Raw genomic sequence first — 243793 nt, forward strand, 5'->3', positions numbered from 1 at the left:
ATTTCTTTATTTTACAGAATCCGTCTAAGAATAATCACGTCGCTCATCGTGGGTAGGGTTGTCAAGCGTCCAGATAAAGCTGGATAGTTTTTCAGATGTGCATCCGGGTAAATCAGTGTAAAGAATAAAGATTATTGACACCCGTCTAGGTTTTGTTTCATTTCTTATTTTTGAATACAATATAAACTACGCTCGACTTGTTTTAAGAGTAACATTTTTTACAACATCGCTTTTTATTGTATACTACCTGTTCTGTTATACATGTTCGGTATACCTCGACCCGCTTAAAGAATCCCTAAGGCTGTACCATTGGAAGACATTAATCCAAAAGAAGGTCTTGCTAGTCAAACCAAATTCTATTGACTACAATTTTATTTTCAATTTCTTTCATTAATTACATAGTATAAGAAATTACTATATTTTATTTTAACTTAAATCAATCTGTAGTGTATGCGCAACCCGACTACGTCACTCGCTCACCGATCGTGTCCGCGGGTAGACGTGCTCGGTGTTCCGCATATATTATTATCGTGTAATTAATATAGAAAACTGTGTTTTATTGCTACAAGTAGACACGAGACATTACACAATCAACTTAAGAAATAATCGAAATTCGATAAATAAAGTAATTGATTATATAATAATTATTATTTTGTAATAAAATCGATTCCTTGCTTATCTATTTATTTTAAAAGTAAAAAAAAAAAAAACAATTATTTACTAACGGATTCTTTTCCAAAAGTCGCATTGCATTTTACGACTATTAAAAAAAAATAGAAATACCATCATCTGGGTACTGAAGAATCTGGGTAAAAATGTATACTTCAAGTATTTATAATTTATGAATGTTATCAAAATAATTATTCAGGAAATTTCGCATTCGCATCGCATCATATTCAGCCTGTAACATCTCGCTATTGGGTATAGACCTCTCTCCCCATGTAGGACAAGGATTGAGCTTAATCCACCACGCTGCTCCAGTGCGGGATGGTGGATAGGGCAAGCCGAGAGCTCTCCGAGGCAAGCTGGGGAGACCCACAAGGACAGACATCAAACCGGAAAGAAATATTTGTACAAATAGAAATATCCATCCCGAGCGAGAATCGAGCCCGCAAACCGGCGGTGTTTTAGGCGACTACCCGCACACTACACCAGAGCGGTTGTTAATATTGAGCATTTGTAAATTTCAATACCTGAAAACTATCTTTCTGTCGACTCAAATATTATTTTCTTCATTTTTAACAAGAAAATAAAAAGCAATACATTAAATTGTAGCAAATTCTTTCTAGATATTTTTCAAACTGTTTGGCACGAATACAGTATTTTGTGACACAAATTTTATTACATTTTTCACAGGAATAGTTTTCATCTTTCAGTGCTCGTTCGTTAAAAGATAATTTTTCTGGTTCAAATATATACAAATAAATAAAACTGAAGTGTCTATTTGTAATACTAAAATAACCGCTTTTTACTAAATGCATATGAATGTATACACGGTACGTATACCAAAATAATATTTTTTACAATTTTTATCTGTCTGTCTGCCTGTTTGATCCGGGTAATCTCCGAAACGACTGGACCGATTTTGACTGAACTTTCACTGGCAGATAGCTGATGTAATAAGGAGTAACTTAGGCTACTTTTATCTTAGATTTTTTTTTTATGTTTCTGCGAACTGAACAATAACTTTTAAATTAATTTCCACGCGGACGAAGTCGCGGGCACAGCTAGTAATAAATAAGAATGATTCCTATTTATTCTTCTTATCAATCCTATCACAAATTAAATGCGAGTGAGTAGCTACGAAAACTAATTTTATTAACTTTGTTCTACAGATTAGTATTATTTACTACCGATTACTACCGATTTCGAACAACATTTTCTTTCTTATAAGACCAGGGTGGCTTACAAGGCGGCGTATACAAAAGAATTTTTTAATAGTAAGGTTCGCTCTCTTTTTTAATATTACTGCTGACAAATGAGCACACATGAAAACAAAAATACAAGATAAACAGTTGCGCTAACTGATTTAGGATATTTATGTATATATGTGTGTTATGTGTATATGTATAACATAACAATACACTTTATTGTACACCAAAACAGAAATAATACATATCAAAAAGTGATCTCTTCCATGCTACCTAAGGACAGACGAGAATTTCACTCATTATAATTGTTCAAGCGACATCTAGTAGGTAGTAGCGCTTCTAATGATATGAAGTTGCCGCTTATCAGCCAATGAGACGACGACGGGCGGGGGGACCTCGCCTAACTTCATACGACTTTTTTTCTTCGTTCAAAATATTTAAAATTGTAACGTTCATCATTTCTGCATTCATTATTCGTTGTTATTTGGTCAGACAATACACGAAATTCTTATCATACGAGTCGTCTTTTATTTTAAAGCAAAAGTAAACGTTAATAGTTTTAATACCGATTGATCTTGAAATCGTATATAATAAAAGCAAACTGAATTACGAACATTTTGGTCCTTCGAGCCGGATCAAGATTTCAGTAGAATTGAAGCAGACTGGACATCATCCATCCATCAATTCTCATCATCTCCAGATCTCCAGGCGTAATCGTCCATCCATCTCTCTTTTCATCCATCCATCCTCATCCGCTCAGGATTAAGCGTAACTTCGTTCAGCGTTTTGTTTGCAGTCAATTCATTTAAAATTGTGAGTATCTTTTCTTTCTTTAAGCCATCAAGATGAGTAGTAAGGGTGATAGCTTGAAATTGCCAAAATCTCCATGCAAATCAGATTCGGAACAGGATTCGTTAGTTGATTTAAAACGTTCGCGGGGTAGTATAAAATTGCGGTTAACTTCATTCAAAAAATATTTGTGTAATTTAAATGTAGAACAAATTTCTATAGATTCAATTAAAAAAGCAGAATTAAAGTTAAGAATGCAAAGTGCTCAAGAAAGTTATGAGGCGTTTAACAAAATTCAATGTAAAATCGAGTTAGTGTCTGATGATATGAAAGATCATACAGAATCCAGAGAAAATTTTGAAGACATTTATTTTTCGTGTATGGCATCAGCACAGTCTTTAATAGAATCAAATATAAATGACGGTTCTAACTGTAATAGCTCGTTAACTTCTAGTATAAAATTACCTCAAATAAAGCTACCCTCCTTCAACGGTTCTTATGATCAATGGTTAGAATTTAAAAATTCATATGTTAGTATGATACATATGCGTTCAGATCTCGATGCGATTCAAAAGTTTCATTATTTACGATCATCACTTTCCGGTAGTGCATATCAAGTAATAAGCGCTTTAGAATTTACAGCTGTCAACTATTCGCACGCGTGGGCTTTACTTGAGAACAGATTTAATAATGAACGGCTTTTAGTGCATAATCATATCAAAGCGTTGTTCACTGTACCTGGTATGAATAAAGAATCGCCTAAACAAATCAGAATATTAATAGATACTGTTTTACGTAACTTACAAGCTCTTAAAACGTTGAACGAACCCACAGAGCATTGGGATACTTTAATAATTTATTTAATAGCATCTAAACTAGACGTTTCTACTGAAAAAGAGTGGGAAAATTACAAAGGATCTATTACGTACGCTACACAAAAAGAATCTAGTCCTAAATTAAAGTTAGATGATTTGTTAACTTTCCTCCGCAATCGAGCTGATACATTAGAAATGATATATGCTAATCATACGAGTGCTAGTTCGCAAAAATCGCACGATAATCGGCCTCATAGTGATATCAAAAAACCGACATCGCAAACAAAATTACATAGTTTTATTTCTACGCGTAAAGATTCTTTGAATAAGTCGGGTAGTAATAAACGTTCTTATAACTGCGTCGCATGTAGTAATCATGCTCTTTACACTTGTCCTATTTTTCTAAACTTAACAGTTAAAGACAGAATAAAATTAGTAGATGATAATAAAGTTTGTCGCAATTGTCTACGTTCGGGTCATGCGATAGAAAATTGTTTATTCGGGCCCTGCAAGCATTGTCAGTCTAAACACAATACGTTATTGCATTTAGGAAGCATTAATAATGTTTTATTACCTCCTATTTATAGTATGAATAAAGAATCAGCTGATCGAGATAGTGTGACCACTACGTCGACCGCGCTGCATTCTACCCGCACTAACTTAAATATTGATAGCACAGCTGACGAGTCGCGCATTTTGTCTCATTCCGTTTTGCTTTCCACCGCCTTAATCGAAGTAGCCGACAGTAAGAACGTATTTCATACTGCGCGAGCGCTTTTAGACAATGGAAGTCAACATTGTTTCGTTACAGAACAATTATGTAAACGATTAAACGTTAATTTAATACAGTCCACTTTACAAATATCGGGTGTAGGTCAATCGGTTGTTCAGTCGAGTAATATATGCGATTTAAATATACGTTCAAAAATATGCGATTTTAATACGAGTATAAAATGTTTAGTTTTACCGTCTATTACCTCGAATATGCCGACACAAAATATTAATATCGACCTTACTAGCATACCACAAAACGTTCATCTTGCCGATCCTTATTTTAATACTCCGTCTAAAATCGATATTTTGATAGGAGCAGATAAGTTTTGGGAATTATTGCAAAATCAAAAAATACGTTTACCGAATGGTCCATACCTACAGAATTCGTATTTAGGTTGGTTAATTTCGGGTCCTATATTTTATACGAAAAAAGATGCTACTAGTAATAGTAATCGAGTACATTGGAATGTTGCTCAAAATTTAGACGTTAAATTAAAAAAAAAAAAAATAAATTTGGAGATCGAAGAAATTCCAGACGTTTCCAACGTTCTTACCGAGGACGAGAGGAAGTGTGAAGATTTGTTTATAAAACACTACACTTAGGATGGCATAGTGACAGCGACGAATTATAATTATATCATTATCATTATAATCATTATTTCAATTTTAAAAATAAAATAATTGATTCTATTTTAATAATTTCACAAATATACGATTTCATTATTTCAAAAATTTTGTTGCAACGTCTTTGGTTAAGTAAAATCGGATATGATGACGCGGTACCTGATGACGTCACTGTAGCTTGGAATCGTTACATCAAAACATTGCACCGCTTGAGTGAGTTACGCATTCCACGATTCGTAAGGAGCATGCACACTCAACACACCGAACTTCACATATTTACGGATGCGTCTCAGGATGCTTACGGTGCCTGTGCATATATACGTACAAATGATGATTGCGACTCTGACGTGGCGGTAAATTTGTTATGTGCTAAAAGTAAGGTCGCTACATTAAAAACGATTAGCATCCCACGATTGGAATTATGTGGGGCATTATTAGGTGCGAGACTTTATAAAAAGATAATTAATTCATTGCGCTTAAAATTCGATAACGTTTATTTTTGGACAGATTCCACTGTTGTGATGGGTTGGATACGGATGTCTCCGCATTCTTTAAAAACATTTGTTCAAAACAGAGTCACAGAAATAAACGAGTTAACCGGTGACTCAATGTGGTTACATATAAAAGGTAAGGATAACCCAGCTGATCTAGTGTCTAGGGGTCTTAACTTTGAACTGCTCACAAAGTCAGACATATGGTGGCACGGACCTAGTTGTTTACGAGAACACAATTTTAAGTTTAAATCTGAAAATTTATTACAAACTTGCGATAATTTACCGGAATTACGATCGAAACCTATTGTATTAACATGTACAGAGCCTTGTAATAATAGTTTTATCGATTTCAATAGGTTCTCGTCCTATAATAAGTTGAAGCGCGTCGGTGCATATGTATTGCGTTTCATTAACAACACGCGTAGACGACGTAGTAGTGGTGAGCCGCATAACGATAGTTTACATTTGTCTGTGCAGGAATTAAATACATCAGAGTTAACTTTAGCGCGTATCGCTCAGTTGCAATCGTTTCCGGACGTTTATCGCTGATTATTTAATGATCTTCCGCTAAAACAGGTTGTAGACAAAAAATAATTTAATAAAATCGCGAGCTTAAATGTATTTATGGACAATAACAAATTAATACGTGTTAGTGGTAGGCTTTCTAATTCGACTAGTTTTAGTTTCGATAAGAAACATCCTATTTTATTGTGTAGTAAACATCGACTCACAGTGTTGTTGTTTGAGAGTGAACATAAACATTTGTTACATGGTGGCCCTCAGCTGCTACTGTCTTCTTTACGGGAAAGGTGGTGGACACTTGGTGCTAGGAACTTAGCTAGAAAGTCAGTTCACAATTGTTTCACGTGTACACGAATGAAAGGTAAGACTTTGAATCCCATCATGGGTAATCTGCCCTCTGAACGTTTAGAAGTCGGGTTTCCGTTTATCCGTTGTGGCGTGGACTACGCTGGACCAGTTCATTTGTTAAATCGTAAAGGGAGGGGAGCCAGGCTTGTTAAAGGTTATATTTGTTTATTTATATGTTTTATTACTCGAGCTATACATTTAGAATTAGTCAGTGGCCTCTCCACACAAGATTATATTCTAGCACTTAAACGTTTTATTTCTCGTCGTGGTAAGCCGGCAGAGATATTTTCTGACAACGGAAAAAATTTCGTTGGTGCTGAAAAAGAGTTTTTACATGAACTCAACAAAAACGTTAATAAAATATTCGATTTTGCAGCTGATATTGGCATAAGCTTCAGGTTTATCCCGCCTTACGCTCCTCATTTTGGTGGTTTATGGGAGGCAGGAATAAAATCATGTAAGTTTCATTTGAAACGTGTAATCGGTAACGCGAACTTAACATATGAGGAACTCAGTACTGTATTAACACAAATCGAGGCTGTCTTAAATTCCTGTCCCCTAACTCCTATGTCCTCTGATCCCAACGATTTTTCTCCTCTCACCCCAGCTCATTTCCTAATTAGACGACCGCTGATCGCGCCTGCCAGCAATCTCACTGCTTGGAACACCAGCTGTCTCACTCGCTACGAAAGGGTGCAGCAAATGCGGGAACACTTCTGGAAGCGATGGTCGAAGGAATTTTTGTCGGAGCTCCAGCTCCGAACCAAGTGGAAACACAATACAGGGGACATCACTATTGACACCCTGTGCTTATCAAAGAGGATAATCTCCCGCCTCTGAAGTGGAGATTGGGGAGGATTTTACGCACCTATCCAGGCAAGGATGGTGTTGCTCGTGTTGCAGATATTCGCACATCAACGGGCATCGTTCAACGAGCTTTCTCAAAAATCTGCCCGCTGCCGTTGCAGCCGGTAGACGAGGGCGCAACCAAAGAGGCCACATCATGCTGAGACCCTTTTTCTTTGGAAGTAGGTACTTCCAAGGCGGGGGCCATGTTCAAGCGACATCTAGTGGGTAGTAGCGCTTCTAATGATATGAAGTTGCCGCTTATCAGCCAATGAGACGACGACGGGCGGGGGGACCTCGCCTAACTTCATACGACTTTTTTTCTTCGTTCAAAATATTTAAAATTGTAACGTTCATCATTTCTGCATTCATTATTCGTTGTTATTTGGTCAGACAATACACGAAATTCTTATCATACGAGTCGTCTTTTATTTTAAAGCAAAAGTAAACGTTAATAGTTTTAATACCGATTGATCTTGAAATCGCATATAATAAAAGCAAACTGAATTACGAACAATAATGAATTAACTTTTTCGGATTACATCGCGGTTTGTTAAGTTGGTCATGCCCGACGTTTCGGATATTTTAAAGCAACCATAGTCCTTAGAACTAGTCCTCCCGTGACCAACCTTAAAAAACCGCGATAAAATCCGAAAAAGTTGTTTCATTACAATAAATACAACTTCACGTATTTATATAAAATGCTTGATTTTTCAGTACCACGTTATTGGCATTTCATCTTTACCTTACAAATTTTGTGAATAGTGCATCATAGTGAAGAACTTTAATCTAAAACAAACATTATCAGTATCATATTATTTGTATCTACGTGTATATACATTATTATGTATCTATGCATTTAGATATTGTATAATTATATATTTATTATATATTATATTTTTATTCTCAATATCTTGAGATTGTACACGCAAATTTTGCGACTGTTTTATAATTTTCCTGTGGTAGGACTACTGGAACAGATTCCATAATGGGATAATTAGAGCCTTTTATACCAGCATTGTTTATAAGAGCTATTTGCTATTGCTATCCTTGTGTACACAAATTGTTAAATAAAATAAATTTATTAACTATCGAGACACAGCAGGAATTACTTTTCCTAAAATCTGAAGCAGCTCCATTGGAGACTACTTTAATCTTAATGAGGACTACATCCAAGTAATATTGCTCTTAAGTATTTAGTACCTGGGTGACCGAGCTTTTAGGTATTTTTAGTAAGTCGTGTTTCTTGGAAATCATATTTAAATACGAATTACATATTGATTAGGTATGAATAATAATTATCGATTTTACCGACATAATAATAAAAAATATGAACTGGCTATTTAAATAAAAAATAACGAATGCAATTAGAAAAAAAAAGAAATAAATAATCAATCTGGAAACATGGAGATTTGAACCGTGGTCTTTTCAGTCGATCGCATGTGGCTGATTTCCCACCTGAGCTATTACATCTTTACTGACAATTGCGAAATTTACCTTCGTATTCTAACGGTATTGTAGCCATTTTTTCACTGCCTAAAAATAGGGATAAAACAACAATCCCCTGCATACTAAATTTCAGATTATATATATATATATACAAGAATTGCTCGTTTAATAGTATTAGATATTCCTGCGACAGCCGAGACGAGTCAGCCAAAGTCCCTGAGAAGCAAGGTGTTGACCGCGGTGAAATTGTCTGTAATGTTATGTTGTGCCTGGTGTTGCAAAAGTCTATAGACGAAGGTTACCGCTTACCTTTAGACTTCAGGAGAACCGAATGCCTATTATCAGGCAAATTGCAAAACCAAAAACTTTTTTAAATATAAATAGTATAAGAATCATTTAAAGAAAAGAATCAACATCATTTATTGACTCAATAAACAGGAGTTTATTATTTTAAAAGTAGTTGGGTGTGGATGGATTTTTTTTTTTTTTTATAAAATCTATACAAAAATATTTTAGTATAAATTTATACAAGTTACTTTTTAATAAGACCCGTCTGCTAAAAACTTCTCTTTTCTTGTTCATTTCCTCGTATAATTAAATTAATTATTGCCCTTTCAAAATTATGTCAATGTACTTTTTATCTTCAAATAGAATCCCTAATAATTTTGTTAAGTTTAAATTAACTGTAGCATAATTTAATCATGTAAGTTTTACTTCAGATACCAGGTAACTAATTAATACATTTATTTCATAATCACATTAAGCGGCTGGCAATCACAAGTCTATTGAAACCAATCGAGTGAACCTATTTCGTGAGATGGGTTTACAAAACATTTTATAACTACATAAAATATGGAGCTATTTCTTGTTTCCAATTCAAATTAAACTAATCTCAAGTTATATTCATGTTGTGGATATAGTAACCAGTGCATAGGAGGATGCGTTCAGTTGACAATTGAGTGGAGCTGACTCTGCTCAATTGTCAACTCATTATCAATGTCAACAATACGCTTCTGATGCTTCTGGTGTTGCAGGCGTCTATGATCTACGGTAATCGCTAACCATTAGGTCGAGCCTGATGGTTAGCGGTTACCAGACAGCTTGCCACCTTAAACAAGGTTAAGCGATATTTCACGCCTGGGCAGCTTCTAACGCTGTATAAAGCTCAAGTCCGATCGCGCATGGAATGCAGTCACTTGTGGGACGGCTCAGCTAAATATCAACTCGCCACACTGAACTCAGTGGAACGCAGAGCCAAGCGGCTCATCAGTAATGCCAGTTTGGTGGAGTCTCTTCACACTCCAGCTCACCGAATAAAAGTTGCTAGTCTAACGGTCTTTTACAGATTGTACTTTGGAGAGTGTGCCCTGGAGCTGCACGAGCTCATACCCCCATCTCCTTTCTTCCATCGGACTTACAGACGTACCGCAGGCTTTCATCCCTACCCGATTGTTATACCGTTCATACGTACAAAGCGCTTCGTATCATCTTATTTTAAAGCGCACGGCCAAGGAGTGGAATTTCCTGCCGGCGTCTGTATTTCCGAGTTTATACAACCAGAATATGCTTAAAGCGCGAGTGAACAGGCTTCTTCTGGGCGAGCTTGCTCCATCTTCGACCTCGTCTCTGCTCTAGAGCTAGACTGGGGCCAAGAGTAAGCCCATAATATAATAATAGTAATAATAATAAAGCCTACGCTCGTATTCGTCCTTATAGTAACAAATATATACTAATATTATGAATCTGAAAAGTTTATTTGTTTAAGCGCGCTAATCTCAGAAATGGTAGGGCACAGCAGGAATTTCCTGCTCAAAATATGGAGCAGCCCGACTGGGGTAGTACCTCGACCTTACAGAAGATCACAGCAAAATAATACTGTTTTCAAGCAGTATTGTGTTCCTGTTGGTGAGTAAGGTGACCAGAGCTCCTGCGGGGATTGGGGATTGGGTCGGCAACGCGCTTGCGATGCTTCTGGTGTTGCAGGTGTATATAAGCTACGGTAATCGCTTACCATCAGGTGAGCCGTACGCTTGTTTGCCGACCTAGTGACATAAAAAAAAAAAAAGAAACTACTGGATCGAATTGATATATTATTTTTGTGTTAGATAGTCCATTTACCGGAGCTATATAGTCTTTTTTTCTTAAATTAACGCATGTGTAACCGCGGGGTACAGCTAGTGTAATAATAGAATACATAAGACGTTCTAAGCTAGAATTGTAATGCTATTTTCGTCAGAAGAGCAGATAATTCTTGCAAAACAAATCCACAATAATACAAAACAACGGGCATAAAACATTTTTAATGGATCAACTGATATCAATTATATTTCATAAAGTAATATGTCCGAACTGTTAGCTTAGTTTAAAAACTATTGTTTTGAAAAGCATTATTCTGGTCAAGGTCGCGAATTTTGATCATTGGTTTGATCTAATTTCGTCGCCTTTGTACCACAACATTGAGATAATGTAAATTGTCTGTGATGTTAACAATACAGATGTTTTTATCCTCGTTTTCTAGGAAAATTATGTGTGTTTACAATTGTGTGGTTTTTTAATGCTAAATATTATACAAGTTATTCGTATACAAGAAACATTTGCTTGCTTGGACTACTGAATCTTTTTTATTATATTTAATATCTTTCCAACAGTTTTCGAACGAGTGCCCATACATTTTGCTCAGCGATGAATTTACTCTAGCGATTTCTCGACTCGATGATTCGACATCGGAACACAAGACGCTATTGACTGACTGGTCGCTACAAATTGTTGTATTCTGTGTCTCTCTAAAATAGTATAAAGAACTAGCTATAATAACATGCAGCTAAATAATATAAAACTTGCAAATATAGATATCATTCAAATACTTTTAACTGAGGTAGGGTACAGCAGGAATTTCCTGCTCAAAATATAGAGCAGCCCGACTGGGGTAGTACCTCGACCTTACAGAAGATCACAGCAAAATAATACTGTTTTCAAGCAGTATTGTGTTCCTGTTGGTGAGTAAGGTGACCAGAGCTCCTGGGGGGATTGGGGATTGGGTCGGCAACGCGCTTGCGATGCTTCTGTTGTTGCAGGTGTCTATAAGCTACGGCAATCGCTCACCATCAGGTGAGCCGTACGCTTGTTTGCCGACCTAGTGACATAAAAAAAAATACCTTGTTATACTATAGTAACGTTAAGCATACTTCAGCGGTTCATATAATATGAATTCGCATTAATCTCAATGTTTAGTCCACTTCATTGGTTGCTACAATGACAATTTACGTACTCGTACAGGCGAAGTGACCTAATAAATTAATTATCAACTAGGCTTGATTTGTAAAGCGCTTGCTGCCACGTGGCCGTCTAACGGTCATGCGCTTGAAGTAACATGAAACGAGATATTGACTCTCTATTGTATTTTATTCTAGGTCTTGTTCCCTTGACTTCGGCCAATGATATATAGTTATTAAATGTTTTGCTATGGTCTGTATTTTGATATTATAGCTTCAACTATTACAACTGTAGCACCAATTGGTATTCGGTCTCAAAACTAAATAAAAATAAAACAAGTGCGAATCGCGATGAGAAAAATTTGTTAATGAAAATGAGATCGAAATAACATTATTGAAATAAATTACTTTTAATATAAACATATTATCAAATAAATACTAAATATTTTAATAATTATACTAAGACATAAAACAATATTTACTACAATGTACATGTACAAGTATGTAGCGTTATTTCATTATAATCGATTGTATTTCTGATCAGTGACGCTCTCAAAGAACATTTATCATAGAATAAAAATAAAATGGCGCCTAACTAACTTAACAACATCGCGAGCTAAATAAATGAAACTTAAATATTATTTATTTTATTATGTGAGTACTAGCTACCAGCGCGCGTTGCTACGCTTTTTTTGGTCATATTACCTCAGAAACCTTTGTGGGCTCATGCAAAACACTATAAAGATCATGACATGATCAAATGAAAAGTTTACGATTCTATAAAGGACATACAGACAAACATTCATTTTTATATGTGTAGATTACAAAATCAAACCTTTTAATAGAACCTTTATTACTGAATTATATATAAAAGGAAGTTTAATTTATGAAGCCGCCTCAATTTCCCTTTACTTTGCTTCATTATAAATATTATTAACAAATTTTTTGTCTATATTAAGGCGGATTTATATTTGACTGACGTGTCGTATCGTGTCATGACGTGATGGCTAGCGTTTACATTATTATGTCGTGTTCGGACGTATCAGAACAATATTTTGAATCAATACAGCCACAGCTCTAGAAAAGGTCAAACGTCTGAAATGTTCTTCTATGAGTCATTGGATTCTGATTCAGATTTTGAAGAAGGTATTCAATTTTAGTGCTGTGTGGTTACGGCACTAAAGAATTTAGCCACCCCATCTCTTCCCGTGGGTGTCGTAAGAGGCGACTAAGGGATAGCACAGTTCCACTACCACCTTGGAACTTAAAAGGCCGACCGATGGCGGGATAGCCATCCAACTGCTGGCTTTTTAAATGCACAGACCGAGGACGGGCAGCAGCGTCTTCGGTGCGACAAAGTCAGCCCTGCGGTCACCAACCCGCCTGCCCAGCGTGGTGACTATGGGCAAAAACCCCCATGAGTTCGAACTTAAAAATAAGGCCCTCAGTTCCCGGCAGCCCCACTATTCCCGGCTACGGCAGCGGCCGTGGTAACGGTGGGGTAGAGGGTGCCAAGAATCACCGCGGTACGGGAGGCTGCCATAGAAAAATATTCCTGGCTACGTATAATGGACGCACGCTACGGTTGGACCATCACCTCACCGAACTTGAGGTAGAACTTAGTCACATTAAGTGGAGCATACTGGGGTTGTCTGAAGTCCGAAGAGAGGGAGAGGACACGATGATCCTGGACTTCGGGCACTTGTTCTACTTCCGTGAAGGTGATGGGCTTTCCCAAGGTGGCGTCGGTTTTCTGGTTCACAAGACTCTCACTAACAACGTTGTGGAAGTCAGTAGTGTGTCGACCCGGGTAGCGTACCTTGTACTTAAGCTCACCGACAGGTACTCCCTGAAAGTGATACAGGTATATGCGCCGACCTCGGCACACTCTGACGATGAAGTCGAAGCCTTGTATGAAGATATTACAAGGGCCATACATGGCACTACTTCGACCTTCTACAGCGTTGTTATGGGAGACTTCAACGCTAAAGTGGGAGTACAAGGCCGCGACGGATCGAGCATCGGACCACACGGATTGGGGCACAGGAATCACAGGGGGCAGACGCTTGTCAACTTCCTCGAATCGGAGGGGCTCTTCTTGATGAACTCATTTTTTGAGAAGAAGCCCCAAAGGAGGTGGACATGGCAAAGCCCCGATACTGTGACGAGGAACGAGATAGATTTCATCATAGCGGATAAAAGGCATATATTCAGAGATGTCTCAGTGGTTAACAGGTTTAACACCGGCAGCGACCACCGGCTAGTACGGGGCACTCTGAATATATGTCTCCGAAAGGAGCGGACCCGCTTGATGAAATCTACTCTCCGACCTACGCTGCCCCAAATACTATGTGGCTCCGAGCAGTTTCAGTTGGAACTCCAAAACCGATTAGATTCGCTGGAAACTACTAGCGACGTGGACGAGATAACCGACAACGTGGTGAAGACGGTGTGTACACTGGGTCGCAGGCACTTTCCACCAACAAAGCCAACGAAGCAGTCCAAACTTTCTCCCGAAGCCTTGGATCTGATGCGGCAGAGGCGCGAGTTGCCGGCTGCTTCGCCAGAACAGAGGGCTCTTTCCAAGAGGGTACGGAAAATTATTCGCCGAGACCTCCGCTGCTCAAATACGAGAGAGGTTGCTACTCTGATTGAGCAGAATAGGGGGTCCAAAGTTTTCCAAAGACCATTGGGGAGAAACCTTCTTGCGAAGCTTAAAACAGCAGATGGCAGAACCGTCTGCTCTCGCCCTCATGTTCGAGAAGAAGTTGAGAATTTTTATGGACAGCTGTACACGTCGAGCGCACGCAAGCCTGCGACTTGGGACACCGAAGATCCACGGGCACCATTGTTGCGCCATTATTCGGAGTGTATCCCGGACTTCGAAGAGGATGAGATTGGTGCAGCGCTCGGGCAGCTTAAAAACGGGAGGGCCCCGGGGGATGACGGAGTTACCACTGAACTCCTTAAAGCCGCAGGGCGACCTGTTCTGAAAGCCTTGGCAGGACTATTTAACGCCGTCATCCACCGTGGTACCACGCCGGAGGCGTGGTCCAGGAGTGTGGTGGTGCTGTTCTTTAAGAGAGGCGATAAGTCTCTGTTAAAGAATTACAGACCGATCTCACTTCTGAGCCACGTCTATAAGCTGTTTTCGAAGGTTGTTACGAATCGTCTCGCTAGAAGACTCGACGAATTCCAACCACCAGAGCAGGCTGGGTTTCGAAATGGCTACAGCACCGTGGACCACATCCATACTGTTCGGCAGATTATCCAAAAGACGGAAGAATATAATCAACCGCTGTGTATGGTATTTGTGGACTACGAGAAAACCTTCGACTCCGTCGAGACCTGGGCTGTCCTGGACTCTCTGCAGAGATGTCATATCGACTGGCGATATATCGAGGTACTAAAATCTATGTACGACGCAGCGACGATGACCGTTCATGTCAATGACCAAAGAACAAGACCTATTTCCCTCCGGCGCGGGGTTAGACAGGGGGATGTAATATCACCGAAACTGTTTACCACTGCGCTAGAGGATGTTTTTAAGACCTTGGATTGGGGGGAACGGGGCATCAACGTCAACGGTGAATTCATCTCTCACCTTCGTTTCGCCGACGATATTGTCATCTTTGCGGAGACGCTGAATGAGTTAGGCCAAATGCTGGCCGGCCTAAACGAGTCCTCCCGACGTGTCGTTCTCTGTATGAACTTGGATAAGATGAAAGTTATGTTTAACAACCAAGTCATACCGATACCGGTATCGGTCGATGGTACCCTTCTCGAAGTTGTTCAGGATTATATTTACCTAGGCCATACTATCCAACTAGGCCGCAACAACTTCGAGAAGGAGGCCGATAGGAGGATTCGGTTGGGCTGGGCGGCGTTTGGCAGACTCCGTCGAGTCTTCACTTCGAAGATTCCGCAATGCTTGAAGACAAAAGTTTTCGAGCAATGCGTCCTGCCTGTGTTAACATACGGAGCCGAGACGTGGACACTGACCAAGGGACTGGTCCACAAGTTTAAAGTCGCTCAACGTGCAATGGAACGGGCTATGCTTGGGGTCTCTCTCAAAGACAGGATTAGAAATGAGACTATCCGCGAGAGAACGAAAGTAACCGACATAGCCCACAGAATTAGCAAGTTGAAGTGGCAGTGGGCTGGTCATCTGTGTCGCAGGACCGATGGCCGTTGGAGTAGACGGGTCCTAGAGTGGAGACCGCGTCTTGGCAAACGCAGTGTGGGACGTCCTCCGGCCCGTTGGACCGACGATCTACGTAAGATTGCCGGTGTAGGCTGGATGAGGATTGCGGAAGACCGGGATGTGTGGCGCGAACTTGGGGAGGCCTATGTCCAGCAGTGGACTGCGATAGGCTGAAGTGATTCAATTTTAATGCTCGCAACTCTTTGAAAAAAAAAGAGAAGGAAATTTTAGATTCATCATTAAAAAATATATTAAATATTATATTGTTTATGTTTTATATTATAAATACCATTATATTGTCGTACAATTTCAATTAAGTCATCCATTTTAAGAACCAAATAAACTATTATTTTACAATTTACGTAAACAAACAAACAACGCTGGTGATTCATAACACAAAACTGTTCACATTATTCTGACGTGTCGTGATGACGCCGTTTCAGCACCCCCCGCAACCCACTTAACTGATGCGAATCGGGATCGGATCTGATGCGAAACATCAGAAGCCATCACAACATGACACAACAAATAAATGTAAACGTTGTCATATAAAATGTATGATACCGATTCTGTTCTGATGCCAAATTCTGTTCTGACCCAAGCATTTCAATTTAAATTACTATAAAAATTACTATGTTATATTTCTTTATTACTCTGTGTGAATAGATCTCGTTCAAGTTACAACGGTACGGTTTTTAATGTATAAAGTTTGGGATACGTTTTTCCAGGACAAGGAATTTTCGTTTATCTGGTTTAAATTGACTATTAATGCATACTTAACTAATTTATGTCAGATATACCTAGAACATATTATCTGAACAGCAATAAATTACTAATAAAAATTAATTTATGTTTTGTAAGTCTTTGTTAATTATAGTCTATGTAAAAATATTTTTTTTATTAATTATGACACAAAATATACAGTTATGAGAAAGTATACAGAATACAATTGTATAAAAATTGAGTTCTAAACCATACTCTAAAACAATATGTTTTCAAATTGAAACATACCTGAGGACAAAACTTGTTTTTGATCGAAGAAAACATTTGTCTTTTACTTAGTTCACATCTATAAAAATAAAATTAGAGCGTCTATTTGTAACATTAAAATAATCGCTTTTTACTAAATGCATATAGATATATACACGGTACATATACCAAAATGATAATTTTTTAAATTTTTGTCTGTCTGTTTGTTCCGCTTAATCTCTGAAACGGCTGGACCGATTTTCACGGGACTTGCACTGGCAGATAGCCGATGTTATAAAGAGTAACTTAGGCTACTTTTATTTGAGAAATATTTTTATTTCGTAACTCTGCGAGCTGACCAAGATTTTTTTTATACCACGTGAACGAAGTTATTATGCTATGCAGCTATAATAATTTAGATTTAGAACAAGAACTTTATATTATAAATCTGATTAAAACGATGAATTTAGAGAATATTGATTAATATTTTTATTTCATTAAAAAGGGTAAGGTCGAGCAATTATTAATGATAAATGATATCTGATAAATCTCTACGACGACCACGACTACAGATGTCGATTTTAATCAAAGTTTTCAATTAATTTGTGACAAAATGCGGGGTCTATTCCATTAATCACTTTACGAAATTTGAGTGTTGAAATCAATCGATTCGTTATTAGGGCCTTTTCAGGTTATGTTTTGGAAAATAGTGCTAGGAGCGAACTCCGATTTCCGCGTATTCCAAGAACATTTAATAGATGCAGTAGCTCAATTGATATTTTCAGCACTTCTGATTCGATATTTAAATTATATCATCCCTTATGAATAGCAAACAAGCACACATTATGTATGTGCGGTAGTACCATTATTCTAATATATCTACAAATAAAAACAATATTGAGTTATAATATAAATATTATTACAGTATGCATGAATAGAAAACAAATTAGCGTTTTGGTATCGAAATCTGAAACGAGTTACGAAGTTGATTAAAGCCAACAGAGGGAATCGGCATTAAAGTATATGTTACTATATTAGAAATTCATGATCAAAAGATCTATGAATCTGTTAACGAAAATTTCCCTTTACATCTTGTTCCTCTTAAAATGTTAATAAAGGATACATTGGACTACCCAAATAAATATATTAAGTCTCAGTAAACACGTGTAATCCTAAGCATTTCAAAAAAGATAGAAATAAAATTTAGATTATTTAGTAGGATAACATTTCGAATTTTGAATTCTATTTATAATTTAATTTGATTAGCATATCGTAATTTAATCATAACATGTAACATCCCACTGCTGGGCATAGGCCTCTTTTCCCATGTAGAGAAGGATCAGAACTTAACCCACCACGCTGCTCCAATGCGGGTTGGCGGATATATTCCCTACTATGAGTAACGATCGCTATCATGTACATGATAACAACCGGGACCGACGGCTTAACGTGCTCTCCGAAGCATGATGGGGAGACCCAACATCATCTATATGGCCAATACAAATGTTTGTCATATGCAGAAATCGAACGCGCAACCGCCAGCGCAACAGCGACAAATTAATGCTGTGACCGTTGCGCCAACGCGTCGTAAATTTAATTAGCTGATTGCCTGTCAAAATCTATTTTATTATTATTATTATTATGTATAACACCTATTCATTTAAACATTTTTTAATTTGTATGATTTTATTTTTGTGTTACCCACACATTAGGAAAATCATATCCAAAATCGACCGTTCCTGCGGGGATCGAACCTGCATCTCCGACTGACCGTGTCGGTGCTCTAGCCAATTAAGCTATGGAACGATGTACCCACTAGATCGAAATTTTTGATATGATGATTTATATATTCGGTCTAATAATGAAACCTATTCATTTTTTAATAATGAAATGAATCTATTCATAAAATTACACTTAGTTTAATGTTAAAAATATTGGTCTTTTATCACAACATAATTATGCGTAAGGCTACCTTATTGTTTACTAAGCAATAAAGCAACCTTATTATATATATACTGAACAATCAGGCAGCCTTGTATTTTAAGGTATTCATTAACTTAGATTATATATTAACAAAATATAATAATAATAAATAATAAACGCCTCACACTCAACTAGGATTAATTCCTGTGTCGAGGGTCGGTAAACATAATATACAAACACAAACGTCTAGACCACGGCAAACATCTTTGTGGCCAGTACAAATTTATGCCATGTGCGGGTTTCGAACCCGTAACCGCCATAAACCAGTGTTGTGACCGCTGGGCCAACCCGTCGTCCACTTAATTTAAAATCGTTTGAAACCAACGTCTACTTCCGTTGATTGAGTTTTCATTTTTATTCGATTCTATTAATCGTAACCAATATAGTGTCATCGAGAACTTTCCATTAAATCTTAATTAAACAGAACCTCTTTTGAAAATAACCCATGCCTGATAAAGAATCGATTATAATTCAACACGTGGATACAGAGGGTGTAAAGTGGGGGGTTGGTCGTTAGCAGTTTACTGATCCGAGGGTACTTATTACAAAGGAAACACGTAACTAATACGTAATTATTAACTGCCCAACGCGTTAGCGCAGTGTGTAGTGACCCTGCTTTCTGTTTTTGCCGTGGATTCAATTTTCGATCCGAGTTTGGATTTAATATACGTATTTATCCAATTATATGTATTATTTGTATGGTAAATACATAAATGTATTTATTTATCTATATGAAATTAGCTGTGAAAACATAGCGTAGAAAAATAATATTCTAAATATTTGTCAAATATCGACTATTGGTGGTAAGTGGTGCCATTAAGACTTGTTAATGTAGTTTCTTTGGATAAAAAATATTAATCATTCGAAATCTTTCTGGCGTAATGTTAATTCATTAACGCCCACGATCGGAGGTCCGTTGCTAGCTCATAACGGACGGAGCGATTTTTTTTTTCCTTTTGGCTTCTTTGTCAAAGGGGGTTAAGTATAAACGAATAAATATTTAATAAGAATTTTTCATGACTACAATACTTAGTTCCTTAAACTAAAAAAAATAGACAACATTTCGTTTTACAATTGTTTTTTCCAAGATGGATTTTATGGTCATACCAAAGTAATAAAAATCATCATCATCATCATGAGCTCACGGACGCCCACTGCTGGGCATAAGCCTCCCCTAAAGCTTTCCACGACGATCGGTTCTGCGCAGCATGCATCCAGCAGCTTCCCGCAACCCTGACCAGAGTTCACTTGGCACCTCTGGAGAGCCTGCAGCACAGCCCAAGTCTCGATCGAATCAAGGCCTTCTTATAGTCCACAAACGCTAAGCATAATGACAAGTTATACTCCTCGGTCTTCTGTATAAACTGCCGCAGCGTGGATATGTGGTCTAGGGTGCTAAAGCCTTTACGGAACCCGACTTGTTCAGAAGACTGGAAGTAGTCAAACCTGCGTGTGAGACGGATCGTAACGACTTTCGAAAACAGCTTGTAGATATGGCTTAGAAGCGAGATGGGCCTATAGTTTTCAGCAGGGCTTTATCACCCTTGTTGAAGAACAACACCACCTCGCTTCTATTCCATGCCGTTGGCGTTTTGCCCTCGAGGATAACGGAATTGAAGAGCCTTTGGAGGACCTTGAGGACCGGCTTACCGCCCGCTCTCAAAAGCTCAGTTTTGATTCCGTCCTCACCCGACGTCTTGTTGTTTTTAAGTTGTTTGAGAGCACTACTAATCTCGAACAGGCTGACGTCTGGGATTTCTTCGCTTTCGTGTCTTGTTAGTTTGGCTTTGGGGTCGTTTGCCTTGATGTTGGCGGGTTTCTGTGTGGTGTACAACTGCCCGTAGAAGCTCTCGATCTCCCTCAGGATTTCAGGCTTTGACGAGATGACGCTGTCATCGTCGGCTCTCAGCTGCGCTAATTGGCTTTGTCCAATAAGTGAAGATCTCGTGCGAACACTTTCGAGCCTTTGTTCCGCTCTATAGCCTCTTCAATACGTTTAGTATTAAAGTGGCGAAGGCCACTTGTCAAGGACTTGGAAATCTGTCTATTTAACTGCTAGTAACGGGTAGCATCCGCCGAGGACTGCAGCCGCATGTCATGCCTTTCTGCCATGAGTCGGAGTATGTGGTCGGAGATCTTCTTTGTTTTTTGGCAGCGGGTCTTGAAGAACTTAGACCCCACCACGTTCACGTTCCTAACGACGTCGATCCTGTTGACGAGAGACTTGTGGATGAGGAACCCGACACAACCCTGGGACTGTTTGTGTCCCGGTAGTACAGCAGGTTGCCGGACTTGAGGGTTATTGAGTCCTCTCCCTCTCTTCGGACTTCAGATAGCCCTATAATATCCCAGTTTAACCTGCTGAGAGCTTCCTCCATCTCAACGAGCTTCGCGTCGGTCCGCAGCGTTCTAGGGTTATATGTTGCCAGGGCCAATTGCCGTCGTTGGTATGGTGGCCTGGCTTCTGCTGGAGATTATAGCCCCCTGCCCCGCCATTAACGTGGCCGCCACCGTAGACGGACTAGCGGAGCCACCGGGGACTGGGGAACAATTTTTAGTCGTGTTTGTCTTTAGGGGGTTTTAGCTCAATCGCCACACTTGCCAGGCGGGTTGGCGATCGCAGTTGTGACCATGTATTTAGAAGGTGCTGCTGCCCACCTTCTAGTGGTTTTCCCTCTATCGCTTCTTACGATACCCAAAAATAAATGGTCTATTACACCAAACGCCTTAATTTTATGATCTAGGGTAGGTTGATCCTGTTATCCCACAGCTAGGGATATGCTTCTTTCCTCGGTTCGTAGGTGAAGAGTCAGAATAAGTCCCGACTGCGAGCCACAAGAAGAGTCACTAAGGTCTCTAACAAATATGTTTTGAAATACAAATATCAATCCCGAGCGGGACATCGATCACGCATGACCGGTGTTTAGGAGTATTACAATACACTAGGGTGGTAACAGAGATAGGTTACTAGGTATAGAATCTATATACATATAATAAAATGGTAGGAAAGTCAAAACTGTACATTGAATATTTTTTTAAAAGATTACTTGGGGTGTGATCTACAATCGATACCGAAACCAAAAATATAGTTTTTAGAATTTTTGTCTGTTTGTCTGTTTGTCTGTATGTATGTCCGGGATAAACTCAAAAAGTACCGCAGGATTTACTTCAAATTTGGCACGAATATTATTAAGAAGTCGGGTCAACATATAGGCTACATATTATCATGCTATCATCTACCGGGAACGAGGAGTGAACCTTTATTTCCTCAACGCACTCTGTAACAACGTGTAATCTAACGACGCATATTTGAATGTTGTTGTTATTATGTTAATAACCATGCTATATAAACTAGCTTCACACTATAAAAATCACGCAATATAAGTAACTAAGCCGATAAACATAATTAAATGAATATAAGTAGACAAGACAATTTTAAAGCAGCGCCATCTATGAGATTTTTCTTTAGATATGAAATGTAAAGAAGAAACGGGTAATTGAATATTATTTTAAAAGGTATAATTGTAGGTATTTTTGGCGCTGTATAGCGTTCACACAGGCGACGTCGCGGGCAGCAGCTAGTGCTTCAATAAAGTTCATAGCAGTCGAGCAGTGACCGTGAAATCGAAAACTCGAAGCTCGCCCGGATTAGTACCGATTTATCCAAGTTAGCATGTAGTTTTTCACTAATTGCTTTACGTTACATAAATCGTCCTGTGGGTAATATATAATAATTATATAACATATTATCTATACAAATAAATAAAATTGGATTGTGTCTGTTTGTAATATTAAAATAACCGCTTTTTACTAAATGCATATGGACGTACACACGGTACATATACCAAAATAACACTTTTTACAATTTTTGTCTGTTTGTTTGTTTGTCTGTGTGTCTGTTTGTTCCGGCTAATCTCGGAAACGGCTAGACCGATTTTGACGGGATTTTCACTGGCAGATAGCTGATGTTATAAGGAGCAACTTAGACTGCTTTTATTTTAGAAATATATTTATTTTATGACTCTGCGAACTGAACAAAAACATTTTTGTTAAATTCCACGCGGACGAAGTCGCGGGCGCAGCTAGTATACATATATATTTAAACATAATTATATTTCGAGAGCTGAGCAATAAGCTCGAGTTCGCCGTAATTTATTCATAAGACACTTATAATATTACTCGTATCTTTATATACTTGACACTTCATAAGGAATTTCAATCAAAAATTCTTCATATAAATTGACGAAGGATTGTAGGAAAGTACAAAATATGGTTAAAATTTTAAAGTCATTGTAACATTTATGAGTGTGATTAGAAGTAAATAAAATTTAATTTTATTTTAAAAAAATGTTTACGCAAAATGACAAATATGATGTTTTTATTCGAAAATATTATTTTATGATTTAATAGCTGTGCCCGCGACTTCGTCCGCGTAAAATTTATAAAAAATTTCATTTCGAAAATTCACAAAATAAATAAATTTCTAAAATAAATCATAAGTAGCCTAAGATACTCCTTGTTACATCAGCTATCTGCCAATGAAAGTCCCGTCAAAATCGATCAGCCGTTTCAGATATTAGCCGAAACAAACAGACAGACAGACGAAAATTATAAAAATGCTATTTTGATAATATAATTATGTACCGTTTATAGATTCATATACAATTAAGGAGTTTCTTTACAAAAGGTGATATCTCCACATTATCATTTTTTTTTTTCAGAAAATGAAAAGCCGTCTAAGACAAGAACCACAGATCTACGTAGACTGCATAGCTATGTATGTACTATGTAATAAGATTAATAGAAGGGAAAGCAGGCAAGGAAAGTCGATAAGATATTTAAAAAAAATTATTTTCTAATTTAGTGTGAAATTGTGTGATTTAGCGTTAAGAACAAGACTCGATACTCAGTTATAAAAATACAAATATGCAAATATCCCCTTTTGTAAAGACACTCCTCATTTAGTAGAAAGCGTTTAATTTAATATTACATACAGACAATTCAATTTTATTTGTTTGCTTAAATACAGATGAAAAAACGTTCAAATTTTTATGAATACTTGTAAAAAACCTTTTAAGCCATGGTCACAACGATTCTATCTATGATCCTTACGACCTGTTACCTGTTTTAACGATTACAAAAAAAAAAAATTATCATTACAGCCTATACAGTCCACTGCTGGACATAGGCCTCCACAAGTTTACGCCAAAAATAACGTGAACTCATGTCTTTTGCCCATTATAATATATGAAAAAATTATAATATATGAAAAATGTGCTGTGTGGTTACGGCAGTAAAGAATATAGCAACCCAGAGGGGCTTACCGTGGATGTCGTAAGAGGCGACTAAGGGATAACACAGTTCCACTACCACCTTGGAACTTAAGAAGCCAACCGATGGCAGGATAATAAGCCAGTCTACGGTCACCAACCAGCCTGCCCAGCGTGGTGACTATGGGCAACACACATAAGTTCCCGCCATTTTTGGCGCGACCTTATGGAGGCCTATATCCAGCAGTGTATCAGGCTGAAGTGATGATATGAAAAATAGTTTAAGCATTACCAAAATAAGCTTACTGCAATACATAACCCACCCTTATGTGAACCCGAGTATTTGTTTAGAATTAGTATTTTTGAGGCAATAATGTTTATGAATCTTTCATTCGAATTTCTTATATTTTCACTTTTAATGAAAAATAAATTGAAAGATAATTTCAGTATTTTTTTGGTACGAATACGACGTTGATTCCGTCTTACATATATTAAAGTATGATGAGATGAGATTTTATTCGACTATCATTACAGCCTATACAGTCCACTGCTGGGCATAGGCCTCCACAAGTTGACGCCAAAAATAACGTGAACTCATGTGTTTTGCCCATAGTCACCACGCTGGGCAGGCGGGTTGGTGACCGCAGTACTGGCTTTGTCACAACGAAGACGCTGCTGCTCGTCTTCGGCCTGTGTATTTCAAAGCCAGCAGTTGGATGGTTATCCCGCCATCGGTCGGCTTCTTAAGTTCCAAGATGATTGTGGAACCTTGTTATCCCTTAGTCGCCTCTTACGACACCCACGGGAAGAGAGGGGGTAGCTAAATTCTTTAGTGCCGTAGCCACACAGCACATTCATTACATTACATTCATACATTCGACTATATAAATCATTTATAACGTCGGTATAACTATATCGATAAAAACCCAAATAATTTTTAATACTGCAATATTTTTTAAAACATTAACAAACGCGTTTTTTATAAACTTTTGTTTAAACAAAAACGATTTTACACATCTCTGGCTTTGATCACCGTTTATATAAAAGGCAACTCCGGAACAGATAATCATATTAAATTGAAATGCAACAAAGAATGAAATAACATACTTCTTAAAACAGTCAAAGTGTAATAAAAATCTTTAACGATTTTTGATGTGAATGTTTTGAGTTAAATGTGAGCCAAGTCATCGACCTCGTTATTGTATTCCCTCCAAATAGGAAGCTAAAATCTTTGTATTATAAAAAGAATAAATGAATTCTGCAAATTTAATGTTTATGAATGATGTTATGTGAGTCCATCGTTTGCATATAAAAACTACCATTTCAAAGACAGATCATTCCGATGACTATAGAAAAAAAACTAAAAGAAACGGTGTAAGAGATCATAAATTTTACACAAAAGCTGCAAGTGAAGCAAAAAGAAATATTTAATCTACAAAAATTTATATAAAATTTTGTTTTATCTGTTGGCAAACGAAACATAATGATGAACGATTTGTCTATTTTTTTTAAATATTTATAACAGACCTAAAATATATCTTGTAAAAGGGATATAACGACAAAATATGAAAAAGGAAATAGAAAATTCGTTTTGACGTTTATAGTATTAATCCGTGTATTAATATAATTATTTAATATTTAATATGATAATAAATGTGTAATATATTGTATATACGTATTAGTATATAGTAAATTAAATTTATTCAAATTTGTTTTTTACGTTAAACTTGATTCATGAAAATTTCATTATTTTGACTTGACGAGATTCAAAAAACGATTAAGTAATAAAGTTCATTAAATGTTCCGTGAAATCTGATGGAAAGGTCACACAAAATATTAAACGTTATGAAATTTTATGGTTTCAGGATTATTGAACTCCTGTTGTATAATGGAAGTTCAACAACCTATGAGAAGTATGCTAATAAATGATTTCACAGTAACTTCTTGCAATTAAGACATTTGATTCTCAGCTTGACGAAGGTAGGTTAGGTAATATCTACGATTTTATTTTTGTGTTACCCACACATTAGGAATTCTAAACATTTATAAAATGTTTATAAAAATGTTTATAAAAATATGATATTCAAAAAATCACCTAATGTGTGGGTAACACAAAAATAAAATCGTAGATATTACAAAATGGCACGGTGTCGTCTCCTGTCAAAGATTTTCATTGTAATATGAAACTTTGATTAGTTACGGGTTTCTGTAAAGAGCTCACTATAGACGGCGCCACGGTTCGCTTAAACCGAATATAAAAATCATCATATCAAAAATTTCGATCTAGCGGGTACATCGTTCCATAGCTTAATTGGCTAGAGCGCCGACACGGTCAGTCGGAGACGCGGGTTCGAACCCCGCTGGAGCGGTCAATTTTTGATATGATATTCAAAAATTTTTAAGTTAGGTAATGTGATAAAAAATAATCGGTTTCGTTATCACCTAAAAATTCGAACTAGGTTTTATAACACACTTGAAAAATGTATATATCCTTATTAGGGATATATTACTCCTTAAAGGAAAAATAATTTCATTACTAACACTAACACAAATACACGGGAAATGGAAAATGCAATTTTAGAGGAAGAGTACAGCCCTAATGTGTATCTTTCGATTAAACATCGATTATGACACGCCTTGGCTTCGTAGGAAAGTGTTATCTGTTATATAATGATTAGAAACGTTTCGTATTTTGCCTCATGTGATAATTTTTTTGCATTATATCAAGAGTTATGTAAAATTCAAAAGTTTATAGGTTTACACGATTTTTTATTAATCTATTTTCATCACATTTTTTTGCGAAATTGCAATGCTTTTATAATAATATATATAATATTATATATACAACGTGATCTTACTAATAAAAACAATTTCAAGAACTGACAAATCGGTAAACTGTCGGAACATTTATTCACTCAAAAGATATTCTACGCACGAATAGTTCCTGTTTGGCATTCAAAATGTATATACATGCTGTGTTTGGCAAGAAAACAACTTTTCTTTCCCAATTTTTTTTTTTGTATTTCAAAAATATAAGAAATGCGCATATAAATGTAAAGTCGAATTTCTAGAATTTATTTTACACTAAGTGTAGTTGTAACATACTTATCCCTAATTGCCTGTTTGATTGATTGCTGAACAAGTTTCAGATAGTTATCCGAAATCTATTGCTGACTACACCAAATTGGAAAATGCTTTTTTTGCTCGTTATTGACAGGACCTTTGCGTCGATAAAATGAAGAAGAAAAAAACGATGTAATCACAAAAAAAATGTAGTAGGACGTAGTTCGCTGAGTCAGCTAGTACTTAAATAAAGTTACCAAATCGCTAGCAATAATTACACAATTTATTACACACTTGTTAGATTTTCGGTTATAAAGTACGAACCCAAAAGCCATTTGTAATAAAGCAAACGCTAAAAGAAACGCCAAAGAAAAGCAAATTTACGTCAAACCTGACTGATTTAAAACGCTATGAGTCAAACTGTGTTATTATAATTAGAATAGTTATTTTCGAACGAAAAATATTGTATTGACGGTTCGTAATTTGTAATCGATGTGTTTACTTCGCATTAGCGGTATTTCAGAATATTTTTCTTTATAACTGACACTTTTTCTTCAAAACAGAAGGTTCTCAATGTTCATGTTTTTTATTTTTTTATTTATTGTAACATTAAGAAAAGCATACATCACATTATATTTTACTTGCAAAAGCCCTTAAGCTTATAATATATTAGTACACAAACTACAGTGGTTACAAAAACATATTTATACTACGCTTAGATAATTTTTGCTAAACAAAGTTTTGCGTCTGCCCTACTTATTAAAAACACTTTCTTTTTTATTAATTAAACAATACTATTATCGACGGTATGGTCACAAAAACGATTACAAAAAACATACGGGTGTAAGCGAGATAGTTAATTTGTTTTTATTTGCTCAGAAATAGCTAGCAGTATACAGGTTGTTATGGTAAATTAGTTACTATATTCATATATACTTTACTTCTATTTATTAATTATTCAAAAACAGATAACAATAAAATACATATTATACATACATAGACATATCCATTTATTAAATTTGAGTTTTTAATATTTTTCAGTTTTTTTGCAGTTGTTCACAGAAATATTTTTTAATCTTTTGTAATATTGAGAAGTACAGTTCTGAGTATTTGGTTAATTAAAGTGGTTTCGAAATGATATTGATTTTTTCATTCAGTCCAGTTACATTGAGATCTAAAAAGTATTTTTTGAGTTATCGATGCGTATTTAATTGACTATTACTTTTTATCGACTTTGTATTACTTGTAAATGTAAATTGATATCAGTTTTTTTTTTCGTTTGCGGGAAAAAACTTTTATCAAAAACTAGATGTGCCCAGCGGTTTCACCCACGTTAATTTAAAGAAAAAAGATGTAATAAAATATTATATAAACTATAGACTTCCTCAATAAATGGGTTATCTAATACTGAAAGAATTTTTCGAATCGAAACAGTAGTTCCTGAGATTAGCGCGTTCAAGTAAATAAATAAACAAAAACAATCAAGTTCTTCAGCTTTATAATATTAGTATAGTATATATACATATGATCAATCTATATGGTAAAACCGGGAGAGATGCCGCAGTGGGATAGATGCCTCATGTTCTAAAAACCTAACATCCCGAACTCACAAATAAAAATTAATCGCATAAGTAGGAGTCGAAGACACCCCGTACCTCAGATATCCACAGATATTCGTGTGGCAAGGACGCGTTTGGATCGTGTGTGTAATTTTCTCCGTGGCGAAATTTACAAACACGTCAAAGTTTTAAAGGTTAGTATTTAAGGTTGTATAATTTTATAAATAGTAATAAATTCCGTTATATTTTTTATCACGTCTATATACTGGGTCATTGCGTCTGCATATAGTTGTAAATAGATGCTATTTTGTTTATAATTTATTTAAAAAATACGTGGGCATCTATCCCAATCACAATGGATAGTTGCCCTGATTTATTGAGGTATAGGTGCCCTTATTTATTTATTTATTTATTTATTTATTTATTTATTACAGTTTACATTTATTGCACTTACAGTTTACAACCAAGGCGTACAATAAACAAGCATAAAATAATAACACTACAACAAATACATTTAAGAAATAACAATTTATCTTATAATACGAGTATACACATTAACATAATTCTAAATAATTAAAGCAAGATTTAACAAATTCAGACGAATTCATGGCGAATATATCAATACTACTATTGGAGGCCAACATATTATTAAGTAAGCGAAGGGCTGACTGCGTTGGGGCGCTCCGAGCAGCTTGCGTCCGCACACACTCCACCGCGAACAGCGGCCGGGAGCGCCTCATGACCGTACAGCGCGGTGCGCATATACCACATGCCCCCAATGTCGTAGGGTTATCTATTTTATTATTTACTAAATGGTAGTAGTGGAGCACAAGGGCACACTTTCGCCTTAGCTCAAGAGTATCCAAGCCCACCATACCATTCACATAAAGAGAGGGATACAAATAAGGATAGTAACCATAGAGTTTAAAAAACAAATAACGGGCAAACTTTTTTTGCACTCGCTCAACTAAGGTTTTATAAAGTTTTTCGTGTGGATTCCAGATTAAAGCATTGTATTCCAATGTACTGCGAATAAAAGCAAAGTATAATATTAAAATTGATTCTTTGTTAGAGAATCTTGCTGATTGTCTTATAACAAACCCAAGTGCTTTGTACGCTTTTTGACACGTTAATTTAATGTGGTGATTGAATGTTAACGCCGAATCAAAGATTATACCTAGATCACGTATACTATCTACTCTAGACAAAGCTTCGCCGTCGACGGTGTACGTGAAGGAGATCGGGGAATGGGACCGAGTATACGTTACAATTTTACATTTAGATGTATTAAATGCTAATTGATTGTCTCTGGTCCAGGCACAAACATTAAGTATATCATTTTGAAGCGCATCGCAATCATTATTGCCTTCAATAGTCATAAACAACTTTAGGTCGTCAGCGAACATCAGACATTGGGTTCTTTTGAGTACTTCTGGAAGGTCGTTAATCATGATGAGAAATTGGGTAGGACCTAAAGTACTACCCTGGCTTACACCAGAAAGTACAAAGTATGGATCAGACCGATAAAACCCAAGTTGGACGTATTGAACGCGGTTTGTGAAATAATTTGCAAATAACTTTAATAAAGTGGGTGTAAAACCTAATTTGGAAAACTTATTTAAAAGAATATCAATATTTACGCGGTCAAACGCTTTTTGAAAGTCAAAGTAGGCAACGTCAACTTGTTTTCTTCTGTCTAAAGCCCTTGCACTGTAGTCGGTAAAATTAATAAGGTTCGTGGTAGTTGAGCGGCGGGCGCGAAAACCGTGCTGTGAGTCTGACAGTCGGGACTGGATTTGAGCAGTGATATGACAATTTAATATTGTTTCCAAAACTTTTGCAAAGCCTGATAAAATAGCTATAGGTCTATAGTTATCTATTCTAGATTTATTACCACTCTTAAGAACTGGTGTTACTCGAGATAATTTCCAAGCAGTCGGATATTTTTCGGATGATAGTGACAGATTAAAGATAAAGTGAAGAGGGCCCTGAAAAGCAGACAGACAGTCCTTTATAAGATATGAAGGAATACCATCCGGACCTGCTGTCGAACGGGGCTTAAGACGCCTAACTGCGGTACGGATGTCAGCCTCAGATATGTAACTTACAGAAACACACGCAGATGGGATACCAGGCACTGAACAAATTTCATTCATATCTAATTTAGGTTTTGCGGGTAGGAATACCGATCTAAAATAGGTTGCGAAAGCATTAGCAGCGTTTAATCCCGAAACTACATTGCCATTAATCTCATAGTCTGTACATAAATTATTAGGTGCACGCTGATTTTTAACAAAGTCCCAGAATTTAGAAGGATTATCTTTCAAGTTAATTTCCAATGTATGTACATAATTTGAAAAAGCACTAGTAATTAAAATTTTAGTCATTGTTCGATAAAACTTAAACATTTCTCTATTAAATTCCTGCCCGCTGTGCTTATATTTCTTTAAATGAAAATACTTGTTTTTAATAGTACGTATAATCTCAGGTGTGAACCATGTCGGATAATTATAACGTGATGTATTTAGCGTTACTTTTTTTTTAGGAACACATCTATCAAAGCAGTCATACAAAATTTTATAGAATGTGTCAATAGCCTTATTAACATCCTGATTATTATATACATCGTTCCAATCTAATAATTCGAGATGCATGTACAGATTATTAAGGTCGGCCCTATGAAAATTCCACGCATTACAATTTGCCGTTATTTTATTATCTATTCTTTTTTCTATATTCGATTCCTTATTATAATAATCAAATTGCACTAGTAAAGGGGGGTGATATTTATCTATAGGGACAAGTGGTAATATATCACTCCTGAGATATATATTGTTCTTGATATTACATAAAAGCAAATCTAATATACCTCCAGTAGCGTTAACGATGGTGTTAAGTTGAGTCAAATTACAAAACGATACCATGTTATTATAATTTACAATGACATTTTGACTTGCAGAGTTTAAATTAAAATCTCCAAATATTAAAATTTTATTTTGCGGGTATTTGGAACACAAGTCTTCTAATAAATCAAAATATTTACAAAAAGTTTCATCTTTGGAGCTAGGAGGTATATATAATACACAACATATAATAGTTAAAGACTTAATTCTAACGAAGGCCGCAATCGCCTCAAGGGTAACATAGTTATCACCTAAACAAATAATATCAATTTTATATTTATCCCGGACAGCCAACATAACACCTCCCCAGCCGGAATCATTGGCCCGATCTTTTCGCACTATTGTATATCCTTTTGGGAATAATTCGGAATCACTGATAGTACTGTTTAAAAAAGTTTCCGTCAAAGCATATACATCATAATTTTCACTAATCACTGAGATTTTACATACGTCTAATTTCGAACGTAGCCCCCGTACATTTTGGTAAAAGATGGTTAGGTACTTTATATTACGACACTTGTGAGGTTTTTTCTTTACGAAATCCATTTCGCCACGGCTTAATATGCACATTCTCAGCCCAGTGTTCGGGGGACATATAGATATTCATATGTTTGAAAGGCACAGTTAATTTAAAAGACGCATAGTCGCCACGGGACTTTAATTGTTCGACGAAGCAACTATCATCGGGACATATATTTAAAAGATGCCTAATTACTTGTTCAACTGTCGTTCCTGATTTTAAATAGTATAGGTGAAGATTACATTTTCGTTCCGCGGCTTCAAGTTCGGTTGTACCCGGAGCGGCCGTACCACGAGCTACATTATTTAACGAACGGCGAACTCGCTTCGATCTCACAGTTACCCACTCATTATTGGTATCCTTGTGGGCGTCGCACTCGAAGCAATCTGTTGGCTCCGCATTCTCAGGTTCGTGCGAGGTGACATTCGAGTTGTTTGACACATTCATAGTAGGGGTCGCAGTGACGTCGCTTGTTCCTTTGTTCAATACAGACGGCGCGGGGGACATATTCGGCACCACTCGTACCTTACGTTTCGGAGCGGAGATAGCTGAGATAGCACGAAGTCGACATTCACGCACTGGTCGTTGTTTCGATCTACCCTCATCACCTTCTATATTCTGCACAGCTGATCCGTCCAATAGATTTTTAATTAATCTATTTTGCTCAATTACGAGTACTTCCAATGAGTTCACTTTTTTGTGCAGCACGGCAACGGTATTAATCAACTCGCGAACACAATTTTCCAAACTTTTGGTTGACATTATCGCAGATATCAATTTTTGAATACGGGGAACAAATGTATATGTACTAATCACCAGTCAACGTTGTCCTCTTTGCCAAGTCTTTGCCTCTTGTCCTCTTAGTATCCCTTCATTCACCATATACAGACTAAGTTTATATGTATAATTTTTTTGTGTCTGTTATATTTTTTATGTATTTAGGTATATTTATGTTTGGATGTTTTACTGATTCTAGCAGAACTATGCCACGAAAATATAAAAGAAAGGAAGAAATGCGAGCTCGAGTATGTTCTTGGACTATAAAAAACCTACAGTCAGCTTTCGATGAGAAAGTATGATTGTGCAATGTGCATGTTGACACTAGATATGAATATTTTAGACCAACAGTTAAGAATTTATACTTTTGTTGAATAAATGCTTGTAAAATTTTATATATATATATATATATATATATATATATATATATAGTAATCTGTGTGATATAAAAATACAATTATAACAATTAAAAGATATAAAAAAACACAAATTTTTTTCATTGCTATGGCCCATGTTTCTTGGAGACAATCGATGTTTTAGGAGTAGCCTAACCTAACATTTGGTTTTTGGTTTTTCGTTTACACGGTTTAAAGGGCATCTATCCTACTCACTATTTTCATGGCGAGGCAACTATCCATATAGGTAGGCATCTATCCTCAAAAAAAAGGGTTCACGAAAAGCTAATTTCTGCTTAATCTGCATTGGCTAGGTTGAAAAAAAATAGTCATAATTCAACATAAAGGATTGAGCTAGCTACATTAATAAAAATTATTCGTATAAAAATCATATTTTTAAAATTAGGTGGCTATTTCAAAAAGTGAGGCATCTATCCCGGTTTTACCCTATATATCATATCTATATATTACACTAAAATAAAACTATAAACGTAATATCATCACTTCATTACCATCACTTCAGCCTATCGCTCTCTCTCACTCTCTCTCACTCATGTGTGTTGCCCATAGTCACCACGCTGGGCAGGCGGGTTGGTGACAGCAGCGCTGGTGAGTTGGACGGTTATTCCGCCATTGGTATGCTTTTTAAGTTCCAAGGTGGTAGTGGAACTGTGTCATCCCTTAGTCGCCTCTTACGACACCCACGGAAAGAAAGGGGGTGGTATATTCTTTATTGCCGTAACCACAAAATATATACATCCTTATTTTAGGACCTTTGAGATCGACTTCTAAATCGATATTGGATTACATGCGTTATACATAGTAACTTGCTTAAAAGAAAAAATCTACTTGAAAGCCTACGAAAATACTGGATTATTATTAGTTTTATAAACGTTTGCTGTTGAAATACCTAAACAGCTGCAATCACGTCAAAAAACTTTTTAATATCGATAGCATTCGTAATGTTTTAAATTTCTTATTAGCATCCTACCCTGGCTTTACACGGGTATTTAACAAAAATTTCAAATTTTTTTGAAAACGTAATATCCCGCCCATGTCACCCGATATTGTAGCTTCCCAACATTGAAAAAAAATTCAAATCAGTTCAGTAGTTTCGGAGCCTATTCAATACAAACAGACCGTCAAATCTTTCCTCTTTATAATAATAGTAAAGATTATCAATCCAAATATACGATTATGTCTGATCGAAATATTTTTTCATCGTTGTTCATGTTTTATCTTCATTTTACGACTGTACGTTTTAAAGATATTTCCGTTTATTAATAACTAGCGACCCGCCCCGGCTTCGCATGGTTGCAAAAACTATAATAATAAATAAGTTACAAAAAGGGATACATACGAAAAAAGATGTACAAAGGCGGTCTTATCGCTAAGAGCGATTTCTTCCAGACAACCTTAGGGTATATATAGGACAGAGCATATAAAATTAGAAGCGGTAGGGAAGTGTACGTAATAGTTGATAAAGAATGGGATGGAGTTTACAAGTTATATGATTGATATCTGTTACATTTTGCTAATTTAATTTATTTGCTGTATACAAATATTTGCCCAAAATATCGAATATTGCACTGCACCAATTATTGCAGTTAATTTATATAATGTGTCACACAAAATTAGTATAAATATAAATAGTTAAGCTATATTTAACAGATAAATTACATTAAACAAAAAAAAAACTTTAACGTTAACCTATATATATATATATATCTCTATATATATAAAAGCGAAAGGTCACTCACTCATCACGAAATCTCCGAAACTATAACACCTACAAACTTGAAATTTGGCAAGTAGGCTCCTTATAAGACGCAGGCATCCGCTAAGAACGGATTTTACGAAACTCGACCCCTAAGGGGGTAAAACGGGGGTTGGAAGTTTGTATGAAAGTCCTAAGTTATTGAAGTAAGAGACTTGAAATTTAAAATGTAAGCTCTATAGATGGTGAAAAGGTGTCCAAATAATGTATCTTTAGAAATTAACTCCTTTTTGGGGTTAAAACGGGGGATCGTAGGTTGACTCACTGATCACGAAATCTCCGAAACTATAACACCTACAAATTTGAAATTTAGCAAGTAGGCTCCTTATAATACGTAGGCATCCGCTAAGGACTGATTTTACAAAACTCGACCCCTAAGGGGGTAAAACGGGGGTTGGAAGTTTGTATGAAAGTCCTATGTTTTTGAAGTAAGAGACTTGAAATTTAAAATGTAAGCTCTATAGATAATTAGAAGGTGTCAAAATAATGTTGCTTTAGAGATCAACTCCCTTTTGGGGATAAAACGGGGTTAAGTAGGTTGACTCGCTCATCACGAAATCTCCGAAACTGTAAAACCTACAAACTTGAAATTTGGCAGGTAGGTTTCTTATAGAGCGTAAACATTCGCTAACAACGGATTTTACGAAACTCGACCCCTAAGGGGATAAAACGGGGGTTGGAAGTTTGTATGAAAGTCCTATGTTTTTGAAGTAAGAGACTTGAAATTTAAAATGTATGCTCTATAGATGGTGAGAAGGTGTCCAAATAGTGTATCTTTAGAAATCCATTTTTTTTTTGGGGTTAAAACGGGGGATGGTAGGTTGACTTACTCATCACGAAATCTCCGAAATTATAACAGTCACAAACTTAAAATTAGGCAAGTAGGTTCCTTATAGGACGTAGACATTCGCTAAGAACGAATTTTATGAAACTCGACCCCTAAGGGGATGAAACGGGGGTTGGAAGTTTCTATGCAAGTCCTATGTTTTTGAAGTAAGAAACTTGAAATTTAAAATGTGTGCTCTATAGATGGTGAGGAGGTGTTCAAATAATGCATCGTAATCTATAAATATAAAAGAGAAAGATCACTGACTCACTCATCACGAGAACTCAAAAACAGCTGGATGGTCCATTCATCCAGGATGGACAAAGATGAAATTTGGCAGGGAGATAGATTATAATTAGTAGATATTCCACCGCTAAGGGGTTTAATTGGGGTTGATAGTTTGTATGAAACATATACAGCGGGGTCGGTTAAATAACCGCGTTGCAACCCTATGTGTTCAAGAAACATTTATATTGATCACTTATAACTTTTAACTGAGGTAGGGCACAGCAGGAATTTCCTGCTCAAAATATGGAGCAGCCCAACTGGGGTAGTACCTCGACCTTACAGAAGATCACAGCAAAATAGTACTGTTTTCAAGCAGCATTGTGTTCCCGTTGGTGAGTAAGGTGATCAAAGCTCCTAGGGGTTTGGGGATTGGGTCGACAACGCGCTTGCGATGCTTCTGGTGTTGCAGGTGTCTATAAGCTACGGTAATCGCTTATCATCAGGTGAGCCGTACGCAGTAGTACAGAAAAATGTATTTTTTACAATATCTAACCTTTGCGTTACTAGAATACTTTTTATTTACCCCTGTCGTCACGGAGTCACGAAGGAGCGTGCGTTACGCTATTCTGTGGCATATAGTTACGTAGAACCATATTAAAAACTAAATTACATGCAGTATATTTAAACATATTTACACTACAATACTATATTATTACTACATTATTTCATACCACAATTCTGACGAATTCAACAAACCATTTTGTTAAACGCGACGCGCTTCACGCGCACGTAGTCGCGGGCAACAGTTAGTGTATTATAAAACAAAGTCCCCAAAAATGTATGTGATCGATTCCCTCAAAATCTACGGAACGGATTTTCATGCGGTTTCATCAATGGAGAGAGGGCTTCAAGAGGAAGGCTTATAGAACGGCTAAGCCGATTATGATGAGAGTTTCACTGGAAGTTTGCCGGGAAAACTTTGCGTCACACCGATTTCAACGCGGGCGAAGCCGCGGGCACAGCTAGTATATATATATATATATATATATATATATATATATATATATATATATATATATATATATATATAATAACTAAAAAATATTATTAAAAGGAGTCCCTTTAGGCAAGGTTCCGAAGATACTGGCAGTTATATGATTAAAAAATAAAGTAACTATCAGTGTTCCTCTATTATATTATGCATGTTTTATACTTCTAAACCTTCCTCTGGAATCACTCTATTTACTAAAGAAAACCGCATAAAATCCGTTGCGTAGTTTTAAAGATCTAACCATACAGACAGAAGAAGTGACTTTGTTTTATACTATGTAATGATAAAAAATAACGTCAAATGTCAACGCAATAAATTATACTGACAACAGACTACCCGACATGCGTGTGATCTATTTTCATCTACCAGTATTACTAGCAGAGACAAGTGACTGCGTCGCTATTTACTATATTAATAATATTTATGTCATAAGTAAAATATCAAAGACCCGCTAATATATATGTTAATGAGACTCTAAAGCTATGAGTATAGGCCAAATTATTGATCATTAAATGCTAACAAAATTTAACGGTTATGTAATTCTCAATCAAATTTCTAAGCTTTGTACATAAGAAAACAACTGAATCAACTGAATTAGTCCTTATATTAGACTTAATGTTGTAAATAGCATACAAATAACTACTGTGTGGCTACGGTAATAAAGAATATAGCGAGCCCCTCTCTTCCCGTGGGTGTCGTAAGAGGCGACTAAGGGATAACAAGGTTCCACAACCACCTTGGAACTTAAGAAGCCGACCGGTGGCGGGATAACCATCCAACTGCTGGCTCTGAAATACACAGGCCGAAGACGGGCAGCAGTGTCTTAGGTGCGACAAAGCCAGCCCCGCGGTCACCAACCCGCCTGCCCAGCGTGGTGACTATAGGCAAAACACAATGAGTTCACGTTATTTTTGGCGTAAACTTGTGGAGGCCTGTGTCCAGCAGTGGACTGTATAGGCTGTAATGATACAAATGACTCGAACAACCGCTTTGGTGGAGTGCTGGGAGTAGTTCCGAAAAACACCGACGGCTTGCGGGTTTGAATTCCACTTAGGATGGATATTTGTTTTTGTACCAATATTCCTTTCCGGTTTGGATGTCTGTTCTTGTGGATCACCCCACCGTACCTCGGAAAGCACGTTAAGCTGTCGGTCCCGGTTGTTATCATAAATACCTGATAGCGATCGTTACTCATACTAGGGAACATATGCTCCAACCCACATTGGAGTAGCGGGGTGGATTAGGGTCTAGAAAGAGGCCTATGCCCAGCAGTGGGATCTTACAGGCTGAATGCATAGAAATGACACGTACTATATGATTTTAATATTTCTTTCTTATAGCAGTTCTGTGTATCGGAATGTATAATAATGCTAAGAAAACTAAAGTCAAATATATCAATTATTTCCGTAATTCACTCACAACAATAGACCTTTATCAATTTATTTATATTAATAGTCAAAAAGCACGATTGCTTGGATTACATCTGCACTAAAGATTAGGTCCCCATATCGTGAGTGTGAACCTGAAAATTTGCTCACTCATATAATTGACTTTTTTTTCAATCCTTACACTCGTATTATAATTTACCAAGCGATTTTTTTTTGTCGTGGTCTGACAGAACTTAGGTCAAGTATTCACTCAATGTGCTAAACCTATTATATTAGAAAGAGAAATTCAAAACAAACATTTTGACGCTTAACTTTTGCTTACACCGTGTACATATAAAAAAATTATCATTGAAATATATATTTTAAGAGTGGTGTGGCAGTTGAGGCAAAAATAAGAATTTTCCAAAAAGTAGGATCAAAATGTATGTAGACGAGTTACAAATCATTAGACGGTTGGTTTGGTTGGTTTATTATTTGCCTACTATCAAAAAATTTGTAAGTTATATTTTTATGCTTATTTTGGCGCCTTTCTTGACGTTCGCCGCTCAGACTATAAATGGTCTAGTTGATTTGCTTGAACGCGTTAATCTAAATTACGATGCATTTTATACGATTTTGATTACAAAAATTAATGTAATTGAATGAAACAATCTATGTAATACGTGAAGCAAAAACTTTGTACTCCTTTTTACGAGAATTACGTGGACGGAGGATTATGAAATTTCGCACACTTATACTTTATATATAGACGAAGTGCAGAAAGCTATTTTTTTTAAATGCAAATATATTTTTTTAATTATGTATAAAAATATATTAAATTAATAAAGAAAACATTACACACACTACCATGCGTTTGACACATACACGCACATTACGCTTTGTAGTCAAATTGAAAAACTTTAAAAAAGGTTCTTGACTTTCACAACTTTTTGGTTTTCTTTAATTGGTCGAATTTCGACCTCTGGGCGACCACTAGTAATAATAATAAGCCAATATCGTTTTTATCTTCTAAATTCTCTGCGGTTGTCATGCAGCTGATATTAATATTATATACATATATTGGATAATTTAATTCTCGCAAAATGTCTTTCGATAATTTTGCTTAATGTTTTTTTTTTGTTGTTGAATCGACGACCTTGGTTTAGTTGGCACGCAAAAGCTTAATTCTGTCTAGTTTTACTCTTAACGACATTTTTAGCCAAGGTGAGTTTACATCACGTGACTTCCGGCTCCAATTATCTGCGCCGTTTGCAATCTTTCGCTTAGTTACTCCATAAAAGCTACGATGCATTAGGGTCAGCAATATCCATAGGATTACTCCTGACTCCCCGACAACACAATAATTTCATAACAGTAGTACTAAGCCTGTGACCTCCAAGTGACACCATTATTTCATCAAGCCATTACATTTTACGACTATTATTCATTCCCTCACTTCAATTATGATTGTTCTTTGTTATATATAAAGTTGCGTTCGCACTAATTCATTTATAATATCACTACGTACACTATTTATTTAATTATATATATGATATATTATTGGTGCTGCATTTCTTGCGAGATATGAATAATCATTACATAGTATAAAACAAAGTCGCTTCCCGCCGTGTGTGTGTGTGTGTGTGCTTAGATCTTTAAAACTACGCAACGGATTTTGATGCGCTTTCCTTTAGTAAATAGAGTAATTCCAGAGGAAGGTTTATGTGTATAATACAAGCAGAGGAACGAGGATAGTAGAGGAACACTGATAGTTTTAGAGGTTTCTAATGTAATGTCGTAAATAAACACATTTTTTGTGCTTACATCGCACATATTTATTTCGTGCGAAGCCAGGTCGGGTCGCTAGTTATATCATAAAACGCACTTTTTTAAACGGTAACTGCGAAGTTTTTTGCCCATTCTTATCGGCAAAGAACTTCAAAAAAGTACAAGGAAGGTAAAAAAAAATATATGAAATGTATATCCGATTATATCTTTTTTATTATAGTAAATAACAATAGTAAACATAGCTTTAGGTAATAAATTAAGTCATCGCGTTTTACTGTACCGTTTTGGGTCGTTTCGCGAAGCGTCAGGAAGATCATCATTTCGTTTTTACGATCCAATAAAACGTTCACCAACTGATTATTTACAAAACCAAACAGTTTATAATTAATCTTTAATATCAAATAAACAATAGTTAAAACTCTGATGTCTTAATAACGACTATCTAAATATAGAGCGAATCATTTTTATGTGTAAGAGATTTAATAATGCATTTAATACTATAATTTTACCTGCACTTTTTAAAAAGACTGTTTTGAAGCATTTTCTTCAAACTCAACAATAAACAAGTAATTCATAATTATAATGTATACATATATGTATTTATATGTATGTATGCATGTACGTGGGTATATATGTATATATGTCAGTATGTATGTATGTATTTATGTACCTATTTGTGTGTGTATGTATGTATGTCTATGTTTAATTATTTGAATATTTATAATAAATTTGTTGTAACTTGTAACCTATGCTGACGCTAGACCATTTCCTTTGCCCTAAGGTTGCCTGGAAGAGATCGCTTTTTAGCGATAAGGCCGCCCTTTGTACCTAATGAATACATTGTCAATATTTTTTTCTTTCTTTGATATGTATCATTTCTGTTTTTGGTGTACAATAAATTGTATTATTATTATTATTATTTTTCATTGATTTATTTAAGAATAGAGGTTTTATTGAAAAAAAGAGGAATAAAATGTAACTTTATTATAATTTGGAACTATAATTATAAACATTAGCATTTTATATATCGACTTATGTATACGGCATAGATAGAATTTTGTTCATTTTAGAATTATCGCATCATCGTGAGGGTGTGTCTATTGTAGCGCCATCTATCACGCGACATGTAAAACTAGAGAAAACTGACGTATCCTACATCGCGCTATCAAAGTTATCATAGTGATTGAGTATATATACAAGAACCCGACAACAACCGTTGGGGCGTTAGCCCACCAGACACAACACCACGTCTGGTTGGAGGATCCTCCCTTTTCGATGGCGGACGTGATTCTTCACACTCCCCAAACTATTTAGATTTGATGGAACTCTGACGAGTACTTTTCGAGTCCTCCTTATTAATTCGTATTCAAGTAATAGACTATTTTTTCGATTACGTTATAATAGTTGTCGTTGGAAATCGAAGCCGTGTTTTATTCGATAGTGAGCAAATAGATTTATTGCCAAAAAGAATACTATAGTTGTCGTTGGAAATCGAAGTTGTGTTATATTCGATAGTGAGCAAACAAAAAGAATACTAAGCTTTATAGGTTTATATCAGTAGTTGTTTTACTTTACCAAACATTTTTAACCTCTTAATTAACCTAAAAATTTCTACGTTTATTCTTTCGACAAGTTTTTAAATAACTTGTATACATCTACGAATACGTCTCAACATTCGAGCCCACACAATATTTGAAAAATGCTCAGGAATTTCTAAACACGTCCATATATAAAACGTGGGATACAAAAATAAACTACAAGATTACTAAGCAAGCATCTTCAATGAAATATTAAAATTCTGTTTAGGTTTTCCGTATTTTTATTATGGATTGTTTTCGCGTAAAAAAACAAATACAATGATTTGTTTATACGTAATTAATATGATTTAATGATGGCAGGAACAGTTAAATTTAACTGAATAAATTGTTTCTAGTCAAAAATAATAAAAAGTAAATATAATCTAAATTTATTAAAGTGTATATTCAAGAAGTAAAAACTTTAATACATACAAATACATATAATCACGCCTCTTTACCGTAGGGGTAGGCAGAGACCACTTCTTTCCACTTGCTATGATCCTTACATACTTCTTTCGCTTCGTCCACTTTCATTATTCCCTTCGTACATGATCTTCGGTTTAGGGTACTCTTGACCTGGCCTTTTTTCAAGACGTCCCTTATTTGATCTCAGAACGTCCGCCTAGGTCTACCCCTTCCAACCCTTCCATTCACACTCGCCTTATACACTCTTTTCGTCAATTGTTCTTCACTCATTCTCTCGACATGGCCAAACCATCTGAGCATACCTTTCCCAATTTTTGTCACTACATCTTCTTTCAGACCATTACGTCTCCTTATCTCACTATTTCTTATCCTGTCACTCAGTTTAACTCCTATCATACTTCTTAACGCTCTCATCTCAACTGCATTTATTCTGCTTTCATGTTTCTTTTGCCATACCAAACTTTCACTTCCGTACATGAGTGTCGGAACCAACACCCCTCATGCACAGCCAAACGAGCCTTGTTAGACACCTTCTGACTGTTCATAAATGAGTGTAAAGCTCCATTCACCCTCATTCCTGCATTCACTCTTCTTTCAATATCACTCTCACACTTTCCATCTCTTGTAAACTTTGAACCCAGATACACAAACTCATTCACCTGTTCAATTTGTTCATCTCCAATCACGATATTGCAGTCTGTCACTGCCTCATCTCTTTCAAACACCATCACTTTCGTCTTCTTTACATTCATCTTCATTCCCTTTCTTACAAAGGCTCCACTCATATCACTTACCATCTCCTGCAACTCCTCGGGCGAAGAGGCAAGTAATACTTGATCATCAGCATAGAGAAGACATTTGACGAGTAACTCATTCATTCTCAACCCATTTTCATTCTCTTTTAAATCTGTCAAACAATTGTCCATGAATAGATTAAACAGCCACGGTGACGCTACACATCCCTGTCTAACACCTTTTTCGATATTAAACCATTCAGTGTATGCCCCGTTTATCCTCACACAAGCATCCCTGTAAAGAGATTGCAATGCTCGTATGAGGACACTGCTCACACCATTCACGGACAAAGCTGACCACAATTCATTCCTCATCACTCTATCATAGGCCTTTTCTAAATCCACGAACGCGCAATAGACTTTTTTGTTTTTAGCCAAAAAAAACTTTAATCACTGGAAATATTATAATAAATAATAATAAATAGCCGTTACCTTATTTGTTATTCTAGTAGTGTTAAAAAGAATTTTTAGCCTCCCGACTCAAGTTTATTTACGTTATAATCTTTACTGATGACACAGGCTATATTTTCATGCTTGAAAACGGAATAAATAACATCGGTTAATCCACGCGGAAGAAGCCGTAGACGAAAAATTAGTCTATTTATAAAAATAGCAGCGATCTAGCTGAAAACGTACATTAACAAGTAATATAAGTAAAAATAAGTTTTAACATATTTTCATCTGTATAATATACAGAGACGGATTTCGCAGGATATTAAGATTTACGGTTAAAAGCACGAGCCGACAGACGGCTACGCCTCTTTAATTGCATCAAAGAAAAAGTTTACAAGTTTTTTCTAAAAATAATTGGTTAGATATAATTTACACAGAGTTTGATGCGGTGTGACATACCCCACCTGTTGTTTACTTCGGTATATTGTTCATTTATTATTTGTACATATTATTACATATTTATATTTTGTTTTTTGTTTTCGTGTCACGTGGTTCCAATCCCTGAAACTGACGCATTAAACGAGTGATTAGTGATACCGTTACAATAATCGATCGGTCGATATGTTACAGTCAGAACTCTTAACCAGTCAAAAGTACTATTGACTAGTGAAATCAGTCAAAAGTACTTTTGACTGGACAAGTTGGTCAAAAGTGGTTTTGACTGAAAATTATTGGTTATTAGTACTTTTGACTGCAAATTCGCGGTTAAAAATACTTTTGACTGACGCTCTCCGTCAAAAGTAGTTTTAACTGCAAAAAAGCGTCAGTCAAAAGCACTATTAACTCTTTAGATGTGAATAAATTTAGTCAATGATAAACCATAATAAATTTATGCCCGCGATCTTCTTGCGACTGCATGTCAATCAGATCGACTTGGCAGCGGCTGTTCATTTCAGTGTGCAGGATCGGTTTCTAAACCTGACCCATCCTTTTCTTGCTTTTCTTCCTTTGGCATACTTCGCACATTGATAAATATATATTAATCATTTCTTTTGTAACATTAGCGTACTTTTTTGCCGTTTCATTCTTAAGTCTATCGCGACCACCATGCCCTATAGAAATATGAGCAGCATCAATAATGTCGTAGATTTCCTTAGCCGGCAAAAATATTTGACAGGTTTTGTGTTTGTAACTAATTTTTTTTATACCACAAACTTCAATGTGTTAAAGCGTTGTAGTCTACTGTACTGTAATGGTGTTTCCTTTTCATTAAATTTCGCGTCTTCCACATCTATTGCAAACTTTTTAAATTTTTCTTTTGTCATCACATTGAAATGACTATCTTTCATATCTTCCATCGCTAAAATTCTTTGCAAAAAGCCTTCTTTCTTTTCGTAGACACTCATTTTTGTTCTAATATCAGCACGTTCTCCACCAATAATGAGTAATATAAAAGTTTATATCTGCGTTTGTCGTTATTTTTATCGACCACCTTAACTTTTTAAGAGTTTTGACTGATACAACCAGTCAAAACCACTCTTGACGGAATCATTTAGTCAAAAGTACTTTTAACCAGCTCCATTGGGCAAAAGTACTTTTAACTGTTATTTTAGTCAAAAGTATTATTGACTAAAGCAAACGGTCAAAAGTACTTCTGACTGATTTTGCTAGTCAATAGTACTTTTGACTGGTTAAGAGTTTTGACTGCAACAGATATAACAGATAACTATATATGCGCAAGCAACTTTTATTTCTTACCCTGTTTTCCATTGCTTTTGTAAATCTAATATATAAAATTCTCGTGTCGCGGTGTTTGTAGTTAAACTCCTCCGAAACGGCTTGACCGATTCTCATGAAATTTTGTGTGCATATAATATACAAGTGAATATCTGAGAATCGAACAACATCTATTTTTCATCGCCTTCAATGTTAAGGGCAGTCCACCCCTAATTTTTTATTTTCATTTTTAGATAAATTATTTATTTTTTATTTTATTATGATTTGGCGTTGAAAAATACGTACAACCCTAAATTTTCCCCTTCCCTACACCCTTCTATCACAAATCCCTATTTTTAAATAGCGTTTAGCGGCAAGACAACGTTTGCCGAGTCAGCTAGTATTAGATAAAAAAAATTATAAGTTATATTTTTTAGGTAAGTAGGTATATGATATTAAAATATATTTTTAATATGTAACTGCAGCATTTTTATCAGCTCCTTCTTATCGTCAGTTAAACCTGTTCTAAATCTTACTGGTGTAATTAAAATTAAAAGATGATTCGGATTGGATGACTTTTATGCTGTTGTTTCAAAGCCTCTTCAAAAGAAAGCATTTTTAAAGCCTCATCATAATTTCAGCCTATCACAGTCCGCTGCTAGACATAGACCTCCACAAGTTCACGCCAAAAATGGTGTGAACTCATGTGTGTTGCCCATAGTCACCACGCTGGGCAGCGGGTTGGTGACCGTAAAGCCTCAAGCAAATATTATATTTTGATTGACTGATGGTCTATTTCTACAGTGAACTGTGATTTATGGAAAAAAATTCAACTCGTTGAAGGAACATCACAAAAATATCTAAATTATCTTTCAATTTGCATTTACAGTATTAGTAAAATTTATTAAATACATACTTTTTAATTATATCCATGGCTTTATCCAGCTATATATATATATATCTGATTTTAAACGGCAACCGTCGCCCATGGACATCTGCAACACAAGAGGAATTGCAGGTGCGTTGCCGGCCTTTACGAAAAAGATGCCTATACACTCGACGCTTGTAAACCCCCAATTTATAGCGCTCAGGGAAAACCTCAGGAGGAAGGTCATTCCACAGTTTGCATGTACGCGGCAAGAATGCGAAAAAAATTAGATTTGAAAAGATAAAAGTTGCTTTTTAAATACCACTAGAGCCAAACAAGTTAAAGCCAACGATCCGATAGTAAACGGATACCGTAATCAATGGACACCGGCAACACGAGGCATCACACACAGCTTCTAGTATTATTTATTGCTTCTTTATTGCACAACACTTTGAAGAATTGTGCAAAAGGCGGGATCGATGCTAAAAGCATTTTCTACCAGCCAACCTTAGGACGTACACGAGCGGATGTTTATCGGTGTGCAGAATTGGGTATTGCTAAAATTTACATTAAGAGAAAAAAAAGAAAAAAAAAAAGGAAGGAAAAATAAGTAAAGTTTGTAAAAAAAACATATTTACATAAATGCTTACATAATACTGAATAAGCCCACGACGTATTACTCTATTAAAAAAATAGTCTATTAAGGAGGTATTATTAGGGAGGACTCCAAAAGCACTCGTGTGCACGTGTCGTCTTGACTCCCGATTCTTTCCAGGAGCTCTGACTATCTTATTCACTAGTAAAAGCAGTAAGTACTAATTAACAAAGGTATGTCAATGTGTTTCTAAAAGGATGGATGGTAAAGATGGATATTCGGTTTGTTATTTTACGATACTTCAGCCTGTAGTATCCCACTACTAGACATAGGCCTATATCCCCATGTAGGAGAAGAAGCAGAGCTTAATCCACCACGCTGCTCCAATGCGGGTTGGCGGATATATTCCCTACTGTGGAATAACGATCGTGTTCATGATAACAACCGGGACCGACAGCGTAACGTACCTACTCTCCGAGGCGCGGTGGGGAGACCCACAAGGACCAACAACCAGACCGGAAATAAATATTTGTATAAACACAAATATCCACTCCACGCTCAGATTATCTTATTTTCGAATGGAAATGGTATGTAAATGTGTATCAACAAGGTCGTAATTTTCATTCGAGTGGAAATCACACATGACGTTAAAAGCTATTTGCAAATCCATTCATCTTTTTTTTATTTAAGTTACTTTTTTTTGTACTACTAGGGTTGCTACCCTATGGACAAGCGCGTCACCTAACTGATCGTATTCGAATGTTGTAGTTTACTTTTTTTTTTGAAAAGAAATTGTATTACAGCAATATACAGAAAGAGAAGCACAATAGTATCACGCAATCAAAAACAATTTCCGATATTAAAAAAGAACATATAAAAAAAATTACGAAGACATGCGTACCATTAACAGTTCCGTATCAAATACTTAATAATATAATACTTAAAATCATTAGTACTAATTGATTAGTAATATGATGGCTATGGAGCCAGCAACACGATCTTCCTCGGGAGGTCTAGACACCTTACTCACCACAGGAACATAACATTACTTGACAGCAATATTTTAGCTCTGATCTTCTGTAAGGTCTAGGAACATTTCTTTAATATTTAACTATTTCCGTTACCTGTCCCAAACTCTATGTGATAGTATCCCCAGAACAAACTTTTTGGTAATAAACCAATATTGAATTTCAATAGCTTTATTTTATTTAATCTCTATCTAATCTACACTATGTCGGCTCGACGTTTTAGGAAAACTTCATTAAGTGTCGATAGGCACGAAATATTTAGATTAGATTCATGTAATGTTTAATATATAAATGATTCGATACAATGATATTCAGCAAAATACCTTTTTTTATCCGTTATAATATTTATTGGCGATCAATATTAGGCTTCACTGCCGTATAGTTTAGATACATATTTTTGTTGATTAATTATTTTGGCAGGATGGCAAACATTTCAATTTTGAACATTAAACAGACATAAATTATTTTAGGAATTAGTTCGAGAAGATAATTTTTACATACGACTATCAAATCCGTACGAGTTGTCTCGAGTAGAATTTTTTTGACTCTAGACTACATTCGCAAGAGCACCAAAGAAATAAAGAGCATATATTCTTCTTTTAGAAGAATGTTTGCTAAAACAACGAACACAAGCTAAAAAACGAAAAAAAAACCGACTTCAATTACATCGAAGAGTAATACAACGTAGATCGACGAAAAAATAGTAATACTTTGTTCGTATTCCATATAACGCGACATTATAAAATTGTAGAATTATATAATGTTCTACTGTTATTTCTAACATTTTGTTAGCGATTGTAGGCAGAAATTTCATAAAAGGCCCGTCGTCGATTCGCGCCAAGCGCTGACATCGCTTATTACGGCGGGTTTTTTAGTTGAAGCGGATATATATTGAATTACGGTTTATGTCTTTTTTATTAAAAATATGTACTGTTCATGTTTTCACACAGCTCCGATGCACGACTGGAGTTTACCCCTTCAGATCAACTGTCTAAATAGGCACAAAAAGGCTTACTAGTCTGAGAAATATATTATTACTATATCAAATTGTAAATAAATGAATCTAATAACGCCATCTATCGGAACCTAATTGCGTTATTAGAAAACGTCTGAACGCCATCTCTAACAAGGTCATTCGTTCAGTAGATTTTACTGTTCAATTTTTTCATTCCGGGGCCTTAAATGAAAATCGATTCTTAAAGAGAAAACTCCAAAAACAGTCAAGTAAATACGCCATATCAGATATAGCTCAAAAAGTTCGAGTCAAATCTCAATTATATTTAAATGGGACCACATGACAAGCACCACCTATCGATTAAAAAAAGAATCATCGATATCGGTCCACCCAGTAAAATAGTAATAAATAGCCGTTACCTTGTCTGTTATTCTAGTAGTGTTAAAATGAATTTTTATCCTCCCGACTCAAGTTTATTTACGTTATAATCTATACTGATGACACAGGCTATATTTTCATGCTTGAAAACGGAATAAATAACATCGTTTAATCCACGCGGAAGAAGCCGTAGACGAAAAATTAGTCTATTTATAAAAATAGCGATCTAGCTGAAAACGTACATTAACAAGTAATATAAGTAAAAATAAGTTTTAACATATTTTCATCTGTATAATATACAGAGACGGATTTCGCAGGATATTAAGATTTACGGTTAAAAGCACGAGCCGACAGACGGCTACGCCTCTTTAATTGCATCAAAGAAAAAGTTTACAAGTTTTTTCTAAAAATAATTGGTTAGATATAATTTACACTGAGTTTGGTGCGGTGTGACATACCCCACCTGTTGTTTACTTCGGTATAATGTTTTTTGTTTTCGTGTCATGTGGTTCCAATCCCTGAAACTGACGCATCAAACGAGTGATTAGGGATACAATACAATAGGGGGTCAATATAACTATACTAGCTGACCCGGCGAACTTCGTATCGCCTAACACAAACTTTATCGTATGGTATTAAAGTTCAAATTGACTTTTAAGTATTATCACAAATCTTTTGTATGGGAGTATAGAAAAGTGTTGTTTTTAGACTTTTTCAGGAAATTTAATTTTTTTTTTTTAGAATATTTCTCTTTGTAAGAACCATCCTCGTACTTCAAGGAACATTTTAAAAAAAGAATTAGCGAAATCGGTCCAACCGTTCTCGAGTTTTGCGCTTAGCAACACATTTTGCGATTCATTTTTATATATAAGATATGCGCAAACAACTTTTTTTTATACCCCGTTTTCTATTGCTTTTGTAAATATTATATTTTAAAAAAAAATATATTTTTTAGGTGTCTATAATATTAAAATATATTTTTAATATGTAACTGCAGCATTTTTTTATCAGCCTCTTTTTATCGTCAGTTAAGCCTGTCCTAAATCTTACTGGTGTAATTAAAATTAAAAGATGATTCGGATTGGATGACTTTTATGCTGTTGTTTCAAAGCCTCTTCAACAGAAAGCATTTTTAAAGCCTCATCATAATTTCAGCCTATCACAGTCCACTGCTAGACATAGACCTCCACAAGTTCACGCCAAAAATGGTGTGAACTCATGTGTGTTGCCCATAGTCACCACGCTGGGAAGCGGGTTGGTGACCGTAAAGCTTCAAGCAAGTATTATATTTTGATTGACTGATGGTCTATTTCTACAGTGAACTTTGATTTATGGAAAAAAATTCAACTCGTTGAAAGAACATCACAAAAATATCTAAATTATCTTTCAATTTGCATTTACAGTATTAGTAAAATTTATTAAATACATACTTTTTAATTATATCCATGGCTTTATCCAGCTATATATATATATATATCTGATGTTAAACGGCAACCGTCGCCCATGGACATCTGCAACACAAGAGGGTTGCAGGTGCGTTGCCGGCCTTTACGAAAAAGATGCCTATACACTCGACGCTTGTAAACCCCCAATTTATAGCGCTCAGGGAAAACCTCAGGAGGAAGATCATTCCACAGTTTGCATGTACGCGACAAGAATGCGAAAAAAATTAGATTTGAAAAGATAAAAGTTGCTTTTTAAATACCACTAGAGCCAAACAAGTTAAAGCCAACGATCCGATAGTAAACGGATACCGTAATCAATGGACACCGGCAACACGAGGCATCACACACAGCTTCTAGTATTATTTATTGCTTCTTTATTGCACAACACTTTGAAGAATTGTGCAAAAGGCGGGACCGATGCTAAAAGCATTTTCTACCAGCCAACCTTAGGACGTACACGAGCGGATGTTTGTCGGTGTGCAGAATTGGGTATTGCTAAAATTTACATTAAGAGAAAAAAAAGAAAAAAAAAGGAAGGAAAAATAAGTAAAGTTTGTGAAAAAAAACATATTTACATAAATGCTTACATAATACTGAATAAGCCCACGACGTATTACTCTATTAAAAAAATAGTCTATTAAGGAGGTATTATTAGGGAGGACTCCAAAAGCACTCGTGTGCACGTGTCGTCTTGACTCCCGATTCTTTCCAGGAGCTCTGACTATCTTATTCACTAGTAAAAGCAGTAAGTACTAATTAACAAAGGTATGTCAATGTGTTTCTAAAAGGATGGATGGTAAAGATGGATATTCGGTTTGTTATTTTACGATACTTCAGCCTGTAGTATCTCACTACTAGACATAGGCCTATATCCCCATGTAGGAGAAGAAACAGAGCTTAATCCACCACGCTGCTCCAATGCGGGTTGGCGGATATATTCCCTACTGTGGAATAACGATCGTGTTCATGATAACAACCGGGACCGACAGCGTAACGTACCTACTCTCCGAGGCGCGGTGGGGAGACCCACAAGGACCAACAACCAGACCGGAAATAAATATTTGTATAAACACAAATCCACTCCACGCTCAGATTATCTTATTTTCGAATGGAAATGGTATGTAAATGTGTATCAACAAGGTTGCAATTTTCATTCGAGTGGAAATCACACATGACGGTAAAAGCTATTTGCAAATCCATTAATTGGCGTAGTGGTGAGGCAAGAAAGGTTAAGCAAGTGAATTGGTAAATTGTTAATTTTAATTTAAGTATACTAACGTAGTTGTAAGTTAAATGTTAAATGTTACTAACAAGTGGACTGTAAGTCTTAATTAAATAAAATTATTATTATTATTATTATTAATCTTTTTTTATTTAAGTTACTTTTTTTGTACCACTAGGGTTGCTACCCTATGGACAAGCGCGTCACCTAACTGATCGTATTCGAATGTTGTAGCCTACATTTTTTTTTTTAAATAAATGGTATTACACCAATACACAGAAAGACAAACAGTATCACTCAATCAAAAACAGTTTCCGATATTAAAAAAGAACATATAAAAAAAATTACGAAGACATGCGTAACATTAACAGTTCCGTATCAAATACTTAATAATAATACTTAAAATGATTAGTACTAATTGATTAGTAATATGATGGCTATGGAGCCAGCAACACGATCTTCCTCGGGAGGTCTAGCCACCTTACTCACCACAGGAACATAACATTACTTGACAGCAATATTTTAGCTCTGATCTTCTGTAAGGTCTAGGAGCATTTCTTTAATATTTAACTATTTCCGTTACGTGTCCCAAGCTCTATGTGATAGTATCCCCGGAACAAACTTTTAGGTAATAAACCAATATTGAATTTCAATAGCGTTATTTTATTTAATCTCTATCTAATCTACACTATGTCGGCTCGACGTTTTAGGAAAACTTCATTAAGTGTCGATGGGCACGAAATATTTTTATATTAGATTCATGTAATGTTTAATACATAAATGATTCGATACAATTATATTCCGCAAAATAGCGTTTTTTTATCCGTTATAATATTTATGGCGATACCAAATAATTTCACTGTTGTAATTGTACTGTGTGGCTACGGTACTAAAGAATATAGCCACCCCCTCTCTTCCCGTGGGTGTCGTAAGAGGCGACTAAGGGATAATACAGTTCCGCTACCACCTTGGAACTTAAATAGCCGATTGGTGGTGGGATAACCATCCAATTGCTGGCTTTGAAATACACAGGCCGAAGACGGGCAGCAGCGTCTTCAGTGCGACAAAGCCAGTACTGTGGTCACCAACCCGCCTGCCCAGCGTGGTGACTATGGGCAAAACACATGAGTTCACGTTATTTTTGGCGTGAACTTGTGGAGGCCTTGGTCCAGCAGTGGACTGTATAGGCTGTAATGATGATTAATGATGACAAATAATTTCAATAAATCAATATTAAGCTTCACTACCTTAGATAGTTCACTAGTTTAGATACCTATTTTTGTTGATTAATTATTTTGGCAGATCGCAAACATTTCAATTTTGAACATTAAACAGACATAAATTATTTTAGGAATTAGTTCAAGAAGATAATTTTTACATACGACTATCAAATCCGTATGAGTTGTCTCGTGTGGAATTTTTTATTAACTCTAGACTACATTCGCAAGAGCACCAAAGAAATAAAGAGCATATATTCTTCTTTTAGAAGAATTTTTGCTAAAACAACAGACACAAGCTAAAAAATACAGAATCATCTGACACTCTGCATTCATATTTTGTCCAAAAGTGTTTTAAAATGGTATTTTTCTCTTTCAAAATTCAGAAAATCCTTAGTAAGAGTTAAGGTGACCCCACTGACTAAATTCCTTGGATTTAGCTTCAATAGTTTACGTACGATGAATCTGGATTTTTTCTGACAACACGTGTAACCCTCTAGCCATTATTATGAAATTTTCTTATCAACATTATCATCAGTTTTGGCGTCTACGTCATCTGTCTGTTCTATTTGGATAGTTTTTGATGCTAGAATACAAATTTATTCAAAACAACACATGATAACTATTAATAAGCTATTTTATGTTTTTCAAAAGAAAAAAGTTAAAGGAAGAAGAGAGAGGAAATTAACAATTTAAATACAAATAAATATCTACAACATACACACACGGTCGTCTGTTTCTAAAGTAAGCAACTTAATGCTTGTGTTATAGTTAACAGCCGACTGGTATATTTTTTGATAAACATACTTATAATTTATACATATATATATATATATATATATATATATATATATATATATATATATATATATATATTACACTCAGACTCGGGATGGGAATCGAATCCACAACCGCCGGAGCAGAAAGCAGGGACACTACAAACTGCGCCAAGGGGCTAGTCGAATTTGAAAACTTGTGACAAATATAAACTTCTTGATTTGATTGATTTGAACTGTAACCTCCCACTGCTAGCCATAGGCCTCTTCCTCCATCTAGGAGAAGGTTCGGAGCGTAATCTACCACGCTGCTTCGCTGCGTGCCTAAATGTCTATGATAACAAACGGGACCGACAGCCAGTGTTGCCGTTAGGACAATCTAGTTTGTGGCTACATCAAAGAAAAAAGTTGCCAGTTTTGTAAATAAATCACTTTCGGAATTCCGCTAGAAGTGGCTAAAGTGTGCGTTTTCCGATTAGAGAGCATAGTGTGACTCAGTGGAGCACAATGCTAAATTGTGCTGATGCTTAATTGGAACTTAAATTAGTTTTGAAATACACCAGTTTTGAATATACCATTTCTTTAACGGAACGTCCATAATTCACACAAGTATTCACTTATAAAATTTAAAAAAAAAGAAACTGCTTGCGAGCGTCTTCGCTTAAACAATAACAATATTGCTCTTGCGCTTTGACATTTTGACATGAGTAGTATTGACCTTATGCAAAACAAACTAGGCTGAACAGCAATAGCAATACGGTCCATTTTCATTCGATCGAACCTAAATTAAGTTAAAGATAAACATTCATTCGGGAACCCCCCTGCCATAATGTGGACATTATTGGTGCTGCCTAAAATTAACTATGTATTTTAGTTTGGTAGTATTGGTACCGTATGGAGGTATGTATTAGTCGGTAGACTTTTTATAGTAATAAAAATATGTATGTAGTAACAATCTAAAAAGCAGCCAGAAGTAGCTAGATTTATTTTGGTGGCTAAAATGGATTGTTTTTTGGCTAAAACCGTTGAAAATCCGCTAGATCTAGCCACAAAATGGCTAAAACGGCAACACTGCCGACAGCTTAACGTAGTCGAGACGAGGTGGGGAGATACGAGGGCAAAACCAGACCGGAAATAACTATTTGTGCAAATCCGAATATCTACCCCAAGCGGGAATCGAATCCACGACCGCCAGTGTTTAAGCGTCTACACAGCACACGCATCATTAGAGTGATCGTCAAATATGCCAAATACAAACTACAAAGATTGTTTGGGAGAGATCGCTTTTTCAGCGATAAGACCGCCTTTGTACATCTTTCATTTTAAGTCATTATATTTTTGTTGTTTCTTTTAATGGTGTACAATAAAGGCTATTATTATTATTATAATTATTTTCTCTTAATCTTACAAATTACTTGATTAAGTACTATAGTATTTTCTACAAACCTATTAAGTTTTCCGTGCCTTTTTAATTAAAAATAAATGTTATCCGCAAGCTCTTAGTTGGACATAATTGCACCTCGCAAACTAATTATATCTATCCTATTAGCGATATTTTTTTATCGCTACAGATCGATACTTCCTTTACTATTTAGTATGGATAGCATGCTCCGACGCTGACGGCGTTAGCTAGTCTGTTTTAATTTCGTTTTACCGTCATCAATAAAATAATAATAATAAAAAAAAAACAAAAAGCCCGCCTGCGTGAAGAACAACTAATAGAAAATCAACTGAAAAAGCTGGAACAAGATAAAAATTTAATAATTACACAAAGTCAGCGAAATCAATCGATACAATATCAATTATTTTGTACTATATTTAAAAATATCAATACAGTAGTCCTTCGAAGTTTTATGCAACACCGTGCATAACATGCAGTCGGAGACATGCTCAAAGAGAGAATGATTTGACTATCATTCAATTTCATACCTCCGACTGCATATTATGTACGATGTTGCATAAAATTTCGAAGAACTACCATATTGATATTTCTAAGTGTAATAATACACTTTAATAGTAATGCTTTTGGATTTGCAGCCGTCTACGGTAGCCGTACGTTTATTTGCCAACTTATTTGCATCAAATAATTGTGTTTGCTCGCAAACGAAAAAAAACCGACTTCAATTATATCGACGAGTAATACAACGTAGATCGACGAAAAAATAGTCAAGTAACTACGCATTATCAAAGATTACTCAAAAAGTAGTTATCAGGTCTCAATAAAATTTATATGTGACCACATGACAAACATCAGCTTTCGATTAAATTAAAAATTATTAAAGTCGGTACACCTAGTAAAAAGTTATTGCGGTTTTTCAAGAGTTTCCCTCGATTTTTCTGGGATCCCATCATCAAATCCTGGTTTCCTTATCATGGTACTAAACTAGGGATATCTTCTTTCCAACAAAAAAAGAATTATCAAAATCGGTACACCCAGTAAAAAGTTATTGCGGATTTTCAAGAGTTGCCCTCGATTTCTCTGGGATCCCATCATCAGATCCTGGTTTCCTTATCATAGTACTAAACTAGAGATATCTCTTTTCCAACAAAAAAAGAATTATTAAAATCGGTACATCCAGTAGAAAGTTATGCGGTATAATACAACGTAGGTCGACGAAAAAAGCGTCAAGTAAAAACGCATTATTAGATATAACTCGAAAAGTAGTCGTTAGATCTCAAATAAATTTAAATGGGACCAATTGACACACACCACCTTTCGATTAAAAAAAAAATTGTGGAAACCGGTCCACACGGTCAAAAGTTCTGATGTAACATACATTAAAAAAAAATACAGTCTAATTGAGAACCTCCTCCTTTTTTGGAAGTTGGTTAAAATTAACTATATACAAATATAGTAATATCAGCCGAAATTTATATTTTTAAGATTTAAAGGCAACAAAAACCTCTGAATTGGTCACAACTCACAGGGATCATAATATAAACATTTTCAAACGTACAAATAAATCATTTGCTTTATTATTAGGTATACATAATGTTATATGTAATGATACAATGGAACGATACTGATAATTGTAGCTTAGATATTGGATAATAATGGTTTGAAATGAACGTAAATATTTGCTTCAGAAACAAACAATTTCAAGCGTTTGTTCCCTTATTGTTTATATTGTGTATACTCTGATTGAGGGGCAAATAAGTAATTAATACTGTATATTTATTTATTTATGTTATATGTATGTATAGCCCAATATGTATGACCCCGGATACAGGAGAAAATTCTACGGGGGCTGTTAAATGTGAAGCGTTTCTTTAGTTATAATTATATATTTTTATATGAATGGTGTATGTATATATCTGTTATGTATGTATATTTAAGTTGAACTACTTAAATGTAATTTACGTTCTTTACGAGTAGGTACTGTATATGATATCCAGTTATCAATATTTTCTCTATTTATAGGATTGCTTTTAAGAAATCGCTATTAGTGATGAGGCCGTCTTTCCACTTTTATTAGGTTAGAATATTGTTATTTTCCTCGTGTTATTTCAATTTTATTAAATAAATAAATATCTATGTTTGCACTGATATTACAAAAAGGCATGTTTTTATTTGTTTCACCATTAGAAGGCTACTATCAAAGTGAACGTAATCTACAAAGTTGTCACGTATTTCATTTTTGTAGACTTCATTTTCATATTTTTATTTTTGGGAATTTATAATCAAAATTAAAAATAGTCATCTTTAGATTCTCCAGAGAAGAATCGGCAAAAAACTCCGCCGTTGCTCTTTTGAAAGACTAAACTGTGTATTTTTACAAAATTGGTAATATCTTGCATACAGCGTCACTGAGTCCACACATCTTTATCGTTCATAAAATATTTCATCACTTCTTCGCACGTAAGAATTTATACTTCATTGCCTAGTTAACGATGCTAGCTTCTTCTTCGTTGACTAGCTAACTTCCGGGTGTCGGTTTTTAGTGACGGCGTGCGCGCGCATCGTACAAATTTACTCTCATCATTTTTCCCTAGAGAGTCAAAACAAGTATAACTTCAAAAATATTTACCTACATAAATAAATATTTAATAATGCTAGTGTAAGATTGTATTATTTTAATATTAAGAAAGTAGTAAAATTGACCATATATCTCAATATCGTCAACAGTTGGATTGGCTACCAATTAGACAGCGACGAAATGTGCATGCTCTTTCTTTATTGTTCAATATCCTTTATCACCCTCACACACCCCCTTATCTCAAGGAAAGGTTTAGTTTTTTAGGACATGATACTGAATGTCACTTGCGTTCCCGTAGTAATAACTTGCTTGTGGTACCGCTGTCGCTCTAATGCTTATGGTAATTCCTTCACTACTAAAGTGATCAAACTTTGGAATTCCCTACCCAATAACATCCGTCAAGCAGAGTCTATAAATATTTTTAAGAATCGTTTGCACAAATACTACTTAACTCTTACATAGTTTTAATTATGTATATGTTTCTATTGGTATATTGTTTTTATTTGTATGTTTGTATAAATATAGTGTATATGTGTTAACATATGTGTTTATATGTTTATGTAGATATATACCGTTTAAATGTATTGTAATTAATTTAATTATATGTGCTAAACTTGCGTTGTTGATTGCGCACTACTACCGACATATTTTTCTTATACTACTTTTATTAAAGATTGCCTGGAAGAGATCGCTTTAAGCGATAAGGCCGCTTTTGCATACATTATTTGTTTTTGTATCAAATCGTTCTAAAATGTATCTTCTTTTTTTTGTGTTCGATAAAGTTTAATAAATAAATAAATAAACAATATACATATTATGTCGAAGATGGCGTTATTCTAACGAGATAATTGAGCAAAGAAATATTGCAAATGCCGTAATCCTTATTTTATTCGCTGTGTGATTGAGAAGGACTTTGTGAATATTATCACAAAGTCCTTCTCAATCACATCTTGTCATCTTGATCGAATTGCCAAAAAGTGCTACCAACCCCAAGATGATGCGCCGAATTTCCTTTTTCGTTCTGTCATGAATAATTATTGACAACCTGCAACGAATACGAGAGGGAAGTATATATATACAAACTGCTTAGTAAGCGATAAACCCCAGCGTGCACGAATTATGCCAGAGTTATAAATAGGCATGTGTTTAGTTAGCACGAGACGATCTTAAGTTCAGAACCATTGTATTAAATTAAATTCATTTCCAGCAGATATATATACTTTTTTACAGTTCATTTTCATGACAACAACCAACAATGTATCTCCAACACATGTAAATATGTAAATAGAAATGAGTTATTTATAAATTGTATAAAAAGGTCTCTCGTGGATCTATTAATAAAATTAAATAATTTATGATAATCGCCGCTTTTACCGATTATCCTATTGTTAATATTTCAATTTCATATCTAACAGACATATTTCAATATATATCTTTTCATTATAATTTTAACTAAGGTGGCAGAAAATATCCTGCTGAAAATCTGAAGCAGTCTGACTGTGAAAGTACCTTTACCTTACACAAGATACACAGCTAATTAATACCACTTTCAAACAATGTTATGTTCCTGTGGTGAGTAAGATGACTAGAGTTCCTGGGGTGAATCGGGGGTAGGGTCAGCATCGCGCTTGCGATGCTTTGGGTGTTTAGCCGTCACTACTCTACGGTAATAACTTAACCAGGCGAACCGTACGCTCGTTTGCCAACCTAGTTGTAAAAAAAAGGAACAAAAAATATTTTGGCAAAGCAACCAACCCCTAGTAAACTTCAGTTTCAAATTAGTCAGCTACACTGATCGTAAAATTCATTCATTGTTTTTTATTATTATTTCAACTTCAATTAAAACTGATTTTAGTTATTACAATAAAAGATAAACAGAGGTTTTAACGGTTTTAAAATTGCTTTGACGGTATAGGATATATGATGGGATAATTCATGCTTTTATATATGAAAAGGTAGGTCTGGGTGATAAGGCCTAACTAAGGATGATTTGAAATAAAATAAAAACCATATAACGCTCTCCAGAATGTGTATCTTTAAGTAATGCTTGAGATAAAGAGCTATCAAATTAAAACAATTGTAAGTAATTCCGTTAACAAAAACAAGAATAAACATTTTTAAAAAGTTTGTTATTATGTCTTTTCTTATTCTAAAGTAGAATAGTTCGATCAAAATAGGCTTCAAATATGTGGTAATTGTTCTAAATAAATAATTAATTATACATTGACCAAGCTACAGATTTGAAAATTGACAAAAAAAAAGTGTCACTATTATAATGTCTCTCACTATTGTAATTTAACTTAACAGTCATTATTACTGCCCACTTTAACTTTTAATGGTCAATATTATTATGTACTGTGTGGCTACGGTACTGAAGAATATAGTCACCCCCTCTCTTCCCGTGGGTGTCGTAAGAGGCGACTAAGGGATAACACAGTTCCGCTACGACCTTGGAACTTAAAAAGCCGACCGGTGGCGGGATAACCATCCAACTGCTGGCTTTGAAATACACGGCCGAAGACGGGCAGCAGCGTCTTTGGTGCGACAAAGCCAGTAGTCACCAACCCGCCTGCCCAGCGTGGTGACTATGGGCAAAACACACGAGTTCACGTTATTTTTGGCGTTAACTTGTGGAGGCCTATGTCCAGCAGTGGACTGTATAGGCTGTAATGATGGTCAATATTATTATTATAATAAGTTAATTTTATTTAAAAACCTTATCTGAAACTTTAAGACGTTATATAACAAATTCATAGGTGTATTACGAATTGAACTCATTATCATTCAAAACTTTACCGTAATCGGTTGAAACTCATCAAACATTTTGGCAAAGGTTCTTATCATAGCTTTATCCATCATACTCTTTTCACCATTATCTTCGGTACTTGACTGCCATTAACACGGCGTGTTTGGATTATGTAAACACTTACTTACGTAATTATTGTAGTCGTAAGTGAAAGTATTAAATGAAACGCGTAACTACAGAACGACTGCACAAAATTAAGTATTAATTTTTTAGTTATAATCAGGACAAGGGATACATTAAAAAAAATTCAACTGGGAAGTTCTGCAACTCTTGCCACCATTTCACGCGGACATGATTTATAAAGCAAGTATCTGTAAATATACAAATAATAATTGTGTTTGCTGGCAAACGAAAAAAAAACCGACTTCAATTACATCGACGAGTAATACAACGTAGGTGGATGAAAAAATAGTCAAGTAAATACGCATTATCAAAGATTAGTCCAAAAGTTGTAATCAGATCTCGATGAAATTTAAATGTGACCACGACATAATAAACATTGGCTTTCGATTAAATTAAAAATCATCAAAATTGGTACACCCAGTAAAAGGTTATGCGGATTTTCGAGGATTTCCCTTGATTTCTCAAGGATCCCATCATCAGATCCCGGTTTCCTTATCATGGTACCGCACTTGGGATATCTCCTTTCCAATAAAAAAAGAATGATCAAAATCGGTTCATAAACGACAAAGTTATCACCGAACATACATAATATATATACCAAAAATTTTGACTCATTATAAATTTTGAGAATGAATGTGCCGCCTTAAGATATTGATTAAGATTATTTTTCAAAAATTTTTGTTTTTTATAAGCTATAAATTGGACCATAAGAAAAAAAAATAGTTTTTTACTCCACTCCAATGTATATTTATTATTTATTTATTTACTAACCGATTTAAAAAAAGGAGGAGATTACTCAATTTGACCGTGTATATATATACTTTATACTTTGTTGGTGTTCTATAAATAAATAAATATTCAGGTATAATGAGACAAATAACTTTAAGGGAACAGTTTACTGTTTTACAACAATTTTAATATGAAAGATTTTTAATTTTCATAACAGGAAATTAGTTCGAATCAAGGAAAGCCCGTCGTGACCAGTCGAAACATAATTATAAAGTTATAATAGAATCATTAATTCTGAATAAAGTAAAAATTCCTATTTACCAAATGACCCAAACTTCGAAGCCTCTAATTTATTTATTTTTTCAGTATAATTAATACCATAGTTTACGACAAAAGTCAATAAAATGCGTATAAAAAAAATAATCGAGGATTATTACTGAGGGATCTTGATGTCGTTAAAAATTGCGTTGTCATGATAAATGTTCATATCATCAATTAACTGTCTAATAGAGCTTCTGACTTAACCAAGCTACTTCCTATAAATTTTCACCAAAATTCAAATTCATGATTAATTACTAACATTAAAAAAACTGATTATATTAAACTATGAAGCTGCTTAGTTATTGATAAAATATTTCTTACACGTAACTTATTGCTGTATGGTTTACGGTATTAAGAATATAGCCATCTCCTCTCTTCCCGTGGGTGTCGTAAGAGGCGACTAAGGGATAACACAGGTCCATTACCACCTTGGAACCTATAAAGCCGACCGATGGCGGAATAACCATCCAACTGCTGGCTTTCAAATGCACAGGGCGAAAACGGTCAGCAGCGTCTTCGGTACGACAAAGCCAGCACTGCAGTCACCAACCCGACTGCTCAGCGTTGTAACTATAGGCAAAACACATGATTTCGCGACATAAATTTCGGCCCTCAGTTCTCGCCAGCCCCACTATTCCCGGATATGTAAGATTACCGGTGTGGGCTAGATGAGGATTGCAGTAATTGACACAGACCAACAGACAGAGACAGATTAGTGAAAAACTTTTATCTATAATTCGACATTTGTATCACTTCAGCCTGTAATATCCCACTACTGGGCATAGACCTCTTTCCCCATATATGAGAAGGATCAGAGCTTAATCCACCACGCTGCTCCAATGCGGGTTGGTGGATATATTTCCTACTATGAGTACCGATCGCTATCAGGTGTACATGATAACAAGCGGGACCGACGGCTTAACGCGCTCTCCGAGGCACGTCGGGGAGACTTACAAGGACTGCACAAGCACTCAGACCACAGCAAACACTTGTATGGCCAATACAAATGTTTGTCACGTGCGGGGATCGAACTCGCAACTGCCAGAGCAACAGACAATACATACAATCCATGGCTGTGACCGTTGCGCCAACGCGGCGTTGAATGACATATAGTTTTTATATAACCAGATAGTGACACAGGTCCTAAAACTATTTTGGGCATATAATTTTGATTGATCAAACTTAAAAGTACGTACCTATACTGAATTTAGTCCCAAGAGTGATTCCTATGTCAAAGTTTAGGATAAGCATTAAGAGTGAATGAAATAGTCAAAAGGTTATTCTAAATTCGCCACCTTTTACCACAAGTTGTATTGGTGAAAAACATTTTCTGGTCATTAATGTGGCACTCACTATATATCGAACAATTATCTGACATAAAACCAAATTGAAAAGTAGACATTGAAAAATCTGAATAATTTGAATGATAATTTACGTTATTGTCATAAAATTCAGTGTCTTTTATAACAATTTGAAAATGAGTTGAGTTAAATTGAAGGGCCTTTCTTGAGTGCACAACCATAAAAATTAAGAGCACTCTTCTTTTTCGATGACATATAACTAAAAAAATTTTTTTAGCCTTGTCTATATTTTTACAGCACCAAAAAAATTATTTGGCGTTATCACAATAAAATATTTAGAAAATCGTTGTTTCAAATATGGAAAAAAAAAATAAAGAATGTACTTACCAAAAACGTGTCTTCTCAAAGCATTGATATGAGTTATCTTTGAACAAGTTTACCGACAAAGGTGAACCTATCAGATTATTTTTTGAAATTACTGTGATAAGATAGTAAGTTATTAGCGAAACGGTTGCGTATGTTTCGCATTTGGTCGATTTGTTATTAAAAAAAGCGTCATCAATTTCTTTTATGATAGCCGCTAGATTAACTTCAGTCTACCTTCAATTGGAAGAATTAACTCAATTAGAAATTAGAGTATATCAGATCTCAAGTATTATCATTATTTTAAGAGCATTATAACAGAGATTTAAGAAAAGAATTCACATCACATTTTATTTATTTATTTTAAAAAATGAGGGTAGTGTAACAAAATCGTGAAATTTTCTTTAAGTATTGCTACTCAACTAACTAATTTGAAACAAATTGAGATACGTATCAATATATGCGCGCCATTGGTTACATATAATAAAGAAAAAAAATTATAGGTTAAGAGTAACCATTATTTTCAAGTTTTCTTCTAGGAAATGGAACCTACAGTTTCGTTGTAATGTTTCAATACGAAAACAAAAGTAATATAACAAATAATGACACTCTATCTACCCCATCTACTCTACGAAAAGGAAAGTTCGGTTTGACTACAAAGTTGGGAGATTCATTATTGTTTGTTTATTTAGTTAGAGTTGCAAAGAACAAAGTTTATATGAAGAGAATACACATACGCAATAAATTAAATTCATACAATAATTTTTATATTTGACTTCCTTTGTGATTTCCATCCCTTTAGTTGTAAGATAAATTATCCTTACATTAAATGTTTATTATTTTATGTGTTATATTAATTGTTTCTCAAATACAAATAAATAAATAAATAAAGTATGGGTGCCATTTTACAGCGTACGTTAAAAGGTTTCAGAACATTCTGGATTGTTATTAATTCGTGTTGCTTTTAATTTCCCGATAAACAAACCAATTATCGTGTAATATTTATGCATTTAAGGACATCTATCTAATAAAAATAATAATAAAATCAAGTTGCGTGTTATTGAATTACATCTAATTTTTTTTTCTTTTCCACCTGTCCTAAGGAAATCGCGCTGAATTTCGGAATAAATATTATCCAGTCAATTAATATCAAGCCATGACAGTGTCATTCAATTTTAATTTACTAAATTTTAGTATGCCAAATACCGTGGCTAAAGCTTTATCACCAAACGCTAAAACAGGCTTTAGGATTATTATTACAAAGATGATTATGTTATTTTTATACTTTAAATGTACATTTAAATCCATCAAACAAACGGCCTTGAAGATCTCAATATTTTTTTTAGAAATACATGTTATGATCAAAGCTTCTGAAATTATATCGTCAAAATAATAAAATATAATACTTGTTCAAAGGCCTACGTAAGGCCTGTCTTATGTTCATCTCACACGTTTGAAGGTATATTGATATTAAAATTTTTAGAGACGTCTATTACCTAAATGAAACATTGAAATATCGTTTCGCCAAGCTTTTTCACTTAAAAAATTATTATAATAACGTTTTATAATTAAAATATAAATATTTTTTTTTTTATTTCAGGACGTGACTTAAGCGTAGATGATTTCTACTTTGTTAAAAGGTATATTGTATACAGTATGTTTATTATTATATACTAGACATGCCCGCAACTTCGTCCGCGTGGAATTTGATAAAAAAATATTCTTCAGCTCGCAGAGATACAAAAGAAATATTTTTTTAAATAAAAGTAGCCTAAGTTACTCCTAAGCTATCTGCCAGTGAAAGTCCCGTCAAAATCGGTTCAGCCGTTTCAGAGATTAGCCGGAACAAGCAGACAGACAGACAAAAATGTAAAAATGTTATTATATGGACCGTGTACCTATACATTAGCAACACAAAATTCCGCTTGCATTCTTTTTCGGTATATGGTGCATCGCTCTGGAACAAACTTCCTTAATATATCCAGCTTAGTCCTTCTATCTATACCTTCAAAAAGAAGCTAAAACAATACTTCCTCGCTCAAATGAATCCATAAATATCTTTTCATTAATGTTTACTTTTATTGTGTATTGTATAATATGTATATTATATGTGTATTTTATGTAGATATATATGTAATATTTATGTGTATGATCTTTATAAGTAGTGTGTATATGTATATAGTATGTAAATGTAGCGTATATATAAATAATATATATACATATATTGTATGCTGTTATGAATATTAGTTAATTAGCTTTTTTTTTATTTTTAAGAATCTGTATATATCTACATTACTGCACTTTCTTAGCCTGCTATATAACATTAGTTCTCACTATCACAGGTTGGCTGGAAGAGATCTCTTTTAGAGAGATAAGTCCACCATTGCTAACCAAATTTGTATATTAATAAGTGTACAAAATTTTAAGTGCAATAAAGAATATAATACATCCATATGCATTTAGTACTAAGCGGTTATTTTAATATTACAAACAGACACTCCAATTTTATTTATTTGTATACATTATGTATATGTATTTTATTGCAAAATTTTTAATTCGCACACCAATCACTTGTTCACTTTCTCACCACAGTGTCTATTTTGTGTCCTATACCCAAAGGTTGTCTGAAAGAGATCGCTCTTTCAGCGATAAATCCGCCTTTGTGCATCTTTCATTTTATGTTATTATTTTGTTGTTTCTATTAATGGTGTACAATTAGATATACAAGAGTATTATTATTATTATATTATGCTTACATATAGTACACATTTGTGTCAAAAGTATGAGTAGGTATGTGTCGCATAAAGTCTACGAAAGCATTAAACAATGACACATTAATTAATCGATAATAATATTATTAAGTTGAAAATTTTGTTCGGATGGATTAATCTGAGGAACTACTGGTCAAATGAAGAAGTCTAGGCTATATTATATTTAAATACGTTTTTTTTCTCAAATCAACGAGGATGAAACTGCACATAGCACATAGTGTTTTAAGCAAATGAGTGTGGCCGTCGACAATGCGGTAAATTAACATTGTAGAGTTACACATGTAATATATAACCCATGTAATGTGTCGCAGCATGAAAAAAAAAACCATAGCCGTAAATAATATATATCTCTCACGGTCAGTTTTGGACTCACCGTGGAATTAGAGAAAATAAGCTTAGGTCGCTATTTGAAGCATGCAGTGTTGAAAATAATAAGTGATGAGTCAATGACCTGACTATTTTATACACGTAGGTAAATAGATTAATTTAAGGAAATTAATCTATATATATCTACTCGTATATAAAATCATCATTAATAATAATATTTAAATAGATGTAGATAGATTAACCCTTAATTACTCGCACAAAGAATATTACATTACTGCTGGCATTGAGGTCACAGATGACCCCAAATAGTATGAGTAGTTTCTAATATATTTTGAAATATATATGTAAATGAAACTATTTTATTATTAAAATGCTTTCTTTATTCTATAATATCTATAAGTAATAGCATGAATTACTAACTAATTTTACAGAAACAAGTTAAACTAAAATTATTATCAATAATCAACAATTTGTACCTAGGTATACTGAGATCATAGTAAATACTCGTATTTTTTAGGAACTCTCCGAATCACTCTTGTAACACTGTTGACAGTATATGTCAGAATGATCATAGCACACAAATCTTGTACATTTCTTGTATTTTGTTGGTACTTTGCTATCGCATTTCCTCGGGCAGCTGTTGCAACGTCCATGTTTTGCAGTGGTTGCCGGGACGCGATTTTCCAACTCATGCACTTCCATCGGACGTTTTTTTAACTCCTTAGCAGTTGCTCTGACTTCAAGTCGTCGTTTTTGGTTATTATGAATAAGTTCAACAGACAATTGCCGCAAGAAATTACGCCTCATGTGATTTTTCAGTATTTCTTGATGTACAATGAGTGCATTTATGCCTGAGACATTTATCAGATGGAAGGAAATAGCTAACGGCCACCGTTTAGTTCACTTTCCTACGTTGAATGTACCACACAAGTGATCATTGGTCCACTCCTGCATTAGTGTTGTTGTAAAATGTTCAGGTTTCTGTTTGTCAGTTGAGGCTGGGTCGATATGAGCTACATGATGCATGGAAGATAACAACACAATAGCTTTATTTGGTTTTTGAACATAAGAAACCTGAGCCTCTAACTTCTTCTTCATCAGAACCTCCATCATCCTCTACCAACCGTTGCGCAATTTGCTGTTCTCTCCTATCAATGACTAACTCGAACAAAAAGACAAAACTCGTAGTAAAACGGAATTTTTTGATATTTTGATTGTATAAAGATGTAAAAAACACATATATAACAAACGTTTATTCACTAAACATACTATAACACAAATATAATTAATAATACACAAAAAAACACATAAAATAAAAACTTACCTCTTCCAAAAAAGTAACGTAATTACTCGCACGGGGTCACTGCTGAAGAGTGTACCGACGCATCCTTCCACTCCTGTGACTTGGTCGCTAGTAAAATACAAACTAAGACGCGCGTTATGAAGCTTGCAAGGGCGTGAGAGAAATCGGGCCGCGCCAATTGCTTCATTTTTTAATCCGAAAATGCTTTGAACCTGGCGAGTAATTAAGGGTTAAGGAGTTAGATATACATATAAGCCATTAGAAGTGACAGTCATCCTAAAGTTCTCCTATAAGCGTGACTCAAATCGTAACACTTTTTGGATACCTTTATCAACTAATTACTTCAGTATAATTCTTTAAAAAAACACGCTAGTTCTTAAGTTGTGAATTGTAAATACGTAAAGAAATATATTTATTACAAAATATACAGGATTACTTGTAATATGTCACGATCCTTTGAAGGGGTTGTCAGGAGGGGTATGGACAAACACAAAAACATATTTTGAAAAATCCCCGAATCTATCACTTTAAAGGACACTAAAAAGAAATTAATTGACGAATATTTGTAAAATTGTCATAGAATGATAAACAATATTGTTAATAATAATAAATAACAACAAACATAACGATATCTTATTGAATTTTTAACCCTTGACTCACCAAAGTTAAAAAGAGGAAAATAATTAATGTCTTTGTTTTACAAACTTATGACGTACTGAAAAAAAATCTGTGAACGTGTATCTGCGTATTATTTCAAAAATATCTACACTTCCGAAGCTATCCAACGGGTTGCAATAACCATAGTCAAACTCAAAACTAAAGTCTCCAAATCAATAAATTTCTAGCAAAGAAGAGTTAATAAAAAATCAATATTATAATTTTTTTACTATCTTTATTGACATGACCGTGTTCAGTAGAAGATCATATGTGGTCACGATCCTCAGTCATGTTATTTCAATTCCTTTTGCAATGTGGGACCCTTTATTACGAATACAAAGACGCATTCTTTTCCTTAACGTGCTTTTTACGACACTTGTTCGTAAAGTTTGCCTGATTTGTTCAGCAGCATGAATAATGCGAGTTTTCAATATTTTAATGTTCGGAACAGGTGACACATCATACATGATACTCTTCAACCCACACATACAAACAATACATAGGTAGGTTTGTATGGCTAGGTTTGTATGGGTTATTACAAGTAACCCTGTATAGGCTCAGAACTAGGTGGTATGTAATTCACTGGTGTTAGTTATTACATATGGGACAATTTAAATCATTATTATTATAGTCTTATTACGTTGGATGTTTGGAGGGGTAAACTTATCTATCAAAGAGATCTCTACCATGGGTAGACCCATCGTCGTGATAGGTGATGTTTGCGGGAAACTGTTTGATTCAGCCTGAAATATCCCACTGCTGGGCGTAGGCCTCTTTCTCCCTGTTGGAGAAGGATGAATGCTTAATCCACCACGCTGCTCCAATGCGGGTTGGCGGATATATTCCCTACTATGAGTAACGATCGCTATCAGGTGTACATGATAACAACCGGGACCGACAGCTTAACGTGCTCTCCGAGGCACGGTGGGGAGACCCACAAAAACTGCATAAACATCCAGATCACGGCAAATACCTGTATGGTCAATACAAATGTTTGTCATGTGCGGGTATCGAACCCACAACCGCCAGCGCAAGAGGCACAATCCATAGCTGTGACCGTTGCGCCAACGCGGCGGCGGGGGAGACCTAAAAGGACTAGACAAACACAAAGACCACACAAACACCTGTATAACCAATACAAATTTTATGCCAAAAAAAAAATATTTTTCAAATGCAGAGATCGAACCCGCAACCGCCAGTGCAACAACACAAATCAGTGATGTGACCGTTGCGTCAACGCGGCGTAGATTTTCATTGTACGGCAATTAATTATAACTACAAGAATTAACACACGTTGCTGTGCAAGGAAAAGGCTTATGTTCTTATTAAAGATGCAGATCGTAAATAAATGTTCTATTCTCATTTGTTATATAAGTACTTCAAAGAATAATCTCACGATAAGCATTATTTCTTATGGATATTATACCTTCAGAATAATTTCTTCGGAATATTGTATCGACGAACACAATATGATATGCTAAAAGTATATCTAGAACTTGCAATCAAGTTGTGTTTATTTATTAGGATTACCAACTGTTTGGAACAGTCTATGGTTGAGTGAGAGATGACATGTGAGGAAAGGTTATGAGAGAAACCAAACCCAATGAAAGTCGATCTAACACTAAATTTATTAAGATTATTTTGAGTATATATAGGCAGAAGTACAGACGTCATTTGACGTCATTCGTAGCAAACAAATATCAATTTCATTAGAAATCTGCATAAGTAAAATAACAATTTCGTAATAAATCAGCTAAATTAAAGAGGTTACTAATTAGCAAAACAATCATATTGCTCAATGTGCGTTAACCCGTACATCCTGCCGACTCAAAGAAGAAAGATAATTTTGATATCTACAATAACAATACAATTAAATTTTAAGTACATCGATTTAAATAACTTATATAATAATCATCACTGCACTACACTTTAAGTGGAATATCCAGTCGAACGAATCGCGGTCGAGCGCTCGGGGGAGCAGGGGCCTCCTGGTCTTCGTTTGTATCTGCTGCAACTGGAACTGCGGCAGTGGAGACGTCTGTCACAGCCCTGCTCAGTATAATTTTGTTTCTGCGATATCGCATGGTACCGTACAGACATCCCGCAACAATGATAGACCCTAAGATTATATACAAGACAGAGTACTGATGTATATCGTGTATACTGAGTGATGCGTTTTCCTGCTCCTTGAGGTTAATGATCTGAGACTTCATCTGGCGCCACAAGTCTTCATGATCCTCGGGTGTAAACAGTTGGAAATCCGAAGTATTTATTATGGAATTTAATATTGAATAATCGGTTGGGATCGGTATGTTTTCTTGGACCTTAACTTGGCTCATGTAACTATTTTGAGTGAATATAGAGAAGGTGTCACCTTTTATTGTACAACCTTGACCGATTTGTAAAAGGCCATTCCCGGTCAGTGTTGTCAATACAACTCCAGTGTCAATGCAAAATATGCGCACTGTGCATTTCCCACAGCAGGAATAGAGCCACATGTTACTGTTATGTAACTTGACCCAGCGCACGCGACATGGTGCCTCCTTTGTTTTACATGTTGTTGTATTGTGTATACTCAAGTTACACATTCCGCTGGTTATTTGTAATTCGTATATCGGCTTATCGAGAGCGCATAATAATTTGTTTGTCTGTATGTGGACACAACTTTCTACATCTGATTCTGTCAGGATGAGTTGTAAGTCATTTTGTAGATTGAATGCAATGTATGGTGCGATAAATTCTACGTTATAATGCTAAATCAGCTAAATTAAAGAGATTACTAATTAGCAAAACAATCATATTGCTCAATGTGCGTTAACCCGTACACCAACAGATATTACAACAATAAAACAAAAAGAGTTTTTTTTACATAATTGATTAAAGAAGTTTAATTGTATTTCTTTTTAAAGGTAATCACAACATTCAATAATCAAACAGTAAATATGAAATAAAAATATTAAAAAAAAATTAAAAACTAGATTATATAATTAGATAAATGGATATAGATTTTTAATAATTGTGTTTTCTGGCAAACGAAAAAAACCGATTTCAATTACATCGACAAGTAAGACAACGTAGGTAGACGAAAAAATAGTCAAATAAATACGCATTATCAAAGAGACCACATGATAAACATCGGCTTTCGATTAAATTAAAAATCATCAAAATCTGTTCACCCAGTAAAAATTTATGCGGATTTTTCACGGTTTCCCTCGATTTCTCTGGGATCCATCATCAGATTCTGGTTTTCTTATAATGGTACCATACTTAGAATATCTCCTTTTCAACAAAAAAAGAATTATCAAAATCGGTTCATAAACGACAAAGTTATCCCCGAACATACATAAAAAACGATATATATGCGGTCGAATTGAGTAACCTCCTCCTTTTTTGAAGTCAGTTAAAAAGAAATATAATTCTTTGACAATTTTATAAATAAATAGTTTTACAAATACACGTCAATAACTTTATGAAAATAAAAAATTAACAAACAATTAGCAATAAAGAAACTGATAAATTTAAATCTAAAGGCATGCAAGCCATCAAAAGTAATGTCAAGGCCAGAAATCTTTGACGACAGATCGTTTTAAGTACGTGCCGTACGTGCGTACGTATATTCTATTTTTTGGAACAGTCTTATTTTGTAAACAAATATGGCGTACTTCCGACCACAGACAATAGAGTAATATTGTAAGTTTAGTAAAGTGACGCAAAGAGCAAATGAATGAACAATATTAATGAGCCATAGAAGAAAGCGAAAGTAAAATTCATTTTATGTTCAAATATTTAACGATACCATATTGCTAAAATTATTTCAAAACCTGATAATATATTGAATATTTTTGATAACAATTAGTAGAAGTACAGAATTACGAAAAAAATATATATTAATCGAGTATATTTATAAAAGACAATAAATTTATATTTCGTTTATGTAAAATGATCCGTAAAAAAGACGTCACAAATAAAATAACCAAAACAATAATAATAATAATAATAATAATAATAACATTTATTTCAGGACTAGCCCATATAGTGTTAGTAACAATATTTCTTATAACCTAGTGTTAGTACAGAAAATTTAGGGGCGACCTGTGTCTAGACAAAAAAGGCAACCCTATTAATATTATTGTCACATTTTTTGTATTTACTATGAATAAAAAACCTTGCGCCGGCGACACACTCTCTTTAACATCTAAACTGTACTCGTATATACTCGAACTCTAAAACTCTCGAACTTTTAAATTCTATTTCTTTTAATTTTAGCATATACATCGAATATGCATAACTTTGTTTCTAAAGTTTTTATATTTTATTATTTAATAGAAAACAATAATATACAATTATGTATATTATATCATAAATATCATTGTTTCAGATTGTATTTGTGTATTGTAAAAACATTGCAGAAGAACAATAACATTGTAATATTTGTATTATAGAAATATTTGTTTTCAGGTGCGTACAATGGAATGCTTAATGGACGTATAATGACTTGTATTTATTATTTGTAATCAATGTAAATATGTATATTAATCACTTGTTAGAGATATGAGAACAAACTTTCAAATTAGATAGATATTACTACAGATATAAATTTGTAAATAACTTGCAACTATTTAAAGCTGTTAAAGTCGCTGATAAAGTTTAAATCGTACTCGTCAATGATAAGATATCAGAGACTTTATCAGTGGGAAGTAAGACACAGAGGATCTGTTTTACTTCAACTAATTTACTACGACTTTTGGTAGAGATGTTGCGGGTATATTTATACGCAGAATTGGTTTTGCTGGCGAAACAGAAATAATACATCAGAAATTTATCTGCTGAATACCAAAATACATTAGAAAATATTTAAGACTTATCAACGCGGCAGAAGCCAGTATTATAAACAAAATGAAGTAGTATTTTTTAACGGACTCCAAAAAAGGAGGAGGTTACTCAATTCGATTGTATTTCTTTAATGTAAGTTACTTCAGAACTTTTAACTGGGTGGACCGATTTCAACGTTTTTTTTTAATCGATAGGTGATGTGTGTCATTTGGTCCCATTTAAATTTATTTGAGATTTAACAACCGCTTTTCGAGTTGCATCTAATAATGCGTTTTTACTTGACTATTTTTTCGTCGACCACCATTGTATTATATCGCATAACTTTTTTATATATATTTTATGTATGTTCGGGGATAACTTCGTCGTTTATGAACCGATTTTGATAATTCTTTTTTTGTTGGAAAAGAGATATCCCGAATCTGATAAGGAAGTGACCATGATAAGGAAACCAGGATCTTATGATAGAATCCCAGAGAAATCGAGGGAAACCTTCGAAAATCGTAGTGACGACTAGACTAGCGTTTGTTAATTTTTTTCGTCGACTTACGTTGTATTACTTGTCTATATAATTGAAGTCGGTTTTTTCTTTTACGAGCAAACACAACAACATTCAAATATGCGTCGTTAGATTACATGTTGTTACAGAATGCGTTGAAGAAATAAAGGTTCACTGCTCGTTCCCCGTACCCGACTACAAAAAAGGTCAGGCTCAACCAGATCATATATTTGGACCGGATCCGGACAGAATGAGGCATGCCAGATCCGGCAAGCTCTATCAGGACCAGGTCTGGTCCAGGCAAGGATAGCCTGATGTAAAATATAATCAAGTATGGTAAGGCATACTGGATCAGGACCCGGTCCGGTCCAGATAAGGACAGCCTGATGTAAAATATAATCAAGTATGGTAAGGCATACTGGATCAGGACCCGGTCCGGTCCAGATCAGGATAGCCTGAAAGAAATTACGTGAACTGAGCCTGAATCGCGCTATCAATGTTTTAAGCGCACTTAGTATAGGTATATACCTGTTATCAGGACACTCTAGCAGGGAGTCCATTTCGACACAGTGGAGCAGTCGTAAGTAGTAAGAAGTAGTTAATTAGTAGTTAATTATTAGAAGTTAATAAATAAAATTTAATTAATAACAATAGTTAGAATAAAAATAATTGATATTTAAAGTAAAAACATAAATAAATAATATATTGGAAAAATAAACGGAAATAAATATCATAATAATTATGTTAAGTAACAGATTTATAATATCAATTCGTTTTTTTTTATAACACAATTTTTTCAAGAATATACATTCGTCTTTTTTAAAAGGACTGGACCGAACCGGCTGATCAGGATGAGATGAGATTTCCTGATCTGGACCCAATCAAGAAATCTCATCTTATCCTGATCAGGTCCAGACATATCTTCTGCGTTACATACTTTATCCAGTCCAGATCAGGCATGCCTGATCCGGTCCTTCTAAGGAAGACGTAAACATTTCTACTCGGGTAGGTGATAGCGTGATAATATGTATCCTATATGTTGACCCGACTTCTTAATAATATTTGTGCCAAATTTGAAGTAAATCCATGCAGTACTTTTTGAGTTTATCCCGGACATACATACAGACAAACAGAAAAACAGACACAAATTCTAAAAACTATATTTTTGGCTTCGGTGTCGATTGAAGATTACACCCTAAGTATTATTTTAAAAAAATATTCAATGTACAGTTTTGACTTTCCTACCATTTTATTATATGTATAGATAATATTTTGATATTTGCTTGTAACTCGAATTACTTGAGTAAAGCAAAGAAAAATTATTAAAATTACGTAAAACTTTAGTCTTGAAATACACAATCACAAAACGTAACAACTATTACTTTATCATATCTAGACTATAAAATGTGTATATTTAACTAAAGACTAATAAAGTCAAGTACACACATTAGCCTATCGCAGTCCACTGCTGGACATAGGTCTCCGCAAGCTCACACCAAAAACGGCGTGAATTCATGCGTTTTGCCCATAGTCACCACGCTGGGCAGGCACCTGGCCGGTGACCGCAAGGCCGGCTTTGTCGCACCGAATACGCTGCTGTCCGACTTCGGTTTGTGTATTTCAAAGCCAGCAGTTGGATGGTTATCCCGCCATATGTCAGCTTTTTAAGTTCCAAGGTGGTAGTGAAACTGTGTTATCCCGTAGTCAACTCTTACGACACCCACGGGAAGAGAAGGGGTGGCTATATTCTTTACTGCCGTAACCAAAAAGCAGAAAGTCAAATGTGCATATCTTAATTTTAAATATTTACTGTCAAATGAAATATCATCATCATCATCATCATTACAGCCTATACAGTCCACTGCTGGACATAGGCCTCCACAAGTTTACGCCAAAAATAACGTGAACTCGTGTGTTTTGCCCATAGTCACCACGCTGGGCAGGCGGGTTGGTGACCGCAGTACTGGCTTTGTCGCACCGAAGACGCTGCTGCCCGTCTTCGGCCTGTGTATTTCAAAGCCAGCAGTTGGATGGTTATCCCGCCATCGGTCGGCTTCATAAGTTCCAAGGTGGTTGTGGAACCTTGTTATCCCTTAGTCGCCTCTTACGACACCCACGGAAAGAGAGGGGGTGGCTAAATTCTTTAGTGCCGTAGCCACACAGCAAATGAAATATATTATTTCAATAAAAATAATACTTCTAAAAAATCGTATGTAATATCTATAAATACAGTTAGACAGTATTCAGAAAAAGCCTGTCCGTTTAAGTAAAAACCTGTATCGAGCCTTCGCTCTTCATAAATAAAAGAGATTTGGATATAAGTCCGCGACGCTGCTCCCATGAGACATGACAGATTTATGTTTTTGCTAGAATTTCATCTGACAAGTTCAGATACTTTTAACGTTTTCTTTACAAAAATACCATTATTTTATAGTACTAGTATTAGGGCTTTACGAAAACAAAAAAAATACGTATCGTATTTAAATAAGATGATCATTATTATATTTATTCAAAATATCATTATAAATTGATATACCTAGATATTATTCCAAAACGTCGGGCATCTAAAAACTTTATTTTTTTTTCTATTTTTTTTTTTTTTTCTATATCCTGCTACATGGCAATCTGATCCTGGTTGAACAATGAGCCACTACTTTGTCCGAATAGTATTCTAGGAGACTTAGAATCAACACAGGGTCTGTCCATTGACAAGTCTCTCATTATGCTGGCTTTAAAAACTTAATAAACCACGATAAAATCCGAAAAAGTGGTTCATTGTAATGAGTGAAATTTGCGTAAACATAAGAAAATAATATATACCTAGATAATTAATATTAGCTATAACCTATATTTAAGAGGTTATTTGTCACGTTTTTGTTGATCATTTTGACGTCTCTCTAAAATGTACTCGTGACTATGACGTTTTTAATATTGCCAATATATTGCTAACTCCAAATGACCAATAACAGACCTTATACCATTTTACATATAATACCCCCAGTTATTTTCTTTTACCAAAAAACAATTTAGTTCCTGTACATTATATTACTCCTGTACATATTATGTAGATACATTTATTTATTTATATATTGATTTATATTGCACACAAAATACAAACAAAAACAGTATCAAATAAAAACAGAGATGTACAAAGGCGACTTTGTCGCTGAATATGATAATAATGATAATATTTGAGCACAGGACAATATAATAGCGACAGGTAAAAAGTGTACAATATCAAGATTCGACGATGAATAATATTTGTGTTTTTGCTTCACGTATTAATATATAGATTTACGAACAAATACATTTAGTCGTTTGTCAGATTATAGTTGCCAAAAGTTACACGAATATTCAATCTAATATATAAAATTCTCGTGTCACAGTTTTCGTTGCCATACTCCTCCGAAACGGCTTGACCGATTTTGATGAAATTTTTTGTGCTTATCCGGTATCTATGAGAATCGGCCAACATCTATTTTTCATCCCCCTAAATGGTAGGGGTAGTCCACCCCTAATTTTTTTTTATTTTTTTTTTAGACAAAATTTTTAATTTCTATTTTTTTATGATACAACATTAAAAAATACATATAACCCTAAATTTTCAACCCTCTACCATCAACCCCTATTTTTAAACAGCGTTTAGCGACAAGACAACGTTTGCCGGGTCAGCTAGTATATATATATATATATCAATACTAGCTGACCCGGCGAACTTCGTATCGCCTAACACAAACTTTATCGTATGGTATTAAAGTTCAAATTGACTTTTAAGTATTATCACAAATCTTTTGTATGGGAGTATAGAAAAGCGTTATTTTTAGACTTTTTCAGGAAATTTAATTTTCTTTTTTTTTTAGAATTTTTCTGTCCGTAAGAACCATCCTCGTACTTTAAGGAATATTTTAAAAAAAGAATTAGCGAAATCGGTCCAACCGTTCTCGAGTTTTGCGCTTAGCAACACATTCAGCGACTCATTTTTATATTATAGATTTGTCAAAGAATTTGTCGATCGCTTTATCGGTTTGTGTAACCAGTGAATTCAATCATAAAAATTGGTAATTGTATTCCAATGTTATATAAAATATTTATAATTAATTGAGGTAGAACACAGCGGGAAACCCTGCTCAAAGTCTGGAGCAGCCCGACTGGGAAAGCACCTCTATCATATAGAATCACAGCTAAATAAAACTGCTTTCAATCAGTGTTGTGTTCCAGTGGTGAGTAAGGTGAAACGAGCTCTTGGGAGGAATAGGGGGTAGGATCGCCAACGCGCTTGCGATACTTCTAGTGTTGCAGGCGTCTGCTTTACATCAGGTGAGTGGTACGCCTGTTTGCTGACCTAGTCGTATAAATATAATATAATACATACCATATAAGTATATATTTGTCAAAAGTTCCTCGCAAACGACATCGAGAGAAGCAAATAGTACCGAAATCTATTTCTGTTAAACAAAAGGAAAAAAAGAAACTACAAAAGATTTTTAAAATATTTTTTAAGAAATATAAAAATCTAAATAAATAAAAATGCTTCGTACTATTTATTTATTTTTTTATTGTCAGGACAATTTTTTTTTTTTAAATTTAAAAAATTATATTCACAAAAAAATTAACATTTTTGTTATAAAATATAAATAAAGATCAATTATTTAGTCGAACAATGTAAAATTAGTCTTCTTTTAACTTCTTGTAGACGATAGCAAGTTAATCCTAAGTTTCCGGATTTTTCAGTTAAACAAATTATTAGTAATTACATTTAAATTATACTGAAACCAGTCTTTCCTTGATCCAAAAAGGCTTTCCAATATCTTTGAAACATTACCAATATTTTATTAATAATCACTTCTCGCTTAAACCTTGTGTTTAATTTCAATTTATATTATAATAGTCTGTAATAATTTTGTTCAATCTAATATTGAATAAATTTTCAAGTAATAATATGTTTTGTATATTGATACTTTTAAAATAATACAAATATCTTGAGAAACTCCACTCTACTGACTAGTCCGTTGGCGCAGTCTGCTTCGAAGTTTATGGGTTAGATTTCCGCCCCGAGTCTGGTTTTTATATATATGTGTTTATTTATCTATATATATATATATATATATATATATATATATAGATATATATAGATATATAAATTTCGTGTCACGATGTATGTGATCGATAAACTACGAAACTACTGAACTAATTTTTATCAAAATTTGTAAGCATCTGTAATTTGGTCCAACTTGAGAGATAGAGTAGTTTCTATCTCAATTGGACCCGGTAGGTGGCGCTGCTATCGGTATGTTAGCAATAAAATTTGGTAGCTGTTTTCTAGACAGGACAAAGTCTACCGGGTCCGCTAGTCTTGTATATAAAATTCTCGTGTCACAATGTTAGTTATTATACTCTTCCGAAACGGCTAGACTGATACACTGTTTTTATGAAATTTTGTGTGTATATCGGGTAGGTCTGAAAAGTGGCCAACATCTATTTTCCATACCCCTAAGTTATAAGACAGGGATTAAAGAGGTAAATAATAACATATATGGCTAAACAACGTTTGCGGGGTCAGCTAGTATAAGTATAATTTATACGTATTTATCGCAAAAAGGTTAAGTAGCTGTGACAACCGGCTGTTACTTACGACACTTAAACATTAAATTGCTTACTTTAGGAACAGAAGACCGTGTGTCTATGCTATAAATATAAAATGTTGCTTTATTTTTTTAAAGAAATGGTTACTATAGAAAGAATATATAATAAGATATGAATAGATTTTCTCTGCCAACCGCTCTGATGTGGTGGTGCGAGTATTCACCTAAAACACCTACGGTTTGCGGGTTCGATTCCCGCTCGGGATGGTTATTTGTATTTGTACAAATATTTCATTCCGGTTTGGATGTCTGTCCTTGTAGATCTCCCCACCGTGCCTCGAAAGCACCTTAAGTCTCTGTTCCGATTGTTATCATAAATATCTAATAGCTATCGCCTGATATCTGCCAAGTCGCAATGGAGCAGCGTGGTGGATTGAGCTCCAATCCTTCTTCTACATGGAAGAAGAGGCCTATGCCTAATGGGATGTTACAGGCTGAATGTATGCGTGAGATTTTCTCGTTACACTAAATATCATAAATAATAAGCTAAAAATGTCCCTATAATATTATGATCACATAATGTTTAATAATATCAACCTAAAATAAATTCTTAACTTTGTAACTTTGTTATTTTTGTCGTGCGCTATTATAGCGCTAAAATTAAAATACATAGATAAAAACCTATCTACAACAATCCTAAAAATATAATTGTCTGGCAGACAGATATAAAAAATAAAATGTGCCAATAACAGAGTTGATACTTGTTGTTTACGGAACAATTTGAAAATATATTTTTTTTTATATAAAAACTGGCTGCATCAGGTACCCTGCGCGCGTTGCCATGCTTTTTAACCGACTTCCAAAAAAGGAGGAGGTTCTCAATTCAACTGTATTTTTTTTTTATGTATGTTACATCAGAACTTTTGACTGGGTGGAGCGATTTCGACAAATTTTCTTTTAATCGAAAGGTGGTGTGTGCCAATTGGTCCCATTTAAATTTATTTCAGATCTAACAACTACTTTTCGAGCTATATCAAATAATACGTTTTTACTTAACGCTTTTTTCGTCGACCTACGTTGTATTATACCGCATAACTTTCTACTGGATGTACTGATTTTGATAATTCTTTTTTTGTTGGAATGGAGATATCCCAAGCTTAGTGCCATGATAAGGAAACCAGGATCTGATGATGGAATCCCAAAGAAATCGAGGGAAACTCTTGAAAATCCGCAATAACTTTTTACTGGATGTACCGATTTTGATAATTCTTTTTTTGATGGAAAGGAGATATCCCAAGCTTAGTACCATGATAAGGAAACCAGGATCTGATGATGGAATCCCAGAGAAATCGACGGAAACTCTTGAAAATCCGCAATAACTTTTTACTGGGTGTACCGATTTTAATAATTTTTAATTTAATCGAAAGCTGATGTTTGTCATGTGGTCACATATAAATTTTATTGAGATCTGATTACTCCTTTTTGAGTAATCTTTGATAACGCGCAGTTACTTGACTATTTTTTCGTCGATCTACGTTGTACTACTCGTTGATGTAATTGAAGTCGGTTTTTTTTGGTTTGCGAGCAAACACAATTATTTTTATTTATTTTTTTGGTCATACCAACTCAGAAACCTTTGTGGGCTCATGCACAACACCTTGCTGAAGATGATGACATGGTCAAATGCATAGTTTACGATTCTATAAAGGACATACAGACAAACGTTCATTTATATATATGTATATAGATTGTATTTAATCACAAATGAAACCTAACCAACTTTAATTTAGATCGACAAGTAATATAACTTAGTCAAAAAAATAATCAATTAAATACGCATTGTTAGAGGTAACTCAAAAAAATTTGTTAGATCTCACTAAAATTCAAACGAGAACATGAGACAAGGACAAACTTTCGATTAAAAAGGAATCATTAAAAGCGTTACACGCAGTAAATATTTATGAGGTATTTAGTCACTCATAAAAAAATCAGTACGATTTACAACCTACTCCTTTTTTACAAGTCGGTTAAAATAGTTTTAAGTATAGTAGTATATAATATAATAGTTGTATCAACACTCTATTTAACTTTTTTTTTTGTAATTTCTATTAGTTTATTCTCCCCTATATATTTTTTTAATATGGTGTTCAAATTTGCAATCGATAATAAAATATTTTTTATCTATCAATTTTAACTCAAATATAGTTTTTTAAAGTTATATAGAATGACACTTGATGTTAATACATTTTTATAAAATTTGAATTCGTTAACTAAATTGAAATAAATAATTTTAGCTTTATATGTGAACAATTTATTTAAGTAGAAATTGACTTAAATTATATATTTTTTTTTATTCACACTGGTTTAATTTTTACATATCAAATTAAATATTTATTTTATTCACATTCCAAAGTAGTAGAAAAAAGCAATTTAATTATACCAATACTCTAACTTAAATTTAAAAAATAATCTCAGTTTATTTAGACATATAACATACATGCAATAAATAATATTTCACTCACCGCAATAGCCAAAAATAACTTATTCAAATGGTAATCCAAGAATACAGTATAAACTTTAAAAAAAAAATTCACAGTGTAATAAAAACAAAACAATAAAAAGTGTCTTTTTTCAAAATGGTGGAGCACAATTATTACTTTTTTTTTAATTCAAATTCAAATTTGTCAAAGCTTTCAAATCATTCCGCCAATTTTCCCGCCAACATTAGCAGCCGGCATACACGAGCGCACTACACTCGGCTGTAAAACGAACTGCCGTCTCACAAACGATATAACGTACGAAATAAAAACAATATTTGTACTTAAAATATTTGTGCCTCGATTTTCTTTCGGGAATTCTAATAAATGTGTAGACTAAATAAACATTTGAAAATTATATTTAAGCTTATTTAATGAATGATTCGAAATTGTTAAAAAGGATGGATTTACAAATGTCTTTTATTGTCTGTTTAATATACATATAATACAGCGGGGAAGTTTTTGCTTGAACGGCTAATAATATCAGAACGAAACTTACAAATTCAGACTAGGCTGTATGGATTATAGTCCTTTGCCTTTCCCTATTGGGGATAAATTTTAAAACAACATTGAACGGCTAATAATTAAAAAACCTTTTTAGAAAAATGTTACTGTATTAGACAGCTTGCTTATTGACTAACTGTCATCTGGGGTTATACTAAAGTTTTCTGAAGTAAAACTTCTTTACGCACGCTTGATTTGAGGAGTAAGCTGGTGAATGCGTGACGAGATTGTTGCGAAAAGTGTGATCGGACGAAGCGAACAGCCCAAGAGAGAGAGATAACTGTTAATTCTCTCTCTTTCTCTCTTTCTCTCATAGTCAGTTACGTTTCGTATATTTAAGACACAGTGCAGGCGTCGTAAGACACAGTAGTCTAAAGCACGGTTGTTTCTTTTTTTTTTTTAATGTAATGTTTTTTTTAATAAATGTTATCATATATTGGATATTTTGTAGTATAAAGTAAATATAAATTAGATAAATAAGAACATTTTACATATTATTGGAGTTTATTCCTAAATAATTGTGGTTGCTCGTAAACGAAAAAAAAAACCGATTTCAATTTCATCGACGAGCAATACAACGTAGATCGACGAAAAAATAGTCAAGTAACTACGCGTTATCAAAGATTACTCAAAAAGTAGTTATCAGATCTCGATAAAATTTATACGTGACCACATGATAAACATCAGCTTTCGATTAAATTAAAAATTATCAAAATCGGTACACCCAATAAAAAGTTATTGCGGATTTTCAAGAGTTTCCCTCGATTTCTCTGGGATCCCATCATCAGATCCTGGTTTCCTTATCATGGTACTAAACTAAGGATATTCCCTTTCCAACAAAAAAAGAATTATCAAAATCGGTACATCCAGTAGAAAGTTATGCGGTATAATAGAACGTAGGTCGACGAAAAAAGCGTCAAGTAAAAACGCATTATTAGATATAACTCGAAAAGTAGTTGTTAGATCTCAAATAAATTTAAATGGGACCAATTGACATACACCACCTTTCGATTAAAAAAAAATTGTCCAAATCGGTCCACCCTGTCAAAAGTTCTGATGCAACATACATTAAAAAAATACAGTCGAATTGAGAACCTCCTCCTTTTTTGGAAGTCGGTTAAAAATAGGACATGGAGGCGCCATAACTACGATTTTAGAATTTTACTTGTCGATCAAAGTCGATTTTTTTCGGTTTGAATTAAATTTTTAAATATCTTGCCGGTTTTTCTCAGTGGAACAATTTCGTTTCCAGCTTGACCTAGTATTAAAGGTACTCGTAAAGTAATACTGACGATAGCTTTTCTTATTGTGCCAGTCTCTTTTTCGTATAAGAATGTAATACTTGAAAAACTATTGCTAATCAACAACTCGAGGAACCAATACCTTTACGAATTTCTGTTGAGGTATAATTATGTTGACGTGGGGCACGCCAGGAAATATATTGGTCAAAATCTGGAGCACCTTCTGGGGAATCTACTTCCAACTTACTGAAGCTCTCAGCCAAATAACACTGTTTTCAAATAATGTGGTCATCCTGTGGTGAGTATGATAGAGTCTGTGATGCTCCTGGTGTTATAGGCATCTATCAGCTACCATCACGACTTAGCAGCAGGTGGATTGTATGTTTATTATATTTGTTTTTGACTAGCCTGTTGGAACAGTTTGTGGTAGCCCTGCTTTCTGTTCCGCGGGTTGCGGGTTCGATTCCCGACTGAGTCTGGGTGTAAGTTTTGTATTTATATACTTGTACTAGCGACCCGCCCCGGCTTCGCACGGGTGCAATGCTGATACTAAATATACTACAGAATGTCTTCATTTATAGTGTGAAGCTAGCTTATAGCATGGTTATTGACATAATAACAACAAAATTCGAATATTTGTCGTTAGATTACACGTTGTTACAGAATGCGTTGAAGAAACAGAGGTTCACTGCTCGTTCCCCGTAGGTGATAGCGCGCTAATATGTATCCTATATGATGACCCGACTTCTTAATAATATTTGTGCCAAATTTTAAGTAAATCCATGCAGTACTTTTTAAGTTTATCCCAGACATACATACATACAAACAGACAAAAATTCTAAAAACTATATTTTTGTCTTCGGTGTCGATTGTAGATCACACCCCAAGTATTCTTTTAAATAAATATTCACTGTACAGTTTTGACTTTCCTACCATTTTATTAATATTTGTATATGTATTATTTATTTGTGTATATATATAAAAAATAGTAATAACAGTCGGCTGTTACCTATAACGTACAGGCATTGGGTTGCTTGCTGTGGGAACGGACGACCGCGCGTGTATGTTATGATTTATTTATTTATTATTTAATTACCACGCTAGTGGTATAAAAAGAAAACAAGAATACTAGCGGCATACTCTTAATTTTAACACGATAAATTTTGAAGAGCTTAATCAGTAATCAGTATGAAAAAATTAAAATATTAGTGTATCAAAGGTTTTTTACTATTTAATAAATATCATTTTGTTTAATTTTTATTTCATATATACCGCCTTAATTATAAAAGTGTGAATTGTACCTTTATTTGTTATCAATAAAATACTTTTTTTAAATTATTTTTCTTTTTTTCACAGTTTCCTTGTAATAATTTGTCTTGGAGAGATTATGTTTGTTATAGTATTGTATTTGACTGTAATTATCATTTTATGTTTAAAGATTTGCTTATTTATTTATATCTTTTATAAACTGTTTTTGTCAACTGTTTCCTATTTGTTTTTCAGATTTCTACTCACGTGTTTATTCGTGTATGTGATACAATGTAATCATTTTTTCAGTGTATACCCTACCCTCTACTACGCTAGATGTCAGTAACACAACTTATTTGTAACACACATTTTGTTTTCAATTACAAAATAAAAGGAGTATTATATAAAATCAATATATCGGTTAATCTATTAAAGAATCATGCAAGAGTATTCGTAACAAAACTTTCAAGACAGGGGTTACATATGATGGATTATATTTTACCTGACGTGTATACATAAACCCAAAATATTGACCTATTTCTGTCCGATCAGATGATATCCGACACTTCATGTGCATGACAAACCGTGGCATCATTAATATAATAAATGGATTTAACTTTAATCTCTTATTTCACTTTGTTAGGCTTACTTACTCTATCTTACTACGTCTATCTTTATATTTAATATATACGTGAAGCAAAAACTTTGTACCCTTTTTTTACGATAATTGCGCGGACGGAGGACTATGACATTTTGCACACTGATATTTTATATAAAGAAGGAGTGCAGAATACTAATACTTTTTAAAAATATCCTTACGCAATACATTAAATCAAAAAAAATGCATTATACACACAACCATGTATTTGACACACACACTCATATACACTCTTTTGTTTATTATTAAGGTCTATGATTAAATTATGGTCGAATTTCGACCACTTGACGACACTAGTAGGTATTTGATAAAGAGACGAGAATTGAATGACTATTAAAAATCGCGATAGAGTTATCCCGTGAGAATATTTTAAAAAATGTGGTGTTTAATACAAAATAAATTCATAAACAAAGGAGTTCGGCTTCTTACAAGTTTTTATATCAGCATGTGTCCATGATGATTGATTGTTATTTCACTGCTGATGCCATATCCTAATAAAGCTATTTGTATACCCTCAAATTTTTGAGCGAATTGGGTCACCATCAAGTCGTGTTTGTTTTAGTGTAAATGGTAAATCAAAATTAAAACATTTGCAACTAATTTTATACACTCATGTTATTTAATGGAGTTATAATTTCAAAGAGTTAAAATGAATAAATGTTATTATTTTTGTTTTTGTGTAATGAAACAACTTCGTTCCTGTTCGTTTTTCATTGACATTTTTTCTGTTTGAAGTAATTGCTATTATTTTTAACAGTTGGAATAAATTGTTTTGTATTTTATTAAATGTCATTCCTATCTAGCCAAAATTTTATAATTATATTGTAATAGTAATAAAATCTTAGTTATGATAACGTAATATTATAATGAATCAATCTATTTTTGATTAACAAAATTAGGTAGGTACTAAAATGATAAAAACATTTGTGTTGTTTATGCTGTAGTGTAGTAACATTTAGTTTATAAGACATGTATTTTCATTATATGTATGCAGAATAAATCAGAGCGTTGTCCGGAACACTTGTGCGCCTTTTACTGTATCTCCCCGTACCTCACACCTCATGGCGACCCTGCCATGCCGTGGCGGTTGCGAGTGTCGGGTGACCGGCGCAAAACGCAAACGCGGCGGATTCCAGTGTGCCTCGGTGCAACTTTTAAAGAATTTATAATTTATAACGAGCAGTGAATAAAGTGAGACTTTCATTAAAACTATATCTAATTAATAAATAATATGGGGAAAAATTACTCGAAAAACGAAGATAAGGAAATATTAATAACGCAGAATGCCGCTGCAGGGAGTAACACTGGAGGAATTACAGAAATCGAAAGTAACATAAAAACGAGTAATATTTTAATCACCGTGGCCCTAATAATTTTTATTTGTACTATGGTTTACTTGGCATGGAAAAGCTGGAGAAATAAAGAAAGGAAATGGATAGAAAAAAGAATGCAGTCTGAATTTTTTACGAGAATTCGGCAGAGGTTTTCTGGCAGATTCAACCCTACAAACGCTGACGGAGGAGATACGGTATAGTGAAAAGTGAATAGTGAAAGTAAAAAGTTAAAAAGTAATAATAATATAAATGAAAAGTGAAAATATGTGAAGTGAAAACCTTTCCTTCCCCTCTATTGTTAATTTCTGTGTATAGATTTCATACCATATTTACGTAAAATATGTAAGAACTATGTGTAATATTGACTGTAAGTTTAAAACTATATGGAAAAAGAATTAGAAATTATTTTAAATAAGTTAAGTGAAATTCAAATTGATTTAAGGAAATTAGGTCCCACTAGAAGATTACAATATACAGGTAATGTGAATAAAAAAATTGTAAAAGCTGAAAAACTATTTCGTGAATATAAAGATATTATTAATATTTTTAAAGAACAAAAATGTAAAGTTGAATTAAAAGATTATGTTTATGGAATATTAGAACGCATTGAATTAGTATATAATAAAATTTTAAGTTACAAAATTAATTGTGTGGATAGTATAATGGAAAAATCGGAAATAACAAAAATGGATAGGTTCGACTTAAAAACTGCTACTTCTTTAATTCCCGTAATGGATAATACGGAAGAAACTACTGAAAAAATTATTGACGGAATTGAAATGTATGATGAATATCTTGTAGATTTCACACAGAAAAAATTATTAATTTCATTTGTATTAAAAACCAGGTTAACTAAATGTGCTAAATTAAAATTAAAAAGCGAATATAGTGATGTAAAGAGCTTAATCCATGATATTAGAAATTCTTTATTAACAAAAAAATCAGCAAATGCGATACTTAGCCAATTAAATAACTTATCTCAAAATAATATGTCAATTCATGAGTATGGAGATAAATTATCTGAGTTATTTGTAGGCCTCACTATAGCACAGAGCAACGGAAACCCGAAGGCTTGTGAGATATTGAGACCTATTAATGAAAAATTAGCGATTAAAAGATTTGCAGATGGATTACGTAATAGGCGACTCAGCACAATTATATCAGCTCGAGACTACTCCGAGTTGAAGGATGCAGTCCGTGCTGCTGAAGACGAGGAGTTGGGACAACCTTCATCGTCTAACAATATATTCAACGCGCAAAGAAGAGGTAATCGAATCCCCTACTATAGGTCTTCCCAAAGAGGCAGAGGCGGACGAACCAATAAAACTAATTTTTACTCACATCGTGGACGGAACAACAATCTCAATAATACCCCTCGTACAGGTATGTATGTTAAAAATAATTATAATAATTCAGGATATTATTCTAACAAAAACCACTCGACCCCGACTCGAGGTCCCCGTCGAGTTTACAATAGTAGCGGTAACCGTAGTAAGCAAAATTTTTGTTCGGTACAACTTGAAGAAGAAAAAACTACTGAACCGAAACAGTTTTTTCGGGACTAAAAATTATATTTTAAATTACGAAAACAATGTAAAATACATATTCTTAAATATCTATAGGAAAAAATGTTCGTGGTTACTAGATACCGGTGCATCTTTATCGGCTATTCGTAGTAGTATATTATCGAAACATACACCGATACATAAAGACCCTATAGTCATTAACGGTATAGGTGGCAAGACATACTCAGAGGGTTATGTTTATTTAACTTTACAGGCGTTAGATGGAACTAATTATGAACACAAATTTTATTTGTTTGAGGAATTACCTTGTAAATCAGATGGAATAATTGGGTTAGATTTTCTAAACAATTTTTATTCGATTATCGATTTAGAGAAAAATATATTAATGTTAACAAATGAAAAACAAAGCCAGATACCATTATATACTTCACCTAAATTATGTACAGACTATATAACGATACCAGCACGATGCGAAACTATTCATTATATAAAGTTAAATTCAGATGTGAAAGAAGATAGTGTGATTGTACAGGAAGAATTACAAGAAAATTTATTTTTAGCTAGTTTAATAGTAAAACCAAAAAATAACATAATACCTATTAGATTAATGAATACTAGTGACAAAGAAATTATTATTCCAATTTTTCAACCTCAGCTATTACCATTAAAAGAATATAATGTTTGTTCTTTTGATAAGTGTACTTCGAACTCTACACGTGCAAAAACATTGTTGCAATCTTTGAAACTTGATCACTTAGGTACAAGTGAACGTAACAGTATAGAGAGTATTTGTTCAAAGTATGCTGACATATTTTATTTACCCGGTGATAAGCTTACGACTACTAACTTGTGTGAACAATCAATTAATTTGAAACGAAATGTAAATCCAGTTTATATAAAACCATATAGATTACCACATAGTTTAAAACCTGAAGTAGATAAACAAATTAAACAAATGTTAGCTGATGACATAATAGAACCATCACAAAGTGAATGGTCCAGTCCGATATTGTTAGTACCCAAAAAATCAGATGACAAAAATAATAAAAAGTGGAGATTAGTTATAGACTATCGAAAGTTAAATGAAGTAATACAGGATGATAAATTTCCATTACCAAACATAACAGAGATATTGGATTCGTTATCAGGCGCAATTTATTTCTCTCATTTAGACCTAAGTCAATCATATTATCAATGTTCATTAAAACCCGAATCTAGACCAATCACATCATTTACAACTAGTACAGGTCAGTTTCAAATGAAACGTCTACCTATGGGGCTAAAGATCAGTCCCAGCGCTTTCTCTAGAGTCATGTCAGTAGCTATGTCAGGTCTTAACTATATAAATTGTTTTATTTATTTAGACGATTGTGTTTGCTTCGGAAGAAATTTAGAATCACATAATAAAAACTTAATAGAAATTTTCGAACGCTTACGTAAAGTCAATCTCAAACTAAATCCGAGTAAATGTCAATTCTTAAAAACAGAACTATTATATTTAGGCCATACGATATCCTCTAAAGGAATTCAACCAGACCAAGACAAAATTAAGACTATTCAAAATTACCCAATACCGACGAACGTCGATGAGTTGAGACGTTTTGTGGCAATGTGTAATTACTATAGAAAGTTTATTAAAAATTTTGCTGAATTAACTAATTGTTTAAATAAACTTTGTAGGAGGAATGTCAAATATGAGTGGACTGAACAATGTGAGATATCATTTAATATTTTGAAAAATGCTTTAATAAATCCACCCATTCTACAATACCCTGATTTTTCAAAAGAATTTATATTACAAACTGATGCTTCAGGGACAGCAATAGGTGCAGTACTTTGTAATAATAACATGAGAGCTGTAGCATATGCTAGTAGACCTTTGAATAAAGCTGAATTAAATTACCCAACTATACAGAAAGAACTACTTGCCATAGTTTGGAGTGTAAAATATTTTCGACCATATTTATTTGGACGTACTTTTACTATTATGACGGATCATAAACCCCTTATATACCTATTTGGACTAAAAGACCCTTCAAGTAGACTTTTAAAATTTCGGTTAGCAATAGAAGAGTATGATTTTAAAGTAGTATACGTGAAAGGTAAAGAAAATGTAATAGCGGACGCCTTATCGCGAATAAGTATGACTTCCCAAGATTTGAAAGCTATGAATGAAAGTTTATTAGCAGTAACAACAAGAGCACAGGCTAAGAAAGTAAAAGAGGCAGAAAGAAAGAATGAAAGTGGAGATGATAGAATGATAAGCGATATTCCAAGTATTGACCCGAACAATTGGCCTGATCAACCAAGTGTTGTGGAAATACTTAGAATACCGAGTGGATCAGTTGAGTTAAGTTTAATACAAGGGAAAGAACTAAGAAAAATGAAAGAGAAAAAATATATGGATGTCGAATCTGAATGTTTCGCATTTAATAAAAATAAAAATATATTATATGTTAACCTTGATTTTAAAGCACATTATACGCGAGACGTTTTTGTGGAAAAATTGAGGAAAATATGTGAAAAGTTAGAAATTAGAGAAATATGCATTATAAAGAAAGAAGATAACGCGTTATTTATAAGGAGTCTTATAGAAGAAATAAAAAGTAAAAATAAATATAACGGTCCAAGGATTTGTATTTTGAAAGGTATAAAAAGAATAGATAGTGACGAGGAAAAACAATTTATTATGAATGACTATCATCTGCTACCCACAAGCGGACATGCTGGGATTCGCAGAATGGTAAATAACATAAAACGTAAATTCTACTGGCCAGGAATAGAAAATGATGTTAAGAGTTACGTTAGAAAGTGTGAAAAATGTCAAAAAAGTAAACATTCTAGGCATATTAAGGAACCCCTAGTTATTACAACCACAGCTAGTTCTGCTTTGGAAAAAGTTTTTCTAGACATAATAGGTCCATTAGATAGAGATTTAGAAGATAATAAATATATATTAACAATACAATGTGAATTAAGTAAATTTGTAGAGGCATATCCTCTTAGAAATAAGGAAACGGTAAGTATAGCTAAGAATTTTGTGAATAATTTCATTTTAAGGTTCGGAATCCCAAAGGTCATCACTACGGATCGTGGAACTGAATTTATATCGGATACAATGGAACAGGTTTGTAAGTTACTAAATATAGAAAAACTAAGTTCTACTGCATACCATCATCAAACTATTGGTTCTCTTGAAAATGCACATAAACATTTAGGTTCATTTCTGCGCATACAATGTGATAACCATCCAGAGACATGGAGCCAATGGCTACCATTTTGGTGTTTTACATATAATAATACAATTCACTCAAGTACAAGATATGCACCATACGAGTTAGTTTTTGGAAAATCATGTGAAATACCTAGTAGAATTTCTTCTGACATTGAACCTTTATACAATCCAGACAATTACAGTTTAGAATTAAAGTACAGGTTACAGACAGCTAATAGGGATGCGAGAGAAAATTTGTTAAAGTCTAAAGAGAAAAGAAAACAGAAATATGATAAAAAGGTAAATAAAATAAAATACAAACCAAATGATATGTTATTAGTAAAAAATGAAACAGGAGGAAAATTAGATACCTTGTATAATGGCCCGTATTTAGTTATTGAAGAGCAGGAACCGAATGTAAAAATTTTGAGAAATAATAAAATTGAAATTATTCATAAAAATAGAACAAAACTTTTTGTAAAAGATAAATAATTAATGTTTATTTCTAAATCATTTCAAATTATTGTATACTATATTTAGATACATACTAATTGTTTTATTACTATTACTTTTACGTATTAAAACTTTTCATATTTACATTATATACTTATACAAAAAAAAAAAAAAACTTAATTATGTAATTAATTTTTATTTTTTTATTTTGCCCCGGTGGTGTAGTGTAGTAACATTTAGTTTATAAGACATGTATTTTCATTATATGTATGCAGAATAAATCAGAGCGTTGTCCGGAACACTTGTGCGCCTTTTACTGTATCTCCCCGTACCTCACACCTCAATGCCAATCTATTCTTAAAAAATATCTTAAGGAACTGTCTCAAATTTCCAAGAATGTTTTGTAGTTTGGAAGGATGTATGCAAATAATGGCGTATTACTTAAAAAATAATTAGCAATTAAGGGTGATTGTACCAGAATTTTATTCGTTTATTTTACTTTATTAGCATTTCTTGTTGCATACAAAGGTATTTTATTACAGATTTTTTTTTTATGTCACTAGGTCGGCAAACAAGCGTACGGCTCACCTGATGGTAAGCGATTACCGTAGCTTATAGACGCCTGCAACACCAGAAGCATCACAAGCGCGTTGCCGACCCAATACCCAATCCCCCCCAGGAACTCTGGTCACCTTACTCACCAACAGGAACACAATACTGCTTGAAAACAGTATTATTTTGCTGTGATCTTCTGTAAGGTCGAGGTACTACCCCAGTCGGGCTGCTCCATATTTTGAGCAGGAAATTCCTGCTGTGCCCTACCTCAGTTACAGATCATAGATTTAAGATCACTGTAAGGGTGCTGCAAATTTTACATTTCAGCATAGTTATTATAACTTTTAATCTAATTCAAAGTGACAATTTTATACAGTGACAATATAATCATTTGACGTCTATACATTTATACAAATAAATAAAATTGGAGTGTCTGTTTGTAATATTGAAATAACCGCTTTTTACTAAATGCATACATAGTAGGATGTATACATAGTAAATATACCAAAATAACATTTATTACATTTTTTGTCTGTCTGTCTGTTTGTTTCGGCTAATCTCTTAAAAGAGTGGACCGATTTTGATGAGAGATTTTTGGTAGATAGCTGATGTAATAAGGAGTAATTAAAGCTACTTTTATTTTTATGAGAAATTTATTTATTTTTAGATTAGAAATTAAAAACAATGATTCATTATTTATTTCAAAGAAAATCCATTACGTAGATAATAATTAAAGAATATACTATATCCATTTAGTATAGTAACGATGAAATAAAAGATTTGATTCCTTACTCGTTTAAAAAAACAAAGAAGGATTCAAATAGCTTAAGGCCCGTTTTATTAAAATTCCATATGGCCCAGGCACCGACGGGTATCGCGCTAAGCTGTATAGTTACCGTTAGCGGCGCTTGATACATATCTACCGGCACTAGAATGAAACTATAACTAAGATCCAACAAAAAAAAAAACATAATTCGATTAAAATATAATGCGATACGTGCCAAATTACATAAAATTTTAGAAAATAGCAAAAATAATTTGTATCGTAATAAAATTAATGAAAACATTAAAACCCTCTTTATACTAACCTTATTTTATAGAACTACCCGCCGTATTGCTCTGAAACTGAAAAAATGAACTGTATTTAAGCACGACAATCCGGACAAATCATCGCGAATTTAAATAAAAAAATAAAAAAACACACAACACTAAGTCTAATTGCCTTTGTTACATTACGAAAAAAAAACTTGTCAGGATTTAAATATCTAATATTGCATAAATGCTGACCCCGCAAACGTTGTTTTGCCATATATGTTATAAACCCCCTTAACCCCCCCCCCCCACTTTTTACCTTCTGTTCATTTATGTGTATATAATATATCAGGAAACAACAAAACATTATATAAAGCATGACCAAGCATATATATGAGGGTTCGGTGTGAATTGGTGTCAATTACTTGTTATGTAAAACATTTGTTCATATATTATTACATTCTATAGTAATAATACATTACAATTAGAGATTTCAAAACACATGAGTTCACGTTGTTTTTGGCGTGAACTTGTGGAGGCCTATGTCCAGCAGGACTGTATAGGCTGTAATGATGAATTAGAGATTTCAATGCCGAACCTTATTCCTAGTTCCGGAATTTATTGATCGGCTACACACGATCCCGGCATATGAATCGGCAGTTTTTATTATTTTTTGTTGAGATTCCATAAAATCAACACTCACTCTTCAGAAGTTAAGCTTCACCGGAACTTCCACTTCAATTACAAAAACAATAATTAGCTTTAGCACTCTTACGTTATTATTATACGCGGACAGAGATTAGTAGAATCAATCAAAAACATTGAGAATAACTGTTCTTCTCTCTGTTCCAAAAACATAAAAATTCTGTTCTATTCTGTTATATTCTGTTCTATTCTATTTTTCTCCATTCTAATCTATTCTACTCTATTCTATTCTATACTATTATATTCTATTCCTGTCTATTCCGTTCGATTTCATACAGTAAATATTCCATATTAAATATAGAGTAGAATAAAATAGAATAGAATAGAATAGAAGATAACAGAATAGAACAGAATATAATAGAAGAGAATAGAAGATAAGAGAATAGAAGATAACAGAATAGAATAGAACGGAAAAGCCTAGAGTTATAAAATAAATAAATTTCTATAATAAAAGTAGCTTAAGTTACTCCTTATTACATCAGCTATCTACCACTGAAAGTCTCATAGAAATCATCCAGCGAATTTAGAGATTAACTGGAACAAACAGACAGACAGACAGATAAAAATTGTAAAATATGTTATTTTGGTAAATGTACCGTGTATACTGTATACATATTACAAACACTCTAATTTTTTTTAGAGCACGTTAAGCCGTCGGTCCCTCTTGCTATCATGTACACCTGATAGCGATCGTTACTCATAGTAGGGAATATATCCGCCAATCCGCAGTTGAGCAGCGTGGTGGATTAAGCTCTGATCCTTCTCCTATATGGGGAAAGAGGCCTATGCCCAGTAGTGGGATATTTGTGTAGATATGTAGATATTTACTTGACTATTTTTTCAACCTACGTTGTATTGTACCGTATAATTTTTCAATGGATGTACCGATTTTAATGATTGAGAAATTTGTTTTTCCATCACAAGCATGTTGATACAATGAAACTAGCCTATTAAAAGTATAACTACAATTAATGAAAAACTGCTGGTCAAAAAAGCTATAAAATACCTGTACTTTAAGGCACCAGGTCCCCCCCCCTCCCCCGTCTAAATTAGGATACAGGATCAGATATACTCGTAGAGAATGGTAGACATTAGCTTATTTTACAAATCTTTGGTAGGTGTCAACAAGGACACAATACGTCAATAAAAGAAAAAACAGAGAAAAAATACGTACAAAACAAAACTATAGAATTACAACAAACTATAAAGGTGTAACAGCTGATTAATTAATGTTTTCAATTAATTCAATTTGAAATTCAATTTTAAAGGTTTTCAGTATCATTATAGGGAAAAGATTAGCGCTAGTTTGATTTTCAGAAGGTGATAAATGGATATACAAGAGTTTACCCTGTTATACAGGAAGTTCCCCAAGTAATAGTAGTGTCTACGAGATATAGTAGTAGAAACCCTGTCTTTTATCTTGGTTAATTCTTGAGTCATATGGGAGCTGAGCATGCTTTTTAGCAAAATATGCGTGATAAACAGTTTTCTCCTATATATAAAAGGATTTATAAAGATTGTCGGTCGGATATAAAAGGCAAGGGAAGCTGCTTTTTAACCGACTTCCAAAAAAGGAGGAGGTTCTCAATTAGATTGTATTTTTTTTAATGATTGCTTGCTGGTTGCTAGTAGTTGCTAGTAGTAGTTAGTAGATTGACACGAACCACCCCAATCAGTGATAGTATGTTATAAGGGATGGGCAGAGCGCTTAGTAGATAGATTTAATGGTCTTCTGATCCGCTACTTATTGGTCGACATTTTTTTATTTATTTATTTATTTTTTTACTCATTTTACATTAAAAAAATTACAGTAATACACCCCAAAAATCGCAGAGATTTGTCCATTCATAAAGAATTATATTACATATAATTAAATATGTAATATAATTCTTTATGAATTTATATAAATTATTCTTTCAAGGGTGAATTTTGGCCGCAGTGGTCGAATGCAGTTGATAGAGTTATCGTAAATTTCAATGGTACTGAAGACGTTATCTATACAAGTAAAAGGTATCTACGTGACTGAAGTGAATTGGTTCAATTTAATCTTATTATAATTTGTAAAATAATGAGTTAAAAAATGCTCGGATTGATTGATTTATTCAATCAAAAAATCAGCAAAAACGTGTTTTTATATAAGACGCGGGAACTCAGCTGTCACTTAGTCGACAGTTCGCGCAGACTCTGCGACGTTCACGAGCGCGCGAAAAACGGTTCAAAATTCAAATATATATATTTAATAATTAAAAAAAATTCATTTCATTTCATTTTTTTTTCAATGAAATATTTTTAAATTAACTTTAAAAATGATTTATTTTTAAGTACAAATAAAACATAGTGAAATTTAAAAAAAAAATGGTGAATAAAATGTATAAAGCTACGCCTGAAAAAACCGAAAGAAAGGGAAGCAAACATAATCAGGTTATAATGTCTATAATTGGTAAGTTTATTGTTTCGTTTCTTATTTACATTTTACTATAATGATTTAGTAAAATAGCGCCTGTAAAAAGTCCCATTTAAGTTTCACATTTTATTTTTTGTTCCATTAAATATCGTGAAAGATTAAAAAAATAACAAATTAATTTGTTCTTTGCGTATTTCAAAAAAAAAATCAATAAATAAAAAAGTCGTTACTGTAATTGTTACATATACTATCACACTTTTATCAATTCGCACATAATACTCCACATATTTGTTATTTAGGCAAATTTAAGCCAAAATTAAATTAAACTATAATACAATTTCAAATGTCTTATCGACAACCTAATTTTTCTTGAACTAGATACTATTTGTGTGTATTTTAAAAGACTGCCCATCTTTCGAAGTATGGAGATTGTTATGCAAGAGAATTATTTTGTTGTTTTAGGAATATCCAAGATTTACCTTTTTTTGCACAACAAACGCCGAGTTGCACGAAAAGAAATTAAAATTTAAGTAGTGATTAAACTAATTTAATCGCAAGAATTGTATGAAATTCTTGTGATTAAATTAGTTTAATCTCTACTTAAATTTCAATTTTGTTTCGTGCAACTCGGCGTAAGTCAACAAACAAGTGTACGGCTCACCTGATGGTAAGCGATTATCGTAGCTTATAGACGCCTGCAACTCCAAAAGCATCGTCGTATTGCTGACCCTACCCCCATTCCTCCCTAGGAGCACTGGTCACCTTACTAGCCACAGAAACACAAGACTGCTTGTAGGCAGTATTATTTATCTGTGATCTTCTCTAAGGTCGAGGCACTTCCTCAGTCAGGCTCCTCCAGATTTTGAGCAGAATAATTACTGCTATGCCCGACCTCAGTAGTTAGTCAGAAGGTACCCCAAATAAAATTTTCTACTTATGAATTAAATGAACTATAACAAAATATCGGCGTTTCTAATTCTAATATCTGGAATTATCTCAAAACGCAAGGTTTATACTTACCTTCAAATTATATTAGGAACTTAACAGTGTTTTTGGGTGAAGGTATTTATTGTGTATATGTATATTTAAATTTAAAAAATCATTAAATATAAAAAAGACGCCGCGTTGGCGCAACGGTCCCAGCCATGGATGGTACCTATTGCGCTGGCGGTTGCGGGTTTGATCCCCGCACATGACAAACATTTGTATTGGCTATACAGGTGTTTACCGTAGTCCTTGTGGGTCTTCCCACCGTACCTCGAAAAGCACGTTAAGCCGTCGGTTCCGGTTGTTATCATGTACACCTGATAGCCATCGTTACTCATAGTAGGGAATATAGCCGCCAACCCGCAATGGAGCAGCATGGTGGATAGCTCTGATCCTTCACCTACATGGGGAAAGAGGCCTACGCCCAATAGTGGGATATTACAAGCTAAAGCAGGATAAAAAAAACATATAACAATATATACGCAAAAAAAATAGAAATGTACAGAAAATAAAAATTAAGGCATCTTAGGCAACAGAGAAATACCGTCAGATGACCACCTGATGCCATATCATATTTCCGGATCCAGTGTTGTCATCTTTAGAGAAAATAGCCTCTCTACTAAAATAGAGCCTAGGAGACTATTCCTAAGTAATAGTAAGTGTAAGAGGACTGTAGGAGTCCTTAAGAATTAGGAATTTTATCTCTCGTTTAAGTCTTCTCTTTAAATCTTGATTGATAGCTTTCAGCCATTTAAATGAACTATAGATGCGCAAGGGTGAAGATATTGAACTCCATTTACAGCTGAATCAGCACTGAAGTTGTTTTACTAATTTCGCGAGAATTAGTGAATTTCACATTGTATATCTTGCAGAATACCAAGAAATATAATATTTCAAACTAGGGATGTTTTGGAGCCTCGTAACTGTAACCGTAACTATCGGATATGCGAAATAAAAATCTTAATAAAAATAAAAATCTTACATATATTATAAATAGTAAGTAACTGTAAATATAAACACAGGTCATAATAATAATAATGACAATAATAATTAAGGTAAGGCGCAATATAATAAAAAAATAATAATAATAAATAACAATATTAAAATAAGCCTGTAGACATATCTTTATATATAAAAATTAAAAAAAAAAAAACTAAAAATCTATCCGTAACCTAAACATAAACAGACCTAAATTTTCGGATAATTTCGCAGCAATCTATCGTAGAAGGTTTTTAAATAATACATGTTATGCTATGTTTTTATATTTTCTCGGTCAAATAACACAAGCCGTGCGCGACCTTTAATTTTTTAGATAACTCAGAATTTGTAGCTGTATCTAATACAAAATATGCTCATTATTGTTTCATTGTATTCGCTTACCATCATAATGAAGCAACGCTTGTCTTGCACTTTTCTAATAAAAAGCAAAAAAAAACTTCTTTCCATCATTATATCCAATAGCAACATTAATAAAACTTCATGTACTTTAAACATGTGTATATGAATACGCCTTTTTAAAAACGTCTTTACTTTACAAAATAAATTAAAAAGTGTGTCCAAAAAAAGTTGTGATAGACTATATAAACAATTTACAATAAAACTGATCCAGCAAATTTTTTTACCGCCATTTTTTCTCTGTGAATGCTCTTTTTCTGTAATATTCATTTATTTATTTATTTATAATATGAACTGGTCTTCAACACAAAAATGAGAGTTATCTGATTTTGTGCAGTCGCTCGTAAGTTTTGCTCGTACATATATTTCGGGATTTTTTTTTATACAAGTACGTTTATTACAAGTACGCTTTATATATTATACGTTTCTTATACTTTGTTAATAATTTAAAAAAATAATTAAAAATAAATAAATAAATTTAAGTTACACAAAATAGATACAGTTAATAAAAACATAATAAAATTATCAAAACTCAATGCTCAAAATATTTACAAACTGATCCCCTATTAATAAGAGTAATATCAATAATTCGCAGGTAAATCGGCGATTAGTTTTCATAATTATCAATTATTTTTAACCGACTTTGTATTTTACCTTTGTTTAACTGAGGTATAGAAGGTAATCGCTTACCATCAGGTGAGCCGTACCCTTGTTTGCCGACCTAGTTATATGTATACTAATTAAATTCGATATTTATAATGAATATTTAAAAGTATGTTAGTAAAAATTATTTAGTAGAATGTAGCTACTTCCGTAGCATGTAATGTATGCATGTATTGACACGGTAACTCGTTCCGTAATTTGCAACATTGATAGCATTCAAACTGTTAATGTCATAAATTATTTTTTTATCTATTCTTTTGAGTCATCGAAAGTCATGTTTAAAATTCTAATTAATTTTAATCATTTTTTTTATATTTCCATTTGTACTAAATAGATATGTATATTGTAATCTATTTCTGTAGAGTTTTTGGGTTAATTTATTTAATAATACCAAATTATATCTTTTCCTTTTTATTAATTTTTTTTTTAACCTCCGACCTTTAATCACCGATCCTTTAACACTTTTTATTCGTTTTATTCGTTTTCGTTTTACATTTTTACATTTATTAAAACAATTACGACATGGCTAGTCCTGCGGTCACCAACCCGCCTGCCTGAGCAGCGTGGTGACTATGGGCAAACACATGAGTTCGCGCCATAAACAATTTAACATACCTAACTGAAAATTAGATTCCGAATTCAAATCTTTTGAACTTAACGTCCAAATAAATGATCAAGAAACCTTCGTAACGAACTTTCGTAATGTTATGTGACTACTTTAAATTAAACATTTTAATTATTACCTACTCTTTGACGTTTTCGTTTATAAATTATTTTAACAACTATAATAACAGCTGACTTATAATATATCGCTTTAAGTTTTGTGATTTTAACTTTTTTACATAAAGTAACATGGTATTTTGTTATTACCTCATCACTCATCATCATCACTACAGCCTATTGCAGTCTACTGCTGGACATAAGCCTCCACAAGTTCGCGCCAAAAATGGCGTGTAAACCTACCACTGCTGAATAGATAAAAAATGAGTGTGCTTTAGACCACGCGACACAAAACTCCATTTAACTTATATCTCCCTTTAAATATTATTTCGCTTCGCCCGATCATATTTCTCGTAACGCTTATTCCCCAAGACAAGCGTGCGTAATGAACTATTACTTCAAAAAACTTATATTTTAAAGTTTAGCTATATTTATATCATTACGAAACCAAAACAATTTAAAACGATGCTGTATTTGTGTATATTATTATTAATTCCATGTCTCTATAAATGAACAATGGGCTGAAGCAACTCGGCCGTCTTACAGTTTTCTAATTATTTTTCAAAATGGGGAGAATACTGAGAAATTTCAGAAAACTTTATGAATATTTTATCCCGACGCGTTTCGATGGTTCGCAAGATAGGCCACCGGTCAGATAATATAAAGATAAAAATAAAGTATATTGTAGTTTATTTTACAATCACTATTTATATAATTTTTAATTACTGTTACTACTTAACAATTAACCGAGACCATAATAAATAATAATAAATGCGTAAATGTGAGAAGTTATTTTGTCATTAGTTATCGATTGAAATTGTTAAGTGCTTGTTGCGACTTCGGTGCGACAAAGCCAGTACTGCGGTCACCAACCCGCCTGCCCAGCGTGGTGACTATGGGCAAAACACATGAGTTCACGTTATTTTTGGCGTAAACTTGTGGAGGCCTATGTCCAGCAGTGGACTGTATAGGCTGTAATGATGAAGTGCTTGTTTGTGAAAGAGGCACGTGCCGTTATAGGAGACGTGTAATCTGATTTGAAATATATAGTTTTGCACGAATAAAAGAAAACAGAAACTTGGTCAAGTTTATTTAAACATGTGTATGTACAGATATATACGAGTATGTGACTATATATGTTATATAAATTTTTGCGACGCTCCGTATATAGTAAAAATTGTAAAACATTTTTTTTGTATCTACACTACTTTTTTTTGTATTATCATCTGGTTCGTATTATCATTTGGCATTAACTTGGAAATTATAAAACTATATACCGATGAAGGTTTTTAAAAAACTCGAAGTGGGATGTTTTATACCACAAATTGTTATAATCTACCCGACTAGAAAAAAGGTCAGGCTCAACCAGATCATGTATCTGGATCGGATCAGGATAGAATGAGGCATGCCTGATCCGGCAAGCTCTATCAGGACCAGGTCTGGTCCAGACAAGGATAGCCTGATGTAAAACATAATCAAGTATGGTAAGGGATACTGGATCAGGACCCGGTTTGGTCGAGATAAGGACAGCCTGATGTAAAATATAATCAAGTATGGTAAGGGATACTGAATCAGGACCCGGTCCGGTCCAGATCAGGATAGCCTGATGTAAAATATAATCAAGTATGTTAAGGCATACTGAATCAGGACCCGGTCCCTCATCTCATCTCATCCTGATCAGGTCCAGATAAATCATCTGCGTTACATGCCTTATCTAGTCCTGATCAGGCATGCCTGGTCCGGTCCTTCTAAGGAAGACGAAAAAATTTCTACTCGGGTAGACTTTAAATTCTAAAAATTTACTTAATTCAAAAAATTTCAAACTTTCGCGTATTTATGGTACACTTGTATTAAAAAGAAGTTAATAGGAAATTAATTTAAATGAAAAAGATGATAAAGATGTGTCGATTTAGAGGCGATGTATTTCATGCAATACCAATTTTGTATTAAAACACATTTTATTTTATTTTTTAAAAAGAGTAACTGCAGAGTTTCTCGCCGGATCGGCTCTACAGTATCTATATATATTCCGCATTGGTGGAAACTTCACATTTTCATTTGTGAGATGACGATTAGAAGGTGCTTTTGAAGCCTATTTTAATTAAGTTATTTTGTTTGTGACTTTGACTCTCGATGGCCATGATGTTTAGCGTTTAAGACCTACTTATGTACTTCGTGAGCATGTCACATCTTTCTTCGTGCGAATGCTAGATGAGTGGGGCAGTTTATCAACTGGGGCGTATTACAGAGTTCTACCCGATTATAAGATCTCACCGACGAGTTAGCACAATGATGACAGCACTGGTTTGTGGCTGTTGCGCTAGCGGTTACGGGTTCGATCCCCGCATATGACAAACATTTGTATTGGTCATACAGGTGTTTGCCGTGGTCTGTGTATTTGTGGAGTCCTTGTGGGTCTCCCCACCGTGCCTCGGAGAGCACGTTAAGCCATCGCTCCCGGTTATTTTCATGTACATCTATATAAAAGCGACGGTTACTCATATTACGGAATATATCCACGAATCCGCATTAGAGCAGCGTGGTGGATTTTAGAACAAAATACTTTTTCATTATTTTCATTCGTCATAATAGTGTGAGCTACTTATGTATGTTTATTTATATAATATATTTTTTGTTTTGATTTTCTTATTTTTGGGTTTAACTTTTGTATGAATGAATTTCTTTCTTGTATGAAAGATATATATATATACAGGGTGTCCGGTAAAGAGTACGACAAAAAAAAGGGGGAGGTAGATGAAAGGCTGACCTACAACATATTAAAAAATAGCCCTAGTAAAAGTTTCACCGTTTTTAAGATATTAATTTTTTTGTACTTTTTTGGAAAAAGACATTTTCTTATCTTTTTTTTGTTGCTGTGCCTAAAAAACACTACATATTGTTTTTATTTTTATGTCAAATACTCTCAAGCGGTTGATTTATTATTTCATATATCATTTTCGGTAGACACAGTCATGGAACGTCGACAAAAGGAATTAATACTTTGTATTTTAGTTTTTGAAAATTGATTTACTCAACTTTGGTCTCCAGCCCTGAAAAAAAAATGTACTAGACTGCTACTGCCTATTGTAGAAATAAATTACCTGTTTTATTCGGAATTTAGAAAGGTATAACAATCGTACCTATTTTCAAAAGTAAAAAAGTTAGAGCATTTTTACTGCCGTAAGGGAGAGTTTACGAATAACGAGTAAATTTGATCAATAATTTAATTTCAATGTTTAGCAGTGTTATTACTGAAAACTTAAGTCAATTTAAGATTTCTTTGAGATTTAAGATAACATTTAATGTATTTTTGTTATTTTCGGTATTAAAAGTAATGAATTAAACGGTATATTACTCAAATGAATCAGTGCGCAGTGAATGTGCTCAAAAGAGTTTAGGTAACTAAAAGAAAAGTTAAATAAAACACACATTTAAGACAGGCAAACACTTTATAACAAATACTAAATATCAGTAACATTTAATAAGTGTTCAAATTGGTGGCCCCCACACTGATACAGACTCTGCACCTTTTTAAAAATTGTCGTTTTAATTTTCTAAGATTTAATGTTGAAATTTCTTGAGCAGCTGTAAATATTTGCTCACACGAAGACGTCTCGCTGGAGTTGCGGCGTACGTTGTGGTACCAACACGATGGCTGCCCTGCACACTACGGCCGTCAAGTGAGAACACATTTAGATCAATAGTACCCACGCCGATGGATTGGCCGATCGGGCGCAATAGAGTGGCCCCCACGATCGCCCCCTAAATCCCCTTGTTTTTTTTTACTGGGGCTGCTTAAAAGATAAAATTTATAATAAAACAAACAGAACGAAGAGCACTTATGAGCAAATATTTACAGCTGCTCAAGAAATTTCAACATTAAATCTTAGAAAATTAAAACGACAATTTTTAAAAAGGTGCAGAGTCTGTATCAGTGTGGGGGCCACCAATTTGAACACTTATTAAATGTTACTGATATTTAGTATTTGTTATAAAGTGTTTGCCTGTCTTAAATGTGTGTTTTATTTAACTTTTCTTTTAGTTACCTAAACTCTTTTGAGCACATTCACTGCGCACTGATTCATTTGAGTAATATACCGTTTAATTCATTACTTTTAATACCGAAAATAACAAAAATACATTAAATGTTATCTTAAATCTCAAAGAAATCTTAAATTGACTTAAGTTTTCAGTAATAACACTGCTAAACATTGAAATTAAATTATTGATCAAATTTACTCGTTATTCGTAAACTCTCCCTTACGGCAGTAAAAATGCTCTAACTTTTTTACTTTTGAAAATAGGTACGATTGTTATACCTTTCTAAATTCCGAATAAAACAGGTAATTTATTTCTACAATAGGCAGTAGCAGTCTAGTACATTTTTTTTTCAGGGCTGGAGACCAAAGTTGAGTAAATCAATTTTCAAAAACTAAAATACAAAGTATTAATTCCTTTTGTCGACGTTCCATGACTGTGTCTACCGAAAATGATATATGAAATAATAAATCAACCGCTTGAGAGTATTTGACATAAAAATAAAAACAATATGTAGTGTTTTTTAGGCACAGCAACAAAAAAAAGATAAGAAAATGTCTTTTTCCAAAAAAGTACAAAAAAATTAATATCTTAAAAACGGTGAAACTTTTACTAGGGCTATTTTTTAATATGTTGTAGGTCAGCCTTTCATCTACCTCCCCCTTTTTTTTGTCGTACTCTTTACCGGACACCCTGTATATATATATATATATATATATATATATATATATATATATATATATATATATATATCATTGATATTTATTTCAATTTACACCATACCTCTGTATATAATAAACATCGTTATATACATTTATTTATATGATATTATATTAGATTATAAAGTTTTCTCAAGTTATTAATAATAAGTATATTCACAAATTCTACGCATTTGTTCATTATTTTTTTATTACTCTTATTTAAATAACAAACAAATTGTAATTCAGAAATAAATAAAACAATTTCTATTTCATCTTCTAAGAAATCAGCGTGTTTTGAATAATCAGACAATGCCAATAATAATACATAGCATATATTTTTTTAATATCTATACTTTGTGTATTAAACATTATACATATTTACAATTCACAACTTAAGAACTAAATATTTACAGATAGTTTTGGTATAAATCATGTCCGCGTGGAATTGTGCCAAGAATGCTGGCAGCATTTCCCCGTTTTATCGCTATGCCTTTGTCAATATAATTGTATTTGCTCGCAAACTATAAAAAAACTGACTTCAATTACATCGACAATTAATACTCAAAAAGTGGTCGACAGATCTCGATCAAATTTAAATCAGCTTTTCATTAAAACAATAATCATCAAAATCGGTATACCTAGTGAAAAGTTACGTACGTGTTATGAAAAAAATAGTTAAGTAAATACGCATTATTAGATATAACCCGAAAAGTACTTGTTAGATCTCAATTAAATTTAAATGGGACCAAATAATGCGCACCACCTTGCGACTAAAAAATCAACAAAATCGATCCACCTAGTAAAAAAATTCTGAGGTAACATAAAAAAAAATACAATAGAATTGAGTACCTCTTTCTTTTTTGAAAGTCAGTTAAACATAGTATCATCAGCGTAACTTTAGCATTGATTTGCTAAATAAACAAATACATAAATTAGATTTTTTTTGTTACAGTATGCTTGCCCGTTCTAGCCTATGGTACGGCAACGGGTTGGATTTCCCCCCACAAGGATCTCTTGATGGGAGACTCATCACCGTCAGTAGAACCCCTCACCGAAGAGGACATATCCTGGATGGCCTCCGTCATATATATATTCGCACCCATCGCGGTGTTCACTTTTGGTGCAGCGGCTGATAAATTTGGAAGAAAGAAGGCGTTACTCTGGGCTTCTGTACCTATATCGGTATTATTATTATTATTATACCACTAAGTCGACAAACAAGCGTAGGTACGGCTCACCTGATGGTAAGCGACGCCTGAAATGCAAGAAGCATCGCAAGCGCGTTGCCAACCCTTTCCCCGATCCCCCCAGGAGCATTATTTCGCTGTAACCTTCTGTAAGTACTTGTAATCTTCTGTAAGATCGAGGTACTTCCCCAATCAGGCTGCTCTTTTAGTATATAAACAACAACACAGTTATTGACCTATTTAATACAAACTGAACTTGAACATTTAAACAAACATTCTTCATTGTAAATGTTATCTTAAATAGCATTCAAAACTCCCTGTTCTAATGAAACATTAATGTTATTTATAAGTCCATTTATTTTTTAGAACACTGCCCTTGAAATTTCCATAATTGAAAAGACAAACTGATATGAGAATTAGAGTAAATATTTATAAAATAACTTGTGTTAGACAAATATACTTCATTGGCGGAATGCCTAGTATCAACGATTCCTGTAGTGATTCGATGGTACTTTTTTATGGTTATATCTTTGTATGCAGCAATACACTTATGAACTTACATAAGTTACATATTAAACTGTATATCAAAAAGAATGAAATTGTTTGATGATCGATCGTAATGCGTACGAATTAATTTTAGCTATTTTTTTTCTTTTTTATTTCATTTTATAAATATGGATAATGTTTCAATAAATATAAACATTAATTTTTTTTAAATAATTGTGTTTGTTCGTAAGTGGAAAAAATAGACCAACTTACATCTACAAGTAATACAACGTAGGTAGTTGAAAAAATTGTCCAAAAATCGTGAACTGGTATAAAATCTTCATACGTTATATTAATTTTTTTTCATCTGGTATGGAAAAACCGACTTCAATTACATCAACAAGTAATATAACGTAAGTAGACGAAAAAATTGACAAATGTACTAGTCGTTACTACGGTTTTCAAGGGTTTCCCTCAATTTCTCTGGGATTCCATAATCAGAGCCTGGTTTCCTTATCATAATACCACACTTGAGATGTCTCCTTTCCAACAAAAAATTTTTATCAAAATCGGTTCATAAACGATCGAAGTTATCCCCGAACATATAAACATATATCCAGTCGAATTGAGTAACCTCCTCCTTTTTTGAAGTCGGTTAAAAAATATATAATATAAAAAATATATGTATAAAAATATACAATAACGTAACCTTATCTATGTTTTCTGTTCACCAATTAAGAACGGATCACAATTTCACGGTTGAAATGATGGATCGTAAACTGGCGTTGCTCAACGTGTTACACTGACATACAAATTAATGATTGAGATAGTGGTATCCATAAATTTATTATAACATTTATTTCGTATACAAGAAACCTACTAATGAAGTAAATACAGAAAATTTGTAAGAGTACAATGTTTGTTACTCTTCCGAACAAAACTTCAACCCTGCTGAAAGTTCCAAATAAAATATAAATATCTGGAATCCAGATAGATCTATCTTTAATCCAGATAGATTTATCTGGATCCAGATAAAAGCAGATAAAAACTGTATGAAAATTTTGGAATCTTGTTTCAAAGACACAATAGGAAGAGAGAAAGAAAATGTGTGGTCACACCTCCCTCTTGTTCCACTTTTCGCAACTCTCTCGTCACGCATTCACCAGCTTACTCCCCAAGTCAAGCGTGCGTAGAGAAATTTTGACTTCAACAAAAAAAAAATGTTCAGAAATTAGAAAGGAATTATGTGTATAAAGAGTATTTAGTAAGGGAAAAAAAAGCCGTCAGCGTCAGACCACGTCCTAGTTTTACTAGGCAGTCACAGGACTGTCGATCTGTAGTAATAAAGAAAAATCGCCTGTGGTATTATTATAATGCATGTATGATTAACAAAAGGCACGGGAATTTTGAGCTCGTGGATCAAAATTTTTAAATAATAAAAAAAACACTATTTGATAGAAATATATTTAGCAGTAATCTTCTGTAAGGTCAAGTCACTACCCCAGACGGGCTGCTCCTGATTTTGGGCAGAATGATTCCTACTGTGCCGTACCTCAATGACTGTTTGTCTGATAAAACAATTACCATAATGTACTTTTTATATCAGATCGGTTGGGGGGTGAAGCTCATAAGTTCTCATCCCACCGCCCTGATCGGAGCTCGGGCTCTGATCGGCTTCGGATGTGGAGGCGGTTACGTATTATGTCCACTGTATGTCAAAGAGATCAGTGAAGACAGCATACGAGGCATGACTGGAACTTTTGTTATATTCTCACAGGTAAGTTTCACTTAAAAAGTTCTAAAATTACTTTACCCGTTTCCTACCCTTGTAACGTTTCAGCCTGTAATATACCACTGCTTGGCATAGGCCTCTTTCTCCATGTAGTAGAAGGATCAGTGCTTAATCAGCCACGCTGCTCCAATGCAGGTTGGCACATATATTCCCTACTAAGAGTAACGATATCTATCAAGTGTATATGATAACAACTCACTCACAAGAACAAACATCCAGACCGGAAATAAATGCTTGTATAAACACAAATTTCCACCACGAGCCGGAATCGAACCCGCGACCGTCGGTATTTAAGCGCTGACGATACAGCACACGCACCATTATACCAAAGCGGTTGTGAATAAGTACCTGTCAGATCTCAATTAAATTTAAATGGGACCACATGACAATCACTACCTTTCGATAAAAAAATACAATCAAATTGAAAACTTTCTCCTTTCCTCCTTTTTTTTAAAAAATTAAATTTCTAGACGTTTTGGTGACTTTCTTCACGAATACCGCCCCTTTTATAAGCATATGTAACAAAATTTTTATTTGGATATATCTTTAAGGGTTTACAAGACTATAATTTCTAATTTTTCCATGACACATCGTCTCAGACATCAATGATATCGTTGGTAAAAAGAAAGTGGAAGATGTATTCGCCGTTAACGTTGATGCCACGTCCTCTCCAACTTTAGGTCGTTGCAGTGGTAAACAGTTTCGGTAACATCACATCTCCCTGTCTTCCGGTGAAGGAAAATGGGTCTTGTTCGCTGATCTTGGATATGGACGGTCATCGTTGTCGCGTCGTAGTCAATATGACATCTCTGCAGAGAACTCATGACAGCGCAAACCTCGATAGAGTCGAAGATTATCTCGTAGTACACAAATGCTATACACAGTGGTTGTTTATACTCTTCCGTCTTTTGTATAATCTGGTAAATAGTATGGATGTGGTATAGGGTGACATTTTGAAACCCAGCTTGCTCCGGTGGTTGAAATTTGTCGAGGCAAAACTCGAGGCGAGACGATTCATTCTTTTCTAAAGGGGTAAAATTGTGGTTCAAAATTTGTATGGGGAAATAATATTAAATAGACATTTCGGTTCAATAAATAAGCAAATACATCTTTTGTGATTTTCTGAAAATCCACTCCTTAGGGGGTGAAATGGGGTAAATAAACCTAATAATATATTATAAAGCTGAAAAGTTTGTTTGCTTGAGCGCGCTAATCTCAGGATTTACTGGTCCGATTTGAAAATTGTTTTCAGTGTTAGATAGCCTATTTATCGAGAAAGGCTATAAGCTATATATCATTACGCTAAGGCTAATAGGAGCGGAGCTCCAATGAAGAATGTTTCTAAATAGTTTTTTCTTTTTCTTTTGAGAGTTGAGTAAACAGTTAGTCGCAAATGATTGAAGTTGGCGTTAGCCCAAAGTAACTAATCCACGCAGACGAAGTCGCAGGCAGAAGCTAGTTAGCTATAAACAAACATATTCACGATTATTTGTAAACAAATCCTGGAAAACATCTCATTTAAATTGAATTTATTGAACGACAAACGAATGAATTTTCATTCCATCCGGCCTACGAACTTTTCGCACACAATCATAGTAAATATTGAGTAGGTGTTTCCTCTTCAAATTTCTTTTGGGAAATCCATATTATATTTTGATTACTTGTTACATTTTGGCGTATAAATAAATACAGGACTGATACTTATAAGTTCCTATAAGGTCCGTACTTAAGTACTTATAAGGTCCGTCCCGGCTTTACACGAGGAATATATTCTTATGATCCCATTATCAGCGACATCGACCAATATCGGAACACGGCAATGTGAGGCTAACGACTGAATAATATTTTGACAGAAAGCAGACATTATTGAGAGTAACCAGTACCTACAAGACCTTTTTTATAAGTAAAATAAAGTCAGAGCGGACACAGCCAATAGCTTTTTTGCTTAAATAAATATTTCTTCACAGACCGTCGGCAACCTACTGGTTTTTGTGCTGGGTGATCTATTGCCGTATCACACTGTACTGTGGATTCTACTGGCAATCCCACTGATACATTTCTGTATCCAACTCAAGCTGCCTGAAACACCCTCCTATCTTATAAAATGTGGCAAAAATGAGGTAAGTTTTATTTAAAAACAAAATTTCAATAATACTATTTGGTAAGAAATATTCAAATTATTTATTTTATTTATACATTATTATATTCGCCAACCCGCAGTGTAGTAACGTGGTGGATAAAGGTCCGATCTTTCTATTACATAAATAATTGTGTTTGCTCGCAAACGAAAAAAAAACCGACTTCAATTACATCGACGAGTAATACAACGTAGATCGACGAAAAAATATTCAAGTAACTACGCGTTATCAAAGATTACTCAAAAAGTAGTTATCAGATCTCGATGAAATTTAAATGTGACTACATGATAATCATCGGCTTTCGATTAAATTAAAAATCATTAAAATCGGTACACCTAGTAAAAAGTTATAGCGGATTTTCAAGAGTTCCCCTCGATTTCTCTAAGATTCCATCATCAGATCCTGGTTTCCTTATCATGGTACTAAGCTTAGGATATCTACTTTCCAACAAAAAAAGAATTATCAAAATCGGTACATCCAGTAGAAAGTTACGCGGTATAATACAACGTAGGTCGACGAAAAAAGCGTCAAGTAAAAACGCATTATTAGATATAGCTCGAAAAGTAGTTGTTAGATCTCAAATAAATTTAAATGGGACCAATTGGCACACACCACCTTTCGATTAAAAGAAAATTTGTCGAAATCGGTCCACCCAGTCAAAAGTTCTGATGTAACATACATAAAAAAAAAAAAAAAAAAAAAAAAAAAAAAATACAGTCGAATTGAGAACCTCCTCCTTTTTTGGAAGTCGGTTAAAAAAGACCTATCCCTGGCAGTAGGGTGTAACGGGCTTAATCGTATACATTATTAAGCAATGCTTAAATATTACTTACTAACTACTAAAACCTTAAATAAGTTAGTTTCAAGATCGTATTTTCTATAAATCCTATAGATTCCAACATTAGTAATTTTTATCAGTATAGCATTTTTTACATTATTTATCTTTCAGGAAACAGCGAAGGTCTTGGGTTGGTTGCGGTCTCTTCCACACACCGACAGTTCCATCAATGAGGAGGTAGACAGGCTAATCATCGAACAGACGGTTGAACCGAAATTCTCACCCAAGTTACTCCGTAAGTATTTACAACTATATTATACGGCCAAAAATGGGCTGATTAGTAGCCCGGTTCCTATATTAAAGAAACTATTCGTTTTGCCTCTCGATTTCGAACATGTCGCCTTTGAAATCGGTTCGTAAGTAAAACGAATAGTTCTTTAACGAACTTTAAAAACAGGAGGTTCAGAATTCGACGTCATCTTTTTTTGTTTTTTTTTTTTTGGAGTTTACTTCCTAAGAAACGATCTTCATAAATCAAAAAAGAAAAAGTATGAAGAAGAAAAAATATGAGAAGTAAAATCTACTGAACGAAAGACCTCATTACGTTTTTGTGAACGCCATCTCAAAGTCTAAAGGCGTAACAACATTTACTAATAACGTCATCTCGTCGTAACGTATCATCGATAGATGGCGTTATTTGCTTCGTTTATTTACCGTTTCATATGGTATTAATCTTTTTTTAGACTAATAAGCCTTTTTTGTGCCTATTTAGACAGTCGATCTGAATAAGTAAACTCCAGTCGTCGTAAACTTAGCAATCGGTAACTTAGGAACTTTTTTTTTTTTTTTTTTTTATTAGGAATCTGGTTTAAATTTACCGACTGCAATTCAATGTATATGTGAAGATCGTTATAAAAAGTTGCATGTCCAGCAATGAAGCTCAGTCATGAATTTTTAACGTACTGTTAGCTTGATATATTAAAAAAATTATATTTCCATAGCTTTCATGTTTAAGAGATCAAATAGTACAGAAATATAGTTTTTAACCTGAACTCATAAATATCTATGTTCTAATCTATAGTCTGTCTTTGCAAGCCTCGAAATAAGATAGGTATATAATTATACCTACGTAAGCGTCTCCTTTAAATATTTTTTTATTTAATATCGCAAATACAGACTGCAAGAAGAATAACACGATTGATTCAAATGATATAAAAAAGCGAAAACTAATACTTATTTGAAACAAAAAATCCAAATATATTGTGTCGTTTGTTTATTCTTGCTTATTTCATTTCTTACAAGTGACTGACTTATGAAATTAAGTCATAGCCAATAACTTACACGCATTACATAATAGCTTAGGGATTTCCTGTTTATCTTTCTCGATATATATTTAAAAAAATCAATATTGTATATTATACAGAGCTGGGCACCGTTAATCAAATGGTTAGCTTCGTTAATCGCTATTCCGCTAATACAAAAATTAGTTTCGTTAAACGTTAAAACGCTACATTTTAGAAGATTTAACGCAAGTTAAAGTTAATCGTTAATCGTTAACATATGACTAAAAAAGCTGCTTATTGCTGCTTATTTAATACCGATAAAGAATGAAGTATAAAAGCAAATTTTTTAATTTGCTTAATGGAAGTTCTCCCTAGTGTGTAAAATATTATTGTAAGCTCTAGTTAAAGAAATAAACTTTATTTTATTTTTTATTTATTAATTATTTTTATAAAACAATAAAATACAGAATGCAAATTTAATTAAATCAATTGATTGATTTAACTAAATTTGCATTCTGTATTTGCAGTTGAACGTCTTTTTTCAACTAAATTTAGCTGTCCGGCACTATGTGCATGTTCCCTTTCATGAACATCAACATATTAAAATTTTCATCAGAAAGAGATGCTCTTTTCGGTGCTAAAATATCTTTTCCCGTTGAAAAAAGACGTTCAACTGCTGCGCTTGAAGGTATTGCCGTGTTATATTTGATAAAAAGATTAATCAAAATCTGGTCTCCAAAGAATGCAGCGTCGTCAAGTGAGTCCTTGGATGGTGTATCTAGCCACATTTTGACTATGCTTTGAGCTTTTGTCTTCAAAGAGTTCTGCCTGCCTTTCCTTGCACTGGGTAACAGTTACCGACTTAAACGTTAACCAGTTGTTACGTGTTAGGGTTCGAAGGATTTGGAGAGAAAGACCTGCTGACTCTTTTCAAGACTTTATTCACAAGCACTAGATCCAACACAAAGCACTAGGTTCAAACACTAAGCACTAAGTTCAAACACTAAGCACTCACGATGGCCTCAGTCGTAGCCAATGTCGTAGGTTTCGCTGGTATCACTCTTGATCACTACTTTTCACTCTTGAAGTCGCCTCGAAGATCGCTCAAACTGAACTCGCTCGCCTACCTGCGGCTATTTATATCGGCCGACACGAGGCCCAGACCATTCTGGAAAGTTCGCGCACTTTTGTTAACGTCCTCTTGACACCTAGATGACCTCCTGATACGCCATCATGTATTTCACGGAGAACATCTGGTACTCTCGTTCTTGGGACAATTATCTGAAGGTGGAACTCTCTGCCGTTAGTCTTCTCCCATTTCCGGTAGAGTATTCCGTTTTGAAGTATCAGACTGTCCCATTGAGCCCAGTACGCCTTAGTGACAGCGCCAGTGGGTGCAACCTCACTCCAGATTGGTTTTACGTTACCCCGTTTCTTCCATGTGATGATGTGCCGAAGGTCGTCATCTCTTTCTTGAGCTTCCCTCATAGCATCATTCTCCCAGATACCCAAAGAACTTGTTCTTGTTAGCTTTAATGTTACTTCATTAGATTCTTGTTTAACACAATGTTTGCAGTCTTCCGAACACGGCCTTCGTGAAAGTGCGTCGGCATTCCCATGCAACTTTCCGCTGCGGTGTTCCGCCTTGATCGCCGTTATCAACATATAAAATGTTTCGCTTTCGACAACATGTAACGGAATCATGTTAGAAATAAAAAAGTTTACTATAAATTTGTCCACTTTGGTTTGAGGTACACCACTACCGGTAGATGCAATACCGAAAGATTCTCCAATGCTCCTCTGACGTATTTTTTTACCTGGATTACTGGTACTTGCAGCGCTATCATCGTCATTTTAATTTTCAGCTTCAACGATTTTCCTCTTAGGCTTGCCCCGATTAGATCCCGCCCTGATAATCTCTTCAAACCGTATGTATTGGGACTCGTGAACTCTCCTCATGTGTTGTTTTAAATTGTTGAGGCTCGATGCATGAACTTTTATTTTTGTTTCTTTAGGCAAGCATCTTTTACACACAAAGAGTATTTATTGTCCCGATTTGGATACAAAATCAACATACTCACTCAAATGTGGCCATGGATTTTCTTCAGTCTCACTGGAATCTGAATCCATGATATTTTTTTAATGATCACACACTTTATTTATAAACTTACACCACACCAACTGCACTGCTCATATAAATACGCAATTTCACAGGAAAAGACAAGAAAACAAAGCAAACACTCGTTAGCTCTTGACCGTAACCGCCGATAATAAGTAATGAAACCAAAACAAAAACAATGTGAAGTGAATTTCATACAGTGCAGTTTTCCCGCTCGCACGCGCCACACCTAAGCTATATTTGTTTCACTCACACCGCGGCACGCACTCCGCGCTGCAAGTGCCGGCGCGCTCGACCAAACTTGTCGAAACCTGTTTTTCCCGCCGCGCGCGGTGCGTACTTCCATTGGGTTAACTGTTAACGGGTCCGTTAACCATTTTATAAGTTAGCTTAAAAGTTAATCCGTTACTCGAAGTGTTAACTTCGTTAATTAACTGTTAACGGATTAACGAGTTAATGCCCAGCTCTGATATTATACATATGTTGACAAGCATTAATTTCACCGATAAACTGATTATTACATACACTTAATCTCAAAAAATCATAATATTTTTTTAAGCGACTTCCAAAAAGGAGGTGGTCATTAATTTGAATGTATTTTTTATTATCTGTTACCTCATGTGGACCCGTTTAAATTTGATCGACATCTGACGAGTACTTTTTGAGTTATCCTTGATAATACTTGTTGCGCTTGCGGTTGCGGGTTCTATCCCCGCACATGACAAACATTTGTATTGGCCATACAGGTGTTTGTCGTGGTCTGGGTGTTTGTGCAGTTGTGAAAGGCTATTAGATCTCTGCTGAAAGTTCCAAATAAAAAACGATGATTGTATGGGAAGTTATTGTAAACTATCTGTGTTATGAACCAAATGTAGCAACACTAAACTATTATATTATCTATGACAGTTAGTATAGTTTACGAAATGGTTTTATCTATGAGCTGTCATTCGTCACCTTTTGAATTTAAAGTTTGCATGGGAGCGGGGCGGGAACTTTGAAGTGAAAAGGCGGTCTTTTTTTTTTTCAAAAATATTTTATTAATTTTATAATTCATTCACTGGAGTTTTTTATAAATAAATACTTATAAATTAATCAAGAGATGGGGAGAAGTAAGAAAAGGAAAAAGAAGGAGGAAGGTAACGCTGAGGACGACTCGTTGAGCTCCGACTCCGAGTCCATAAAATCTGTTGAGCTAACAGACGCCGAAAGGTATGCCCCGTTTCGGGTAGCCGATTACGTGCGGCACTACCCTGAGAACGGGGGTAATTTTGACTATATTGTATTCCTGGAGAGTACAGAGGCTGACAAGCCAATCGGAACAAGAGACATGATGACACTCGCTAATAGCATAAAAAAATATAATAAAGGCGTGAAACAACTAAAACGCATTAATAAAAGTAAAGTTGGAGTTATCTTTGATAGACCTGCTTTTGCTAACGCGGTCTTAGGCAACAAAAAATATCTTGATGGGTACAAACTTAAAGCTTCCCTTCCGGCTGCCGCTACAGAGGTCACTGGGGTAATTTCTCATGTGCCTATAGAATTATCCAATAAAGAAATATATTCAGCTCTAACTAGCACGAAAAATATTATATCTATACGAAGATTTATGCGACGTGTAAGAGAAAATGGAGAAATAAAATTAATCCCCACAAAAACAATTTCTATAACCTTTTCCTGTCCCAATTTACCAGATAGTGTGGACCTCAACAGCTGGCGGTTCGAAGTACGGCAGTACATCCCGCCAGTAAAGCAGTGTCTAAAGTGTTTAAGGTATGGTCATATTGCAAAATTCTGTAAAAATTCACAAAGATGCAGCATTTGTGGCGAAGGTCACAATTTTAAAGATTGTCAGACTCCTTATACTGCAGCCAGTTGCTGTCACTGCTCTGGCAATCACATTGCCATATCCCCTGCATGCCCTGTTAAAAAAGAAAAAATCCAGCTTAACAGAGATAAATTTCAGAAAAAAAGCTTTGTTGATGTTTTAAACAGCTCTCACTTTCCATCATTAAACAAAACTGATCAGTTCTTATCTCTTTTAAATTCCGAAATAATACTCAAATCTATTACAGAAGCTTTAGTAAAACTTATAACACTAAACAAAAATAATGAAATACCTATCTCTTCCCAAAATATTAAAAATGTCCTGCAAGATACATTAAAAAAGGTTACTAATAAATAATTTGTACTTTATGGATACTTTAAATATTGTGCAATGGAATGCTCAGAGTATTCTACACAATCAACATATTTTTAATTATTTCCTTTTGGACAAAAATATTCACATTGCGTTAATTTGTGAGACTTGGTTAAAGCCTTGTCAAAAATTTAAGATACGTCATTACAATGTAATTCGTCTTGATTCAGGAAACACCCACAATGGCGTAGCCATATTAATACATAGCTCTATTTCTTATTCTAAAATTGATACTTTTTATGATGACTCCATTCAAAATGTTGTTGTTCGTATAAAATACTCTAGCAACAAAGAACTTACTATCATAAGCTTTTACAGTCCAACTAATTGCAATCCTGCTTTTTCTAAATCTAAACTAGACAGGTTAATTAAAAGTTTACCAGAACCAATCTTCCTAGCAGGAGATTTTAATGGCCTAAACTCAGCCTGGGGCTGTTCTACTTCTAATTGTCGAGGCAAAGACATTTTAGAGTCTATCAATAACAATAATCTGGTTATACTTAATGACGGAAGTATGACCACTGTTGGTTCGCACATATGGAGACAGAATGCTCTTGACTTAACCATAGTATCACCTTCATTGGCTCTAGAGTGTGACTGGTCAGTACATGACGATCCCTTAGGCAGCTACCACTTTCCTGTAATCACAAAAATTTTACTTAATAACAATCATTACAATGCCACTCCTATTCCCAATAGTAGCTCACTACCCTGCTTCCCTAACCTGAACAACGTTGATTGGAACATTTATAATTTAAATGTCCAACTATTGCTCACTGAATTTTCTCTTGATACACAAGACCCCCTTCATAACTACACAAAATTTACAGATATTTTACACTCAGCACTGTGGAAATCATCTTCTATTTCTAAGCACTCTTTGGTTAATACAGCTTTATCTTCATGCTCTCCTTCTAACTTAAATAAAAAAAAAAAACTTCTTCCTTGGTGGAATTTCAATTGCACCAAAGCCGTATTAAATAGCAAAAACGCTTATTTGACTTTTAAATCTGATCCCACTGAGGCTAATTACATTAATTTTAAAAGACTACAAGCCACCAAAAAATATATTATCAGAAATGAGAGAAGAAACAGTTGGATAAAACTTTGTGAACAATTTAACAGATCGACTCCTATATCAGTCATTTGGACGTATATGCGAAAATTTAACAAAAGCTATTTTCCACCTTCCCATAACAACTCTGACTATTCTTGGATCTTTGATTTTCTCAAAAAATATACTCCAGATACTGTAGAGCCAGCCTTTAATCTTAATTCTTTCTGCCATATTCTTCCTAATCAAAATTTTATTATAAAATCTTTTACCATTGTCGAATTAAATTCTGCTATTTCATCCAGAAAAGACTCTACACCTGGCCTTGACTACATTTCATATAAAATGCTTAAACACCTGTCTTCTCAATCTAAACTAATTTTATTAAATATCCTGAATCTTCTTTGGGAGCATAATCTTATTCCTATGGATTGGAAGGTTGATTGTTTAGTACCTATCTTAAAACCCAACAAGGACAAGTTTAACTTTGATTCATATAGACCTATAGCATTGACTTCTTGCATGGGAAAAATATTTGAACAACTTTTAAAACAAAGATTGGAACATTTCATAGAGTCTAATCATATTTTACCTTCTAATCAGTTTGGTTTTAGAAGAGGCAGGTCTTCAAGGGAGAGCATTGCTCACTTACATCTTGATATTTATAATGCTATACAATCAAAGCAAGCTCTCGCTGGAGTTTTCTTCGATGTAGTTGGAGCCTTTAATAATATTAACCATCATATTCTATCCACGGAATTAGCTGCGATTGGTTTACCTGTAAAAGTTATACAATGGATTTTTAATTTTTTGCACAGTAGGAAGGTATTTGTTAAGTATAATAATAGACTTATTGGTCCAAGGCTTTCTCATAAAGGTACATGTCAAGGTAGCATTTTGAGTCCATTGATTTTCACACTTTATATACATAGATTAAACTTAATTCTAGGCTCTCATATATACAATTTACAGTTTGCTGATGATTTGGTAGTCTATTGTTCTAGCAATAATATAACTACCCTAAATCTTAAGTTAAACGAAGCTTTAGTTAAATTAAATTCTTATTTTAATTATCTTGCATTGGACATTAGCTTTGAAAAGTCTAAAGTCATAGTTTTTAATAAAGTAGGGTCTGAAAGAATTAAAATAAACTATAATAATATATCTCTTCTTATCACAAATGAAGTTAAATTTTTAGGTGTTATATTCATGAATAACTTATCATGGAACAAATATGTAGACCACATAGTTGATAGAGCTCTTAAGGCTCTTAATATTTTAAAGTCTCTTGCAAAAACATATTGGGGTTCTGATCCAAAAATCCTTCTTACCCTATATAAATCTCTTGTACGCAGTCATTTTGAATATGGATTTCTATGTTTTTCTGCTAATGACAAGTTGGTTAACAAATTAAATATTATTCAAAATCACAGCCTGAGACTTATCACTGGCGCCATGAAAACAACCCCAATTAATTCGTTACAGGTCGAGTGCAACATTTCCCCTTTACACCTTAGATTTAAATATTTGAAATACTGTTTTTTGCTAAAACTGTTTTCCATTAGTAATCATCCTCTAATTAAAAAGCTTAATTACTTACATAGTAAATATCCTGTAAATGCTCCATTAACTTCTAATAACCCATTTATTCTCTTCGAATATTCATTCATGTTAAATCTAAATAACCAACACAAAATACACAGTTCTAGCAATTGGATGTGTTACGAAAAGGAGTTTGACTGTCTTATTAATCAAATCGATATTATTATTGACCATAAGCTAAAAGAGCGCCAGGAAGTTTACAACCTCATAGCACAATACTCTGATAAGTTCAAACAAGTTTACACAGATGGATCAAAAAATGATATAAATGTTTCCATGGCCTATTATGTACCTCATCTGAAGTTTGGCCAAGGCGTCAGATTGAAAAAGGAGATATCAATATTTACAGCTGAAGCTCTAGCAATTACTGCTGCCCTAGAATTCATTAAAAAACAAACTAATCAATATTGGCTGATCATTACTGACAGTATGAGCGTTCTAAAGGCTTTAGATAATTATCAATTCAGTGCTAATACAAACTTCATCATTTTAGAAATAAGACATCTCCTTTATCAACTATCCAGAAGAAACTACAACATCAAATTATTGTGGACACCTTCACATATAGGAGTAAGGGGAAATGAACATGTGGACTTTCTGGCACGTTCAATTGTTGACAGTGACAGCGGCAGCCCTGTTGATGAGAATGTTGCCGTACCATACACTGATCTATTAGTTGCTATTAAATCAAAAATCCTATCTGATTGGCGTGATCTTTGGCGACAAACTTTGTTAAGAAAAGGATCTTGGTATGCTCAGATAAATCAAGATATTGGAAAAAGTCCTTGGTTTACTAAATCGCATCAACATAGAAGCAGAAAATATTATACAATACTATGCCGCTTGAGATTTGGACATTGCAGATTTAATGCACATTTGAATCGTATGCGTATCATCTCATCGCCCGTTTGCCCACATTGCACCAACAACTCTACACAGTCTTTAGATCACATATTTTTTGAATGCTCCGCTTTTAATCTGGAACGCCTCTTATTTATAGCCAACTTGTTATCAACTTCTGGACCAAAAAATGTCCCGCGCAATACACAAGATTTATTGACTAATTTGGATAACTATACTAGTATATTTGAATTTATTTGCAATACTATCAATGATATTTGAAACAGGATCAGGACCTTCATTCATCGGATGTGAAATTTTATTTTGATATTTCAGGCTTCGGCCTATTACAGACTTGGTTTCGACCTCGCCTATCACTTATAGACAAAGAAGAGTAGACGAAAATATGAAATTTCAGACTTGGTTTCGGCCTTACTCTACCAGTCATCGAATCAGAAGAACAATAAAGTTACTTCAGACTTGGCTCCGGCCTTTTGATATATCAGAACGAAACTTACAAATTCAGACTAGGCTGTATGGATTATAGTCCTTTGCCTTTCCCTATTGGGGATAAATTTTAAAACAACATTAAAGTTTGCATCGTTTTTCCGGTCTCCGTATAAAGTTACGCTTTTGTTTGTACTTGTTCGTTCTCGCGAAAAATTATCGCCTTTTGTTGATCGAACCATCCTTTGTTGTTTGAAGTAATTTAATTGTTAATAGCAAATTGTATTCCTTGTATTCCTTGTTGAATTATTGTGAAAAACGTGAGTGAACTACGCCTAACAACGGCCATTTTGATTGCTGGTTCCTGCTTCAGCCCGCCACTTCAGTTAAGTATAATTGATTAGCATTAGACGTAATGATTGGCCAATTATAGTTTGATGTTAATTAAGTTATACCTGGCGAGGCTTCACCGAACAGTATTCAGTGAAACTAAGGTAGGATTTTTATTTAAGACATTAAGTGTTAGCTCTGCGTACTGCAGACAATTGTTCGTCCCGTTCGTACCTGAGATCACGCTTCCACTCGTTTTCAATATACTCCAGGTCGGACGTAACAAGTTTTGGTAGCAGAGCGTGGTTAACTTATTGTTGCTCAGTTTATTATATTGTATGAATAAGTTAGGTCACAATTTGTTTAATTCTTTCTTTATTAAAATATTATATTTAGATACTTAAGGTCTAATATTTGGATTTGAGTTAATAACAGCTGTTATCTTATGCTTTATTGAAGGTTAATTTCTTATAAATACTCTTGTTTGTTAGTATAAGATTAGAAATAGCTGTTTAAATGGGTATTTATCAGTAAATTCATTAATTTGTTGAGTAAATTATGTTATTGCTTTGAATCTAGTTTGTTGAAATATTAGATTAAAAAACTTAGTTTTAATTTTTTCTTGTATTATTACTGAAGTTATTTAAGATTTGATACTTGATTTCAATTCAGTGATAGCAGTTGTTTCATTGGAATTAATTTGATTATTGTTTGTTGTTACTGTTGTTATATCTGTGCCTTTGAAGATGACTTCGACCGCGGTCACCATGGTCCGTGAATCTTGTTCAGGAATCACAGCTCAACTGAGATGGTTCAGTTCAGCGGTCGCCTTGGTGAATAGGGAAGACCGCACGGAGGCCTTAATAGACAGGTACGAGAAATGCCCGGCTCGACTTGAACAGGTCGAGACTCTGTACCAGCGCCTCCTTCTGCACCTTGACGATGTGCCAATGGAGTCGCTTCCGAAGGAGCGACGGGAGCAAGTCCACGAGGACTACGTCCAAATTTTGGGCCTCGCCGATGAAATCTCCCAACGCGCCCGGGAGATCTTAGCCTCGCGCGCCGGAGTACCGCCTACAAGGGCCTCTTTGAAGACTCCCGTGGGCCTTTTGACCCGACTGCCTAACCTGGATCTCCCCCATTTCGATGGTCGACTCGACGCGTGGATGGGTTTCATCGGCCTGTTCGAAAGCCTTGTGGACTCTAGGGAGGATTTGAGCCTGTCCCAAAAGCTGGCCTACCTGCTCTCAGTGCTGGATGGAGAGGCAAGAGAATTGGTGCAGCACCTCCCGATTTGTGAAGGGAGCTATGCGGTCGCGCGGTCATTACTCACCAAGCGCTACCAAAACCAGCGCTGCCTGGCCGATGCTCATATCGACCAGATAATGGACATTCCTGTCGTGAGTAATACCGCCCAGTTGAGGACCAAGATGCTTAACCCCCTCGTTGCAGCTACCAATGCTCTTAGCCGCTTGGGCCTGCCGGTTGACCAGTCGTCATACTGGTTGGTGCGTATTATGCTCAAGCGGTTGCCGGTGTCCCTGAGAGCACGTTTTGAACAGGCGCACACTAGGGATGAGGCATCTCCTCTCCCTAGTTATGAGCAATTGTTGGCGTTCCTGGAGAATGAGTGTCGCATGGGCGACGTTATGGATGCGCCGGTGGGACTATCAAGCTCCGGACCCACCAACAAACGGCGCACTGCTCAAATGGCGCCAAAGGGAAGGGCGTCCCCCCGCTTTGCAGTCGCGCAGGCTGCGCGACCGGTCTGCCGGTTCTGTAAGTCCCGGGGGCACCGAACGATGCAGTGCCCGGACTTTGTAGCGTTGCATGTGGCCTCTCGTAGGCGGATTGCTAAGGCCCGAGGCTGGTGTTTCTCCTGCCTGGGGGACCACTTTCAGCGCGCTTGCCCCGACATGCACCCGTGTCCTGTTTGTGGAGGGCAACATTTAAAGGTGCTGTGCGCCAACGCAAATGGCCGCCGCGACCACCCGGGGTCGCCTTCGGGCGGGTATGAGAGCGGACACCGGGCTCAGTCCCGCAATTTGGAGTCCGGCTCACCTCCCCCCCGCCACGCAGATTGTGCTGCTGTGGATCGCCGACATGATTCGGCGCGCAGCCCCACGGGCGGGTATGGAAGGGGGCCTCGGGTTCAATCCCGCACCTTTGTGCCCCGTTCGCCCTCACCGCACCCTCGTGACCAATCACGGTCACCTCCAGTCATTTACCACGATTACCGTGACGCACGTCCGGTACGATTGCCGTCCCCCCCTCTGGCGGAGCGTTCCCGTTTGGAGCCGCGCAACCCTCAGTACGGACGCTCCCGGCGCTACGAACCGCCGACTATGGCTCGTGGCAGTCGCCATCGAGAGGAGGGCGAGTTTAAACCACTCCCTCGTTTTGACGTGCCGTCCCGGGACAGCGGCGATAGATCGCCGCCACGCCAACATTAGGATGTTGGCGTCTGCCCCCGCTATGCACCACCCCCTTTTGAGACCGTCCTCTTGCCCACGGCCTATGTCCGGGTCTGGGGACGGACGGGCGCCTCGGTTGTAGTCCGAGCAATATTGGACACAGGCTCACAAGGGTGCATAGCCTCGTCTTGGTTGGTGGGGCAGACTGGCCTGAATATTAAAAGGTATTCAGATGTAATAAGAGGTGTCGGGAACGCCCCTGTAACCACGGTTGAGGGCCACGTTTCGTTTGAGTTCTCGCCCTCAAATTCTCCACGCCCGACGCTGAGATCGTCGGCCATTGTGATGGAGAACATCTTGGGCAGTCACCCGCAAGTTCGGTTGTCTGCGGATGCGGTAAAATTGACCGCCGATTTGGACTTGGCTGACCCTAAATTCGACCTACCTGGCACGGTCGATTTGTTGCTTGGCGCTGATGTACTGGGCAAAATATTACTCGGTAAGGATCGTGTTTTGCAGCCAGGTGGCTTAGTAGCCCTCCGGACCATATTTGGGTTCGCATTGATGGGGCCTGTATTGAGGGCTCCCCCTCCTGCTGAACCTGGAACGGCTTTGATGGTGGGCTCCGCCCTCTCTGACGCCGTGCAGAGATTTTGGGAAGTGGAAGAGCCACCACAAGCACCCCGCTCTGATCCGGAACACGAGGAGTGTGAACGGTTCTACAAGAGCAACACTAGTTATCTTCGTTCTGGCCGGATCATGACAAGATTGCCATTTCTTGCCGTACGACCGCCCCTTGGCGACTCGCGGCCTACTGCAGAGAAGCGTTTATTGGCAATGGAGCGCCGCATGAGCAGGGACCCGCTACTTAAACAGAAATACATTGACTTCATGCGGGAGTATGAGAATTTGGGACACATGTCTGTGTCAAAACTTGACTGGCGCTCGACGGAGCATTTTTTCCTCCCGCATCATGCTGTGATAAAGCCGTCAAGTGGCAAGCTGCGCACAGTATTTGATGGTTCTGCGCAGACCACATCGGGAGTGTCCTTGAACCAGTGTCTTCATTCTGGTCCCAAATTGCTTAAGGACCTTTGTGACGTCATCACGCGGTTTCGGCGTCACCAATTCGTTTTCGTAGCTGACATCAAGATGATGTTCAGGCAAACGGTAATCCACCCTGATGATCGTCGATACCAGCTGATATTGTGGCGGGAAAACCCGCAAGATCCCATACTTGTCTACGAACTCAACACGAACACATACGGGCTGCGGTCTAGCCCCTTTTTGGCCATACGTTCGCTTTGGGAGCTCGCAGATCGAGAGCGTATGTCGTTTCCTCGCGCAGCCGCCATTTTGAAGGAGGACCTATATGTTGATGACATATGCACTGGTGCGTCCACGGAGAGAGAGGCTCTCCTTTTGCGTGACGAATTGATTGGCATCCTAGCCTCCGCAGGATATGAATTGCGTAAATGGATCTCCAACTTACCTGCGCTCTTGGATGGGCTACCTGATGACCACCAGCAGGATCCTCACCTATTTGAGAACCGTGACAATCCTACCATGATGACAGTCCTTGGAATACAGTACAGACCAGTCCAGGACATCTTCACGTTCAACGTCGATTTGGATTCGCCTCGCACTTGGACGAAACGGCTGGTTCTGTCGACTGTCGCGAGAACGTTTGATCCCAATGGTTGGATATGCCCAGTCATATTCTGGGCCAAATGCTTCCTGCAGAGACTTTGGACTGCAGGTCTTGGATGGGACGAGCCACTCCGCGAAGCTATTTTGAAGGACTGGCTCCTGTTTGCTTCCTCATTGCCTGCTATCAATATGATATCGTTGCCCCGTGCTATGCTTCCACCAGGGAAGCATACAGCGTCCCTTCATGGGTTTTCGGACGCTTCGGAACGTGGGTACGCAGCAGCCGTATATTTGCGCACCGTGACCATGGATGGTCAAGTGAAGGTGTCATTGGTCATGGCGAAGAGCAAGGTCGCGCCTCTTCGAACTACCTTGACAATTCCCAAGCTAGAGTTGTCAGGGGCGGCCCTTCTTGCTCGCCTCTTGAATCACGTCATGTCCACCTTGTGCCCGTCAGTTAACATTGAGACAGTCTATGCATGGACTGACAGTCAAATTGTCCTATGTTGGCTGAAGACGTCAGTCCACACCTTAGAGGTGTTTGTTGCAAATCGGGTCTCTCAGATCCAGAAATCGGAAACCCCGTTAATCTGGAGGCATGTGCCTGGCGAAGTCAACCCTGCTGATTGCGCATCACGGGGATGTATGGCCCCCTTTTTGGTTGAGCACTCCCTGTGGTGGGGACCTGAGTGGTTGACCAGGTCAGAATCTAATTGGCCGCGAACACCGGCCTTGGATACTGTCACATTGCCTGGGTTGCGAACCCTTGCGATTGAACGGCGGGACCATCCGTTCGACCCAGATTTCCTAATGAATCGCTACAGCTCATTAGACAAATTACTGGGGGTCACCGCTTGGATCAAGCGCTTCACCAGAAATTGTAGACACCCACAGAACAAATGCTTGGAGGCGTTCTTATCGCCACAAGAGCTCCAGGATGCTCTTCTTCATTGGGTTCGTTCTGTGCAAGAAGAGAACTTTGAAAATGAGATTGATATTTTGAGAAAAGGCAAATGTAAGCTGTCTGGAGCCATTTGCAAACTGAACCCCTTTTTGGACAGTGCGGGTCTTTTGCGAGTCGGAGGGCGTCTAAGGAACGCAAACCTCCCGTATGGAGCTCGTCATCCCCTCCTGTTGCCCAAAAGTGGCCACTTAGTGAGTTTGTTGGTGACTGATCGTCACATCAAGAACTCCCACGCCGGCTGTAATGCCTTATTGGCCATTTTACAACGAGAATTTTGGATTTTATAGGCCCGAAGGACGATCCGTAGTGTGGTCTTTCGCTGCATGTCTTGTTATAGACTCAAGGCCTCTACCATGCAGCCTATCATGGGTGACCTGCCGTCGGATCGGGTCACAGAGACAAGGCCCTTTGCTGGAGTTGGGACGGACTTTTCGGTTAAGACCTCGACCCTCAGGAACAGTAAAACGGTCAAGTCCTACCTGTGCGTCTTTGTTTGCCTGTCCACCAAGGCGGTACACTTAGAACTAGTCTCAGCCCTCTCGACAGAGGCCTTTGTTGCGACGTTAGATAGATTCGTGTCACGACGAGGACTACCGTCCTTGATTCGGTCGGATTGCGGCACCAACTTCAAAGGCACAAATAACTATTTAAAAGAGATATATGAATTTTTGGCGTCTAATGAGACTGAGATTGCGTCTAGACTAGCTAGTCGCAGAATAACTTGGAAGTTCAGTCCCGCGTCATGCCCCCACTGGGGAGGAATTTTTGAAAGTGTTGTAAAGGTTGCCAAAACACATTTGCGACGAGTAATTGGCGAGTCCGTATTAACATTTGAGGAGCTCGCAACTGTGTTTTGCAAAATTGAAGCCATGTTGAATTCACGCCCGTTGTGCCCGATCTCTTCAGACCCTAACGATTTGGAAGCCCTCACACCGGGCCATTTTTTGATTGGACGGCCGCTGAACGCCCTGCCGGAATACCCCTATGTTGATGTGAAACTCAATCGTCTCTCGCGATTTGAATTGATCCAACAACTCACTCAGAGCTTTTGGAAACGTTGGAATTTGGAATATTTGCATATTCTCCAGCAGCGCGTTAAGTGGACTGACAAGACTGATCCACCGCATGTTGGTGACCTCGTTCTGGTTAAGGACGCTAACTCACCGCCACTGTGTTGGCGCAGAGGGCGCATTCTTAACCTCGTCTTTGGAGCAGATGGAGTGCCCCGTTTTGCTGAGGTTCGGGTGGACGGTTCTGTTCTGAAGAGAGCGGTATCAACCTTGTCACGACTGCCAATTGATTAGCGGCCAGGTAGTCCTGGCCGAGGCGGGTAGATGTTATGAACCAAATGTAGCAACACTAAACTATTATATTATCTATGACAGTTAGTATAGTTTACGAAATGGTTTTATCTATGAGCTGTCATTCGTCACCTTTTGAATTTAAAGTTTGCATCGTTTTTCCGGTCTCCGTATAAAGTTACGCTTTTGTTTGTACTTGTTCGTTCTCGCGAAAAATTATCGCCTTTTGTTGATCGAACCATCCTTTGTTGTTTGAAGTAATTTAATTGTTAATAGCAAATTGTATTCCTTGTATTCCTTGTTGAATTATTGTGAAAAACGTGAGTGAACTACGCCTAACAACGGCCATTTTGATTGCTGGTTCCTGCTTCAGCCCGCCACTTCAGTTAAGTATAATTGATTAGCATTAGACGTAATGATTGGCCAATTATAGTTTGATGTTAATTAAGTTATACCTGGCGAGGCTTCACCGAACAGTATTCAGTGAAACTAAGGTAGGATTTTTATTTAAGACATTAAGTGTTAGCTCTGCGTACTGCAGACAATTGTTCGTCCCGTTCGTACCTGAGATCACGCTTCCACTCGTTTTCAATATACTCCAGGTCGGACGTAACAATCTGGATCCGGATAACCTAGAAAAAAGCAGAAAAAAATGGTATGAAAATTTTGTAATCCCTGTTTCAAACACACAATAGTTTACAATAACTTCCCATACAATCGTCGTTTTTTATTTGGAACTCTCAGCAGGGATATATTCAAATTCGGTCTGCATTTGTATCCAAGCAATTACCGTAGCTTATAGAAATCTGCAACACTAGAAAAATTACAAACGCGTTTCGGACCCTATTGCCCCCCAGAGCTCTGATCCCCTTACTCACCAATAAGAACACGCTTCAGCCTGTAATATCCCACTACTGGGCATAGGCCTCTTTCCCCATATAGGAGAAGGATCAGAGCTTAATCCACCACGCTGCTCCAATGCGGGTTGGCGGATATATTCCCTACTATGAGTAACGATCGCTATCAGGTGTACATGATAACAACCGGGACCGACGGCTTAACGTGCTCTCTGAGGCACGGTGGGGAGACTCACCAACAAACAAAACAAAACACAACAAACACAGAAACAAAACAAACAAGCACAAACAACAGAACAAACAACTGGAACTGGAAAACAGTATTATTTAGCTATAATCTTCTGTAAGGTCGAGGTACTTCCCCAGTCGGGTTGCTCTATATTTTGAGCAGGGAGTTTCCTGCTGCGGCTTACCTCGATTAAAGGTTTATAAGATTTTTTCCATTCCAGTGAAATAAAAATCTAAAATATTAATATATACTTATCTATGTCGAATATTGTTAAGCGGATAACATATTAAAAAGTAACATATTAAAAAGCTGATGGTTTTCAAAAATAAAATTAAGTTAAGCACAATTTTCGCTTAGTTTTTTACTGTATGTTAGGTACAAGAACAAGTCTAGGTTATGGACTTGTCCTGAGAAGTAATAATTTCAACCTCCACGAAGATGTGTTTTCCCCAAACATCAAAAATCAATCTTTCAGGTAATATCTTCTTATATCACACGCTAGATAGATGATAGATAAATACCAATAAAATTTAAATGTTAATAATATTAAGATAAGTAACATTCTCACACTATATACATTTTAAATGTGTACATATGACCTGAATATACGGTGCGTGAAAATTTTCTCATTCCTCCTGCCCTACTTGAAACAAGAACAAATAAATAAATCCTCCTAAAATATGTCATGTCAACAATCCTGCTCCAGTTTTTTAAGGTATAGAAAAATAATAAAATTTCGTTTCAAATTGAAAGATAATTCCAGACGATAAGTTTTTCAAACAGAAGTAAGTATCTTATTCCGAGACGTAAATGTAGAAAAGATAAAATTGTTGTCAAAACACATTTATTGTTTCAATCGACGAAATAACCTCTGATCGTGTCCTTGATATTTGAGCTCACCACATCATTATCAATTTGCCGGACATTCAATTTCGTTGCTCCTATTTATTTAGTGTCAAATGCCGTGAAGTCAATTGGGTGACACCTCAGTGCGTCATTGGTTGGATGTGATAGAATGTTTTATAAGAAATCAACGATTAATTGTTATTTAAATACAATGTTGTCTAAGTTTAAAACGGTATTTTTATGTAGATACTTGTATTATTATTACTATCTATAGAATTCTAAATAAATGTTACAAGTAAATGAGATAATACTGTTTTCCAGCAGCGTTGTATTACTGTTGGTGATTAAGGTGACCAGAGCTCTTAGGGGGAATTGGGGGTAGGGTCGGCAACGCGCTTTCAATGCTTCTGGAGGTGCAGGCGTCTATAAGATAAACCGTACGCTTGTTTGCCGACCTAGATGTCATTAAAAAAATATATGGTAATTGTATGCTCCACTACTTCTAATCTTTAATAAACCTTATATTTAAAACACTAACTTCTAAAGATCTCTCTTCTTATTTTCTATATTGGTGGTTTATGGGTTCCTACATAAATCGTTCGTCTACTTTTTTTTCAGAAAAATAAGTATGGTAAGCTTAGCTATACCGTAAAAATTCGCTGAAATAATCACCTACTGTTGTTCGAATGTCGTTATGTTTGATAAATGAATAAATTAATTTATTGCGAATGGAACTCGCACTGCGTTCCTTGCTATTGTAAAAATTAGGTCAACCTAAGTGGAGAAATTATTATCTATCCTACGAGTATAGTATTTATTCTTTTATTTTACTTCAACGGTAATCGCAGTTCGATCCCCGCTCAAGACAGACATTTGTATTGGCCATATAGACGTTTGTCGTGGTCTGGGCGTTTGTGCTTATATTGTGTGTTTAAATGGTTTTCATGTGTGGAATTTAACAAAAAAGTTATTATTCAGTTCGCAGACTTATAAAAGAAATAAATTTCAAAAATAAAAGTAGCCTAAGTTACTCCTTATTACATCAGCTATCTGCCAGTGAAAGTCCCGTCAAAATTGGTCCTTCCGTTTCAGAGATTAACCGGAACAAACAGACAGACAAACAGACAAAATTTTTAAATAATGCTATTTTGGTATATGTACCATCCATATGCATTTAGTAATAAACGGTTTTTTTAACATTACAAACAGTCCAATTTTATTTATTTATATAGATGGTTTTAATTTTTAACCTACTTCCAAAAAAAGGAGGAGGTTCTCATGTGGACTGTATTTTTTTATGTATGTTACCTCAGAACTTTTTACTAGCTGGAGCGATTTCGATGATTGTTTTTTTTATAATGGAAAAGTCTGACAAGTACTTTTCGTGTTACGAGGTACCTCTGATGACGCGTATTTACTTGACTATTTATAACCGACTTCAAAAAAGGAGGAGGTTACTCAATTCGACCGTATATTTTTCTTTTTTTTTTTAATGTATGCTCGAGGATAACTACGTCGATTTTGATAATTCTTTTTTTATTAGAAAGGAGATATCTCAAGTGTGGTACCATGATAAGGAAACTAGGATCTGATAGTGGAATCCCAAAGAAATAGAAGGAAACCCTCGAAAATCGTAGTGATGACTAGTGCGTTTGTTATTTTTTTTTTTTGTCTGCTTACGTTGTATTACTTAATTAATTAAATTAATTAATTGTTATCTTTTATGGAGAGTATCTGGATAAAAAAGTATGCAGCAAAGTAAAGAGAGGATGTGAGTATTCCTTCGAAAGCGGATAGGGACCACTGGAGTTGATTAGGAAAGTCGGAGACATGGTCATATTTCCGAAGACCAAATATGAATCGTGTGCATAGATTCTGGAGGCGTTCAAGCTTATTTAACTGCTCCTCATTATGATTTAGGCAACAAATATCAGCATAGTCAAGAATTGGTACAGTAGTGTAGCGTAGTTGGGGCGGCAGAGGCACTTTTTAAGGGGTGGCAAAAGTTAACAATACTTAAATAATGAAAATATTTTGTAAATTTTTGAACCATTTTATATTATTTTTATCGCCACTACAAATTCGGACCGATTGAAAGGAGCACGGAATTTTTCATTAAGTACTTATTTTGTGGCGAAGTAGGGGCATCCCTTTTCATCGAATGATATTTTGTAGCGACTAGCAACATCTATATTTGTGGGAATCCCCGTTTACGACTAATAATCAACGAGAATTACTTCTATTATATACAGGATATAAGGGCCTTATAAACTTTTTTTATTTAAAACATAGACTGTACAATGCAAAATAATGATGATTGATCTTGCCGAAATTCTATAATATGTATTGTATAGAAAAATTTCCTTCCGCCCCGGGCAGGCGAAAACCACGCTACTACTAACTACGCCACTGAATTGGTAGCAGGAGTGAATTTGCTAACGCAATTTTGCTAGGCAAAGAAATCCATTCCCTACTATTATGCAGGCTTTATTCATCTTAAAAGGCAGCACGTTTAGTTTAAAAGTTCTTTTTTATTTAGATTCATTGGATTGGAAATAATTAAATAAATTTAAAAAAATGTGTAATAATTATGTTAAACGCGTTTATTTGTTGTTTTAGTTGCTGACAAAACCGCTTTTAAAGCATTCTGGGTGGCTCTGCTAGTGAATCTTATGAGAGAGTTCTGCGGCTGCATCGTAATACTCGTGTACGCCAGCCAAATCTTCGCAGAAACTGTAAAAGAACCTGGATCAGGCATCAACTTGTCTCCCAACAAACAATCAATCTTATTAGCTGCTGTCCAGATCGTTGGATCGTTTTTAGCTTGTCAACTTGTTGACAGAGCTGGTAGAAAGGTAAATAACAAACTTTTAAACAATCAATTTTGAAAAATTGACGTTTCTCTCAAAATTGTTTCATAAATAACAAATCATCTATGTAATATAGCTTTCATCTTTTTATTACTTATGTACTGAATTTGTTCCTCAGCCGCTGTTAACAGTGACGAGCTCAGTAGCAGCAATCAGTATGTGCCTATTGGGCGTATGGTTCTACCTGCAAAGCGTTGGTACGTTGCTACCAGGTTGGGTGCCTATCGTCGCACTGTGTACATGTATCTTCGCTGACGCCTCCGGCTTGCAGCCTTTACCAAACGTTATTATGACAGAGCTGTTTAGTTTTCAGGTAAACATTAAACTAAATAAGCTATAATTCTAGTTAATACACAAAGCACAATGTGTTACTAATTATATACCTACCTACGGTGGCTTACACCAGGAAAAAAGTCGACAGTTAATGTGAAAAAATGTCATAACGTTCAAGTACCTCTTTCTTTCAGCAGAAAGGACTTTATTGGCTGCTATTTTATAATGTAGTGATATATTTGCTGTTGTTAATTAATTTAATCTAATTTGTCCACAGCTCCGAGGTACGGTAGCCACGTTAATTACGGCGATTTCATTGGCCACCGATTTTGCTCTCTTGAAACTGTTTGCACCATTAAACAATTTGATAGGATACCACTTCACTTTCTGGGCGTTCAGCTTCGTCTGCTTAGCAAACGTCTTCTACTTAATCTTCTTCGTACCAGAAACGAAAATGAGAAATCTAGAAGACATCTACGCGGATCTAGAAGGCAAGAGGCGGAAAAAGAAAGAAAACGCCATTGAGACAAATCATGTTTAAGTTCCTAATTTAAATTAGTTTAAGTTTAATTTATGTTAAATTATATTTTGAGAAATAAGACATTTTTATTGTGATTTTAGCCGTAATCGTTCAATGTTTAGTTTTTGATATTTTACTATCTATTGGGGTGTGCGAATATCGTTCGAATCTAATCAAGCAATTCGAATAATTCGAACAATTGGCGAATTTTAATCCCATTACATCGTGTATGAAAATATTCTACCTACGAATAATATACTTTTGGATTAAATATCAATTACTCGGAGAAAACAAATGCTCAGTTTCAATATACGTTCATATCTGTCAGTAACATAAATAATCTAGATACTAATCTACAAGAGATCTTTTAAATTCATTTCGGTTTTTATAATTATTAATTTCCGTTGGAAAAAATACAATTTTTAGTTTAGTTTTAAACGCTTAATTTTTTAACTTTTATACTAATTGTTCTATTTGTGTAATTTTATGTCTTAGTTTAAATAAATGTATATTTATTGTTAATTTCATATTTGAATATCGAACACTGAATTCAAAATACTCGAAAATTCGCAAATGGTTTGGAAAAAATTCGAATTATTCAAAATTTTTAGAATTATTCGGGAACTTTCAAATAATTCGAACTTTCGAATTTTTCGATTCGAGTTTCGAGGAGTTTCGTTGGCGAGGCACGTATAATTCGTAAGTTTAAATTATTGGAACACCCCAAAGTATCTATTATTATTTACTTGTCAAGTTGCAAAAAATAAATAAAGAAGAGAACAGTTATAGAGGGGACTGAGGAAAAAATAAAACACATCAATTTTAGAAGATTTACTTATTTTAATAAATAACCAGCTTAGTTTACAAAAGCATTTTTTTTAACATTTTCACATGACTTTTTTTTTTGGAAAATACCTTTAGATACTAAATCAAATCAGTGACAACTTTTATCGCCAGTCGTGAAAACAGTGTTTTACTTTCATTATTATTTAAAAAAAAACTGATGTGATTCTTAAATGACTAGTCAAAAAAAACAACATTTAAACATTATTTTCTATATAAATATAATCTGGAAATACCTTATGATCGAACGTTACTGCTAATAATATGATAGAATTTGACATATTTATATATAGCAACCCAGATATTTCTCATAGAGCATATAATATTGGAGTTTAGAGACTGAGGTATACGAAATATACAATTGACGAAATAGTTTTAAGAAGATGGAAAAAAGTTATTACCTAATAATTTAACTTGATAAGTCGTCAATCGTCATACAACTTTACCTTGTATTCAAAATCAAAAATAAATAATAAATCAACTAAAACCAGAAACAATACAGAGCTGCTAGTAACTAGAGACGGAACTACAAATTTATACTTGATAAAATAGTCACATCTTTTTGAAAAAATAGAAAACAATGATCGGATCTTCAGTCTTTAAAATCCATAATTTGATTTACATCCCTACTGCCGACAACTCAAAGCGATACGTAAGCTTTAAAGATACATTTGATAATACAATATGAGTATCTATTTTATGAAAATTATAAATCTTGTAAAGTACATTGATAACATTTAAATAAACGAAAAATTAAGAGGTATATTTGTAGCAGCGTCCACATTAGCAGAACAACAGTTATCGGTATAATGTCTGTTTCGACTAGTTTTAACTTGTCTCAATAAATCCTAAATAATCACTGTTGTGATATAGTCTATTATAGTAATTCCTTTCGGCTTATTGAAGATTGTGGGTTATAGACAATATTACAAAAGTAGATTATAAAGTTTTGACATAATCAAAAAGTGTAACTTTCTTTGAGCAAGTTATAGTTTTTTACGCTCACCTTATTCTACTAATGAGGGCACTGTTTCACGTCATAAGTTGTTCATCGTTTCCTAGCTAATAAAAACTAATTCCGCTTATTATTATAATTTAATCACTCATTCAAATTCATTTAAAATGTTTTACCCTAATACACGAAAACAGACGCAATGATTACTTTAGCCAGGAAACGATTTGATAAACGACATAAGCGATTATGGTCCAACAATATACAATATTAATATCATCAATTCCCTTTATTTATTACTTCGATATAATATACATTTTTAGTGCATTCACACAATTTTCATTTTTGACAGATTAAAAATATAGCTGTCAATGTCAACTGTCAAAATGGCAGAAAATTATCTGATTAAGTAACTAAAAGATTTAAAAAAAAAGGCAATTCAGTCAATAATATTTGGCAAAATATTATTTATCAAGAAAAAAAGCGCTGTCAACTTAGACAAAAAAGACGAGTGGAGTAAAATTTTACAAGACATAATTTTCCTTAAAATAAATTCTTACTAAAAGCAATTTTTTTCTCTTACTTCGTTGACATTTAAAAAAAATCGAAAGCCACATTTATAATAACTATTTATTTATATATCTGAGCTTAAAGTTTGGACTAAAATAACATTTCTTTATATAAGAAATAACAAGTATATTAATTAAAATCTGAATAGGACTTCGCCAAAATGCAAGAAGCAATATCAATGTCATAAAGCCGAACTTAGAAAAAAAAAAACTCCATTTGCAAACAATGCACTTTGAGCAAGAAGCGAGAAATTTTTTAACATTGTAATTTTTAGTGCACTTTCGAAAAGAAAAAATTTAAAAAAATCATATACCAACGCAACACTATCAGTCCAATACAAAAATATATCAAACATTACTTTTAAAAACTCATATATTTTCAAACGAATTTTTGTATTCCCATAAAACATTTTGGCAATTTACAAATTACACTATTAAAAATAGGTCCTTACATTAAGGATATGGTTTCTAGACCTAATTTTATAGTACTAAACGTTATATCGACTAACTTTACGGCTCCGAACAGAGCTGACACAGCCGAACAGTTATTTTAAGAAAAAAATCTATTACGATATACGATACCTAAGAACAGAGTACTTTTGAAATGGTATTAGGAACGATTTTAGGTAATTCCTTTATACAAAAAAACGGCTTACGATCAGTTTTATTTCAAACAAGACATTTTAAGCGATTTATAATCTGAAACTAATCACTTTTTATAATTATAGAAACCAGGTTAACTAAATATTGTTTATTAACATTTTCAATTCACCAGTTTATACATGTTTTTCGTGACTTTTTTATTTGTTTTGGTAATTTATATACATGTTTTTTACGACAATTTATATTATTTTATCATCTATAGTCAATTAATTATTACCTTTCGATCTTTATAATAATAAATAAACATGATTAAATGCGTTGTCAGTCATATGAAAGTCAAACCGGGATAATAGTACATACATACTTAATATATTTGTATGTACGAGGGTAGAAAGACAAAATACAATTTAAAGCATCTGTTCCAAGGTCATACAAGTCACAATGTCAGTGACATAGATGTTACAGTAACGAGACATCGAACCTTTATGGGGACCTACACTGAATCTAGAAATTCTTAATTCAAATTTTGGATATCTAGAATAGAATTTCATTTTATGATTGATCACAATTAAATAATTCGAATAACGTCTATTTCGTTATTTTACTTCAATGTATAATCCAATTTTCAAACTTGGGTTTTTACCGTTCCATAAATATTTATGAATAACGAAAACTCGAAATGATTTCAAAGTGAGTTGGAACTACCTTCTGTTAAAACGCCATTTTTACTATAGATCTCCATAACATTCTAAGCAGACATCACCTATGCCTATTCTATATTAAAAACTGGACTTTTATAGACAAAAAAAATGTCCTTTCAACTTTATTTTTATAGGAGATACGTCACTAATAAAAAGTTGTAAAATCTATACAATTTAGAAACTTGATACTGTTTCGTATTTTCAAAGTCAAAATAATTGTAAACGTGCAAGCATTTTGGACAACTTTAGACATTTGTAATCCTAGCAACATACAACCAATTTAAACATAAATACTATGAAAATATTTCAATACAATTTTGACAATGTTTAAAAATATACACATAAATTTTCACTTCGATAAATAACAAAAAAAACTTTTTTTAAAACTTCATAATTTCAAAAATCTTTTATTATTTTGTAATGTTATTATGGTCATAATAATAACAATCGTAAGTATTGATTTCAAAATTTACTAACATAAAAAAATCTTTCCAGAAAACACAAGAAAAATAGAAATACGAATCGAAACAAGAATTACAATTTTAATGTGAATACAGTCGCTAGTAAGAGCTTGATCGTCCCTTAAAGTTTCCATTCGCTTGCACGATGAGAGAATTATCTCCTGCTAAAATAGTTCTGATATTCATACAACACACGTCAGGCATCCGCACTCTCCTCTTTTCTCTCCTCACTCTCCTGCTTCTCCACTCTCTCTACCTTCTCCATTCGCTCAGATTTCTCAGGTTTCTCCGATTTCGAGTCGCTTGATATCGAACTCGATGTCAAACTGTTCGGTTGGGAAGGTTCCTTGCTTTGAAGTTCTTGAGAATTTCTCGTCTCTTGTGGTTTATCTTTTGATGGATCTGTTTAAGAAACATATTATTATTAAAGTGTATTTAGTTGATTATTTAACTCTACTAATTACACTATGTATTAATAATTACTACAAAAACTTTAATTACATACTGTACTCAGTAATAAATATATGTTAAAATTACTTTTTAATAATTTACTTATTTAACTAATTGCTAAGAAGATAGAAATGGAACATATTACAAAGTATTTATAAATTACATTACTCAACTTAGATTTATTTTTAACTAATGGTCAAAAAATTTATTAAAAAAAAAAGAATGAAAATAAAGAACCTCTTTTTAAATTTTTCTATTTTAATGCAGTCTTTTTCAATCAACAAAAGAGTATATATAATATGCGCGTGTGTATCAAATACATGATAGTGTGTGTAATGTTTTTTTTTATAATTTTATATATTTATATGTATAATTTTTAAAAAAAATATTAGAATTCTTCATGCGATATTTCATACTCCTCCGTCCGCGCAATTTCCGTAAAAAGGGGTGCAAAGTTTTTGCTTCACGTATTAATATATAGATTAATAAAACTATTATTGTTATCCTAACTATGCTACATGTTTATTCGATAATAATACCACGCGACTCTTATGTATAGTTGAAACTAATTAGGTAACTTTAATATATTATAAGTACTCATAAATTACACTTACACTAAATACCAACCTACAAATCTGAATAAAATGAAATTATACAAACATTTAAATAAAATTGAAATTAAAATACGATCTTCTTCCGCTATAAGTAATCTTCTTTATTAATTTTCATTTATATATTTACAGGCGCGAATTGTATCACGCGAAAGTAAGTTTTGTCCAGAGCAAATCTTTAAAAATAATAAAAATGTTTGAAATTTTATTTTATTTCACTCAATAATTCATTAAAAAGCATGTGTTTCAGGAAATATTATATGGCTATATAACATCGACGATTCAGCCTGTAACATCCTCTTTCCCCATGTAGGAAAAGGCCATATAACATCATGCTAGAACTAATAGGAGTAGACAATCTTATATATAAAATTCTCGTATCACAATGTTAGTACTCCTCCGAAATAGTTGGACCGATTTTTATGAAATTTTGTGTGAATATCGAATAGGTCTGAGAATTGGCAAACAACTATTTTTCATACCCCTAAGTTATAATGGAGTGGTTGGATTAAGGGGGTTAATAACATATATGGCAAAACAACATATGCGGGGTCAGCTAGTAATTTATATTATCCTATCACACAGTAAAAAAACTAATTTAGACACTTTTTTAAATTGATAACTCTATTTTATTGTGTGTTCTTTTAAAGTCTTAAATAAGCAATTTTGAAATACAAATCCAAAGGTATCAACCATTAAAATAAAATTATATATGTTAAAGATTTAAAAGATGAAAACAAAATGATTTAGCAATTTAGCAACTGTACTAATTTACTGATACGTCAAAAATTATTATGTACCTCATCCAACTTTTATTCTCTTACTTAATCAACGTAAACCAAAATTCACTAAATAATTTTCCCCCTTAACCATCATCATCACTTCAGCCTATCGCAGTCCACTGCTAGACATAAGCCACAACAAGTGCGAGCCAAAAATGGCGCGAACTCATGTGTTTTGCCCATAGTCACCACGCCGGGCAGGCGGGTTGGTGACGGCAGGGCTGGCTTTGTCGCACCGAAGACGCTGCTGCCCGTCTTCGGCCTGTGTATTTCAAAGACAGCAGTTGGATGGTTATCCCGCCGTCGGTCGGCATTTTACGTACCAAGGTGGTAGTGGAACTGTGTTATCCCTTAGTCGCCTCTTACGACAGCCACGGGTAGAGAGGGGGTGGCTATATTCTTTTAAATTCCTTTGTTGAAGTAAATGTGTGTGCACTCACCGGCGCTGTGTGCCGGCCAAGGTTTCCTTACGAACATATTCTCGACGATTCTGTCTATGTTGTCCTTTTCAGATGAATTCGCTGGCCTAGAAATTTAATTTAAAATTAATTATCATGACGAAAAATTATTCATTGGATAGGATGAATCGATACATTCAACGTCATTTAAAAAACGTGTTATGTTATAACTGAGGTAAGGCACAGCAGGAATTTCTTGCTCAAAATATGGAGCAGCCCGACTGGGGTAGTACCTCGACCTTACAGAAGATCACAGCTAAATAATACTGTTTTCAAGCAGTATTGTGTTCCTGTTGTTGAGTAAGGTGACCAGAGCTCCTGGGGGGATTGGGGATTGGGTCGGCAACGCGCTTGCGATGCTTCTGGTGTTGCAGGCGTCTATAAGCTACGGTAATCGCTTACCATCAGGTGAGCCGTACGCTTGCTTGCCGATCTAGTGATATAAAAAAAATGTACCATTTTTGACCGACTCTAAAAATAAAAGAAAAGGTTATCAATTCGACTATTTTATGTGAGTTACCTCATAGTCTATGATCCGGCTAAAGAAATATTAACTCTCATGATAATAATCCAGTACATTTACTGCATAATACGACGAAATCGACATTTATCTGATAGGTTGGTAATGAAATCGCTTCCAGACAATGTTAAGTAATTATTAAAGTAAATAAATGAAAGTAGGTAAGTTCTGCATAAACTGTCCTTTCATTGTAAATTATAGCCGTGTTTAGGCGCTCGTTGGACGGTTTTGTGATATATTTTTTTTTAATAAATAAAATAACCTGTCTCGAACTAATAATAAATTTATACTTCCTTTACTCGGGTTGTCTGGAAGAAATGGCTAAATAGCCATATGTCCGCCCATATTACTTCACAGTCTGTAACTGTCTATATATATGTTTAATGTTTGAAATATAGTTGTGGTGTACAATAAAGTATAATTAAAGAAATAAATAAATATCTTATAACATACACACACGGTCGTCTGTTACTATTTTTTTTTTTTCGAATTGTTGAGTACTGTTGGCCCTAGCGGCCTTTACAGCGTCACCAGTGAGAGGGGCCGGGCACTAAGGCGAACCGGCCGCGAAGGAAGCAGGGGAGCCCTCTGGGAGGGGAGCCCTCTCTTCTAGGTGGCTTACGGCCGAACCCAATATTCAATCTATCTCTGATTATGTCCTACTAGAGACAGAAATATCTATATATCATTCATTTTACTGACCCAATAAACTTGTCGACGATAGGCAATCTTATCCTTTAAAGCTGTCTATCCACGAGAGGGAGGATAGCTTACCAGAGATAACAGTTCGTATGAAAATGACAGTGTAAGCGTCCCAATAATAATAGAGTTCTATCTGTCAGTAACGTTGGCTATCTTTAGTAACAACAATATCCGATCTATAGTTTTCGGGCTATAACTAAGATTTATTAATTGCAAAAGTATTTTCTTTGTTTAAAATAAAATTAATTTCGAGTGAAGAACAATGGCAGACTCAAGTTCAAGTAGCAGTTCAAGTAATATTGCTCTTTTGCAACAATTAATTGAATAAAAATAATAAGTTTCTTGTGAAATAATACTTACTTTACTTGTGAATAAAACAAACAATTTGGTGAATGATTGTATAATTTGCAATGATTTGTATAATTTGAATTTTGATTTGCAAAAAAATTATATAAATTCAAACGAAACGACGATTCAATAAAGCGTAATGGCCTCGTAGCGTCTTTTCGTGTCGTGTTAAAACGTTCCGTTACTAGATTTACCATGCATTCTATATTAAATTAACATCATAAATCATTTATTATAAATTAAAAAGTCTGTGTAAAAATTAATTTGTCCATATTTTTATAAAACAAGATTACTTTAATATAAATAAAATTTGTATGACAAAGAACAATGGCGAAAAAGTTGTTGATAGAATTCCTAAGCGTCTATAAATGTCTTAATGTAAAGTGTAAATAAAATAATTTCTTACGTTTTTTCAATATATTTTTAAGATCTGTGTAAGTCTAGGAAAAATATCATTTTTAATGAACAGAACATTTGATTATTGTAAAAATGATTTCACATGTCATTGGAATATGAGGTACCTAGCGATAGTTCCGTTGAATGTTGCCACATGGTAATAAATCTTCTCTCAGTAACATAAATGAACTTTTTGCCTATATATAAATAATACACTTAACACGTAAAATATTGCATCAAGTTACACGATTTATATTGTATAAACCCGAAACATTGTTTTATTACAAAAATAACACGTTATTTATTTATTTGCTGAGCCCAATTATTTCATAAATACAATAATAATTCGAGAATGGCAATGGTAAAATAGTATGATAGCCATGACAACACTTGAAAATCATAACTGTCATAATTGAGCGAAGGACTAGAATCCAGCTTTTAATAAAATATATATAAAAATAATGTACCCGGTCGAGCAGGAATAGTAGAGTACTGTTGTAGTTGTTTAGTTGGAGGAAGGACTGTTGGATGTTGCGCGCATACAATGACTTTGGTATGGTACCTTGGTTGGGCGAGACATCAATAAAATATCACAGCACCGGTAGGGTTTCTGGGTGACATTGTTATTAGGGACGATGTAGTATACGTAATAAAAAAATAATGTTGTTTTATTTTATAAACAGGCCTTTCTTCTATTAGAAAAAATGAGCAGATACTCTGACTGACTGTAGAGGACCACTGTCTTTATGCCACGCATCTGTATATAAGTGGTTTCTAGAGTTTGCTTTTTAACCTAGAGGCCGCACTTTCATTTTTTGCAGGGAATAACCATTTTGTGTGCCATTGTAAACTGTTTCTTATTTGGTTAAGACCTTGCAGGCTGCTCATCTGATTATCTGATAAAAAGATGATCCCATGCTGCAAAGGGCACGATAAGTAGATGGTCCTGGTAACTATCTATGGTGATTATCATTAAAGAAAAATCTAATCAGAAGCGTGGTCTAGAAATTCTAAGAACAGGGTTTATTAGATCTGTTGACATACAGCGCTCATGATTTAAGAAGATGAACATCTTTGTTGATCGTCGATTTTATATCACCTACAGCTAACGTTGATGTACCTATGTAGGAAATACCTAAGGGCAGGTAACAAAGAAAATCCCTGAATATGAAATATTTTAGTCCTAAGGTTCAAAACAAGCGTCTAAGAAAAATATTTTTCTTTATTTTATTTTTATTTTATACTTTATTGTACACCACAAATATATTACAAACAAAGCATAAAGATAGTTACAGACAGTGAAGTACAATGGGCGGACTTATGACTAATTAACCATTTATTATTTTGCTGTAAATGCGTCGATAGTCTAAATATATCTACTATAAGGTTTTGTAATCAATCTATCTAAGTTATTAAAAATGTAGTTTCGGACTATATTTAGCATTTATTTGACTAAGTTTTTGATCAGGTACTAACAAGTTGTTGACACAAAACCTCTAAATGTTCAACCTGGAATATCTTCAATTCATTACTTCTTTCGGTGGTGCTTCTTTAAGCAAAAGTGATTAGGAATTTAAGTACTATTTTACTACATATTTTTCATTAGTAGACGCTAAAAATTTATGCCAACAAAAATTTGTTAGGGGATCTGCCATTGTCCTTTAAATACTACAAAACATCTGTGTAACATAACTGAGGCCGTCTGTGACGCTGCGTATACTGGAATGTAAGGAAGAGCTCAGGTAGCCGGTCTATCTACAGCTAACTGGAGATAGTAGTCCCCTATGCGAATTATTGGGACAACTACAAAGGATAGATAGTTAGTTATTAGCAGTCGATGATAACTACCTATCTCTATCTTTAGATTGAATATTGGGTTCGGCCGTTAGAGCGTCGTCGGAGTGGATGAGGCGCTATGCGGAGCGCTGAGACGGCTTACGGACGGTCCGCTACGCGCCGGGCGCGTGCGAGCCGTCAGGACGGGGGGACCTCGCGCTCGCCGGCGGGGGCGGTGTGTGTGTGTGTGTGTGTGTGTGTGTGTGTGTGTGTGTGTGTGTGTGTGTGTGTGTGTGTGTGTGTGTGTGTGTGTGTGTGTGTGTGTGTGTGTGTGTGTGTGTGTGGTGTATATGGCGTTAAGCGCCGTGATCCTATCGTCAGGGGCGGTTAAGACGTGCATGGGACGTCTTTGTACGGTCTGTAAGTTTCCTCTACCTACGTATTTGCAAGCCTCTGCTACAAGAGGATTTGGGTGACTGCGCGCTCTCTCAAAATACGCTGTAGCGAGTATTTTGAGGTGCTTCGCGATCGAATCGATCTTAAGGTCGCGATGTAAGTCGACATTACGCACGTACCACGGCGAGTACGTGGCAGTGCGTAGAAACTTATTCTAAATGATTTGGAGGCTATGGATGAGGGTTGGCTCCACATGAGCGAAAACAGGACACGCGTAGGTCATAATAGGTCGTACGCAGGCCTTGTATAATGTCGTCTTATTTCTAAGAGACATTCTACTCCTCCCGCATAGCAGCGTGTGCAATCGACTTAGTACGAACGCTGCCCTGTTTCGAACCCGGTTGATGTGGGCTTTGAACGAAAGTTTGCTGTCGAGAATGACGCCTAGGTACTTTGTTTCCTTTAGCCAAGGAATCGGAGTGCCGAACAGGGTTATGGTCCCGAGTCGACCTTTCGTCCAGAAGACGCGCCTGGTATGCTTAACAAAGTGCACTGCTTCACTCTTTTCGGGATTTACTTCGATTCTCCATTTCCTAAACCACTCGCCGAGGGCGGTGGCCGCGAATTGGAGTAGAGAAGTTATAGCCTCGACGGAGGTACCGGTCGTGTTCGTCTGTTACTATGGCAAGTAACTTAATGTTTGTGTTAACAGTCGACTGCCTATACTTAAACCCACAACCCCCAGAGCAGAAAGCAGGCCCACTACAAACTGCGCCAACAGGCCGGTCAGATAATATCCATAAAATAAAAAAGTATAAGTACCTGTCAGGTCGTACTATAGGTATGGCAGCGGTCGGTCTCCTTTGAGCTCGAAGTGGTTGTTCTTGTTCCGCACAGCTGTAATATGTGACACCGCCTGCTTGGGTAGCCTGCAAAGACAATTTTATTATTTTTAGATGACACTTAAAAAACATTGATGTTTGAGGCTTTAACATGCCTGTAACATGCCTCCCACTGCTGGGCATACGCCTCTTTCCCCATGTAGGAGAAGGAATGGAGCTTAATCCACCATGCTGCTCCACTCCGGGTTAGCGGATATGTTCCCTACTATGAATAACGATCGCTATCAGGTATTTATGATAACAACGTGCTCTCCGAGGCACGATAGGAAGACCCACGAGGAAAGACATCCAGACCGTAAAGAAATATTTGTACAAATACAAATATCCATCCCGAGCGGGAATCAAACCCGCAAGCCGTCGGTGTTTTAGGCGTCTACTCGCACCACTACACCAGAGCGGCTGTTAAAATATATTTTATTATAAATCAAGAAAAAAAACGAGTGTGCTTTAGACCACACGATCGAAATAAACGACTGAAACGAAACTTAACTCTCTTCCTGTAAAAGACTGTAGCGACCACACTAGTTCACCCTGAGAACGTTCGGCTCCGTCTGGCGTCTCAATAAAACTACCAGTGTTTTGATGTGAGGAATTAAACTTTAATGAATGATAACCAATATTCCACTAATAAAATCAGTACCGAACATAAACACAATATGTGACTAAGTAAATTTACACGGCACAAAGATAGCGCGATCTATTGTACAATCAACGCCACCTGTGTTTCGTTCAAAGCAATAATTAAACATACATTGAACACTTTCTATCTTTACTAACTTACATCTCCCTCTCTGCTTCCGTTCACTTCGACTGAATAACTTCTTTAGTAGTAGACCTGCACAATAGGCCTGGACTGTATCTTAGATATACGAAACTAAACTGCCTATAAGAGAAAGAGAGAAATAAAATGTGTGCTCGCACCTCTCTTGCTCCGTTCGCCTCGCCCGATAACACTTTTCGTAACGCTCTCGTCACGCATTCACCAGCTTACTCTCCAAGTCGAGTATGCGTAGAGTAGTTTTAGTTCAATAACGTTATATATTAGTATCACTTACATAATTGTGATGCTGGTACATTTGATGTGGGTATGCAGCGGGTGGCTGGTACATTGGAGCCGTTCCGAATACACCACCGGTTGTATTTTGCTATAACAAAAAAAATTATAATGTATCTTACTAACAAAAATATACTGTATTGTGTACTAAGAGTAAGTTTTTACAATTTTTAACTGAAGTAGGACACAGCAGGAAATTTCCTGCTCAAAATATGGAGCAGCCCGACTGGGGTAGTACCTCGACTCGAAGATCAAAGATCTTTGATCTATTTGATTATTAGATTTTGTTTCAAGCAGGGAATTGGGATAGGGTCGGCAACGCGCTTGCGATGCTTCTGGTGTTGCAGGCGTCTATATTTTTTTTTTATATCACTAGATCGGCAAGCAAGCGTACGGCTCACCTGATGGTAAGCGATTACCGTAGCTTATAGACGCCTGCAACACCAGAAGCATCGCAAGCGCGTTGCCGACCCAATCCCCAATCCCCCCCAGGAGCTCTGGTCACCTTACTCACCAACAGGAACACAATACTGCTTGAAAACAGTATTATTTAGCTGTGATCTTCTGTAAGGTCGAGGTACTACCCCAGTCGGGCTGCTCCATATTTCGAGCAGGAAATTCCTGCTGTGCCCTACCTCAGTTAAATTATATGCTATAGTAATTGCTTACCATCAGGTAAGCCGTATGCCTGTTTGAAAAGGTGGTCTTATCGCTAAAAGAGCGATCTCTTCCAGACAACCTCAAGCATGACAAGGAGATGACAAAGAATTAGACGGAATTTAGCATAATTCTTATTTATTAATGTCCCTGTATATGTGGCATCTTACTGATATTTATAAGTTATTTTCCTGCTTTTATTTTTTCATTTATCTATATATATATATAAATTGAATGTCTGTCTGATATGTCCTTATATAATAGTAAACTATGCATTCGATCAGCAAAGTGTTGCGCTTGAGCCCACAAAGTTTTCGGAGTCGGAAAAAAAAGAAAAAAAAAGCGTAGCGACGCGCGCAGGGTACCTACAGCTAGTTTATTTAAATTTTATCGTACACCATAACTACACAATTCACGTTAAACATTGTTCTTCTGAGCTCCAGATTGTGTAGTACAATGTGCGGACTGGTGGCTATTAGACTCTATTTCTTTCAGACAACCCAATTTATATAGAATTCGAGACTAATATTATCAAGAAAAAAAAAACTATAATTTTAATGTTTGAAATAAATAAAGTTTATGAGTTGAGACTACTGGATTGATATTCAAAATTCTTTCACCAAAAGAATGATACGTTATCACTGAGTGATAGGCTATATTTTAAAGAGATAAGCTGTGATTCTTAGTTAATTTGTTCAACTCACTTGCATATATTGCGCAGGCATCATGGCCGGGGGAGCGTATCCTTGTGACGGCTGTAACTGACCTACAAAAGAAAAATAATTTAATTGTAAACGTCAAGTTAATACTTCTTGAGACTATTTTATCAACTTAGTATTTGGAGTAACCTAACACTTTTTGATTTATTTAAGATTTATAAAGTGTTCTTAATTTTGTTAATTTCTCTTTTAATATACAATTTCCGGTATAAAAGACAAAATAAATAATAAAAAATAATAATAAGAAATACATTTTTACTATCTATAAAAAGCACTGCAACATTTTGCAGAAACCTGCATAAATATAACGAAAATAATTTTGACATATGAATATTAGTCTGCCCTTAGCGACAAGACTATTTTATTTTAATTTCATTAACAGTATCTCCTGCCCAGCTGTGGGCCACTAAATCAATTCTTTTTTTTGAACAAAAGTTAAAAATTGAACAGTTCTTTAGTAAAACGAATATAGAATATAGTAACCAAGTCTTCAAGAACATATTATAACTGTAATGTATAAAAGAACTTTGTGTACAACAAGAGTAGCAAATAAATAATATAAAATAATTCATTACTTACCGATGGAGTGCGGTTGAGGCATGTTGTGCATCGAGTGGTGCGGGTGAGACACCATCTGTTGGTCGAGAAATACTTTTCTCATTTGCTGAATTATAGAGAATACGTCACTTATATTATTTACAGTTCCATTTATATACATAGAAATTTAATAATAGTCGTTTGAAGTAGTTTGTGTTGAGAAAATAGTGAATTATCGCTGTCACAAAACGTCTGTCTGAATGGCTTACTTCAACAGATCAATATGAACACGGCGTTGAAAATGCCAATATTTCGGCGACATTGCAAACATTATTGACACGGGTGATTCACGTTTATAAGTAAAAATTAATAGTGAAAGACTTATAAAGAAACTAAACCGAAACTTAATGAAAAAAATGTAAATACAATATATATACGACAATTAAATATTCAGTCAACATATCTGTATAAATGACAGTATAATTAGACATCATATAACAAAGTTCATTTTTATGTGTATTGGTACCTAATCAGGTTAAGTTAAAAGGTATGTTTGTTGTTGTTTGTTGTTGTTGTTGTGTTGTTTGTTGCAGTTACCTGTTGCGAGTGTTGCGGCTGCGGCAGCTGTTGATGCGGTGGCGAAGGGCCGTGCTGGGTCGACGCGTTCCTATGGACTTGCTGTAAGGAGAAAACACATGCTATAAACAGGTATACGAATGTAATGATAATGTTACATGTTACATTATTATTAATTTCATAAAAGGATGAGGTTCTCAAATCGACCGTATTTTTTTTCTTTTTTATTATGTGTTACCTCAGTACTTTTTACTGAGTGGATCGATTTTGATGATTCTTTTTTTGATCGGAAAGTGGTACTTATCATATGGTCCACTTTAATTTAATCAAGATCGGACAAGTACCCACTTCAAGACAAGTACTTTTGGGTTATAACGCGTATTTACTTCGCTATTTTTTCGTCTATATACATCATATTATTCGATGGTCAATGTAATTGAAGTCGACTTCTTCTTGATTACGAACAAACACAATTATTATTCTTTTGAAATAGGACAGAAAATGGACGGTTAAAGTAATTAGCTATACAAAAAAAATATTTAGAATACTCATGTTCTCTTTTATTCTAAACTAAATCTATAAACTACTTACAAGCAAAATTAATGCCAGTAAGTAGATATCTTGTTATTATTATTTAGAAGTCCTGATAGTGAATATTGGTCATTACTAAATGACTAAATTAATATTAAAAATATAGCAGACGAATTCAAAACACATATTTCATTTAATAATCGTAAACACGTATTCAGGTAAACATTTATTATCTTATTTTATAGTCGAATAACTATAAAAAAGTACAATCGAATTGAGAAATTAAAAATAATATTAAAAATAATAGTATGTAAATTTTCGCGTTGTGTGTTCTACGACACGTAATTCTGCGTAATCCTCCACTCGCTTATAAGTATTTATTATATTATATGTATCTATTATATATTAAGCGGGTGGAGTGACATCCAGTCAGATAATAATAATAATGTGGCGTTACTACAAAAACGAAAACATCAACCGTAGGCTTCAAAGAATCCAAATAATTATGTACCGTCACAAATGACCAAGCTAGTTGGTTGTATGACAAACAGTAAATTAGTTGTGATATTGATGCTTACCGGATGCATGATGGGAGGCGGGTGGAGTTGCGGGCCGGGGCTGCCTTGGTGCGCGCCGCCCGGGAACTCTGAGGAAGACGGATAGGCTATAATAGATCGAAATATTCGTACATCATAAAACATTTTTATTGGTAATTAAAATTAAGACGTACGTTAATTAGCCGTTGTTGTATGTATTCACAAAAAAAAAAAGTTTTTAAGCATTTACGGTCATAAGTTCATAACCAACATTTTTACTTCAAAGACCCGATATTTCGATGACGTTACAGTTACACCACAATCGAAAAGGATCCATCGGGAGTTTCAAAATGATAATTCGGAAAAATACCGTAAAACTAAAACGGTATTTTTATACTATACAAAGAAACGTACGGACCACCTGATAGTAAGCGGATACATAAAAGAGAGACGGAGCATTAAATTTCATTACCAAACTCTTGGTAAAAACCTTTTCCCTGACAAATAATACAAAGAACTCACCACAATAGTAACAAATCATGATAATATCGTCAGTTACATTATAAACCATTTAAATTATTTAATTATAATTATTAAAAAGAAATTTATAACTATAATTATTTGATTTAAGGGCAATCAGTTGTGAAGAACTTTCGTGAATCCTCAACCGAACACAACCGTCACACTATGTCGAACTACCCGCAGTTTTGAAAAATCACAAGCAACATCATAGACAAGGGCATTTCTGTCACTAGTCAAGTGGTGCCAACATTAAAATATTAAAATGTCATACTTTGACAGTTCGGCATTTCTGTCACTAGTCAAGTGGTGCCAACATTAAAATATTAAAATGTCATACTTTGACAGTTCGGGTGTTGCCAGAAAAAAAAATGATTTATACAGAATTTATAGATATTGGAATGATTTTTAACAAAATTAGAGAAATTGAACCAACTAGTCTTATCTATATCCATGCATCAAAGTTACTAATAATTTAGTGCAAGCATTTGATAAAAAATTAATACCATTCTAGAATAAAAAGTAGATATGTATCTTAAAAATAAATGATTTCTGTCCCTTGTGTTGATTCCCAAATTAGGTCCAGGTTAGGCATGAGTTCGATATATCAAAACGTAACTAATAACCGATATGAGTTAGATAACATATCGTATCGATATCACGTTTTCACATAACTGATATTTCAAAAACTATGATATCGAAACCTCAATCGAAACAATAACTCGAATCGCGCGACAACTCGATACGGAAACCGAACGAAATGTTACACAGTTATCAAAACGAAAACCGTGCCCAAACGAACTACGATGGTAACGAAAGCCGAACGGTATCATATTCGCTTCTTCTCTTTCTTGCAAAGCGATGTAAAAGAGATGAAGCGAATATTAGGATATTCACTTCGACTCTTACATATTATAACAGTGTAAAAGAGATGCAGCATTTTTGTTTTATTTGTGCAATGCTTGGACAATTACAAGTTATGGCATTTCGCTCTTATGTATAGTAGAAATAAAGGTTGATTTGAATTGTTACGATTGCGTTTAGAATGTTTTGATATTTAGTCGGTTATTCCGCGAAAGATTCACACCGCCAATTGTAATTTAGTATAATAGCAATACGGCTCAATTTGAATTGACGATACATTTAGGTAATAATGATGTTTAGTTCTTGAATAATAATAAGGTGCATTTTGACGTGTAATTGTTGGCATAGTTTTTTGGATTTAGTAAACAACAACAACAGTCATATTAATAAAAACAAATCTTCCGAGTCGAGTGCCGAAACCACAGCGAATGTAAATATAGCTCAAAATGTTAGTACTAGTGTAAGTGCTTGGGATAAATTTGACGATTTATTACGAAAAAATAAGCCGCAAGGAAATGCTCAAGCGTGGGCCATTAGGGAACTGCAGATGTACCTAGACGATAAGATATTGCCCCGTAAAGATTCCGAAGGAAACTGGAATAATCCAGCGCAGTGGTGGAGAGACCCATAGGATAATTTATCCACACCTCTCGGAACTCTATCGAAATAAGTGTAATATAGTTGCCACCTCAGTTCCGTGTGAGCGACTCTTTTCGAAGACAGGGCTTATAATAAATGAAAGGAGATGCCGTTTGAAATCGAAGAAAGTGGAGTAGCTTGCATTCTTAAATGCAAATCTGTCTTTATCCAAAAAGAAGTAGATTTAAAATTAAACATCTGTAAATATTTATAAATCAAAAATCATCAATCATACCTATATGGCGATTTTTAAATGCGCCAGAAAAGTATCTTTATTTTTTTACTTACAAAGCTTTTCTGATAGTCCTAAGTCTAATAAAGCATGAAGGGAAATCGCCATAACTAACTAAAACACCACAGACTGAGACATTCTTTAAAATGTATTAGGTTAAAATAACTCGTTAAATGTGCACGTGTTTTCGTTTGTCTTTAGTTACATAACTGTGTAACCAAATACGTTGGCAAACCATAATAATGATATCGATATCTAAAAACCGTTTTCGATATCGATATGAAAACTATATAACGGTTACATATCGGTTTTCATCAAAAAACGAAAACGCCCATCTCAAGTCCAGGTGCAATATACAATTATTTAGAGACTGGCAATACCCGTGCGAATAATTCGCACTGAATAAGTAAAAAATTTACCGACCGTCAATCATGTTGACGTTGTTTCAAAATTAAAGCCGCCATATATTTCATTTTAATAATTAATCAGTTTACAAAAACCAAAGCAAAAATATATTTTTTTTACTTGTAGATGCCAATAAAGCAAGCAACTATCTATAAAATGATATATAATTTATGTGAAGTAATTGTTTGGTTTCTTCTAAAAAGGGTGGCAAACATCTTCACCTTAGCGTATCAATATATATGATATATTATTATATGTACATTTATTGCAAAAAAAGTACAATTGGACTTAGACTAATTAAGTGCCAGTAATTTTGATCAACACGGGGTCTGGCATATTTGAACAGTCTCTTCTCCATGTAGGAAATGTCACAACTTAATGGACACGGGGTATATCACAACTTAGTGTGCTCTCCGAAGCACGATGGTGAGACCCACAATAAGAGACACCCAGGCCAGAAACAAATGTTTATAAAATAAAACATACTTACCACCATGATATCTATGTGGTGGCTGTTGAGGCTGTGGCTGAGATGGCTGTTGTGGAGGTTGTTGTGGCTGTTGCTGTTGTGGTAGTTGTTGAGGTTGTTGTTGTTGTTGAGGCTGCTGCTGTTGTTGTTGTTGAGGCTGTTGCTGTTGTTGTTGTTGAGGCTGTTGCTGTTGTGGTTGTTGTTGTGGTTGTTGTGGCTGTTGTTGTGGTTGTTGTGGCTTTTGTTGTTGTTGTGGAGAGTAGGGTTCCGCGAGAGGGCGCTGTCGGAGGCTGCTGTAACGCTTACTGCCGCCGCGTGATTCTAATGACATAATATTAATACTGAAGAAACAAGACAACATAAAAAATAGTAACATACAAATGAAATATGTACAAAGACGGTTTTATCGCTGAAAGCGCGACATAATGAGACATAATATACAGTTGCATGCAAAAGTGTCCCGCCAAAGATAATTTCATGATTAAGTAATGTTTTAAAGGAAGCAAAATGAATGATGATGCGTTTTCATCTTTTAAACATAATTTAATCGTGAAATTATCTTTAGCAGGCCGCTTTTGCATGCAACTGTTTATTTTAATTTCTAACCTAAGCATAGTATAAGTATAGACGCTGATATTGAGCAGGGATCGCAAACAGAAAGTAGTTTTGTTCAGTATAAAAAAAGGTAAAATTATTTAATACTTCTTGAATATCTAATATATCCATATATATATTTTTTTTAATTGAAGGTCAGCACTAAATAACCTTGCCAGAATGCACATGATTTACATAAAATTGAACGTGGTCGAACACTGGCGGTTTTTATCAGATCCGCTTTCTTATGCTTATTATTTTCTTGTTTTTTACCTACGACGCAAAAACAGGGTTATTTTAAGTTGAAGACAAATGTCTGTTCCATCGTAGCTCTTGAACAGATGGACAAACATCGATTTATTTTAGTAAAAACAACTCTCCTTGCCGTTGTTCTTGGTTCTTTTCCTAAATGAATGTGAGACATTTTTGGTCAAATTGAATTATTATTATTAAAATAAAATCATAAGATTTTATTTTTTGCGTAACACTTTTTTATATTTTGCCATGTTAAAATAATACAAAAATATGTAAAACTCACCAACATTCGCCTGCTGTGTCTGTTGCTGTGTTTGTTGCGTCAGCTTTTGATTTGGTGTTTGTTTCGGTGGCGCTGCACTCTGCGGCTGTATCTGTTGTAAAGAGATTGAGTGTAATATATCTGTAGTAAGCCACTGCTGGACATAGGCATCTTTTTACATGTAAGTGAAGGATCAACACAACAGTTACACATCACAATTAAGTGAAATGTACATATTATATTGTATATGATCGATCACATACATGTGTTATAGGTAACAGCTGACTGTTATAACTTTTTTATTTTATTTTTTTCGAAAAATTTACATGGGAATGATACATATATAAATACAAATACAAATATTGAATCTAGACTCGGGAGGGAATCAAATCCGTAATCCGCATAACAAAAAGCGGGGCCACAACTGCACCAATGCAGGGCCACAACTGCACCAATGCAGGGCCACAACTGCACCAATGCAGAGCCACAACTGCACCAATGCAGAGCCACAACTGCACCAATGCAGGGCCACAACTGCACCAATGCAGGGCCACAACTGCACCAATGCAGGGCCACAACTGCACCAATGCAGGGCCACAACTGCACCAATGCAGGGCCACAACTGCACCAATGCAGGGCATCAACTGCACCAATGGGCTAGTTAGATTTATCCTTCTAAAAAAGTCTCTACCAGTCGATATACCGGGCTATATGATGGTAATACTAACGGGCAGTGCGGGGAAGGGTTTCTTCTTGGTCTGCTCGGTGGGCACGGGCCTCTGCTGCGCCACCGACGCGTTCACCTTGCGCTGGTGACCTTGGCTGGAAACATTACATTACTAATATCACTTCGTCACTACAGGTTAACTAACAAACGCTTTTTGTTTTTTGTTATACAACATACACACACAGTCATCAGTTCCTAGAGTAAGCAACTTAATGCTTGTGTTATACTTATAAGTAACTACCGACTGATATAGTTAGACATTTTTATCATTATAATAGTTAAGAAATTATAAGATTGTATTTAGTCAAAAATGAAGAATTTATTCATTTGAAACACTCGATAAAAACAATGTCGTTGTTTTCTAATGTTTACACAAATATCACTCATTATAATGGAACAACTTTTTCGGATATTATTGCGGTTTATTCAGTTCTCGACGTTTCGGACACTTTACAGCAAACATGGTCACGGGAGGACTGCCCGTACGCGATAAAATCCGAAAAAGTTGTTTCATTATAATAGACAATTAAAACACTATACTGCTTAAGTTATAAAAATAAAATTTTCCTTTTTTTATGTCCATTATTGCCTGGACAAGTTCCATGCGAAACTTAAAAAAAAATATATGTATAGGAAAAAAATTCGTATGCGAAATTCGCCGATCAACTAGTTTTAAAATCATAATCACACAATATACTCACTTATTATTATTAGCCGATGTGGTGATAGTGAGATTCTCGAAAGGTATTTTGTCCTTCATAGATTGCCTTGGACCCATCTTTGGTGTGTTCGGTTTTACGGGTTTCTGTTTGGGCGTTTTAATAGAGGCATTTCTTCTCAACTGTGAACCATTCTCGGAGGATTCGTTTGAAGCTGGCTGTGATTTAGACCGGGGTCTAGCTCGGGGTCGTCTGCTAAATTAGAAAATGTATAATATTAGGAAAAATAATATGGGATATGTTAAATTCATATTCGTATTTTTCTACAAGTTTTGGCGCGCGTTTGCGCAACGGTCACAGCCATGGATTATACCTGTTGCGCTGGCGGTTGCGGGTTCGATCCCCGGACATGACAAACATTTGTATTGGCCATACGAGTGTTTGCCGTGGTCTGGGTGTTTGTGCAGTCCCTGTGGGTCTCCCCACCGTGCCTCGGAGAGCACGTTAAACCGTCGGTCCCGGTTGTTATCATGTACACCTGATAGCGATCATTACTCATAGTAGGGAATATATCCGCCAACCCGCATTGGAGCAGCGTACTGGATTTAAGCTCTGATCCTTCTCCTACATGGGGAAAGAGACCTATGCCGTGCCTAGTAGTGGGATATTACAGGCTGAAGCGTTACTTTACATTTATTCACATAGTATAGAAGTCTAACCTAACCTAACCATCTTATACTTATATGTTTCAGATTCAACTGTTCAGAAAAACATGTAATAAAAAACAAATGTCCAGATTGAACCAAATATAAATATATTAACGGTCCATACAAAGGACACGCAAGCATAATAATTATATACAAGCTGATGTCAGCACTAAAGATTTGAAGAGTTTAATGGAACATGATAATGTCAGGAACTACTAGTTCAAATTGATAAATAAGTGCTGGATTACCCACTTATCGAATAATTCAAAAGCGAACCGACCCAAGAAAAATATAACAAAAACGGTTCCTTTTCCTTAATTTTCACGGGTAGTAATAAATAATTCACTTAGTACTCCTGGGAAGGACTAGGGGCAGGCAACGCGCTTGCAACGTGCCTCTGGTGTTACACTCGTCCATAGGTTACCGTAGCTGCTTACCGTCAGGTGAGCCGTACGGTAGTTTGCCAACCCAGTAGAATAAAAATAAAACGAGTGTGCTTTAGCCCGTATTAATAATATACGAAACTCGACTCTCTCTGTCTCTCTTTCTATTTTCACTAACATATATCTCCCTCTCAAGTTCCGTTCGCGTCACCCGATCACACTTATCGTAACGCACTCGTCACGCATTCACCATCTTACTCTCCGAGTGCAGCGAGCGTAAAGAAGTTTTACTTCGAAAATAATTCTCGTAAGACAACATACCCAGGTTTGTTGGCAGCGGTCAGCTCTGGGAAGTCGGCCGGGCTCGGAGGCTTCCTCGGCGTCGCTTGTATCGTCTGACGCTTGTAGGCCTCTTCATCTTCCCAAGTACGAGTGTATTTATTGGGTCCCCGGCTGGCAAAAAATAAATCGTTATTATACAATAAAAAAAAATTGGGCACATATTACAAAATGGCGGACGAGTCTGCTATTTTAATCGTCACAGTTGTAGATTATCGTCAAATCAGTCACGACTAGGAAAAAAAAAAAATCGCTACTATAAAAGTAAATAAAAAATCAAATTTTGGTCAGAATTTGTAAACAAAAGGTTGACGTGTCTGCTGTTGCAAACGTCACAATTTTAGATTAAGGTCGAATCAGTTACATTGTACGAGTTTTGAGAACTTTGGTAGTCTACTAATCCATCTTCATAATTTATATGAACCGAAATATAGTAAGGTAGCTCCTGAATATATGAGAAATAAATACGAGTTTTAATACTTTTACACTGAAATGAAATGTCTGTGTTATTTCTACAAATTTTGGAATTTTTTAACTGATAACATATTTTATTAAATGTTATGTGTATTTGTAGATCAAGAACCGCACAGTAAATAAGAAAATTTATCTATTTTAGATAATTAAATAAAAATTACACTCTAACGGATATTCGTATTCATTATAAATGAATTTAAAAAATTATAATTTATTTATTGAGGGGACACAGGTCCTTAATAGCCTATTTTATCTCCTACTGTTAAAGTCTATTCATAAATTATATATAACTAGCTTTTACCCGTGTCTTCGCTCGCATTGGTTTTATATATATATATATATATAAAGTATCCTATGTTACTTCTAATACCTCCTAGAATATGTATACAAAGTTTCATGATGACCGGTTAAGTAGTTTTTGAGTGAAAGTGTAACAAACAAACTTATATTCACATTTATAATATTAGTAGGTACGTAAGGATAAGCGACTCGCCCCGACTTTCCACGGTTGTAAAAACTAGAAGTGTTCCTCTACTATACTATGCATGTATTATACATATAAACCTTCCTCTGGTATCACTCTATTTACTAAAGAAACTCGCATCAAAATCCGTTGCGTAGTTTTAAAGATCTAAGTATACATAATGCGGGAAGCGACTTTGTTTTATACTATGTAATGATTTATAAAAATCGATGAAACGGGCCCATAGTCTTGACTCTTTATATATTAAACAAAAAGATATTTTTAATGACTTCTCGCTCAAATAAAAAAAAATAATTAAAACTACCAAAACTTTTGGTGTCAATGGCTAGCCACTGTTCGGCCATTGTGAAACGATTGCAACAACATTCTCAAAAAAATATTAATTCAAGTCAAAATAATGCAATACTACGATTTCATATGCTGAAATTATTCTTGTGAAAGATTACCATTAAAATAAATTAATTAAAAATTATAAGTATAAAATATAATTGCAAAAAACGTCTAATATTACAATATTTAATTAATAGAAAGTAAACATTTAAAATTATTTTGTTAATTTTTTTTTTTTTTTTTTTTTTTTTTTTAAGTAAAAGCAGAATAATATAAAGCAATTATTTAAAGATTAAGTCTGAATGTACGCGAAAATGTTTAGGACATAATTTCAAGTAAAGTGTACAAAGCAAATTTAATTGATGTAAAAAAAATTGCTATGTTTTTTTTTATTTTTAATATAGGAATATTTAAAAATATTTCAAGTCATATTTATGAGTGAATGTTCAAATTCGAATTTTAAATTTTAAACTAATTTAATCACAAGAATTTCATACAATTCTTGCGATTAAATTAGTTTAATCACTACTCAAATTTTAATTTATTTTCGTGCAACTCGGCGTTAGATAACGAAATATATAGACTGTTAAATCTAACAGGTCGAAGATTGAAATTGTGGCATTGATTTTCAAATGTCAAAGTATTTTTTTGGCTTTGTCTTATAATTTAGTATTTTGATATCAACATCCAACTTAGTCAAAAAAATGTAACTGCGGTAACATTTTGCTTATGTAATAACATTGCACTGAAATTTACACATACATTCAGACCTTAAGAAACATATTATAAATATTAAATATTATAAGCTGAAATATTATAAATTATAATATCATTCGCAAAATTTTATATAAGGAGTTGATGAGCAAAAAGTATGTATTAAAAAAATATGATAAAAATTTGGTCATAAATTTTCTTATGCACTACATGAATTGTATGAAAGTGTATTTATATTGTAAAAAGTATTTACGTACGGATTATAATTTTTTTGTGTATTCGTTTTTATATCATACAGCTCAATTAAATAAGTTGACTTTATTTTAAAACCTCTAAGTCTACCTAGAACATAGTACGATCATCTATATGGGATATACGGATGTATCACGAAGGATCAAATCCGTAACCAATACAGAAGCGGATAACTAGAAGCTGTTATTTACTAGTAGCCGAGAACACAGCGTCCCATATTATCGTTATTAAATGATTTTAAAAAAGTTAAAAATTGGAAATACGTCATTTTCTTTCCAACTCCTTATATAAAGAAAAATCGCAAACAAAAAGTACATGCAATGAAGCATTTTTTTAACAATATTTATAAACGAACCGCCAATTTCGGAACCTCCAAGTAGCGATAGAATTAAAATAATAACATTGAATTAAACATCCAATAACCTATAATTCTATGAAGAAGAAAGATTGTTTTTGTTAATAAAACCTTAAAAATGCTACAAGTTCAATCATGTGTTGCTGAAAACTTAACCTAATTTCATATGTATTTTCAGCAACTATGCATTGATAAGATTCTTTAACCAAAATAATGGTAAAATGTCAAATAAGCCATATCTGAACATTAATATTAATACCCAATCATTTGGTTTTTTGGACCGAGTTTTTGGCCAACGTCACTTAGAATACAAAAGTGTACCAAGAGTCAAATATTTTAACGAAAATCTTTCGAATAATCTACAACATTTTTTTTTTCTATTTTATGAAGGATCCAAGCTGTCATACATAACAACCTGTAGCAATGTATATCAATTTTTAACAATCAACAACTCTGACCCAAGCAATTTACAAAAAAATAATTATAGACCTAATTTTTATACTTGGTTACATTTCTCAACCATTTTGCTGCCCTAACCCGTAGTTGATTTCTCAATCCTTTTCTTTAAATGTTTATGTGTTTGTGTAGGTATATTAATAAGTTATTATAATAGACACATACCCATATCTTCGATTTCGTCTCGCGTGTGGTGGCGCGTCTTCGTTTCTTATATCGTATCCGTATATCGCGACTAACTCGTCACGAGACTTTGGCATCTATAACAAAAAATAGTATATATATAGCAAACTATACTATTATTGATCATTGAACATTACAGCTTACATTCGTATATATCTGCGCAATTGACGCTGTTAAACTTCAATTACAAATTAAGGTCGTTGACACACATTGACGTCATAGAGGGCTGTAATAAGGTACTTCGGAAAACGGGGTTTGTAAACACTACCTCAAAAAATCACGGCACAAACTGAGCTAGAATTTTTTTTAAATTAGCATCTAAATTTAAAATAATAATAAAAATGTCTGCATTTCCATTCGACCTCGACCTCGAATTTACACGTTTAACAGCGAAAACGTTCGTCGTTAATTAAATATGGATAAAATAGCAAAAGACATTTCTAGTATATTTATAACAAATATTAAAAATGTTATTAAGATCATGTTAACAATCGTTACTCATAGTAGGGAATATACGTGCCCCGCAGTGGAGCAGCGTGATGGATTAATCTACTTCTCTCACATGGAGAAAGAATCCAATGCCGCTGAACATAGGATTTTTTCTGTGGGATCTAAGTGGGATATAACAGGTAATAACTACTATTAATTGTAATATTTTGTTACCTGTGTTTTTTACTATTTACCTGTTCGTTCTCATTATACTTGTCGTGTGACCACTTATTAAGGGTTTCAGACTTGCGTGGAGGACGGCGTCTCTCAGCTGGAGTTTCACTACCTTCTTTCTTCTCTGACGCTACCTCTGCTGTAGTGTTGGTTGACTCTTCGCCGCTAATGAAATATAAATAAATATAAATATCTTTAACATACACGAGTAAGTCTTTGCCAAATGAAGAGATGAGGTAGGGCAAAGCAGGAAATTTCCTACTCAAAATATGGAGCAGCCCGACTGGGGCAGTACCTCGACCTTACGAAGATCACTCTTGAGTGCTTCTGAGGGCAATTGGTTTTAGATAAGATACAAAAAAAAAGTTTTATTTAACAAAAGCTTCATACACACCCGGTTTTCTGTTCATAAAGTAGGCAACATAATGAGTTATAGGTGACAGCCGTATGATACACACATACTATATATATTTATTTATCATGTGCATTGTAGTATTATACTTTGACTTCTATTTATACAGAGAAAACTGCTCCTTTGCAGGGATACTCGTTTCCTGTTCAGGATGTGTATTTGAACAAATTTTGACAGTTTCTTTTGACGAAATTAACATCTTTTATGGTACCGAAAATAATAGTTATAAAAAAAGTTGTTAAAATATTCTCAGAATCTTGAAATTAAATTTATAAATTTTTCTATTTATGTTTCGAACAATATTATAATTAATTATTATTTAAATTTACCAGCTTGACACAGACTATTATGATAATTTAATATTTAATGTCCGGTATATTTAAATCATTACATATACACAAGAAAGAAATCATAATCGAGTTTCTATTGCTATATTCATGAGTAATAATTTAACACTTCGGTGAAAGTCGAATGATATTATTTTTAATGTGATTATTACTTTTAAAATGCTGTTTAATATTTTTATTATTCTATATTCTTATTTATTTATTTTTCGAAGTAAAATTTCTCTACACACGCTTGACTTGGTGAGTAAGGTGAAGTCGAGAAGGAAATACAAGTTAGATGGAGCTAAAGAAGAAAGTTTTACTTCAGTCGTGTGGTCTAAAGCACACACGTTTTATTTTTTATTCTTTTTCAAACCACGATTTTTTTTTTTTTTTTTTTTTTTATTGTTTAACAAAATATTTTACTATATTTTTATTTATATATATTTCAGAATACTGTTAATGGCACAGAGTTTACACATTAATGTGATTTCAACCCAAGAAGTTTATATATTTTTTTGTTTGTTTAATTTAATAAAAATGTATTACTACCCTAAATACTCTACATTAATTATTTAAATAAATACCTTGCAGATAATCTATAATGGCTATAAACATTATATAGTACAGAAATAATGTAAGCATATGTCCCACTATAATCGTAATATACTGTCACAGTCCAGTCTACCATAAGCGAAACATTAATTAAGTTAACGAGAGTGATCCGGGTGCCGAGTTTATTAAGGTAAACTAAAGAAAGATATATCATTATCCTGCTCAAAATTCGGAACAGTCTGGGGATGTACAGGCCTTACAGAAGATTACAGCTAATTAATACTGCTCTCACTGAGTTGTGTTCCTGTGGTGAGTAAGTTGGCCAGATCAAGATCTTTTGACTAGCCCGTTGGCGCAGTTTGTAAGTGACCCTGCTTTCTGCTCCGAGGGTTGTGGGTTCGATTCCCACCCCGAGTCTGGGTGTAATATAAATATTTATTTATATATTTATAAGTATTTTTTCGAAAAAAAATTATGTAGCTATACCAGTCGGCTGTTACCTATAAAACAAGCATTAATTTGCTTACTTTAGGAACAGACTACCGTTTGTGTATTGTGTAGATATTTGTTATTTATTTCCTGGGAAATGTTGAGGGTAGTCGCTTACGGCTATGGTATACCTAGTCGCTTACCATCAGGTGGATCGTACTCTTATCTGCCGACGTAGTCATTAAAAGAAATCGGGTGAGACGTCTAGTCGTTTATACACTACACGTTTAACGTTAACTTTCTACATAATAGATACATATTACGTTTACACGAACTTCATACACGACTGAACAGTTTGGTCAACGTTTTTTTTTTTTAATAATATTTTCAATATCTCTTAATTATATACTTTATATAAGTTACAATAAAGGCGAAATTACATCGTTTATTTCAATTGTAAATAAAATCGAAGCAGGAAGGTTTACAACTATTCTGATATTATTGTACTGTGAGACACGCAAACCTATGTATATTAGAATATTTTAGTTTTCTACTGAATTAGTATTAGCTTGCAATATTTTTATATGAAGACGAATTGGCGAACCTTTTTTTCGTGAAAAATCGTTTTTTTTTTTCAACCTTGTCCTGACAAAAATGTAATTATTCGTTATTCAATTTCAAAAACACAAAATAATGATATTAATTTTTGTGCAATCGTTCAAGTTATGACCGAACTCATTTCTGTTGTTCTTTTTTATTCAGAATAATTTTTTGACATATTTTTTTACAGTTCTCGTAATACTCCACTAAGGCGTAGTCTGATAATAACGTCACAGATATCGTCAATAACAACAAGAGACCTGATTATGTTACTCAGACTTGATGACCTGTAGTTATTTAAGAAAATTTAAAAGGTAAATGACCAGTAAAATCACACAATTAAAATGTTCTAAAGATTATCACACCAGATTTTTATTTGTTCATAATTTTTTTCTACCTACTGAATATACTTATTAAATATTCATCACCTTTTGGTGAGATCAATGTTTTACTAATGTTCATTATTTATTTATTTTTATATTCTTATAAATTTATAACAAAATATAGGACAGTATTATTCTAAATAACAAAGAGATTTTATTTTTTATAATAGTTAAAAACTACTAAGTTAGAGAATTTTATAGTGTTTATTATAGTTAGTAGTAAAAAGTATTTAGGACGAAAAGCTACAAAAGTTTTACAGTAATTTCTTTAAGCTACATTAAAACTTTTTATAGACTATAAAAACTGTTTACAACCACTGAATTTCGTAAAGGAGAACAAATTATAACCTCGATTACAACTTTATTTTTAACTAGATGTAACCCGCTACTTCTACTATAGCAAATTAACTTAAACTGACTATGCTCTTGAATATCTTCTGAAAATTTGATCACTATTCATTTTCGATGAAAGAAAAACTTCGGAAAAAACCAGTTAAAATGATATAAGAAAAGATCAAAATAATCCGTAACAGACAAACGAATTGAACAACACAATATATTTCATAATAGTAGTTATATGAATATATTATCGATCTCCGTCACACTCGCAATATAGATCGCGTGCGAACGAGACAGGATGATGTTTATACACGGCATTCAGACACTATACAAGCGCAAAATACTAATGTAACACGCGCCAGCTTCATTTATATACCTGTAGGGAAGATATGGAATTCCGTATAAAAAATTCGAATTGCCGTATAGGAAAAATTGGATATCCGAATTATAAATCTATCCGAAACTACAAGCGAAGTTTTTACTAATTAAGACGTTTTCGTTAGTGCATGTTTTATTAGTATTTAGTCGAACCATCCTTTGTATTGCCTGTTATTTTTTTATATTACTATAATAATTCTTTAAAAGTTTAGTATCCATAATGTAACGTAAAAATAATCCGAAATAATCGATCGTTTATTCATATCCGAATCCGAAATTTCATATTCATTACATTCCTTTTTGCTTTTTAATATCACAATAACAAATATTTTAACATTCATAATTTATTAAATTCTTTGGATATAAGACTAGACTTAATAGAAATCTAACACTAACCTAGGTTACAATATAGTATAATACTAGCCGACTCCGCAAACGTTGCTTTGCCATATATGTTATTAACCCCCTTAATTCCCCCCCCCCCCCTCCTTATAACTTAGGGGTATGAAAAATAGATGTTGGCCGATTCTCAGACCTACCCGATATGCACACAAAATTTCATAAAAATCGGTCCAGCCGTTTCGGCGAAGTTTGTTAACTAACATTGTGACACGAGAATTTTATATATAAGATTTAATTTAGAAAGAAAAGTAACAAACATAAATAATAAATAGATAAATGCTTCACACTCAACGGGTCGCTAGGATTTTCTCATGTGTCAGGCGTTCGGATACACGGACAATAAATACAGAAGCACAAACGCCTAGAACGCGTCAAACATCTGTATGGCCAATTTGTCATGAGTGGCGACCACTGCGCCAACGCGTCGTCTTTAAATAATATAAAAACTTTTTTACGATTTTTTTTTTTGTCACTAGGTCGGCAAACTAGCGTACGGCTCACCTGATGGTAAGCGATTACCGTAGCTTATAGACGCCTGCAACACCAAAATCATCGCAAGCGCGTTGCTGACCCAATCCCCCCAGGAGCTCTGGTCACCTTACTCACCAACAGGAACACAACACTGCTTGAAAACAGTATTATTTAGCTGTGATCTTCTGTAAGGTCGAGGTATTACCCCAGTCGGGCTGAGGGTTGATTACGATTTTAACAATTTTTGATATATTTAAAAAAAATGTTTGGAATTTCCTAATGTGTAGGTAACACAAAAATAAAATCGTACAAAATAAAAACTTTTGCTATCAAGATTTTTTTATTCTTTAAATTTAATTTAATTTATATTACACTATTGTTAGTTATACAAAGAAGGTAACTATACCTTGCCGCTGTTCTATCGTCATGTTCATAGAAAGTACCCCTCTTGGGAATGTACTGTGGATTACTGCGGTCTTCATCGTCATCCACACGACGTTCGGTCTCCTGTAAGTTGTTACAAATAACAATAATAGAAATAAACAATGATAATAAATTCTCTTTATATTTAAGTTTTTAGCATTGTAATTTTTTGATCAAATGACCTTTTGATTTTGATGACTGAGAATATTGAAAAACCAAGAATTATAAATATAAATCTAACCCGTCAATATAATTATTCATATGTATAATTTTTTAAGTTTCTATAAAGTAATTTTAATCACATAAAATATTTACACAATGTAGAAATTAATATTTTACTGAATAATTATGACATCCAAATAACCTTAAAGCATTTGAATGCTATAAATGTTTCACTCATTAAGACTTTGCATAACTACATTTACAATATCTAAAATTATAACAATGATTGGTTTATTATAATTCTACTCATGAATTCTATACCTAAGCAAACATCATTATTGCTTGCATTTTAATATATTCATTGCATTTTTATTTTTATAATTAAAACCGATTGGGTATGGCCAACTTGACATTTACAGCACTTAGTCATGTCAATATTTATAATTATCATGGATGATGACAAGGTAGATTGTAGATATGCATCCTAGGTAAAACCATGGGAAAATGTATATGTGGAACGATGTCAGGAAGATGGCTAAAGTAATTACCAAAATCTGTACTCTGTTCGATGTTCAGTGTTATGTCACATTATATATCCTCCAATACAGCTCTGTAACCATGTAACTAATCATTTTTATATTTATCTTCTTAAAAATAAGAAATACGACATAATAATACATAAAAGACTGAAGTATATTGTTTCGTTTGAAATTTTCAGAAGTTTGGGATGCAATCAGTAAACTGAACAAGTAGTAGTGGTTTGCTTAACCAAGTTAGCCATCTCTGGTATAGATTATACCTCATAATCTTAAATGTTTAATTTGGTACATATAGTATCAATTAAGTAAGATAACTTTAACTCAAATTTTGCATATGTATACTAAAATATAAGCATTATTTAAAAGACATAGAACATTCATAGATTTATTTATGTCACTGCATAGTAGTCGCACACATATATAAGTATTATTGAGTGAAAATCTATATTGTAATCTTATAAAGCCTAACACACCCTCACAAATTATCAAACTATAGTTCTTTTAAATATTAAACTAAATATTACAAAATGATAATCAAACAAAGAAGTTTGTATTTCGTTTAAAACTACCGATTGTCTATGACTTAGTTTCTATAGTAATTTTGATGATATGCTATCCCATAGAAACACTTTTTGTTTTTGGGGAAAATAACATAACTTTAAAACAGTAATAGCAGATCTCATTACTTGTATATAGAATATTATCAACCTTTCATCTAAGGGTGACATTAATTTTTTTTTTTTTTTTTTAAATCTAGGTGACAAGATTAAATTTTTAAAAAATATGTTCCTTTAACTGTAGAAAAACTTAAATACATAATTTCAAGTTATTTTATTACTATTTTATTCCACAATAATCTGTCTTTTTTTAACTCGAAAATGCCTTATAATTAAGTAACTGATATTATATTATAAATAAAGGCTTAATACCACATTTTATTTGACAACTTTTATGTATGCAAAATGTATGTCAGGCAACAAATAATCTATAAATTTCATTTAACTTCTCTAGTGTAATACGAAAGAGATCATCATTCATATATAATTTTATAAGCAATGCAAAAGTAACAAATCTATACATGCAATATTAATTGAAATCGTATTGTGCAATGAAAGTGCACAAGCAAATTTCAATACCACATTCTATGCGATGAAGCCAGCCCTGCGGTCACCAACCCGCCTGCCCAGCATGGTGACTATGGGCAAAACACAGGAGTTCACGCCATTTTTGGCGTGAACTTGTGGGTGCCTATGTCCAGCAATAGACTAAGATAGACTGAAATGATTCTATGCGATGATTTGAAATACTTGAAAGTGACTATTAATTTATTTTATTTAATACGCTTTTACACATTTAAAATTACATCAAAGAAAATAAAATATTCTAACTCAAAAAAAAAGTGTAAAAGTGGTCTTGTCATAAAATGATATATATTAAGTGAGTATGATATATGATTATTTATAAATTGTGTACATTATTAACGAAATTGTATAAAAATAAATATCTTAAATGTATTATTGTCAAAGTTAATACAGACACAAAAAAAAATCCCACATGTCTGGAGCTAATAAACACATTTTTCTAAATTACATTAGATGTGAAAATTGATGTTGAAAATAATAGATTTACCTGTTTCTCAGGATCCCCATCCGAATGCTCAGATTCACTACCCTGGGAATCATAATCGGACTCATGCTGACCACCATCCTGTAAATGGACACCAACTTTTAACAACTGCATTTAACTACACAAATTGAACTTCAACTTCAAATATTATTCTCCGTCAGTACAACTATCGAGTATTCACTTCGAACGTTCCGAAATTGTGTGTAACATTCAAATTCTGCGGTGAATGGTGTCCAATCTATGACCTCAATTTTGCGAAAAGAAATGGACATTCCGACACGCGATTGCGCGGGAGAAAGTGCGCCACCGCGATACTTTTAGCGCCAAAATGAAAGTTCAATCCATTAATCGTGACATCTATTATTGTCCAACTCACATTTCCTAAGTTATTCTGCTCAATGTCTTGAGATGCATCGGAGTACTCGCCAGAGTCGTCCTGTTCTCGCCTCCTAGCTACGGACGTCATCTCGCCGTCCCCACGGGTTACTTGAAGGACTTCCAGATTGATAGCGTACGATCACAGTCAAATTAAAACACTGTTCAAGCGATTTACGCGATTAATTTCGGTATGTGCCGTCTTTGATCAACGGAAAATAAAGAATGTCAAATAAACAAGAAATCTAGCAGCCATAGAATAACACATTCCATTTCACGGAATTATAATGACACAGATAAAAAATATGATTTTTACCCTGGTAATATTTATATACCTTTATTTACTTTAGGCTTTAGGGTATATACCTTTTAGTAAACTAGTAGATAAAGATGAAAAAGATGTTTGGATAAATTAGGTTGAAATATAGAAAAAAATTTTGAACAAAAAAAAAATAGTTTTTTTTTCTCTATAGTTTTAACTGAGGGCACAGCTGGAAATTTCCTGCTCAAAATATGAAACAGTCTGACTTCGGAACTACCTCGACCTTACAAAACACTACAGCTAAATAATACTGCTCTCTAGTAGTATTGTGTTCCAGTGGTGAGTAATGTGACCAGAACTCTTGGGAGCGATTATGGCTTGGGTCGGCAACGCGCTTGCAATGCTTCTGGTGTTGCAGGCGTCTATAAACTGCGGTAACAGCTTACAATCAAGTGAGGTGTTTATTTGCAAACTTAGTTGTATATCAGGGGCGTAGCTACCGCCGTATCAGCTATATCAATTATACCCTAACATGTGTAAGCAAGTGCTGTGTGGCTACGGCACTAAAGAATTTAGCCACCCCCTCTCTTCCCGTGGGTGTCGTAAGAGGCGACTAAGGGATAACAAGGTTCCACAACCATTTTGGAACTTAAGAAGCCGACCGATGGCGGGATAGCCATCCAACTGCTGGCTTTGAAATACACAGGCCGAAGACGGGCAGCAGCGTCTTTGGTGCGACAAAGCCAGTACTGCGGTCACCAACCCGCCTGCCCAGCGTGGTGACTATGGGCAAAACACATGAGTTCACGTTATTTTTGACGTAAACTTGTGGAGGCCTATGTCCAGCAGTGGACTGTATAGGCTGTAATGATGATGATGATGATGATGATGTGTAAGCAAAAATTAATAAAATGTTACCCACGATATCACTTAATCTCGAGCTTCCTGGGAAAAAACATTAAAAAGAAACTGTTATACTTGCCTATAGAGTTTTCACTTCAGAAATGACAAAAGTCAAAAAAGTTATCCCCTTTTTTTCGAATTAAGCGTGCGCCCAAAAGTTGATAACATCCTACATCGTTTATTTCGGGATTCAGTTAATCATTATGAACAATTAATTATTTTTTTTATAACAATGGGGGCAAACGAGCAGACGAAGCCATCTGTTCGCACAAGGATAGAAGTGAAGAATATAAGAAGTTACCTTCGACAACTTTGGCAAGAGACCAAAAGGCACGGGTTCCATTTGGAAAGCCTAATAGTCTCTCGCCAATTCTGCTAAGGTGTTCGAATTTTGCCCTAGCGATTTGCTTCCTGTAAAACCTGGAAGCAGCGTGGATCTCTTCTTCAGGTTACGCCTGTGAATCCCCCTTATCTATTAATAGCCTTAGAGGCTGAAGCGAAGGATCCCCGAATCTATTGCTGCAGCTCAAGCCTGATAACTCTTCCAGCTTGGAGCTACAAGCTCTTTAATTTAGATTAAAATCCGAAATTCAAAAATTCACTAAATTTTGAACAAAATATTTTCGGCATATATGCATAGGACATATCCTTACCACAATACTTACGAAATCCTCTTTTCAAATTTAAAAATCAAAAAAGCAAGGTGGGCTTTTGGTTTGAATATTTTTCTGTACCTACATAAATTTTTAAGTGGAATTTTGTCTTTTCAAATAAAATCAACTTTTTAAATTTTTTTTTGGCAACAACTAGAATTTGACAGTTTCATTTATTTTTTAGTTTTACTTTTTATTCACTAACATTTCACTAAAAGCCAATAGGCAAAGAACTGAACTGAGCCACTTTTTATTCTGTTTGTGATAAGTTTGTGATTGTGATTATGACCATGATTGTGACATATTTATTGTTGTCAAAAGTTATATATTAAGTTTGAAAGTGCGAAATAATTTTAATGTGAATTTGAGAAGAGGATTTTTGCCGCAGAAAACAATATATTCAAAGTACAACCACTCAAAAAACATGTCAGCTGAGGAGCCGTAAGAATAGACAAATTTTTACAACTGAATTACTTTGGCCCATTTTATATAGAACTAGCGTTTCATCCGCATTAATTTAAGATAAAAACGTACTAAAATATTTATAGCACATTCATAGCCTTCCTTGGTAAATAGAATTCAAGACAAAAATAATTTTTCAATTTGAACCGAGTAGTACCTGAGATTAGAGCGTTCAAACAAACAAACTTATTGGCTTTGTAATATTAGTATAGATTTCACATATTGCTTACTTTTGCAGTAATAATGAAAGTTCCATAAACCAGGAGGACATAAAAACTGTGCAGTTGTTGGCCAAGGGATTATTGGAAATATATGAACCGCCGTTAGTGACGTTAAACACTCATTTGAAAGAATTAACGTAAGTACATATTAAATAAATTTACAAATTAATCCAAATATAAATAATTGTGTTTGCGCACCAAATGAAACCAACGAAATATGAATTGGATCAACAAGTAATATGATGAAGGTAGACAGTAAATCAGTCAATTAAATGTGCATTGTTAAAGAAAACTCAAAAAGTATTCATTGGATTTCGATAAAATTAAGATGCGACCACATTGGGTTAATAATAAGGGCTTGTGAGTATGTAGACTTGTAAGTAATAAAATAACTCTTTATTAAAATTACTAAAAATACTTATAAGTGCTGCTTATAAGTAGTAAGTAGTCTTAACTACAACTTAATGCGGGAAAGTCCTAAGCTCAAAAGTTGATATATAAGCAAATACAGTTATAAGTTGAGTATACCTTAATTAAATCGAACCAGCAATTATATGACTAATATATGACTAATATGTGACTTTTAGATTTTTGAAATATAATTAGAGATGTTAATAGTCTAAATTCTAAAACAAGATACTATTATCATTCAGCCCATTTTTTTTTTTTTTTTTTTTTTTAAAGTGCACAAATTTTCGTTTATTAATATTTGTCATATATTAATATCGAGAACCAATTAACTATTGAAAAATCATATTATTACAGAGATAAACAAGAAGCTGTACATAATATGATTACATCCGAGTCCAGGAGGTTGGATGATCTACAGAATGATGCCATGTTAGATGCTCTTGTACGTCCCTTTAATTGATTTTTTTATTTGAATAAGGCAACTCGATACCTGCATTTTAGGTAACAGCCAGCTGATATAAACACCTGTTTTTTTTCTAACAAATATACATAAAAATAACACATAAAATAATATAGTATATATTACTATCAGATTCAGGCAGCAATCAAATATAATAACTATTTATCAATTATAAAGACCATAGCAGAAAATGCTATGATGTTTCATATAAAAAATGTTAATTTCAGTTAGCGGAAATAGCGACCAATAAAGAAAAATTGACATCACTAACAAACACTATGATGTCTTTACATAAGAGGGTACAATCTTTGCAGGTATGTATTTAGACTATTTTTTCTTTAAATGATTCGAAATGTGGGAGTATAGCTAAATTTACATTACAAACACCATACATGCCGGGTGTAGGCCTCTTTTCCCATATAGGAGAAGGATCAGAGCTTAATCCACTATGCTGCTCCAATGCAAATTGGTGGATATATTCCCTAATAATGAGTAACAATCGCTATCAGGTGTACATTATAACAACTGGGACAGACAGCTTAATGTGCTCTCTGAGGTACAGTGGGAGGACTCACAAGGACTAACAACCAGACCGGAAATAAATATTTATATAAACACAAATTCCCACTCCGAGCGGGAATCGATCCCACGACTGTCGGTGTTACTGTTGCCGCCGACACGGGACACGCACCATTATACCAAAAAGTTGTCAAAAAGTACCTGTCAGATCTCAATTAAATTTAAATAAAACCACATGACAAACACTACCTTTCGATAAAAAAAATACAATCAAATTGAAAACTGTCTCCTTCAAATTCATTTAAAAAGTAGTAGCTAAGTAGTTAGCGGCCTGGGTGTTTGTTATTATGTTTGTATGTTTTTGGACCTTTGACACACGATTCATAACTTACTGTGGATCTATGAGTGTGATGCATTTATTTATTGTGGTTCTAATTTTGGTGACATTATTTATATCTAATTATATAATATATATATAATTTAGTCTAAGACAGTATATTTCTATTTTTACATATGAGTACATAATGTTGCATGAAATATTTAATATTTGTTTTAGGTACGGGCTTCAAATGTGGAAAAAGCGGCAAAAAGAAGAGTATCAAATTAATAGCATTATACTTTAAAATTAAGGTACTTAAGGACAAAATATTTATTGTTGTGTTGCAACTTTTAAAGTGGAATTTTATTACGGAAGAGGTTTTATTTAAGTTTATAATTAAAAAAAAAATTATTTACATAAATGTATAACGATATATTACTGCATAGGATTTGACATGTGTGGTCATTACTTAAAAACTAAACATAAGTGTTTTAAATCTGAACTTATCAGTTAGTATCTGGTCTGGCGAACTTCGTACTGCCATATTTTTTAATTTTGCAATAAAAATATCGTGGTCATTAATCGAAATAAAAAATAGCCTATATTTTAAATTCGATAAAATTACGTATTTGTGCAAAATTTCATTAAAATCGATACTGTAGTTTCGGAGATTAGCCTGGACCTATATAGTGTTCGTAACACGAGATATTTATATGTATATATAGATAATGAAAAACTACAATATATAAAGTGCAATGTTAGACAAGAAAATACATGCTTTTTTTGAATAATATGTAGAATTGAGTTTTTTTAATTATTTTACCTAGAAGGTTATCTCCCCGGAAAGAAATTAAAAATAAAAGTAAAAAGAAGATTCTATATATATATATATATATACTATAGAGTTATTTATAGATAAATTTGTTTTTGTAATATAACTATTATTTTATAAAAATTATTTAGGTGTTATAAAATAAAAACAAATAATTTTTAAATTTTATTAACTTTGTTACAATTTATATTTTTTATTAAAAATAAATACATGTTAATGCTTATAATTAATAACATTTTTCCAATTTTTAACAATATTTGACTCAACCATCATTCCTATAATGTGTCAGTTACCTTTATATGGTATATTTCATATACAGGCAACGAACTCAACTCGACTTATCACAACTTAGTTATTTTTAACCCTTGAGATTACATGTACTTTAAATATAATTTCTTTTTTTTTTGTTATGGCAATATTACATTAAGTCTGATTCAAATTGACTGATTAACAATAAGGCCTGTTAAAATAAATTAAAATGTTTATAATTTGACTTTAGAATTTGAGGTTCTATATTTCATTCAGTTTAAGTTATGTGCCTGTAACGTGACAATATTGTCATGAATCTTATTTTCAACAAACTAAACCTAATCTATGCATTCCATAAATTATATTTAAAATTGTATATCTAGAAAAATATAAATTAATGTCTATTTAAGTAGACTTTTTAAGTGAGATGAATAAAATTATTTAAAAATACTTGTTTTTTTTTTTTAAATTGTTACCTAAGACTAGTGCTTGACAGTGCTTGATATTGTGATTTAATAATAACATATTATGGGCCTGTTTCATTGGCTTCTGTTAATGTGTATCTTGTACATAAGTTACTGATGACTTTAGCGGCAGAGGTAAAATAGGTCTCAAGAGACTGAGTACAACTTGGATTCACAGGGAATAACAATATTTGACTTAAATAGGAGTATGATGATAAACAAAATTCATAATAAACTTATCTGTTGGATACCAGTATCAGATAGATTTATCAGAGGCCGGTGAAACAGGCTAAATGACGATTCGGTTTAAGATGATGTAATAATTATTGTAGTACTTTTTTAGAATCAATAAGGAAAGAAGACAATATAATGCTATATTCAATTGTTGTGATGTTTAAGAGTTATAAATATCTGTGAATAAACTTTAGCTAGAATTGTGCTAAATAAAAATAAAATATGAAGGTGAGAAAAATTGTCTAGAATCTCTAGATAGTGTTTAATTTGATTTAATATTTTTACTACTTAGAACTATTGTACTATTTTTCTGGCACATTATATTGTTTACTGTTAACTTATATACCAACGTAAAGATTTTTAATTAAAAAATTTTAGACTTGAAAATTTTCTTGGACTTATTTTGAAATCAAATAAAGCACGTGTGGAATAGGCAAAAATTACTTATATTAAAAATGGCAGTTGCGTCGCTACATACTGGTGCGTAAATACTGAACTTAAGCTTTTATTAAATATAAAAAATCTTAACAATAAACTCCTTAACTGCTTATAGCAAAAATACCTTACTATATATTTTATAATTATACGTATTATAAGTTCTAGAAAAATAGGTTTTGAATAAGTTTAAAGTATCAAGACTACATTTTATATCACTAGTGCGATGTTTAATGGTTTTTAAATTTTCATGTTTGATAACGCTAAATTGCGTAATTCTATCATTTTAATAAAACGTTAAAAATCGTTTCTAAATTTCGTAAAAAAATATTTTCGTATTCATTCGCGTTTAAAATGTCAACGATGTTTAATGTCATGTCATGACATTGACATTTCTGTATAAGTTAAAGCATACACGTGTGTTGTTTTCTCAAACAATGTGTAAACAGCTTAACATTAGCTTAGCTAAAATAAAAATGATCTTACATATAAAAATCACTGAAATCCTTCAAACACTATCACTTTATAGCGAGAATAGCCACGAATATTTGAGTGCATGATTTAAACTTAGTATTTATCATATTAGGTACATTGTAGATTCAATTTTGTGTTTAGTAATCAGGGTTTTAATGTTGAATATAGAAATATGCGTATAATCATGATTATACCGACTTTTGGTATACTAATGACAATATTATATTTTCGGCATCGTTTTAATGAAAATTTAATCAGGTCATTCGTAAAAAATAAAAACATTGAAATACCAACCTAAATACTCAAATTTACATGATTACGAATATACAATATACAAATATATTTTTTGTACAAGTCATGCACTCAAATTATTTTCATCCGAAATTCCTCGTGGTATTCAGTAATATCCACCCCCGGCTGGTTTTAACCGGTTTACTGATAACGCACAGGGGTGTAATGAGATAGTTCCTGTGTTATTTCTTCTGGTAAGCTCTGGTGACGTCACTCAGGACGGTCACCACGAACGACTCAATACCGGACTCGTTTGATCCTCTCGCAATTCTGAAGTAACCGTTCTCGCCCCAGTCACATCCCCAGCTGTTTGCTACGATCTGGAAAATTTAGAGATATGTTATTTGTACCAAGTCAATAGATGTGGTTTTACCAGGATTTACTCTAACAGTGTATAAGTTATACTATTGAATTTCAACAAAATCTAATTTCATAGGTGTACTTAGATGTTATAGCGGAAAGTGCCTTATTACGCTTTAATTCTAGAAAAATAATTTAATGATTGACGAATGCGTTTGTAAACAAATTATGAAGTGTCAAAATTAAATAATGATACACAAAGATTACAAGGAAGGATAGATAGGTACTTTTTACACACGAGTGCCAACAATTGACACGTCCTTTCATAGCAGTCTCGTGGCGACCAACCTTTTTAACTTTTAACTTTTAACGATTTATGAAATAGAATAAGACATGTTATGGCCACCAAAAAAGGACGATCTTTTCTTGTAGAGCATCCCTTACAAAGATTTTTGTCAACACTCAGGAATTATGGGATTATTGTTAAACTAAACATGAGTTTTGGGTAACGTTACTGTTAACTAATTATACTTGCTTAATTTATTTATTTATACTGGTTATTTACTGCCACTAAGAAGGCTGTCAATTTGCCTAAGAAGTATATGGCTAGTGTACAGGTGCCTACTTGCCAACTTACCCAATACTTGTCACCGCGTTCCTCTCCCCAGCCAACGACACGTACGCTGTGGTAACCCTTCATTTGAGTGTTACCATAAGGACTGCGGCGGTAAATACCATCGCGGTAGTGGAAAAAGTCCTGGTATACTTCCATAACAGCTGAAAGTAAAGAAATTTTACTATGATCAATGTGCTTAGTATAGGTATTTGTGTATGGGACTCTTCAATTTGATAATGAGGTTTCTGCTCTTCTGTAGGAATCGAAATAGAGTCCAAATCAGTGGATATTCTTGTCTCTTTTTCCCGAAGCTACCTAGCCTAGGAATTATGGATTTTTAGATTAGGTCCTTCTTGACCTATAGGAATCCAAAGTATTTATGAATAATAGAGACCTGATATGTGCTTTTGGACAAATGCATAAATTTACCTGATATTTATTTATAGAAATTTAACCTATGATCAAGTAAATAAATCTATGAAAATAATAATTAGTATTTGAAGAGAAAAGTTCAACAAAAAAAAAATTGAAATGTTACGTTATGTTTTTACGAAATGGAAAGTAAGAAAACTGAAAAAGATGTGGATTATGATAACGCTTTAAGCGTTTGACCAAAATTTTTCCCAATCATAAGCTTGTGTATAATATAGATATATTATATATAAAAGTGATATAATATTTATAAAGTGAAAAGTGATATAATATTTATAAAAGTGAAAATATATTTTAATCGCGATAGCAAAAAAAAACTGTGACCTACATAAATTATTTCAGCAATAAAAAAAGGACAGATGATATTGCTATTATTTTTCACCTACTTATTAGTCACGAAAAGCACGACAAAGAATTTTTATCAACACATTATTTAAGTTTATTAACAATTTGAAATAATGTTTCCATTTTCTAATATTTTCTAATTTTATTTACTTTTCATTCCATAAGAACCTAAACCTTCTAGAAAGTATTAGGAAACTAAAAATAATCGACAAGAATTGGTCCCTTCTCGAGTGTAGCACTAAACAACACATTTTGCGTTTAATTTTCTATTTATATAGGTTAAGTACCTATATATAAATATATAATAGTATTAAAAACTAATCAATGGATATTAAACTAAGGCTAAAAATCAAGGAAGTCGACACTCAATCGCTTAAGCATTTGTCGCTAATGGGTATAATATTCTAAGAATTCAAGTGTCTGATTATATCATCGCCCTTCGGATAATGGCTTCTATGAATGATTGTATGTGTTACTAACACTCGAACGGATCCTTAGACCTGATTGTGACAGCTGGGTATTAATAATTGTCAACATAAGTGCTGCCGCGAGTTGTTTATGTCGTTCTGATGATAATTTTGTTATGTTAATTTTGTTGTTCTACTCGCAGCTTCGACCACGTGAATTACACGATTTCGGTAATTAAAATATGCCCTATGTCACCCAGTGATAACGTATCATTTTCTTAGTAAAATAATTTTTATAATCTGTCCAGTGGTTTTCGAGTTTATCCATTATAGCAAGAACAACTGGTCAAGAACTACTGGTTCGAATTGAAAAATTATTTTTGTGTTGGATAGTCAATTTACCGGGAATGGATATATACTAGATCGTTCAATAAGTCCCGAGACTAACCTGGAAATGCACACATATTAAAAACTCTTTTGATTTTTAAAAAGTACTGGCTATCAATACAAGAATATGTGTCAATTTTTTAAAAATGGAACAGTAAAATTATTGATTTTGAAACATTCAAGTGACGCTACGGTTGTAATTTCGATACAATGGAAAAAAACAAGTTTCGCGTGTTGATAAAACATTGTTTTTTAATGGGAAAAAATACCGTTGAAGCACAGCAATGGCTTATAAAATGTTATGCAGGATCAGCTCCCTCTAAAGCAACCATTTGTCGGTGGTATGCCGACTTCAAACGCGGTCGCATGGACACCAATGATGGGGAACGCTCAGGTCGTCCAAATGAAGCAGTGACTCAACAAAATATTAACCAAGTCCTCAAAATCGTATTGGAAGATCGGAAGGTAAAAGTGCGAGAGATAGCAGAGATAGTGAAGATTTCAGCTAGAAGTGTTTTCACTATTTTACATAAAAAATTGGCCAAAAAAGCTTTTTTCTTAGTGGGTGCCGCGTTTGCTTACAACTAATCAAAAGGAACAACGTATCAATGATTCAGAGCGATGTTTGGCGCTGATGAATCATAATAAAAAGGATTTTTTACGTCGGTATGTAACAATGGATGAAACCTGGATATACCATTTCAATATATTGTTTTAAATTTCCATGGTTCTTAACATTATTTGAATTCGTTTTTTCGGGATTTATACCATGTACCTTTTTATCTCTGAGGCTCCGATATTTCGGCGCAGTTGCATGCGCCATTGTCACGGAAGAACTGTTTGATTATTGCGGGTAGATGTTATGGGCAGACATATCGGTCTACCCTCCGTCTCAGTCTTCTATTACGCTCGATACCGGTACCACTGTCTGCAAACTCACTACTCACTCGAACCTGTTCTCGACACACGACACTCACTGTATCCATTCGCGAAACGGCACTTTTACGTTTTCCGTTGTCCCGACACAAACGAACCACTGGACTCCAGACACTCGACAGTTTAAACCGGTTTAAAGAAAGTGGTGTTTCACCAGGACAAGGCGCCTTGTCACAAGTCCGTGAGAACGATGGCCAAAATTAACGAATTGGGCTTCGAATTGCTTCCTCATCCCCCTTATTCGCCAGACTTGGCCCCCAGCGATTACTGGCTGTTTGCAGACCTCAAAAAAATGCTTCAGGGTAAGAAATTTGACTCAAATAGTGAAGTTATCGCAGCAACGGAGGCTTATTTTGAAGCCAAAGACAAATCATTCTACACACATGGGATAGAAAAGTTAGAAAAGCGTTGGAGGGACTGTATCGCTCTTGGAGGAGACTATGTAGATGAATAAAAATTAATTTTATAAAAAAGACCATTTTTTAGTACTTAGTCTCGGGACTTATTGAACCACGTGTTATATATTAGTAGGTATGTCGTTTCCTCAAATTAAAGCGAGTGAAACCGCGGGGCATAGCTTAACGCAACATTAAAATAGAGAATAAGAGCAAGCATAAATATTCAACTTAATAATTTTGCAACCACGATACTGCATTTTCAATTACTTACCTACATAGATAGTAAGAACTGGTAAATTATTTTTCAACATTTCTTATCTAAATTAATTTCAATTAAATTAATGTTGCACTATAACTACTTCTGTTCAAGTGCAATCTATATCAAAATGTCAAATTTAATTAATTAATTAATTAGTTACAATAACCCCAATAACCTAATTATCATCTGTGGACCCAATTAATTAAAATCTGTCATTAAATAGGTAAATCTAAATAATACTATCAAATAAAACCTCAAACAGAGCGTATGTTTGTTCTTTATCTTAGAAGTTTCATTAAATAAAAATGCGCTTATAGTATTTGCCTTTCGCGGATTCGAGGACGTATGAACAGATAAAAATATTTGAGTTGGTTAGTGATATAAATGTACTACACATGATTTTAATAGAAATTATTTTATAATTTTCATATTTGTTTTGATTTATAAAGTTCAAAAAATTAATAAGTATACAATTTTAATACAATTCGACCAATTCGGCTAATTTATGTTTTATTATGTTCCTTGAGGCTCACGGAAGGTTTTAAGACTAAAAAAAAATATTATTAATTTTAACAGAACGAAGTCTGACCGGGCAGCTAGTTAATAATAAATATAAATAAGAAAAGTAATTACATATACCTATTGTATTTATTTACACAATTACACATAGTAAAATATAAACCTTTTATGTTATACCTACATGGCTATATAGAATGGAAGAGCAACTAAAACAATTATTGTTTTAAATTAATTAATTATTAAAATATTTTTTTTAATGGAGATAAGTACCAACATAAAAAAAAAACAGAGAAAAGGATTTTTTTTTAATTTTATTTCCTAAATAAATGTGTTTGCTCGTAAACGAAAAAAAAAAAATGTATTACGACGAAACGACAAGTAATACGACTGAGTAAGAAGTCGGTAAGACAGTCAATTAAACACGGGTTATTACGGATAACTCATAAGATAACTCATATTTAACTGAGGTAGGGCACAGCAGGAATTTCCTGCTCAAAATATGGAGCAGCCCGACTGGGGTAGTACCTCGACCTTACAGAAGATCACTGCAAAATAATACTGTTTTCAAGCAGTATAATGTTCCTGTTGGTGAGTAAGGTGACCAGAGCTCCTGGGGGGATTGGGGATTGGGTCGGCAACGCGCTTGCGATGCTTCTGGTGTTGCAGGCGTCTATAAGCTACGGTAATCGCTTACCATCAGGTGAGCCGTATGCTTGTTTGCCGACCTAGTGACATTAAAAAAAAAAAAAAAAAAAAAAAAATAAAGTCATCGTCAGATCTAGATAAAATTTAAACAGGACCACATGATAAGTACTAGCTATCATATATCATGAGTTGACACATATAAAAATTATACAGTCGAATTAAGAACTTCCCCTTATTGAAGTTGTTTAAAAATGGAGGTGCAAATTACCTTGTACTGGTCCAGAGTCCATGATATCGTACATGATATCACGTTCATTGTTCAGCTTGCCGGGGGGAGCCACCTTGTATCTGGAAGTTCTCTGCTTGACGGGTATCCTGCATCCAGCTTCGACGAGATTACCCTTAGGTCTGAAGGGACACTTTGTAACTTTCGCTTTGTAGGGGAAGCATTCTTCATCCACGATCCTATGGGAGATAATTTAGATGTTTAGGATATATTTTCTTTGTTTTTATTTATTGACTGTAGTCACTGATCTTGAAAAGGTCTATAAAATCAGCAATAATGCGCAAACATGTGTCTGTAACCTTTTTATTACCAACTGAATGTAAACGATAAGAATATCATTTGTCACATGTTTATTTGGACTTTTCGCTTAAATGGTTTATGATTTGTATGCAAGAAACAACCAATAACTTTCCCCCCCGGTTATCCAACCAAGTAAAGTGATAACCTAGTGCAGAAGTTCATAAAGTAATCATCCCTACTAATATTATAAATGTGAATGTAAGTTCGTTTGTTACGCTTTCACGCAAAAACTACTTAACCGATTATCATGAAACCTTGTACACATATTTTTGAAGGTATTATAAGTAACATAGGACACTTTTGACTGAAAAAAATTCAATACGAGCAAAGCCGTGTGTAAAAGCTAGTTTCCTATAAATAAGGTCAATCTTTTTAATAACATTTTCAACTTACCCCCGGTTTCTAACAAAGTTCCATGCCACGTCAATGTTACCACCTTGACAACCGCGCTGCTGGCGAAGATTGCAGGATAAAAGGGATTGCGGACTGAGCACCATGCTTTCCGCACCATTTGACTGGATAGCGAACCTGATTAAAATACATTCTAAATCATAAAGTATTAATACCTACACTTCTGTGCAGGCCCATATCGGTCCGTACGTGGTACATAAGGTGTAAATTATTCCATACATCTATTTTCTACATTGACAGGCCAACATCGACCCGCCACTGCACATTTTTTTTTAATGTGTTTTAGCTGTAGCTAAGGTGTTTTAACCTTTTTTTTATTTAAAAATTAACATCCACGAGCTCAAAATGCCCATGTCTTTTGTTAAACACGCATGCATTATTATAATACCACAGGCGATTTTTTGACAGTCCTGTGACTGCCTAGTAAAACTAGGACGTGGTCCGACGCTGACGGTTTTTTTCCTTACTCTTTGATGGAAAAGTATACACATCATTCATTCATTTAACATATTATTATTTTTATTATCTATGTCTATATTTACACTACTTTACTAGTTATCATATATGTACACTTACTTCCTAGTTACCATATATGTACACTTATGTTCTACTTACAATATACACTTAACCTATGTTACTGTTAGTAAGGGTTTTTTGTTATAAATTTATTAATATATAGCTATTATTAATATTTATTTATTTATTATTTATTTATTTCTGTTATTTAATTGTTTTAAGCGTTTAACACATAACAAAATGGAACAGAGTCAATTAGTACCACTGTAAAATTGGCTCTTAGCACTCTAGAAAATGTGTAATGTGCCATTATTATTATTGGTAAAAAGATTAAACAGGAATGTATTTATTTATACTTAATGTTTAATTATTCTTTATATTTCATAAGCCGATCACAAAGTTTCACTTGAGAATTTTATTAATTCTCTTCAATTTAATTTTTTTTTTTTTTTTTTTATTTTAGGTCCCATTTTACACGTCCAATAGTTCATTTGCGAATATAATTCTATGATTAAAAATTATAAGGAACTATTCTTATAAAGTATTTATTTTTGTGTGACCTACACATTAGAGAATTCTGAACAATTTTTAATATCATATCACATATGGTCACTTAGAACCGAATTTAAAATCATCATATCAAAAATATCAATCTAGCGGGTACATCGTTCCATAGCTTAATTGGCTAAAGCACGGTCAGTCGGAGATGCAAGTTGGATCACCGCTGGAACGATCGATTATTTATATGATATTAAAAATTATTTACTATTAAATTATTTTGCATATTTTCTTAACTAAAAGCACAATGTACACAAAATTATTAAGAAAATATTCTCAGCATATTTCCGTTGTTAAACATACATGATTTTAGTTTGCAGTGAAAATGTAGCTTTGAGAAACTCCGAGGGCTCTCGGAAACTGTTGGAACGTCTTATTTTTAGCTGAAGTGTTCTTTGCATATGAATTCATACTTCTTTTGTGAGAAATGTATAATTTAGTTTCTGTTTTAAATGTTAATATATGTGTCCACACGTCCAAATATGTTTACTTGACAATGACGCAGAAATGGAAGGGTAAATAGTGTATTGTATGTCTGTACACAAAAAGCTGCTTATGATTTTTAATCTGTTTTGTAGTTTGGGTACATATTTGAAAAGATTAAGGAGAATGAAGTCTATACGTACAGCATATTATATCGAATAAAATAATAAAATGTTATTGCTTGATTTGCCAACTAGGTATTGAAGAAATTAAGAACCGATTACTCCCAATCTGTTTAACACTAATGACAAATTTAGAAAAATAAGCTAAAAAGCTGAATCTTTTGGTAAGCGATTGTAAGTACTTTATTTAATAATCAAACTTTATTTACCAATACAATGTTACAAATGATAAATAGATACAATATCACAGTCTATTTTCCACGGTTGAATAATCATAAGATTGATTGATTAACGCATGAATTGTAAGCGGCTACGAGATCGTGTTCAAGAAATTCAACCTCTTAACATGGCGTGATGATAGTGACAATATTTTATATCGTAAACTAAATTTAAGTGTGTCAAAATATCAAAACAATATAGCTACAATGACTACCGCATTATACAGAATTGTAAATCTTTATTACCTTTATTCATATTTATTATATACCATAAATATTATTCTTATGTTGTTTTTACATGTATTTTTTTGAGTGCAATAAAGTATATATAATAAGTTTGTGATTTACGATAAAATTTTTTGGCAATGTATTACTTTACACCAGTGGTTGATAACCTTTTAGTGTTGGGGGATCACGTGACAAAATGTTTGTTTTACCAGGGAACACTAACTGTTTGGGAGTAGTATCTGTAGTGCTTGGTTATTTAGTATTAAGTGTACGTACGTGTGAGTAGTTAATGCAAGATATTTTCCTTTGAAATAAGAACCTAACCATTATAAATAAGCAATTAAAAACAATTAAACTGAACAGAACAAATGAGCTTAGTCAGACTCACTCTGCCACCCGCTATCGCGGAACACTTCGGGTGCTTCCAGAGACTTAAGAACTGCTTTACAAGATAAAATTAATTAGCACCTCGGATACTTAGACACTATAAGTTTTACCTGTCTGAAGCAACAGTAGCAGTAGAAATTGCCCAGTCTGACCCACACCATTCCTGGTCCACGACAGGTGAAATGTATTTGGGCCAACGTTTACGGGCGTCGAAGTGAGTCGGGTAGTTAATATCTTTGTCGTGTCTGATGGCGCCCATGCGACGAGTCTCCATGCTTAAAGGCAGGGTACCTGAAATATGTTTTTCTTGAGCAATTGGTACTGAATTAGGGTAGGCCCAGTGCTCCACTAGAGACACTCAAACTTAGTTCAAGCATGGCGGTTGGCACCCAATGTAGTTGGTCTACCAATCGGAGTCATTGTTACTAGCTTGACATTGTTACTTTTAAGACAATTATAAAATTAGTCTTCAAAGTATAATTTTATTCATTTGCACTTCAATTACTTAGACTATAATCTGTGGCTACGGCAGTAAGAATATAGTCAGCCCCCTCTCTTCCTGTGGGTGTCGTAAGAGGCGACTAAGGGATAACACAGTTCCACTACCACCTTGAAACTTAAAAAGCCGACCGATGGCGGGATAACCATCCAAGTGCTAGCTTTGAAATACAAAGGCCGAAGACGGGCAGCATCGTATTCGGTACGACAAAACCAGCCCTGCAGTCACCAACCCGCCTGCCCAGCGTGTTGACTATGGGCAAAACACATGAGCGCATGCCATTTTGCCACGAACTTATGGAGGCCTATGTCCAGCAGTGGACTGCGATAGACTGAAATAATACTTAGATTAATTACAAGAGGTAAACAAAAGATACGCAATTAAATACAAGTTTAGTGTTTGAAATTTAACGGTAAAATTATTCTTTCAGTTAAAACTCAAATGTAATATCTGATAGGCCCATAAGTAAATCCTGGAAAGTTTGATATATGTAGAGAAGATAAGACAAAATGAGAGATAAATAGTTTCGAAATGAAGCACCTCAAATATTTTCATGACAGTATTATTTATGACTCGCCCAATTCCATACTTTGATTAAACAGTGAGTATTTAAATAACGTATTAGATTGATATTTTTTTTTTACATTCTTTAATTTACTTTATAATAATGGAAGAATTTATACAAACTTGCTTTTAAATACGTAACTTCGTATCTCTAGTTGCATTATAGTGCATTGTTTAGTCTCGATATGGACAAATGAGAATACATATAATTTTTAATTAAGATTTATTATTTAATGTTATACGTTATCAAGAAACTATTTACACCACAAACTAAAGTAAATATAAAAGCTACTAGAATAAGTATGATAGCAAACGAAAAAAACCGACTTCAAATTACATCGACAAGTAATACAACGTAAGTAGACGAAAAACATTAACAAACGCACTGGTCGTCACTACAATTTTCGAAAGTTACTCTCGATTTCTCTGGGATGTCATTATCAGATCCTGGTTTCCTTATCATGGTACCACCCTTGGGATATCATCTTTAGACGTGCAATATCAAACAATATTTTAACTGAGTTAAAATAAATAATTGCGTTTGCTAGCAAACGAAAAAAACCGACTTCAATTAGATCGATAAGTAATGCAACGTAGGTAGACGAAAAAATAGTCAAGTAAATACGCATTATATCAAAGATTAGTCCAAAAGCTGTAATCAGATCTCGTTGAAATTTAAGTGTAACCACATGATAAAGATTAGCTTTCGATTAAATTAAAAATCATCAAAATCAGTACACCCAGTAAAAAGTGGTGCGGATTTTCAAGGGTTTCCCTCGATTTCTCTAGGATCCCATCATCAGATCCTGGTTTCCTTATCATGGTACCACACCTGGGATATCTTCTTTCCAACAAAAGAAGAATTACCAAAATCTGTTCATAAACGACAAAGTTATCCCCGAACATAGCTGTTACGCTAGCGGTCGCGGTTTTCTAACTTCTCTTAAAACGAATATCACAAACTTCATAATGATTGAGTAAAAATGCGAGAAATAAAATTTATCTAAACTTAGCGCATAATTTCACTTAACAAACAACTATTACCTGACATTTACAAAACAATAAGAGCGAAAGCGGAACATTTGAATCTAGTGCTTAAGAGAAAGCACTGACACTAAGAATGACCCGCCGCATGCCTCCTACAGTTACTTATTGGATTAGGCTAATGGCTATGGATGAAATTGAATATCAATGAACCTAGCTTAGCATTACATTGGCTTTTAATGTTCAATTCGGGCCTAAATTTTTACTGTCGTGTAGAAAAGTTTAAAGTTTTTCTACAGTATCAATAATAATATTCATATTTAATAATAATTAATAAACGCTTCACACTCAACGGCCCCAGTAGGATTTTGTCCTGTGTCGGGGGTCCGACAACGCACACAACGCCCAGACCACGACAAACATCTATATGACCGATACAAATGTCTGTCGTGAGCGGGAATCGAACCCGCGACCGCCAGCGCAACAGCCAGTGCTATGACCGCAGCGCCAACAAGTCGTCAAATCAAACTGTATACTGACTGATGTTATAGTTATTATTAGATAAATAGAAATATTGACTATATACATATTCTGATAAAGAACCTAATCCTAAAGAAATATCTTGAAAATATGAAAAACTCACCTAATTTATAAACGAGACCGTCTTTCAGCTTTTTGTTTTGGAACTGCGTGTAGTTGGCGGCTCTCCACGTCGCACCGCGGTTGACACCGTTCAGCACATCTTGGCTCAGGATGCAGGGATCATTCTCACAAGACCAGGCCAAAGTTTTCTCGCTGATTTTGACACATTTGCTGAAAAGAATTAGAAGATAAGTAAACTTGTTTAAATGGCAAACAGGACCTTAAGTTGTAACGTAAAATGGTGGGTTCTGAAGAACAAATAATATGTACATAAGCGATCAATTAGACATCCATAATCTAATATATAAAATTCTCGTGTCGCGGTGTTTGTAGTTAAACTCCTCCGAAACGGCTTGACCGATCTTATAATAACCGTTTTTATAATAATGTTTTAAACTAATACACTGTAATAGTAATAAATGTTACGTGCATAAAAAAAGTTTTTTTTTTCTTTGTAAACAGTATTTATGGCCAGACTATGAACTTTTCATAAATATATTTGTTTCAATTTTTATACTAAAGACGATTTTATCGTAGCGTATCTAATATCTATTTATTTCCGGATCAAATTACACCTCGCCATTTATAATCTGTAGTATCCATACATTAAAAGACAATTTCTAATAAATTTAACTTTCAAATGAAGCCATATGCAAAGTTGTTAAGTCGTGACCTACAGACATAACTACCGACAAAGCCTTAAATATATCTCGCACTAGGTCAGCCAATATAACTTTGATTGATGATACAAAGATCAAAACTACAAATATATCAAGAGTTGACGGCGCTAATTGTTTCTTAGATCATTATTATCCAACTATGACGTAATTACAGAAGACCATTTGCTTCCACTAGCAATTAACGCTTCAAAAATTCTCAACCAAATTCAAAAAGGCATTAATCCCTCTAAGGCCGATGTTTCGTTTTAATATGTGATATATTAGCGTAAAATGGGATACTTGTGATGAAATATGTCTAATCATAGCTGTAACATTTTGAAATACAAATTACCGAATTCTGAATAACACATAAGATATCGCCAACAAGTAAGTTACTATAAATTAATGCGGTTTTGCTTAAAGTACTATTGTGAACATTGTGGTTAGTTCCTATAAACATGTGTGTAACGTAAACCGCAGGATTATTTCATATACTTTCATAATCGTATTTGTTTGAAGGTCGAACGATAAACATATGCATACCATTTTCGAAGATTAGGCCATACAGAGAATCCAAATGTGATAATTTTTACGGAATGTTTCAAAGCTTCCAAAAAGAAAACTGCAAAGGTATTCTTTGTTGACAATATTGACATCAATATTATAGAACGGAATAACTGAATAACATTAAAGAATTAATTGTTCACGTCCCTCTTAAAATGTTCGAAGTATTTTAATTGCAATTATCATTGGTACGATTGTTGTGTAATAGGTTATATTATTATGTGTCGTTACCTACATTCCTTTTTGAATCGATTGATCTGTTTTTGTGTTTTTTCAATTGAATGTTTGTCCGTATGGCCTTTTTTGAATCGTAAGCTATGCATTTGATCATGTCATGATTTTCAGCAAGGTGTTGTGCATGAGCTCACAGAGGTTTCTGAGTTGGTACGACCAAAAAAAAGCGTAGCAACGCGCGCAGGGTACTGCTAGTATAAAATAAATGTTTTAATCCCGATATGGTCCAGAGGATAGAATGGATCTTTTGTTCGTCGATTGTAGTGGCACTACTTTCTGCTTCAGGGGTTGTCGTTTCGATTCCTGCCCGGAGTCTGATGTAATATATATTATTTATTTATTTACATACGTATTATTTATATGTACATAGATAGTAAGACTTTCTCATAGGAAATTACTTAGGTGAAAATGCGAGGCACAGATAGAGAATAAATAAACGTCAACGCTGTGCTGTGTGGCTACGGCACTAAAGAATTTAGCCATCCCCTCTCTTCCCATGGGTGTCGTAAGAGGCGACTAAGGGATAACAAGGTTCCAAAACCACCTTGGAACTTAAGAAGCCGACCGGTGGCGGGATAACCATCCAACTGCTGGCTTTGAAATACACAGGCCGGAGACGGGCAGCAGCGTCTTCGGTGCGACAAAGCCAGCCCTGCGGTCACCAACCCGCCTGCCCAGCGTGGTGACTATGGGCAAAACACATGAGTTCACGTTATTTTTGGCGTAAACTTGTGGAGGCCTATGTCCAGCAGTGGACTGTATAGGCTGTAATGATTGAAACGTCAACACATCGACATGCGACGCAATACGACACGATCCGAAAATGACAGAAGTCCCATGTTTCATTAACCACGTGAATTCGCGTTTTTTCGAATCAATTTGCAATGTATCGCTCAGCACAGATCGCGCTTAATACTTATATTTCATCTAAACATAAGCGTAAACTTTAGCTTTTTGCTTAACTTTTTATTATTTTTCTAAAAATATCAGGCACGTGCCATTGCTTGCGTGTTTTCATGTTTTAATTATAGATTTCACAGTACAGATTGACTGTTTTTATTAAAGCTTCCGATCTGTATTACATCACGTGCTTACGATTTGTTTTCGTCTTAGGATTTGCTCGTTTTACGATATTTTAAGAAGTAATTAATATCAAAGTCCATTTGTTCCTGTTCCTTCTAGTCACGCAATGTGTGTCACGTATGAATTGAGATTATCGTGCAACCATACATCAACTGTGCAATTGCTTTTGCATCGCTTAAATTAGAACGGCATATAAGTTTTGCAGCTTCCACGGTCGCTATCGACGCTTTAACGGGACTCCTCCTTAACGCGATTGTCACTTTGAAACTCGATGACGTTGCAGACTTTATGGTCACTCGCGGTTCAGCGAGTAAAGGTAATGGCGGTATTCAGGATAGTAATTGTCGAATACATCGCAATTGAGAACATTTTTATCTTGAATATCTATAAATAGAATATAATATTTTTTGGTGTGTGAATGAACGGCTTATTTTTTTAATTTTAATCTTTACATTAAAATTAATGTAAACAATAAACGTAAAATAATGTATGTTAGAAAACAATTTGCATTCCAATTTTAAATTCTCGTTTTATATTCACATTTGCATGTTTATCGGAATATAGCTTATCATAATATACATTCTCAAGTATCCTCAATGATTGCATGTTTAACCTTCTTTCAAGTCCTTAAGAGTCCTCAGTTGACCGACGTATGTATCAACGCCTACATTATACTGATACCTATTATATGAAGTAAGCGTTTCTTTGTAAACGATAATCATATATTCAAAATTATATGGGTATTTTACTTTCTCAGGTTTGTGTTGGCAGTGTTTGTTTTCCGAATTAACGTGATTAATATACTAAGTTGCTAAGATTGTAACCACCATTATTTATCAACTAGCTGTGTGTTTCAACCGCGTTGATTTAAGGAAAAAAATATTATTTAGCCTATAATCTTCCTCGGTAAATGGACTATCCAACACAAAAAAAAAATTTCAACCATTAGTTCCTAAAAGTAGCGTATTCTAACAAACAAATTCTTGAACAAACAGCTTGAGCTTTATAATAATTAGTATAGATAATAGCTGTGCCAGTACCTTTTGAGATTTTCATCTCTTTTATTACATTTAATAATAATATAAAAAAACGTTACTAACTGTCATCGCCCGAAATCGAATATAAAGTATTAAATAGTTATTCAATCTCTCTGTTCTTTCACTATCAAACCAACGAGCTCTTCAAAAAACACAAACGTAAAATAATTTTGAAATGGCAATTAAATAATTTTTAACTGAGGTAGGGCACAGCAGGAATTTTCTGCTCAAAATATGGAGCAGCCCGACTGGGGTAGTACCTCGACCTTACAGAAGATCACAGCAAAATAATACTGTTTTCAAGCAGTATTGTGTTCCTGTTGGTGAGTAAGGTGACCAGAGCTCCTGGGGGGGTGACCAGAGCTCCCCAAGGATAGGGTCGGTAACGCGCTTGCGATGCTTCTGGTGTTGCAGGTGTCTATAAGCTACGGTAATCGCTTACCATCAGGTGAGCCGTACGCTTGTTTGCCGACCTAGTGACATAAAAAAATAATAATAATAATTTGTAAATGGACGTCGCTCATATGTCGACATCACAGATCAATTTAAAATGTACCTACCTCCTAGCGTCATCACTAAGCAAGGCTTAGATTAGTCAAGATCTACAACAGAGTTCCGAGATCATTTCATATCGTTTATATGATAATCATTTCGTGTCTATCTGATAGATATGGCACATCACTTGAAAGTCAGTTAAATTGTTAATTATTTATGAAACATTACAATCAGTAAATGGAAACAAGGATTATGTAGGGACGTGATTTGGTTGTTAATTGGTTGAAAATTCAAAATTTTCGAGGTTGTCCAATATTAATTTGTCAATGAGGGGCACAGTAGTCAACGTAACTTGTAAACAAATGTCTGTATAGACTATGTCGTCTTCTAGTTCATTTTTAACCGACTTACAAAAAAGGAGGAGGTTCTCAATTCGACTGTATTTTTTTTTTGTTCCTGTCTGTTTTGTTAGACTCAAAACAGGATAAAATCCAGGGATCACACGAGTGTGAGGCGTCATTCTATACTCGTACTAGCATTATGAAGAGGAAACACTTATATTTTCGTATGTTTTTGATGTAAAAATATAAAAATTCAAGTAGGTGGAGAATGCTACGTTATCACTGAGTGACATAGGCTATATTTTAACAGCCAAAATCGGGCAATCCACGCAAGTGAATCCGCGAGTAGAAAACCAGTTTCCTTGTAAAAAAATAAAACAGGGTTGTCTTGAAGAAATGGCTAATTAGCCGTAAGTCCGCCCATTGCACTTTACTGTCTATAACTATGTTTATCCTTTGTTTGTAATAATATATTTGCGGTGTACAATAAAGTAAAGAATACGTAAATCATTACAAATAAATTAAAATGGAGTGTCTTTTTGCCATATTAAAATAACCGCTTTTTACTAAATGCGTATGGATGTATACAGGATACATATACCAAGATAACATTTTTTACAATATTTGTCTGTCTGTCTGTCTGTTTGTTCTGGCTAATCTCTTAAATCTGGACCGATTTTGATAGGATTTTCACTCGCAGATAGCTGATGTAATAAGATATTTATAATATTTTAGAAATTATTTATTTGTAACTCTGCCAACTGAATCATATTTTTTTTAATACCGGTTCGTCGCGGGCACAGCTAGTAGTAAATAAAACAATGTCACGATTGTCATGTGATATCAACAACATCGAATCTACTAGGTATGATAATAACTTACAGATATGGTGAACAAAAACTAATATTGCTTAACAATAAGTACTTAAAAATTATAAATCACGTAAAATAATATCTAATACTGTTAAGTGTATATGACAACAATACACACAGACACAACAAAAGATGTCTAAGTCTAAACATGTCAGTAGAATAACTGTTTAGCGATTCATATTGTTGTGAGGTCACGTCAAGGTATTAACTTTTGTACACACTGAGTATATTAAAAGGATTTATTTTTTCTACTATTATATTACGAAAGACTATTTTAGCTTTGCAACGATATTCATTCAATGGTCAATTTTGTGTCAATTTGATTTGTTTTTCATTTTTTTAATACTAAATAATTCATATTATATATTACAAAATTTGCCAGGTCAGGTAATAATTAATAAAAATTTTAATTATAGGTAGACTTTTTTATACACATTTTAACCAAACAATTACGACCACACAAAAAAGTGTGTGTGTCAGCTCGAACGCCTCAAACGCACGACAGGAGTTTACTCCTTCAGATCGACTGTCTAAATAGGCACAAAAAAGGCTTACTAGTCTAAGAAAAAGATTAATACCATAATATATGGTAGATAAACGAATCAAATAACGCCATCTATCGGAACCAAATACGATTCCGGAGGATGGCGCTCAAAAACGTAACGAGATCATTCGTTCAGTACATTTTACTGCTCATATTTTTTTGCATACCGCGAACTTTATATGAAAATCGAGTCCTTAAGAATTTAAGGAGTATACTAACTCCAATAAGAATTATCGTTCGGAAATCATGCGCTGACAAACATTTCAACGGTCAATTATTATTTATAGATTTCGTTGATAATAAAGTTTTTAAAGTAATTACGTATTTAAACAAACATATCATACATTTTAATTAGCCTGTTTTGTAGCTTAGTTGTCTAAATAATTATAAACTATAAAGATAAACTTTCGTATAAAATTTATATTCAAAACAACAACATAAAATTCTTTTGGGGTTGAAGTTCGAACGCAAAAACAATAGACATGCTAAGATAATAATTGTGTTTGCTCGTAAACGAAAAAAAAACCGACTTTAATTATCGACAAGTAATACAACGTAGGTAGACGAAAAAATAGTCAAGTAAACACGTGGCATCAAAGATCACTCAAAAAGTTGTTATCAGATCTCAATGAAATTAAAATATGACCACATGATAAAAATCAGCTTTTGATTAAATTAAAAGTCGGTACACCCAGTAAAAAGTAACGCGGTATAATACAACGTAGGTCGGCGAAAAAATGTCACATAAAAACGCATTATTAGATATAACTCGAAAAGTAGTTGTTATATCTCAAATAAATTTAAATGGGACCAAATAACACACATCACCTTTTGATTAAAAAAGAAAATGAAATCGGTCCACCCAGTCAAAAGTTCTGAAGTAAAATACAGTCGAATTGAGAACCTCCTCCATTTTTTGAAAGTCGGTTAAAAACAACGCACCATCTTCTTATGTAAGTAAATAAAATCAAAGCAAGTAGCAACGAAAGAAACGTTGACATTCCTACAGTATAATATAATAAATAAATTTTTAAATCAGAACCTTAAAAAAAAGAAGTCTAAATGTACATTGACAAGACAATAGAAATGTTTTACAAAAAAAAGCATCATTTTCGGCAGTAACATTATATTAGATAGCTTAAACAATAAACTAACTTTTGTGAACCATACATGTTAGTGTCGTGACAAAGGAAAAGCAAAAATTTAGCGTTGGATGCACAATAGGACAGCGATATAAGCGATAGATAAATAGCGATCTTCTGGCAACCTGCTGACTTTTGGAGACGATATTTCTTGATAACAGCAACTTAGGTCAAAGGTATAAGAAATAAAATGGACGATGTTTATCTTATGGGCCACGTTTTAAAGATTTGTTTTGTACATAGTTTAAATTGCTTTGCTTACAAATAGTATAAGCACAAACGAAAACTATTATTAACCGACTTCAAAAAGAGGAGGAGGTTTCTCAATTCGACCGTGTATATTTTATTTTTTTATGCGTATTAGCGGATAACTTCGTCTTTTATGAACCGATTTTGATGATTCTGTTTTGTTGAGAAGGAGATATCCCAAGGCAGGATCCTGGTGATGAAGATTTCCCAGAGAAATCGAGGATAACCTTCGAAGATCGTAGTGGCGACTAGTGCGTGTGTTATTTTATTTTTTTTTTTTTTCGTTTGCTAGCCAAGAATTATTTTGTATTTCGTAGATTTTTTTGGAAATATAGATAAATTTATTTATAATGCTAGATTTATTTTTGGCACTTTTTATAGAAACGGAAGAAGGGTAGGGTTGATTTCCAGCATACAAACAAATACATACAATTTAAAAAAACATAAATAATTTATTTTTCCTTACTTGTGTTAAATTTATATATTATACTGCTTGAAATACAAAAATGTTATTAAATAATCCATTCGCTTTTTCCCGTACTTATACATAGGCTAGATGATTTTACGCCTACAATTTTATTTTTAACAACTAAACAAAGAAATAAAACTATATCGCCTTGTAACATTACGAAATGTAATTATTATTTAAAATTATTTTGATATGTTTTTTGTTAATAACATAATTTTGGAATTCTCAAAATATTTAACATTTTTTTATAAACAGTGTATTATAAATTAGTTATAATTAATTGCCTGGTTAAATACATTGTGTACAAATCTTTATCAAACGCATAAAAAGCAGGTTATACGATCAAATTTTAATAGTGTTAAAGACCTTGCTTAGTAAGTTCGCTCTTGGAATTGATTATACGTTTCCTTGTAACACAGTCGATAACAAACAATTGTTACCTGGTTTTCTTGAATGACAAAATATTTTACGACCTTTACCCGACTAAATCCAAAGTTCGATTTTTGTCAGTATACTCGTACATATCCCTATCACTACACAGTATAAAACAAAGTCGCAGTCTGTATGCTCAAATCTTTAAAACTACGCCACTGATTTTGATGCGGTTTTTATTTATAGATAGAGTGATTTATATATTATAATACATGCATAATTTAGTAGAGGAACACTGATAGTTTTTCAACCAAACGAAGCCGGAGCAAGTCGCTAGTATAATTATAAATTCGAATGAAATTTTTTTGTTACGCTTTCACGCGAAAACTACTTAACCGATCATCATGAAACTTTGTACACATATTCTTGGAGGTATAAGCGAAGCCGCGGGTAAAAGTTAGTATATGATAATATGACTATCAAGTATCTTAACATATCCGAAGTAAGGATTCATAGTTTCTTGAGATTAAGTTTTTTACTCAATATTTATCTGAATTAAGTTAAATTATATCTGAAACAACACATTCTTGAAATTCTAAAACCATTTAAGTAAACAATCTAAATTATCAGTTTTTTAGGAGGCGAAAAAAGCTACACTCGTATATAAACACCGTTATATTCATTGTTAATTTGTTATTTATGTGATAACACAATTATTTATAGATTATTTTTGTGTAAGAGTTTATTGAACGCTTGCTTGTTATTACTATTTACTTTTCTTTATTAATAATATACTTTTTATATAAAAATATATATATAAATTCTAACCGATAATTTATAAGACGATAGAAAAAACAATTATGGAATGATATTTTTTATAACAAAAGTCATAAGTATTATTCTCACTAATGTAAAAGTAGCCATTTAGACTAATATATTTATTGTCTAACATACGTATTATATTTTATATTCTTATCAGGGAAAAATAATAATAATCAGGATTCGTAAATAAATTTCACTGTAAAAGATATTAGATATATAGGCAAATATGCCATCAATCGCAAGAAGGTGTGCTCATACCCAAAAGATATTTCTATCCGAACACCTAATGTCTACTGATACTAGATTTCGAAAAATTAAAAAATAATCGTAATATATTTACATTTATTTTGGTTTCATTTATCTATACAAATAAAAAAAACTGGAGTGTCTGTTTGTAATATTAAAATCACCACTTTTTACTTAATGCACATGGATGTATAAAATAACATTTTTTACAATTTTTATCTGTCTGTCTATCTGTTTGTTTGTTCCGGCCAATCTCAGAAACGGCTGGACCGATTTTGACGGGAACTTCACTGGCAGATAGCTGATATAATAATGAGTAATTTAGGCTACTTTTATTTTGGAAATTTATTTATTTTATAGCTCTGCGAGGTGAACGATAACTTTTTGTTTAATTCCACGCGGACGAAGTCGCGGGCACAACTAGCCATTAATAAAACACGAAATTTGTGACAAAATAACGTTTCGAATTTTTTAAAACGCATAAAATTTATAATTTTATTGTTAAACATTATACATATTTACAATTCACAACTATTATTTATTTTTTAATTTGCAGCTTTAAACGAAGTATCTATTTGACCCATTTAATTTTATATTACTGTTATGTAAGGAAGGCTGTAGTGTGATATACTATTTTAAAATTTGTAGTAGGTAAACAGGACAGTTCGTCTTATTATGAATAGTACACAGAATATAAACTAGTAGGGAGACATATAAGTAAAACATTACTACATTCAATTTGTAGTAACTAGAAGAAATTACATAGACTAAAACTTGAGTACACAAAGTTTTAGTGTTGTTAGCTATCTATACCAGATAACCTTATGTATAAGTTATCAAATTACAACACACCGCCAATCCATAGAAGAGAGTACGGTGAATAGAACTTAAACTATTTTTGCCTACGAGGGGATCATCTTGACCACCAATGAACGTTAAAACCATTGATTGGTGTTTGACCATGACCATTATGTTTGCACCACCGCCACCACCGCCAAGGAACAATCGCGGTAAGTCGGGACTTACATTAAACAAAATGTCGGTGAAGAAAATAAAAATAAACAAACGCTTTACGCTCAACAGCCCATTAAGAATTGAATTCCTGTGTCGTGGACTCAAAACACAACAAATCGCACAGCTCAGACAAAGATCTGTAAGGTATATACAAATATTGGCCATGTCCGTGAATAGAAACATGTAACCGCTACTCATCAGCCATTGCTTTGACCACTGCGCCAACGCATCGTTTCTGGCCACTTTGAATTACTTTCTAACTAATTCGAATTGAATACTGCATTATTAACTGTATTACGCCTAGTAGTAAGAATATATTATATGTGATCATTATATTCTTACCTAAAACGCAGTATAGACAAAATATTATATATATTTATATTGACGACGCGTTGGCGAAACGGTCACAGAACGATTCCGGATGCGGGTTCGATTCCCGCACATGACAAACATTTGTGTTGGCCATACATATGTTTTTCGTGGTCTGGGTGATCGTGTAGTCCTTGTGAGTCTCCCCACCGTGCCTCGGAGAGCACATTAAGCCGTCGGTCCCGGTCGTTATCATGTACACCTGATAACGATCGTTACTCATAGTAGGGAATATATCCGCCAACCCGTATTGGAGTGGAGTGTTGGATTAAGCTCTGATCCTTCTCCTTAGGGAAAGAGGCCTATGTCCAGCAGTGGGATATTACAAGCTGAAGCGATATTTACTCGTATATTCAATCGACTCCGTGGTGATAAAACAATTTTAGTAAAAAATTTACGCACGTTGTTTAAGCAATTTGTCGTCACTGGTATTTACGTGTGTTTGTATGGACCATACTGACGTTTGTAGCAATTTGAACGTTTGTTTTTGTGCTGTGTATTGCTGAACCCTAGACACAGTATTCTTATTCTACTGGTATCCGTTCAGTGTAGGTTTTATATAAAATGACATTGACATAAATGACAATGAACCGCCATAACGTATGTACGCACATCACTTACGAAAGACTGCAATGAATAGAATATTCTTGTTTTCTATGTTCGTTATTGTAAGGACAAAGTTTGTATAAAAGAAAATTAAGAACTGTATTATAAAAAATTCAACACTTCTTATTAAGTCCTCTGCGCAAAGGTTGTCTGGAAGAGATCGCTGTATTAGCGAAGGCCGCCTGTTGCAACTGATGCAAATTCTATTTTTATATATCATTTGTAATGCTGTTAAAACCTTGTATTGGTGTGCAAAAGTGTAAATAATAATAATAATAATAAGAAATCGATATGACGACAAAAAAAATGGTATGTCGAAATTCGCCAGCTAGGTTCGTTAGCATAGTATATTATAGTTTTACGCATATTTCTGCCAATTGCACAAATTTTCTTAAAGACGTTGACATTGGCAACGTATGAAAATAAATTAGCGTATTATCTTAGTCACGAGTGACAGAAATAGAGTCAACACGAATAACAATACCTACGTTTTTAGAATCTGATACGGAACTGGCCGGAATGCGGTTTTGTCCTATTTATATTACTTCGTACGAATTGGAATAAGATGTTCTAATACACAAATAATCAATAGTAAAAATATCTTTTCTAATAACGAATAAGACAGAATTCTTTTGCAGGTACTTTTATTATTTATTTTAATTAACATAGTTGTTAACTAAAAAATCCCGACAAACCTTCGCATTTTTATTTATTTTACATTTGTTATTCATTTTACATTTTTGACTAGCCTGTTGGCGCAGTCTTTAGTGTAGTTCCGCGGGTTGCGGGTTCAGCTGTTACCTATAATACAAACATTAAGTTGCTTGCTTAAGGAACTTTGTGTTGTAACGACCGTGTCTGTGTGTGTGTTAAAGATATATATTAAGAATAAGAAGCTTGAATTTAGTTTCTATTTTCATTTAAGCTTAGTAGCGTAGTCTTTCTTTCATAAAGCTAGGTCTGGTACTTTTGAAGATTAGTGGGGTCGCCGGCCGATAGTCGGGTGACTTCGGTTGGCCTGACGACACGACCTCTCATGTCTTAGGGGTGGCCTTGTTGTGAGCGAGGCCACCCCCACCATTGCGCCGGGGCCCAGAGGTTTAGTCCAGGCCTACCGCCGGGGCGAGGCCGCGAATGCTAGCGCGACCCCATCTTGCCCCACCCAGGCTGACGACTGCTCACATGTGGTGTTTTTTTAGTCAGTAGGAGTCTGACATAACCCTCTGGCGCCCTCGCGCTGGTGGGTATCCATGATGGATTTTACCCACGTTAAAAAAAAGGTACTTCTGAAGATATTGAAGATTGTCTAACCGACCTTTTTCTTTGCGGCCCATTGTACGTGGATACGTTTAAGAAACTTCTCAGACAAACAATTGTCTGTATTTCCATTTTAGGTAAGGCTATTAACACTACAACAAATCACAGTATGACATTTAAAAGGCTCTCTTATATGCTCATCTACAGTTAAAAATATCAATATTCATAAACAAAATGCATCGCTGAATATAAACGAACTCAAACTATCAAAATTAAATGTTTATAAAAATATAAAATCAAAACGGTCTTTCGAAATTTACAGATCAATTAATTTAATCGATCTGAGTGACATCATCAAATCAAATGATAAAGGTCGGATGTGATCACTCGGTGTGTGACAAAAGGTCATATCTTTAAATCTACATACCCATAATCTATACTAATATTACAAAGAGGTAAAGTTTCTAACTTTGTTCGTTTGTAGGGGGTAATCTTCGCAAATACTGATCCGATCATGAAAATTATTTCACTAACAGAAAGCTACACTATTCAGAAGATATATATATTCAGTGAAAGAGAATAGTATATGTTAATCAAGTCGGAGAAAAGCGAGCGAAATGAAAACTTTATTATACATTTGCATCACAAGAATAATAATTAATGCCTACCGATCACTTCGTACGGGTCGGCTAGTTAGATATAACTCAAAATGGGACTACATGACAAGCGCCAAGAAAAAGAATCATCGAAATTGGTCCACCCAGTAAAAAGTTGTGAGGTAGACACACATAATAAAATACAGTACAATGAAAATAAAATTTATGCTACTGACAAAGCAAGTTATGATAGCTCATATATATGATACGATAGCTACTACCCTCAATTACCCACATCTATTTGTAAGAACAAACCTAATCACTACATAGTATAAAACAAAATCGCTTCCCGCTGTCTGTATTCTACGCAACGGATTTTGAAGCGTTTTCTTTAGTAATTAGAGTAATTCCAGAGGAAGGTTTATATGTATAATACATGCGTAATATATTTGAGGAACACTGATAACTTTTGCACCCGAGCGAAGTCGGGGCGTGTCGCTAGTGTATTATATATTTAGATGAGACGACATCTTTTTACACGTCATGCAATTTTTTGCTTATCTGCGTCCAGTTTTTTTTTATTATAGTGTCACCTCAGACCAGCAGTCCTAAGACTTCCTAGAACGTCTTAGACAAGGTATATTTTGACTAACGGGTTTTTGGAGTTTACTCTTAAGAATCGATTTTTATATAAAGCCAAAGCCCCCGGTATGAATTGATTCATTTATTTACCATTTGATATGCTTTTATATTTGATAAACTTTTTCTTAGACTAGTAAGCCTTTTTTGCTCCCATCTTTTTTTAGACTAGTAAGCCTTTTTTGCTCCCATCTTTTTCTTAGACTAGTAAACCTTTTTTGTTCCTATTTAGACAGTCGATCTGAAGGAGTAAACCCCAATCGTGCGTCAAAATTAACGTATATATACATTCGTCTTCACTAGCCAACTCCTGTAGGAGTTTTTAACGTTAATGGTTACTGTTTTGCTTGTGTGTTTTGTTATACTTCTACAGATATTTAGAAAGGTCAAGGTTATTATCATAGGGCATTGTAGATATATTTTACTCGAAATTCGGAGAAGATCAACTGGGCAAGTGACTCAACCTTATATCACAGCCAAATAATACCGCTTTCAAATAGTGCTCTTTAGGTGAGTAAGGTAGCCAGAGCTCCCGGAGAGAGCCGCAGATATGTTCGACAACGCTTGCAATGTTCTGTTGTTGCAGACGTCAATTGGCCCCGGTAACCGCTTATCATCGGACGGAATGGGAGCTTTTTAGCCTTTTTTACTACCCTGGTCGTGAAAAAAGACACACAGGTGGAGAGTTGATCGAGTGTATTAAAGATATTTATTTGTTGAATACGAAGTTTGATGATGTAGTTACAAAATGATGTATGTTTATCAAGTTATTTACGATGTTAAGATATGTCATATTACGTAATCGAAAACTCATAAGCTTAATAATCAAGTTAATCACACGATAATCAAAGTGTCATTGACAATACATTCTGGTTTATGAATCATTTGTGTTCCTGCTTTATTTATTTAAAAAGGTCGATAAATGTATAAATTTATATTAATATGATATGTTGATATGTTTGTTCGTTTGTTTGAACAACGTTGAATTGGAAATGTGTAAGGCCAAATCAAGTACGTTTATTAAAGAAGCGCAAGTATATTTTGTTAGTGCTGTGTGGCGACAGCATCAAATAATATAGCCACCCCTCTCTTCCCGTAGGTGTCGTAAAAGGGTACTGAGGGTTAACACAGTTCCACTACCACCTTGGAACTTATAAACCCGACCGATGCCGACCGATGGCGGGATAACCATCCAACTGCAGGCTTTGAAATACACAGGCCAAAGACGGGCAGCAGCGTCTTCGGTGCGACAAAGCCAGCCCTGCGGTCACCAACCCGCCTGTCCAGTGTAGTGACTTTGGGCAACACACATGAGTTCGCGCCATTTTTGGCGCGAACTTGTGGAGTCCAGCAGTGGACTGCAATAGGCTGAAATGATGACGATGATGATGATTTATATTTTAGACTGCAGTACTTACTGGACACTAATAAAATTTATGGGATCATAATACAAAAGTATAGTCAGATTTGTAACTCTAAACTTAGAGAAATTAACTTTCCGGAAGAAATGACTAAATGTTGTGATAGGTACTGTAATAATTCTGAGCATAGGGCTATTATTGACAAAATATATGACACTGTAATCAACATTCTGTCTGATGCTGCCGCAGCGACGTATCGCAGCAGGTGTCCCAGAAGGAATGGTTACATAGCCGGGTGGAATAGGTATGTCGCAGACTCACACAGAGTGGCACGGCTTAAATTTAGAATTTGGGTGAATCAGGGAAAACCGCGCGTTGGAAAAATTTATGAAGAAATGTTAGAAAGTAGGAAACATTTTAAAAGCAAATTAAAGTGGTGTCAAGGCAAACAAGAACAAATAAAAATGGATGTCTTAGCATCAGATCTATCGGCAAAGAATTTTGGAAAATTTTGGAGGGATACAAATAAATTAAATATTAGGCCCAGTATCCCCGTAAGCGTAGGGGGTAAACATAATTTGAAAGATATTGCGAATATTTTTAAAGAACATTTCACGGTGACATCACTCTTGGACTCTGTACCGGGTAGCAATAGAGACACTGTGTCTGGAATAACTGTTCAGTTTTTAGCAAAAGATGTGTTTAAAATTATTACTAAAATGACGAGAGGAAGGTCTCCTGGGCACGATGGCCTAACTATAGAACATTTTAAATATGCCGGCGAGCATCTGCCTCGTATACTTGCGATGCTTTTTAACTGTAGTCTGGGACATACCTATTTACCAGAAGCGTTAATGCGTACAATTGTAGTACCTGTTGTTAAAAATAAGACGGGTGACACGTCTGACACGAGCAACTACCGGCCTATATCTCTTGCAACTACAGCTGCAAAAATACTTGACAGTCTGCTTAACGGCTACCTCGGTAGGTATGTGAAACTTGACGATGCTCAATTCGGGTTCAGGCCAGGTGTTTCTACAGAAAGTGCTATTTTCAGTCTTAAGCATACTGTCAAGTATTATACTCAGAGGAAAACGCCTGTGTATGCTTGCTTTTTAGACCTATCCAAAGCTTTCGATCTGGTAAATTATGAGCTCCTGTGGGAGAAGCTGAGAGGCACGGGTATGCCGGCGGAATGTACCGAGCTCTTAAATTTTTGGTATAAGCACCAAAAAAATCAGGTTAGGTGGGCGGGTGCCGTGTCGGATGAGTATACCCTTACGTGTGGTGTGAGACAGGGTGGACTTAGTTCCCCCACCCTTTTTAATCTCTACATTAATCAGCTGATTGAGGGTCTCAGCAGCGCTCATGTAGGATGTTATATCGACGGACAATGCGTCAATAATTTAAGCTACGCTGACGACATGGTGCTGCTGAGTCCATCAATCGGAGGGTTAAGAAAATTATTAGAGATTTGCGAGTCGTATGCGAGGGCCCATGGCTTAGTGTACAACGCTAGGAAAAGTAAGATTCTCGTGTTTAAGGCTGGTAAGCGGTTGCCAGGTCATGTACCGACAATTACCTTAAACGGGGCAGCATTAAGCAGAGTCAACCAATTTAAATATTTAGGCCATATAATCAATGCTGATTTGAATGATGATGACGATATTGAGAGAGAGCGTAGGGCGCTGGCGGTGAGAAGCAATATGCTCGCACGCAGGTTCGCACGTGGTACTGCGGCTGTCAAAATTACTCTATTCCGGGCTTTTTGTCAATCCTTTTACTCGGGTGGTCTGTGGGTAAGCTACACGCGTCGAGCCTACAGCGCACTACGTATTCAATATAATAATGCCTTCAGAGTGCTGTTGCGGCTACCGCGGTTTTGCAGCGCCTCAGGAATGTTCGCGGATGCTCGGGTCGATGGATTTCACGCGATTATGCGTAAAAAAGCATCGTCTCTGCTGCGGCGCATGAGGGCCAGCAACAACAGCATTCTGAGGACAATCACGGCTCGCCCTGATTGTTCTATTCAAAAGTACTGGATAGAAACAATGACGGGCCAACTAAAATGATTATTATTATTTATTTATTTTTAATTCATCATCTTACTAACAATAACTAACATAGATTATAAGTAAATATTGTTACTAACACACTAATACACTATGGATGTTCACGTCTGAAATAAACGCTTATTATTATTATTATTATTATTATTATTATTATTATTATTATTATTATTATTATTATTATTATAATAAACCGCACAGTAAATATTGGTACAATTACGGATGATAAGGACGTGCAATATATAATAAAGAAGTGTGGATTTAGTGGCGCTATATTTCATGCAAGATATTACCATTTTTATAATAAAACACAGTTTTTTTAAGGAGGAACTGAGGAGTTTCTTTCCGATTCTTGTCTGCACAATTTGCGTTCCGAATCGGTAGTAGCTTTTTTAAAACTATAATTTATTAATTAAGACAAAATAAGACGATTAAAACGACGCGTTGGCGCAACGGTCACAGCACTACTTTGTGGCTTTTGCACTGGCGGTTGCGGGTTCGATCCCCGCACGTGACAAACATTTGTATTGGCCATACATATGTTGGTCGTGGTTTGGGTGTTTGTGCAGTTCTTGTGGGTCTCCCCACCGTGCCTCGGAGAGCATATTAAGCCGTCGGTCCCGGTCGTTATCATGTACACCTGATAGCGATCGTTACTCATAGTAGGGAATATATCATTGGAGCAGCGTGGTGGATTAAGCTCTGATCCCTCTCCTACATGGGGAAAGATGCCTATGCCCAGCAGTGGGGTATTACAGGCTAATGCATGAAGACGATTAAAAAGTGCCCTAGAAGCCTACTTGAATGAAGTCATTTTTAAGTCATTTTTAATTTTAATTGCATTGCTGTAAATAAAAAAAAATATAATTAATAGATTAAATAATATGATAAAAGAAAAACAAAGTTTATTTTGTACGTTACCACGTTTATAAATAAATAAAGAAACCGTTCACACTTAACGACCCCAACAAGATAATTAAACCTGTGTTTGGGGTTCGAGAACACACAACACATACATAAATAAAGAACACAAGAAACATGTGAATGGGCTTTGTGAATTTTTATTATGTAAGGAGTTCGAACCACTCAACGACTAGTCGAGACAAATCCAAAGACTACAAAAGTATCATATAACAGTAAACTTAAAATAGTTCGTTATATTACAGAACAATAATTGTGCTTACACACAAACTAAAAAAAACTGACTTCAAATGTCATCGAGACACAACAATGGTAATTCAAAAAGTACTTGACATATCTCGATCAAATTTAAATAGTCCCCCATGACAAAAACGTCCTCCGGCCCGTTGGACCGACGATCTACGTAAGATTGCCGGTGTAGGCTGGATGGGGATTGCGGAAAACCGGGATGTCTGGCGCAAACTTGGGGAAGCCTATGTCCAGCAGTGGACTGCAACAGGCTGAACTGACTGACTGATTGACTGACTGACTGACATGATAAAAACCGGGTTTCGATTAAAAAAGAATCACAAAATCGGTACACCCAATTAAAAGTTATGAGAAAACACACACAATAAAATACAGTCGAATTGACCATTTCCTCCCTTTTTTAAATATAAACAACGAGCGTAAAATAATCGGTAATTTGATACAAGAAAAAACGAGAGGGTTTTTAGTTTTATAACATTAAACCTTGTATTTATAGGAAATATATTTACAACGCATTTTACGTTAATGGAAATAAACAAAATACGATTCGATTACGTGTGTGGAGTTATTTTATAAATTTTGATGATAAGCAGCTGATTAATAAAACATGGTCTTTGAAATGATGTCATTAATTTAAATCGAATTAGTTTTTGAATATCTTATACGTAAAATGATGTTAGATACCGTTGTTTTATTTCCTTGGTGTGAAAACTTGTCCTTTCATTTTTTTTTTATTTCTTCATGTGTGTGTTTGTTAAATCGTAATGATCTAGTCAAATAAAAAATACACATATGTATATATAAATAAAATTGGAGTGTCTGTTTATAATATTGAACTTACCTAACCTTACCTAACTTTAACTTTAAAATAACCGCTTTTTACTAAATGCATATGGATGTATATACGGTACATATACATATATTATATGTATATTTCTTTTTATATTTAAATGTATTTGTAAATAAGGAAATAAAAAATAGTTAATAAAATTGTTCTACCTACATTATAAACGCCCTAACACTTAAACTACTTTGAACAGCAAATGTTACGATTGTGTTCAAACGTCATTTCCACTATGACATCATTATAAACATCATATGACGCCCGGGACTTCGTTTGTATAGATATTTTGATTTTTACCCCAAATGTTATACTACCCCATAGAAACCGTACATTTTTTATAGAATGGACATAATTTTAATAAAAATATAGCAAATTTTCTTACTTGTACAAGTTATTCAGCTTACAAACTATAAGTTGGGACTTATAAGATAGTCGGTAGTATTTACCCCTTTAGAGAATGAAGTTTAATAAAACCTTTAAACACCGTTTTATTATTTTATTTTATTTATATTCTAAATATTATATGTTACGAATTTTAAAGTTAACAATGACAGAATTTCTTACAATTACTATTCCCCCCAATATTTCACTCCTTTAGGGGTTGAATATTAAAAATTCCTTTCTTAATTGAACAGTATCTGTATTCTTTCAGAAACTTCTATCATTAGTGTCTTAGGCATTTTATACAAACACTAGCTGTAGCCAGCGCACGTCAAATGCATAGTTTACGATCCTATAAGGAACATACAGACAAATATTCATTTATATACATATAAATATTGATTAGTTTATCAAAGAACTTTAAACAAAATTTATTTAATAATATACGAACTATTTTGATTATTTATGTATGGATATTTGTACTTATATGTTGTAATTGTATAAATTAATGAATCTATCATACACTATTTTTATTCATCCTTAAGAATATTGTACACTTCCTATCCGTCACTACTATATCATGTCCTGTGCCCAAAGGTTATCTGGAAGAGATCGCTCTTCAGCGATAAGATCGCCTTTGTACATCTTTTTTTTTTGTAATTACTACTGTTTGTTTATATTTTGGTGTACAATAAAGAATATATTATTATTATTATTACGAACAGTCAACGTACAATTCGGTAGTTAATCTCACAATAACAAAGCAAAAAGTTGCATGACCCTAACAGGATCCGACATTTAAATGTTAATAAGGTAAACAATAAATTTTACCTCAGTGCCACAAACATAGTATCGTGCATGCTAATCTTCTGACTAAACTATTTTATAACGACTGTGAAATAAGGTATACGACTGTGACGACCACTCCGGCGTAATAGTGCGAGTGCCGTGTCGGCGGCGCCTAAATACCTACCGGGTTCGATTCTCGCTCGGAATGGATATTTGTGTTTATAAAAATATTTATTCCCGATCTAGTTGTTAGTCCTTTTCCCAACCGTGCCTAGGAGAGCTTGTTAAGCTGTCAGTCCCGGTTGTTATCATGTTCACTTGATAGAGATTGTTACTCATGGTAGGGATTAATTATATCCGCCAAACCGCATCGAAGCAACGTGAGGAAAGAGACCTATGCCCGACAGTGGGATATCACAGGCTGAAGCGTGTGTGTTGTCGCGTGAAGTAAGGAAGTATGAAGCATTAACAGCTTGTTTGTGATTGATCGATTGATTAGTAAAGACCCTTTGGCAACAAAGGCCTCCTTTCCCATATAGATATCCATATATGGTTAGAGATTACTCCAGTACGCTGCTTTATTGTCGATTGATGAATAATTTTCCTACCACGAGTAAAGAGGTGTGTGAAATAACAACCACGACCGACACACACTTTACGTGCTCTCTGAAGCACGATGGTGAGACACTCAAAACAGAAAGAAAGTTTGTATAAATATTTCTCCCAAGCGAAAAAGAGACCCTAAGGACGCCAGTGGTAGTTATCAACTAGTTTTTTTTAGATTTCATTCAGAGTGATCCATTTCAAATTCAATCCATTTCAATTTCAATCCATTTAAGAATTGTACGCTTAGTTATTTTTGAAATAAAACTTCTTCACGCACACTTTGGGAAGTAAGGTGGTGAATGCATGACGAGAGCGTTACGAAGTGTAATCGAGCTAATGAAGGTAGAAAGAGAGAGTTACATTTCATAAGTTTTACTCCAGTCGTGTGGTCTAAATTTTCGATATTTTTCTCAAGACCCCTTCAAGATAAGTTGATACGATAAATGTCTTGAATTACTTTACCTATGTACAAATATAAATAAAAATCGTCGATGCTATAAAAATTTAAAAAAAAAAAAACAATAATTTTTAATTATTTTAAGTTTTAAATATTTCTGTTGGATTATGAGATTTATAAGCTTCAACGCCACTTTCTTCGATTCCAATTGATTCAGCTTTCGCTACCTTTAAGAAAAATGTTCTGATTTCTCGTGCGGTCTTAATCATCATCATCATTTCAGCCTATTGCAGTCCACTGCCTCCAGACACTCCTCAGACACGACCTCCTAGACATAGGCCTCCACAAGTTCGCACCGAAAATGGCGCAAACTCATGTGTGTTGCCCATAGTCACTACGCTGGGCACGTATAGACTTACGATGCATGAAATTAAAATAAAGCGCTTTTTTTTAAACAATAATTATACACTATTAGATCCATCAAAGAAAATCTTTAATTTGTATGTAGGTACAAATTAATACTGATTTAAGAATTGTACACTTAAAATATTTGCCGTACCGTAAACAACTGCACGATTTCGTTCGCTAGTAGTTTAGTAAGATCACGATTGTCCCGGACCCTTAGGTGTTGTGAAAGGCACCAAGGTTTGAGACGTGAGACAGTTTAAATTTAGCTGTGATCCAAGTTCGATCGGCGATTAATCTGGCGCGACGCCATTTCATCTAGTGTCATTACTGAAATAAAACATTTAATTGTGTCATTTCGTATTTTGTTTCTATCAAAATATAAAAGCGTAGTTTGAATTAACAGGTGTTTACAGCAGGTGGATTACGGATTGAAACCAGGCTAGAATTTTTTTAAAGTTTGTTTAGTCTAAATCTGTCTAGCACGCTAAAAAAAGCATTAAGAATCTGGACGCTTCAGGAAAAATTCTTGGCTCATTTTTGCCAAGTAGTGCTCCACATATGTTTAGAACTGGCAACATTTGGCTGATTTAGAACAGGAAATAAAGCATTTCTTATTTTTTTTTTATATCACTAGGTCGGCAAACAAGCGTACGGCTCACCTGATGGTAAGAGATTTCCGTAGCTTATAGACGCCTGCAACACCAGAAGCATCGCAAGCGCGTTGCCGACGCAATCCCTAATCCCCCCCCCCCAGGAGCTCTGGTAGTAAGGTAACTCACCAACAGGAACACAATACTGCTTGAAAACAGTATTATTTAGCTGTGATCTTCTGTAAGGTCAAGGTACTACCCCAGTCGGGCTGCTCGAGATTTTGAGCAGGAAATTCCTGCTGTGCCCTACCTCAGTTGAAAGTTGTTTTTCATTAAAAACAATAGATCAAATAAAAAATGTTTATAATAACAATACTAGTCTACTGAAATCTGCAAGATACTTGATGAAAACAAATGTCGAGATATTCTGTGGCAAATCAATTTGAAGTATTTTAATTATTTCGTCCGTGACTCTCTAATTCTGTCGATTTTTTCGACTAATTGAGCATAGTATGTCAGTGGGTAAAATACGTAAATTAATTTTGATTAGTTTAGTTAATTCTAAATTAATTGGCGCTAACTGTTAAGGCTATCAATGTTTTTTGGTGTCGCAGGGGAACCCATTTAGGGGTGATGTCCAGGACGCCCGGGTAGGCAGTCCTAGACCGTATGTCGGCTTCAGCACTGGGGGGTGCAATACCGACCAAACCCCTGCGGGAGCCTTCAGCCGCTTTAATTGGAGGGTCCCGGATCTGCAGGCAACAGGATCCCTCCAACGACTGGCTGGCCTCGGTGAAAAGGCCAGACTTCTCCTCCATGGGGACTGTCCGGCTCACCTCTGAACAATCCCGACGATCGATATCGATGCTGTCAAAACTCACATTTCACAATTGTTTTGACATGACAGTTGAAAATATTTGGTTCGAAATTGAAATGGATTAAAATAATTTCAAGTTAACTCGAATTAATTAGACATCTATATTAAATAATAAATACTTTTTGAATGAATTTATTGAAAAAAAAATGATAAATTCACCAAAAAAAAAATTTGCTATATACAGTTCACAGGGTTAGCTAGTTTTATATATAACAGTGATGTTGGAATAGATTGTTTAAAATATTAAAATATAAACATACGCTTTCTTCGATTCTTTAATTATTTACAAACTAAATCTTCTATATCTTATCAACTAATCTAGGTTTCCCTCGATTTCTCTGGGATCCCTTCATCAGATCCTGGCTTCCTTATCATGGTACCACACCGGGGATATCTTCTTTCCAACAAAAAAAGAATTATCAAAATCGGTTCATAAACGACGAAGTTATCCCCGAACATACACGCTTGTTTTGCCGACCTATTTACATAAGAAAAAGAAAATTTTAAAACATGATTTTACCCTCTTGAAAACCTTTCAGTTTCTAAAGGTTTGTCTAATCTACCTAAATCATCTGAAGTTACAATAGTTTACAAGAATACTCTTAGAAAACAACAATGAAAATAACCTTCACATATAACACAGGAAATACGGCCTTGGTCTCGATTATTGGTAAATAGACTGACTTTTACATAATTCATGAAGTTTTTTAAAATTGAATACAGTCATAAAGATTATACATTGACTATTAAGTGTTTCGCTAGTGGATACTCAATAGTATATAGTTATAGTATTAAACACTTAAAACAAGACGAATTCAAAATTAATTTTTAAAGCAAACTCAAGACTTGTAAACACGTGTATTCCAAGATGAATTTTAATTACTAATTACATAACATGGTGACCTCTATAGTCTAATCTCTCGCTACAGCCTACTAGCTGCCCCGCGTTAATGTGAGGAAAATACGTAGGTACATATAAATATTATGCAGACTATAAGCCTTCCTCGGTAAGTGGGCTATCAAAACACACATGAATTTTTCAATCAGAACCATCAGTAGTTCCTGAAATCAGCGCGACCAAACAAACAAAAAAACTCTTCAGCTTTAGCACTTTATAGCCTATATTAGTATAGAATGGCATGCCTCTTTAGTTCTCTTTTATAGGCAAATAGCTTTTACCCGCGGCTTCGTTCATATTGATTTTTTTTTTATAAAAATTATCCTATGTTACTTCTAATATCTTCAAGAATATGTGTACAAACTGTCATGATGATCGGTTCAGATTTATAAAACATTCATATTTATTTGACGACGCGTTAGCGCAGCGGTATAGCATTGACTGTTGCGCTGGCGGTCGCGGGTTCAATTCATGCTCACAACAAACATATATAAGTATCGACCACATAGATGTTAGTCGTGGTCTGGGTGTTATGTTTGTGTATTGTATGTGTTTCCGGACCCCCAACACAGGAGAAAATCCTACTGGGGGATCCGTTGAGTGTGAAACGTTTATTAATTTATAATATTATTAGGTATTAGGAGTAACGCCAACGTTATTTTATCATACCGAAAAGGTGGGAAAAAGCTTTAGGTTCGCCTGGCGGTTAACATAAATCGTAGCCTACGGACGCCTGCATCACCAGGGGCATTGCATAACGCTGACGTTATTCTCGATCCTCCTTGCGAGCTCACCGCAGGAACACAATACTACTTGCAGATTATTCAGCTGTGATCTTCTGTAAGGTACTTCCTCAGTCAGGCAGATCCGAATTTTGAGCAAGACATTTCTTGCTATATAAAGCCTACGACAATTTCTAGTAAATATATTCTTTACTAGCTGTGTTTGCGACTTGGTCCGTTGGGTATTTACATGTTCAACGTGATTCTTTAAATTGGCATAACTTTTTTATTTATGAACCGATTGACAGGAAACAAACACTAAATGTTAAGTGAAGGTTACTAAAATATATTAATGAAAACAGCATCGAAATTGGATAATCGGTTTACGAGATTAGCGTGCACAAACGCACAGACAAACAGACAAATATTCTAACAATCATTGTTTTGCGTGCTATTTACGATGTTAAAGGTCCCAATAATGTTTTTTCTCACATATCTTTCATGTACAGACAGCGATCCGTTACATTTTTATTATATGTATTGATTCAAACTATTACATGGTAAAACTGTATTGACTTGTATATATTTAACCCATAATGTTTCGGCATATCAAAATACCTAGTTATTTCTTAATACTAGAGTAACAAAAACCTGTATCAAATGAATGTTGATCACGTGGGTGAGTTTACATTAAACGTAAGCTGTAATCAATGAGAACCAGTTGGTAATGATAACACTGTCAACAAGTTCGAGTTAGTTTTGATAAACATTTTTTGTTTAAGATTACTAAGGTCAATTTAGGCGGAAATTTCCGATATTGTTTTTTTTTTTAATTGTATTTTTATTTGAATTGAGTATATAGATAGTTTGTATCATGAAGATAAATACTACAAAATACAGAATAAACATACAAGTCAGAATAGGATATACAAGAATTAATAATGCGTGATTACGATATCGTGGGTGATCACCACTTAAAAATTAAGCGTAAATGTTAATTTGCAGACGTATAAAATTAAATTAATAATAACGGAATTTACATAAGATTACAAATGTAAAAACTTAGACAAGTTGTTTAAAAAAAAGTGTGTGTCAGCTCTGACGCACGACTGGAGTTTACTCCTTCAGATCGACTGTCTAAATAGGACCAAAAAAGGCTTACTAATCTAAGAAAAAGATTAATACCATATCAAATGGTAAATAAACGAATCAATTAATATCGCAGGCCTTATACGAGAATCGATTATAATATAAGGAGTAAACTCTAAAAAATATTGTTTTAATAGTTTTATTAGAGACAAGAGATTAAATGAGAGTTTTAATTTTTAAAATTAATGATTATCATATATATATATATGATTACTATTATTATTTTTTATACATATTTCTTACTTAAGAGTGTATGCTACCTCAAATGGCTTATTTTCCACTCGGCAGGATGTCCATATCTTCCAAAATAATGAATATTTAAGTTTGAAATTTATGCATGATAAAGTTCAGGACATAAACTATCTTTCATATGTTTCGAAAACATGATTCCATAAAATTTTCTCGCTACAAAAAAAAATCGCAGTTACCTCTATTTTTGTATTAAAACCTTAATATCTCAGTAAATATAGAAGTTATGGACTTGTGATTAAGCATGGTAAATGAAATAAGCATGAAGAACATTTTATATGTTGCGTTTTTTCAAAAATAACTATTGATAATGTTTGTGGGGAGAAAATACATATAATTCATGCGATGAACAACCATGCGCTCACAATCCTCATATGTATTTAGTACGGGTGAAATCTGAATTAGAGCTGAGGTAGTGTAGCCCCTTAATGTTACTATTTTGTAAATGTTCTACTGATGAGTAAAGAGGAATCGCTGAATTAATTATCGCCTAACTAGCCTAGCCTATAGCCTAACTTAACTCAGGATAATATATATTAATAATAGTACAACTCTGGATATCTCGAGATGTTAATCTCTAGTGGTTTTCTCTTACAGACAGATATTAACTTAGCTAGTCTATAATTGAACTTTGGACAGGACGGTAAAAATAGTGGATTATCTTTTATTCATAAATAAGTAACTGAATGTCGTAAGAAAAGGTACAATTTCGAAAAGTTCGATCATAACCTCTGTGGAAAACTTTATAACCCTGAAGGCACTGGAGGATTAGGAAACAAAAAAAACTTAGTAAATATGTTAAAATGAAATTAATGTCACTTCAATTTGATATAAAAAAAATTAGCATGTTTAGTGATAATTGTGTGAAATACTACATTCCGCCTTGATGTGGTCATCAGCCGAGGTCATATTTCCGGTTACAGGTTTTAATAAGGTATAAATATATAGGCTTATGCTTATTTAAAGACATTCTAAGCGATTCGCTGTACATTCTTAATGCGTACGGCCAAAGAATGGAACTCTACCAAGTCTACCAGCGTCTGTATTACCGGATAGCTACAACCTGGGGATCTTTAAGTCGCGAGTGAATAGGTTATTACTTCTGGTAAGCGTGCTCCATCCTAGACCGCATTTTCACTTATCATCAGGTGAAACTGTCATAACAAAACATCTCCTCGGATGCATAGGCCAATCAAGGGGCAGAGAGATAGATGCGGCGCAAGCGTACAATGAGCATAACAGGACAACGAGCGTAACGCTACAATGAGTCACACTTTTTCGTGCATGTAACCGGTCTTCATCGCTTTATTAGGCTTTGTCACGTCAAAAAAAAAAAACATTTAACACATTAATTAGAGCATGATTATAGTAGATATATAAATAATTATTTATGTTATGTTATGTTAAACGTACAATATATCACACATTCTTAGGTACGAAATTGTGCAAAATCGAAATCAAATAATAACTTTATTCAAAGAGCCTTCCAAAGCACCTTCGAATCGTAATATTGCAAATTAAAAAATCGACACTGCGAATGAATTTTTTTTGTAAGTTTTCGATATAAATAATACTTAAGGCTATCTATCTATATATCAATACGTGAAGTAAAAACTTATGTCCCCTTTTTAACTAACGTTTATTCCTTCTCCTATATGGAAAAAGAAGTTCATGCCTAGCAGTGGGATGATACATGTCAAACCATTTTTTTTTTCTATTTATACAACTGGGTCGGCAAGCAAGTGTACGACTCACTTGATGGTAAGCGATTACCGTAGCTTATAGACCGCAACACCAGAAGCAGTATTATTTAGCTGTGGTCTACTGTAAGATCGAGGTAGTTTCTGCTAGCCTTACCTCAGAAATAATCATCATATTGTTTAGAAAAAAATCTACAGGAAGTACTGAATTGAGAGATACAACTTACCAAAAATTGCAACCATCCATCCTCGTTTCTCCTTCATAGTAGTATTTGTTACCATGCTTGCATGGGTCCAATAATTCCTTGACCTCCTCATTCTTACAGACGCTCTGGTAGTCTGGGCAACAGTCATCATGGTAACGGTCGCAGAACTCGTCACAGTAACAGAGTGTGTCTAGACAAAGCAGAAAAAGAACCTTTTATGAAATATAGAAACATTAAATCTCATATAAATAAGCAGCGATAGATAATCTTAGAAGTAAATAATAAATAAATACACACGCATAACCTTCGCCAACCCGCATTGGAGCAGCGTGGTGGATTAAGCTCTGATCCTTCTCCTAGATGGGGAAAGAGGCCTATGCCCAGCAGTGGGATATTACAGACTGAGACGCATAATTTCGGAACAGTGCAAAAATTTTGATTTTTTGTTGTTGAAAAAAACACTTTCTCAAATAGTGTTGTATTCCTGTGGTGAGTAAGGTAGCCTGATCTCCTAGGCAAGGTCGGTGGTAGAGTCGGTAGCTAGCCTGTAAAGCTCCTAGCATTGCAAGCGTCAATAGGCGGTATTCCCTTACCATCAGGCGGATTGTACGCTTTATTTACTTCTTTTCTGAAATTCGTGCTGTCAGTTTTTTTCATAAATAGAACGTTTTTTTTTTAATTTATTTCATACAAACTTGTCTTTACATTCCGGTGATGTATGTATTTATAATCTATCTTCATAGATAGATGGCATGTTCTTTATAGTTTTACTTTTAATTAAATTTATACGTTTTCGTAAAATTAAACGGATTATGACATATACATAATAGATGATAATTTAAAGCAAATTTTATTTTATTTTTATGTTTTATTAAAAGGTTAACAGACTAGACAACCTCTAGTTAGGAATAATTAAGTATATAGTAGTAGTTTTAAACGTATTCTCGTGTCTTTTAGTACATTTTGTTGTTATTCCGATTTATTAATTTTTTGGGGAGTGTAATGGACAGGGTGTGAAGTACTTCGCTCGCCATCGAACAGACAGACGGGTGTTGTGTCTGGCGGGCTAACGCCCCGACGGTTGTTGTCGGGATCTTGTATATATACTTAATCACTTTGAAAACTCTGATAGCGCGATGTAGCATACGTCAGTTTTCTCTAATTACGTAGTTTGTAGTCGTTCGTATTTCGCGCGATAGATGTCGCCAACATTTCAATATGTTAATAACACAATATTTATTATTTTTCATTTTTTTTTCGCAATAAAAATATAATACTAAATACCTTACCAATTATTCTATGTGAGCAGCCGTCCTCTCTGTCTGAACAGCATTTGTTGTCAATACCGCAGTAGGGTCCAGGTGGGAGGTCCGGATGCCAATACGCCGTTACTGAAGATAAGACCGCGCAGAGCACCAGAAAATACATTCTGAAACAAATATACATTAATTAAAGAAACATATATTTATGAAATATATTATAATTATATTTATTTATATTAAGGTGTTATATGTATTTACTAGATGTGCCCGACTTCGTCCGCGTGGAATAGTGACTTTGGACAGCATTTTCATACAAACTTTCATCCTTAATTTCCTATTGTTATTTTACATCCTTGAGCTTAAACTTTTACAAATTTTGAATGTCATATTTATTTATATCGAATCAACGGTCTAAAAAATAAGTTTCAAGCTTCTAGCTCTAAAAATGACTATACTTCCATACAACTTTTTATCCCCACCCCCTACACCCCTTTTTCGCATTAAAAACTAGCCTATGTGCTTTCTCAGGCTCAAGACTATCTAGACTATTAAATTGGTTCATTAGTCGTAAAAGCGCGACAGACAGACAGAGTTACTTTCGCATTTATAATATTAATAAGGATCTTCTATATAAAATATTTAAGCTTCCGACATTTCTAGTTAATAAATACATAGACTGGCCATAAATACTGTAACAATTAAAAAAAAAAATACAACATTTGAATTTTTTAATTTTTTTATTTTACATTGTAAAATATTTTTTGAGATTAAAATGGGGTGGGGTGATAAAGAGAACCGAATCGCTGTCATTGCATTACACAAAGTAGGTATGGAGCCATATACAATTTTTAAAACTCTCCATGCGCTTGATAATAATCACATGTTTATGTACCGGGCTATTGACAATGAAACCTTGTGACAGAAAAAGATCTGGCCGTCCACATAGTGTTCGTGCGAAAAAGGCGATTAAAGCAGTAAGGGAAAGAATTCGAATAAATCTTGTCCGAAAGCAAAAGATTTTATCTTGCGATATGAAAATGGCACCTATAACCATGTCACGTTTAAAAGATGACTTAGGACTTGAAACCTATAAGACACGCACTGGTCATTTCTTAACTTATAATTAAAAAAAAAATAGGGTAGTAAAATCAAAACAAATACATAAGTGGTACGCAAAAAAAATTTTACGAATGATAATTTTTTTACAACTAAGCAAAACTTTAACAAACAAAATGACCGTATTTCTTAAAGAATTAAACTCCAATGAAGTACTAGTCATTACGAAGTTAGAATAATATTTATTTTGAAGTTTCAATTGAAAATATGTTAACACTAATTAACGAGTCAATCAAAACACACGTTACGCGGAATCTAAGATTAGTGCCAATTTAAAATATCGTTTGAGCTCAGGTCGCGTATACACACAGATTACACACTCTTTAACAATAATGATTACGCACGCACACACACACACATACACACATAAATATACGATATTTTTTTAATTCTTATGTGTCCGTATTTTAAAAATATTTGTGTTATATTTTCTAACATAACGAAATGGTCCGGGAGCCAGGTACAAATCTTGTCAATTATTTCCTCCATCCATCTGAGGTTAGGTCCATTTGAGGTTACATTCTCTAAAGGATTTTGACTGCAATACTAATAGTACAGAGCCTGTTCTACAGGTTTTTTCATATACAATGTTACTGAAATGTTATTGTGTATAAACAAAAGAGTATCTTTTAAGCAAGAAAACGACTGTCCCTACGTACAGTATCGAAACTGAAAATTCTCTATTTTTTTTATTGCATGAAAAAACTACTTTTTATGTATATTTTCAAAGAAAAAAGAGAAAATGCTATAAAATACACATAAAATCACACATTTCATGAGCTTATACTCAATATCGATACTTAACAAATCATTCAGCGTAAAAAATGTAAAGTGCCTTTTTTCAATTTCGATATTATACGTAGGGACAGTCGAAAAATAAAAATAAAATTTGTATAAGAACATCAATTGTTCAGAATTGCAAATCACTTACGTTATAAAAGACTTTATTTGTTACTTGAGTCTACAGATAAATACAGAATATAATACGTATAGATAAAACATTGAATTAACCTGTAAAAATAATCTAGTTTCTTAATTAAATAAAAGAAATGCCACTTCTGTAAATATTTAAATCCACAGCACATTGACCTACTTGTGGAATAATCGTAAAACTGATAAGAAAACAATTACTTCAATACTTTCACTTCTAATGTGACTGATTGGAGTTAATTAAAATAATATTCTTATAAATCACACTTATTTATTATTTAATTGAGATCTAAGCTGTAAATAATAAATAATACTGCACAATATAAACCATTCTTCTAAGTATGACAAATTAAAAAAAAACAGCCTTGATGGATTAATGAGGTATTGATCTACAGGGTAGGGCATAGCAGGTAACGTCTTGCTTAAATCTAAAGCAGCCTAAACGGAAAAGTATCTTACCCCTAAAGAACAATACAACCAAATAATACTGTTGTTTAAGGTTTGCGTGGTTACGGCATTAAGAATATAGCCACCCCTTCTCTTCCTATAACACAGTTCCACTACCACCTTGGTACTTAAAAAGCCGACCGATGGCGGGATACCCATCCAACTGCTGGTTTTGAAATACACAGGACGAAGACGGGCAGCAGCGTCTTCGGCGCGACAAAGCCAACCCTGCGGTCACCAACCCGCCTGCCCAGCGTGTTTGCCCATGTCCAGAAGTGGACTGTAATAGGCTGAAATGATGATGAAGGTGTGTAAGTTAGCCAGAAATCCTGAGGATTGTTTTTTCATTGTAGATAGGATTATAGGATATGTTATGATGCATCCGATATTACAGGCGTGCATAAGCTACGGTAATCGCTTACTATCAGGCAGACTTTACGCTTTTTTGTCGCTCTAAGACATGCACATAGGTATGTAACATTTTACCGTTTATTTTTGAATCACCGACATCAATTGTCCTTTTGATCAATTGACGAATCAATCAATCAATTATTTCCTTTTCTTGTGTTCAATAAACTGACAAAAATATTAGTCGTTATTCATATAAGGTCGTTTAAATATTAACTTACAATCAAATTGTATCAAGAGTATCCATTATTAATAATAATATGATGTAAACGGTTGTTATCCATTCAATTTTATATACTTAATATTTTTAAACGAATTTATAAAAAGTTTTGTTTTTGTTAAGCTTGTTCCCTTTTTACTGGATGTTCCGATTTTCATGATTCGTTGTCATGCGTCCGTTTAAGTTTATGCGAGATCCGTACAAGTATATTTTGAGTTATCTCTTATTATTAAATATATTATTATTGCGTATTTAATTGACAATTTTTTCGACTACATACGTTGTATTACTTGAAGATGTAAATTGAAGGCGGGTTTTTTTTCCTTACGAGCAAACATTTATGAAAAAAAAGTCATTTGTAAAATGATAAGATCTCTTCGCTAAAATGATTTCGTACATTATTTAATCTGTAGTTCATAAGTATTTTGTTACTTTTAAAGAAATAACCGTAAAAAATACCATCGAGCCAATAAAAGAATCATTGATAGGGCACTAGGCACTCCGCCAATGAAGTATATTTATCACTCACATTTGTATAACACATGTTATCTTAAAAATATTTACCCCAATTCTCATATCAATTTGTCATTTCTGTTATGGTAATTCCAAGGGCAGTGTTCTAAAAACTAAATGTAATCATAAATAACGTTAATGTTTCAATATAAGAGGGTGTTTTAAAGGCTATTAAAGATAATTTTTACAATGTAGAATGTGTTGTTTAAATATTCAAGTTCAGTTTGTATTAATTAGGTCAATAATTGTGTTTGCTCGCAAACGAAAAACAAAACCGACTTCAATTACATCAACAAGTAATACAACGTAGTTAGTCAGTCAGTCAGCTCAGCCTACTGCAGTCCACAGCTGGACATAGGCCTCCCCAAGTTCGCGCCAGACATCCCGGTTTTCCGCAATCCTCATCCAGCCTACACCGGCAATCCTACGTAGATCGTCGGTCCAACGGGGCGGGGGACGTCCCACACTGCGTATATAATACAACGTAGGTAGACCATAAAATAGTCAAGTAAATACGCGTTATCAAAGATTACTCAAAAAGCAGTCATCGGATCTCGATCAAATTTAAATGAGACCACATGACTATGACCACCTTTCGATTAATAAAAAATCATCAAACGCGTGGATAGAGGAACGATTTTAACGATATTATTATTATTTTGAACACACATACCTATCTAGAACTAGCTGCACCCCGTTGTTTAAACCGCGTTAATTTGAGAAAAAAAATACTAAAATTAATATAGCCTATAACCTTCCTCAATCTTTCAATTTAAATCACTAGTTCCTGAAATTATCGCGTTCAAACACACATACAAACAAACAAAACTTTTAGCTTTAAATATAAGTATGGATATCACTTTCTCAATCTTCAATTTATATGTCAGCGTAACATTTTGAACGTGAGTTTACGATCCATCATTTCAAACCGTAAAATTGTGAACCGTTCTTAATTGGCGAACAGAAAACATAGATAAGGTTACGTTATTGTTATATTTTTTAGGACGCAATGCCAGATGAAAGAAATTCAATATGACGTATGAAGGTTTTATACCAGTTCACGATATTTCGACAGTTTGCGATGGATTGATTACAAACGACAATGATTACGATAATAAGGTGACTTTTATTACAAATACGTTTAATTAAAAGTAAAGATTAAAAATTAATTAAATTATAATAAAACACAGTTTTTTCTTTAAGAGTAACTGCGGAGTTTTTTGCCGATTTTTTTTTCTGCAGAATTTACATTCCGAATCGGTGTAGACTTCACTTTTAACTTAATTTAATTATTTCAATATAAACATAGCAACAAATATAGCTTTAATTTATAAAATGATACAAAAGTGCTTTCGAAAGCTACTCGAATAAAGTAATTCTTTCTTAAATTATTGTTTCCTACTATTATTTATACTTAATTTATTTTTTCCTACTGTTTACGCGAATTTCACTCATTACAATGAAACAACTTTTTCGGATTTTATCGTGGTTTATTAAGTTATTTAGATGTTCGACGTTTCGGTTATTTTTTTTTTTTTTTTTTATGTCACTAGGTCGGCAAACAAGCGTACGGCTCACCTGATGGTAAGCGATTACCGTAGCTTATAGACACCTGCAACACCAGAAGCATCGCAAGCGCGTTGCCGACCCAATCCCCAATCCCCCCAGGAGCTCTGGTTACCTTACTCACCAACAGGAACACAATACTGCTTGAAAACAATATTATTTTGCTGTGATCTTCTGTAAGGTACTACCCCAGTCGGGCTGCTCCATATTTTGAGCAGGAAATTCCTGCTGTGCCCTACCTCGGTTACTTTACAGCAACCATGGTCACGGGAGGACTCATCATTCCAAAAAGTTATTTCATTATACTTAAATAATATAACTGTTTTAACTGTGATCATAGAAAAAAAATCGGATGTTTATTTTTCTCCTTTCGAATTCCCGATATTTTCGAATTATTGCAAGCCTTGGTGACAGATACACTAAAGTTTATGCGAGGTTATTATATCAAACGGTTTGTACCATCCAGTGCTTGCAATAGTTTCGAAGTCACGAAATACAAACATGTTACATACCCCGTTTTACCTTTGAATACTGTATCAGAATCGTTTTCAGGCAACAGGAAGGGCATTAAAGGAAGGGAATTAATTTTACCTAAAAATATGTCAATTTTTTTTTGGGAACGACCGGACGCAGATTCGATCGGAAATATAATAAACGTTCAGTTATAAATCATTCGAATACTAAACGTCGAATTCCTTTAGATTTACGAGGAACTGAACATTTCGACAGAGATTTTTATTATTAATCGTTAAAAACAACAACAACCTTATTTTCTTAACAGTAAGATAGATAATCGTATAACTTTTTAAGATTTGAGTGTAAATGAATATGGTCATCTGGTAAGTTACAACAAAGACCTTTCAAGTTTCAAATGTCGTCGAATTTGAGACGCAAAAATTTTAACGGTATAAAGTTGTTATTTCTCAATAGTGTCTATATTAATTAAGTTATATATTGTATATTTGAGATATTTTGGATTATTTAAGGTTTAATAGACAAACACGAGGTATAAAATAGAATACCAAAAGTAGAACACTTGTTTTTTTACTACTGGAATGGCAAACAGGTATAATACGGTTCACTTGATGGTAAGTGATTACTATAGACTGTAGATACTGCAACATCAGTAGCATCAAAGGCTCGTATCCGATTCTACTCTCGCTGTCAATAAAGCACTTCCACCTACTCTGGCTACTTTATTCTTCACAAGAATATAATACTTCTTGAGAGAAGTGATCGTTGGCCGTGACGTCTTACCAGATTATGGTACTTCTACAGTAAGGCTATTTCAGATTCTGAACAAGATCATTTTCACTTTTCAAAAATTGCTTAATGAACCACTTTCAGCCGGTTTCATAAATCTGTCTTCGGTTAACTAGTGATGAAATTTTGACATCAACTGAACACGAATTTTGCGAGTAATCTTTTCCTAGTAAGCAAAATCACAGACACACTATTTTAAATGGTTGTTAGCGTGTCACCAACAAATAAAACTATTGCAGGGTTATTCCTCGAACCAAAAATCAACTAAAATGTTATTCTGATGTTGTCATCTGGAATGAATAGGACTGTTCCTTTTTTTTACTATAAGAATGGCAAACAAGGGTTTGGTTCACGTGATGGTAAGCTTATGGAAACTTGCAATACCAGAAGCATCTTACAAGCGCGTTTCCGATCCTACCTCCTAGCCTCCCTAGGAGATTTGACTACCTTCCTTTCCATATTCTACTTGATGGTAGTAATATTTGGCTATGATCTTCTGTAAGGTTTAGTTACTACTGCAGTTAGGCTGCTTTAGATTTCGAGCAAGAAAAGAAGGTCATTTTTCTGCTGTGCATTTGTATTGCGGTAGTAAAATAAAGTGGGATAAATACGTTACATACCTCTCGGTTAAGCGATCAAACAAGCTAAACATTTTATTACCTACATATTTTATATACAAAATTAGGTCTCAAGAGCTAATAGCCGCCTAGGTCATATCTTTTAGCGTTAGGTAGCTGGGCGGAATTAGTCTGATCTGTGATATTTTTTTCAAGGCTATTTAAATGTTGAGTATTAAATTATTCAGGTTTAAAAATACGTTAAGAGGTTTTATATTTTGTGAAATCTTGATCTAAATTACGTATGTTCTTTGAGATTTAAGTTTATTTAAACTACAAATATATTTACAATTAATATCATGTATGTTGAAATCTACTAAGCTTTACCTATTAAGCTTACATATTAATAGCTTGTGTAGGTTGCGAAACTTACGAAATCCATTTCATAAATATAATAAAAAATTTAACAACTTGAAAACAAAAAAGGTTAACTACCGCTTATTTAACTAATGTTTAAAAATTAATAAAGTAGGTTTACTAAAATCGTTGTAGGTACTTGTAATTTTTTATGACTCATAAATATAAAATTTTGACAACTTAAATAGTATAAAAAGTAATGTTTTCGATTTTTACTGTTTCGTTTTTCGTTGATTTTGACACTCAAATCTTACGCTACATGAAATGTGAAGATGTACATAAAAGATTCTCTATATTATTATTTAGTTATATAGTTTTGTACTGTTTTTATTGTATATTATTATACAAAAAATTGGAATCGCTATAATTATAATTATAATAAATTAATTAATTGTTTTACGAACATTGTTTAATGTTGTTTCTTTTATAGGCTTTAATGTAAGCTATGCTATAAAAGCGTTTACACTTATTTTTATTTTTGATTATTTACAATGATTTACAAAAAAAAAAAAAAATACAAACATAAGCTCCCTAAGGCTATTTTTACGGATTTAAACATTTTAATTTAATAACTTTTGGGATGACAAAAATTATACAGTTTATTACTTTTAATGTCGAATCAAATAGTGCAGAATAAGTCTACGAAAAAAATAATTAGCATTTTCCATTAACCTTCGGGTTTTTTTTTCTCATTCTACTTCACGTTTTAATTCTCGACTAATTTTGCTATTTACTTAAAAATTCTTTACGTTACTTTAAAATAACTATGTATAGTCAATTTAAAATATCTTATTGTGTCTTATTGTAAGTTTCATACGTAAAATAATCAAATAAGTTATAATTACACTTTAATAATAATGTAATACTTTCTATATCAGTCCTCTGCCCAAAGATTGCCTATAAGTAATCGCTGTATTAGCGATAAGGCTGCCTGTTGCAACTGATGCAACTGTGTTACTTAAATAATTCTGTATTTTGTCAATTATGTATTGGTGTGCAAGAGTATACATAAATAAATAAAATAAATAAAAATACACTTTGTTCCCGCTATCATTAGCTAACACATATTTTATATACATACATATGTATTTGAAATTTTAAAAATGTATTTCAAGTTTTTATTGTTACTTTTTTCCGCATAAATAAATTAATACTTACGAAATGAGATTCTGCGATGTTGCATTTAATTTATTCATATCTTTATAACCTATCTGACAAGGTCTATTCATTTGGAAGATATAGAACTGTGCTAAGCAGATTAAAAGATAAGGCTCTCTTAAAATATGCTAACCTCTAAATGATGGGCGGTCTCTGAGTTACATTGTACTTTTTTTTAAGAAGTAATAATTATTTAAAAAATATCTTTAAAAATAAGACAATACATCTAATACTTTATACAAATTAATAAAATTGGAGTGTCTGTGTGTAATATTAAAATAACCGCTTTTTACTAAATACATATTGATGTATAAATGGTACATATACCAAAATAACATTTTTTACAATTTTTGTCTGTCTATCTGTCTGTTTGTTCCGGCTAATCTCCGAAACGGCTGGACCGATTTTGACGACACTTTCACTGGCAGATAGCTGATGTAATAAGGAGTAACTAAGGCTACTTTTATTTTAGAAATTTATTTATTTTATAACTCTGCGAACTGAACAATAACTTTTTTGTTAAATTCCAAGCGGACGAAGTCATGGGCACAGCTTGTTGTTAATAAAATAATAAGCTGATTCTACAGACGTCTGTCTACTTGACCGCGCTGTCTTCGTCTTGTAAACTATTAAACGACTAACTTCACAAGTTACAATAATTGTTGTTTTTATTTTAATTTTTCACGTAATTTAAGAACATATCCACACCGCAAAACCTCTACAAGGTATAAGGAAACTTAGAAAAATAAAACTAATCTGCCTCATCGTTCTTGAGTTTTGGTTAGCAACACAATTAGCGGTTCATTTTTATTTATATATACTTAGTAAACAAAATTACCGACAAAAACGAAATCACACGTATTTAGATACGGAATTTGTAGTCTAAAATTATAATTTGAGATGTCTTACTATTTTTGGTAAATTATAAAACATTTATACAAACAAAACACAAACGACCACGCATTTCGTCAAGTATTTACATAAAATTAAAGTCTTTTGACAACGCATGTTTGCGAGTTGGTTTTAGAAAAAAGGTGGCACCTGTTTAAGATATTACAAAAATTTAATTTAGCTGTGTAATCAGGTTACGATGAAGGTGATCTGATATCTTGATAAGCTGATAAGATGTTTTGTAACCCGTTTGTTTGTTTGTAGTTTTAATGACAGTACCTTAATTTTATTTCTCACTTCAACTGAGTTGGATCAGTCATAAACATTCCACTGCTGGGCAAAAAGTTCTTCTGTATATAGAGATAGGAGAATAGTTGGTGCTTATCCCATCATACTAATGCACTGTGAGGTAGCAGACAACTTCTCTATCACGAATGATGATTGCTAGATCGAGTACTTTAAGTGTTCTCTGAGGCATGGAAGGGGATCCCACAAGGTTATACACTCAGACCAGAAACAAATAGTATTTATACATATTTTAAGGTTGCTACTGGCAGTCCTATATTAAATAATTTGCCAATAATCTGTATTTCTTGCGGTTTTCTCTTAAATTTTTCGTATACAATTCAATACATTTGGTTTTTTAAAGAGAGAACGGTAACAGTGGCATAAGAAATTTTAATACTAGCTAAATTTCATGCAAAATATTTTTGCGATAACGATAATTGTGCAGAGTTGTGGAGAATTGATTTTGACTTCTAAATGAATTTAATACATGTACAATAGTCGCTGTCTTTAAAAAACAATTGTTAGCGATTATGTAGCGCATAATCGCGTAAATAGTTCGCAATTTATAAATTTTATTTATTATGATTAAAAATGACATCGGATTTATAACGACAAGGTTCTATTAGTATTTATTTTCTCATGGATCTTGGAACCCTATAAGAATATAGACAAATTGAGTAACTCGTTTTAAAACTCGATGGGAATGGCAACATAGGTGACGAATCATTTGTTACGGCTTACGGACGAAGTAAAATAAACAATTGTTTCAAATTTTCCGTCATTTTCTTAGCACTGTGCTATTGTTTTTCGAACATCTGTGCAATTAAAACGTCTCTTAGTTTGTGTTATTGATAGTACTCGAAACAATCACATAGGATTACAAAAGTTAAGCTGAAATTGCGAAGTGCTTCTGAATCATCTGTTACAGTATTCGATAGTAGTTACTGCCATCCACGAAAATCTGCAGCATTATAGGCGTTGCGGATGAGTCGTAGGCCATTAAATCAAATAACTATAGCATTTTAAGTTTATCGTTATTAATTTCATTTCCGTACTGAACTGTTGCCATTTCTAAAGCTGCTTTTTCATAAAACTTGTGTTTCATATGACGTTGATGTTTTAAAACACTAAAGTATTTGGGTTAATAAATGATTATGAATATATTCATATTGTTTTCTTTGTTGTTACCTTTATACTTCATTTATTTTGCTATTATTGTTATGGAAGGGACCGGAGTCTACTGACGGAATAACTCTTAAAAGAAGGTTTTATCCTATTTTTTTTTAAATTAAACAGGTAAAAAATACCGAAATAAATATTCATTTAAATAGAGTATCATTTAACTTATTTTTATCATAACGTTTTTATGTTCTAAATGAATAGGCAAAGATTTCTTGTTTATTATTTGCCACATTATCATCATCATCATCATCATTCCAGCCTATTGCAGTCAACTGCTAGACATAGGCCTCCACAAGTTCACGCCAAAAATGCGTGAACTCATGTGTGTTGCCCATAGTCACCACGCTGGGCAGGCGGGTTGGTGACCGCAGGGCTGGCTTTGTCGCACCTAAGACGCTGCTGCCCGTCTTCGGCCTGTGTGTTTCAAAGCCAGCGGTTAGATGGTTATCCCGTCATCGGTCTGCTTCTTAAGTTCCAAGGTGCCACATTATACAATCGTTTATTCTGAAATTAATAAAAAAATGAATTTCCTCCCTACACACTGAAGGTCTAACAGTAAAAGTTTCGTAATTTCACGTATGTAGATACTTTTTGTTTGTATAAGAATAAAAACAAAAAAAAATTATAACTGTAATCGGAAATGAGAACAAAAAAAATATATAAACAATGAATTCCTTATTAATTAGTCCAAGTCACCATGTCATCACATTGTTTATGAAGTGAACTTTGATCTCTATTTCATAGGCCATAAAGTTGCGTATCATATAATTTATATTTTGTCGGTTAGGAATTCCAAGGTCGTGATGTCTCGTCTTAAGGTATTAACATTATTATCAGTGATCTTGTTGTATTACGTAGGCGATTAATTGCGGTGAAAAATTTCGTGAGTCAATATTTAGACTACATTTATTGCTTGATAACTAATGTTTCAACCCTGTTTATTATTATGGTATACTAGCTCTTACCTGCGACTTCGCTCGCATTGAAGCCGTTAAATAAATAGAGAGATTTTATCTTTCGTAAAAAAATTTGCTTTTTTTAATAAAAAGTATCCTATGTTACTTCTTATGCCTCCAACAATATGTGTACGTTAAATAGTAGTAAACAAACTTACATTCAGATTCATAATATTAGTAGGGATTCGCGTTAAGAAACCAACTTCAATTACATCGACAAGTTATTACTTGTTAAAACAGTTAATTAAATCATGAAGTAGAACTTTAAAAAGTAATAGTCAGATTTCGATTAAGTTTAAATGGGACCACGTGACAAGCACCAGGTTTTGATTATAATATGCATCATCAAAATCGGTACACCCAGTAAAAAGTTATGAACCTACTTTTTTTGAAGTCGATTAAAAAAAGTTTTAGTATTGGAATAAGTCATGATTTCCTCACTACAAAATATTTTGTACATAATGTACTTATACGTATTGCCTTCATTAGAATATCAGTGATTTATTAAAGGCTGTTACGACATACGAACCTACACAGATTCCATATTTCTACCACGGAAAAATGTATAAAATATACAAATACAACTTAATTATTATTATTTTTTTTAATTTTATTTATATTTATTTAATTATTAAATTTATTGACTATTATTTTATTTAATGATTAAATTAGTATTTTGTTTCTTTTAAAAAACGAATTAAAAAATATAATAGTCGTTCAAAACGTAAAATAAAAATCATACTTAATATTTTTTGTAAAACATTCCATTAAAAAAAACACTTATATAAATTTTTGAAATTGCATTTTAATACCGCTTGTAAAGTATATCTAATTTTTTTGGCGTATAAATTTATTCCACGCGTTTCTTTTAAACATTATTCACAGCGATAAGTGCCTTGGCGCCGCTATTAAGAACTAGAAACGGCTACCGCGTTAAAAAATTACGTCATTTTACTAATACTAGTTTTTTTTATACTCTGTGACATTGAGAAAACGCTGTTTTAGAGATGGCACATTACTACAAAGTGTAACACAGACGAAAAACTAAACATGGAAGTTATAGAAGCTTCGATAAAAGTCGACTAATTCCCAACTCCAATTTATCATAGGATAAGTTAGGATTGGATGCACATATTGTATCTAGTGGTTATCCTATCTGCAAATTTACAAGAGAGAAGTTCTACATACATATTACAGAGATAATTACAAATACTAACTTGAATCTGAGCTAAATCAATCTGTGAGGTCCCATTGCTGACTTCTTTGTCTTATCGAGAAAAATGGTCGGAGCTTAATCGGAGATGTGTAAGAAAACAATCGAGATCGATAACATTACGTCGTTAACGTACGCTTTGAGTGGCAAGGTGGGGAAAACCACAGGATACACTGCTAAAGCAAGAACGAATATTACTACAAATACAAATATTAGTCCCGGGCAAGAATCGACGGATAGTCGCCTACCTGCCTTAACATATCAGAGTGGTGGTCGTAAAAGAAGGAAGACAAAGAAAGTGTTCTCAATCCAGCCCATTAGTATAAAGAAACTATAAGCTCACAAGAAATCAAAAGCATTGACAATATAGAATATTCCGAGCTGTTTAGACTAGATAGTGGTCAAGCTAATTATACTTGTATACTTGTTAGCTATGAAAGTCTATTTTGATGATCATTTATCATGTTCTTCTTCTTTCAATAGTGCCAAATGAGCACAGATGATTTCGCCAATGTCACATGAAAAATTTATTATGTTTGAATTTATTTTGAACTTCTTTAGTACAATGTCATATAGCAACATTTAGTCAGTCAGTTCAGCCTATTGGATTCCACTGCTGGACATAAGCCTCTCCAAGTTCGCGCCAGACATCCCGGTTTTCCACAATCCTCATCCAGCCTACACCAGCAATCTTACGTAGACCGTCGGTCCAATAATATTTCCTACTATGAGTAACGATCAGGTGTACATACAATAACCGGGACCGACAGCTTAATGTGCTTTCCGAGGCACGGTGAGGATACCCACAAGGACTAACGACCAGGCCCGAAATAAATATTTGTATAAACACAAATATCCACTCCAAGCAGGAATCTTACCCGCGTCCGTCGGTCTTCAGGCAACGCCGACACGGTACGCGCACCATTACACCAGAGCGGTCGTAAAATATTGATAGATACAAATTAAGTAACAATAGTATATTCCTTCTTTACTTACAAGTTAATCTTTTTTCTAAGACATTATACTAACAGTAAACTGTGAACAGTATCTGTAAACGTAATTCACAAAAAAGCTCGACAAAAAACCATCGCGACCGGTTCAACGACCGCTGCTTAAACATTTATAATTACACTTTAAATCTAGACAGACGACAGTAATGTTTTAAATACTAATAGCACATTTGCTAACATCAAAATTATATTTTATTTTTTTCTTCAAAATAAATAATAAACGGCTAACACTCAACGGGTAGGACTACAATGTATATGGAAATACACTACGATATACAATTTTCTTATTCATTTCGTATGAACATTCAACAAAGTATAGAATTTTTTTTGAAAATTAACAGAATCGGTCCATTTTTAGCTTTGCAGTTAGCAACATATTTACTACTACTACTTCAGCCTATCACAGTCCACAGCTGGACGTAGGCCTCCCCGAGTTCGCGCCAGACCGGTTTTCCGCAATCCTCATCCAGTCTTTCTTTTTAATATATAGACTAGCGCTTGACTGCGATCTCACCTGATGGTAAGTGCAGATGCAGCCTAAGATAGTGCGCGCTTGCCTAGAAGATGCCTATTCACTCTAGCCTCCACCGGCAATCGTTCGTACATTGTCAGTCTAGCGGCCCAGGCGTCCCATTTGTGGGACAACATATTTAGCGATTCATTTTTATTTATAGAAATAACAACAGCATTATATAATACATAAAAATGGAATGCAAGAATTATTTTTACTGAGCTATTTATCGCAAAACAAACGTCCTAAATACAATTTAAGCTCTTAGGATAACGACATTTTTATTCTAACATAAAAATATATTGTATTATTGTTATATTTACGACTATCCCACTTTTGCAAAGGTTTAACGTTTTCAACACTTTAAAACGATGATATTTAGTATTATTGCACGATATTTAGGTCTAAACGAGCTCTTTTCTTCAATATATATATTGAAGAAAAGAGAAAAGATATTTTATAATCGGTTTATTTAAGTCAATTTAAGATTTAAATCTAATTTGTAACTAGTTTTTGTCTCTAATATTTATTGTGTGTTTCCTATCTCGCGTACTAAAACAATTAGTAGATAATCTATCAATAAATTGTTAATTAATTTTAAGTTTTAACGTTTTTTTTTGTTAATGTTTATTTAAGTGCAGTGTAGTTATAGTTGGTGTTTCAAAATAAATAAAATAAACGAAAGCAATTTTCATATATATATATATATATATAATATTGTATACCACTAGGATGTTCAAAAATTAACGTCCACTTGGTGGTAAGTAGTTGTTGTAGGCTATGCCAGCAAGGACCGACTATCAAAACAGTATTGCCAACTTACCCCCGCTGTAAATATGAAACACTTATTTAAATATGGTTCTACAATGTTGAGGTACTTTTTCAATCGGACTGATCCAGATTGGAGCTCAATTCGTCCTGCTAAGACCATTCTTAAGAAATTTCATAAATTATTTTTCTTTTATAACGTAAAGCTAAAAGGCGTGTATGATACTAATTTGCAGTAATTTAATAAGACATCAACGCGTTTATCACGCTAAATAGGGAGTAAAAAACAATATAATTATTATATGCCCAACAAAGAATAGCTTTTGAGCACCTTACGTGTAATTTTATGTACACAACTAGCAGGCCCCGCAAATGTTGTTTTGCCATATATATGTTATTAAAATTAACTTAGGGGTTTGAAAAATAGATGTTGGTCGATTCTCAGACCTACTCTATATGCAAACAAAATTTCATAAAAATACAATATAACAGTTTCTAATAAAGTTCAGTAAGTTATCTGATATATAACGGTATCCAAGGGATATAATTTTCGATCATATTTTTTTTTGTTTTACCATCACTCTTCATATTCTAGATATTTCTATTCGTAACCTATAAAATTTCAAATATTCAAGTACTAGTTAATTAAGTAGTTGAATTGATACATACCCTTATTTTTAACCTCCTGATCAAATCTATTACAGTCTATCTCACAATACTAACTAAAATTTATCTCACTGATTAATTTTATCGATAAATCGATTAATATTAAAATTAATATAGCTTTATACAATAACTCGCATATTGAAACACCACAAAGGGGTCGTGACCCAGTTATATATTTGAAGCACTCCACGTATCAAAATAAAACAATAAATCTTATGAGAATAAAAAGGTACGGATTATGATATATCATAATTCTTAATGGTGTCAAGGAGAATAATAAATAAGATAGCGATCGAGACCGGGAATCGTTTTAAAAATTTTATATAAGGGATCGTCCATTAATCACCATGGTGTTTTTAGTATCTTTTTAGACTCGCTGTGTTTTACTGTCTTTTTCTTAATTCATTTGTATTTTTATGTGTGCGAAAACTGGTACTTTTCTTTTAAGTAGTCTCTATTAATACGTATGTTGTTGCTTACTTTTTCGACTATCTACGTTGTATTTACTTATCGATGCCAACTGAAGTCGTTTTTTTTTACGTTTGCCAACATAAACAATTATCGGCTATTAATGGACAGTTTCAATATCTACAAATGTTCAAGCCATATTTTCTAACTTTCTTAACTCTAAAAATCCATAAATTATAAAATTTCATGGCCACACATTAGTAAGAACAAAACCCTTCCATCCACAAAGGTTGAATGGGTAAGAAAAAATGAAATGAAACGTGTTCGAATTTCAAAAGTGAAATATGGCGCTGGACGGCCTTTGAACGCCAGAGATGAACTCATTCTTATGATTTATATTCGAACTAAATAACTAACTTTTATTTTTAGCGTACTATTATTGTAACTCATTGAAATACTTTGATTTAAATAGCTCGGAATGCGTTTATTATCTTACAGGAGACCACAGCTTAATACCTAATACTGCTTTATCAGTGTCGTGTTCCAATGGCGAATAAGATGACCAGAGCTCCTGGGAGGGATAGGAGGTAGGGAATGTCGGCAACGCGCTTGCGATGCTTTTGATGTTGCTGACGTCTAAGCTACCGTAATCGCTTACCATCAGGTGAGCCATACGTTTGTTTGTCGAACTAGTTGTAAAAAAAAAACATCTCGTAAACAGTTTATTTCACTTACAGTTGCTTTGGTTTTATTGTGTATTTCATATACTTACATTTAGTAAATAATTAGGCATATTATTTGATAGAAGATTATACTAATGATAAAGAATGAAGATGATTTAGTAGCGCTGTGTGTACCGGATTTAAATAATTTTATAGTTAAACTTAAACATATATTTTGTTAAGGAGTAACCGCGAAGTTTTTTGCTTATTAATATATTGATTTAAGTCATTTTAATTTTGTTGTTTTTCGTAATATTACAAAAATTTCAGTATCTACCTTCAGATTTGTGAGAATACACTTAAATATTGTAAACGGGACTTAATACTGTAGACGGGATCCAGTAGAATTTTTCCTTTAAATATTATGATAAAAAAATAAGTTAAGGATAACACTGGCTACATTACCTTAATTTGTAGTGTAACCTAATGTTAAGATATAGCAATTTTTAAATTGACTTGTTTTTTTTTTTGTTTCTAGAAAACGTGTTTTTTTTATGTTGTTAAATATATATAATGATTATATAGCGAATAAATATTTTTTATAAATAATTCAATTAATTTCCGGAAAAACACTGAACATAAACACAAACGCCCAGACCACGACAAACATCTGTATGGCCAATACAAATGTTTGTCCTTGTACGTAACATCCGAGAATCAAGTTTCCTAACTTGTTTCAGGACAAGGAAGTTAAGAATTTTTATATCAGATATTCGGTAAGTATGAACTAGTTCCAGTTTTAAGTGACCTTTTGGAAACATTTTGAATTTTGGTAAATAGACACTTGTAATAATAATTATTCCTGTTCTTGATAATTACATAATTTGAGATAAAATACCTTTTTTTTCACTACATTTAAATTCAAATAAGAGAATTAAATTACGTTTTTTTTAAACATATAATTATTATGTATTTATAATACATTGCCATTTACAATATATAATATATATTTACTAGTAAAGTAACAACACATATTTTAGTAGTAGCCATCAAACATCGCATACGGTTCACCTAATAGTATGCGGATACCGTAGCCTGTGGATGTCTGCAACACTACATGCATTACAAGCGCGTTTCTAAACCTACCCTCAACCTTCTCCAGGAGCTCTGGCTACCTTCATCACCACAGGAACAGAACACTACTTGAGAATAGTATTTTTGAAGTAATACTTCTTTAGGCACTTTTGATTTGGGGAGTAAGCTGGTTAATTCGTGACGAGAGCGTTACGAAAAGTGTGATCGGGCGAGGCGAACGGAGCAAGAAAGAGAGGGAGCACACATTTTCTTTTTCTCTTTCTCTCATAGACGACGTTTCGTATATCTACTTTTTATCTACGGTATACTTTACTTTAGTCGTGTGGTCTAAAGCACATTCGTTTTTTTTTTAACTGTGATCTTCTGTCAGTTTATGGATCTTTCCCAATTGAAAGGCCTCAAATTTTGAGCCAGATAACTTACGCTGTGCCCTACCTCAATAAAACCTTTATATACAATTTGATATCATATCTATACAGAATATAAGGCGACATTAATAATGAAATCAAATTTCAAAGTTAATGTAATAAAGCATACGAAGAAATTAACTTTTCCCTACATTTTCAAGTGTAAATTTTAAATGTTTTCTTAGTAAATAAAATGTACAGTTTAAATATTTTTAATAGAATGAAATAAAGTCAGGCCACCAAGTTGCGTGCGGATTAAAATCTAAGATCTAGGAAAGTCGCTATTTCAATGCTGAGCGTATGATAAAATAATTATACAAGATCTTTTAGCTGACTTTGATTTTACGTGTTTGTACGTAAGTATCGACGTGATTTTCTTAATAACTATAAGTTGAGTTGTAGCTATCCTTCTTTTTAACCAACTTACAAAAAGGAGAAGTTTCTCAATTCGATTGTATCTTTTTTTTGTATGTTACCTTAGAACTTTTGTCTGGGTGGACTGATTTCAATGATTTATTTTTAATCGAAAGATGGCACATGTCATGTGATTCCATTTAAATCTATCTTATAATGTGAATTTACTTGACGATTTTTTCACCGATCTACGTTGTATTACTTGACGATGTAATTGAAGTCGGGTTTTTTTTTTTTTCGTTTGCGAGCAAATCCAATTATTACGTACAAAGATGTAAATTATTAAACTTGTATCATAAATTAAAATAATTGAGATAACACAGTGAAGTATTTTGTTTTTAATTTATTATTATTATTATAATAAATATGCTTAAGATGGTTATCTGTTCCTAAGGTTGACAAATTAATATCTTTTTTAGGTTACTGATATGCGTCAACGGCCCGGTATTAATATTTTCATCTTCTATTGCTATTTATATTTCACAATATTAGCTTATTGTTAATGTTTCGCTCATAAGGTGTCGACTTTGTACCTCGTAATATGTTTTAACATGGCAACAATCGCGTGAGCAAAAGCAATGGCAAAATTTGGACTCATGTGCTAATTGTTCCTGACGTATCGCAAGGCGAGCGACCAAATTACTGACAAAAAAAAAAACAAATCTTTAACACACGATTTGATACAGATCAGACGCTTTGATAACGATATTCAATTTTTACTGTAAAATTTATAATTGGTAACCCTAAAGACGCAAATAATAGCACGTGCTTCGTTTTTTTTTTTTTTTTTTATACTATCGAGAAATATAAAAAAGTTCAGTATGATTAACAAAGACATCTAAGAAATTTAATCTTTTTATTGACAAACTAAGTGTCAGCAGTCGCGGATGAGATTCAGTCTATATCCTTTGAGGGTCTCCCCACCGTGCATCGGAGCGCACGTAAAGCTCTTGCCCCGCTTGATATCATAGATACCTAATAGCGATTGTTACTCATAGTAGAGAATATATACGTTAAAACGTAGTGGAGCAGCATGGTGGATTAAGCTTCGACACTTCTTCTTCATATGGAGAAAGACTGAAAGAGGTCTATAGCCAGCAGTGAGATGTTACAGGCTTCATCAGAGGAGTGAATATGGTTAAGCTATTTACTACTTGCAATAATACATAAAAGAAAAGCTTCGAAATAATTTTACGATATTAAATTTTAAATTTAATATTTAATACTTAATAATTTAATATTTAATAATTTACGCACTAAGCGATTCGCTAGTACATTCTTGATCCGTACGGCCAAAGAATGGAACTCTCTACCAGCGTCTGTGTTTCCTGAAAGCTATGACCTGGGGATCTTTAAGTCGCGAGTGAATAGGTTACTTCTAGGTAAGCGTGCTCCATCTTAGACCGCATTTTCACTTATCATCAGGTGAAATAGCGGTCAAACGCCAGCCTATCTATGTATTAAAAAAAAAAAAAAAAAAAAAAAATATTTTTGTCTTAACATAAGCTGACCGTTAAAGATGTCACAGGCGTGTATCCGCCATGATTTCTCATAAAATTGATTAATCTGTCAAATGTTATGATCATAACTGTTAATTATTGCACCCACATTCCGAGGCTTGTCGTTATAATTAATTTCAAACGAGACTTGCATATCCGTTTGCAAGGAGTTAGCGGCAGGGTGCAATCCGTTAACAGATGAAGGAAAAGGTTTAACATGTTAAACAATCCAAATTTTAATACATACTAATAATAGAGTAATAAAAGTTTGTTTGTTTGAACACACTTATGTCAGGAATGTGTGGTTGTATTCTTTTTATTTTTGGGTAATTAGCTTACCGGGGAAGGCTATAGGCCATATAATAGGGTGTCTTATATTCAAATTAACGCAGATGAAGCCGCAGGGCACAGCTAGTACTAGGTACAACTTGCAGTTTTGGTGTTAGTCTCGATAGTCAATATTAGGACAGATCAACACATAACATCGGACTCGCAGCACCTTGTACACCATGACTATGGCATCTCCAACGTCGCCGGAGTGTTTATTTTATTTTATTTTATTTTATTTTGATTTATTTGGAAAACAGACAGTGTACAGAGACTTAGTTTAAAGCTAATTACATAAAAAATAAAATAAAAATACACCATTTAAAAGTTTTCACATACGGTTGCTACATAAAAAAACTAGAGCTTGTACAGTAAGCAGTGACTAATATAAAACCATTGCACAGCGTTCAATTAAACATATTTACAAGTTATACAGAATTACGTTAATCCAGTGCTTTGTCAACACAAAACCTAACTTTAAAGCTATTACACAAAAAATTCACACGTTTATACATACAGTACTTTGCTAAATAAAAACCAAAGCTTAAACTGCAGGTAATGATAAATATAATAATAAATTGCTTAATACACACTTTAAGAAATCGCATCAAACCAGTGCCTTGTCATAGTTCTTTTAAGAACATCGACTGATGTATTGAATAAATCAAAATCAAGTTCTGGAATGTCATTCAAAGTATTAATTTCTTTGGAGGTTCTAATTAAGAAAGCATTTTTTCGGTAATTAGTGCTACTAAATGGAGTATACAAGAGAGATGGAATTCTTGTGGACCTTGTAGGGACTTTCAGATATATTTTCGATAAAAGTAGGGGAGAATCTATTTTGTTTTGAGCAATTTTTAGTAAGGTAACAATATCAGCTATACGACGTCTTTCAAAAAGAGGGAGAAGATGGAATCTCCTAGCTCTAGATTCATAACTAGAATCGTATGTTTTGCATTTAGATTGTATGCGTCTAATGAATCTTTTTTGGATTGACTCTAGCCTATTAATATAAATAAGGTATTGCGGATTCCAAACCTGAGAACAATACTCCAGGGAGCTACGAACATAGGAGCAGTAGAGAATTTTTAAGGTGTCAATCAATATATCCGGAGTTTCAAAATGAAAATTGCGGTAAGTCCCGTAAAACAAAGCGTTCAATACTTACTAATAGTAAGATTAATACATCTTATAAGACCTTTAATTTTGTGTGTATTGTCTCCCTTGGATTCAGCCCAATAGATGGCGCTGTATTTTGATTCTAAGATTTTTTGTTCAACTACCGTCTGTTGGGTTGAAGTATAAGTATACATTAAAGTAAGAATTTTTAAGTATTTGTTAAGCTTATACAACAGAATGTAGGTCAAAAAGGATATTACAAGTGCGTGTAACGTTTGCATACAAAATTTTCGTCGTGTCAAGGCAGTTATGTTTTGAAATGACAATAATAAAATGATAAAGATCGAAATTAATTCGTACAACATTGTGAGTAAAACCTTTTTCTTGTAACATTATGCAAATTATGTACTTTACGTTCAAACTGTATTAAAAATAAAGTGTTTTTTTTTTAATTATAAATTGTTTGATAAATATATAAAAAGTATACATATGTAGAATGCATTTTAAGAAAGTATACTTTAAAAAAAAAAAACATCAAAATAACTCATTTCTTGTTTCGTGTTGATTTTTTTTGAAATGAAGTGTATTATGTGAAACAAAAATTTTGTCCCCCTTTTGACGAAAATTGTGCGGACTGAGGAGTATGAAATTTCGCACACTTATAGTTTGTATAGAGAAGGAGTGCAGAATGCTACAATTTTTTTAAATTATGGTTAAAATACATTAAATCAATTTAAAAAAAAACATTACACCACGTATTTGACAGACACACGCATATATACTCTTTTGTTTATTGTTTAAGTCTGTGGTTAAATTATGGTCGAATTTCGACCAATAGGTGACCACTAGTACGATAAAATGTGTAATGTATTTTCAACGATTAACTTAGCTGTATCGTGCCGTCCGTCAGTACTCGCTGTGCCCTGCGGTTTCTTCTGTGGTGATGCACGTAAAACTACTTCACCGCAATTATCCATAGTGTAATAATTCCACTACTAGATGACGTATGAAGATGTCAACTATACAAAATTTTTAAGCTAGATCTTCTAGATCAAAATTGTCAATGTATTAAATTTTAATGCAATAGATTCTGCATGATGCTGGACAAAATAGTGAGGTAGATTGGTGTTACAATTTATAAAATACTAGCTGACCCCGCAAACGCTGCTTTGCCATATATGTTATTAACCCGCTTAACCCCCCCCCCCTTATAACTTAGGGGCATGAAAAATAGATGTTGGCCGATTCTCAGACCTACCCGATATGCTCACAAAATTTTATTAAAATCGGTCGAGCCGTTTCGGTGGAGTTCTATGTTTAACACCATAACACGAGAATTTTATATATTAGAAGATTAAAGTAAAACTTTAGTCTTCTAATATATAAAATTCTACGCACACTTGCCTTGGAGAGTAAGCTGGTGAATGCGGGACAATATCGTTACGAAAAGTGTGATCGAGCGAGGCGAACGGAAAAAGTTAAAGTAAGTTGATAGAAAGAGAGAGAGTTACGTTTCGTAAAATTTACTTCAGTCGTGATGTCTAAGGCACACTCGTTTTTTATAGATTAGGTAAGTAGGTGCAAGAAAGTTTAATTTTTTCATTATGTACTCTTTATCAAAAAGTAGTTTACAAAAGTACAAATCAATCTTCTGTATTTTATATATTCTTTTTATATGTCCGTCTGTCAGTTTTAAGTAGAGCCTTCATTTGAAATGTGAATCCTACCGAGAAGAACCAGCTCTCATTAGTTATACGCTTTTTCTTTTCGCAGTCGGATACGTTTTTGTTGTTTTTCATCTCTCAACCTGTTATTCTATGAAAAGCTTTGAAAGTTAAATAACTTGATAGTTTACTTTTTTAAGTCTAAAGTATTTATTTTTAGAACTCCGAACCCAAACAACCTAAGACTCTAAATGAAAGCCTATTATTAAAACAATGGTGTTAATTTCTGCGTCCATCCGTCTCGTTGTATGTTTAGTATCACAATAATTAGTTGTTTCAGTAACACTTAACTTAAATTTTTAAGTGTATGTATATAAATAATTAAAACAAGAAAAAATATTAAATGTGTTTGCAGGCAAATGAAAAAAACCGACTTCATCATCAAAATTCAAAATCGACAAGTAATACCACGTAGGTAGACGAAAAATTAGTTAAGTAAATACGCATTATCAAAGATTACTCCAAAAGGTTGTAATCAGATCTCGATGAAATTTAAATGGAACCACATGATTAACATCGGCTTTCGATCAAATTAAAAATTATCAAAATCGGTACACCCAGTAAAAAGTTATGCGGATTTTCGAGTTTTCCTCGATTGCTCTGAGATCCCATCATCAGATCCTGGTTTCCATATCATGGTACCACACCAGGGATATGTCCTTTCCAAAAAAAAAAGAATTATCAAAATCGGTTCATAAACGACGAAGTTATCCCCGAACATACATAAAAAAAATATATATATATACGGTCGAATTGAGTAACCTCCTCCTTTTTTTAAAGTCGGTTAAAAAAGGCTATCTATTGCGACTATACAAATAATAGTCTTGAAAAAAATAACATAATATAGCTTTGAGAAAAGAACCTTAAACTACTTCAGATATGCATCACACGCTGTTATATCAAAACCTTATCAACAGATGTGACAATTAATTATCTGTACAAACATCACTTGACAGTATAGTGGCCATTCATTTGACAACAGATTAAAAATATCGTAACAAGTGATATCCGTCAATCGATAGTATATAGATATTACGAGTGCATTCATCATTAATTATATTATATAGCTTTGACATTACAGTTATATGAAGGTCGTTAGTATTATGAATTAATGTGAACATAACTATCTCACCCAGCATACGTTGACCTGTGTTGCGAACTATCGAACGAGTGAAATTTATATAGAAATAAAAATCTAGATAATTGACACTCTAATCATCTAGTGGTATGAAATATAATTTACGATTTTTTTTTCATGTCAAAAAATTCCCAAAAATCGGTTGAGCCTTTTCGGAAAAGATAAAACCCGAAACATCGTGAGACGAGTTTTTTTTAAATATATTAATAAGAATATAATGTACCTTTTTTATAAAAGAGTCATACATAACACATCTAGACACATATTTTAATATTATATTATATTTGATTTTGTGCATCTTTTTATTTGAGTTTTCAGTCCCAGCTTACTTCTAATAGGAACCCACCTGGTGAATGTATGATTATTTTATATTTTTTATTTTATTGACTAAATAACATTGTCATAAACCTGCGTGGTTTTTAATGCTATTTATAATAAATAAATACATTATCGTTGTTTTAATAAATAAATAAAAAAGTAAATAAAATAATTGTGTTTGCTCGCAAACGAAAAAAAAACCGACTTCAATTACATCGACGAGTAATACAACGTAGATCGACGAAAAAATAGTCAAGTAACTACGCGTTATCAAAGATTACTCAAAAAGCAGTTATCAGATCTCGATAAAATTTATATGTGACCACATGATAAATATCAGCTTTCGATTAAATCAAAAATTATCAAAATCGGTATACCCAGTAAAAAGTTATTGCGGATTTTCGAGAGTTTCCCTCGATTTCTCTGGGATCCCATCATCAGATCCTGGTTTTCTTATCATGGTACCAAACTAGGGATATCCTCTTTCCAACAAAAAAAGATTTATCAAAATCGGTACATCTAGTAGAAAGTTATGCGATATTATACAACGTAGGTCGACGAAAAAAGCGTCAAGTAAAAACGCATTATTAGATATAACTCGAAAAGTAGTTGTTAGATCTCAAATAAATTTAAATGGGACCAATTGGCACACACTACCTTTCGATTAAGATAAAATTTGTCGAAATCGGTCCACCCGGTCAAAAGTTCTGATGTAACATACATAAAAAAAAAAAAAAAAAAAATACAGTCGAATTGAGAACCTCCTCCTTTTTTGGAAGTCGGTTAAAAATAAATTATTATGTTAAAGCTCAAACCTGAAGATGTGATAGTTTTTTGTTTTTTTTTTTTTTTCGTAAAGTGTACCGCAAAACTACGAGTTGTGGGATCCTCTGGATTCAAGTCTCCACTGAACTGTATACATTGTATAATGCACAAATGTATATTTTTTGTAAATTGTTTTCCTACTTGATTTGAGTTATTCTGACCTAGGACACTGAAAACTTTTTATGCTAAAATTAAGCATGGTTCCTTTGAGGTTCTTCTTAAGTCATTACGTGTTCTTACTTGTAATTCAGCATTGTGAAGTTCGGCTTCATCTATACTTACTAATGTTATAAAAACGTAAAGTTTTTAACTTTGTTTGTTTGTACGAGGTAATCATCGCAAATACTGATCCGATCATAAAAATTCTTTCACTACTTAATATCCAGCTAGACTATTCAGGAGAAATATAGGCTATATTTTATTGTTATTGAAAAAAAAATCAGTGAAAAGTAATAGCACATGTAAATCAAGTGGAAGTAATGCGAGCGAGATGAAAACTTTACTATATATTTGCACCACAAAAATAATTAACGCCCAACAAAGTGGGCCCCGGTCGGCTAGTGTATTATAATTTTGTTTGAAATAATATATTACAAAAATGTACTTTAAATAATATCTGGATTCTAGTTATATATTTGTTTTGGTTTATGTAAGAGACAAGATAGTTATATTTTTTTAGTGTTGAGGTGACCTAGCGGAAGGGATTTTTAATTAGTAAGTGATCTCAGTTTCAAATCAAGGCTACTACTACTTATAGTACTGATATATAGTTACTATGTATATGTAGGTACATGTATATAGTAAAATTCGGTGAAAATTTTCTAAATAAATTTTGAGACATGTTAATTGTTTATTCCCCAAACGAGTATTTACGACTATTGAGAATTGAGAAGACTCAACCACGATGTATTGCATATTTTTTTTTTTTAATTCTTCAACCAGCAGTTATGTTCCGGATAATACTCCAACCCTTTTGTATTATTGGAAGTGCATAAGGTAATATGAGTATGACCATAGTTATGCTGAGTTTTCATTTATTCAACAGTTAAAAAATATTATTTAATGTTCAGTAAATTGTGGTTTTTTTTAATTTATTCATTTTTATGAGGTTAAAAATATTCAAATATTTTTGGGCGTAGCGTAGAGTACAATACCATGTTTTTTATTAAAAAAAAACAATGACAATAAGCAAAATTGTTTACTTACGTATTCGTCATGACGACTTTTCTTAATTCAGCCAAAATACAAAATCTAATACGAAAAACGTATCAAAACTTCTTTATTTAAATATAGTCCACGAGCATAATAAATAAAATGTCAGTCCATTGTAATTTAGAAGAACACTCGAATCTAACGGTCGCGGGTTTTTAAAGAAATCGAAATAAAACGAAATGTCACTTCGCGATATTTTTTTATTTCGTAACGGCTGAGCGTCAGTTTGGCGCGAACGTCGAAATCAAACTGCGACTGACGCTCGCAAACACCTGATTTAATATCGCGCATTGTATTGCCAGACTTTGTTGTACTCCGAATCCTGAGAAAAATATGATTTAATATAATAAATAATATACATTTAATTATTTTTATTTATTTTTTTAAAGAAATTATAGGTGTACTTATTTCTTTAATTACAATTTTGATATAAAAAAAATATTTAATATTATTATTATTAATGTTTCTATTTATTTTTTCTTATTCTATTACTTTGTTTAGTACTAGATATTATAAGTTGGAATAAATGGACTTATCTGACTTTTAGGACCAAACCATTCCATGCGGATTTTTTTATACCGTAGCTATCTCTAAATAGTTAGTTACTAGGTAAGTTATCAATTGCAAATATTTAACACGGAAAAATCGGAAAATTTTACGCGGGAGTAGCCGCGGGCGGCATG

At 34.1% G+C, this 243793-nt stretch overlaps 4 protein-coding genes across 4 annotated transcripts; 2 read left to right on the forward strand and 2 right to left on the reverse strand.

The window, feature by feature from the left end:
- The first annotated feature begins 96765 nt into the window (after positions 1-96765).
- On the forward strand, positions 96766-133579 carry LOC123665444 (facilitated trehalose transporter Tret1-like). Its single transcript, XM_045599749.1, has 8 exons — positions 96766-96850; positions 106271-106500; positions 108598-108768; positions 110751-110903; positions 111871-111994; positions 132455-132690; positions 132824-133018; positions 133256-133579. Exons 1-8 carry the CDS (start codon positions 96766-96768, stop codon positions 133517-133519), a joined length of 1458 nt encoding a protein of 485 aa, XP_045455705.1. The 3' UTR covers positions 133520-133579.
- Positions 133580-137557: 3978 nt separating this feature from the next.
- Positions 137558-168249, reverse strand: LOC123665770 (protein CASC3). Its single transcript, XM_045600031.1, is given in 21 exon segments — positions 137558-138029; positions 139911-139996; positions 144889-144995; positions 146024-146113; positions 147384-147445; positions 147978-148032; positions 148533-148742; positions 149621-149688; positions 152724-152800; positions 152871-153047; positions 153574-153632; positions 153774-153929; positions 154546-154656; positions 155242-155458; positions 156615-156746; positions 159242-159256; positions 159863-159957; positions 160564-160708; positions 165245-165345; positions 167592-167669; positions 167965-168249. Coding segments are annotated over 21 exon segments (2337 nt in total). The 5' UTR covers positions 168055-168249; the 3' UTR covers positions 137558-137823.
- Positions 168250-170205: 1956 nt separating this feature from the next.
- On the forward strand, positions 170206-172594 carry LOC123665771. Its single transcript, XM_045600032.1, has 5 exons — positions 170206-170222; positions 170482-170601; positions 171230-171317; positions 171563-171649; positions 172411-172594. Exons 1-5 carry the CDS (start codon positions 170206-170208, stop codon positions 172459-172461), a joined length of 363 nt encoding a protein of 120 aa, XP_045455988.1. The 3' UTR covers positions 172462-172594.
- Positions 172595-175179: 2585 nt separating this feature from the next.
- Positions 175180-243399, reverse strand: LOC123665669 (uncharacterized peptidase C1-like protein F26E4.3). Its single transcript, XM_045599937.1, has 9 exons — positions 243105-243399; positions 215910-216049; positions 214642-214810; positions 186596-186765; positions 184016-184196; positions 181376-181510; positions 180665-180861; positions 176090-176229; positions 175180-175472 (listed from the first exon to the last, which is right to left on the reverse strand). The coding sequence occupies exons 1-9, from the start codon at positions 243113-243115 to the stop codon at positions 175335-175337; spliced, it is 1281 nt and encodes a 426-aa protein (XP_045455893.1). The 5' UTR covers positions 243116-243399; the 3' UTR covers positions 175180-175334.
- Positions 243400-243793: the final 394 nt, after the last annotated feature.

Source organism: Melitaea cinxia, chromosome 24, assembly GCF_905220565.1.
Source record: "Melitaea cinxia chromosome 24, ilMelCinx1.1, whole genome shotgun sequence".
NCBI classification, from domain to species: domain Eukaryota; kingdom Metazoa; phylum Arthropoda; class Insecta; order Lepidoptera; family Nymphalidae; genus Melitaea; species Melitaea cinxia.

Coding starts and splice junctions, on each gene's coding strand:
- LOC123665444 (XM_045599749.1), top strand. CDS start 96,766: ATGGTGAATAAAATGTATAAAGCTACGCCTGAAAAAACCGAAAGAAAG. Junction 108,769..110,750: donor CTTTTGTTATATTCTCACAG/GTAAGTTTCACT, acceptor ATTTCTTCACAG/ACCGTCGGCAACCTACTGGT. Junction 110,904..111,870: donor TAAAATGTGGCAAAAATGAG/GTAAGTTTTATT, acceptor TTTATCTTTCAG/GAAACAGCGAAGGTCTTGGG.
- LOC123665771 (XM_045600032.1), top strand. Junction 170,602..171,229: donor ACTCATTTGAAAGAATTAAC/GTAAGTACATAT, acceptor ATATTATTACAG/AGATAAACAAGAAGCTGTAC. Junction 171,650..172,410: donor AGAGGGTACAATCTTTGCAG/GTATGTATTTAG, acceptor TATTTGTTTTAG/GTACGGGCTTCAAATGTGGA.
- LOC123665669 (XM_045599937.1), bottom strand. Junction 181,511..184,015: donor GCTACTGTTGCTTCAGACAG/GTAAAACTTATA, acceptor TATTTTAATCAG/GTTCGCTATCCAGTCAAATG. Junction 175,473..176,089: donor AACGCGGTGACAAGTATTGG/GTAAGTTGGCAA, acceptor TAAATTTTCCAG/ATCGTAGCAAACAGCTGGGG.